General features: G+C 43.9%; 2 protein-coding genes and 1 long non-coding RNA gene across 18 annotated transcripts; 1 reads left to right on the top strand and 2 right to left on the bottom strand.

Annotated features, from left to right (window-relative positions):
* Positions 1–28,312: 28,312 nt before the first annotated feature.
* Positions 28,313–34,314, bottom strand: MB (myoglobin). The gene is made up of 3 exons (XM_009684347.2): positions 34,069–34,314; positions 29,878–30,100; positions 28,313–29,200 (listed from the first exon to the last, which is right to left on the bottom strand). Exons 1-3 carry the CDS (start codon positions 34,161–34,163, stop codon positions 29,054–29,056), a joined length of 465 nt encoding a protein of 154 aa, XP_009682642.1. The 5' UTR covers positions 34,164–34,314; the 3' UTR covers positions 28,313–29,053.
* Positions 34,315–58,346: 24,032 nt separating this feature from the next.
* Positions 58,347–237,739, bottom strand: RBFOX2 (RNA binding fox-1 homolog 2). 16 transcript variants are annotated; one of them, XM_068943331.1, is made up of 14 exons: positions 237,248–237,480; positions 198,641–198,691; positions 119,605–119,829; positions 108,871–109,014; positions 95,493–95,546; positions 86,751–86,843; positions 83,975–84,035; positions 81,478–81,531; positions 81,255–81,347; positions 80,007–80,139; positions 74,576–74,615; positions 66,920–67,008; positions 65,883–65,955; positions 58,347–64,740 (listed from the first exon to the last, which is right to left on the bottom strand). In XM_068943331.1, the coding sequence occupies exons 1-14, from the start codon at positions 237,461–237,463 to the stop codon at positions 64,696–64,698; spliced, it is 1,371 nt and encodes a 456-aa protein (XP_068799432.1). In that variant the 5' UTR covers positions 237,464–237,480; the 3' UTR covers positions 58,347–64,695. The 16 variants fall into 16 exon arrangements, with proteins under 16 accessions (XP_068799432.1, XP_068799425.1, XP_068799490.1 ...); XM_068943324.1 differs by having other exon boundaries at positions 108,871–109,017; positions 237,248–237,478; XM_068943389.1 differs by lacking the exons at positions 198,641–198,691; positions 237,248–237,480 and adding exons at positions 142,557–142,687; positions 144,219–144,318 and having other exon boundaries at positions 108,871–109,017.
* LOC138065784 (uncharacterized) lies at positions 202,713–205,572 on the top strand. The gene is made up of 4 exons (XR_011138855.1): positions 202,713–202,860; positions 203,097–203,218; positions 203,601–203,692; positions 204,962–205,572. It is a non-coding gene; the product is annotated as an uncharacterized lncRNA (long non-coding RNA).
* Positions 237,740–246,836: the final 9,097 nt, after the last annotated feature.

Here is a 246,836-nt window from a genome sequence, read left to right as displayed (position 1 = left end):
CACTGCAGACCTGTGTGTTAAGCGGTAGCCTGCTGCAGACAAGTTTTGGCTCAGGGACCTTTGGAAGGGCACACAGCATAAGATCTCCATTCATCCTCTCTCTGTTGCAGAACTGAGTGCCTCCAGAAAACATAACCTTGTTAAATACACCCTGAGGAGTTAGAGGATGGCATTGGGAAGATCAGTGGCATTGCTTTTGGCTGGTCCATGGCAGAATATCTCAGATTTTCTGTCACAGGACAGTTTGTTCCTTGCTAGATGGCTCATTGCCAAGCTAATAAATACAAGTTTCTGAAAAGAAATAAAACAAAAAGGAAAAATAAACACAAGGCAATGATGTGTTCTGCAAATTGACAGGAGACTTGCCTGAGGCAATGGATAAGGGGTAAAAGGGAAGAACAGCTCTCTCACAGAGCCTTATTAGAGAGCAGATCGGAGCTCTTCTCAGATACTCTTTATCAGATGCTGCCATCTGGGAGAAATCCAGATTGGCAATTATCGGAGAGAACAATTCCAGCTGGTCACAACACTGCCAAAACAGAAATTATCCCCTTACACAATGGCACTGACTCAGCCTGTATGCAACTTTTGTCGAGTTTGGGGCAGTTACACAAGGTCCATCATTAGTCATGGTGGTATTTATTTGTATTTTGGAGCCCTGCCCACAGAACAGGACCCAATTACACTAGACAATATACAAATGCACAACAAATAGACAGTCTTAGTGCACACAAAGGCCAAGGCAGAATCTTAGTCATTAACTGCATCTGTCAAGCTGTCCTGTGCCTCACAGCATCTGTCTTATCTTGTAACGGCCATCTACCTGTTTCCTATCAGTGTCCTACCTTTAAGCTAAAGTGAGAAGGAGCTTCCATTTGCGATACTAATCAGTCACTTTCCCAATTATATTTGAAAGCTAATTATTTCTGTAGAGAGCTTGTAACAACTACATTGTGGCAACAGCAGCACGAAGACCCGGTATAATTTAGGAGTGCTCTTCTCTAAGCTGGACTTGCTGAAACAGAGAAAGTGGATGCAATGGATATGCACAGTCTCCAAAGCGTTCATGGGGTGGGCAAATTCTTTCCTATTCTTGCCCTGAGAAGTGGTCTCTTGCAGTTCTGCCAAGAAGAGGTGACTTAGGTAGAGGCATATTCTTTTGCCCTGTAAGTCACTCCTGTGGTTGCATAAGCCACACACCAGCTGTGGCTCATGGGCAGCTCAGATCTGGCTCCCATAGCTGGAACTGTGTCCTGTGACAGCCAACGGGGCTACCTGAAAAATCTGGGAAGGACAAAGAAGTGAGGCAGCAGTGCTGGCATTGACAAGTCATGGCAAAGGCCTGTGGAATGGCACGGTCTTTAGTGACCAGTTGATGCCTCAGGAGATCTCTGCTCCTCTCCTGCCTGTGAGCCACTCCAGGATCTCCCACAGCTCTCAGAGAAAAGAAATGCATCATATACTCCTAAGGGCAGGACCCACCTCTGAAGTACACACTGATCTACAGCCTGTGGAATAGGAGACAGTTCTAGCTACTCACAGGTTCTAGACTTGAAAGCACTGAAAAAGAATGGAGAGGATGGAGGGTCTCCTCAGTGGCCCCTTTGTACTTCTATAGCCCGTGCAGGAGCTGTTGGTTGTCCTTGACCTACCCGGAGAGAAATACCTCTGCTACAGGCTTTGGCAAGACAGTTCACAGTATCTTAAAACAACCTTTTCCTCCCTTCACAGCATGATCATGGGAGAAAGATCAGCCCTTAGATGGGTGGTAAAACCCTCCCAGATGATATAGAGCCTGGCTGACAGAGAGCATCCGGCTGTAGCAGGACCCTTCACTCTGTTAGACAGTGAGCAGATGCATAACAAGTGAACACTCTTGGCAGAGAGGGGAGCCTTAGGGATGTTTTCCATCCCTTTTGTTTGGGACTTGAGGCATCTCCCCCACTGCATTTTCTCCTGTCAGAAAAGAATTCTGCAAAAGAGGAAAATTTCTGGAAACACCTCATTAATTTAGGACCCTTTAGTTCTGCTGCTATTGCATGAGACTTTAGACTCTGAATAGACTTTTGAAAATGAGACGAACTTAGGCTCACTTAAGCACTTTCCTAGATTTATCCAAATCAGCTGCCTGAAGAGGGAGTATTTCAGGGATGAGATTTATCAAGAAGAAATGTTATTTTGAAGCAAATTTATTTTGAAAGAGAAAACTGAAAAGATAAGTGATTTTACATGAGAAGTGCCCAAATAGGGAAGATTTCCTCAGCAAAAACAAGACCTGTCTGAGAGAGATCCTTCTGCTTTCTTATTCATTTTCATTAGAAAACAGAAGCTTGATTTTTTTTTTTTTTTAAGGAATGGAGAAAAGGAATGTATTCTAGTGTGATGTACTGCCACACAGTGAAATGTTTTCATAGTTTTTTTGACATGTTATCTTTTTGTCAACTAGGAATTAAAGCAGAAGTGACACTGGAGGCACAATCATGATCTCTGTTCTGCTCCCCCACCTCGGTTTGGCAGGGTCCGTGTCACCTACCTCTATCTTTTCCCTCACTGACTAAAGAAGAATCTGAAGCAATAAAAGAGCTGGTTTGTTTGACCACAGGTATTTTGGGGGGTCCAGGCCTTCCAGGCAGTAGGAAGGGCAGCATTAACAACTGACTGGGAAAAACTATTCAAGCTCTGAGTCTCATGTCAGCCTCTTTTCTTCTCTAGGAAGGGCTATCCTCTTGTTTCCTCCAGCCTTTTACAGAAGGTATAGAGAGGAAAAGCAGAGCTCCTGCTATTTCTAGCCCTAACACTCTTCAGGTGAAAACTTCCTGTTTCTTGTCCTTAGCCAGAATCAAGAGGAAATCAAATGACTCCCTTGAACTGTGTCTATACTGTCAGGTATTCCTCACTGCACATCAGCCCTAGTTCTCTGATTGTCCTCACCACCTGCATGTTGGTACATACTGCAGTGGCACATTAGTACCTGCCTGCTGGCACTCGGCATGAAAACCTGAGTGTGCTCTCAAAGGCTGCTCCCAGAAACCATGCAAGTGTAGTTTCCAGAGCCTAGTCCCTTCTGGCTCTTCTAGAGAGGTGGGTGGGGAGACAAGGGCTTTTCCCCTCCACAGCAGATGCTGTAATGATTCCTACTGTTATTCTTTCCTACAGCCTGTTGTGTCCCATCTCACAAAGCCATCAAATGTAGGCAAATCATTAAGAACCGTACTGAAAAGATTAAGCCTAGATTATAGTCTAGATTATAGGAGTCTTTCTGAATTTCCACGTCAAGGTGCTCACCCTTCCTGTGTCCCATCTCCACACCACATATGTGCTAGTCAACACAGTGTTTTGGTTTGCAGAGACGGGAAACCTAGTTGAATACCTTAAAGGGGACTGGTAGTGTGCACCAGTAGGACTGTTGTGGGGTACTGCCACAGACCATCCCAGAAATAAGTGTATAGTCAGCCAAAATGGCTTAAACGTCAGAAATAAGGAGTCAAGAGGAGACTGTGGAAGCTTTGCAGTGGTACACAAGGCCAGTTATGCAAGACTCACTGAATAAACTGCTGCTTTCAAACAGCTTGATCCCAGGATGCTTACTGAAGAGAATAGCTGAGTCCCTAGCTTAAGGTCAGTGGCCTCTGAAAGACCACAGTATGTTGACATCATGCTAACAACCTAGAAGGGTAACTTTAGGGGCATACCTCTGCCTATGCTGACCTGCCGAAGGAAGAGAGCCAGTGACCTCACACAGGCCTGGTCTCTGACATCATGCCAGCCAGGCAGCAACCTCACAAAGGCCTGATTCATGACAACTGGTCCAACAGTTGTCTGCTGTGACAGGAAAAGTCAAAGTGGCCTATGCCTTGACATGACTTCAGCTGGATATGGGCACTTAGCCAGAAACTGCTCTTTGGTGAGATATACTGCCTTTGCCTGCCTGTTTGCCAGGAGGGGCAGAGAGGGAGCAGCTGAGTATACTGAATAAGATTAAGCCAAGAGGTGTCAAGAGTTAATCTTCAGGTCCCCCAAAACAGCTAGAGTCCATTTACTTTCTCAAGTTTGGAGAGGGCAGAGAAGAGAAAGCACAGATGAGTTTACAGAAGCTGGAAAAAACAAAGCAGACAGACCCATTGCAGGGTAGGTCTGTCCTGTGAACAGGAAATGTTTCCCTGAGACTGTTTTAAAAGCATCATTTTCTGCTTCTACTCCAGAGGCCAGAGACAAGGAGCCTGACTATTTTTAAAAAAGCATCTTGACGCATTAGGAAGGAGCTTGTACGACATGATAGCCTGCTACAGTTAAGACATGGACACTTTGACCCAGGAGAAGCATTCCAGCACTGTGCTGCTGAGCTTGGGTTCAGGCCATCTGCAAGCTTCACTCTGTTTATCAGGAGGAGACAGAAAAAGAAAAGAAAGGCTTTAATTTCAACCTGGGCATAGATAATCCTGAGGAAACAAGGAAGACTTTGGGAAGCAAACACAGATTAACATCTCTAGTGCTAGACTGGGACTGAATACGAAGAAGCAAAGTTATATGGCATTCATCTCTAAGCACTGATGATGAAATGGGGGCTTACAACAAGCCATTTACAGAGATATATGCTCACATTCAGCAAGGTCAGATGACTCCCAAAACTCTGAACCTTAACTTTGGACAAGCAAGATAAAGTTAATTAGCCAATGACAGCACACTCTCCCTCTGAACTTCAAATCTGGTTAAGTGCCTTTATGTACAACTGCATGGGGCTTAGTATCTCCTCAAAAAGTCCAAGGAGATAGCTGTGTCAGACACCTTCTTTAACTAATTGTCTAGTGGTGCTCTTCCAGAGGCCTCAGATTTGACATCAGGCCAGCATTAGTAGTTGGGCACCAATGGCCTATAACTTGCTGGGTTGATGTGAAAGCGCCAATCCATGCAAGATACCACAAAGACCTGAGCCTCCAAATTAGCTGTGAGAATGTGCTGTCAGGATGAGCCCATACCAGCATGTAATCTGAGGCAAGCGCAAAAATCAGGAGGCACTGAACAAATGTCAGTGGTCTACTTGGATCTTTGAGTGTTAACCAAAAAAAGCACTAGAAGCTAATATCCCAAAGACTTGTTCTTTTATATTTGACAAGAAAACTAGAGAAGCAGAAAAGTGGTAAAAGTGACCAGTTATTTACTGGGAGGATAGGTCTTGTCAGTGGCTAGAAGCCTTGACTTCTCCCCTAGTTTGGGAAGCTCAGCTTCCCGACTCCTGTTTCTTCACAGAAACGGTAAATGTGCATTCAGGCAGGAGACTAAGAAATGGAAGCAACCAAAACCACAAGGTGGAGGGGGTTCCATTTGGGTAATTACAGACTCTGGTTGTTCTCCAGCTAGGAGGTGGAACAACATGAACCTCTGACCAGCAGAGAGGGAGAGATTATATGGGAGATTCCAACCTACTGCTGATTTCTCATGCCTTCCAACAGGCCTGAGAGGTAAAGGGGGATCAGCATACTCTGCTTATATCTTTCCTTCTTCCCTGGTTCATTGCCACCTCTCACCCCAACACAGAAGAAAGGGTTTTGAGGTGTGAGTTGTGATAAAGGATTCAAAAAATCAAATATTTACAGACAAGAGATATCTTGACCTTGTCTATATTAATAAATTAAATGGTACCAGGATATGTTCCTGAACTCTGGAATTGAATCATGCATCCTGCTAATTGCTTGTATGTTCCTGGTCACATTTTTGACCCAGAACAAGGGGGACCCTCTCAGACAACTCCTGCAAATGGTTTGGGAGCTAGCCCAGGCCAGAAATGATTCTTAATAAGCAGCTTACAGGCAGACATCCACTTCTGGAGGGTAAAGAGTTTTAATAGGGTGGATGCAGACTTCCACGTTCCAGTTGGTTTCAGTGCCAGAGAAAGATCATACGTTTAATTTACTAGTACAGCTGCAGGCTATAGTACCATGCAAGGGGAAGGGAAAGAAAGGTTACAGGGTGTGTAAATATCTCTGATGTAACCTGCTCATAGTGTGAAACAGCATCGTCTTTCCTATCTCTTTGGTTAGAGGAACCCCGGTTGCTCCCTTCAGCTCTATCTCTTTGCAAAATGACCCACTGGTAAATTCATCCCACTGGAATATAAACCCATTCATCCACTTGAAAATAAGCTAGAACAGTCCATGGAACTCACCCGTTTTCACAGACACTGCAGAGAAACAGCAGTGGATTTCTACATCTAGGTCTCTGAAGGGCCAAAAACCAAAAAGCAGTGGGGAGGAGGAAGGAAAGGATGCTCAGAAAGAATAGAAAACAGGAAGCAAGGGCAGGTCTTACAGGACTAAGTTGCTGACTCTAAGCATCCTTTAAGGGTTTCATGCCAATTTACAATGCCCTGCTGATGCTATGCAAAACGCCTAAACGTAGTTGAACAAGTCAAGTTTCAAACCTTCAACTCCATTCATCTTTTGCATCAGAAGTATGTGGAGCAAAACAGCAATAAATTAGTGCCAGCTCTCCTGCTGAGATAATTCAAAGTATCTTTCCCTGCCCAGCAGGGTCTGATTTTTTGTGTCGATTATATATTGTGATTAATATGGAGGCATTTACTCATTTAATAGGGAAAAAAAAAAAGAGCCATCACCAAATAGGGCTTTTGGAGAGGGAAATTTGCCCTGTCTATTCCTGTCCACTCAGTGCGCCACTAGTTGCAATGTAGAAGTGTAGCCAGCAATGGGCAATTACATTAACAGGTTGATAGATCTGCTCTGTTTCGTCCTCACATATCTATTGGAGTACATCTAAACTCTGAGTGAGGCTTGTCAGTCATCTTGGTGCTTGGCATTGTCCCTACCTCCCACGCCACTGATTAGTGTCACTCACTGAATGAGCAGGAAGGGCGCGGAGGCAGATTCCGCCTGCAGTAAGAGACTTGCTTCAAATCAAGTCTGTGAAATACAGCCTAAGATTCACACCTTGTAGGTGGAGGGAGGAGGACAGGAAAATATCTTTTCTCACGGCCACTTTTGTAGCTAGTGAAAAATAAATGGTCAGGTTTACCAAGGGGGAGTGGAGAAGGAAGGATGACTTTAGGAGCACTGTGTTTTGGCAACTAGATGGTTCAAGGTCAGGGGTTGGGGAAATATTCTGGGAAACTATGCTCTTTTGGTGGGGGGGAGAGGATCTTTGTGAAGGCAGGTGATCAAGAACCTTTTGCCAGAGATAGCTAGATTGTTTCTATGGGACTAGAGCCACACGGCAAGCGTTCAAGAGAGTTCTCAGTATGATACAGAGGTAGGGAGGGAGGGAAATGGGAAGGAGGTGGGAGGCTAGTTTCCATGTCTGCATGTTGACAGCCAGCATCTCGGAAGTTAGATGCAGAAAGCTTTTGCTAAAGATTGGTCTAAGGAGATGTAACATCCGGTAGCTAGAAATGGTGCTGAGCTGCAATGATCTGGACAGGAATCTCTTCAAAACATGAGAGTGACAGGGAATTGGAGCTGTGGTCCCCATCCTGTGAAAGGATTTATTTCGATGTTATGCAGTTCAGAAGGGGTTGGAGGTGGTTTCCAAATCCAATTTGGTTGATGATGAGTATCAGAAATTTATGCCTCAGATTGGGGTGAGACAGGAACATCTTTGTTGCTTAGTGGTTATTCAGTGCACTTGGAGCCTGGACTTTTGGGGCAGGAGGAGGAAAAGTCCTGTGTGAAATGGAACAGAGATTTAATCATCTAGTATCAGTTCCACCTTCTGCAAAACTAGGCTATTAATATTGCTGAGATAGATAGACACTGTGAGGCTTAGAAGTGTTTGAAAAGGGAGATAAGGGGGCACCGGGTATCTCAGTCTCAAGAGACACCTGGAAGTCAAACAACAGTCAGCATGTTACTGCCTGGTGCTGAGCACTCACCACTTTCACTGCCTGCAGTGGGATCAGGGCTGAGGGGAGGCTTGCTAATTTGTTGGACTGGGCTTTTAAAAGAGCAGTGTCATCTGAGTCTGCCATCTCCCAGAAGAGGGGCCTGGACACGTCAATTTTGCTGTGGGAAAGGAAGAGTTAAGGAGAGAGGGCTTAAAGGAAATGGACAGCTGAGGGAAAGTCCTTAAGGGTTAGGGCAGATGCTCCTGCAGTCAGGGGAAAGGAAGTAGTGGGTGCAGGAGCTGCTTTTCCCAACATTAGTCATCACCCCCCACACACCAAATTGTCAGCAGCCCCAGCCAGTCTGACCTTCAAGGGTCCTGGCGGAGGCAAGTCAGCAGCTGGATCAGGGCTGGCTGATGTCTTTCTAGCAATTTGCTGCTCTAGACAGCTGCCTGTGTTGCCTATACCAGGTTCACCTCAACTTGCTTTTGCTATAGGGCGTGTAAAAGCAACAGTTCTGTGCCATACTGGTCCTCTTCTGCCAGCTTGTATTTCCTCAGGCTTTTCTAGAAGCAGCCTATTACTTTCTGTCTTATATTCCCAGGCTGCTCTTGGAGGCAGGGAACATCTTTTTATTCTGGGTTTATACAGCACCTAGCACATAAGAGTACACCCCTTCCCTGGGGTTCTAAATACAATACACAAAACCATTGCTACCATTAAAAGGACATTGTCAGATGACATACAGATAGATATTATAAAAGAGCTTGATTCTGCGCCCTCTGAAATCACTGACAAAGCTCTGCCAGGGTAGGAGTCCTTTTTAAGGTAGTGATGGGATTCTTTCATGTGATGTTCACTCTCTAAGGAACCGGTTATTTCACTGTCAAACAAAAGCCATAAAACTGGATTCCATACACAAATGACTCAATCCAGAAATAGATGTCCAATTAAGGGAAAATATGTTTCCAAAACTCATTTTGTCTCCTACAGTTTATAAACTTTCTTTTTCCTTTTTTTTTAATGGCTTTTCTTGTTAGTCAATTTTGGGTTGTTTTATTTTTAACTGAGTCAGTAAACTCCTATACATCAAAGTCCCTACTTAGAAAGAACAGTCTCTGCTGTTTTGTGCTTTTTTTTTTTAATAGCAGAACAGCTATCACTTTTTCCACTCTCTCTCTTGCCCAAAATATTCTCGTTCCGTTGTGATTCGATGGAGCTATGATCTGTTTTTAAGGAAAGCTGCAGAGGCTCTGAAGACCTCAAGAGCAGGTCCTGTGAGTCTTCCAGTACTGTTAAGGATGGTAAAAATAAGCCAAAAGTTTTAAGATGAGAAGAGAACAGTGCAATGTTCTAATTTACACCCATAAGAAGTACATCCAACAGTCCCAGCACCAAATCAAATTACCAAGGCTGAGAGTTCACAATGCAGATCCTTCTTTGCAGCTGAGATCCCTGTACGGATAGATAGCATTTGGCAGACAACCAAGGCAGAGTCCCTGCCTCACAGATAATCATTCTTTGGAGGTGCTGAAGACAACAGGATGCGTGGCAGGAGGAAAACAAAGCTGCTTGGAGCAGGGTGCATGCTGAGAGGGGAGGTCTGATAGCTTGAGATGTTTGAGTGATAAATCTTTTCTCTGGGCTTGGTGAGCCTCACTGCCTCTGGGTTATGGTTCTTCAGCAAGTGCTGGGTCAGATGGAAGTGAGCAACCCATTCCTTCCCAGGCCTTGAGCAAGAACTGACAAGGTTCCTGGAGAAGTGTGTTTGCAAAACTGCTGTGGTGAACAGATGTTGGACTCACATTGTCCAGTTGTTTGGCATCAGATTTCACAAGGATTTCAGTGCTTTCCTCCCCAGTCCCCCAATATGTCAGACTTCGGTACAGGAAGGTTGGCACCCTGGCTCAGCTGGGTCCCATGGCAGGAGGAAGGCCTCATTACAGATGAAGAAAGCACTCCTCTGACTGTGGGGTCCTACCATGTGACCCAGGGCAGCACAGAGGCCTCTCTCCTGCTCTGAGAAGCTGTGCGCTCACTCTAGCCGGCCTTGGTCACAGTCAGCCAGCTGCCTGACCCACATAAGCAAGGCATGGTGCTGCAAAGGAACGACTTAGAGATCCAGCCACAGGGGAGTGCATGGCAGGCGACAGGTGTGTGAGGTTTGATGGAGGTGTTTGGAAGTTCCAAAATGCATGCTTGAAAAAAAAATGGGGCCACGGTACTACAGAGGAGCAAGGTTTCTCAGGACTTTGGGCACAACCTTACAGAGTGGCATTGAGCAAGAGCTCACAGGGCAATGACTTTATGAGGAGAGGACAGAGGCTTGAAGGCATCAGCAGGGGACCAGAGGAAGGGTAAGGAGCAGAGGGTAGCGTTGCCTTTGCCCCATACAGTATGGATTTGTGCCACTGTTAGATTCATCCAAGTCACTCTGGGTTTCTGAGTGAGATCATGGGGCTGGCCTGCTGAGTGACCCCTGCTCTCCTGCAGTTGTTTGCAGCCTGAGGACACTTAGTGATCTGTAGACTACCATGAAAGAGGTAAGAGAAAAAGCGCATTGCCAGTAAATTCAGCACCATTGCCATTTCATAAATGCTTAGGAATCTACATACAGGTCGAAAAACATTACCTAAAAGTCAACCAGCCTCCTAAAATCCTTGCTGGGTGTCTGTTTCAGTACAGAGCTGCTCTGCACGAGTCAGCGCGCAGGAGAAAAACAGCAGGTATGCTGGGCTGTCAGCAGGAGGGATGCAGGGCCGGATGAACGTGAGGAAGGAGGTGGGAAGCTGAGGAAGGGGGCAGTGCTTTTTCTCATGACGACTGCTGCCAAGACCAAGTTTCTCACATTCCTCCTCAGCAGCTGGGAGCAGGGCTTGCACAGCAAAGCTTCACAGCCACTTCTCCTCTCACCCGGACAGCGTTTCACATACCATAGGTGGCGCCCCCCAGGACTGTCTCTGAGAAGGATTAAAAATAAAAGAGGCCAAAAAAAAAAAAAACCACACAAAATAAAAGTGGTGACAAGCCAGCGGCTGCGGGAGCCAGCTCCATTTAAGCGCCGGCACACACAGGGAAAGGGATACACTGACACCTTGGTGCAGCAGTGCAGTCTTTGATGTGAAAACCTGCAGGGGGCCAGAGAGGGGCCAGGTGGCGTGACCGGGCGGTGAGGACCCCCCCCCTCCAGTATGGGAACAACCATGCTTGCTCCTTGCCGCACCGGTCGCCGGGGGTGCGCGAAGCCTGCAGATGCCACCTCATGGCACCTCCCCACCCATGATGGCCACCCCACCTCCGTCCCCAGAGGCGGGAGGCCACGGACAGACCCATCGAGGTGGCGACAGGGCCATGGGCCAGGCCCTGCACACTGTGGCCCCTCCAGGCTGGTGGCTGTCCTCCGTGGAGGGGATGGGGGGGAGGGAAGTGCCAGGCCTGATCGCCATACAGAATCACAGAATCACCGAATGGTTTAGGTTGGAAGGGACCTCTGGAGATCATCTCGTCCAACCTCCCTGCTCAAGCAGGGTCCTCTAGAGCATATTGCCCAAGATCACATCCAGGCGGGTTTGGAATATCTCCAGTGAGGGAGACTCCACTACCTCTCTGGGCAACCTGTTCCAATGCTCTGTCACCCTCACCGTCAAGAAGTTTTTTCTCAGGTTTAGGTGGAACTTCCTGGGGTTCAGTTTGTGCCCGTTGCCTCTTGTCCTGTCGCTGGGCACCACGGAGAAGAGACTGGCCTCATCCTCTTGACCCCCCCTTTCAGATACTTAGACACGTTGATGAGATCGCCTCTCAGTCTTCTCTTCTCCAGGCTGAACAGCCCCAGCTCTCTCAGCCTTTCTTCAGAGGAGAGATGCTCCAGTCCCCTCAGCATCTTTGTAGCCCTCCGCTGGACTCTCTCCAGTAGTGCCATGTCTCTCTTGTACTGGGGAGCCCAGAACTGGACACAGTACTCCAGGTGAGGCCTCACCAGGGCTGAGCAGAGGGGCAGGATCACCTCCCTCCAGCAGGCTGGCAACACTCTGCCTAATGCACTCCAGGAGACCATTGGCCTTCTTGGCCACAAGGGCACACTGCTGGCTCATGCTCAACTTGTTGTCCACCAGGACTCCCAGGTCCTTCTCGGCAGAGCTACTTTCCAGCAGGTCAGCCCCCAGCCTGTACTGCTGCGTGGGATTATTCCTCCCTAGGTGCAGGACCTTGCACTTGCCTTTGTTGAACTTCAGGAGGTTCCTCTCCGCCCAGCTCTCCAGCCTGTCCAGGTCCCTCTGAATGGCAGCACAGTCTTCTGGTGTGTCAGCCACTCCCCCCAGTTTAGTATCATCAGCCAACTTGCTGAGGGTGCACTCTGTCCCTTCCTCCAGGTCATGGATGAAGACATTGAACAAGACTGGACCCAGTACAGACCCCTGGGGGACACCACTAGCTACAAGCCTCCAACTTGACTCTGCGCCACTGACCACAACCCTCTGAGCTCGGCCATCCAGCCAGTTCTCAATCCATCTCACTGTCCACTCATCTAGCCCACACTTCCTGAGCTTACTTAGGAGGATGTGATGGGAGACAGTGTCAAAAGCCTTGCTGAAGTCCAGGGAGACAACATCCAGCCAGTCATTCCATCACAGAAGGCTCTCAGATTGGTCAAGCATGATTTCCCTTTGGTGAATCCATGCTGACTACTCCTGATCACCTTCTTGTCCTCCAGATGCTTAGTGATGACCTCCAGGATGAGCTGCTCCATTACCTTTCCAGGGATGGAGGGGAAGCTGACAGGCCTGTAGTTTCCTCGCTCCTCCTTCTTGCCCTTTTTGAAGACTGGCGTGACACTGGCTTTCTTCCAGTCCTCAGGCACCTCTCCTGATCTCCAGGACCTTTCCGAGATGATGGAGCGTGGCCTAGCAATAACATCTGCCAGCTCCCTCAGCACTCGTGGATGCATCCCGTTGGGGACAATGGATTTATGGATGTCAGGTTTGGACAGAAGATCTCTAATCCGATCCTCCTCAACCGAGGGAGGGTCTTCCTTTCTCCAGCCTTCCTCTCTTGTCCCCAGGGTCTGGAATTCCTGAGGACTGCCTTAGCAGTGAAGACTGAAACAAAGGCAGCATTCAATAACTCTGCCTTCTCTATATCCTTTGTTACCAGGGCACCCGCCCCATTCAGCAGCGGATCCACATTTTCCCTAGTCTTCCTTTTGCTATTGATGTATTTGAAGAAGGCCTTCTTGTTGTCCTTGACATCCCTTGCCAGATTTAATTCCAAATGGGCCAGTGGGCCAAATGGGCCTTAGCCTTCCTTGTCGCATCCCTGCACACTCTGACAACGTCCCTATATTCCTCCCAAGTGGCCTGTCCCCTTTTCCCCATTCTGTAGACTTCCTTCTTCTGTTGGAGTTTTGCCAGGAGTTCCTTGCTCATCCATGCAGGTCTCCTGCCCACTTTGCTGGACTTCTTACTCAGAGGGATGCACCGATCTTGAGCCTGGAGGAAGTGATGCTTGAATATTAACCAGCTTTCTTGGACCCCTCTTCCTTCTAGGGCCCTACCCCATGAGATTCCCCTAAGTAGGTCCCTCAAGAGGCCAAAGTTAGCTCTCCTGAAGTCCAGGGTTGCTATCCTATTCATTGTCCTGCTTCCTCCTCGTAGGAGCCTGAACTCCACCATCTCATGGTCACTGCAGCCAAGGCTGCCCCCAACCTTCACATCTCCAACTAGACCTTCTTTGTTTGTTAGGACAAGGTCTAGCATTGCACCTCTCCTCGTTGGTGTCTCCACCACCTGGGTCAAGAAATTATCATCAATCCTCTGCAGGAACCTCTTTGACTGTTTGTGCCTAGCTGTGCTGTCTTCCCAGCAGATGTCAGGGTAGTTGAAGTCCCCCATGAGAACCAGGGCCTGTGATCGTGAGGCTACTTCCAGCTGTCTGTAGAAGGTCTCATCGATGACTTCCTCCTGATCAGGTGGCCTGTAGTAAACCCCCACCACCGTGTCACCCATGCTAGCCTGCCCTTTAATCCTTACCCATAGGCTCTCAATTTGCTCTTCATCCACCCCTAGGCAGAGCTCCATACGTTCTAGTTGCTCCCTCACATAAAGAGCAACTCCACCACCTCGCCTTCCTAGCCTGTCTTTCCTAAAAAGCACGTAGCCATCCATGACAGCATCCCAGTCATGTGAACTATCCCACCATGTCTCTGTAACTGCAATGAGATCATGCGGCGGCCCGGGGGGGAAGACAAATAAAATGTACATTTCTACACTGAGGGACTAGACTATTCTGAGAGGGAGGGGAGCAGCTTTGGGGAAGAACTTTTCGTCTTTTTAACTGCAAGAGAAAAAGTCCTCATTACCCCACCACAGCTGAGTCAAAAGTGATTCCCTAAAATAAAGAGTGCCAGTACAGCCAGAAGCACGTACATTCAGGGTGCAAAGGTGCATTTGTCCCATTAGTGCGCTCTGACCCATGAGAGTGCAGCTGTACAAACACAGCAGCAGCGGCGGCTCCTGGGGCAGCCTCCCCCGTGGTCTCTCCGCTCATCGGGACTGCTTTTCTCTTCCTGAGGCCAAGCTTGGCTCGCAGTTCCCAGGGGCCTGTCTTTCCCAGTGAACTAGGGAGGAATTTTCCAACAAAAATGGTTCATATTAGCACATGTCAGTTAGTCAAACCTGATATCTTTTTCAGGAAAGCTGCTTTACCACTTCATAGGGAAAGCTCAGTGATGTACTGGTAGCTGAAAACCTGAGTAAATACTCGCTTGCTATGTATGCCAGGTGGGTGAATTCTATATTGTGAAATTAGATAGGGGTGAGGTCTGTGTCTACGTGCAGTTTGCCTTGGCCACATTACGGGAATGTTTTCGTGGTCCAGCATGGAATTTCTGGTCAAAACAAGAGGGACGGCAAAATAAAAGTCACGGTTTGCAGATGGTAGTCAGGCAGACATTGCCTTGTGTCTCACTTCAGGTTGCTCAGCTGACAGTCAGAGGGATGATGAGGTTCCCAAAGTCCAGGAAAAGAAGATGACGATAATAAGTTCTTAAGCTTTATTCTAAACATGATACTAAGATATCGATGCACCAGTGGAATTGAAAGAAAGATCTAGTAACTTCATTTAAAATGAACAGTTCTTGACCTTCTCAGTCACTGAACTCAATGCAGTGAGTCAAGGCTGAGAGAGCAAGACCACCCGCGTCTGAAAGTGTCTCTTTCCAAAGAGTGCCTTGATGCTGTTTGACTTGACAGTGAATGTGGCAGTTCTGCCCATTATGTCTACTCAATGAAAAGTCTATCGTGATGGACTAAACCAGAAATCATATGTATGACTAAGCACCCGTCACAAGACATTCATGTCTGCCCCAGTGTCTCTGGTGTGCCTTGCAAGTGCAGGTATCTCTTTTAGACTTTTTGTCCTTGTCTTCAAAGATGACAATGTAGATAAATCAGATTTGGTAAAAGAATTTATTGTGTACTCTGAAATAGAAGAGAGGTAGAGACCTATGGAAAATAAACTCTTGGATGCAGTTTTCTTTAATCTGATTTGTTCAGAAGTTTGCTTTAAATTCTTTAGGAAGGCAAATCCGCTCCTACCTGTATGTTCCACAAGTGATACCGCTTTTCCTCGCAAAGAAGAGACTTCTTTAGTCCAGAGAGTGGCTTCCTGTCAACCCAGAATCCAAACCTGGGGTTGAACTCCTCTGAGAGGCTACAGTTCTCTTAGCCCATGCTGTGTTATGGGCTGCCATATGGCACAGCATCGGGTATGTTATCCTCTGGAGAAAATATGTCTTCTGTTGCTTCTTCTTCCCCATTACAAATTCAGATAAAACCTTTTCCTTAAAACCTGAGAAAATGAAGGGAATTGCAACATTCACTCAAAAGAATACCCATACAAAAAGTCTTGGAATTTTCTGTTTTTGTTTTTTATGGTATCAATGGAAAGTGCCCTGGACAAGTCTTAGTAAGAACATGTATAGGAACACTTGTGCTTGATGTGCTGCGTGGTGGCAGCTATACACATCCTGGTATGACGAGGTGTGAGCCTCGTGTCTTGGGACCTCAGATCTCTGGCTATGTTTCTTTTTCTGTGTCTTGAAACTCTCATATCCCATAGTGATGCATATGTGTTGATAACATAAGCAGCTGTTCCACATCTGCTTTGTCTGCATCCAGGGGTCTGTCCTCACTGTGTTAACTCACATGACAGTCACTGGAAGTGCTATGGTGGCCCTTCCTGTCTTAAACTAGAATAATAGATTCTTTTTTCTTCTTTAGAAAGTGGTAGAGGTCTTCTGTAAAGTCTGAGGTCATCTTTTCTGTCCTCCAGTACTGCGTGGCTGAAGAATTTCTCTTCATAAACTCTGAGTTGAGCTCATAATTAAGCTAATGCTCAGTATGTCATACCTTTTTCATCAGCAACTGAATTTAGTGTTGTTACAATCTTCATCTCCTTCCCCTAGCTGTTTTGTAACCACTCCAAGCTGCCTTTTCTCCTGGCACCCTCTGCCTAGTTAAATCAGTCTTTCAAGACCTTTACACCACAGTGCCTATCCCTGCAGAAACAGTGCACTGTCTTTCACTAACACTCAAAAGAACCACATGAAGAACAGGTAGATACCATTTGAGCATATTTCATGTCTGACTGGTGTTGCCTCTGTACACTTTAAAGCTGTGTTGGGTGTATGAGGTTATGTAGTGAAATAATGTCACGTTACCTTGAGGAACAGGACATGGTAATTGGAAGCAAACGACCCAAAGACTATCTTTCATCAAAGTGTTGAAATGGCCTTTCCTGGAGCAGGTTACACCCAGAAGAGAAACAGCTGGAGTCAACAACTGCATTTTGGGCAAGCTGTGTTTGCATCCAAGTTTTCTTGAGGTACACAAGAAGTTGTTCTACAAAATTGCATGTGTTTTTTTCTATAGCAGTTATGTCAGTGCAAAGGTGAACCTCCAGCAGCTAGCAGGCAGATAGCCTAAGGAATGACAGCCTTGCTGGTCTCATTTAATTTTAACCTTATTTGACACTCATGTGGTGTGAAGCCCTTTTAACGTAACTATCAGATTGCTTCTGTCTTACTGGGAAATGGTCCTGGTGCAGCCCTGCCAGGAACAAGCTGACTCAGCAAGGTTGTCTAGTTCTCTGGAGCAGGGGCTGTTCATTTTTGCTGTCTTGTACTTTGTCCAAACACACTTTCAGCCCTCCACCAATTATCATAAAGGCAATACCTCAAAGAAACTGAAGGTCCTGCACTGAGAAACAACAGATTTTTCTTTCCTGTACAAATAAAGGGTGTCTTGTGGAGACTAGGAAAGATGATGTATAATGAAATTTTGAAGCCAGTCGTGTGTGGATGGAGAGCTGCACAGCCCATTGCTATGATGTCTGTGGTCAAGGAGCAGGTTGAACCTGAAGATCTAAAAAACCACAGACACACACATCCCCGCCCCAATTCTTATTCCAGTGTAAGGTCCGGTTAGATGTTGCACCGGGAGCAGCTGTCTCACATTTGGGATGTTGGACAGCAACAGCTATCTGAGTGGGAGAAAGAGTCTGGACAGCATGGCTGTCTTGGTTTGAAAAGGACTTCAGGATAACTGGGAGCTTGGGACAAGAAGTCTCTTGTACTTGGGCCAGACAATGTCTCCTCCAGTAAAGCAAGTGACCCAAGGAAACAAATCCCAAGGAAACAAAGAGAAGAAATATGAGGTCATTGTTAATTAAAGCTCTTTTTTTCTCATAAGCTATTGGTTTTCATTGTTCAGGTCCTCAGAGGACTAGTTCCTGAATCAGCTGTACTATAATACTAGGTGTGACTCAAACTGCTATTTAGCTAATATTTTGTATATCACTCATAGACTTTCTCTGCAGCCTGGGTGGGCAGATATGTTTCTCATTCCTGTCTCTCTCAGAGGCCAAATCTGAATTATTCAGAAATATTTCAGAAAAAATAAACAAAAACAAAAAAAAAAACAAACGGGTGAAGTCATGACAACTAGTTTGGGTTGTACTGGAGTTTCACATTAATTACTCAGTAAAAAAGAATTTTCTTAGCAGACAATGGTCTGCATCTCAAGGAGTGGAGGACAGCTTGGCATCATATGATCTCCATCTTCCTCTCTGTAGCTCCCTGGGATGTTCACCATTTGTTTGTGAGCTGCATGGTCCCCTCTACCAGCAACCAGCTGGGCATCATATGCACCACCAACGTGGCTTCAAGGGAAAAGCTGTCCCCGGGTAATCTAGCTGACACTTTAGTCTAGCTACGTCATAGTGATAGGAGCTCATGTCTCCAGAAATTAGCCTCACAAAGCTTGGTAAAAGGCAACAGAAGACCCTTTGAACTAGCCAAGAGCCAGACAGAGAAGTTACTTTGGGGGGAAAATGGTTATTCACTTCCCTTCTAGCCCACACCTCTGCCAAACAACAAAAATATCCCACTATTGCGACATATAAACTAAGAGCTTAAAGAGTTCATTTTCAGCCACGTCTGTTTTCTTTGGAAAATGTAAAATGGCCTTCACAGGGTAGATATGATCTTCAGAAATCTCTCCTGGGCATGCATAAATCATATTTGTTCTTGTAACAGCCGTATCTCTCCTCCTGTACATATCCTACAGGAAAAGGACTGCAGGCATGATGCTTCAGTACTTTATATAGTACCATAATGCTTTATTTCTTCTTGTTTGGGGGCGAGATGATTCCATCCATTCAGGCACTGCTGTGATGGGCAGAGGGGAACAACAGAGTGACAAGCTAGTGGGGAGAGGAGACATGTTCAGGACACACCAGAGAGGACACCAGTCTGCCTCCACAGACCACATACCTAATGCTACTTTTGCGCTTTCCTCCATTTGAGCCATTCCCACCTCCATGGGAACAGCTTAATAGAGGACGTCTTGGATGGACATGAGCCTTGGTTTAAACAGAAGCTTGTAGCCAACCCTTTAACTATCCAGAGTTCTTAATAGCCCTCCATGGTATCCCATCATGCAATTGTCCAGGCAGAAAAATGCTACGCTTGGCCAGCACTGACTCCAGTAAGTCTAGGGCAGGGGAAGAGAGTTAAATACAAGGTTGTTAAAGAAAAAAAACCCAAACATCTCAGTAATTTCTACTATAAAAGGAGCTATCTGAGCCCCTCTGGTTTCCCACAACACTTACCCACCCATGCAGCTCTAAAGTTCATGTTTAAGGACCAACTGCTGAGTTGAGAATGAGTTTGCTGCTCTTAACATAGGACTGAGCCTGGCAGTCATGCCACATGGATTTAGCCATGACGTATTTGAGGATGCAGAGCTAGGCCACCAGATCAGCAGCGTCTCCTCTTTGAATGCCGTCAAAGTGGGAGAAATGTAAGAGGACAAATATGAAGCAGGGAATATAAATTGCAGCACAGCTTCACCCCCTAGACTTAACCTCCCTCCAAGCCCCAAACCACCAAAGAAGGAACTAAAGCCTGTCTTCAAGTGGTACGTGTTGAGTTATTGTCGTTGACTGGGATGGAGCCCAATCTTTGAGCAGCAACACGAGTTTGTTTTGCTTCACTTCCATGGATAGCTGCTTCCACTACATCTGCTGCAGGGAATTGCAGTTTGAAGGCTTACCCCTTTAAATAGATCACAGCTATTACCACAAAAGGCAGTAATAAAAGGAGCTCATATTGCAGTTGATGAATACACACAAATCTAGTTTCCAAGTTTCTACAGAATGAAATGAATGATCTCAAGCTTGTGGCTAAAAATTTGCTATATGAATCCAGGTCTTTGAAGAGCCTCCCACCCACTGAAATTAATGAATGTTGAGAAGCTATGTACCTTTGGGGCTCTGGAACAAAACATGTAGTTCAGTGTACTAACTATAGGATCTGTGGGCTTTGTGCTGTACACACATACACACAGTCACACCCACACACTCTCATCACAGAATTAATAGTGAGCTAAGCACTCCCCACAGGACTGAAAATAAATGCCTGGAGAAAGGCTATTCCTTAAATTTATTTCTAAGATGCTGTGCCCTCAAGATACAAGAGGTGTATGTTCTCTCACCCTCTCTCTCTCAATATATACTCTCAAGTATATATTATGTCTTATCTCACCAACACCAGTGCTTGAAAGGATGATGCACTCTGCAGCACTTGCTGATTCTGCTTTGGTCTATTTCTAAATGTTGAGAGGTTCTAACATACTTTTCTTCACAAATCTAATTAACCCCGTTGCTGCTAAGATGGATGCAGTTTTCAGAGACTGGAGATTTGTCTATCTCCAACCTGACTGTAGGTGGAAAAGAAAAATCAATGTTTCCATTTTTTCCCCATTGTACGCTGCTAGAAGCATTGGAACTGAAGCCTATTCTGTCATGAGGCACTATATGTATGAACATAGACATGAAGAAATTAGCAAAGGAAATGTTTTTTGACCATCATGCATGCAATCTGTAAATTTCGGCCAGCCAGACACAGCTGCAAGGTATCCTCAAAACAAATAATAAAGAAAGACGACCCTCTTTCTCTTGTTGCACAAGCTCTCATCCATTGAGAGCTGTGAGTGCTGGTAGAGCCAGATATTACTGTGAATGAGGCAGAAGGGAAGCTGCAAACATAGCTTACAGGAAAACAAAAACAAAATAAAAAAACTCTGAACATCACATAACAGGTTTTCAGATCAGCTTGTTCCCCCCTACCAAATCTTTCATGGCTTGCAGTATATCACTTAATCCTAGGCACTGAAATGAACTGCCCTGCTCTTCCTGAGACATTTTCTCTCTCCCCTCTCCATTTTGCTTTTCAAAGAGATTCCTTCTGGGGAGGGAGTACACTGAACAAGATAGCAAGGGCCTCAAAGGACCGTGAAGGCTGGGGTGATCACAGTTATTGTTGCTGAATTTTAGGTACCCCTGGGTTCTGGAGTAGCATATGCAGGCAGCCCAAGGACTCTAGCACACTGCTAGAGAGTTTGATGGTTCAGAAAGGATTTGGCTAGCCATGTGTTGAGTGGGGAGGGCTATATAAGCACAGCCAGTATGAAATGCAGCTCTGCTGCGTTTCTTAAAGCCTACTCTCTTAGCACATAGGCATCCAAGTCAGGCAGAGACTCATCACTCAAACCTCTTCTGAAGTTAGGCAAGCCGCTTCCAAAATGGACCACAAGGCATACTTCATTTTTAAAAGACCAGAGGACTCAGAGCTGACCCAGGGACGTATGTAAGAAAAGTCAGTACCTCAGCCTCTTTCACTAGCCACACTGACAGATGGAAATGGCTGTAACTGCATTTTTTGGAGGTCAGATGTAGGCAAAGAATGATTGGAATCTGATGGATCAGGCAGAGGAAGGTCACATCCAAGGATCATAAATGTATTTAGGAAGGTGAGTGTTAGCTGGCTTGGACCCACCCAAGTTGGTGGAAGATCTGGGCATAGCAGAAGCAGAATGTTAGAAATCAGGGTGGGCGGGGGGGAGGAGGGAAGTAGTCACCGATGAAAATGTAAGCATGTAAAGAATTATGCAGGCGGATTTGAGGTTCGTACACTTGGATTTAGGGACCTCACTTCTGCCAGTAACCTGTTTTAGATGTTTAAATCTTTTATGATCTCAGTCCAGGGCCTTGTGCTTTAGAAGTGAGAAGATTAGCAGGGTCCCAAGTGAAAGCATTGTGCATTAATCTCCAGAGCTTTTCATTCCAAGTTCAGCCCAAAGGCCTTTACACTGCTACGCTTTGTATGCAGCATCTGTAACCTATCTGGTTATTTACACCACATCACTGTTTTAGTTGAGCTTCTACATACAGGATGGCCTTTGTCTACCCCTGAAATGCAACCACACCAAAGCAAGAACTGCTTCCTGGCACATGGCACAACTTCACATGTCTTCCTGCTCAGGAAGCTCACAGAAGTCCTCAATTAAGTAGTCTGCAGCCTAGCCTAGTGGACAGCTAAATTACTTAAACATGAGAAAATGGATGTGATAGTGCCTGGTTCTGCCTCAGTTTCTCTCTGTAAAATGAAGCTAATTAATTGCACAGAAACGTGGATGGAAAGCACAGCTAGGTCTCTAACTAAGGTCTAAGGTAAAAACAGTATAGCGAATAAGTCAGAGATATCGTAGGAAGAGTGCTCAGTGCCTTTTAAAGACTGATAGTTTTAAAATGGATGAATACTTTAATTATAGTTAAACATCAGAACATAGTTTGTCCCAGAAGACGTACACAGTCGACATGTTTATGATCTAAACTAGACAAGGAAGCTATAACACAGCCGAACTAGAAAAACTATATGAGGAAATATAGTAAAGATTATTTTCTAATCATTCTTGCTGTTATGCACTAGCAATTTGTGGCTATTACAAAGAACTCCATTTCGGGAGAGAGAATTTTGACTGGAGAGAAAAAAAATTGATGGCTTTATGCACTGAGGGATCATTTCAGCTGTAGTAGGAACATGGCAAAAGGGGATCACAGCTTAAACATGACATGCTGCAATTAGCTGGGGGATTAGCTGGGTGAGCTGTTATCAAGGCAAAACCAAAATTTACACAAAGTTTCTCATGATTTATGGAACAGCATTGTGAAAGCATTGCATCCATAGTGCTAACACAACGAGAAAACTCCAAGCCCATTTTTCTTCCCATATGAAAGCATATAGATTACCAGCTTGCATTAGGAAACTCCCTCCATCCCGATACAGCACAGCAATTGTCAGAATGAAGCTATTACTCTTCCAAAGGCACTGATAGCAGTAAATAGCCTTAGGTGTTTGGGGAGGGGTTAATGCCTCCACCTTCCCACCTGTATTTCATTTTTCTTTCTTCCTCACAGATCCATCTACCCTCAGAGAAAAGTAATTGCAAGTGTGGCACATCCTGTGCCCTGCTTTCTTTTTCTCCATACAGCTGTCTTGTCTGAGCATGCCTGGTATGAGCTATTTGCTTAGGGCAGGCTGTTCCACAGACTCTGCAGAGCACACTCCATCCATGCTTTCAGGGACACAGTTTGGCTGCTATAGGCAAAGTTCTGGGTCCGGGTTGGGTTTTTTTTCCTTTTTTCCCCAACCACTTCACAGTTAATCCATGACGTACTACGTCCCTCAAAGAGTATTTTTTTTAGGGCGCCAGACTGTTCCTATATATGTTCATCTAGCTGAGGGGTGAGTGTAAAGATAAAGACCCACTTTGACACCTTATCAGCTTACTCTCCAGATAACCCAAAAGCTCACCAGGAGTCCAGAGGACAAGACTGCTGTCATGTAAGCCCTGGGCAGAGCAATCCCAGATCTTAGTGAGGGTATCAGCTTGAGGAATTTTCCACCCCTTTGGTGAGAGTTTGGATGCTGCAATTTTGCTTGAAGAAGGAACCAGATAGAGATGTTAGGAGTGGACTGGTCAGGAAAGACAGAATATAGAAAAATTTCAATGAATTAAATCACCATTGCTTACAAGCACTGAGAAACCTTAGGAGATCCACAAGGTAAGCATGAAGATATAAAAAAAAAGAAAACAGTTCTTCTAGCCAAAGCTATTCTATTCCTGAAACATTTGATTCTGCTTTAAGAAGGATCTAAAATAAGATCAGGCATCTAGAGGCTGCATTCATACCAAGCTCTCTTTGGAAGGTGGAATGGGCTTAAATTTGTTTACTTTGCACTCCAGATGTATGGCTGTAGCTGAGGTATAAATGCCAGTATGAGCTTTAGAGCAGCCTTCTTGGATACCAATAACAGCCTAGTTGCATGGCTACAGCCCTCCCCTCAGCCCTATACTCTAGGTAAATTCACAAATTGCTAGACGGGATTATCTGTTTTGCACTCATTTTTAATACCTAAAACAGTTACAGTAAAACTGTTCTGGGGTCATGTCTACTTCTGGTTTGCAGGATAGCCATACCAGCAGCAGTCTCCTCCCACCAGAACTGGGCAAATTCGGTAGACCAGCCCAATAGGGCTATGGCATTTATCATTTTGTTTTGGGGATGAAAGCCAAACTGGGAAAGGACTTTAGTACAGTGCAGCCAAGTGACTATAGAGTAGTGCTTTAAAAAGCGACAAGGTCACCCTTACTGACATTTGGATAAGGATTTTACAGAAGTCACAGGACCAGGAGATGGGCTTGTCATGCCTAGGATCAGAGGGGAGGGAGGGGCTTATGTGTTGACCAACAAGGATGTATCGTAGCACTTCTATTGCATTCATAAATGCTCATATATTAGCCTCTTGGATTAAAAAAAAAGGATGAACTGGGATTTCTCTTCTTCCTTATCATAGTTTTGGGTGGCTTCCTTGATTCTGCTAGCATACCTCAGTAACATCTGACATCCCTCCTACTTGCTGGCATGCTCAGGGTGGCATGTACTTGCACAGTCTGTCTTGTCACTTGTGTTAGACCTTAGTGAAACTTGGTTTCACTGCAATACCTCATTTAAGGCACAATGTGAGAACTAATATATATCATCCTCTCCAACGAAAAAACAGTGCATATGCATGCAGGCATCTGAAGGATTTGGACAGATGGGCTTTAGTGATGTGTGTTGTGAACCTGGTGCATGTGTATAGATATGCATGTGTGTGCACTCAATCTAAGAAGCAGCTCAGACCCTGAGTATTAAGCACTGTGCAGCCTGAGTGAGCAGGCATACACCTTTGTGCAAAGCTGAGAGTAATGAGTCCAGGAGTGGGGAGGATGTGCTCTGATGCCAGATACGGTCAGGAAAAAAAAAACGTTATGGCTAAGCAAGTCCACATCAAAGAAACCCCTGACCCACTATTGCTTCCTCTTTCTCAGTGGCATAACCAACAGGACAGGTTTGGCTAGCTGCTATTTTAGTAGCTGGCTACTAGAATAAGTAGAGGTCATGACAAAATACTCCTGCTCTGAAAGCATATAGTATTGTGCAAGCATTGGAACCTTCTTATTAAACCAAAGTGTCATGCAGACCTTACATCTTCAGGACCCTGGCTATGACTAAGGCAATCCTCAAAAAGTGTCAGTATCAGTTCAGTAACCATGACATGGACTGGAGACTTGCCTGCTTGTTCCTCACATAAGTCCTGCAGGGAGATGCAAATGTGAAAACTGCCACAAGCGTCATGTTAATGTGCTACACACTTAGCCCGATTAGTCACCGGAGACCTGTCCCTTTCTCCCGCTGAGGTGAGCCAGGAGATAGACCGCAGGATTAATGGTATGGTCACCAACATACACTGCCTGACTCCACTTGGCTTTGGCAGCATATTGGAGTGATTGATCAGTAGGCAGGAGGGACGGGGGGACAGGCAGTGCAGCCTGCTGTATTGCTGCGTCCTGACTGGGGCTGACTGATTTGTATGCACAGTGCCTGGGAAATGAGGTCCTGCTCCCCATGTCTGAGATCCTCCTGCGCTGCCAGCCTGTAGCGCTAAAGCCCAAGGGAACACAGACAGGTCACTGGCTCTGTGCCACGGGGAGCTGTACCGTGCAATAGAAAACACGGCAGTGACAGAAGAATAGCATGTCAAGTGCAAAGCAACACAGATGTTTTTCAGACTAAGGGTGGTTGCAGATGCATAAGGCAATTTGCTGCCAGAAAAGACATTATTGGCATAAAAGAAATCCTGGGAGTGCACGGAGAGTATCAGACAGCCATAAGCTTGACCTGACTGTAGTTGGTGGGCGGGTATGAGCCAGAGCAAGGAGGCTGGCAGCAACATAATCTATGACCCACCGTGTGAGCAGGAATGTGTATGTAACACCAGATGGTGCTAACAGGGAAGGGGGCTGGACATAAGACCTGAGCACTCATCCTCCTGCTGCAAAGCTATTCTTGGAAAGTAGACAGGAAAAATTCTGGGCTTACACTGATATCGTTTATCTCCACTGAGGGACTTTGTCTCATACCTGAACCAGAAAAGCTACATGTGCTAGTAGCACCATGGAAAGGGAGACACCAACACAGACATTTATTCACCATAGCATGGAGATCGTTCCCCCACTCTTCCTTTTCCTCTAGGAAAAACTGCCCTTTCCATAAAGCAGGGGCTGTCCCAGGAGCTATATAGCCTCACTGTGTGGGTGTTGCAGATATTGATACCACATTGGAACTGCAGCCTAGGGCATATTCTGCACCCGTAGTAGCAAAGATGCAGACACATGGTTTTCAGCACAAGCAACCCAACCTACTGAGCTTGCAGGAGCTAAGTGGGACTTGTTCAGACAGCTTAGAAGCTTGCACTGATTTTGGCTTCACTGCTATTGGCATCTGAACTTGCTGGTTCCCCTGTGCTTCCACATCCTCACTGTGCTGTATGCACAACCAGAGACAACTACAGCAGTCACTTTGCTTGCCCTTGTTAAATAATGGATCTCACTTAGCACCCTGCTTTGAGCGTGTTCACCTACATCAGCCCTTTCAGGCCCCATGTCTGACCAGCAGAGGTTTAAGGATGGCACCTAGTACACTGACAGAGGAGTAAGGTGGGCTCGGCAAAGGGGCAGTGCTTTCAGCAGGCCAAAGTTTATTCCAGGTGCCTAATAACCAGCAGCTAGGCACAACATATTTGCAAGCCCTCCCTCCTCCATCATGCAGCTAGAAATAAAAATATCTAGAGATGACTGCAGTCCCACTCAGACTGACAGAAGCAGCTGCCATAGCAGAGCTTTCTATCCAAACGCAGAGGCTGTTGTCACTGGCAGGAAATCTTATTGTGCTAGACCTTGATTAAATAGGCTGCCCTTCCTGCAAAGCTAGGCACCTCCAGACAGACTAGACTAGAGGCAAAAGCAGCAAGTTGCTTGAGAGAGGGATCACCTGGCTGAAACTTCATCTAGGTCACAGCATATGTTTTTTGACCCTCTCCAAAAGGCTGAAACCCCAAGCAGTCTCCCGGAGGTGAAGTGTGGCTTTGTAAAGAGCATGAAATCAGAGATGATCTGTCTGGGAAGGAATCCATTCCTTCTCCTCTCAGAAACTGAAAGGTTTGGGCCCTTGACCTGACCAAAACTACAGCAGACTCACACCAGTTCAGAAGCGAGAGCTTTAAGGGAACTGGCGGCTCCTCCTCCATTTCCTTTGCACACAGTGTACCAGGGATTGCTTTGAACCTGTCCTGACTAGTAGCTCCTAAAATCGTGCACCTCTTTTTTCTTTCATGTGCTTACCCGCACACTGTCCCCATGAGGTAAGGAACATTACCTTCGTCATACCAGAAAAGAGCAGCAGTGTTGACTCCATGCATTTCCCCTAAGCAGATCCAAGCTGCTTGCCTCGGCAACGTCCCACCGCTGCACCAGGACACCACTCTGCCACAAATGCTCTTGTACCTGTGCAAACACATAGAACGATAGCAAGCTGCTCATCCATTTTACTTTCTGCAGGGAGACAGCTTGGTTGTGTGCGCCAGCAGAGCACACCCTGTAGCACCCCCCCCAGCCACGGCCCTGAGCAGGCTGACAGCGAGGGAGGGGACCTCACGGCTCGCTATGAGGTGTAACTGCCCCTCAGGCTGGGTCTAGCCAGAGCAACTTCACAGTTCACACGGAGCCAGCGTGTAAACTCAGGCGTTAGGCCAAGGCTTAGAACTTGAAACCCCTTTTCAGGCTCCAACCATTTCTGAATAACCCTTGGGAAGCCTTAGGCCCAGTATGGCCCTCAGCCTTTCCTCACACCTTAGTAAAACCAGGTCTCTTCTGCCTCACCATGGTACTAGGGTGAGGAGAAGATGGGGAGAGGCAGGCACCTTGCCAGATTGTACCTACCCCTTCAACTCCCCAATGGGATATATGTTGACATCTGTAAACACAGTGCAACGTGCACCTCAGTGAGACCCCCCAACAAAACTCCAAACTGGTATGGAGACCTAAGCTTAGGTCTTAGCACAGTATATGCTGCTGTTGCAAGACTCCTGCTGGGTTAAGCAGCCTTGCTTTTTGTGGCCCGGAGAGAGTGCAGCGCTCATTCAGCAGTGGGACTGCTGCTGGGACCTGTGGCTGCTTGTTCGTGCTACCTCGCTGTGCTGCTCTGTTGCCGTGTTCTGCATTACTTGAGAAACCTGCTCCCACTGAAAAGCAGAACACAGTGACAGGCTCCCTTTTTTGCAGAGATGAAGTGCAGAGCACACAGAGGGAGTAAATGGTCTTTCCACTGCCATGTTCCCCCAGCTCAGCAGCAGCCATGACCCTCAGGCTGCAAGTGCTTCCCACAACTCAGAGATGCTGGATTTAGACTGCAGTTCTGCATTTCAGTCCAGTAACTAGATCATGACCCCATGCTGACATCTGAGATCAGCTCCAAAGCTGAGTCGCTGTCATCCATATGCAAACATAACCAGTGTGTATGTGGCGTCCCAAGTCACCCAGGTGAGAGAGATTCCACGTGCTGCTCGTATCATGGACTGGCACTGCAGTATCCGCACTGGCAGACAGATACATACACAAAATACCATTTGGCCCTTTTCCACTTTCTCCATCTCCACCACTTCTCACTGAGGCACGCCTACAAAGCAAGGAGCAAACACGGTGGTGCAGGAATTTTTATTTACTGAGAAACACATAATTTACTTCCCAGTGCAACAGAAATTCAAATACATAGCAGTGGCTGCCATAAACCTACAGATCGCAGGGAGTACTATTCTTGACAGTTTTACTAACATGAGTTTAGCAATTAATGCAAGTTGCCATACTGGCAGACCCTGAAGACTGACTAACTCCACTCACCCCAAAAAAGCAAGGCAACACCAGTGACTGTGCTGAAAGCTCTTCACAGTAACCTGCTAACAGCCTCAGCTGGGGGGGCATGGGGAATGGGATGCTGTGTCCCTGCTTCCCATTCTGACTTCCATTTCCCACCATTTGAGTCAATTTTTCATCCTCTCATTCCCCTGCAGTCCTCCGTGCTCCTCTTGCTCCTTCACATCCCTTCATATCTGGCCATGCCATTCCCCTCTCGGATGAGATTGGGTCTTGGGGAGGAGTAAAGGAAGAAGGATAGGCAGAAGCTCACAGATAACCCCTTACATTATTTTTCCTAAGAAAACAGATTATTTCTTTTGTATATGTGAAGCCAGGAAAGGACAAAGGTTTATCATGGACATTACTCTGAGTGCCTCTGTGCTGCCTACAGTTATTCTTGGCCTCTCATCAAAGCATTCCCACACGTCTTGGATGGCCAATTGTGAGACGTACAAAACAGTGCTGGGGAAGCTACTCTAAGATGCAAGGCCAGGCCTCCAATGTGGTGTCCTGCTGTGCGTATGTGCTAACCCTGGAAACCGAACTCCTTGTACTTGCTGGCCATGTCATTTCGGAACAGCTCCAGGGCCTTCTTCATCGCAGCCTGGGAATCAGCCCCAAAGTCTGCAGAGTGCTTTTCGGCAATGACCTTGATAATGACTTCAGAAATGAACTGTGAGGAAGGAGAGAGAGAAAAACAGAAGGGACACTCAAGGTTTATTTCCAGAAAATCCAAACTGGGAAATAGGCTGCAGAGCCTGGAAATATCTCCGAGCTAATTCAGTAGCCCTTCCCACAGCCCCTGGAGAGACAGTGTGGTCTAGCATGCAAGATCCTGGCCTGGGCAGAAGAAACCGGGCTCTGTTCCTAGCTCTGACACTGATCTGCTTCATGACCTTGAGTAGACCGTGGCAATTCCAATCTTTGTCTGCCTTGTCTGTTAAGGCTGCAGATTCACGCCCTGTGTTTGCACAACACTTTTAGTTTTGTAGATCTTGGTCTCCGGTGGATCCTCCAGGGCTTACTCTAAAATTGTATGCCCCTCGTGCCCAGCCACTGACTTTTCTTATATAATGTGATTTCCCAGGCACGCAGAGGCTGCATGAGCTGGTTTATTATTGTCTAGGGTTGCTCAGACTGCGTATGGTGTTTGGAAGGGGAAATCTAAACTTGGAGATTCACATACCGCAAGCTGAGCCCTTTCTATGCCTCCTCCTGCCTGTACACAGAGACCATGGACTTGAGGGAGAACTCACTGAAGTCCAACTAGCCATCACTAAACAAAAGTGCAACTCCCATGCAGCTGTCTTAAGCACATCAGACACCAAGATTCCCAGCCCTTTTCCATACCTCCAGATATTTGACAGGGATTTTGTGCTTGGTGGCATGAGTTTGAGCCAGGGGTTTCAGCTCTGCCTCATGTTTACCCTTCTGCTTCAAGATTTTGCCCAGCTGGGTAAGGACAGTAACTCCATGCTTCTTCAGCTCTTCAGAGGCCTTCATCTGCTCAGGGGTCGTCAGACCTTTGAACTTTTCAAAGCGATCCAAGGTCTCAGGATGGTCCTGAAAGAGTCTGCAGACAGAAGCAGGGGGACTTGTGAGACCTGAGAGAGCTGCCATCTAGACCGGAGCCGAGGTCCAGCTACTCCAGCTGTTTCAGAGTACACAGACAGGCAGACATGTGATAACCTGCTTCCATCCTTGAGGAAAGCTCTTGGCAGATCCCTGCTAGTTGCTAGTAGAGGTTACTTTAACCTGGGAACCCTGATATTTTAGACCTTTTCCAGATAGTCACTATTCACCATCACCCCACAGTCACAGCATGTATATCAGCTAGGGAAGAATTTCTTCCCACTCTGAATGTTTTTCATCCTTCCTCTGGTAGGTTGTTCCATAACCTGATGACACTGAGTGTGCAAAAGTTTCCTTTTCTAACCATTTTGTCCGGATTTCCTTTTATCATTATCAAATGCCCCTTGCCTCCCAGAGCAAAAGTACCTGAGACACCTCCCTTTGACTATTGTATCTAGTTCAGTCCCATCCTCTTACGCATGTCCAGTCTAATATAGTCATCCTTATCACTTTCCTTTCCCTCTGCCTGTGACAGAGACACTGCCCTAAACATGTCCATCTGTAGTGACAGGGCAAGTGTCCTTTTTTCTTTTTTTTTTTTTTTAATAGCTGTTCTAACTCTTTGGCACCAGCCCCCTGCGTTATGTCAACTGCATTAGGATACAGGCAAGAGCCAAGGCTGATAAGGGCACCAAGAGGTGAGTTCTTGCATTTATCTAAAGGAAAAACAAAACCAAACAAAATCACTTTTCTTCACTGCTTACTGCTCACTATAGCTGAGGAGCCAAACTGTCCTTCTTCCAGTCTGCCATCCTCTTACAGTGAGGTATTGTATCCCCTATGGTCCATCTTCTTCTCATTCCATCTCTGCACTGACCAGGAGAAGAAAGTGTTAGATGCTTCTCACACACACAAAAAAGGGGGAGCAGCCTCTAGCCTCAGGTCGCTCACATACAGGACTCAGGTGTACTTGAACATCAGCTCAATGGGAAAGCTTACTGTGCCCCCTTCCCTGTGAATACAGACACAGAGGATCTCGGTTCCTGCCCTTTTCTCCCATCCCCCAGCTAAGCCCAGCTACTGGCACCATGGTTCTGCTGTTGGGCACTACAGCACCTCAGAGAGTCCTTGGGAGCAACTGAATATCGGGAGCGCAGGGCCTGCAGTCATGCTGATGCCATGCTATGCAGTGCTATACATAGGCACTTTGTTCCCAAGATGGAAATGAAATCAGAAAAGTGGAAGGGTGGCCCAAAGCCAGGCTAGTGTTGTTCCCCCCTGCTTCCATCCTGTTACATTTCCTAGGAGACAGGATGCTGACACACTATTGGCAACCAAATTAGTAGGGAATTTCACTCTTCTTCCTGGTCAGGCTCCTAAAATCAGGGTGAGAAGGGGACACTGGCTGTCCTGATTATTCAGAACAGTTGAATAATTAGGTGTTGAGACATCAGCTCTCTTGTGCAAGCTTATTGGCAAACAGGTATTATACCATCTGATGGGCATAATCTGACTGGTTGAAGCACCAGCAAAAGCAATGGCTGTCTTTACAGAAGGGGCCTGCGGCTGTATCCACAAAATGGCTCACCCAAGTTACTTGAGGCAGTGTCTACAGCTCTTGAGCCCAAGACTTTAGTCACAAAGCTAGCCTTCCTCTCACAGCACAGTGGTCACTCACTTCCCCCGCGCTCAGAAGTCTGCTGCTGCTGGGATTATGCAAGAGGTTGCATCTCACCTTGAACTAAACATTCCTCCTACATAGGTGGCCGTTTGGATGAGAGCCGGACTCTCCATCTCATGATGTAATTATAGATTGGGCTACATTAACAAATACCTCAAGCACACAGAAAATACAAGCTGCCTTGACCAATCTTTGGTAGTCTTTTCATTTCAAAGGCCTCCAATGGGATCAAAACAAAGGATTTCTGTATTGCTTTTTGCCCTCTACCAGGTACTGAGTGCACCACTATCGGCCTTTCCTTTTTTTCCATATCTTTCCATGGCACAGGTTATCTCCCACCCAGGAGAGATGAAAGAGAGTTAGCAAAACCTTGCATCATGAAACAGGATGGAGTTACGATAGATTCTGTATTTCTAACACATCGCCCTCCATCGTGTGTGGCTACGGCTGAATCATGTCTGTTGAAGATGATATGCCCCCGAGACTCTTGAAAATTCTACCAAGGAGTAGTTTTGTTTCCTTTGGATCACATTCAGTTCAATCAATATTTTCTAAACGTATTCCTAGGATATAATATCTAGCTAAGAGGCCCTTAACAGTGCACAAGTGGAGACGTTTCCAAACTAAGAGAAACCTGCTGGGCTTTCCCTGCCTTTCTTCTCACTTAGAAACCCCTTGAGGGAATAAGAAATGACATGGGTTGGCTGAGAAGCACAAAGGCATGAGGAGGGGGGTGTCATCTATTGATTTAATGCCCCCCCCCCCCCACTTTGGCTCATCTTTGAAAAGGCTTTGAATGGACTATGGATTTGCCAAGTGATGTGGGCTCCCCACTTTAGCTGTGCTTAAGATAGGAAACCTCCCAAGCAAGAGTCCAGCACGCCACATCCTCACTGCTCTCTTCAGCATCCGTATCTTCCAGCACATTGTACTGAGCAGACTAAGGGAGAGATCTGGACAGTCTCCTTGAAGTACCGATGAGAGACTGCCCACCCTCCATTTACTCAGATGCACCAAAAATGCATCAATATTCTGCATAGAGTTTGTTTTGTGTTATCTTCCACCCGTAGAGACTGTCAGCAGAGAGACAAAGCAAAAGATCCCAGAAGCAACAATAGGTGAAGATCCTGCTGTCTCTGCCATCAAGAAAGGCACACTCCAGCAATGAAAATCCACCCTGGAGACCTTCCATTGGGAAGGACTTAAAGGAGACTGAAATGCATCTCTGTAAGAGGCTATGGGACAGGGACTAAACTGCTCTCTGGGTTGAGCAGGGCCAGGACATAAAGTCACAGGCTTAAATCCCAGCAAACTAGACTTGGGCAGGACATTAGGAAAAGTTCTTCACGTGTAAGGAGAGCAAACCATTGAAAGGAGGCTGTGAATCTCCATCCCTGCAGGCCTATAAGGACAAGCAAGGATCCACTGTCGATCCCATATTATTTCCTGCTCTGTGCCAGGAGGCTAACCTCTCTGTGACATCGAGACCCCTCCCAGACTGCATTTCTGTGTCTCACAGCTGCTGCCGACAGCATTTCCCACATCAGACATCAGGAGTGCAAAGACAGCATGGAGGCAGGGGTCCTCTCAGACGGGGATCTCACCACACCTCCCACTCCAATCCCAGAATCACAGAGGAGAGGAATCAGGGAAGGATGTGCCTCATCTCAGATCCAGACCTCAAACTCCTCATCAGCTAGTGCCCAAGTTTTGCAATGCAGATTTCTATGGAATCTGGCTATAAGGGTGGAATAGGATGAGCAGGGCTCTGCCAGGTGACACTAAGGAGGGCAGAGAGAAAGACTCAGGGAATTAACAGTCAATTTACTGAAACTAGGGATTCCAAGAAAATTGTAATAGACCTGATTTTTCCTGTCCTTTGCTTCCCTGCCTCCCCAAAGCCTTGCTGCAGAGTATCTGAAGACCCAGGACACACAATTCACTTCAGTATTTCTTGTCATTGTGCTTGGGCAATGAAGATCCAAAGCAGAGCTTTAGTAGCAGGTACACAAAAGGAGCAACAAAGTCCCACAGCTTTGAAAGTAGGCCTGCTCCTGTGCCCGTGGACAGATGGAGAGATAGAAGCACAGCCACTTTACACAGTGAGTAATTTTTAACCCAGAAATCATAGGAACGGGAAAAACCACTGCCCTAAAACAAAGAAAACAGGCAGTTAAAATGAACACAGGAAACACATGAACACAAGCTCCAATAGTAAATAGATACCTTCACTGGTGTCTCTCCAAAAGCTCTCAGCTTTTCTCTTAGGACCTAGATTTCTTGCCTACCTCATTAAAATTGCATGCCCATGGCCTGCGATGTCGGACTCAACCTTTCCCCAGATGGTCAGGACCTGCTGCCACTCCTGATCACTGAGCCCCATGGTTCGCTGAAGGGAGGTGGAGATGGGGGTAGACCGTTTCACCGAGTGCTACCTGCAGCGTTTTTCCTTTCCCCAAAGGGTGGCTGGTGAGTTCATCTGCAGGATTTATATCCCCTCCTCACAGACCAACACCCGTCAATCACAAGCTGGACGTCTTACTCTCTTTCAGGCTTGTCTAACCTAATCAGCCTCTCTTTTTTTTTTCCTAGGAAGCTATTTCGGGCCAGGTGCTACTGTGGGTGCCACTGTTGGCAAAATTTCTGCTTTTCGCATTGGACTGGCACATGTCCTGCTTTAGACAGAAAGGGCACTGCCCAAACACAGTGCCAGGAGCCTGTCCCCGGTTCCCGTCCCAAGGACCCAAGAGACAGAGTCAGACTATTCATCAAGAGATTCCTGAACAGCACCGTCATCTGCAAGGCCTCCCCCGCCTCCCTTTGCCCCTGCACTGCCAAGGGCAGGCAGGAAGAGATGCCGGGCCGTCATGTAGCAGCAGCTTCGTCTGTTCAAAGTCCTTTCCTTTTCCCTGTGGATCTTATTTTCTTTTTGTCGTTCAGTAACGCACACCATTAACTTGTAGAGAAAAACAGTGTTAAAAGAGATATCCTCGAGAGCTAATCATATCCAAAGTGGCCTGTGCATCTGTCCAGCCTCTGCAGGAGGGAGGAAAGGGAAGAAAACTATATGGGAGCCAATTACCTGCACCTGCCTGCCGAGGTCCTTCTGCCTGCCTCTCCAGGAAACAACCAGTATTAGCCATCAGCTGAGATGGGATGTTGGAGCTGACAGACCTGCACCTGAGCCAGGAGGGTAATTTCCAGCGTGCTGATCCATCCAGGCCCAGAGACTGAAGGACTTGACAGGCCTTAACTCAACAAGTGCCCAGTGAGGGGCAAAGGTCTCTCGCTACCTCTGTCAAGCCAAATAGTGGTGTTGGGAATGCATATACTCGTTGGGACACCCCCCAGCCTTCCTGCTCCAGCCTCCCTCAGAACCAATAATGGCCTGGCACACCAATGAGCTGATTAATCCTTTCCAAGGCCAAAGGCTGACTGCAGCCACAGTGCACACCAATAACAAAACCCAGTTAACTCTGCTGTCCAGAGGTGTGCACGTAATTCTGGACAGGGGGCACAGGCCGCAAGCCTTGGCAGGAGTAAACATGTTAACACCATGGCACTTCCCTTTATCCAAACTAAGCTAAACTGATGGAAAAGAGTTTAGGAGTCCTCCAGTTAATTCTTATGTGCTATTCTCCACAACTGAGGGCTGAGACTAGAGGGAGCACTCTCTGCAGCCTCACTCCTCAAGCACTCACACTATTAAACAAGCATTTGGACCGTCCCAGCCTCAGCCTTGGGTAGGATCCCGAATACTGACCTTACTGTTTTACAGACATTTCAGACATGACAGAAACGTACTCCTGGTACATAAGAGGCTGATGCTTTTGTATTGAATGTTGTCATACTAACCAAGCTGAAACTATGCAGTTGCCATAATGACTTATTTTCAATTTGGCCAACTCTCTTTTCTCTGTAGCTTTCCCCAGAGCTGTGGAGCCAACAGTCTCTTTATGGTTATTAATGTTAAATGGTGAAAAGGCTTAAAAGGAGTATAGGATTCCATACTGTTTTTTTTTTTTAATTATAAGTCAAATAGTAATGAACTAAAATCATAAGCTTTTCCCTCTAGAGCTTAAATAAATACAATCTAAAGAAATACTAAAAGCTTTATAGCACACCAGACTATGTCTCAGCCCTGCAGCTGTAAAAAGGACATAACATTTTAGCATCTACAGCCCTCTCCTCTTCCCCTCTGGGTAAAAATCTGTCACTCGCAAAAGACATAATCATCTAGATAAATGCAACCTACCAAAAGCCAATATATTGGCCATCCCCTTTAAAAAGCTCTGTCTGATTAAATAATCTTTTTAAAATAATGCCCACACCATATCCACGCTGATATACTCAACACTATAGCATGCTGCAAAATGAGCATAAATGCATCATTAATATTTTCACCGAAGAGTTGTATCAAACTACACCCCTACCACCACCCGTGCCAGCGATATGCTAGGGTCTCTCTGACAGGAAGTAGGCGCATTCACTGCATTTCAAAGTCTCCGAGATGGACCACAATCAGCCCTTGCCTGGGCCTGGCTACCTGGCCTAGGCAGGTGTCCCCGAGCTCCACAGCACTGCGGCCGCCAGAGCAGCCCGGGCCTGGCTCCGTTGGCCAGGGCTTGCTACCATCTAGTGGTCACGGGCGACAGAGCCACGGGGAAGGGAGGCCACATCCAAACCTCCCCCCATCTTCAGCTCCACAAAAAATCACCGCAGCAGCAGCTCCACGGGGAGCCGGTGAGGACGACAGATGGAGGAGGAAAGGGACAGGCTGTCACAGAGGGCCTCGGAGTGACAGATCTCTTTCCGGCACAGGCTGTCACGGCTGGATCAGTTGTCATGCTCCAGCAAGGGCAAATGGCACACAACTTTCCAGATGGCCACTGCCAACTTGGGGGTCGCCTCTGGCAAATCCCAGGCATGCAGTGGGGCTCAAGCAATTTGCAAAACCCGAAAGCAAACAAATCCCTCCCTTGCCCCAGAAATGCACCTAGGATATCACGAGTTTGAGTAGGCAGGTTTTTATCAGTAGCCAACACTTAGTCAGGATCAATGTCCTTAAAGTAATTACAGAGAACTGAGAGCATCTCAAGACAATGTAGAATTGCAACATCCCAGTGCCAGGAGCATCACAGGACTCTTCTCGTCATTCGGTGACAGATGGTAGAACTTCTTTAATGTACTTATTTTCAGTTTGCTGTATAGAGACAGTTTGTTTTTCTTGTAAAGGGCACATGTTTGGGCAGCAGGGCCCTGAGCTGTTTGTTTAGCTTTGCCTGCAGCTTTGCATCAAGCTGATGGCAGGTGGAGGAGGCTGCTCCTTCCCTCCAGCTATTGAGCACTGGTTGATGGGGTGGGAGAGAATCCGGACAGTGGGACCAGAGCATAGGAAAACCCCATGGGAAAGCAGCAGAGCCACAGAGCAGACTTTGCTAGTGATTGTATGGGACTGGTTTCAACCCAAGAAGTCACTAAAAGCTGCTGTCCTTTAGGAAGGGACACTTCCCCCCCCACCCCCACCCCCTCAAAGGGCACAGTGGGCAAGGGAAGAGTCATTTCAGGCAAAACAACAGAAATGATCGTGAATACTTCACCTCTCATGGCTTCTTCCTCAACGAATGGCAAAGATTGCTATAGGCACTAATGAATTTAGAACATACAGCATCTTTGCAAATGGAAATGTTGCTTGTTGTCCCCATTTATGAGGGATCAAAGAAGCTGCGAGACTTACTCAAGTCCACAAACAGCGCCAGTGAAAGAGCAGGGACTGGATCTGGGGTATGGTTTTAGAAACACCAGCTGTTTGTTGGTCATTAATATGGGGCCCAGCCACACAGGAGGAGCTGGGAGGCATGGAAGGAATTTCAGAACAGCAACAGGGAGGGATCAGATCCAAGCCTTTTTGGCCACATTCAAATTTTCTTAGAATATCACTATTGTGAAGAGAGAAATTTAGCCACAGCCTGTGAAATGAGCATCCTGAAGACCCTCTTATTTCCTTGGCAGTTAACATAACATGTCTACAATGATTTCTAGCCCTGTCTTCTCTGCAGTCAGAACTGCTGAAAGTAGGAAAAGGTGTACCCAAGAAAGAGATTGTAGCAGAAATCATGGATGCCTTTTTCATCTGAGGTATGTTCATGAAAAATACCAGCGGAGGTGATGGGAGAGATCTTGCGAAAAGAGGTGTATTCTCCTCAAAAAGCAACAGCCCAAATTATCATTGTGTGTTTAGACATCACAGCAGATCAGAGGAGCGAACAGATTTTTTGACTGAAAATTTTTTTATTTAATGAACCTTTTCCCTAGCATACAATAAAAAAGAAAATTAGAGCAGCTGACAGTTCTACAGCTCTGAGTGACAGCCACAGCCCCAGCTCTGCTGTTGTATAAAGCATAGCATGGCGTAATTACAGTACACACTCGTCTGCTGGGGAGCAGTCAGTGGGAAGGCTGGTTCGCAGAAAAATCCAGGCATATTACATAACCATGAATTATATAATTATGTATTGCATAATGCTGGGGAAAAGGCCCTCTGCAAGCTCCCAGGACTGGTCTCCATTAACTCAGCTTTGGTTTCTATGGCATTTTTGTGATATACATCTTCTTCTAAGGAAGCCATTTGCACTTTTTTTCAGGAGCCGGTAGCTCAGTCCGTGCAGGCAGACAGACAAGATGCTGGATCTATCAGCAGTGGCTAGTCAGAGAGGTAAATGCAATATCAACTGGATCTTACCACCGAGGCAAAGCAAGAGCATTGGATTTGCTGTAGCTGTACCATTGATTTCAGTGCATACAGGATCTGGCCTTTGAAAACTATCAGATAAGAAACTCTATGAAATCGTAGGCATTACATATCATGTGCCTCTCATCGGAAACAAGGAGAACTGTAACCAGTGGTGACAGTGGCCAAATCCCTTCTACGCTCTCTCTTCTTTTCCCTGGCTCTTAAACACTGTTCTTAGCAGGACAGGGCTCCTGGACACTGACAGATTTCAACAGCTGGGAGGGAACCCGAGTCACTTGCCAAAAAGGAAAAGGAAGGGTCAGGAGGGAGAGATTTCAGCAAGACAAAGATTTGGGCTGTGGATTTACGCAGAGTTGTGCTCTGTATCTCACCTATCACTTTCTCAGTATGGATTCTTTCAGAGATCAGGTCCTGCACCATAAAGTCAAAAGCAGCTTTTCCTTTTCTTCAGTACTTACAGGATCTGGACTTTGGAGACTATCAGACAGGCAATAGTAAGACTCAGTTGTTTTCTTACTTCAGAAGGTGCACAGGCTAATGTTGAGCTGTGGCATGACAGACCCACAGTTCTCATACAATAATCTAGGTGTGCTCCTGCACTGTGATGCACGTAACACTGAACTTCAGCTGGATGTAACATTTACCTGGAGTAAGCAGGAGGTTTATTGCAGGCCAGTACTTGGATTCAGTGGAAGAACAAACAGGAAAGCAGCAGTGCAGTCAAGGACCAGAATATTTGGGCTCCAATGTAGAAGCCAAGAGGGAGAAGTGACATATCTCCAAGGCTGCGTGTGCTCTCTCTGGGGATGCAAGCCTTTTCTGTAGCGCTGGGAAACCAGAGCACAAAAAAGCTGAGGATTTCTATGGGAAACGATGAGTTCAACTGAAGGAAGAAGGAGTATGATCAAAAAACAACAGGCAGCATTTAACATATTGCCCATCCCAGAAGAAAAGTGAAGAAATAAATTTTAGGATAAAGCTTGAAAACCTGCAGATCTCTAGGAATCAGCTGGAAGACACCAAATAACTGTAACATATAGCTGTCCCTTCAGGTGGATTAAACTCCATGGCAGTCATGAACTAATAAAGCAAGCAGGGAATTCTATCCTCATCCCTCGCCACTAAAAAAATACTGTAGCTAAAACAAGCCAGGGAAAAACTGGAAAATGCAAGGGCTACAGGGAACAGCAAATTTTCACAGAAACCTACATGGGCAAAAAAAGTCAAGTGATCAGCATGCATACGATATAGTACATCTGCCTGACACCCCAAACTCTGTAGCTCAGAGCTATGAGTAGGGAGCCATAACAGAGACACTTACAGTATGACAGAGGTTGGAATTTCATGATCAGGTTAGACTGAAATCCAGGCATCTGGACAAAGGGGATGATCCCACCCCATGACTTATACCAGAGGGGTTTTTTATCCACCTCTTCAGGGGGCCTCAGGAACACGGGTGCTGGGGGCAGAGGTGTGCTGATGGCCGGCACAGCAGGAGTGGGCCTCAAGCACTCCCACCCCAAGCTTCTGCAAAGGCAGCAGCAGTCTCAACATAGCAGAGACCAGAGCAAGAGTCCAATCAGAGATGATAAAGCTGAGCCGCTGTGTAAGCAAGTGTCCTTCTGCAGGCTCACATACACGTGTGCAGAGTCTGTACCAAGCTGGCAGGACCCGACTGTTGATTAAACTCTCTCAATAATGAAAACTTCTTAACCTCCGAGAGCCCCTTGAGGACGAGGTACTAATGAGGGTACAATACACAATGCACAGCTCAGCTGTGAACTTTCAGGGTCCCAAGAAGGGGTGGGTGAGATGATCTCTGCATGGTAAAATTGGGTGATACAGCCACAAAGTGCCTTGACCAGTGCCCAGAGAGCAAGCAAGTGGTCCTCAAGTTACCAGAATGTAATCTGAGGCTGTGCTATGATGTATTTTTACGATGGATTTGGAGTCTATGCCAGCATAGCCTCTCTCCCCTCATGATGGTTGTACAGTTCTTTATGAGGGCTTCAGATGAATTGGATCAAGGAGCTTATCTGGGTTTAAAGTATCTGGTTTATCTTTTGGTGAGTTTATTTTAAAGCTGGATCAGTTCTGTGATCTGTTTTTCACACAGCTGGACTGACGTATCCTACCAGGTTTGAAAGTGGGAGGCAGATCTACTTACATAGGTAGCCCCTGTCAAAAAAAAAAAAAAAAAAAAAAAGCCATCCTCCAAAACCAAAGGCAGCACCGTCTAACCGGTGACATAGCATGTGCAAATGAGGGTTTCCCTTTGCCTGGGTCTTGTGGGAGTAAAGAGGAGGAAAAAGACACACATCTTTCCCCCCTGGCTTCAAAAAGGCTTCTAATCCACAGAATATAGAGCTTCTGCAAGATGAGAGCCATGGGGAAGCCAAGATCTACCCCTAATTTGTATTGATGTTTACACGTGTCTTTTAATGAGCTCCAGCAGGTTCTTGCTTCCAGCTGAAGTTGTGCACTTTCAAAGTTCACAATCCCATTTTGTATTATCATTCCAACACACCTCCCTTAGGGAAGAGAGTAACAATCAAGTCTTTTTCCCTTGTAAGAAGCAGCATCAGTTTAAACAGTTCCTCATCCACTAGTGCTTTCTGTGCTCTGCCACTCTTACAGGGAACCTTTTCAGGGAAACTCATCCCCCTGGGAAAAAATACTCAGCAAAAAATAAATATTTTCTTCAAGCAGATCAACATTGGGTAGCAGTGAACAGGCTACACACAACACTGGCATTGGCCCATGGGTGGCCTGACTACAGCAGCAAGGTATTTACCTCTGAATTTGCGATGGGATCTCTGTCCTGCATCTCCTCCCCCATATCTTCCTGCTTGCAATTTTATTTCATTTTCATTACTGTGCTTGCCGTTCATACAGATCGTTGGAATTGCCCATTTTAGGGTCCTACTGGCAAGACAGCCACAGTGGTGGGGTTTGATACTGGACAAGCCCAGCCCAACAAACTGAATATTGGAAGAGCCCACCTATGCTGACCTCCCTGGTCCTGTGCAACCGTTGTATGAGTACAGCACAGCATCCCTCTTAATCATTCAGTCTCTAATGTCTGGGGTGTCAGGTTGCATATACGGATGTCCCTGGTAGGGCCCCTTTGGAAATCTCACTTGTAAGCATCTTAAACGCACAAGATCCATGCACAATTGAAAGACTCGCTAGCCGATTCCTCCAACAGCATCCAGAAGCAGACGCCCAGGAAACGTGTAAGAAGCAGGAACAGTCGTACTCCATCACAGCAGTTTGAGGCTAAGGAACTTCCCAGGGATATACTTGCATCTTTGTGTTTGACAGCCGAGGGAATTCTCCATGAGTTTATAATTTTTTAATCCTCTTATACTTGCTCCCCTCCCTAAAATATATTTCAGACATGGTTGCAGTCTTACTGGGACAAGATGTTAAAAATAACCTGTTAACCTTGTGACTCTGCACCAGAGTAACCAATGAATGAAGCCAAAAATCTGTTAATCACTTTCTAACCCTTCATAAAACGCTTCAAGGCATGCCCATTCTAAAAAAGCAATAAAAATCGAGCTCCATTTCTCTGGAAGATCTCTGTACGGTGCAGGGATCCCCACCTCTGGCGCCTTTTTAATTGCAGTTGCCTCAGACACCAGGTTTTCATTTTTTGATCTTCCTCCTTCAGCTAAGAGCTCCGGTGCTGGTGGCTCAGCTGGTCAGACCCAGCTGGTCTGCGGCAGCATCTGCCTGGAAATTGCCTGCCTTAGCCTGAAGCCCTTTCATTTCCTTCTTCATCTGCTGCAACAGAGATCTTGCCACACATGGCGGCTCTCTACTCTAAGCAATTCCATGCTAGGTCTCTGGGTTTTGTTGTTAGCTTCTTCCAGGGTTTTCTATCTGTGAGTTTACAGCAAGGGCCAAATAACACTAGATTTATTGTCCTCCTAAGTGAAAGGCGGCTGTTTTTTGGTTTTGTTTTTTTCTGGCACTTTTGCAGACCTGCAGCTCACAGAGCTGTGAGCAGTGTGTTGGGTCCCCTTGCAGGACAGACCCAACCTACTCTGTTTGCTGGGGCAGAAAGAGTCCAAATCACCAAAAAAAAACCCCACCCCAAAACCCAAAAAAACAAAACAAAAAAAACAAAAAACCCCCCAAAAACAAACCCCCCAAAAAACAAAAAAAAAAAACAGGCAAGGAGCAATGGTGGGATGAAAAGCCAAACAATCAGGAGAGATAAGACTACAGATAAAAAGACTACAGGAAAAGCAAGCAGACATTTTGTGAGAAAAATGAGTATTACAAGAGTCTCATTGATCTTAACCTGAGCTAAGAGGGAGTCTCTGGGGACAGGAGGAGAGTTAGACAGAAATTCAGGTGGAAACACTAGAAATGGATTTTTCTAAGACTAACCTCAGCAACCTAAGAGGGGAGCATGAAAGTCAAGTCCAGCCAGTCTGATCTCTGAGTGAGTACAGGAAGTCATTGAGTTGATATCTGCCTCCTACTCAGGACTATTGGCTTTGCTTTCAGGTGTTTGGCTTTATTGACAGAAACATCCCCCTCGTCTGCTAAGCGATGCACCTAATGCCAGGGAACTCCAGGTGCTGGCTTTGCCAATTAGCCTCATGTCTTGGCCTAATTCAGAGAGACATTTAATACAGGAATTATTAAGAGGCATCACATCCAACCAACTCATTACAATTTACAATAAAACCATCAGAGGTTTAAGGCTGCTAGCAGCATCAGCAGCTGCAAGACTCTGCAATAAAATATAGGGGAATGTCCACAAGAGGGAGAGTTGGTGCCAGTCTCAACAGCGATTTTGTGAAAACTGCACTTCACTGCCTAGCAATTGTAAGAAATCCATTCCTCTCGCTTGACTTACTCCAGCAGAAATATTTCCTTCTGCTGCTGATTCATCTTACCTCTTCTGGCAATTCACCTTTCCACATTAATTTCTCTCCTCCTCTTTCTCCAGCCAAATGGTGTTATCGTCTTCTTTGCGTGAGGTATGCTGAAAAACCACAACATACAGGCACTAGACAAGGTGTCATTGAAAAGATACTGTAATTAGAACAGTGTCTCTACTCTCCCTGCTGCTCTGTTCCTCTTCCCTCCCACTTTCATTGTGCTGTACTGGAAGAGTGCCCCCTCCTACCTGCCCCCAGGATAGTGATTCTCTGACCTCCCCCCCCCATATCCCCCCCATGACCAAACCAGTCACTTGGAGATGGCACTCTTACCCCACATCCAGCTGCTTTGGAGAGCTCTCTTAGCTGCCCATATTGCTCCCTCAGCACACATCTAAAATACCAGCTGTTCCTGATAGGCCCTGGGCTCAGCCTGGACACCACAGGTGTAAAATAGTCTCTATTGTGACATGGGATTTTTAATCCATTTTCCAAAACAGTTGATGGCTACCAATGATGAGTGCTCCTGGGCTTCTGCTGGACCAAGCACGCTGTGAGGAAGCTCCAGAAGACTCCAATGACATGGAAGTGATGCAGGGCATGATAAACTGGGAGGGGTGAAACCAAGAGGCTCAAAGAGTCTCTCAGCCAAAAGAGGTTCTTGCATATGCACCTAAGCCTCTGGAATGCCTCCACATTTCAGGAGAGAAGCAAGAGGTTTCTCTGTTTGCTTCGTTATCAATGAACATATTTGTTTACAATAGTGAGGCAAAGTGAAGTACAAAAAAGCTCACCCTTAAAAGGAACAGTACAGAGAAAGGACAAGACCTTTCTGACCAAGACAGGAACAATAAGGCTTTCAAAAGGTGCCAAAGTGTCCAAAAGGATAACCTGATGGCAACAAGACTACAGCAATAGGAACATTTAGCCAGGAAATGGATATGAAGGTCATAGGCAGGGGAAAAGATCTCACTTGGTAAAATATTGGGAAGTCCAAGTCTTACAGTTAAGAAATCTTCCCTCCCCTTCCCCATCCTCCTGAAAAAGCCAGTGAAAAATGCATAGGGTTTTTCTCAATTCTTTCCTCGTGGGTCAAGGCTTGTGTATGCAGCTACATTTAAGGAGGAGGAAAAAATCCCCCAAATCATAAGACAAATCTTGTGGAATTTCCTCCACCACAGATGATTTTCCAGAAAAACAAACCAGCAGTGATCTGATTCCTGGAAGGTTTCTGCATGGTTTAGGGTTGGTGGAATTTTTTTCAGGTTCACCTGTGGTCCATAAACAATATAGAAAGTAGTATCAGCATTATCTAAGCAGCACCAGAGTAACAAGTAAGTGATCCATAAGCTGCTCTGGTGGCAGCTGATTTCTTCCCTACCCCCTTTCAGATATCCTCATGTCCACGTGGGAAGGGGGCACCTACTGGTGAATGCTAACAGACTGACTGTGTGCAATAGGGTTGAGCATATGCCAGCTGCACATCCAAGGTACATGCCTCTCCCTTGCCACTGTCCATATAGACTGCACTATGCAACCTGTCCCAAGGGTAAATCCTCCACCCGGAACAGTGAGGCCTCAGAGCCAACCTGAATTGATCTAGCTCCTCTCTCACTGGGGTTTCAGTAAGACCTTCTATGCACCAGAGCCTCTGCAGTCACGGGCAGGCAGGCAGTGCTCTTTAGTTCTGACCCAACATAAGCAACAGCAGGATTTACCCTGCAGGATCATCATACCAGCTCCACAAAGGGGAACCCTTAGCCAGCAGGTGCAAAACCTTTCAGGATATGTTTTGGTGAGTCTGGCTAGTAATTTTTGGCATGTCAGCAGCTCTGAGGTATGGGAAGAGACGGCTAATGAAGCTATTACAGTGTTTCTGGGGCACTTTCCTAATCTGAAAGCAAAGGTAGAGAAATTAATCCAGAGAAACAGCAGACAGGTCCAATGAGATCCATAAGACCGGCATTGCCAGGATCACCACAAAACCCACAAACATGGCTTCCAGCATCTTGACCATGCCATTAGCCTCCAGCTGCTGGTGCAAGCCTTGCTTGTGCCCAACTGGCCTTGGTGTAGTGGCAGCAGCAGAAGCTACCAGTGTTCCTGCAAGCATAGATGAGAAAATTAGCTCTTCAGGGGAAACAAACAAAGGAGAGGGGCTGCTTAACAGAAAGATAATGCCAAATAGTGCTACTGGCTGTCTTCAGGAAGGAGGATTTCCAACCTGCAGAACAGAGCTGTGGACAATCCTCTGAAGCACATTGCTGCTGCTGGTATTAACGTTTTGGACATTGCATACAAAACTGCCCTGGGAAGAAGTGCTAACATACAAGCATTCAAACTCGTAAGTACAACTCGAGCCTGATGACTGGCCAAACAATTCACTGCAGGGGTGAACGCAGTCCACAGCACAGCTGGGAAATTGGACAAGTTGGGGAAGGACAGCTCTAGTTGTGTCCAAAGCAAGATGGCTATCTATCACCATGGCCACAGGGCCACCTGCCTTGCAGGATGTCCACAACCTTGTGAGATTGCATATTGAGAGGGAGGGAAGGAAATGCAAATCCACTGAAGGAGAGAGAGATGCCAGCTTTATTGTAAAACAAATCATGAATCACTCTGCTCCATATTGTAACACTAGGACTAGGAAAGATCATGCACCCAGCTAGCCTTTCAGAGCATCTTAACACGATTCAGCAGAGGCAGAAATGCACCCTGTGAAGAACTATCACCTAATCCCAACTCCTGAAGTTGATCTGAGCCTCTTACACAGCATAACCTGGTCATATAGGATAAACCGAGCAGATACTATAAGACAACAGTGTATGTAGCAGCTTAGCAAATATGGCTAACTACTGTAGGCCATACAGTATACAGGCCATGTATATTTTAATAATATACAATTACTTCATATAGATTAAGACAGAAATAATAAAAAGAAGGGTTGAGCTCTGGGCAGACTTCCCTTGGCACTGAATTCAGGTTCATGTGGAAGCGCTCACTTGCAGATGCTTCCAAAACCTTTGACATTTAATCTCCAAACTTAAGACCCTTTTCCCTCTACCTATTTTGTCCTTTGAGGTGATATTTTAGGTCTAAGTTTAAATATTTATTCTCATGTCTTACCTTTATTTCCTTTCATTTATTATCCACATAACCACAAGCATCATGCATTCCCTACCCGTGCTAACACACAACCATCCCCTTCTCTGTCTGCATGGACTGTTCTTCATCGGACAGCATGTCAGAAATCTGGAGTACAAGTCCCTGCATGCATTGCTGAGAGCCCCGTTTCCTGGGGCAGGTTCCCACACTCCTTTCTGGGCACAGGCGAGGGAGCCCCCAGCTCACCTGGCACAAGCTGGCCCGCTTACACAGCATGCAGAGACAGCAGAGAGGAATCAGAACATCAGGGACGCTGCTGTGATGCTGAGTCCTTCGGTGGGGAGTCGTTGCCTCCAGCGCAGCACTGCCCTCCTGCAAGACCTGAAGCTCTATGCTTAGGCGCATATTAGGGTTTGGAAGGAGACCTACCTTGGGAAGAGAGCCGAGAGCAAGATTTCTTATGAAACAGTTTCATCTAAAAGCAAAATTAAACAGAATAGACCTCTGATGCAATACATTCCCAGGAAGCATCTTGGCAGAAATCCTCCTCTTCTGGCTGGGGCTAAACCGTGGAGGGGTGAGTCTGCTCCAAGGCTCATCATCACAAGCAGAGAGGTCAACAGTCCCACAGCATCAAGCTGTACCCCGCAGCCAGATCAGGGAGCTGCTTGCAGCTGCTCCATGAAATGAGTTGCCTTTGTCCAGCTATTAGCAGCAAAAACAGAAAAAAAACTCTGTTTCAGGGAGCAGTCAAAGGGTCAGAGGGCTTCTGGCTTGCTGGAAACCTAAAAGAAATATTTTCAGCCTGAGTGAGATTGACACCAACATTTTCTTCTTCTTTCTTCTTTTTTTCCTGTGAAATCACAAGTGAACCAGAAGCCTTGTTTTTAGCCATCTCTGCTCAGGAGTGAAATTACAGCAGCAGCAAATGCTTTTCAAGTGCCTCAGTGAAGTATTAAACCTGTTCCTTCCTTTCTATTTTTGCCCATATGTGCACGCATTGTCAGCCTCTCTCCATCTCTGGAACTGCAAGGTTTTAAGTAATCTTGAAGCAGAAAGACGTAAAACAGATTTGCCCCAGACCGCCGTCATTTTTATATCAGAGAAGAAAACACAGGCCATGCTGTGGACCGGGTCGTTGCGCGGCAAAGATGCACCCATTCACTGGCACAGCCAGCAGGGCAAGGGGCCATATCACACCCCAAGCAGCGAGTTATGCCCCCAGTGAGTGGAGCTTTTCTGCCCCCCTTGCGTGTTGATACAGGCAGCATCCTTTGGCCAGGCGGTCAGCGTCTCTGCAGCGCTGGACACTGCAAAAGCCCTGCAGGACGAGGGCCCAGCTGTGAGCGCCATGCGTTCCTCTCCACCGGCCTGGCGGCTATGAGTTTGGGGAAGCAAGGAGGAGTGAGAGCTCTGCCAGGTGAGGGCTAAAGGCCTTTCCCTCTCCTCCATGCACACAGCTGCAATACCCCTGCCATGCCCTGGCTTAGTAACTAACAGAACAGATTTTTTACCATGATAGACACAAGAAAAAGAAGAAAAAGAGGGCTCTTTTGTGAAGGCTGAATACACACACACACACACACACACACACACACACACACAGGTTTGCAGAAGCATGTTGCTCTCTAGCTGTGTATTCCCATCACGCTCATGCAGCCTAATACTGACTTCTCATTTGTAAATAAAAAAGGATTTGAAACAAAACAATCTAATTACAGAATAAATATTTAGCTTGAAATGAGCAGACAGACATTCAAAACCATTTTCTGACATGACAGATGATCTGAAAGGAGCTGTGCTGCGGGCATTGTATGCTGTTCAAACCCAATTTAAAAATACATGGCGTAGTAGCAAAAATAGACATGACCCTAAGCACAAACATCGTCTCTCAGACAAACATCTCCTGTAAAATGCCACTGGTGATTTGCATGGCAGCCAAACCTAGAGGCGCTGGAATAGAGTCGCCCACCTCCCTTTGTACTACCATGATAAATCCATAGAAACTGCACTACAATGACATATTCATGTTCATGCAGTGAGGGGTGCCTGGCTGTTGCAGTTTTGGGATGACAAACCAAGTCTCAACCATGCTCCCCATGCTCTGCACTTGGAAAACCAGTGGGGCATTCACTGGGTTATATACAGAAGCAAAACCTTAAAGGCAGTAGCTCTGGGACATGAATACATGAATAAGCAAATCATACAGTACTAGCAAGCTGCTGTGCCCACATCCTAGGAAAGACATTAACTGAGCAACGCAGTATCTCTACAAGGTCATCCTGTCAGCTAATGACCCACATGTTTTGATATCAGAAATACGTAAAATTGCAGAGATGGCAATGAAAACACATTACTGGTACATTAATGGCTCCTTGCAGAAATGTTCTTTAGACCACAGCTATTAATAAAGTCATCTTGAAATGTGAGGTACTAGCCCCATTTTTCAGATGGAGATGAAGAGCAAGGTGCACCAAGCAGGTATTTGGAAAGGAAGATGCTATACAACTTCAGAGGACACAACCACAGCTCCAGGAGGATGGCGGGGGAATGTGCCTGTGACCCTTTCAGAGTCCCCTTCAACACTTCAGCGCTGAACCAACCAGGCCTCCAGCCACCTCCCCTCACCCCTCACAGAGTCAAACAGGGCCCTCCCATCCCTCAGGCTTAGGATGAAACCCTTGATACATCCACAGAGTCCCTTCCTCCCACTTCCTCCAGAAATGCCCCATTGCCAGAACACCTCCCCTGGTGCGTGGCAGAGCTGCCCTTCCCAACACCACCCTGCCAGACTCACCAGCCAGGCAACCTTCAGATCTGTGGGAACATTATTCCTCTCACATGTGGGACAAAGGGGACAAGACATCTAAGGACAAACAAGTAATCATCACAACTGCGCCAGGTTTGTGTCATAGACTAAATAGTCTTCCTTAGGTCAGTCCTTTTAGTCTTTTTTCAGTATTAGGACCACACTGACAATCCTTTGGTCCTCCAGATTTCCCACCTAGGGCCTTGATTTGCTTGCGTAAAGCAGGCCACCAGTAGACCAGGTCTTAGCCTTGTTTCTGAGGTCCCAGGTTTGCTGTTCTTTGCTGGTCAGTGACTCTTGCAAGGCCAGAGAGTGGCAAAGTGACAAGGAGAAGCCTCAGTTCCCCCCCATCCCCAATGTAACCATGGACTTCCTCAGTGATGCAGCGCATCTCTGACTCTGGAATTAGCCCTTCTGCACATGGAGAGCCGGATCATTGGGATATCGTAGACCTAGGCACCTTAGTGTAGTTTTAGGAGATAAGGGCTGATAACTCCAAGCTCTGGCACCTCCCCAAACTTTTTACAGAAACGTTAAGAAGAGAAAAGAGATGTAAAATGAAGAGGAATAATAACTTCTCCAGGTACAGGAATCCCAGAAACATCAAGGTCATGACTATCCCTACGGATAACACACAGCTCCACAGTGCTCAGGGCCCTGCTGACTCCTGTTGCCACAGCCAGGCAACCTGCATGCAGCCACAGAAGGAAATCAAGAAGTGAAGGTACGTGTCCTGAGAGGCAGGCTAGACCTGGCTTTATCGGTCCTATTTTCCCCTTTTAATTTTATCCACATGAACAGACTATTAAACTACCAAAAAAATCTCCTGCTTTTCTGCTTTTTCTGCCTTGGATCATCCTGTTTGCTCATGCTTCATCATTCCCTTTGATCATTCCTCTGGGCACACTCATGGAATGTAGTTTACCTGACTTCAACTATGAAAAGCACGCTTTAAAAGCACTCCTGTTTTCCCCAAAGCCAGCAGTGAAATCAGGGCCATAATGAGGCTGATAGAAAGACTGCTGATGGCTTAGGGCACGTCAGGACTTTGCCCCATGGGGATTGCCTAGCTGCCAGAGCGTAGATGTGAAGGGTTTGAAAAGAATAACTCTCGCTCTGCAGCACTTCCTGAGCGTCCACAAACCAAAGAGCAAAATAGTTAGGGCAGCGTAACAGAGCTCAAAGCTAGGGATCTGATTATATACAGTGCAGAAGAGAGGCAATTCACCCATAGCCTGGGTGAACAGTTCTGTCTCCCCTGGCGACTTTCATCATATTTTGGGCACAGATGCTTAGACTCAGTGCTGATAAGCGCTCTAGAAATATAGGGCCCCAGGAAATCTACATAGCTGCAGTTGCAGGGAGGGAAGGGGGTGGACACGTGTGAATGTAAATCTGAGATTAGCAAAAACTCCAGGGTTCACACTAGGGAGGCAGTTTACCAGCAACTGGCTATTTTTAAAGATGTGTTGGCTGCAAGCCCACGCACACTGTGGACAGGTACCCCCTCAGCCGGGTAGCCTCAGCCTTCACCGTGCCTGTGAGGACACTGCCATCCTGCTTGCTCCACCCGTGGCACAGAGGAGCAGAGGCACCATCTACCTTCAGTCCCTCTCAGCCTTTAAGACCACTGGAAGAAGCACAAGGGGACACAAAGCAACACAAGAGCACTGAAGAATTAAGGAACTTTTGTCCTGGAGGCCTGCTCTTCCCACAGAGATACACATCTATTCCCACTGTGCATCTGTCCCACCCACCAGCAGAGCTGGAAGCTGCTGCCTCACATGGAAGGACCCAGCAACAGGGTGGCTCTTGGCCACCTGCTACACCGTGGCCGCTCAGGACTTGCCCCAAGCTGCCCACGGAATTTGTGCCATCGCTGCTGGCCCCTGTGAGGAGCAACTCAGAGGAAGAGCCAGCAGGATGGAAAGAATTTGCTGAAACCTCTCCTTCAACTGTTTTCCTTGTCAGGAGATAACAAAAAGCATGCAGGGAGGGATGCACGGCTAAGGTGTTTTTCACAGGACCTCATCGTTTTTGCCAACACGTTTCACTTCTGGTGGCAAGGCTCAATGAAAATGGCCATCAGCGGCCTGCAAGCAGGACATGGATAAATGCATATCCTGCTCACCAGCAACAGGGAAGGCTCCAGAGTTCTAATTTTTTTTCCTAAAATGATACATTTTTCACCCACTTGGTGGGAAAGGGGTTGTCTTCTTCCAATAAGAGAAATTGAAGAAGGCTTACTGCTCACCCCCAAACACAACTAAAACATTTGAAATACTTCCCTTCCCCAAAGAGAAAGAAACATTTAAACACGTGGGCAAAGAATGAAAAATTATGAACAAAAATATTCTTAAGCAATTTAAAATTCTGATGATTCATGCCTAGCTCCCTGCTGACAAACCCAGCTACAACCTTCCTTCATGACTGTCCTACAGGGGCTACTCACCCATTACTTCCTTGGCCTTTCAACTATTTCTCAGTAGCTCCTAGTAAGGCTCCTACTCCAGCCTTGAAGGGTGGGTGTTGGCGCTTAATTTTAGGCATCCAAATTAGAAATCATTGGACAGTGCTGCACTCACAAAGGTCAAACTCCATTAATAGCTCAAGCTTTTGTCAGGGGACAAAAGTCTACATTTAGCCTCAGTTGTGACATGGGGCAAAGCCCATAGCTGAGGGTACCCAGTTAGGCTATGCCACAGAGATAAGGAACAAAGCCTGGGAACAAACAGTGTGAATCCTTAGAGCAGAAGGAGGATTCCTCATTTTTTCCCTTCCACCCGCAGTCACTGTCTCCTCTTCTCTTCCTGCTTATCAAAAATGTCACACTTTTGAGGATTTTAATTAAACAAATAAACAGATAAAAGTAACGATTTGCTGGTTCCACCCTCATGTTTCATGGACCGTGACACATGCAGGAATTTCATGGGATCCCATTGATCACCGAACCACTCCTAGAGGCAGATACATTCACACTGTTAGTAAGCCACAATCTGCCCTGTGACCTAAGAAGGCAGTGTGATCCTCCTCCTCCAAACCGCAGGCATTGTGGGAAAGCAGACATTATTCCTCCCTGGTTTCCTGCTTGAAAATGGGGTCCTACGAAGATGTAGTTAGGAGCGTCCTTATTTTTGTGCACTGACTCACATTGATTCCTTCCAATTACCCAGTTTGTACCTTCCTGTCAGCTAACTACTTTTCAGGAAAGAGGAAGAAAAATATAAAAAGCAACTCTTTTTTGTTAAGTGGTGAGTCACTTCTGCTAAGAGAAAAATCTCCACTACTTCCTACAGCGGCATAGTATAATATGTGTCTTACAAGTTACAGCAGGTTTTCTGCAGGTAGTGGGATGCTCCAGCTGATACACCTACCTCAGCGGTTTACATGACCCTGTCCAGCACCAAAAACACTGGGCTGCCCCTGGGAGCCCTCCAGATGGTCACAGCTACTAGGATCTGAGCAGATCTGGCTAGGTACAAACAAGTACTGTCCTGTCGTGCACAGCCTTCCCCTGGAGCAACATTTGGCCCCACACTCCTCATTTCTTTTTTGAAGGCATCATTTCTCAGTAAAATAGTATGATCTAGATGCCTGGGAGTTCCCAGCAACCCCTACAAGCAGCAACACGTGTGAAATTGCACCCAGGATAGGCCCTGAAAAGACTGAGGGTGGAGGGCAGGACTGCACACAGGAGCACAGACCTGCCACTTGCTGAGAGCAGAGCCAGGCAGCAGCGAGATGCAGGCCAAGTCATTTCATTAAGTCCAAATAAAAAGATGTTGAGGAGTGCCAAGCCTCAAGTTCAACTCAGAAGGGCCATAAAAGCTCCAGGCTCAGCTAGGAAAAGCAGAAGGCCTGAAATCCTGTCACCGACGTAATTTATAATCTTTATTGGTATTAAGCCACTCTTTCCAAGCAGCTCCCTGACAGCACATCTCTGCAGATTCCTACTCTCTGAGACAACCTCTTACTGCCCAATCTGAGAAATACTGGTGAACCAGTCCTCAACTAGGGAGGGAGGTGTGAAGGTGCAAAACAGATTCCAGAGATTAGGGCTTAGGAGGGACCACTGGATAAAACTTTCCTGACTTTGAGTGCTCTTTTCCTGTCCAACTTGGTGTGAGGATGTTGCTTGCATGCCACAGCAAGAAAGTGTTTCACCTGGTCCCACAATTCTCAGATAACGGCAGGAAACAATAACTTGCAGATATACAAAAAAGTCCCTGGTACTTACTCATGTGGGTGCGGACAGGTCCTGACTCCTTATGCAAGAGGTATTTAATGTCACTAACGAGCCTGTGGGAATGGCATATTTCACTCATAACCCTGAAGTTAGTCCAGGTATTTGCTCCTTTCAGATCAAACCTATTTAAGAGCCCAGGATTGAACAGCTATTTTGCACATCCATCAAGTAGCTCACTGCAGCCTCCACCTTCGTAGCTAACAATTCTCTCAGTAACAGGACCTGGATCTTAACCAGAAATAAGTCTGCTCTGCAGGGCTAACAAGAAAAACCTTTGTCACTAGACTCAGCGGCTGTCATTTCCATTGCTTCAGGGATGACTTTTACCCAGTTTGATCCTGATGAGTATTTTAGAGTCTTCTCCCTAGACCTCTGTGACTGCACCAGCTCTCAGCCAGTTTCACTGCCAGTCATGCTGTGGCATTAATGACGAGTGAGGTTGGATCAGACCCACTCCCACACCACTAACAGAACATCTAGCCCACAAAGGAGAAATAAGAGTATTATCCTGGGTCACAGCCCTGGAGCCAGCTCACCCCCTAGGGCAAATTTGGAAGGTTGGCAGCTACCAGCTTTCCCTCTGACCCCTTTTATTAATTTGAACTGAACTCTCCATTCAGCCCCACTGAGATACAGGCATAGAGCTTCCTACCATCAGCAGAAAGCTTTGGGTAGGATCCCTCCAGTTTTTCCTGTTGCCTTTTTCACCCCATTAACCCTGGAGCCAAGCAGAAATGTGGAGCCTGTCCATGTCGCTCCAGGGTGAGCATAAAACACTCCCCAGCCCCAAGTGCTCAGGACATTGTCTTCAGCAGCTCTTCACTGCAGGGAGACCTGCCTCTGCGCTTAGAAAAAGCAGGACCTTGGGGACAGCCAGCAGCTGTCTCGCCCACGTGAGCTGCACTTGGCCAATTCCAAGAGATATTTATGGAGAGCAAATTCTGTTTGCAAATTCTCTTTGTACAAAGGCAGCAGAACCAGAGCGCATTGGGGGAAAAATAAAAATAAAATAAAACAAAAAGCATCCATGTTTTTAATGCAAAGCCAGGGTTCCCAGCCTCCTGGCCTGTGAGGACAGGCGACACCTTTGTAAAATAAAGGAGGACTGCAGTGCTCTGCAACCCGAGGGCTCCAGATGAGTATAAAGGCTATTTCAATAAAAATGGAAACATGCAAGATCTGTTGTTGTTGAAGAGCTCTATGAAATCAGTGATTTCTGAGTGGAGTTTGGCTGAAGAGTGCTGGTGCTATAAAAAGCAAAGTGACTTTGTGCTTTGATGCTTCCTCCTGACACACAAAAAGGTGATTTGTGATTCAAAAGATGAGGAATTTATCATCAAAAGGAGCTGGGACAGAGCTCAGTGTTTACACGTGGAAGAACAAGACAGGCTCCAAGAGCAGATATATTTATACCCATCCATTAATAAAAGAAGTCAAGTCAACCATACCTTTGTGCTAAAGTTAGAGCATAGCACTCAGCATGTCCTTAAAAAGGCAAGAAAGTTTCCGCAAACTGGGACAGCTGCTCTCTGGGCCGGCTCTGCCATCTCCTCTCCTACATGTGCACAGACTCCCAGCGTGAGTGTTTTACACCAGAAAAGGAGCCAAACGCTGCAAGATTTCGCCAAACAAAAAGGCCGACTCCTAGCTTCCTGACACAGGCTAACGGCCATTGCACCTTAGGAGCCAAATGGTCCCTCCTCTGCCTTCAGATATCAGCAGAGGCAGCCTGCACGTTCCTGGAAGCAAAAGACCCTCCTCAGCCCAGCGTTTCAAACTCAGTACCTTGTTTGGTTCCCCAGACCCTAGGGCTTGCACAGACGAGAAGCCTTCACCTCAGTTAGAGGAAAAGAAATAAGGGCACGCTAGTCCCAGCACGTTCGGGCTTGTCGCACAGATCAGGATGTGGTTTGTGGACCGTCGCTAACAGCCACCAGAGGGAAGCACCAAAACGTTACACCGCTGCTACACGCTTGGTGCAACCCCAGCGTGAACTGAGAACACCTAGTAGACGCTTCATCCTCCATAAAGCTAGCGATAGGGCTGGCCAGCATGAGTCACTGGAAGCTCCTGGATTAGGATTCAGCATTTAGAACTACTTCAGTAATCATTTGCAGCAAGTCCCTCAACACACAGATAACACTAGAGCTGTCTGGCTTCAATCCTAAACACCAGGGCTTGTTATAAGATTGCTGGATAAGAAAGCTCTAGAAAAGGCAGATCTTTGTTCCTCCATAGGTATTTCTAGAAAGCGTTTAATTGACTGTCTTTTAAATGAACCAAACAGGAGCTCCTGTAGTCATCTCCCTGTTTCCCCTCGCTCCTGTTTCACATACACACCCGCACGCACACACACAGACAGGGCTCCAATCTTTGAGTCATTCTTGAAGATCTTCCCTGAACCCACTGCCAGTTCGTCTTGAACTGCAGGAGCCAGTACCGGACACGCTATGCCCGAAACGATCGTGCCAATGGATCTTCATCTGTAAACTCCCAGCGGGTGATTAAGCTGTTGGAACGCAACTCACTTCCAATCTTGTGCCAAAAACACTACATTTCTATGAATTTGAGTGACCTTTGAGCAGGACATGCAACTAAATAACTTCCACAGGCACCTTCCAACCCAAATTATTCTATTACTTTGCAATTTTAATTTTAAAGACAGAAAAGAAGCATGTACCCATGAACCCACCTTCCCACCACTTGCTAAGCCACCCACCCACTTGCTAAGCACTCCCATCAGAAGGCTAGGATGATCACATCACAGTCCCTGAGCCAGTATAGGCAATAGTAGGCCAGCAGCAAAAAACTAAGAAGAGGTCAGTCTAGCCGCTGGCCTAGAGATCAGGGCTCCTTCCTTGGCATTAGGGGGATCAGGATCACATCCCCTGATTTAGTTTATCACTGCCAGACTAAGACATAGCATTAGTAGTCACATTAGCTTTGCCCTTAAGCTCTTCTGCAAATTCACCTTGAATTCATAAATAATTTCAATACAATTCAAATGACATTTCCCAGCAAATGCATCATTTATTGACTAAAACTGCATCATGCAGCTTGCCTAACATAGTTGCACAGCACAGGGATTTTTGCTCAGCAACCATGTTGGTACACACAGAGCTTGCATCAAGCCCCATTGCCTAGAGTTCACGTCCAGTTTGTTATCCAAACCCTTTTCAGAGCTACTTCCTGGCGGGACACAGCTGTGTGGCTCGTTGGGTACAGCCCTCAGGCTTTGTGAATGTTGCCTACACATACTGAAATATGAACTATGGCTTGCCATCAGCTATAACAGGCTCAAGTGACTTACCTTTATTATTAATCAGTTTATTTCCTTTATTATTATTATTAACAGCTTATAGAAGGGAAATGCATTAAATCAGTAGCCTTCCTTTCATTAACTGACTGGCAATCTATTAATGAACAATAACAGTACCAGCTTCCTGTGGCAAGGTCTGCTTTTGATAAGCCCATGTTGAGCAATGCAATAATATTACAATGCTTTTAAGGACTTAAGTCAGTTCCAGGATCAACCACTTTATTGCTCTGCCGTGAAATGAAGGAAGGCTGACAGACCTATAATCATATTGCTTTATTTTCAAGTAGGCCACCACATCACCTTTCTACTGGTGTAGCGGAACTTCATTTCAAGACCTCTCAAAACTTTATCAATCCAGAGATTAACCAGCTCTTCTACAATTTTTCAGCCTTGATTTACAGATATCTAATTTTAGCAGTTACTGTTGAACATCCTTTCGAGTTATTGTTAGAATGAAATGAGTATCATCTGACAGGAACACATTGCAGCTCTTTTGTAAATACAGAGAAGAAACACGCTTATGGAGCGTGTGCCTTCCTGCATCATTATCGAACAACCCTACCATCCGAGAACAAACATTATCACATCCCTTTTGTTCCTGGTATCTTGCATTTTCAAAAACAGTTAAAAAAAATCCTGCACTGATCTTAACTTTATTATGCATATTTTGCTGTATGATTTTGCTCAGTTATCAATTTCCATAATTACTTGCAAATAGGCCATAGGGATTTATTATTTCTGTTATTTTTAGGATCATTTCTGTGGAAAAGGCATCTGATTTTATACACACACACACACACACACACACACACACTTGCATGACATCTTTCACTGAGGATCTCAAAGCACATCATAGAATATGAATGAGCTTCTGCTTGTCTGCAGATATTCCTTTTTTAGACAGGGCAACAGGAACAATGATTAAAAGCCTCGTGCAAACTCCCAGAGGAAATCTATGCAGGCCACAGAAACATTGACTTCCAGTTGTGTGCGTTAACTATTAAACCTGTGCTAACACAGACAGCAGCAGGTTAGCTACACAGGCATTATGGAAAACACTGATGATACCACAGCTTGCATTGGTTGCCTCTCTTTCTACAGGAGCAGGTTCAAATGCAGATTAGGCTTGGAGAAATAAAGACTTCCTATTAAATACAAAACAAATGGCCCTTTTCTGCTCATAAACAGCAATGGGAAAGGATGGCAAGGAAAGGAGTGAAGGGTACTGAGAGCTCAGTGTATGAACAGGCAAGGCTGAGATTTTGGCAGCATGACTTGCCAAGGCTTCACCCTTTATCACTTCTTAGAAGATGCTATCTCTGGGCTCATTCTTCAAACCAGCTTCCCTCTTTGCATTTTAACTGGCAGGGAAATGCACCAGTGAAATTCATCCAGAACACTGAAAAACAAACACACAGAAGAGCCAGCAGACTGGTGTTTCTCTCTTTTATTTAAAAACAGTGCTTCATTACCATTTGCAAAGGGTTAGGAAGGGTTTCCCCCCTTGCTTAGAGTTTATAAAAGCCAGCAACATGATCAATAATTTATACACATGGATAGTAATACAAAAAAAAAAAGGAATAAAAGCTAAAGATCTAACTACTCCGACCTTCACAATTCCAGCTACTTGATAATAATAGGAATAACCCAATGAATACTGTATGGTCTGAAAGCTACTATACAATATGATACTTAACAAGGGAGGGCGGGAAGTTAGAGGCTGTCACAAAGCCCTGGGATGCAGATACCGCTTCTCCAGAGTCAGCAAGGAAATGGGACCCTGGACAAGTAGCTCAGGCGTCCTAGGAAATGATCCAGGGGAAGGGAACGCATCCTGAACGGGAGGCATCCTATTCCCCAATGGTACCTGGCAACGGGAGGTGCTGGGGAGACCGCGTGAAGGGGCAAGTCCATCGCTGCCTTTGGAGGTTCTGTGGCATTTTAGCCTTGCACTGAAAATCTCCAAGTCTCAAGTAGATCAGCCTGTGAGGTCAGTAAATACTCCACCAGCTCCGTATCGCTCTACAGCCCTGGTTCTCATTTACTATCAGCCCCAGGTTTTAGCTCCAGCTATTTACAAGCAGGATTTATCATATTCCCCCCCCCAAAAAAAGAGGGTAAGGGGAGAAAAAAGAAAAAACCCAAAAACAAATCATATCCCCTGGGGTAAAAGAGGATTATTTCGTCAATTGGTAATGCAGCCAAACAAAGCTGCCAAAACTACAACACGCGCGCACACACAAAATACTGTGAACAAAAAAAAATAGGAAAACATGACCAAAACTGAGACTACTTATGTGGGAGGCCTGATTTCTCTAAGGAATTCACTCTTCAGGGAAGCAACAAATCCCTCCACCAACGGAGAACTGGGAACCTGACAAGAGATTCATCAACCACTTGGGGGGGAGGGGGCGGAAAAAAATCAATCCTAAAATTAACTAGCATTTTGCTGACTGCCAGCCAAAGGAATATTTGGGTGGACGGCTTTATACACCAGCAATCTCGGGGCAAAATCAGGCAAGATTTCTGGCTGATGTGTTCTCATCCTGCCACCAGTCAAGCGGTAGTGTGGGAAGCAGGCTTTAGTTGTCATTTCCTGCACAAGTTTGAATCACCTGCAGCCTGTTACTGAGAGAGGATGGTTACTGCAAGTGATTTCAAACACTAGTAGAAAGTTGCCTTCCAGGGTTAGCAGTGGCAACCAAGACAGGAATTAGACATCTGAAGTCCAGCTTAGTCTGTGATCTAGTATGCACTGAAGAGGGACGGGGGCTATGCTGCAAACTCCTGGCTAGAGGAAAGCATACCAGGGAGAAACCTCAAAGCCTACTTGAAAAGGGTCCCATTTCACACTCTGGCTATCAGATGCCTGCTTGCCTTGTTGACTGGAGTTTTCATTGCAGAAGAAAAGTTTATGGGGGTTGGAGGGAGGGAAGGGCAACCAGCAAGGTGGGGGTGGAGGGAAGGGGCTTTTCAGACATTAACATCACCAAAAATAGTGTTTTATGCAACAAAGAATCAAGTCTCACTGGTGTATACTACAAAATGTTTGACATTTTCCAAGAGCATGACAAAATAAAAACACAAAGAAGTTTACATTGGATGCTCACTTGTTCACTAGGTTGGGTTTTTTCCCCTCCTATTTTAAAACAGTGCAAACAGGTAACACACTTAAAAATCACCCCTCTGCACCAAGGACAGCATTCCCCTGACCCTGCCGGACTAGAGGGTCTCAAACAGCAGGCTATTTGCCAAGCTGCCTGCACTGTTTCCCTTTGGAGCTAGACTCAGCAAAAGCGCTCCCCAGAGCCTTTGGGGTTTTTTTGTGTTTTGTTTTGTTTTTTTTTCCCTTTATTGAATTTTTAAGTGCTCCCCAAACCTGTTCTCCGCTTGTCTCCTTCTTAGGGGCTGGGATAAGAAGATACAGAGAGGGAGGGGATGGGGGGGGGAAAAGGTGGACAGGAATTGCAAGGCTCTGTTTTGCATTTCCCGCTTCTGAAGCTAGAATTCAAACCATGGCAGCCAGCATCTTGTTTTCAAAATGAAAAAGATGGGCTATGAATCAGTGTTATTAACCATTTCACAACTAGCACTTGAGACAGTATTCATACAAGCGTCCTTAACTCTTGCAGTGCACTTCACATCCAAAGACCTCAAAGCGGGTGACAAGAGAGGATAAGTTATCTTCACTTTACAGACAGGGAAGCGAGGTCTAGAGAAGTGAAATGACTGCTTCAAGATCATCCTTGAGGATCATCAACAGAGTCCAGAACAAAACACAGACATCCAGCTCCTGAGCTAGCGCTCCTTCTCCCTGGGCAATTCTGTCTCTCAGGTGTTTTCGTAGCCAAGCCACAGCTATTTTAAAATATGGCTTTGTCTACCTGAACTCTTCATTACACAGGATCCACATAACTGCTTAACCTGGGAACAGCTGGCTGTAGGAGGCTGTCGAAACTTTTCTTAGAAAAGCTAGTCCAACTACAACAGTGCAACCTCCCTAACGTGGGGACAGTTACAGCAGTATATAAATGTGCTGAGTACCAATAGAACTTATTCCTAGTGGAGGATATGTCATACTAGAAGAAGTCATCCTATACCAGCACAACTGTACCCACAAGGAAAGACGGACCAGCACATTAAAAAAAAATTAGGTATTCAATCCAAAATTATATCAGTAAAATACTGTGTGCTGGCCAGGCCTATTACAAGAGAGTGCAAACAGCAACACTTAAAGAAATATTTTTTCCTCTACATGACGAGGAATTCCTGGATACCAGACTAGAAGGTCACAAACAGCAAGCTATTCGCCAAGTTGCCTGCACAGTTCCCCTTTGAAAGCCAAGCCCTGGTTTGTGAGGGACTCTTGACTGCTGACCCATCTCAGGGACAAGCACTAGCTGCTGTCAGTCAAATAAGCCAGGGCTCACTTAAATTTATTAATTCATTTTGCATAGGGAGATACAGGCTTTGTCCTCACTTCTTCAAAAGATAGATATACCCAAGGCTCGGTTACTCTGAGTGGCTCTCAAGCCAGTTCATTACATATCTGAGTGGAATCAGAGCTCTTGTTTGCCAAGCGGGAAGAAAAGCTGCACAGCTCCCCCACCATAGCACAAAATTCACTTGAGTAACCTTGCTGCAAAATTCCAGCTGGTGTAAAAGTTTTTGTGAGGTCTTGCATTCCGGAAACCTGGAATTAGCAAGCTACCTCCGGCACCCAGTGGTGCAAACAGCCCAGCTTCCCTTAAGCGAATCACTGCTGAGAATAGGAAGAAGGGATATCAGAGAGCTCACTCAGCAGGGGTCTTGCAGCATTAACTACGGAGTTGAGACACCAGCTGGTTAGTGCACTGGAGAAGCCTGGCAGGTAGCGACAGCGATCGGAGCAGGCCAGGCTCCGATACAGGAGGAATTAAGCTTGATGATCCGGAGCAGGTATTACTCAGAGATCATACAGCAGGGGACTAAGGTCCCGTAAAGACTTGGTGCTTCTGCACTACACCCCTCAGACTCCCAATAGTCAGGTGGGCTGAAACTGCCATGCACAGACACTGCTCAGAAGCAGAAATGGGGCTGGCCTCCCTACTCCCAGAGGCAAAGGGCCAGGGTGCGGAATTGCAGGCTGCACTGCCAGGGCACAGGAGGGCACTCAGGCAGGGAGAGCCCAGCTTCTTGGGAGCTGCAGTCAGAACCAGCTGAACTGAAACGTAGGAAAGGGGCAGAGGGGCGATTGGCTGCCACTGCTGGGCTCTGCAAACTGTTCCTCGCACTCAGCCTGCAGACCTCCTGCATGAGTAACTCCTCCTCCCTGAGAACAAGGGAAGAGATGGCCTCACTTTCAGCCCCTCCACCCCAGGTGTGGGTAGCACAAGTCCAGTAGAGGCTTTTGCTGCATCTCAGCTCCATAAGTCTCCTGGCTGCCATGCGGTAGAAATGGCTCTCCTCAAATATGACTATTTCTACCCACAAATCCTCCCTCCCCTCCCCCAACTTGAAAAGTAAAAGCCCCCAAATGCCCCAATCCCCCTTATTTCCTAGATTTTGTGAAAGCCCCAACACCCTGCTCCCCTCTCCCAGTTTTCAATCTAACTAAAATATTTATATACAAACAACAAAAAAAAATTGCCATAAAAGCAACAAACCAAACTTTGGCTTGGAAAAAAAAAAATTAAAACCAACAATAAAACCAGAAAAAAAAAAAAAAACGGTGGCCAACAGGCTGGCAGTTTGGTGTCCCCTTGTTCTAGCTATTCCTCCAGAGAATCAATAGCTTCAGGGTCTCTAGCTTAACTAATAGCTTCCCCATCCTTGCCATTTGAGGTGCCTCCTCTCAGCTGGGCACAGAGAGCCTATGAGGCTAGCTGTATTGTTGGGGAAGAGCAAAAAACACATGGTTGTGCATGGCTGGGCCAGGACACCTCCCCAAGACCTCTCCCTGTTGACGCTGATTAGTGTTAAATGCAGGAAGTTTCCTATTCTGGTATCAGCCTTTGATGGCGAATTAGGTGTACAGCAGGAGTTGGAAAGGCTCCACCAACAAATCCACGCTCCAAGCAGCCCTTCTGTGGGTGAAAAGCTCACCCCAGTACCAATCAAAGACAGTCAAGACAGCCAGAATGAAGTTGTGCTTCTCTGTTTCTCTAGCCCAGGGTTAAGAGACAGCTTAAGAGCACCTGCCTCTGATCACCAGGGTTGCTGGGAGCACTTTTAACAGCCACCAGCTGAACGGGAGGTCTGGAGAGCTGCAACTCCCTATCGCAGTACTGCTCACACAGTGATCTAAAAAGGCCAACTTTGCAAAACAGCCAAGTCACTCACTGTTCATGAAGGGACATGGTCTTGGGAGTTGTGGAGCCCTCTTTAATTAAGTCTCTCTGCTTCAAAATCTTGTAATATGTAGTGTCAAATACGAACCCAGCAGTCCAGGTGCATCTCTTTCCTGGACACTGAGAGGCTAGGCAAAATGGACCCAGGGGCTCCAAGATGACTCTGTAAGGGCCTTAAATAGCTTGTGATGGGAAATTCCTATGAATTCATAGCTTTTACAAACTGCTTCTGCCTCCTCCCAAACTCCTGAGCTAAACAAAACTACTTCTGGATCACGTTTGGATACAAAAGATCCTCTTCCCCCACACAGACCAATGTGCTTGCCCCTCAACAGCTTATATATGACTTGTTTTTCTCTCACTCATACTATCTGAAAAAGATTATTTTCAGCAGCGGCTAAGCAGCTCAGGATGAACAGGAGGAGAGACCCTGCATGCTGGACCTCGGAGTGCCTAAGCATGACACTGACGCATGGCTCCTCAGCTAGCTTTCTTCCTCATCAAGGCTGCACACGCTTCACCGCTGCAATTTTAACCATTTGCTGTCCGCAACAGAAGTCCTCTGAGTGATGCTGCATTACATCTGCCACTCCTCAAGGAAAAAAGGGAAGGAAAGGGACAGCAAGGGAGAAAGATCTTGAAAAGGAGGAAGTAAAACTAAGATAATTACAGCCACCAGCAATGGACGACAATCAGCTAGAATAAGTTGGGGGGGGGGGGGGAAGAGCATCATCAAAAATTCATTTCAAAGTCTTGTCCCCTGTACAGCAGATAACAGCCAAAGTCTTTGAGCAGGTTGAAGAAATCTTCTCTTGCCAAGCCTAAAATCCTGACACTGTCCCAAACCTGTGCACGTCAGATGATGATAAAAAACAAGGAAAGTCTCTGCATTCCCCCTTTTCCAAAAGCAAATGACTATTTTGAACTATTTCCCACCAGCATTTAGGTCCCAGCCACAGCCAAAGAGCGCTTCCTTCTGCAGACCAGAAACACAGCAGGTGGAGACTTCTCCCTCATGTCCTCCTGTCTCACAGGCACCAAGCACCAGACCCAGGGAAGTAACTCTGTCTGCGTGTTCCTGATTAATTGCATGATATCGGTTTCTAACAGCATTCCTTATCACTAATCGCCTTTTCCGTGATTGGTAGGATAAGCTATGCACCAACATACAGACACGGAAATGCATTATTTTTACCACAGTTAAAAAAAAAAAACAAAAAAAACAAAAAAACAAAAAATGCACAATCTTTGGAACAAAAGAATTAAAGGCAGAAATTTAAAGGAAAAAAATACATATTCAAAGAACATAGTGAGGTATAAAAAAGTATTTTCTCTTTTGTTTTTTGTTTTTCCTCCTCGTCTTGCTATAGAGTTCCTCTACTAGTAAATATTGCAATAGCCAGGCCTCATGAACTGGGGGGGCTGTCCCACTTGCAGGGGGCTCACGTCACTTCAGTAAGGGGCAAATCGGCTGTAGCCACCTCGGTATAAACTCGCCTGTAGAAATTAAACAAAAAAGAAGTAGTTGTTAGGAACTGAACCAGGAAGAAACATTCAGGACAGTGCCCAAACGCTTGCAGAAGGACTGAAGGATGTGTCCTGGCACTGACCCACTACCATCAGCATCTCTAAGAAGCAACAGAGAGAAGGTCTTTGCCTGCAAAACCAAAGATATGGCTCAGGACATGCTCACAGCCAGCCACCTGGGGGTGAAGTTTGGGGAGCCCCAGTCAAAAGGATACCAGAGATGGTATTCATCAGTCCAAACATCTGAGCCAGTTGTCTAGTCTGCTTTTATTAGACAGCAGAGACAGGTGTATGTCTAGGATGCTCTTCGCCTCACCCTAAGATAAAGGTCTAAAATAGACATGATGACCCGATATCCTAGAAATACCTGTTTTTCCTCCATTGACCTTAAAGGGAATCCACCTGATGAGCTGAGACTCAGAGATGCTACATTGCAGACATCTATATTTAGGTATCTTTTCGCTAAACACATTTGCATTCCAGTCTCTGTAACAACAGAGGTACTGCACCAACTAGAAGCAAATGGGCAAGCACGCGTTTTCAGCAAGCTACTCCACTCCCTTCTGATGGCAACATGCCTCAGTCCTGCCCTTGTGTAACTACTACTGGCAGGTAGGAGACCACATCCTTCCGCTATTGGAAGCGGGAACCAAGTAGAGCAGCTCTGGAGTAAGCTTTTGCTTACTTCCAAGGATTAGTTTCTCAACGTGCAACAGTCTTTAGAATTAATGAAACTGGCAAGAGAGGATGTCCTGCATCTCCAGCCATTGCTGATTCTTGCTTTAACTGTCTCCTTGATACAGCTATACTGAATCACCACAACATTCTGGCTCCTGACACTTCCCTTCATCCTTCTCCCATCTCCTCTGTACACCAAAGGGTACACCAAGGCCAAGTGATAACTGGTCTCCTACAGCCTAGCTCCTTTCCTAGTGGGCACACACACAGACACATAAATGCAGAGCAACTAGGGACCCAGCACTGGAGCTAAGGACCTCCTCCCTAAAGGAAAAAGTATTTGTGGATGAAGTTTCAGCACTTGATATACAGTGAGCAGCTGTTCCCCATGCTGAGAACGGGAAACAGCAACAAAAAACAAAAATCCCACTTACCACAGCGCCAACTCCGTAGCTAGCGGCAGGGGCAAGGGCATGGTAAGGATCTGCTGTGTACACCCTGCCATAACTGAAGAGAGGGAGAAAAGATAAAGAAAGAAAAAAAGAAAAAAAAAAGAAAGTCACTTCAGAGGGGCAGAGAAGCAGCTGTTTGACCACAGGAAATGGGAGAAGCAGCATGCCCTTCTACACACATGTATGCATACATACACACACATGCATGCAGACAGCCCCTCTAAAAAGAGAATCTATGGGCATACTGCCATGCATTGTATGAGACAGGCAGAGAATGGCCTGCAAGGAGAAATGTGGCAGAAGCCTCAACCTGTAGGAAAGAGGTTGGCACCTTTGACATGACACTTACTGCATCCCTTACCTCGAGTGATGCAATTTGGGAGAAGAGTGACTGCTGGTGCTAGCGCTACTGGCACAGTAACAGCTGCTAAATGGAAAGCAGTGAGGGATTCTCCGGAATGAGAAAGGAGTACAAACTTTTAACGATCTCACAAGCGCTAGGATTAAAATGCAGGCTCGCTGCATAGGAGATGGAAAATCTTAAGGCAAGCACTCTGGTGATGATAATCCTTTGCATTTACACAGAGTTGCAGGTTAAAGCATCTTGAAGTACTACATGAGCTGAGCAATTTTCACTTTGCGGATGGGGAGAAAAATGCACTCAAATCATCAAATGACCCGCCCAGAGTCACAGAGCAAGGAGCTGGCAATGCAAACCATGTCTCTTGGCTCTGGGGCCATAACCAAGCTGCCTCCTTTGGATAAAGGATCATAAGAATAAGGAAGAGACCAGGATTTGTGCCAGCTCAAATATACCCAAGGCCAGTATTGCCCAGGAGCAGAGAGAGAAACCATGCACTCAAGTCTTTCCATGGTAGGTTGTGCATGCATGTGTGCACACGCGAGTGCAAGTAAGACAAAGGAACAGGGAAAGAAGTAGAGGTATTGTGATGGATCAATGCTCCTCGAATCCCTGAGCACAGCAAGCTAGTCCCCATGGGCACCTCCCCCTTACATACCCATCGCTGTAAGCTGCTGCAGCGGCTGCAGCGGCCGTGGCTGCTGTTGCAGTAGCAGGCTGTGCATATCTGTAGGCTGCGTATCCACCCTGCAGGAGAGAAAAGAACTGACTTTACAGATACCTGCCCACCCACACAGAGAAAAAAAAAAACAAATAAACAAAAAAAAAATCACACACATCACAAGGAGAGGATGTGTTTCAAACTGCATCAGCTCCCATGTCACATCTATCACAAGCACTGCCCATTAACCTATGTATCTTCCATTGCTCAGAAAGGCTAGTGAGCCTCTCCCATTACCCCATTTAGCAAAAGTAATAAACTGAAGCAAGCCTGAGCATGGTTACATCCCTGCAGGAAATTAAATTTGGCATGGAGAAAGAAAAAAACAGAAGAAATCTGAAATCTTGTATCCAACATCATTTCTATGTCTCCTTCCTCTTACGTCTTATGCTGGGGAAATCCAAGGTGGGAACTTTTTCTGTCAAGCGTATATTTTGGGAAGGGGATCATGCAGAGAAACTCTTCCTCCCTATCTCTCTAACTTAAAAAGAAAAAAAACAAGCCTGAGGGACCCAAAACGCTGGAACTTCATTTGGCCCAGATACATAAAAGTATCAAGAGCCAGAGAAGCCCAAGAGCGATAAAGAAAAGGTGGTCAGAGAAGACAATCTCCGGTGGTCTCAGAGCTGCCAATAAGCAAAGCGACAGTGATACCAACCAGAATGTTCTCCCTTCTTCCAGATAAGAAGGAAACAGGTTGGGGGAAATTAGGTCACAGCAGGCTGTAACATTGCTGCATTTCTACCCTTGCTACATCTGTATGAATAAAAAAAAAAAACACACTTTTAAAATATGTTTACACTTGTAAGAGGTGGTTACCAAAAACACAGTTATAGCTGAGTTGGCAAAATATGAATCCTGTCCCAAAGAAAGACTTGTGAGTCTCCTACTGGAATTGCCACAAACAGCCCTGGGGCAGACAAAAACCTGGCTCAAACACACAGCTTTGTACACCTTGCAATAACGAAAGACAGAGGCCTGACCCCTCTCAGAATAGGGGCAAAGGCTGCGTGGCAGTCAGGAAAGAGAGCTCTGAAGTAGAGGTTAGATCTTTTTTTTTTTTACACTATGATTCGAAACACTTTCTGTTAACTCTACAGAGGGTGAGGGAAATGATAAATGAGCAATAGCTTTAATTTGCCAGAATCACACAGGGCCACAAACATCAGAAAACTCTAGGCTGCATCTGGCTTTACTTTTTTTTTTTTAATTGACATTTTAGAGCTTGAAAGACCAGAAGGCAGATTTATGCTCTTCATCTCCAGAATCAGCTCAGAATAACTCTACTGCTTCTCGTGTATAGGTACATAAAAGCCAAACGATCTAAGAATACAAGACCGGGTCTACTATAGGACTCCATGTCTGTTCAGCAGTTCTCAGTCTTGGGCTAGTTAGGTTTTAAAATAGAAGGAATGGCTTTAACTTCATTTTGATTGCCTTAGTGGAACCCATCCTCACGAAGGGTAGCATGCTATTGAAAACATGCCTGATGATGATGTCCTACTCTAGAGTAGAGGAACTTACAGAACTTTCAATCTTCTACTTAGCGCAAGAGAGCGCAACACAAATCTTCATCTGTGAAACATCACCACACTGCCTGAAAGAGATGTTACGTCACAGTTTTGTCCCTCCTATTCTTATCTAGCTGTTTCAATCCCTGCGTTTCAGGTCAAGGGTTAGGGGAGGTTTAGTTTGTTTTTAGCATGGTATCATTGTGCCACCATTACACCTCCACCTCCAAAACATGACAGAGAGAAGATAAACAAGGTATAACCTTAATTCAAATCAAACCCTTCATCAGTAAATTCAAACAAAATTTCATACCAATGTTGTTGGGGTTCTTCCTTAAGTTTGTAAGCTTCCCAACGTCTTGTGTGGTCTATCACTTGGGCATGGAATAAAAAACATTTTGCACCTGGCACTATCCTATGCAGGGCAGACTGCTTTATCACACGCCCAGATTCCCACTCTGCCTCACACTTACCAGCCACATCTGAGATCAAAGCCATACTAAATGTGACTGGCATACACTCTAAACATGACAGCAAGATGCAGTTTGAAACCAAAAAGGGTTATCATGTAATTTTCGTTTAACTTATGTTTCTTGTAAAGGAAAACAAAAAAGAAAGAAAAAAGAAAAGAAGGGTTGGAATCAGGTGTGGGAAGGGGGATGGCGTAACATTTATTAATCAAAATTAAAAACTAAGCATGCTGACATCTGGAGCTAGAACAACCAGCAAAGTCACCACGTTCAGACTCATATTGGCTAGTTCTATCCATCCCAGCATTCTCTTGGGACAGCAGTTCGCCCTAGGCTCTACCACAAGCTCAGTGAAGTACACAGCCTCAAGTACTAGAGCGTGCAGCCACAACAACCTGCTATTACGGAAACAGTCAGTCACCACTGGAGTTAACATTCCAACCTTAATGATCCCCACAGCCTCCCTCCCTCGCCCCCCGAAATGGCTCCCACCCTAACCCTGTCCCACACCACAATGTTAATAATTATAACAAGCAATAACCCATCTGTTATATCAGAGAAGGGAACAGAGACTCCACTGAGAGATTTAGAGCGGGATGTTAACATTTCTTCAGTCAACTGCACAACAAACAAAAACAGGAGAAATAATTCATTGGAGAAATGAAGTTAAGAAATAGCTGACGTGTATTGCTTTTTACCATGCACTGATGCAAAATTGAAACTACTGTTGATTTAAAAAAATGCCACAGGATATAGGTACACACACACAGGCAGACCCGCTCAGTCCAAAGCAGTCTGCAAATTCTACTTGTGTGTACTTTAAATAAAACCAAAAATGGGGATTATAATGGCCATGGTACATTCCTGTCATAGGAGCAATGAGTGGGGACAGCTTGGGGAATTCTGACAGAGGGATGTATTTAGCATGACCAACAGGTCCAAATACACCAAAACAGGGTGAAGGACAGAGGAGGAAAGCTGCAACTATCACTTTTTTTTTTTTTCTTAAATGCTTTCAGCAAGCTCTGGGAACCGTACAGAGCAAAGGAGACGCTGTGCAGATTGCCTTACCCAGCTGATGCTCCTGTTCTCCATAACCCAGGACCCACATATAATTCCATCAATACATCTAAAGCCCTACTCAGCTTGTCCAATGCACCAGTATTTTCTCCTGCTATTCTTGTTCACACACAACTTTACCTGGAAAGCAAAGCTCACCCACTACCTCGGCTACAAGGCCCTACCACCCCTCATGATTTCTGATGCCACTCACTTCAGGTACTGTAGGAAATATAGCTGTATCAGAGTAGAGCATCTTCAATAAACATGAGCATTCATGTTTCCCAATAAAAGAAAAAAATAAAAATAAAAAAAGCTCTTGTTAGCTGCACCACACTCCTCCAGTGCTACAGCCAGACTGCAACAGAAGACACCATCGAGTGGCATAGTCCCTGAAACCCAGGACAGCCATGCAAACTCCCACTCCATCTATTTAAGTGAAGGGATTCCACAGTGACAGGTTTACCCAACTAATTTCAGTTTTTAAAATCTTTAGCCTTGCCTCAGAAGAAATGAGCGTGTCTGAGCTTCTTGTGAAGATGTTATGTCAGAGACACCTCTATCAATGAGACAGTTCAAACACTGCCTTGAGGAGGAAATAGGGAAACTAAGGAAAAGGCTTGTGCATTTTTACCAGGCAATAATAAGCAACCAAAACTACTGACCAAATCAAAATTCTGGTTCTTTCCAGTACAGTCTTTTGGATTGTTTGGGGAACAACTGAGATGAATACAGCCCTAAATGTTGCTTATCTTAATTCAAGTTCTGTTTCTCTAGATACATTGCCAGTGTTGCCGGGGTTGTGTTGAACCCCATTTCCCATGTTAATGTCTAGAGAGTCTGAGCCCATAGAACTTGTTTGCCAAACAACTGGATTTGCTCAGGTGTTCATCACAAAACCCCAAATTTCAAATTACTCTTCTGTGATGTCATCCTTGGCTCAGCAACGGAAGGAGGCAATATATTTTTAATTTCTTCTTTAACATTCAATATTAGCTTTTTCAATATTGTGTTATTTCAGGGACTACAGGATAAACATGGCAAAATAGCATATATGGGAAGGTACAATCCCAACTAAAGCAGCATTCCAATTACTGGAGATGTTAACATAGAAAAATGAGCACTTTAAGACTATGCAGTTCAGCTCAAAGTAAGTCCATCTTCTCTTCCGGTCCATATAAGGTGGTCAATCCAATGAGAACATGAAGAAATCCAAAACTACATCTTACTATTTCAGTGTATCCTATGGTTGTAAGTCTCCCTTTTCTTCTTTCCTTGCTGCCTTAAGACGCACAAAGTGCGTTGCTGGCGTTTTTCACTTGGTAAGAGTAGGACACAGGCATTTCCATGTCCTTGGAGAAATGTATAATTCATGGTACCAGTTACATACATTTGGCCACCTGCTAGATTTAGGCAGGGATCCCAATTTTAGGATCATTTATTTGTCAGACCTAGATATGTGTCTTTTCCACCCCCAAACTGCCCTATAACAGAAGTTAAGAAGCAGAAAGGGCTAGAACTGTTTCCAGTATTTCTGTATTAGAAGGGTGGCATATGTGCACCAGGAATGAGCATGAATGAATTAAAAGAGGTGACAGGACAACAGTGTCCATTGCAGCAGGTGCTTCTACATGGTAATGGGACAAGCATGACCTTGTTAACCCTTTCATTGATTTTTTTGTTGTTGTTTTGGTTTTTATTTTTATTTGTTTTTAATGAAATGCCACTCGGTGTGAAATCTGGACACATGCCACCCTGCCACAGCGGGGGCTTTGATCACACATGAGTCTGCGCTACCCTAAAAAAGCCTCTGTTCCCATCTCTAATGTGGTGCTGGAATGGTTAGTATAATTCAGTTTTTTCCACTGCAATCCACAATCTGATTGGTTGGCAGGTCACACTGGCACTCCTACCTGAGGTATTTTAGCGCTAATGATTGGTTCCTGTAAGACTATTCTATAACAGAACACAGGAAGAGCAGTTCAAAAAAACACAGCTGTGGAAAGAAACAATCATACAAACAGCCCACGATGGGGCTCACCAGCCTTTTCTTTCCAGTGGATGCAAGCACGCTTTTCACAGGCAGGAGTGGTCTTCACATAGGTGGCTTTTACCCCAGACTGATCCCATTGTAGGAGAAAGATAACCTTCTTATGATGCAAAATGGAACTGTTATCTCTCAAAGCCCTCCGCATCCTGGGGCAGGCTGTTTCACAAATTCGGGTATCTTGCCAGAGTGGAATGCATCCAACAAGAGATGGAATGCCTTTTTCATAGAAGAAATAGCTAGCAGGATGGTTGCCCCAGGAAAGAAAAAAAGGAGTGAGGAAGAGGAGGAGGAAGAGGAAAATGAGAGATCAGTGCATAATACTTCTGTAGAAAACGCAGCCCAAACTTGGAACACTTCCCCTTCAACTTGCCTACCACTAACTACACCCTGCCAGCTCAGGGTCCTTTTCACCCTTTCCTCAACACAACCCCACTGACTCTGAAGATCTAAGGGGACCTCAGTTTAACTTTTCCCCTAACCACACCACAGGTAGGAATATCATAACTGAAGAATCCTTTGCCATCACTCCTACACTCTGAACAATCCTTTTGCAGCAATCAGTGGAATATAAGCACCACAATGAACAACACAAATCAGTGGAGCACAGGGCAGCTGCGCTCATTCAAACTGTTTGGAAGGGTTACTTCATGTTAGGATTGAGACCACTTTTTTATATTTGAGATCTCTGGGCAACAATAATATAGTGAAAGCACCTCTCATCTACCTTGAGAGGTGATAATCTACCTATTCTGTAGTCCTGCTTTTTCACAGTGAGACCTGAACCACAGAAAGTAAAGCGTTCAGAAGTTCATCTCATGGCTCTAGCCTGATTTTGGGTCTTGGTTTCACATTAAATAATGCTACTGCAGTGCAGTGCAAATGGGGTGACTATGGGGATGTCTTCATTACTGAAGTTTCTGTCCTTAAAACATGTTAAATAAGCCTCTCCTCTCCATGAGCAATGGAAGCTCTGAAGGAGCTTTCTGAAAATAAATACAGAATAACCCTGGCTTCTTACATGCCATACTCATAGGAAAGAGACCCTCTAAGCGTAAGGCATTGCTCATTCACTTGTTCGCCTTGCTGCAGCAAACTCAGTGGTCTGTAAAGACCGGCATTTTACTAGTGAGGTGGGAAAACCCAGAACTCTTTAGCAGTCCTTGGCAAAGTTTTATAAAGGAGCACTTGACCAGGTAGATCAATTTTTAGAGGAATGTGCACACAATAGTATACGTAAGAATGAAGACATGCACCCAGTATCTCTATGTTTAGAGAACGTGTTTTCCAACCACTGTAACCGTGTTGGGAAAAGTGTCTTTACGAGACCCGATTCTGCATTTAAGTCAGAGAAATCCAAAAGCTAAGTCTATCCATTAGCTGGAATCTAACCCCCCTGGGTCCTCTTTCTAAATATCAGGAGTACTATCTTCAAAGAAGCGTGGACATGAAATCCATGCTGCAATTTTGGCACTATCCAATACAAAATTTCTCTTGCTCCAAAGAGGTATCACTTATTATCCTGTGAAAGGGAACTTTGCTAGAGCTACACAGTCCACAAGTTGTGATGGCAGCACAGGAACATTTTGGCTTTGAAGATCATATCGTATTGCTAGCATAGCTATTCTGCAGCAACTCTGCATTAGAAAGAAAACTGCTTTTTTTACTAGCTAGTCGGAAGCCCTCGATCCACGACAACTACATATACAGATACTCTGAAGATTCACAATACACACTGGCTACACAGCCACAGGACAGAAACAAAGTCTCCTGTGGTGTCAGAGATAATTCCCAGACAGACAGGAGGGGGCTGCTGACTTCTCTAACTGAACCACCCCATATATGTCTACTTTACAATTCCCTGAAGAAGTAAAATAATCTAGTCTATTTAGGTAGCATTTCTACTAGCAAAATAAGACATCCGTTTTCTCTCCAACATCTCAGTCTCCGTTTTTAAACAGTCCCAGTGTCTTCCCCAAGGGATCATATCTCTGCATCCCAGTGGCATATGAACATATGCAAACACATAGCTTGCTCACTTTAGTGTGGGCTGCACAAATCAAACCTGAAAGGGCCCCAAGAGGGGAGAGAAAGGGGAGGGTGGAGGGGGAGAAGGAAAGGGAAGGTCTGAGGCTAAACCAGTCCTGTTATTTTTATATCCAAATTATGTAAATGAGAGAAGTGTTGAGAGAAATTTTAATTTGCTAATCATCTCTCAGGTTGATTAGTAGCAGTGTGCATGTGGGGGAGAGGACACCCAGTAAACTGACCCTGGCAATGATCAGGAAACCCAAAGGCTTAGGTCTTGCACCCAGGGGCAAGCGCAGTGACAGAGAAGCATGCTTGCATTCCTAAATATATAAATATATATCCACAAGGAAGAAGAAAATTAAAGTAAATGATATTTAAAAAAACAAACCAAACCAAACAAACAAACCAAAAAAAAAAAAAAAAAGGCTGGCTTGTCAGGGGTTGGGGATGAGAAGGCTCCGGTGTGTGTACTTACATAGAGATCAGCACCGTAAAATCCGTCCTGGTAAACCACACTGCAGAAAATCCACACAAAAACAAAAAAAAACAAAAACAAAAAACAAAAGAACAGAAAACACATTCCGGTTATTGAGGACGGCAGCATGCACATGCGTTTTACACAGGCAGGTGATGTATGAATCCACAACCTGGGCTTTTGGCAGGAGCAAATCAGCAAGAGAATGTGTGTGCGCACGCACGCTAGACGGCTCCAAGTCATCTTCCATGGCATGCAAAGGGGGAAGAGGGTGGGCAGAGGGGGAGACAGTATGCAAAGGAGAGAGGGAGGGAACAACCATGTTGTACAGTAAAAATAGACTCAAAAAAAGATCTGATGTCCTGAAGAAGAGAAACAAGGGTTTAGAAACCTCCACTCTGGTTATTCTCCTAGTATTATTTTAGTTACCCCCTAAACACATGGAAACATTGGCTTCATGAAGTGGGCTTCTGGAATCTAAAAGCCTCTCAGAAGAAATCCCACAGGGACTGGAATCACCTATGTCAGAAGCATATTTCAGAGTGCTGTGTACAATTACATATTTTGAGTTTCACAGGGCTGCATGACTTTGTTTCTGACATCCATACATCACCTGCTTTTACCCTACACATTAGACATGCGATAAGATATGGCTGATCACACAAGCATGCAAAGTATTATTATTCAGCATCTTAAAGAACCGATGCAACACCTCAGGAAAACAAGTCAATCAATTCTGATCAAAGTAAACACAGAGAAATGTAATTAAAAAGAAAAAACCAAAAATACCCACAATGCATTGCTTTCACAAGCAGAGATAATGAGCTAAAAAGGTTAGGTGACTGGTCCAAGGTCTAAGAATCGAAAGGTGCAGTGGGAGTCCCTGGTAGTAACGACATATTCCGTAGCACAGAGGAGCAACTGGAAGGGTTTCCATGGGATGGTGCTTTTTCTGTTTTACGCCACTGTTTTCTTTCTCTCACAACTTCAAGCAGGAGAACTGTTAAATCAGAGTCTGGGGTTCCCAAAGAGCCACTCTTACGAGAGCATTTGCTAGTGTAAGACTAAGCAGCTTGCTTTGGGGACAAGGGTTGGGGAAGGATGAGGAAGGAAAAGAGGGTATGCCCCCCACCCAGGTCTGTTAAGTGTGTGCTTTCATACTGAGGAAGTTCCTCCTGTTTTCCTCGGAATAGCTCCGCACAAACTCACTCTAGGCTTTGCAAATCATTAGCCCCACCATCTGTGAGATTCATGGATCTGGTGTGTATGACTTACCAGCAGCATTAAGACAAAAAGAAGGTATGGAACACTAGCTTTTTAAAACTATTTTTTACTCATCGGATGGAATGTGAAATGCTGCCGAGAGCCTGCCACCCTCAGACACCCAGCTATTGTAAGGCACGCACACACATAAAAAAGCCCAGCATATCTTGCCAAAATTCTGCATGCTATTACCAAAAAAAAAAAAAAAAAGGAAAGAGGAAAAAAAAAAAAGAAAAAACACCGTTGCAGTGTTAGCTACTGCTTGAGTAATTTAGTCTTATTTGCTGTCTTCCCCAAGAAAATTACACTCCACTCCCAACAGACAGAGTTACTATGGTCTCCGAGAGCATTTGGAGCTGATATGAAGATAGAGATCCTTGTTAGAGGAAGAGGGGGAGCCACTTCAGCAGGGAGAAAGCAGGCCGTAAGATCATGTTTGTTGAAGCTAAATTTTTTACAATCACAAAACAAAATTTGGCTCCTGGGGCAGTGACTTACATTGCTGGGTTCTCTATCTAGGATCAGGAGTGTTTTAGCAGTGATACTCCACCTGCCCCTGCAGGAAAGGCAAACGCATGACAGAGGAAGCGACTGTTGGCTTATGAACAGATTAGCTTTTTAACAGTTATTCGGGACACAATCATTTGGATTACTACAAGCATTACCACATTGGATCAGGCCACTACTCCTGTAGCTTAGAATCCTGTTACCAAGAGATGCTAGCACCAGCTCTCCAGAGAAAATTGCAAAGATGACACTAAATGGAAGCAGTAAGACTTCTCAAGTCCAAGCAACCAAGCATACATGCATCCTCTGTCTCTCATTCAGTCAGGACCTAACTGACACTGATTGCCAGTGTCGAAATTTGGTAAGGTTTATTTACATGCTAAAACATCCATACCTGTGATTCTTAATGCTAACAAAAGCTGAAATAATTCATCCATTTTAAAACAACAGGGACCATTCTGGTTATGTAGAGTCTGACCATCTTCTCCATAAAGCCCACTAGCTGAGCTAAAACATGTTTATCAAAAATATAAATATCTTGATTTTGTAAAGCAGCCATCAAATCATTGTACCAACTGTGCAGCTGTACCAACAGTTGACTGTGGTGATAAAGAAATGAAAAACAAAAACAATCTCAAATCCAAAGATCCCTACTGCCTTACGTCTTACCTGATTTTTATCTACTTTTGGCTTTGAATCAGTGAGTCTTATGTATTTACATCCCTTGACCACATTATTCTTTACTATGACAAGCCTACTCTTTACATAGGTACTTAGTGACCACAAACAAGCAATTGCCTCAGCTACCGTTTGAGAAATAAAATTGATTGATCTTACTGAGCTTTATAGTAGGCAAGTTTTTCAGACACTAATTTAATTCTCATAGCTTCCGGTCTGAACTCTAATTTATCAGCATTCTTTTTTAAAAAGCATGGCTGCTACAAATCAGGGCAATATTCCAGGACCAGCTTTACCCTGTTATATATCAGAGGTCACAACATTTCCTTACTTCCCTCCCCTCCCCCAACCCCAAATGCTTCCTTACTTATACATTGGAATTTGCATTTGCTCTCTGACTTCAAGCTCAGGTGACTGTCTAGCATCCTCTCCCATTCTCTCAGTAATTGCTTTCAAAAAGTACAAATAACCTTCATTGGATAAATGTCCATGCCTTTAAGCATTTACATTTCATATATTTGTTAGTAAATCTGAGCTCTAGATCTTGAAATAAACATTTAAACTATTAAGAATGACATGATTTCTTGCACCTTCCTCTGGAGTATCTAGCACTGGACACTGTCAGAAAATAAGCTGACCTGAGTGGCCCTCAGGTCTGATCCAGCATGGCAATTCCAATAAGCTTTTATTATTCTACATTCTTTATCTTTTGAATTCTGCTAAGCTCTTAAATTCACTGACAAGACAAAACCATTAGGGTTTGTGAAAAACCAATTCTTTCTGCCAGTTTTGAGTTAACCTGCAGCATTCTTTACTGTCTTCTTCCTCACTACTCATTATATCTTGATCATTCATGTGCTGATAACTGATCTTATGGTGTCATCCTTCCACTGGCCAGGCAAAAAGCACCTGATGCAGGATAAGGCGTCAGGAATATGTGCCTGCCCCTGACTTCACGGAGGTCAACAGTAGCCACATGTAGTTGTTGTGGCTGTCCTACAGGTTACTGCAACATAGAACTGAATAGCACATTTTACATTATTCCATGAGGAACCAAACTCTCTCTATAAAATATCATGTAGCAATTCAGACTATGAGGACAATAAACAACAGAATTAGTTAACTACATCCCAATGCTTGGGACTAGGACAGTTCTGGGCCTTTTGTGAATGTGACTGCTGTCCTCCAAATATTTATTGGATAGAACACTGCCAATAAAGATTTATAAAATCAGTCACCAGGGTCAGACAAACCCAATATAATGCAAGTAAATACAGTCATGACAGTATTTGGGAGAGAGATTCATTGGAGCCTGGCCCGTACTCCAAGTGGAAATAAACCCTTTTCCCAGGACTCAGGCTGGATTTATATCAAACACAGGCCTAGAATTTCACCCAGTGCACCACTCTTGACAGCCTCTTGCTAGGAACGCTCCAGCCGTTACTCCCAGGGATAAAACACACAAGCCCTCTACCTCCCCAGTGCAAGTATTTCAAATTCTCCTAGATAGCAGCACTTAGCTCAGCTTTGCTTCTCTGTTTCACTATGGAGCATTTCCTAATAAAGCAGGACTGGGTCATTTTTAGAGCAACAAAGACAGACAGGCAAGTTGCAGGTCAGAGGATACAGAATACAAACTAGAGCGGTGGCAAAAAGAGATGGCTCTGAAAAAGACAGAAACACTCCATTCGGAAGGCCTACACGTTCAGACAAGAAGTTTCATTTTAAGCCTTAGGGTGAATTAAATACAAACATTGCCTGAATTGTCTGAGTCCAAAGCTAGACAGATACGTGACCACTGCAGCTTGCTTCCTGGAGCCCCACTTTCAACATCAGACTGCACTCTAAAACAAAAGGGCCACAGAAGCTTTCCCCCCTTAATCTACTACAGCAGGTGCTGCAAGCTTATCTAGCAAAGATCAGGCCAGCTCCTTTACATCAGTGTGCGTGGCTTCCACGTCCCCTTTTTAAATAAGAGATGTGTAATTTATTTTCTTCCCTTTTGGGGCTAGTCTAAGGGAAAAGAAAGGGTCAGTCAATTCCTCTCTCTTGGAAGATTCTTTCCCCTTCCTATTCTTTCTGAGAACGTTGCCTGGAGAATACCGTAAGGTAAATAAAATTACTTAGGCAATATGAATAAAGCGTCCTCAAAATTGAGAGAGAGAGTTTGGAAGGGATTTGCTGAATTATCTGTTGCTCCATCACACTTTAACAAACAAACAAACAGAACCCCACACCCATGAACAAGCCTAGTTTCCTGTACTTTTAAACAGCAGAATACTCTTCTGTAACAGAATCTATTCCACTGCATTACTAGTGAAAAGTCAGAGGGCAAAGAATGCTAAGGCCACACGTTCAGCATTGCTCTTTACAAAAATTAGGAGAAGAATGTTTCAGTTTCATTCTCCCTATATCCCAAACACTCCCAACTTTAAATTAATGGACTTGATTAATCTTTGTTTTAAACCTTTTTAAACCGTCTCCAACAAAGAAAGCAAATCCATTGTGGGTAACTGGCTCTCCTGTGTCCTACTGCCAGATGGTGAGGCATGAAGGTAACGGATAATATTCCTCATCCTTGGACAACAAAATGCAAAGGGAGTGCAGAGAGCAGAAACGTTTCAGAAACTTTAGACCTTCTCTCATTGTCTCCTTCTCAGTAGCGCCATAACACATTGGGTCAATGGATGATGAATACCATGCAGACAAATTCAGAAATTACGAGAAGGAAACCACCAGTGCCTTAAGCTGTTGCTTTTAATTATCAGAATTTCAGAATACTGAAGATTGTTTCAATCAAAGAATGCAACGTGGAAAAATTTAGATTTGCCCTCATTCAGTGTCATTGTGTGCAGAATACTCTGGCACTAGCAATGTCCTGACTCTCACCATCCAGACAATTTTAGTTATGTTTTTAATTGTTAGCCAATCAGCTATTTGACACAGTTGTGCAGAGCACTCTATTCTTGTGACCAGTACTTACCCTGGGTAGGCAGGGATGGCTGTAGGAGGTACCGCCCGGACTGCCCCATAAACTGTCCTTCCTCGGCCCCGCAGATGGGCTCCCCGAAACGCGGCTGCTGTGGTGGCTGCGGTTGGATAGGGGAAGCCTGGAACTGTAAAGACAGACAAGGTAGAGGGTGAAGAGGATCCGATATCCTGCCCCATAGGTAACTGTCTGCTTCAAACAAAACGATACAGTAGGCTCCACAGCGGCAGAGTGTTCTGCATCAGTCCAGCAAAAGGGCATGCATATAGCCCAGCAGACACAGCATACATACTTCCTGCTATACCGTGGCCTTCAAGGAAAGAAAGGTTGCAGAGAGGTTCGGCATGCAAGGGGTTAATGTTTTGGCATGCCTCATCCATCATAGATGTGTTATATATTTCCCCCCCCCTTCCTGCCCCCCTTTTGACACCATCATGCAGGCTGGTTAGAGTCCAAGACACAGAGTTACAGCAGGCAGCTCTTCCAAAACTGCAGAGGGTCTTTAAAATAATTTGTCAAGAGGTCCTTACAGTCAACCAACTTACATTAGAGTCTCTTCCCTCCTTTCCCCTCCCACTCTTTGCCACCCAATCCTCTGTATGTTCATTTTAAAGCCTGCAAGACAAGATAGCCCATGTAACAGCAGCAGAAATTCCCCATAAAGCGCCAGTTCACTGAGAGCCCATCTTCATTTAACAACTGTGATCACTAATTGGCTCCATGTATGTTGGGCCCTGTTTTATTACACTTTATGCAGGAATACACTGGCTCAGGGTGAAATGACTTAGAAACCTTAGAGGCATCTGCAAATATAAACAGATACCAGGAGGGAACCAGTCACAAGGCACAAATTCAAAACCAGCATGCATCCAGATGCATGCCACTAGGGGCCCTGCAGCAGACTCGTGGTTTAACAGCTTGTATAATATGTACTTTAGGGATTTGCCTGTTTGGTTTCTTTGATTTCAAAGGGGGGAAAAAAATAGGAATGGCCCTCACACACACCCTCCCCTCGTTCCACAGCCTCCTCATTGCTTAAAAAGACCCGTTCACCAGCACAGGAACACGCTGCAGATGAAAAAGTTGCAGCCACTGCACGGGATACTTTGGCTAGAGATAAACTTATTCCCAACAAGACCCATCCTTTCAAGTATATATTATACAGACTGGAGAGAAGAAGGGTAACAGGTCATAGTTTACTCAAGCACAGTAACAACAGAGGGGCCAATGGGGGCTACTTACTGATTAAAGGAATGTAAGTGTTAATACCCCCCCTTCCTGACAGGGGCACTGCGGCGTCATTGCCCAGCGAGACATCTGCTTGAAAGCTGGACGCTAATTTAATTTTAAAAAGAATAAAAAAAAAAAAAAAGTAAAAATGTTATAAAGAAACAGCAAATTGAGAACATAAACAAACACCACTGCAGTTAAATGGCAGAAGTGGAAGTGTCTACTTAAGCTCTACCTGCATATAACTCAGGGCCGTACACCGCTCCAACCACAGGACTCAACTTCCAACCTGAAACAACAAAGACTGCAGTGAATGCCAAAATCTACACCAAGAGAAGGAGCGAGCAGCGTGGGTACGGGGAACAGTCTCCTGTGTGCACCCCAGCTTCACATGCACAGCTCTTTCCAATTTCCGCTTCCACCTCAATCCCCCTTGGTGTAGATGGAGGCCAACTGCCTTTTCTAATGTCAAGTTCTAGGTATAGGTTGCTGTATGGGAGGCAACAGCAAAACATCAGCTGATCCACAGCACAGCAGACATGCCGCTGAAGGGAATGCCAACTACCCTACATGCACATTCCCCACAAACACAGCGCAACCCTGCATTCTCTCCATGAACCTTGCCGTCAGCTCCTACAGTTCCTTCATGCGTTCATTGGGAATGCTGTGGATCCAAAACCTGTCTAAACACCCACCAGTCTGGCCTGTGCTCCCAAACAAGTCAACTTACATCCTTAAAAATCTCAGAGCACGTTGTCAGTCCTGTTTGCTAGAGAGCTGCTAAAAAGCAACATAGTGATTGAGCTGAGATTTCCTCCCTAACTGCATTACCTAGACTATACTGCAAAAAAGCAATTCAGTCTATTCCTCTCACGTTTCTCCCCTGCATTTTATTTTTGTATTTCCTGCCTTCTTCATGTTGTTTTTCAAATGATAGTGTTCCCAGGGAATTGGCTTTAATATCGTCTGGATAACGGGCAAGAACTGAAAATCATCAACATAAAATATACGAGAGAGTAATGCTCAAAGAAGTCACTGGCCTGCCATTGCAGAATGGGTATGAAGAACTCACATTTCCCAGTGAGCAGATCTATGAACATGTCTGTCTCTCCCCTTTCTATCCAACCGGAGAAGAAAGAGGAGTAAAGCTAATAAAATGATCTGGGCTGACTTCCAAAAAGAATTCTTTTCAAGGAAAGACTATCTGTTCAATTGGCAATTACACAGGTATTATTACTTAAATAAGCCCATACCCTTCCTCTGCCTTGCTTTTGATGTCCTGAAGCACTTTATACACTTTGAACACCTCTAACCATCTCGGAAGCCTATGAGCAACTTTCTGAACTGCAGCCCATCAACATCACATCTTCATCTGATGGCAGAGAAACAATGAGACACGCAATACGCACCCCCTCTGCAAGACTGGGCATGCTGTCCCTGCACTGCCCACCTGGAAAGCAAATACTAAAACGAAAGGTGGCAGTAAGAGGACTGGGATCAGCCCTCAAATTTAGTAATGGTTGTGTGACCACTAGTCAGTATGCCTTAAGCCTGGCATAACACCAAATACCTTTGCATAGTTTTAAAGCAGACATTGCTGGCTGCCAAAGCAGATGAAGTATTCCTATCAGTTATCATGATTTCACAGGTCATTGCTATGTAAGCCAAGTTTTGCTACCAAAGAGTCACACACGTTTTCTGTCCGTGTTTTCAAGACAACACAACATGGCTATACTGCCTTTCACTACAAGAGCTCCTAGTTCCTTTCCAACACTAAACCAGAAATCCAGTCTGTCTGTCCCTATTTCCCCAGTTCTGCAAACAAATAAAATTAAGTGCTTTGACAAGAGCCATGCAACAAGTCAGTAACAGAGCCACAAATAAAATTCAGAGCTTCTGACTTCCAAGTCTTAAGCTGAAATCAAATCAGATTCTCACACCAGCAACCACCTATACTTAGCTTCCGGTTTTGTTTGAACTGTTTGGGAATGTTTCCAGACCAAAAGGATTTTACTGCCTGTTTCAGAACAAAAATTCAGATTGAAAATCTATAGCAAAGCAGCATTCAGTTCTGCCAGAAGAATGACTTTCTGTGCTGTATATGTCCACGCAATAAAATTACTGAACAGATAGAAGAACCAAGATACCCAAATGAACCAGGATTCTTTTTTACTCAAACAACTTGGCATTTCTTTATTCAGGCTCGTTGGAAAACTACTGAATACAGACACAACCTGTAACAAAAAGTAAACAAAACAAATGGCCCCAATGCCTCTGTTTCCCCAGCTACCCGGAGACGGTTGTACGTTTACAGTTAGAACGTAAGCTGAGATATATCCAGTCGTGTATCCAAAGTTATGCTCCTACATTCATATTTAGCTAAGTGATGGTAACAAGACTCAAGAGTACTGCATATCCCACTGTACAGTAGCACAGCACCAGCAATAGCACCAGGCAACACATCAGTCTTTTTTGGGTTCTACTCCTAGCAAGCCACATTTGGCATGTCACTACACCTCTCCGCGCCCAACTTCTCCATGTGTAAAATGGTATGTCTCCATAAACACTTAGCGTTATCCTGAAGAACAATGATACAGAAGTCAGGGTTGTTTTCATTTTGTTTTGTTTGGGGTTTTTTTTTTGAGGAGAGGCCACGATTTTTCCCTTGCCAGGAAGCTCTCGTCTTCCTTCAAATCTTTCAGCTCATCGTTAGCACAAACAGTCTCTCTTACCATTTGCGTATGGTGTGACCATCTTCTTATTGGTCATCACTCGTGCTGTGGCATTGTTAACCTAAAAGTAAGAAAGGGGAGGGGAAGGAGAGGGAAGGAAGCATAGGATGTTAGGGAAAATGATGGAAGACTCTCAGATACCACACACACTATATTTCTCTGAGCAAAAAAATTAAACAGCTAATTTTACAAGAATGTAATATTTAAAATTACTTTTAATAGTTGCCATATAATTATTAACATTACAGCTAAATGTGGCACTTTAAATTATGCATTAAACAAAAGGCCAACAAGAGTATAGTATAGATTCTCAGACATCCAGTCACCCCTTGGCATGTGGTTATTTTCAGCTCATCAGTCTTGAGGGCAAGTCTTCTGCTATTTTGTCTAGGTTCTGTAAGAATGGCAGTGATGACCTCTGCAGTCCAGGACATGGAAACTGAAGCAGGTGATGCAGAGACTGACTCATTTCTCAAGCTCACTGTTAAACTGGGGCCCAGAGACCTCAGGCAAACTTACCTTTCAAACAGAAAGGTAATCCGGAGTCAATTAGCTTTAGATTTGAATTCTCAAGGCCTAAGGAGATTTTTGGAACAGCACCAAGCATTTGGATGCTCTATGTTCACCAGTTTCTCCTCATCTTCAAGTCTTTTTCTGTATATTCCCCCACAACAAAAATCTCTTGGAGCAAAAAGGGGAAAAAAATACCTAGCAGTAGAAACTGATTCTCTTCTTGTTTTATTGTGCCCTCCACCCTCTTTACAGAGCTCTGTACAGTTCCAAGCATTTTGATTGCTCAAGCAAGTGGAGTGTTACCACAGAGATGGTGCTGATAAAGAAAAGATGGACCAGTTTGGAAGGCAAGTTACTGCAGCCCCGTGTCAGACAGCCTCAAAGTTCTTGCAAAGAGGGTGAAGTCTTTATACAGCATCAATAAATTTATCAAAACAAACGCCAAATGGGAATTTAGGCCAGGGCTAAGAAGAATTTTACTATAAAAGTTGCTCCGTGCCCCTGAAACTTATGACACGATGAGCATACACAGGGTGAGGAGTCTGGAACTACATTTACTCTAGTTTTGGCCCCAAAACAATAGAAACATTACACATTTAAAAAGAAAGAATGGGAAACAACAATGATGAGACTGAGAGCATGCAGTTAAACACACACAGATAAAAGAAAGAAAAAAAAATATTGATTCAGAGGGGGGGAAGGGAGGAGGGAGGAGATAGGGTCTCACAGACAATCATTAAGATGGAGCGAGTGCCTGAAATCAGCTGCTACAGCAAAGTGCAACACAAGCACTTAAAGGAAAAATTGCCAGAACCAATCAGAAACCACCAGTCAGCAAAGAGACCAACAGCTGCATTTAACTGAGTAAAGAAATAAACTTGGGAGGGGGAAAGAGAGGAAGAAAAAGAGAAAGCAAACAGTAACAGCTACAAACAGGTCTCAGAAAGAGAGAGCAGCAGAAAGAAGGGGCAGGAGAGAAAGAAGAGGAAATGGGTGCATTAATAAAAACCAGCCAAACTGGAGTTCAGTAACTCTGAGTAAGATGTGCAAGGGGAAATCACCATGAAGTCAGTAATCAAACAGCTCAGACTGCTACAAAACGATATGTACATCCAAAGTCCAGGCGGCATTACTCAACAGCATTGAAAATAAAAGGGGGAGAGGGGGAAAGGAGGCGGGTAGGGACAACAAGTCAAATCACATTTTGTAGTGTTAATGTGAGATGGCAGATGGATTTTTTCTTTCTTATTTAATTTTGTTTTTGTAATTTTAAGAAAAATTAAAAAAAAAAAGCTTCTTCTCTAGCGCTTTTTGTTTCACTTACCGCCAACTCGTACCATCGCCAGCATTGTGTATAGTTACCATGGAAAGAGTGAGTCAAGTGAAGGGCCCTAAACGCTAAACCATCGAAAAGGGAAATAAAAAAAACAAAACAAAAAAAAGCAAAATATGCAGACATCTTACTCAAAACGGCGGCTTTTTGTTTTAATCTTTGTTTAATATTTCGTACTTTTTTTTTTTTTTTTTTTTAAAGAAAGAGGGAGAAAGGGGAGACGCCAGTTAGCCTTCAACACAGTGGAATTAAAAAAAAAAAAAAAGCTGGTGAACGCCAGGTATGGCCCAATATACAGCTACGTTGGCCAGCCAACGTTAACCCTTTACTATTCTTCAGTGAGAGCTTTTCTCGCTAGAAACTTTTAAGGATTGGCTTTCACTGCTTCGACTCTTGACTGCAGGCAGATCAGGAGAACAGCTGCCTGTGCAGCACAGCCCGCTCTGGGCTCCTGCCCCTTCTACCCTCCCCTCCCACCGTGGGCATCATCTCACACTTGTATGGAGGAGAACTGGCCTCTGAGGAAAGAAAGGATACTGGCTGGCCCCCTGCTTTCTTTTTGGACACAGAGTTAGAAATCGGACAGTACTCTTTCAGTTAGTTTTGTTCAGGCCTGATAACAGGAAATCGGAGCCTCGCAAACTGAAGCAAAGGAAAAATCAAGACAGCAGAAGGGCAAAAATTTGGAGTGGGTGGGAAAAAAAACTTAAGAAAAAAAAAGAAAAGAAAAATACCCAAAACAACAATAAAAATATTTTGTAAGGGGTGTAAACTTTTATACATTTCAGTGCAGGGAGGTGAAGGACACAGACACAAACACACACGCACACACAAGACTGGGATCCAAATGTGAAATAAGTGAGGCAAGACACAAAAAGGAAATCAAAAGAATAAATATAAAGAAGAAATTGAATTACTGAAGACATGCACCTCGATTTTACGGCCCTCTACCACGGTGCCGTGTAATTTCTCCCTGGCCCTGTCTGCATCAGCACTATTCTCGAAAGTTACGAACCCGAATCCCTGCATGCAGCGGGAGAAGGGGGGAAAACATGCACATCGTTATATATTGAAATACTGATCTCTAGGTAAATAGAGAAAAAATATCACAGTATGAAATCGACATCAGCACAACTCAGCAATAACCTCCTAGAGTCACATTGTTGGTTCATGCATGTTTCATAAATGAAAGAAATTAAACTCAATAAAACAAAGGAACTGTAATCATAATAATAATAATAAGAAGAGTAATTTTAAAAAAGAAAACATAAAAGCAATTGAGGCCAGACCAAAAAAGAAATACAAAGTTACTCGAGATTTTTTTTTTTTTTTTTTTTAAAAACACTAAACCCTGCTCCAACATAGGAAAGCTGGTTAAGCCCAAACCGGGCTTCTCTTCTCACTAATAATTCACACATGCTATTACAGGATTCCCCCCCACCCCCCACATAGTACAGGACGTTAACATTGGGAAGCACTTCGTTCTCTTGAGAAACCGCTATGAGAGAGAGCAGCGATCTGAGTTCAGGCATGGCATCAGGAATTCTGCGAAGCTTTGGGCAAATCAAACACTGAACCTTGCTTTTCCCACCTGTAAAATGGAGACAATAGTAATTACCTACCTTAGAAAAGTGTTGAGTGGAATGGCTGTTTGTAAAGCATCACTTGTAAGCTCTTCAGGGTACAGCTCATGTCTACTTCTATGCCTGTAACTTCCCTAACAATGCATTAGGCCCTGAAAGCAAGCAGGGCTTCTAGGTGGCACCAAAATGTAAACATCACATAAAACGAAGATTTAGAGCATTACGTGCTATTCTAGTCCAAAAAAAAAAAAAAAAAAAACACCCCACATTTCAGAATTTTTACTATCTAGATTTTACTTGTAGGCAAATCTGAACACCCAAACATTGATTTCATTAGTAAAAATAGGTTTTATCTGACCCTCCTCACCTACTACTACCTTCCTTATACCCTCCTACCCATATTGCTTGCTTTTGTTCTGAGATGGCAATCGCTGCATCATGGGCGGTGACAAATCACTACCCAGTGAGACTGAGCTTGAGAAAAAATTAATGTATCCTCACTTGGTGCAACTATGAAAGCTCAAGGACTACTGAAGTACCCCTTCAGTTAGAGGAATTTAGGTTTAGTTATTCCATGAGGGCACATACAATATTCCTGTCCTACATGGTCATATTGCTGCCAATTCATAGTCACGTAACAGTGCGGGATAAGAGACTGTGCTCACTTCCATGGAGATGACTGCACTGTCACTAGAATGGAGCCAACGTGACTAAACGGATTAGGAGTTTAACTATTTATAAGTTGTATCTTACTATAACTATGATGAGATATTCTTCACGCCACTGCAGACAGCAGGGCCAAAAAATCTCACTACAGTCTGTTTTTTGAGGTATCTTAAGAACAGGAGAAGGATAACTAGTTCCTGTAGCTTGATATAAAGTGAGTATCAGTTTAATGTACAGACAGTAATCTCTGCTGACACCAATACCCTTGGGAGGAGGAAGAACAAAGCTTGCATTTGATGTAATGGAAACTCCTGATATTAAAAAGAGAGGCAGGTAACGTGAGTGATGTAAAGCTATGCCTTGTCACGGAAATGGCATGCTAGCCTTGCAGCCCCCCTTCCACGCAGCTCAGGGTCAGTATGTATGGACTGAACAGGAAAATAATCTTGATTTCTAAGCAGTGTTAGGAGCAGGACACAAGCAAGCCATCATTCTTTAAGTGCTCTTTAAAAAGTTTTTACAGTAAGAATCTTAAAAAGCCCAAGCCATTTGACAAGTGCATGCTGGTCTTTATCATCCACAGCTAGGTTTCCAGCGCAAAACTGTTAAACATTTGTGAAGTGCAGCTTTTTATTATTTTATGAACAGCAACAATAAAAGAATATAGATAAGTTTCATAATGTTGAAATCAACAAAAGATCTCCTATGGACTCTAACCCAATAACAAAGCTTCAGACAGTTTTTTTTTTTTTTAACAGCTAGAAAAATGAAACTATATAAATAACAAACTGTGGCTTTTTTCAGAAGAGCATAAAAGTTTTCTGTTGAAGTGATTTAAAATTTGGGCTGCAACAGAGCAAAGCTAATAAATGGGCCCAGATGTACTTGACTCTTGAATATGTTGCAGACAATTAGGACAGGAGGTTATAGCAAAGCTGAATACGAAGGGGCAGTGTATTGTATCAGCTTTAAAGAAGTCCTACAGAAAAAGGAAAGACTGAGAAATAGAGCAATATATTTCCCTCTGTTCTATATAATGCAGAAAAAAGCATTCTGAAAATTTTGGGGAAGGACGGGAGGTAAATATTGCAAGAGGAAGTTCTCTATTTCCCCTGTTCTCTTTTCACGTTTTTTTTTTTTTTTTTTGTTCGTTCTAGAAGATCCTTTGGAGATTGAATGAAATTTGTGTCTTCCCTAGCTTTCAGTTCACATCATCACAGAACAGAGGGAAGGTATGTTTTCCTTAAGATATCATCTGTGCAAAATGGAACCAAACTAACTACAACTATTCTAATTCACATTTATGTATAATCAGTGAAGTCTGTATGGGATTTTTTAAATAAACATCAAATACCTTCAAACTGATTTTCAATTTTCAAATTTTTAATGAATGAATTATACCAAACTAGAGTACAATCCACATGCAGACTATATCAAAGTAATTAACAATTACAATTGTTAATTACAAAGTAATTAACAATTAACAATTAACAATGTGAATTAAAATAGAATTAATTATTTTGATTCTGAACAATATAACTCATTAACCAAAATTCCTGGTTTATCAACAGATCAGTCCTTTGCTTGTACAGCTCTGCTGAAAATCATTTAATGTCAATACTGAATTAACACTTCACATAGTCGACTACAGTAGAGTCGGTATTTGTCCCCTTGGTGAAAGTCTTCTTAATGCACCTCTTAGACTTCCAAATTTTCCTCAGAAAAAGGAGGTGAGCCAAGCTTGACGCTTCCATTATTTCTAAGTTTTAAAATTAGCAAATATATACATATTTTTGAGGTGGGAAGGAAAAAAAAACACCACACATATATATGTATTTTAATGCCTTTTCACAGATGACCTGCAAAGAATACGGATTAATCGTACCTAAATACATATACAACAAGCAATTCTTGTTTCTACCTCCCAAGGTTGTCTTGTCCTTGAAAAAGAGAAGTAGCTGACCAGTATTTGCTACCTTAGATTTATAGCAGGTAATGGCTGGCCTCACAGAGGAGGCAAACCACGGAGGCAGAGGAAGGGAAGACACAATCTGGCATCAAAAGAGACTTAGGGTTTCTAAAATCTGGATTATACAAATAACTTAGGTCTAATAAGGCTATTATGATAACAAGGCTGAATTTTTCAACATTTTCCTTCCATCAACAACTGCCAGGAACTTCTTCCAAGCAAGAAGTAAGTTCAAGCCTCAGAGGACCCAGCAAGCACTAAATATTCCCAAATATCTCTAGAACTTGTGAGTAATTTGCAGTGCCAGACTAACCCCTTTTCACCCAAAGGTGTATTCAAAGGGCCTGAAGAGACCGAGTAACTGTCACCCTTTTAGTCTGGCCTCAGACTCTGCAATAAATAACAAGCAACATGATGAGCAGTGTAAATAAATAAATAAATAAATAAATGTATATATTATATTTGAACGTTTCCATCTCTGAAGAATGAGAAAGAAAATTTACCATGTAACCGTAAAGGGAGAAATCAAAAGCAGACGGTTCTCCTGGGTGTGGCCAGAACACAGAAATTAAACAAAAAACAACAAAAAAACAAAAATAAAATAAAACAAAAAAACAGAAAATAAAAACAAAGGAAACGAAATAGCGCCCCTTGAAATCCATGCATTGTTAACCCTCTGTTTGTCACTGAGTTCAGAACAGTCACCTCAGTAGCAGCACCTTTGTCTTGTACCCCTAGAACACGCAGCCATCAAAGGGCCTTTCCTTCATCTGCTGCTAACGCTGATTGTTAACAAAGTGTTTTTTTTTTTTTCCTCCTCCTTATTTCCATATACAAATCAACTTTTAGGAGCCTAAAAAAACAGCCAAGGAAACAAAGAAGTTTTGGGCTACTTGTTTCCAAGGCATTTGAAGACAGTAGGAGAGTTTCAGCTATAATCCACCTGAGATGAGCAGGACTGGATGAACCAACAGAAACACAGCAGGAGATTCAGAAACACACATATTACTGAGGTTGCACACATACGTGCACACTTTAAATTGATGGAGGAATCGGTGTATACCAAAGCTGCCATTATTTCTGCAGCACTATCAGCTCCTCCCTGCTCCCATGCTACTCTCTGACTGCATTATGCATACTGCACCAGACCACGTACATGTGCAGTCTGGTGAACCAGATCTGATCAAATAAACAAAAACACACACACACATCCCTATATTTTTTAAACCTGCAGGGTTATTTTTAAGCTGGATCTCTTCCCCAGTCCAGGTTGTTGTATTGGTCCACTGTCAATCACTCCAGCAAAACTGAGGGAGGCAGAGGACAGGAATGAATGGTGGGAACCAGGCCAACATTGCTGCTGAACTAAAACCTTTGGCTCCTAGAGTAGTTCCAGCTAATTCAAATAAGAGGTTTCATGACCCTGTATTTTCCAAGTTGTGCACTCCCTCTCTTCCCTCTGATCTAGCACAGGAGTCCACCTTACCATATGGTAAGCAGGTTCAAGTATTTGACTTTTTTTTTTTTTTTTTTAATAAAGTATCCTCTACTACTACAGAAATTGGGGTATTAATCTATTAAGCTGGGGAGAGGTGTTTATATTCCAAAGATGCAATAAATGTATCTTCCTCCAAGAAGCCCTAATCCCTTGATAATTTTTCTGCTTTGGATTTCTTCCTGCAGCTAAGTCCAGATCACTTCCTGAAGAACTCAGAGGCCGTCCTCCTTCAAGGACCCAGGTTTCCCAAGCGGAAGGCAGTGGAGGACATAAAATTACACTATCCTGAAACCACGAGCTTGCAATTTGCTCTAATATGACCTCTTACCGTTTAAAAATCTAAAACGGCTCCCTCTTCAGCCAAGATTTTGCTGTGTGCTTAACCACTCTTGGTCCCTGAATGTCACAGGGAGCACATCTTGAAACGCCACACTGTACGCAGCTGATGAGCAAAGGGCTTACATTACTCTCCACCATAGTTCTATGAATGACACAGAGGTAGGGTTTAAGGCAATAAATGCAGCTAAGGCAAACCGCATTAATTCTGCAAATATGCCCACTTATTCAGTTTAAGAACGATGCCAAAACATGCAGCTACAGGTAGTGTCTCCACTGACAAGAGCAGCAGGAATCCTTCCTCCCAACTTCCTCCAGTGGCGTTTTATTCACAATTCAGTGAAGTGCATGGTAAACAGCAACCATGAGCAGAGCTCTATTTAAAAGCGTTTAGGTGAATCAGAGCTAGAACTGTAATGGTAAACAAAACACAACTGAAACAAACAGCTAGTTTCCTGGAAGCAACAGCAACAAAACAATCCTAGTAAAGACTGAAGTCATTCTATTACACAAGCTGAAACAAACTGAAAGACAAGGAGGCTTTAAAGTTTATATGTTGTTTCTAATGTGGGGCAAAACAGTATCAAGTGTGAAGTCAGTCAGGGCCCATACAAGCATGCTCAACAGAATCAAGGCAGAAATCCAGTTAAGAAACACAAGTCCACATTGCTTTCAGAAGAGAATCAGCACACAGCTCAAAACTAATTATCAATTACCTCTTCCCTCTGCTGTGAAACAGTAAGTCAACAAATACCATTTTCTTTTAAGCAAAGTGCAAGAACCCAAGGTTTGAGGAGGCTGTGATATAAATTAATTGCTCTTCTGTTGGTCACACAGAGACCTCAGACACGTAGCCCGTTTCATATAGTTCCTTCAGACGCACCATTACAGCTGTGGAAGAAAACTGGCTGCTCATCTCAGGTGGATTCAAAAGGAAGAATTAAAAAAACGCTTGTTTTCTCCAATCCCTCCTACTGACCAGCATTGACATGATTCCAACAGAGAACGCCTGCCACAGCTAGGCAGGGACAAAGCGCTGCTCAACCCCATCATACACTGGGCGGGGGCAAACCCAGGGCAATTTGGGGTTTACCACTGTACCTTTTAAATATTTACAAAACATATACACAAACTATACACCCTTAGGAGCCCAGGGAAGGGAAGGGAGCATTGAGAACACAGCACAAGGCAGGCAGCAGGAGCATCTGCTTTCGGATTCCCAAAAGAGGAGGAGAAGAAGAAGAAGAGAGAGAGTTTTCATATCATTAGATTAGAATGGAAACCACAGGGCAGGAAAATGCATTCAGATTTTTTTTTTTCCCTAGGGTGGAGGAAGAACCCAAGAGTGAGTGAGTGGCCTCCAGAAAGATCCATTTCCTTTGCTTCACCATCAGATCACCAAACTGCTGTTTTTCCATTATTATGTGAATACCAGGTGCTTCGTGCAGCTACACCCCACTCAAACACTGGGGCCTCCCATTTTCATGCTAAGCAGGAATAATCTTGCATTCTTTTTAAACCATGAATTATTTTGGGTAGAGAAGGCTACAAAGATACCTTAAAATTATTCTTTGGGTGTTTTCTCATTCTGTTCAGACTCTGCCCCATCCCTCACATAAGGAGCTACCAGTTTTACAACTACTTTTTGCTGTCAGTTGACAAAAAAAGCAGTAGAAAACTGTGTGGTCAAGAACTGGAAGAACACCTCTTTGGATTGCTTTCTTTTTCATATATTTAACAGAATTCAGGATAAAATTCTTTGAGGAACTCTTCAGCAACCATTTTTGTTTTAACTGAAAACCAGAAGCCTTGGGCTTTAACAACTGCACAAAAGGTAATTTTCAGAGTCATAAATCAAGTCTTCACAGAAAGCCTTCAATGTTAGTATTGCCTAGAAGGAAAAGGGCAGCCGTGGGTGTTTAATACAGGGCCGTATGGATGAAAGAGCGAGTGTGAAGCTCATATGTGGAGAAGAAAATATTGTGCTGGAAAGCACAGCTATAGAGGGGGATGAGGAATAGAGCTACATGTCTTTGTCAGGCCAGTTATTTTTGTTCTTTCTTTTGCAATTACATCTCAAAAAGCAGGGATTTGCTAGAGGCCAGAGGCTACTCCCAAAGCCAAACAGAAACGAGTAAAATCAGGAGTAATTCACAGACAGCTCCGGCCTATAAATATCAGAAGAACAGCAAAGAGCAAAATAAATATTTACAGACTCAGCATAGCTGATTGTTTTGGTAAAGCATATAGATTTTTATCCACAAAGGGAAGTAAAACTCTCAAACTAAGCCATACAGACACCTATTTGTTCAGAGTATTACTACTATTAAAAAAAGAAAAAGCACAGTATTAAGCACAACAGAAGGACAGGGGAAAGTGCTAAATCTCATTTCTTTTGTACACACACCAACTGCTTTCTGGTTTCCAGATAATACAGAGACTGAAGAATTTCAGAATCCATCTTGGGGAACACTAGTGAAAATTTGCAGAGGGCTCTGAACACGAGCATACTACATAAGATAGGTTGAAGCAAAGAGGCCACCTTAAGACAGTGAACCTCGAATCCAAGAGAAAGGCATAGACTCTAAAAATGAAACTGCTTAGCTGAATCGCAACATCAAAATCTCATGTGTGCATGCACACACGTGCGCACACGTGTGTGTGGGGAGTAGGGAAATTTTGTTTTAATTGAAAATGGGAATCTTAGCATTGATTAAGTCAAGCAGAGTATAGACATGCACTGTGCAAGCTTCCCCCATAGAGCTTTGGCAATGCACCTCGCTCCTGACCTGCAAAACTCCCTGCTATTCCAGTGCTGAACCTCCTGGGCAGAGAGAGAATCACATCAATTTGTCATTGTGGTGATATTGGTTATGTGATGAAAACCAATTGCCAATTAGAACAAAGAGCACTGAATCTCTCTGCATTTGACCTAAGCAACATTTGAAATCTCATCTCCAGAGAAATAAATTACTATTAACACTCAGCAAAACCTCCCTCTTAGTATATCTTAAAAACAAAAATAGGTGTGCAAATGCAAAGTCAATGGGGAGACGTCCACATGGGGTAGGGCAGGGAGAATGAAGATTCTTATATTAATTATCAAACATCTCAGACATGAAAAGTCAGTATCTCACAAATACTCAGAGAGTTTTGCAGATGAGAGTTAAAAAAAAAATCCTTCCACATATGAGATAGAGTGTCTACAGAAGCATTTTAATGGAATGAAAACGTGGTTTAGGGCTTAGACTTTTTTCAGCTCCCATCATACAAAGCTCTTTTACCTTATTTTGCCTTCCCCGTAGGACACTCATTGCCAGTGCAATGAGAACTGATTGGTATGAAGGCTCAGGTAACTCCCTATTTGTTAAAAGGGCTAGGGAACCTGATCCCACATTACAGACAGGGCTGTCCAGGAGCATTTGGCCACGCTGCCCAGAAATGACCCTGATCAGAGTCTTGAATCAGAGGGAACAGGAGAGAGTCCCAAAAATAGCTTTTCCCTTCCCCCATCACACTAATTCTTGCCAATCTCTACAGAGTACATTCTGTAGGCAAAAGAACTGCCTTTTACTTTGTGCAATCAAAACAAGAGAAATGGGTACAGAAACAGGACTTACCTTGGAGCCACGCTCATTAAAGATTATCTCTACATCAAGGATTTTGCCAAATTGCTGCAGAGAGACAAGTAGAAAAAAAAAAAGATTTATTTTTTGGTGATTCATCTTTGACAACCTTTGGGGGCTGGTTTAGTGCAAGAAAGGAGGTGAGAATATTTCCATTTCTAGCATACAAAGTCATAAAATTCCAGTAATATGACCCAGTTCTTTCAGGTTAGGACATGCAGATTCTCTTGCTCACAGATGCCAGGTTTTCTCATGAAAGTGTAAGAAAGAAAAAACAATAGCCAGAATGGTTTTAGGAACATAAGCTGGCTTTTTTTTTTTATCTAAAAAAAAAAAATTCTCCCTTCTTCCCTTGTTCTACTATTTCATCTAAGACCAAGAGTATTTGTTAAATGTAATTCAACATTCCATCTTCCTCCTAAAGTTGCTATCACAAAGAAACTTAACAGTAATGTTTTGCTGGAGGGGATAGTCACATAAGATTCCCAACTTCAGCAGCTCGTAACTCTAAATCTTCCCAAAACGTTTACTTTTCTTATACTTTTAGAAACTCCCAAGCCTTCCAAAGAATTGACCAGATCTTCAGAGAGTAAGAAAATGGCCAGACTCCAGCAGTTTGGTTTTTGAAAGCAGTTCATTCACTTCAACCTGGGACATACAGGACACTGTTGACTACATATACAAGTTTATCATGCATGATACAATTCTGAATTCTACCTTAGCCTAGACACCTCATGGGAAACCAGGGCCCCACTCTACTCTGCACTGTTTTACGAACTGATCCCAAAGAGCTACTTAGCACAGAACAAAAATGGGAGATGAGAGCTACAAGCTGGAAACAGGATTCACCACACTCCTTGGAACCACATATGGATCACATCCTTCTCCTAGGAACCTATTTTAATTTTTTTTTTTTTTTTTAATTGAACTGGATAGATTCAAACCAGCAACCTTCTGGTAAAAGGCGTGACCACATCACCAGTGCCCTAAGATCCTCTGTCTTCTCAAAGTGCCAACACTATTCTCTGGGAGATTTGCTTTCCAAAAGGACAAACCAAGGACAGACCAAGATCTGACTTCCAGGAGCCCACATACAGACGAGTCTTCGTTCTAGAGAAATATATATTGGTCTCCAACAAATCGTGTATCTGAATGACTTTCCCACCCCATTGTTTGCGAATCAGGTCCCATCAACCTCATTTTAATCTCATGCCTTGCAGAAGTTTTAAGGCAGGTAGCAAACAAAAGAAGGGAAAATAGGAAAGGAAAGGTTGCTTTCACAGTTAGGAAAGATGAAGAATACAACCCCTGGGCACTGTGATTCTGTCACTTTGCTACAGTGTTCTTCATATGATGCGTTGCCAATTGCTCACATTAATATTTCCACATGGAGTCAAATGGGTCTACTACTCATTTTCCAAGTGCCCTGCATGAAAGACTTGTGTCCAGGTTTGGAGATGTGGAGCTGAAGAGAAGCTTTAAATATGTAATGCAATAAAAAGCTATTAAGTCCCTCAAACAAGTATTCCATGGCTGTCTTTATACAAAATGCTTCCAACAATTCTAGCCATAGTTTGTCTGCTTCCATTCTCCATTCTTAAAAAGGAGATAGTCGCGTTCTTTTATGAACATCGGTTCACAGATGTTGTTTTACTGTTCTGTTGTTTAAGGACAATACTTGATCTTCTATTCATCTCAAGAACAACTGAGTTCACAGTATCCTATGTTATATGAAGTTTGAATAACAGTAATGTAAACACAAACAGTGACTGCATCTTCCTTGAAGCCTCAGCATCTTAACAGCTCAGGCTTGATCCACGCTGGATCCTCTCAGTCCAATGCTTTGCCGAGCACAGCTAAAATACGTTTTCTATTTCTGTCACACACGGCATGGCTTTGCCTATGAAGGAGATCAGCCATCGGTCGCTTTTTGTTATCTTTGTTGCATATGGCTTGGGCACTGACAAAAGAGAAATCAGTCATGATCTCTTCTTAGTAGACTATTTCACAGTGTAGTTACATAACTGAGGATGAACCAATTTAACAGCTCACTGCTGTTTAAGAGCTGTCCCCGTTCCCTCATCCCTCCTACCTGGCCTCACCAGCTTCCCCAAGCTGGCCCCAGTTTCCATTTTGACCTGTAGGTGAACTGGTATAGCTCACCAATCTTGCAGAAAACTAGCTCAACAAATGCAATAAATAAGTTGTTTTTGACGGTTTCATGATCTGAACCAGCTCAAAGGGTCAGGTGAGCACCAGGGCAGCTGGCAGAGAGGGAAAGAAAAGCAACACTCTCCCCGAGAGCAGGATTTGACCCTGCCCGATCAGTTCAGCTATCTAACTTGGCCACACACTTGCTGAAACAGCCTGGCTCTTGATGAAAGCAAATACTAAAATTATTTTCGGAATCTTCAAAACCATCAAAGAAAAAAAATCATAATTTTCTTCATTATAATGATTTTAAAAGAGAACAAACTGTGCACCTTCTGGTGCACAATTATGCCTTGCCATCTTCTCCTCTCTCCACACCCAGCTGGGCCTGGATACTCATGTACTGCTGCCAGAGCTGCTCGCCAGCCCCATTCAGCTGAGCTCACTGCTCAGGTTTTCAACATGAACATTAAATTCTGTCCTGTGTATAATTTCTTCAGGCTGAATGGAAGCCAATGGCAACGCTAAATGCAAGTGGTCTGACCCAGCTCTGTGAGAGAGGGTAGGATTGCTTCCCTGCGCTGTGGATGCAGGTATTCAATTGCCTAGGTGACAGAATTGAGATCAAATTCTGCTGCTGCAGTGAGCACCCACTTGCAATGCAATCCACTGCAATGGATTATAGGCACTCATGCAGTTTGCCCCATCACTTTCCTATCTAAGAGTTGTGCTGTTCAAAGAGGCAGAAGGGAAACTGCTCGGAAGAGAAGGAACAGGGACACCAGAGGCTAACTACTAAACTCAGGTTTGCTGAGGAGGAGTCGGGGGGGGGGGGGGGGGGAGAACACCTCTACCCCATGCAACTCCTTGGAAAAAAAGCACAGTGACATGGCAAGAGGAAGCACTCTGGACTCTTCGAGACTCTGCTACAGCTGTTCTGACAGCTCACAACACCATGGCTCTTGTCCTTACTGCTACAGTGGTTACAGCAGGTCCAGCACTGGAGGCACATTTTTTTGGTAGCATGCCAGAATTTTCCTGAAGAATGAAAGCAGGAAAAAAGGAACTAGTTCATTTTAACAGTTTATATCTCCTTCAAAGCTGAATCTAATTTAGAGGAACATAAAAAGACACTTTGTTCTCTGACAGTGCTTCCCCTACCAGATGTCAAAAGCCTATTGCAAACAATGGAAGTTTTAAGAGTTCCTTAGCAAAAGGTCACAATTTTTATAATGGAAAATGCCAGGCCATCTAAATAAAGGGTCAACAGCAAATGCCCTCACAGTATTTTTTTTTTTAAATCATGTATACATGCATGTTTGTGTTTTCCAGCAGACAGTCAGTCCGGCCAAATAAAACAAGATCCATGGTTAGGTCATCCATGAGAACTAACCCGCTGATCTCTAACCTTGAAGACATGAATCACTGTGCTCACAGGCCTGATTCTTTCCCTCAGTGATTGCTATAAACATCTACTTACTACAACCCCAGGAGAGCAGCAGTGAAAAAATCTTGGGCAGAATTTGCAGCCTCTGAAGAAAACATTGCAGGACCACACATCTCAAACGCTCCTCACTATGACTTAAAAAGCCTATGATGTGACCAAGAAGCCAGCATCTCCCATCATATGACAGATCATGCAAATAGCTCCTTCCATCAACTGGTTGAGCACCCACCATATGGGGGCCTATATACTTCCAGTCATGCCATGGCACAGGAGCTACAGAACCTAGTTTTATCTCAGTCCTCCATTTCTGGAAGTGACCTTGTGCAAGCTTTCAGTTATTTTTCTGTAATGCAGATAAGTTAAAATCATCTCCTCAACAATAGCAGCAGCAGCTGTTAGAAATAATGATTTTAAGGGGCATAAAGATATCAAATATCAGCTATGACCAAAACCCAGTTTTCTGGCTTGAACGTGACATATCTCATCATAGATGCAAGGACATTGTGCAAGGAAGAACATGCATGATGCATGTTTCTTTCCACTCAGATGGCATGAAGGCAGCAGATTTTTTCCAGCAGAGGCCACAACTATATTACATGTAATAAATTTGTAAGATCTGGCACCGGAGAGTTTGTGCCTTCCAAGGCACTGACAGTTTGGTAGGGCCCCTCCTGTATGTTCTGTTCCAGCTGGCCCTGCCTCATCTCCCTGTCTAGAGCTTTCAAAATCAGTTCCAAAACATGTCAGACAAATAACTTAACCCTAAAAATGCCAATAACAGGGAGTACAACGCGAATTCTCTAGAAATTATGGAACAACAAAAGGTACTACGAGCTACCACCTAACAACCTCACATCCTTACAACAGGACTTGCTATCCTCAATATTTTGCATTGTTCCTACAAAATTCACTTAAAGCTGAGCACTGCGATCCATATACCCCTGGAAGACACCAAACATCAGTTCTCAAAAGATAGTCTAAACTCCACCAGAAATGTTAAACAGCCAAAAAACTAACTTCCTATGCAGTAAATAATTCCACGTCCTCAGACTTGAAGTGCATTAGCAAGAGCATTTCATGTGCAAGATAGGTCCATACTACCGAGAGTACCCATAACCAAGTTCCCAGCTCCTAGGAGTGCACCTTCTGCCCACAATGGCTGGCTCCACACTAGCATTAGTCAGTACTCAGTTCTGGCAGTGTGGGGTCTGACAGAGCTGAACTGTTAGCAATACATGAACGGTCTCACCTAAAGCTGGATCGCATCTCTAAAAACAGTAGAGTCAACCCTGTTGATGTGCCTTCAGCCAAGCTATACCAATATGTTTTGGTGACAGGATGATGGAAGCATCAACGATTAAACCAAAGTCCTACCACAGTTTATCAGTTGAACAGACAGTAAACAAGCATCAAGAGGCCACACTGGGGTTGACCTGCTGCCCAACAAAACATATTTTCTTAGAAATCAGACTCAAAAAGGAAGCCACACAAAGAGCACAGATATCCAAGAGGATTTACCGACTGCAGCCATCCTGGCAAACAAAGTGACAGGGAATATAGTTTCTCAGTCATTCATTATCCTTTGACTCGCAAATAAAAGATTCTCACACAAAACAGCAAGACTAAGGTGATTGGTACCGCAGGGTACAATTCCAGAGGTCTTAACACCAGACCAGCTTCCAGGTCTACACTTTCAGTTATTTGTTACTGCCTTGTGTCATCCCTAGATGCGTGTCTGTACCTTAAGTTGGTACTGCTGCTAAGGTTCAGATATGATAAAGATACTTGGAACCATATCCACAAAAGCAGCGTAAATTCAAAGGTTAGTTTGAGAGGACTCACACATGTAGACTGCATCCCTATAAAAGTGGGTTATAGATGAGATGTCTGGGTGAAATTATATGAAGCTCTTTTATACAAAACTAGCAAACATCTACAGCACAATATTGTTTCCTAAACAATATCCAGCCAACCGTCACTACAGACTCTTCTAGTTATCATATGAAGACACGAACAAACCTTAGACAAATGTACGATCCAGCCATCGTTGCCTTCCGCCAGAAGGTCGCAACTACCTTCTGTGGCAAGAAAACACAGTTTTTACAAAGCAAGAAAGACAGTACAATAGTTGTCGACAGCTGTAGTGGCACAAGTAGCTCTGGACAGAAGTACCGAGGTCCCTGGTGCAGCCATTGAAACAAAGTAGGTTGCTCAAGCAGCACTGAGCACACAAGTGACAAAAGGTGACTCTAGAAGTCGCATTGATGAAATACATCAAGGTAAACAGCAATGCTTCTTCTAGCAGAAATCAGCAATATCAGAAACAAAGTCCTGCCCTGTGACAGGGATGAAGTTCTCTTTTGTGAGCTCTCTCTTACCACAGGAAGAGTAAGGAAATAAAACAGTCGTCACAAAGAGGCCAACTTTTGTCGGAACTTTTGTTCTCCAATATTGGCATTTAGGAGTTACTACGTGTGATCAGTGGCAGGTACTAGTCTGGGATGAAACAGAGATAAAATATGTCTTGATATCCAGAAGACAGGAGTTCCTCCTTCAGATTTCCAGCCTAGTCAGAACAGCAGACCTAGGAAAGTTGACCAAAGGGACTCTATATATCTGCTTTAGGCTTCTGCATTGTATTAAGAACCCACAGTTCAGGGCTTTTCTGCTCCATCGTATTATTTACCTGCTTATCTTACCTCCTAATGATTGGTTGCCTCCCAATACTTGTGTACCGTGAATTACTTGTGGATTTAAATTCATTTACCGGCAAATAAAGACTTAAACTTCTACCAAAATCTTGGTGAGAAAGAGCAGTAGTCTAGCGTGTTACTGCTTTAGACTCAAACTGCAGGGTCACAGGGGTGTTTTATATTCTTGACATCATAATACAGGTGTGAATGAGAAATTATATCCATTGATTTACTTTAGGATGTGCAAGTGCCAAAACGTTTCCCCAGAGGCCAAGATCTTAAGGCTACAGAAATTCCAAAAATACCCATTACAGAGTTCCCAGAGTTGAGTTGCTTGGATTGTACAAAGAGGTGGCCTATGGCAAATACACAGTACAGTGTCTCACAGGAGGGATACGAATTATGCTCCGAGAAGGAAATGGATAACAGAGTTACCATAAAATCTGGTAAAATAAGGATAGCTACCATTCTGTCACCTTTAATGACTAAAATTATGCCCGTAAAATAGCTATACGTTATCACTATGGTAGCTGATAACCCAACAAAAAAAACACACTATCAATAGAGCTGATGATATTCCCCACTAGAAGAAGTAGTACGACCTACAGGTCGTAAGCATGAGGTGAGGATGTAGTAAAAAAGGCAGTGCCTCCATCTGAAGCCAGATCTCAAGAGAATTCACACCCTCTACTCTGTTATCCCAACCTCCAGTCATCATATCCTCACTTATATCTTACACGATCTCCATTTTTAAGAATTGCTGAAGATTCTTGAGAAGCGTTTCATCAGGGTAAATTCTGACAAAAATCAATTCTGACTCCTTTATATGGTGGCTCTCACAACACAGAAGGGTTTAATACACTATGAATCACCAAAACAATCCACTTTGCCTGTTTTTGTAGAGGCAATTAAAGATCCAGCTTGAGAACAGATGGATTTGCCTCTTGCAGGCAGTCCAACCCTGCCACCATTTTCCTCAGAAGACTCTGAAGTCCATCAGAACTGACCAGAGTATCTCAGCTAATTTTGTACTGGGAGAAAATTTGTTTCTTGAGACCTAAAAGAACTAAAGCTGTGAATCATGATGGTGCCTGTGGTTGCATCTTAAAACACAAAACTGAAAGGGTTGGGAACATTTTGAGGGATGAGCTTTTCTTCTGCAGATATAGCCAAATTAGCCGCTAATAGTAGTCTATTCCCTTCCTAAGGAAAGGGCTATAAACATGTCAAAAGTCCTTACAAGCACAAGTTATAGAACATCCCTCAAAAACTAGATAAACAGACATTTTTGAAAATACGTACTAACTTATTTTTGACACTAAACGACAGCAACTCTTTCACTTGCCAGTCAAGTTCCTCCATTAAGTTAGCCTAAATTACTAAGAATTTTTCTCTTATTTTAAAGTTGAACAGGTTAAACACCAGCTTCCCACTAACAAACATTATTATGACGACTGTAAACAACACCTAAACCCCCCCCCATTATTAGGTATCATGCACACATAAGCACCTGTACAGCACAGACAAGTCGTCTCCCAAACTCTTCGATAAGCCGAATAAATCACGCACCCAGCATTGCACACATTCAAAAACAAACAAACAAAAAAACACACACGCATTTTCCAAGCGCTGACCTGAACTCGGAACCAAACAAAATAACACAGTCATAATCTTTTCAGCTCTGAAAAGGAGCAAGATCGCATCCTTCCTTTCAACCTGATACTCCCCTTCACACTGTTGAAGCAACTTCAGCTATCCTCAGCAATACACAGTATTCTTCCAAATCAGTGCTTTCCAAAGAAAGCTTTCTGTCCTACGAGGACAGCCTGTTCCCAAATACGCAGTACCTTGCACTAAGCTGTATCAAACACATTCTTGTTGGATTTATCCTCAACTAACCAGGCATTTCAAGCCATTCTCTAACAGTAACCTAATCTTCCTCCTCCTCAAAGAGGTTTTCAACAGCAAACCTTACTGGCAAGGTTTTAACAGTACTTTCTCCATGGTTGATACAGATATTGAATAGGAATGAGACTGAAACAGATCCTTGGGGAAAATTTTCACTAGAAATGGTCTTAATTACTACTGTCTCCCCATTAATTACTACTCTTATTAAGATCTATCATTAAAGGGGTTTTTAATCCCTCTGTGTTCTGTTCGAGATAAGTATTTTTTTTTAAATCAAAATTGTTCATGTGGATTAAATCAAATGGTTGAGCAATGTTTAACTGTATCACTATTGCTTTGTACAATCTTGTCAAAATAGACAAAATGTTTGTTTGAAAAGACATTATCTTGCATTAAATCATGCCGAATAATTATTCAACTGTATCTTCAGATTTTAAGTGTTTTAACACTTCGTAAAATTACTTTTATCTTGGATCAACAAATGGCTAATTAGTGCACGTGTCTTTGGGTCATCCTTTTTAATTTTTTTCTATATTGAATCCAGGTGGGCAGTCTAACAACATTGTAACATTTCCCTAGTTTACCAGAAGCTGATAAAAATTGACATTAATGAATAAGAGACTTCCTCGGTTTGGCCATTATCCTTGGGGCGTACCTTATATAGGTCTACCTGTTTTAAAATATTAGAAACTCCTGTCTCATCCTCCTTTGTTATTAACTATATACAAAACACATGGCATAAATACGTCCTGTTACATCATAAACAGAGACAAATACTCAACAAATTATGGGGTTTGAGTTTTTTGTTTTTAGACAACTACTTGTAAATACTGTATTGGAGCTATACGTAATTTTTTTCTCTTCACATGTAAAAAAAAATTGCTGCCTTCTCCTCTGAACTCACATTGATATCTCAATGATTTCTCAGCTACTTTTTTTTTTTTTTTTTAAGGTTATAATTATATTCATTGCCACTTACCCTCTCCTTTACCTCATCCTTCCTCCCTTATGTACACATAGTTTTGTGTTTTATCAATACACTTCCTGCAACTGTGGAATCATACCTTTTTGGTCATCAGTATGATTTTCTTGAATACTTTGTAGCTGCCATTAGCACTTCCCTTTCTAAAGGTCCCTTCCCAGTCAGTTATCCTACCAATTGTTTAAACTCGAAGAAATTGGCTCTTCTAAAGCTTCTTACATTACTCACTGATGCCATATTCTGTTTGCACAAAGTAAATACAGACAAATAACAACCACTGGTACCTAGGCAACCACGGGATTTCAGGTCAGCTATTAACTCTTCTTTATCTGCTAGAACAAGGTCAACTATTGATTTATTCCACCGTTGGTGCAGAACTGTGTGCATTAAAAAATGACCTATTCCTTCCAGAAGCTTTCTCGAAGTCTTTTTATTGGCCACATGAAGTGTCAGTAACTATTACCTGTTTTAAGCAGCCTACTTTATTTGCCTCCCTATAAGAAGCATATATACACACACACACACATATATATATATATAAAGAAATGTTTGTTCCATACCTTAGCATATTTCAGGGATCTGTTATAGATAGATAGTAGGTAAGAAATGGTTTTAAATCTGAATAACTGGAATTCATCAGGAAATCCTTACATCTGCAGCTCCCACAAATGACAATGGTGTGGAAAGCGTTATGCAATTTCCCTTAATCACATGCAAAACAACACATCTGAAGTCCACCTCTATTCAAGGCTACATTAAAACATTAGCTAATGCTCTGTGCCTCAGGACTGGGCTGACCTCTAGCATGCTGTTCAGTCCTTAAGGGATTTCTTTACTCTTTCCCCACCATCACATTTATTTCTTCCTCCACTGCTTTGCTGTCTACCCAATTTCTCTCTTTGTACAGTAGTTTTGGAAAATCACTCCAGGCAAGGATTTTGAGTCTCTCAGATATGACGTTGAGGCGATGTGACCTGACACACAGAAAGGAGAGGGAGAAGGTAGGGGTTACTAGTCAGCCACAGCTGAAGACTCAGACAACCAGGAGTCCCCTGTAGGGGACCGAGTCGGTTTCAGTGAGTCACCCAAGGGAAAGCACTCTGATCCCAAAAAAGAAGTAGAAGTGAGGGAGATTCAGGGAGAACCGCATTCCTGCTTGAGGTTCTGAGCATGCTGAGAGAAGCAGCACTGACAGAGAGAAATGGAGATCTACAGGAATCATTGATTATTTTCTTGGTAAAATACCAAGGCTTTCTATTACAGGAAAATAGCATGTGGGTTTTTTGTGCCCCAAAAGATAAACTATCTTCTGGTATGCATGCCTCTCAGCAAACACAAAGCAGCATCAGGTGAACTAGCAAAAGGTTTTATGGGGAACACACCATTTGCCCCAATTAAATCCTATCACCATGCTGGAACTCAAGGTGACATCTAGAGAAACAATTAACCAACAACAAATGACTTAGAGAACAATGGAAACCTGCACATATAGTGAGTTTCACCCCCCCACTGTAAAACTAGTGACACCACTTGGGCCCCAGATAAAGATGGAAATCCTTACTGAAAGCAGTTAGGCTGCATTTTCTGCAAGTCACTTCTCAGGACAGCAGTTCATTCAAATTCCCTGGGTCTTCCCATTGATAAAACAGAGAGAAGAGTAGCTGCATCAGTGTCACCAGGGCAAGATGCAATATTCTTGCCATTTCCATCTCATCCATGTCCTCCCCCACAAGGAAGGGGAGGGGGAAATCTGGTCCAATGTGAACAAGGGTGAAAGGGGCCAGCCATCAAGCCAAGCATGGGTCCCAAGGGAAGGGGCAGCAGCAGTGTGGAGCAGTTTATGTAAGTGATAAAGCTCCCAGGAGATGGGAGCAGCAGTGGCATAGAGCAGGGCGCGCTAAATACAGATTGTAGCAGGTGGTCCAAGAACTGGCTGTGATTTCAGCAGGCAGTTTATCCAAACCGGACGGAACTGCCTACCGCACAGCCCTGCAACAGCAAAAAAGCAAGCCAAAAAACACAAGCAGAAGAGGCAACTGAGAATATTCAGAGGCCACAGATTGCCAGGAAATGAGCTTCACCCTGAAAACATTGCTGCACTCTTAACATCCATGGACCTCTATATCGATTAACAACATGAAATCTTAGAAACATAATTTTGGTTGGGACCTCCAGAGGTCATCTTTTCCAACACCCTGCTCAAAGCAGGTCTAATTAGATCAGGCTGCTCAGGGCCATGTCCAGTCGAGCCTTAAACACCTCTGAGGATAGAGTTGTTCATACAACTTCTTTGGGCGGCCTGTTTCACTATTTAACCATCCTTACAGTAAAAATATTTTCCTAACATCTAATTGGAATTTCCCATGTTCCAACTTGCATTTGTTGTCTCTCGTCCTATAACCACGTGCCTCCAAAGAAAATCTAGCTCCACCTTCAATGTCTTCCAATCAGGTAGCGGTAGACAACAAAAATATCTCCCCTTAAGCTTTTCTTCTCCAAGCTGGAGAGGCCCAGGTCTCTCAGCGTCTCCTTGTATATCACGTTCTCCAGGGCCCTGACCACGTTTGTGGCCCCTGCTGGACTCACTCCAGCGTGTCAGTATCATTCCTGCACCAGGGAGCCCAAACTGCGCACAGCACTCCAGATACAGTCTAACAAGTGCCGAATAGAAGGGAAGGATCACTTCCCCGGACCTGCTGGCTACGCTGAGTAAATACAGCCCACGATGCGGTCAGCCTTCTTCGCTGCAAAGCCCTGCTGCTCATGTTCAATTTCTTGTCCACCAGGACCCCCAGATCCTTTTCTGCAGAGCTGCTTCCCAGACAGTCAGCCCCCAGTCTGTACTGATGCAGAGGGTTATTCTCTCCCAGTTGCAAGACCTTGCACTTGCTATTGCTGAACTTCATGAGGCTCCTGTCAGCCCATTTCTCCAGCCTGTCCAAGCACAGCAGCTCTGCCCTCCTGAGTTTTGACCACTCCCTTCAGTTTGGTCTCGCCCACAAAATGGCTTCTTACGGCCCAAAGGAAACCCTCCAAGAACAAGGAGGGAAGAATTCTCGCAATATGTAGTCATTTGGACTCTTGCTGGCAAGCAGACCTGAAGATCGTCACCGAATATTTTAATGTTCCTGCACACTTTGTTCACTTTCTGTTGTCTAAACTACAAATGGTCAAGATAACTTTTTCTCTCATTTACAGCAGTTTGAACCTGGAGTCCATGAATTTAACAAATATACAATACTGTAACTACTGTCTGTGTGAGTGTGTGAACGTGTAAATATGCATGCATACACAGAACCACGGCTCAAGAGATGCAACAATTGAAACAAGAATCCTAAAGAATTTGGAAGGGTAGGTGGTGGCTACCCTGCTAGGTCCAAGGTACACACTCAAAGCGTGGCAAGAGGAACCTTAGCTTTGGTATTCCCTGACTTGAGGCCTCTACACTGCGTTTCAAACGGACAGCAACATTTCTTGCAAGTCTGTTAATTTTATAAATAACAAGAAATATTTGTAAAGACTTTAGAACATGCCATCAACCAAGGATGCTACCAACAAGTCAAAAACTCCTGATGATGATACACAGATAACTTCACTTGGAGGTTAGGTCATAAAGCATCCAATTCATTTATCTCTGTGTCCATGCTGAAGTAGTCATTACCTATGTTCATGGGAACAAACCCTTCCCCAAAGAGTTTATGTGCTGAGATGAACAGCACCCAGAGTATAGAGGTGAAACTATTCAGTCAAAACAAAACAGAATGTATGTCATCCACAACGTAAAATAACATCTGACTTGTACTAATTCTTCCACATGCAATCGCTGGTTGGTCAATTTCTTGCAGCAATTTTTCATAGCAAAAGTGGAACACGAGGAAAGATAAATATTTCAATAAGTTTCTAAGCAACCAAAAAACATTGCTTTGCAATGGATATATTAAGTCAACGGAGCGCTTAATTCTAGTCTTCACTGGGAAACAAGGTGCAGTTTCATTTTGGTTTTCCCAATCAACTGTTAGCTTACATGCAAAATCTTGGTATGAACACAGTTATTGCCCTCATCCAGCAAAATTTTTACAGCATACTGACTAAATTGGCATTTTCCTCACATGAATACACTACACCAGCACCATGTATTCCACCTGTGGTGAAAGAGAGCCTGCTATACCTTAAAAGGCTTCAGCAACTTACCCCAAACATCTGTCGAAGGTCAGGATCCCGAAAGCGGAAGGGAATGTTAGACACATGAAGTCGTTTCGGAGTGGATTTGCTCTCGGTATTCTCACTGCTCTGTGTCTGCGATTGCTGTCCATCTGTCTGTGCCCCTCCTTCTGTCTGCTGAAATCAGAGAGACAAAAGTGTGTGCATGACTGGAAACCATACAAATTCCTTTCACGTGCTTCATCTATCTCTTTTTAGGTATTAGTACCACACTTGATTGTGATTGTGGTATTTGAGCACTTGACAATTATTTTGATAAAGCCAGTAAGGCCTAACAATTGATCTGTTGTTCTTCCTCTTTCCTTCCATGAGCAAACAGTAAGGAGCTCTCAGTCTCCTTCCCCTCATATCACCTTTTAGCTTAGTAGACTTGCCTCTGGTTTTCTTAAATTGCTTCTCTCTTTTCCCTTTTTTTTTTCCCCTCACTTCAGCTGTTACCATATGAAAGCTCTAATGAAGAGGCGGATCTTTCATATCCTGCAACTGGAAGGTAATAATGCCCACTCTAATCTCACGTGGCAGGATGTTCACACAATAATCAAAATCCCACAGCTGAAGTGGCAGCTTTTCACCAGACCAGTACCAGAAATCCATCTGCTCTGTTGAACTCCCTTCCGAGAAATACCATACCAAAAGAAAAATTGTAATTAAATAGTAAAATTCCTATTTAAAACAGCTTACAGATATCCTTGACTAACATTTTAGCACATTTAAAAGTCAGCTCAAGGACATGAAGTAGTTGTTTCCACTCCAGGGTTTACAAGAACTCCAAGTGCTAGTTCCTGCTACCAGTTCCACAGGTAAAGTAAGGGAACACTGGAACAAATTTCCCAAGAGCTGACTGGTATGGCAAGGCCAGGTCAAGGGGTGGTCAAGGAGGGTTACTTGTGCAAAGAAAAAGTACAGGAAAAGGTGGTGGAAGAAAGGAGACCAGTGCACCAGAAGAGAGCCGTAACACCCACACATACAAGGCAGATAGGGAAGAAGGAGGAAACAGAACCTCAGCCACTTGTGCTGGGCCCACAGTCGGAAATGGTAACGTTTGGGCAAAGCACTAAAATTAAAGGCACAGCCCTTTTGCAGTTTTCTCATCAAGGCATTTTGCATTTCCTGCACTTTAGTCTGAAAATGCTCTCAAAAACTCGTAACTGTAGACCAAAGCAAGATTGTTATCTGATCAGTTTTATTGCCCTGTCCCTTTCCAACAGCAAGAACTGACAGACCTGGGTATTCAAAGAGCACTCGCTCCCTCCTCTCTTGTTCTTTGCCTCAGCCATGTAGGAGCAATGCTCTGACCACCTGCATGATGCACTTTTAAGCATCATTTCATTTCTTTACATGCTAACCTGACTTCTTCCTTAACCACCAAATGAAAAAAAATTCTATGGGAATGCAAAGACCAAGCAATTGCTAAAGTCAGTCTGTTTTAGGCACATGCAAGAACACATACAGGCCTTAAAACTTAATATTGAGTAGGTTTGGGGGTTGTTTAAATGCACAATTTGTCTACCTCCACGAAAAAGAAATCTCAAGGGAGTTGCCCACAGATTGATCACTGACTGGACGCGGTAGACTGCCCCGCACACCATTCAGTAAACAAACACTTCATGGATATTTGGAAAGAAACAACTCCCCAGAGATAAACTAAATCGGCAACGTTAACATAAAGCTTCTTCTGGCCAGAAACGTCTCTTACAGATACAACCTTGAACTTGCACATTGGTTGCAAAGGACTGACAAGAGCAAACTAACAGTAAGCACTGGGCTCCTGTCACGCTGAGCGAAACAGTGGCAGCTTTCCATTTTATTTTAGTGGGGCTGTGCAGGCAGCACAAAACACGTTTGATCTGGTTAGTATAAATTAAGCCTTGACAGGAAGAATGGAGCAATATTGCTTTGCAAGCATCTCTACTCCCCAGAGGAATGCAAGTCTCAGGAGAAGGCTAGAAGCAGCAACCATTTTTATTTGGCTAAGGCTCATCCACCCCTAAACATCAAATTTTTAGGAACAACTTCACAGAGCTCCACTCGATCATATCTGAAAAGCTGCCTTCCTCTCCCTGACCTCCTCCTCTTCCCCTACCCTCACCCCTGTGACAAAACGCATCTCCAAACATACAGACAGTGCACCCTAAGGGAAGAATCAATGCGGCTGGCTTGCGATTAAATCACACCATGCTATTTGGTGGTTTTATTTTTATGACTCCATCAGAGTCCTTTGCTCCTCAGGGCAAATCTGTCCAAGAGGGACAAAACAGACGGGGAGCTCATCCATCACCAGTCCACACAGTGCCTCGAAGTGAGCGTTCCAAAACAACTCCCCTAGACCAGCAACGCTCTTGCTCGAAGGGATCGCTTTACAATCCCTTTTCGGGCACGTCCTGGAGCCTCGCTAATGCCATTTGGCAAAGCGTAGGTTCCCCGTGACCGTGTGTGAAATTATCAAAGTAGGCAAACGCACATGCGCACAGGCAGATCCTTAAACAGACAAACATGCATAGTCCATCTTCTGCAGTGTGAATTATTAAAGGCACAGATTCTGAACAGCTATAACAAAAACATTTTAGTCCTTAAATTCATATATAAGCTGCACAGGAACGGATCTGCTGCTTCCACGGGTGAGGAAATCAGCTTCCACCTCCTCTCCCATCCATTTGCTCGCAGACAGAGGGTAGAAAACCCTCTTACCTAGGGTGCAATATATCATGTACAGTGGCCTACTCAAAAACACTCACGGCTGTTCTTGCATATGGCAGAGTGCTGCTGCTACACAACAATCAGTGTTGCAGCCTGTTAGGTGTGTACAATAAGATAAAAGCTTCAGACTGGAGAAACAGAGGCTCTCAGTCCAGTTTTATCTTTTTGACTGCAGCAGAATGCCCAAACGTTTTCTTAGGCTTTCACGTGTCACGGTTTTGCGGTAGTACTTTAACATTAAATATCTTCTCTCTCTGGATGCTGCAACTCCCGCATTTCTATCATCCACGGCCCTAAGGTAAGGCTTGAACTTTCAGCCACTATAACGTCAGCTCAATACATTCGTCTACTGCCACGCATTCAGCTACAACATAAATAAAAGAAATAGTCTCCTCAAATCTTACCCCCTCCCCCCCCTTATGGTTATTCCTTGTCTTAATTCATTAGGAAGGAGATGAAAGGAAGGGCCTGGAGCCTGCTTTCAGGCAGCGCATAATGGAGACTGGCAACAGTGTTACCCTGACCCAGTCACATGGTAAAAGCCTGCATTTCACCAAGCACCCTCTCCCCACCCCGAATCCTTCCCCGGCATCAAGTTTCAGCTCAGCTCCTTCCTCCTGGCCTCATGTCAACACTGCACACTGAAGAACCAGACTTCTCCCTTCGCTGCAGGTCGCAACGCAGCACACAAGGCAGCTAGCGCTCGCTGCCTAGCTCTCAAATGCTTTTACTCCAGCCATGCAGAGACATACAGCGGCAAAGAGCCTGCATTTGAAAGCAGCACTGGAGCTGGGTTACCTCCTCACCCTACTCTGTGTAAGGTCTACCTGCACAGGTCATAGCGTCATTCATGCCTGCACACACGAGCCTTGAACTCTGTTCAAGGTCACTGAGAAAAGTATTGGAGCTCAGGACTAGGAATATTTGTTTTACTTTAACTGCTTCTTCCCTGTGTCCCCATGCCACCTCTCCTTCCCTGCTCTCACCAACAGTACAGAAACCTCATGCAAAACAAGGCAGCTCGTGTGCAAAGAGGAGCGTGCATGTACGCATGCAAAAGGGAAGAAGGAAGCCTGAACAACATTAGGGTGTTCTGCAAGCTTTTGGGGGCAACTGTCCAGCTACCTTTCCACCCCTCGACTGGACTCTTCTGTCCTAAAGCAGCTGGCAAACAAGCAATTGCTTAGCGTTTCTCCTCGGAGGAAAAGACACAAAGGCTCCAATGCACCTGAGCTTGGAGCAGATATCTGCGTGAACAGACGCAGGGCTAACTCACAGAGGAGCGAGACAAACACCAATGCGACAGGCCAGCACAGAGCCTATTAACACACAGTACATTCCGAAGAAGCAAGTGGGAGATGGAAACAGAACTGGAATTGCTTCAGATTAAAGTTACAGAAAAGCAAAAGACAATCTCCCATCCTCTCCCCCAGGAAAAAGTCCAAAATGTTGTGAATCATAATGAGACGCTTATAATACATGAATTACTGCAAAAAAATTTCTTATTAAAAAAAAAAAAAAGCCTCTATTTAAGAGGGGCCTTGGGTAGTTTACAGAATTTGGGAGACAGATTGTGCTCCCTCCACTATTGCTAGAGTGGTTTTGGATCAAAAAAATAAACAAACAAAGATAAGGGGAGGAGGATGCTGATCAAGAGCTTGAGGAACAATGTGGAGACAATGACCAAAATTAACGACTGGCAGATGGTAACGTTCCTATGGGGAAGAACAGTGCAGGCAACACAGCAAGCTCTCAGCAACTTCCAACGAAGTATTTATATCAAAATCACCATTCACCAGTAAATACATGTCTACTAAGCAGGTTTGGTAGAAAAATGAGCAAAGAATTTGATAATGGTCACTAAACCCCTCCCATGCCACATCCCACTCTACTAGGGCATAACTGAGATTCACATCCAAAAACAAAGGGCATAGGAACTTTTGCTGCCTATGTTATATTTATCACACAGAAGAATGCAGAAATAACAACCACCTTTCAAGAACAGTAAATTTCATTTTAAAATTATATCCATGTCGTGATTCTCCAGAGATGCCAGCATGGTTATATAAACAAGACTCAGGCTACACTTCAGGCACAGCACCCCCAAATACTCCATATGCCAAAAACTGCATAAAAACTGGCCAAGGATGCACCAAACAACTTCTACAATACTTGTAACTGTTTTCAATCTAGTTAGATTAAACTAAGGCATATTTTTTTTTCTGCTTGTCAGTTGCCTGTTTTCAGACATTCTAAAACTTAGGTCATTTTGTTAATTTTCTTCATTACAAAAAGATATACCCCCCACCTAAAATCAAAACATAAACTGATATATAAAGGAATATAGTTGGCTGATCACCCTGCACAATGAAGACACATCTAACATGTCATGTAACATTTTCAATGCAATGATTTTTTTTTTTTTTCAAATTTTTCTTCTTCTGTGTGTTAGTTTTCCTCTAGGCTTCTCTAACTTTCTTCTTCAATGCAGCGGTGAAATGAAACACCCGCTCTGCTGGTCACAAGGCCAAAACCTTTGTGACCAATTCCACTCCATTTCTTATAAGACAGGAATGCTCTGACAAGCTGGAGAAGGTAGCAAGACTTCCCGAGCAGAGGTCCATCTCTGGACCATTGCATTTCTAAGCCAACAGGAACGGCTAACACAATGACAGACTAAAAATCTGTCCAGCCCACAATCTTCTTTCTGACAACGGCCAAATAGAGCATCTGTGGAAGAACATAAGAATAGGGCAAATGTCTAGTGATGCTTCTCCAGCACGCTCTCCCAGCCTCCAGCAAACTGAGCCAGTTCATGTCTTTGTAGTTGGTCACTGGCAACGAATCTATCGTCCATGGACTGGTTTAATGAGTTTTTTGAGCTCGATTATACTCTCAGCTTCCAAAGCGTCTGTTGCCAAAAGTTCCACAGTTGAATTCTTTTTTTATATGAAAAAATAAAGACAAAAGCAACCCTTTCTTTCGTTTTATACATACCATCTAATCATTGCCTGCATGCATCCTAGTAATTGCAAAAATGGGCAAGTTTCGTATTTTCTTCCCCACCCTATTCAAGATTCTATACATTTGTCAGATTCTTTCGTCCATCTATGATCTCTTTTTTTTTTTTTAAGTGAAGGTTGTTTCTTCTCATAAAGAACCTGTTACATCCTTTCCATCAACACTATTCTCCTTCTCTAGACTTATTCTAGTTCTGCTATAACCTTTTTGAAGATGCAGAAGCACCACAGCTGTACACTCTGACATAATGGTATTTTCTGATTTATTTCCTCTTTCTTTCAAAATCATTTCTAAATCTGCCTCACTGGACACAAGTCTACAAGTGCTGACAAATAAAATAACCTGCCTCATACTCAAAGCAAATTCCCGATGTTAAATGCTGGAGTTTGTTGCCTTAAGACAGCAGTTTCCAAGCTGAGGTGTCCAAACAATCAGCGGCTAGCTAGTCATATGAAGCCAGTTCCTCCTTATGCCTACCTACTAAACAGTACCAGAAAACAAGTGAGGCTATTAATTAAACATACTCTTCACCTCACATGAGCAACTGCTTTAATTACTAAAATGATGGTAAATAATTACAAAGGAGAACTCTTCAATCTCAGACTAGGCAAGAAATACCCAAAGGAAAGTCATCTTTGTAACATCACCCACACGTTGCAAAAGTAAGTTAGGAATCCTTCAGTGAGTGATATCTGGGGCACAGCTAGATGACTGTACAGCTTCCCCATCTTGCTTCTGAATGGGATATGTAGGTGTCTCCCACCACAGATGTGTCTTCTTTAAGAAATCAGCACGTCTATTTTTGTTAACAGTGTGCCAAAGAAGTTAACATATGTTTCAGTATGGCATGTCAAGAAGTTGAGAGACAGGATGCTCTGTGATTAAATAATGCTTTATATTAGTTCATGACAAGGTAACACCAAGTCAACAGCACGTGCTATTTTCATGCAATGTAATTTACATAAACTTGTTCCCGTACAGCTATACCTCCAGCTGCATTCTGTAATTTATATCAACACAAATTCTTCCCTCTGACATTAACAAGAGAAATGACTTGAATAATCAGCTCACAGTATTAAGTACATTGCATTTACTATCAAGCAAGCTTTTTTAGTTCAGGGGATGATTATTCTACCCTCAGAGGGAAGATTACCAGGAGATGCAGCAAGCTGACAACTGCTTTCAGCTTCTGGCCACGCACTCCACACGCTTAGCTTGCGATAACAGCAGCATTTGCTGGATTCCTCCAAGAGCCACTTGAATTCACTAACCCACAAAAGAATAGGACAGCTTTCAGTCAGGTCAGTGAATTAAAGTGGCTTGCATAAGGAACGCCAGAGCCAGTAAAGAGGAGTGGGAGTCTGTCTTTGGAGCCAGTGAAGGGGACAGCCAGACCTCTCCTTTCTGACAGCAGTGAACCTTTAGATCAGATCAGCTGCCTGAGGAACTGCAGCCTAATTAGCATCTCCACTTTGAGCTATCTGTGATGAGTGTCTCCATTAGGGATAAGCACACTAATGTAAACTACAAAAAGAGAAGGGAGAAGAAACCAGGTGACCCAGCACTATATAAAGTGAAATGCAAAGTGTCAACAGTTTAAAAGACAGGCTGCTACAGGCAGACCGAGTAGGCCAAATATGGTCTGCTACCTCGGTCTATTTTTAATCCAAGTCTTTTAGCTTGTGCTTTGGGACAGTATCAAGAGAAAGGACAGATGCTTGGAGAAAAAAAAAAAAAAAAAAAAAACAAACACAGGAGGACCCACATGCCAGATAACAAGCAAAGCCCCACAGATGAGGCTTGATCCTAAAATAAGAAGATCCCAAAATCTCAAAACACCCATTTCTTTTCCCCTGTCCATGCTCTCAGAGTTTGAATCCTTCCCACCACACACTCAGAACTCCAGTACCAAGTTGATCCTTAGCTGATGGCACCAACCAGCCATTCCCATTTGCACGGTAGTTGCATGCGTTGTAGAAAAATATCTAGGAAGGCACGGACTTTGACTCTCAAAGTTTATTTTCCTTAAGTTCTTTGCTGATATTCAATCTCAGGTTTCCAGACCATAGTGCATTAACTCAACGGACACCGCCACTAATTTCAAGTCATCCAATCTGACTTGTCTGTCAGAACCTGCCAAGCTTCTACAGAACCTGCCAAGCTTCTACAGAGAGGTGCTCCCACCCTGTGTGTAAGAGGCAGAACTCATTTCACATAACCTGTACCCAATCAGATGAAAACCCCCTTTCCATGAGAGACCTTGAAGCCACCCCATCGTCTCTGACGTTTTTGCAATTATCCTAAACACTAACAGACTGAAAAGCAGGAATCTGAAAAGGCAGGAATAACAGCCATCCCACTACACCTTTTGCTATCTTACTCTGTACAGCCAGCTAGACAGCAGCACGGGTCCTGCTCTTAAATGCGACAAGGGCCCTAACCGGTCTGGTTGAAGGAATTCCTGAATTACCCCCCGGGAGCACAGGCTTCATGTCAGCAGCTAAGAAATTTGCTGGCTTCTCAGTCTGGAATATCGTCTTCACACACACAACAGCAGCTGTGCTTGTCAGTTGTAAGAACGGGAGGGCTGGATCATGTATCACCCACAATCGCTTTTCGCTGTATTAAAGTCAGCATAGTTATTTGAGCAAGACAAAATGATAAATCAAAAAGTCTCAGACCACAGCCATCTAGTCCGCATGGATTTAGCGTGCATATCAAACAAACATTAACCAGCATACGCGACGGACAAGATGCTCGACGTGAGCTGTGGGTGTTCAAGCTGAAATAACCTACCTGTTCTGCTATGTTTTAATAGCCCTCTTTAGCCTGAGGAACTACCAAGCCTTCTTTCCTTCCTACCTTCCCTCTTTCCCAATGACGTAGTTCCTACGTCATTAATCAGTGTACCAAGAAGCAGAAAAGTTACAAGCAAATATATCCCAAGGTACCCCACAGAATTAAAATAACTTCATACCCTAAGAATCCAGTACAGAAAGATAAAGGGACCCAAGATAACCAAGAGCCAACGCACGTAAGAAAGTCTAGGAAAGCCCTCGGCTGAGGTACCTTTCCCTCCTCCTGGATTTCTGCGCGTACGATCATCTGGTATCCTCTGTTTGAGCAATTCCAGCCACAAGAACAACATGCTCATCTGTGCCTTTACCCTTTTCTGGCTAGCTATGGTCTGCACGCCTGACTTTGCATGCTCAGCTTGCACATCTTTAACTACGTTAAACGGTCAGAGCAGACATGTCCACCTGTTTCCAATAGCCACTACAAACGTTTACGTGTTATTCAATCTATTTCTCAGCTAACCTCTCCCAGTCACAGTCCCTCCACAGCCTCCTGGCAACACAACTTCCTCCCTGCGGTTTCCGGGCAACACTCCCTCCCACGCATATGGGCTCTTATTCCCTCTTCGGAGGCTAGCAAGCAATCACCACATCACCCTGCCAGTGCACATATACTGAGGGCTCCTCAGAGTTTGCATTAGTTGATGAAACACAGAGCTCTATCCTGCAGTGCAGTGGAGATGGCTCCTAATATGGAAGAGGAGCAGAAGGTTTGGCAGAAGCTTACATCCAAGGTCAAGGCTCACATCATTTCCATTAAAAAAGAAACACTCTTAAGCTCTGGACAAAGATGGGAACAGCAAAAATACATGGGGAAAGCTGCTGCCTTGCTTTATTCCCCATCTCCATCCTTCACATCAAACTGGCAGTCCTTGGAACGGTCGCTTGCTCTCAAGCTGCGGACTGGCAGTCCAGATGCTATAGGCTGGCAGGGCATAGGACAACCTGGTACTAAAATGATGGCTTGCATTACTGCACACTATACCTTACATCAGCTCTAAGTTTTATTTCTAGCTTAATCTCTTCTTGTCTACATTTGTATTGGCCCTTAGGCTGAGGAAGGCCTTTGAAGTTCTTCTCAAGCATTACCAATGTGCCTTAAATGGGTCTGCACTCTCCTCTTCTGTGAGGCATTGAAGCTGTGACATTCCCAGGATAAACTCAAAGATACCTTATCAAAGTCCTAACCAACGTTGTCAACTGTGCAGCCACCACCCATTGCAGAAAAAGCAGAGCTACACGCGGGGAACCATGCGCCAGGGAACCACGCGCGTTTGAGCTGGCACTATCAGTTCCTCCGATCGTTGGCATTAAATTCACTCAGTACTTACAGGGGGGGAAAAATAATCTCTATGAGCCGAACACCCAACTACAAGCAAAACTGAAAGCATTACCAGATTAAATCCACCCCTGAGCACTGAAGGCTCTCACCATAAGGCTCTTGATTAGGAAGTTAAGTCTTAACAAGTGGCTTACGGGATGGATAAAGCTTTTTCTGGGATAATCTGCCAGCATGTTGCCCAGTGCCAGTTCCAGGCCATGGGAAGAAGAAAGTAAAAAGCGTAAGAAGGTAAAAATCTTTGTTTGGTAATGGAGACATAGTAGCTGAGAGGTCTTCTCCTATCTTTGCCCCTTCAAGCTCCCTGCCATCTTCATGAAGTCAATGAAAAGTATTTCTATGCTCTGTTAGCTTCCTGAAAACAGAAACATATTGGGATTACACCTAGAATACATGTGCTCACTCTAATCCTTTGTACTGTCAACCTTCCTGAATTTGCCTTTATCGCATTTATTTGAACTGTTCACCAGTTAGCTCAAGGTAACCAATACTTTTGGTGGCGTTGTCCAGAGACAATCTTTTACAAAATATTTTTGCAAGCTACAGGTAAAAACACCATCACCTCAAGTGTCATTTTCTTTGCAGATAATGGACACGCATAAGGGAAAGATAGGAACGTAATAATGCAACATCAGAACCTGAGGTCTTTTGTAATTCTCTCCTTCTTATATCTATCACTGATTTGCTGCATCATGGCGAAACAGTCAGCAATCTCATCTTGCTTTGGAAAAAACACTGTATCATCTGAAAAGTGCTGCCTCGTTCTCCTGGTCTGCACCCTTCTGCACTTACTGCAAGAGATCCGTTCTGCGTGCTGGCCGTGTTCGTGCTCTGCTCTCCATGCGGCTGCGTACTTCCGTAGAGCGTCAGATTGTGCTCGCTGGTCTGGCCTGCATAGTCCTGAGTGTGTGGCACCCCATACTCTGTGGGAATCCCATTCTGTGGGGGTGGCGGAAATGGGATTGTGGTGAATGGCTGCACCATTGCATCAGGAGTGGCTGCTGGCTCCTGGTTACCCTGAAGAAAGAAGAAAACAGCTTTAATAATCTGCAAAAGATGGATCAGGACATCATCCCGAGAAATCGTTTACAAACGTGCAATATCCCATAGAGTCTGTGTAAATATGCTACCCACTGCCATCACATTATTGCACAGTCTTCAGTTATCTTCTCTATCAAAAAGAGCACACCTTGCTCCTGCGAGCCACAAGACTGTTCTCTTAATCTCTTTAGGGCTCCTTTCTCATTACTGGGTGGCATAACAAGACCAAATTACAGGGTCTGCAACTTGCGTAACCTTGTAATCTCACAAAATACCCTAAGCATAGCATGGCATTATTCGGGAAGGGAGAGGATGCACTGACTACCTTGAACCAGAGAAGAAAATCCAGATAAAAGAACAGGGTTTTAACTTCTAAATATCCCTAGAAATACTGTATCCGGGTCCATCTCCTCCTGCCTGACCTTCACAGCTCTGCAGACTACATGCATATTCTTCCCTACTTCGTTTCTGTAAGTGGAAACATCCTCCCGCCATGTTTTAGGCTCAATCTGTGAAACAGCCCCTTCCTTTGCCCTGGCAGTACTGAGTACAGAACACCGATGCCCGGTACCCAACTGCTGGAAAATCCTAGTTGCTTTTTGCTTGCCATGCAGAAGACAAGTAAGAGCTGTGGCGAACTGAGCTGAGAACACAAGCCTGGAGCACACCCATCCTGTCCCTGTCAAAAGCAACCCTACATTCATGCAAGGCGTTAATTACACACTACTCCCTCAGCTCAAGGCATCCCACAGAGATCTCTGTGCTAGGATAGGGGACTTTAGAAGCTTTTAGCACTGCCTCAGATGTAGCTGATACCAATTGGATGTCTCTGAAATAGGTAACTGACCACACAAAAGATATCTCCAAAGAGGGTAAAAATCCCACCCCACCATGCTTCAAGAGAGCCTTAATACTAAAATTAAATTAAATTAAATTAAGCCATCACCAACGCATGCAGCAATACAGCCACTGCTGGACTGTGACAGAAGGGAGAGCAGGGAGCTGAATTCAGTCACCTGGGGTAAAGGAGAACAGCCTTGACATTGAAACTCAACCCTGGGAAGCCCAGACTGCTGCACTGCTTCTACCGCTTTCACCGTCACAGCGGGAAAATTCAAGGAAAAGATTTATGATAGGAGGGCTGTTTGATTTATGTGTGTGTCAACAGACTAATCCAGATTTTAAATTTTGGCTGCTGTTCCAGCCCTGGGTCCTCCCCCACAAAGCCCGGAGGTAGTTGAGCCAATCCTGACACCAGTATGCTTAAATCAATGGAGCAAAAGGAAAACCACCCTTCGCATCCTGTAGATAGGAAAAGCAGAGAGGGCAGTTACAAAGTAGCCTTTCAGCAGAGCGCATGGGGGGCTGAAGAGACCTCCGGGGAAGCTGGACAAACCTTTCAGTCCCTTTATCAGACTACCGGCAGCTTTCCGTTCCAGGCGAATGAAACGGTGATAAATTCAGCACACCTCCAGCCAACGCTGGGTCATTCAGACCCTGGCTGAATCCCAAATTTGCTCTGACATTAGCCTATCTGGTCTGCATCCCCTGGGGGCCACGTGGCCGCGCGCTCCTGCAGCGAGGGAGAAGGAGAAGGAAGGGCATTCAATACCATTTAGCAGAGCGGAGCTGCAGCCTTGGCCCCCGCTGAACAACAGACAGTTTCATTAACTGAACTCCAATCCTTGCAAAGCCTCGCTGTTTGCAGAAACACAACTCTGCAGCCTTATCTGAGAAAGGAAAATTAACACAAATGTGCCAGCAACGGCCAGCAGTGCCACAGCAGTGCTCAGCTACTTGCCTACGCTCAGCCTGAGCGGTCGCAGCACTGTATCGCGTGCTAGCAGCTACACGGAGATTTTTGACATTAAGCACATTTTCTGAAAACAGGATTCCTCCCCCACCCCCCCCACCCCCCCGAGAGGCAGCTCTACCATCCATTAACTTCCACTCACTTCTTCGCCATTCTCAGTTTCAAAAGCAGGGGACTTCTAACTTCATCTAAACCATCACCAAGATTTGCAGGGCGCGTTTTACGAGTGGGAGGGAAGAGAGGATGAGTGATGGATATCCGATTGCAAGCTGGATATCATCAACCAAATCACTCATCCATCCAAAAATTTTAGCCTGCCATGACAGCTCTACTCTGATTACATATTGCTGCCTTTCCAAGTTTTCCACTTAACCATATTTTCAATTACAAAATTTCACCAGTACAGGCCATATTGTCTTTTTATTTTTATACGTATATATATATATAGGAGCTAAATGTGAAATAGATTTAAAAAAAACATTTAAAATTGGTAGGACAACCGAGGACAGACTGTACGAGAAACTAAACTAGATTTACGAGTTGGTAGCATCCCTGATACTAGGAAGAGAATGCTAATTAGAGGCAAACAAAACCTATTATTGCCATCTTCTCAACAGTGCAGGATTGCTCCCTAAAGAGCATTCGCCAGTGTTTTGTTTAATCTCACTCTTACACTACTAAAAATGCCAACCCATAAGCCTTACATAATCTTATTTTCAACAACAGTTTTTCCTCACAGTTAAAATGGTTCCTTCTAGTTGAAATGCACTTCAGCCTTTTAAATATATTTTTTCCCTTCCTCAGTTACCTACAATTGTCTCAAGGGTGAGAAATGGTATTTCTCTCTTCTGTTTTTTGTGGTGTTTTGATAATACATATTCATCTCGAGATTAATCGTGCCTGATAAGCCAAAATATCCTGGTAACTGTAATTATTACTTCTCTCTGACCTTCCTAATACTTTTAAATAAAGAATTTCTGGTGCAAAATACAATGCTTTTAATACCATTGTCACTTAATTTTTTTTCTAGCTTCACTAATACACAGAGATATTTTTATTGCAAAGGTAGCTTTAATTTAAATGTCTCAGGTTATCTGTAGATCTTTCACTAATTTGCTTGTCCAGGTTTCATCATCCCACTGAGTATCTGTGTTTCAAATTACTTTTCTCTTCATATCATTATGTGTACATTTCCAGTTCAATTTTTTTGTAATTTTAATTTCCTTTGATGCTTTAAAATTATGTTTCTTCCATCTCCACTAGGGTCTGTAAAAAAGAACTCTGTAAGGAAAAAAAAAAAGTTTTCTACAAGTTTTGTGACATGCTGTTATCTTGCAAACACAAATTCTACCCGACTCTGTCATTCTACCAAATTTCAACATTTGCAGAACACTTCATATTTTCAAGGACTAAAAATAAATAAATCAATAGAAATCCCATTTTATTTCAAACACAGAACCTGGATTCCTTCCTCCACTCCTAACCCGCCACAGAAAACCCTCCAATCAAAGGCATCGCTCTTCCCACTTCTCATATACAAAAGATCACTGTAAAAATCCTAAGCTTCCTGGTGAAGCAGGAGGCGAGGCAACTAAAAGGACGGAAAGCATTTTGTCTATCCAATCTCTACAACATCCCTCACTGCTGCCTTGCCAGTCTTGCCTGTTCCAACTCACAAAACTCTCTTAAAACCTTGGCTCAAACACAGCCACAGAGCAAGCCGGGCACGTCCAAGAGCAGTCACCACCCCCAGCTATACGTGCAAGGATGCTGCCACAGAACAAGGAAAACTCAACTGCAGCTACCCCTAAACTACTGCAGTTTCCAGCTTGCGTGACGGCATGAAATAAATCTAACAGTCGGGGCAGGCAGCCGATGCGTTCGGCCACGGTACAAGGTGGCTGGCCACCCCCAGGAGGGGAGCCGGAGGCAGGAACAATTCCAGCAGTTCCTGGGTACTCAGTTCTCTCCATGAGCCAATATCCCCCTGCGCCAGCTACAGGAGCTGCCGCCCCCGACTCACAAAGCAGGGAAAGGCTGCTCAGCGCAACGGTCACCCAGTGTAATTAACCAAACGCATGCCCCTTGAAGGGAAAAAAAAAAAAAGAAGAAGAAGAAGAAGAAAAAATTCAGCACAACACATCAGAACCCAAGCAAAGCATGTTTTATAGCCGTTCCATTCCCCTCTCGCCAGTAAAAGCACTCATCTACAGCCAGGTAGGGATCCAAAACAGCTCCCCTCATCCAAAATTTTGACGTGTGCTGATGCATCAGCACACAACTCCTCAGGGCACAAGAAGGTTATGGGATGTCACTCAGATTTCCCTTTTCAGCCTCCTCTTCTCAGCCCTGCAAAGGCAAGGCCATGTGCTTGCAGATGCCAACTGAGGCTGCTGTGGCACTTCCTCCTTCAACTTAGGGTTCTGTCTACATATTTCAGTTAAAGCCCATCTCACATTTTGTCTAAAAAACAATTTAGTTGAGCTAGTGAAAAATCCCTAAGGGGGACACATTTCTAAGAGTTTATGCAGCTTTAACTTAACTAATGAACTTTGTAGCTCCAAGCTAAGTGCACAACTGTAAGTAAATGAACTTAGCAGTACCTTACAGAAGGGTGGAATCTAGGGACATTTCAGTGCAACGTACTGTGGTTTAGCAAATGTGATTTCGGATGAATTCTTTCAGCAGACAGCAGGTGGTGATCCAAGATCATGACACTGGCATACAGAGAGTGAACACTAGAAATACATACCCAGCCTATCCAAAGACCTCCTTCTATAAAGCTGTTAGTTAATAAATATTTGTTTATCTTGTGGAAGGATGGCTTTGTTTTGCTTATTAGAGAAATGCATGTCATTACTGAGATACGAAAGGAGCCTTATAGTAGTAACGCAACTCTGGATCACTTCTGTATCAGTAAACCAATACTTGCACAGTCAATTCAAGTATTTAGGGTCGTCAATTAAAGTAAACTAAGTAGATAAAAAAAATTGCAATTCTGGTAAAATAAAACTGGTACAACTTCTGCACAGACAATTCTATGTAAACTGCCATGAGATAGATGGTCCGTGCAGTCCATTACCTTATCTCAGAGTCATAAGCTTTAGAGAAAGGTGCAAAGAAATGCTGCAATACGTAATCATCAAATAATCTCTTCTTAAAAAGAAATGCCTTTCAGCTCTGGTAATCCCGCATAACATTGCGGTGCATGTGAGTATATGTCTACCTGGGATGGGAGGAGTTAGACTCTTTTTAAGAAGTACGCGATCACTGAACTTATTTTACTAAATCTTGAACTAACTGACTTCCACCTAACTCGAGGCAATTAAAATGTTTGTGAGGACTAGTGTGTTCCAGGCTACAAATGTTTGCTCTTTGCGCTAGCCTAATCCCTTCCATAAACAACAAAAATGTTTGTAGCTTGGATCTAAGGAGTCTAATACGACAATTCAACCTCGAGTCGTTGCCTACTGTAAGCTCTTTGCATGAAAGGAATCATTGTAAGCGACGGGGAAGACAGACTGCACAGTTCCTGCATCCAACCCCAGGTCACAGCCCTGGTATTGGGGAGCTAAAACTGACATTAAGGATCCCACAGAAGCAGCCAAACACCGCTACATGCAGTGTGCCACAAAGCAAGGGAGAGACATTTTCATTTTTCTCTAATCAAGAGAACTCAAGGGAAATCTTTGAAATAAAGTTGAGTGCCTGTTGGTGCCCAGCGCCCACCTATAGTTCTATCCTCCCAGCGCCCAAACCATTACAGTCCTCCCCAGAGTCACTTCATCTACTACAAAAGCACACACAACTGTGCTATGTGAGACTCAAGGTACAATAATAAAGAACATATGCTGTTTTCCCCTCTCACAGCTGAACATAAATTAAGCTTGCTGCAGGAGGCTCACCTTTCCCACCCCTTCCAGGACACCCTCCCCTCCTAGGGCGCCTTCTGCACAAGCCCTGGTGGAAATAATGCTCTTGGCTGCTGCTCCAGAGCTGCTCTGGCAGGAGCTGCTGCCATCCCACCTCCAGCTGTTCGTTCCTGCCCTCTCCCCTGTGCCAGCTACAGCACTTCGTGGACCCTCTGCTGAGCTGTTTCAGCACATATCCCAGAAAAGCTACTCGCTTTTTATTGTCTGGTTAGTTTTGTTCCCTGTTAAGAGTGCTGAAACGGCTTGGCAAAAGGTTAGTGGAGAACTGGAGCCAGAACGGAGAGGGGGTGGAGAAGCAGGGGAGGGAAGGGCCATAGGCACGAGCAAGATGAGATCAGGCTGTTGGGGAGCTGCAGTCTCAGGCACAGATTAACCCTCTCCCCAGGCTACCACAGAACTTGCTCACCGATGATATCACACGTATCAGCAAGCAATTTCTTCCTGAACAGGAGGGGACACAAAGCAGTGTGAAGTTCATTGCAAGACACACCAGGAACCAGAGTACTATCATTCTGGAAAGCCGAGGGCTGGGCTGGCACCAGGGAAACCCTGACCTACATCTGCAGCTCCCACGGCAAATTCCAGCACGTAGAAATTAAGCCTTGATTTCCAAAATCATGCTTCTGTGCTGCAGGGTCATGAAGATACTCAAACACGAGGCAAAATGATGTTTGGGGTGATGTGGTGATATCTTCCCAACTCCGCACTCATGCTGAAACAGTGACTCAGATGTGAACCCTTCAGCTCTCTATCAGCATCATATAAGCTGTTTACCCTAAAACTCAAATAACTTTCCACATCATGACCATTTCATTACTGAGCAGTTTATGGATAGAAATGGAATGGAAGGATAGAAATGAGAGAGATGCATAAAAAGGAGGAGGGAGAAAAAAAAAATCAAGGAAAATAGGACAAAAAGAACTTAAAAATTAAAATAGTCTCTCTAGAAGGCAAACACATTTTCCCAGCAAGTATTATTGATTACAACACTGAAGACAGTACAAAATAACTTGCAGCATAGTTACTACATAACCATCTTACTGTATTTTCATCTTTCTTTGTACAATCTTTTTCCTGAATTTACAGGGGTGCATGTCCCTAAATTGACACCCACAAATATAGCCTACACTGCAAAGGAATTTCTGTCACACCACCTAGCAAGATTGGTGTTTTTGCCTGTCTGTGACCCAGAGCACTAAAATTACCTTTTTTTTTTTTTTTTTGGCCTTGATGTGGGGTTGACCATAAAAGCACAAAGAGGAGGATGACAATAATAAAGCGCTTCGAATTTCACCATGTCTGGAACTTGCTCTTCATTTGATTTATGATACATTGAGGTAACAGGTAAGGATGCTGGATTTTGACTCTACTACCATAGGCACAACAGCAATTCCTCCTGAATCCTCCCTGAAAACAGCGCTCTAACTATAGGTAGGTCTTACATAAATTTGATGGGGTTTCTAATTCACTTCTGTTAAAACAGAGGAAAGTTTATATGTACGTATTCAATTTAAATCGGAAGTAATCATGTTTGGATAGTTATTTTTATTGGATTAACTTAAATCTAAATAAACTATCCACCAAAAAAAAGTTCTCATACAAAAAAAAAAAAATTACACCTAACATGCCATTTAAAGGCATGTTTTCTTTAACCGTCTGGTGCAAGCTTGCACTAGATTATCTAATCTTGCCCTTCCTTTTCCTAGATATGTAAAGTAAGGAAAGAACAAGTTATCTTCCAATACACACTATATCGTTCCAGACCACCAAAAACTGTTCTGTAAAACAGAACAGCTGGTCTTCCCCCCCTCCCCTTTTAATGCATTTGAGATTTTCTCTACAAAGAAGTTCAGCCCCCTCTTTTGCAGGAAAGGAAGAAAGAAAGAAAATCGTAGTCTTATCTTACTCTTGTACACAGGAAGCACTCACTCATCCCCAGGCTGTCATTATTTCCAGTAATGGTCAACTTTTACTCTATCCCTACGCACAAATGCAGGCTCTCAATGCTGAACGCATACACGCTTAATTAAGGGGCCTCTGGGCAACCTGCAAAGAGTTCCTGTTGGATACAGCCAAAGCTTTAGTTGTGCCACATCAATAAGGCCCACAGCCCACCTACTTACCACCCTGAAACATACCTGGTAAGATTTTCAGATTTAAAAGACACTGATTTGCTGCTTCTGAAACCTACATTATTCCCCCTTCCAAAAAAAAAAAAAAAACCACAGTTAAATGTTATTAGCATTAAGACTTCCCAACAAACACTTTCGATCAATTCACGTTCTCTGGGGTTGATTAGAAAAAGAGAATTCTGCTTCATGAGGCTACATCAAGGTCTCAACATCTGCTTCCATACCATATTAGGAATGAAATTACTACCTCTGACAATTATTGGGGATAAAAGGGGGTGGGTTACAACAACGGGGGAAAAAAAAAAAAAAAGATCAAAATAGATACTTCCTAAGCAGAAAAGCCAGAAACTAAGTGAAAAATCTAGGCTCAATATTTTGCTCTAAATCAGTCCATTAGCACCTACTCTGGCAGCATTCTTCCCAGCTCTGCAATATTCTCAATTAGTATTTTCCACTAATATTAACTTTAACATGCTTTTAAATGGTTACCAGGTGTGATTTTGAGTGCAGACCTCTTTTGTGATGGAAGGCTAGCTTATTTAGATTTAGGTTAACTAACAGTCATATATTTTGAGAAAAAAGTTTTCCATAAGACAACTAGTTTTCAACAAATCAATACACAATAAAAAGTGTCATCAAACATTTTGGATCTAGTCAAATACTAATCCAACAGGTATCCAGAGTGGCAGAAGCATCCCGCTATAAAAGGCGGAGACCTTTACTGTTGGGCAAAGAGGCTTAAGTTTCTTCTTTTGCACCAGAAATGAAATGAACCAAAACTAAGAAACAGTACACTGCAGCACATGTGTCACACATGCTTAATCCAAGGTAACCATGAGCTAACTCAATGATTAGTTTTTCAATAAATTAGCAAATTGATCAAACTCGGAACAGCTGTCGGATTGTGCATTCTTACACATGGAGGCAGCAGGAACAAGAGGCCAACGATGGGGAAGAGCTCAGAAACTGCCCTTTCAGAAGTGCTCCATGGTTGTATCCGAATAAGCAAAATACAAAACCGCACGCCTGGCACTTGGGTGCTCACGTACATAACTATGAAGCGGCAGAGAGGACCAGCCAGCATCGGCTTTCTGCCCGACTCCTCTGCCTGCTAACCCGCGGTTTCCTGGTAAAATAAGAACGGCAGAACGTGGAAACAGAACAGGGAAGAAAATATCCCCTGGATCCACGGTAATTCTCTACCAGCATGTCAGGATAGTATCAAAGTTATTGGCATACCAGCTAATATTGCAATCAGCTGCTCACTTCAGGAGCCTCTATTTCAAGAGCTATGGAAGATGGCAGCTCTCCGAGTGACACCATATTCCTAAAATGACATCTGCCTCTCCAACCAGGCACCTGAGCTGGACAGATAAGCAGACTTTCATCTCACCCCCACACTAGAAATGGGTTGTCTCCCTAAATCTGCAAGTGCATCACCAAGTGCGCTTGTGTAGAGGTTTATTCTTGCAACCTCAAAAATTCAATTTTTTTAATTAAATTTTAAATCTTCAAGAAGTTCATATAGCCCCTTAGAAAGATGTGATATCTACTTTAGTCACAGGGATTTTTCAAAGCCTGTGTCACATATCTAATCCATAATAGACTCTTCTGGATCTCTCTATATACATACAGTGCTCCGCTAGGAAGGGTTTTGAAGATCACTTTTGGCACCAGACTTCCCCGTCTCCCTCTCCCCTTCTGTAAACAGAAGGGCTGAAGATGTTACCAAGCTGTGCAGAGGTGCTGCTCAGAGCTGACTTGGCTACTGGAGGAGGGACAACCAGTGAGGAAAAAAACCTCAAAGCCCAGTCAGCTTTACTTATGCAATAGTTATGTAGGCCCCCTTCAATTCTCCCTATTTCACAGGATAGCAGAGCGTCCTCCTAACTGCCTGTACCCATTTCAGCAACTCACAAGGAAAAAATCAGTCCTGCCTCTGCTGCCAGCTGAGGAGGAGAAAGGGAGAAAACACTGGGAAGGAGAGAGCACATCTGGAATCAATTGGAAAGGCTCTGAATGCCTTGGAAAGAACTGCAGAGCTGGCAGAAACCATAGCGCAGAGCTGTACGTTCGGACGTGACTACGGAGCAAAGGTGGGGGAAGAGACGTATGCAGCATACTAAAATACAAAAGTCAGAGCTCCTCCTGAGATTCTTTCCTACGCAAGCAGCAAAATCTCTCAGCCCTGTTACACTTTCACTGCCACAGGTCTATTGTGGGTATGGTCAAAATTCAATACTGAACAGACTGGATCAGATGCACACAGCCCCAGCCAAGGCAAACGAGACTCATCTGTGACTCAAATGCCAGGACTCAATAACAAAGCAACAATATTGTATCAATCTGCTCTTGGGGTGCGGGTGGAAGAAATTTGTGACTGACTTGGCAAATGCTCGAGAACAGAATTTTGATGGTTTAGAAACGCAGATTTCTTCCCACGTTTAACTTTCTACTCCAATAATGCATTCTCCTATCTTCTGTTATTCATTTGTTCCAAGATGAGTTTTCCGTTTAAAAGGAAGCCTTCGTTATGTATCCTGGAAAGCAGAGACTCTGAAAAGGAATTAAGGGCCTCAGAGAAGCAGCTCACCAACGCAACAGTCTAGTAAAAAAGGGTGAATACAATGGTTTGTACATATTCCTAACAAGTAGGAGTAAGGAAGCAATATTACTTTGGTATGTGGCCTTGGCCAGATCAAAAATAAGAGACACGTTCCACGTAAGCACTTTTTAAAAGGGAATTAAAAAAACAGAACAAGGAACAGAAAAGAGCCAATGAAGTGACTTCAGGAGTGGAGAAAATACTTATCATTAAAAAAAAATTAAGTGACAACTGATTATTTTGTGAAAGTATATTAACAGTGAGAAGAAAAAAAAAAAGACACCAATATTTAATCTAATGAACAAAAGCATCGAGAAAGCCAATAGCCAGAAGCTGAACCTGATAAATTCAGCTCTGATAAAAGACACCATTTTATTTTGTTTACTGATTTTTAAATGATGGTCATTAATCCAGCTATTGAGAAGGATCCATCCCTTTCGAGCTCTTCATGTCTTTAAATCACAGCTATTACCTTTTGTGCTGAAAATATTAGGTGATTCAAAACAGAGGTACCTGTATGAAACGTAACAGCCTGAAATGTCCATAAGGCCTGAAGAGATGATCTAAAGGCAGCTTTACAGGACAATATTTTAGAAAGCTAAGAAAAGCTGTTGAAAGTCAGCGTACATAAATTAAAGCACATTAAACTGAGCAGCAGACACATCCAAAAGTGTAATAGCTTAGTCTTATCGAGAGGAACAAGCCATTGAGAAGTATAGGTGCAGTTTCGCGTTTCACACAATATGATAAACTACCAAACGGGATCAAAACAAGTGGCTCTGCTTCCTTCCCCATCTGTTGTATGATACCTAGTTATCCCATGGCCATAGACAGAAAGTTAATCCAAAGACTAGTCTTCTGTTTGACCATAAACTGAACTGCCTCACCGCCTCATATCTGCCTAAGCACTAGATCCAAAGGAGTGAGCAGGCAGGAACATATAGCCAGGGCAGAAAGACGAGGGAGACTACCCTTTTCACAGCAGCCCATGGTTATGTTAGATTAAGCATAACTTGAAAATTCACCTGAAAACCGCCTGATCCCAGAACAAGAGGCTGCTTGTACATTTAGCATGTTATTGTCACAACCTGTTTCACTTACACTTTTAGAGTGTCCCCATTTAAGCCAGCATAAGCGTGGTTTATACACAACGAATTTGTCAGGTATTCCAGAAAAGAGTTCCCCTTTGTTTTTAAATCCTTGTGAAGTCTCTTTCCCCCTAAGCCTTTCAGCTAATGTATGTTTACCAAATCCCTGTCTGTAACCACAAACCAGCATGGGGATCTCCCCTACACAGGCCACCAGCACCGCTCAGAAGTGAGGCATGAGCTCAGCAGCACATCTGAACACCTTTCAGACAGCTCATTCTCAGCTGGGCATAATTATTTCATGCCCATACTGAGCAGCTCCCTCCAAATCTTTGAAAGCAAGCTGCTCATCCTTGTCAACACTGCATCAATGCCTTGTCCACACTAAAACATGCATCAGTTTAACAACAGTAATATAACAAACATTCTCATTAACTACTGTATATTACTGGTAGACTGGTAGTCGCACTTTTAAACAGTTATATTTTACTGAAGCTAAATCGATAAACCTTAAAACTTAAATTGATATACGAGCATCTGACAGCACTGGCACGTCTGTCAGTATCTGCAGCTAAATTAATATATTGCAATACGAGTTCCAGTGAAATTAACCCTTCTGTAATTCGCAGCAGACCTCCAGAGCAAAGCATATCGAACGACGAGTAGGTCCTTTTCTCTTCCTTGCTCTATCTGCTCACACCTTCAGAAAGACAAGAGAACATGCTAGACAAAACTTAAACCCTTTCAGCCAGTCAGTCTCCCCTTCTGTACATCCCCTTTCACACAGAAAGCGTCAGGCGAAACAAAGCAGCTCACTCCAGGATACGGTCCTGGAGAAAAGCATTAGCATCTGGCAACCAAGAGAGGCACCCCAGCATATGAGCCTAAGAGCAAACGCAAGTCTCTGGCGTGAAGAGGAAACACCAAGAGGTACGCCTGACTGCTCACGTCAATCTTGTACTGGGGGAATGCCCAATATTTTCTATATTTTTATCATATTACTGAATGGAAATGCCAAGGACTGCTGCAGCCCCCATCCCTTGAGGCTCTACGGCTGCCATGAGGCTGCGCTGCCTTTGCAGCGATGAATATTTAAATAGGGCAATAAATATTTCAGAACATATTCATCCTGATGAGAAGTCTATTAGGATAAAAGAGAAGAGAAATACACAGCGGCATGGCTGTTCCCTGTTCTGCCTCTTCCGCTCCCACACCATCTCCTCTCTCTCAGCCCTTCTTCACTGCAGCCTTCAACAGGCACCTGAGAGCATCAAGTATTCATGAGTACAGCTCCAGTTACTTCCCAAACAGGCAAAAAACACTGCAAGTGAGTAACAAGGTGCTCCAGCTTCCAGTGAGATACAGACAACCGTTACTACATGCTTTGCTTTTAACGCTTGTGGGGCCCCTGGCTTTGTGGTGTAGCGATCTAACTCTGGGTGAAAAGAATTTGCTTTAAGACCCCACAGAGGTGAGACCTTTTAACAGCACACCTTGAAAGACCAAAAAACCCAAAACACAAAACACCAAGCCTCAGTGCCTGGTCAAGGACGGAAATGTGAAACTTTGTCTCTTTGCACCACAACTCCTTTCCTTAAGTGATGGATTTATTCTAGCATTCTTCTGTTTCTTGCAATTCTGCTTGGCACTCTGTGGGATGCTAACAGATGTACAGAACTTTGCCATCACTGGCATGAATAAAATTGGCTAGAAAACAGGTTGAGGACTCAACAGAAAACACATTCATCTAATCAGCCATCATCTGTACATCACTCGTACTGGGGGCTATTTTGACTTTCAGTGCTAAAAGCCTGCTCTTCTTCCAAGGCCTTAGCTATACTCTCCCCTAAAAAAACACTTTCAAAGATGACAAGTTCTTGGGGGGCGGGGGGAGGCACCAAAAATTTGCAGTAAATTTTGAAGCAAGCTGGAGAAGGAAGTACACGTGGCACTTCTTCAGGGTCATATTCATAGGGGGTCCAAAATCCCTTCACTGTGCTCCAAACCAGACTCTCATGTCAGCCTCCATCACTTTTCTCACTAGATTCAAAAAGATCCAACATAAAATATTCTGTGGTCACCAAACATGCAGAGAAGCCTTCAGAAAACCAAGTTAAGCCTACTCTGAGTGAAGGGAAGCCAAAAGACACCCTTTCCTGGTAAATGCTTCACTTAGTAATATATAAGAAAGGGGGCTTTTCCGCCACTCCCAGTGCCCATGTTTTAAAAGCTTACGGTAACTTAACTGCAATCTCGGTGCATCACACGTTCTTACCGATGCCTATCAGACTACGTGTATCCAGGCTCAAGGAGAAGAAATTCCTCATATCCGGATCCTGACCCAGCTTATGTACAAGCCAGACTCCAAATGGTTCAGCACTGCCACAGGTTGGGCATGGCTGGGTAGGTGCAACGTACGGAACAAGTCAGCAGGGTCTGTAGAGCTGCAACCTCGCGTAGAATTACTAAATTCCGCTGCCATCTCACTTTAACTGCCTTTAAGCCTTTGAAGGGGAATGGTGGGGTCTTTCCCTAAGTTTCCACATAGGGAGGGCCTTCCAGCACATCAGCAGTATGCTTCCTACTGCAAGACTCGAGTTCACAGGATTTCAATGAGCGTGCATTTTTTTTCCCTTTACCAAGACAGCATCCAACTGCTATATAGCCTGTTCTGGATGACCAGTTTCACATTAATGAAATTCTCTCTCATCTACCATGCTCTACAGCATGAACTGGCTCCCAAATTAAGCACTGAGCTGCAAAGATAGTATTCTCTCTCAAGATAGTATTTCAAGGAAGAGGAGCTGGCTACCGAATAGTTAGATCAATCACTTGCTGCTTTCCTGTGTCCCTTTTGAATGAAGGCTCCAGTAAGATTAACAGCAGCCTCCATTCAAGACTCTGGTCATCAGCAATGCCAGCAAAAAGATCTGTTGTTTGAAGAGCAACAACAATTCTGCTGCTCTGCCAGCAGAGTCCTGAGATTTTACATTCCTGCTCTTATCTGCCACCATAATTGTCCTTCGTATTGCTAAGGCTAAGGAAGGACCCTGTTGGAAGTCAGACTCAAGCTGGCCCAAAGACACCTCCTACTTCTCTATCCTATTAACAGGTCTTGCATATAGAGCAATCAAAATACGTTGGAAGATGAGTAATTATCTCACCAAGTAATTTAGAGTAGGAATCACCATTTTGCAGTAGACATCAAAATGATGAGAGCTCCTCTGCTGACTGTACAGCAGTATATTATTCCCATGACAGAGTATATATCCAGCAGTACAGCAACAAGGGGAAAAAGGCATTTTTGCAAAGAGAAGAGTATTAGGAAAACAACATTTAAATCTGTGGCTTCTGAATCATGAGAGATCTTAAGAAAATAAATATTAACAGATGAGAAAGTTAATTTGTATCATATCAGCCCTAATAGCATCCAAATGGCAGAGCAGACAACCCTGGGGAGAGAGAAGGAAAGATTTGCCATATCAGGTTACTATCACTGTCAATTGATCTCAAACCCCACAAGATTTCTACATAACCTGCCAGTTTTTCCATGATTTTTAAAAGTACAACCACCCCCTTAAAAGATGCGTAAAAAATACATAATATCACAACTGAGGACAGGAAGAAAGGAGATCCTACAGCATGAGTGTATAAACGGTTGAGATTATAATTCTCATTGCCTGAGAAGGAGCACAATTAACTGAAAATGAGAAAAAGCAAAAGTGATTTGTTTCTTTGAGGATTTAAGTTTTAGTTTAAGTTGAAGTTTTAAGCCAAAATAATGAGGACCCAGGGAAACTGAATACATTCTCATCTGTTGGAAAGTGCCGTGTGGAACAGAAAGACAGTCACTCCATCCTACAAACTTGTTCCCTGGAAACAGATGTCACTTTGCAACCACAGTCACGGCTTTGGAAGCAGGAGACCCAGATCGCTGGATAGCTTCCACACAATCTTACCCCAGATGGGCCAGTATGGCCCACAGACATGCTTCCTCATTGTCAAACTCGAGAAACATTCATCAGCACAGAGCCCTCAACACTCAGTTTCTGACTTATCTTTACCTACTTCAAAGGGATCTGAACTGCCCTGCTCTGCTGGAAGCAACAGGGCAGGCAACGCTGAGATCTTACAGAACTGGCCATGCCTTGAGTCCAAGAACAAATCAGTCCTCTATAATATGTTTTTGTGGTCTGGATGGTCCTTTCCAACTTCACGTATTCAGGCTCGTAAAGCTCTTCACAGACGGAGCATTGTTTGTGTGCTATTAAATTTTTAAGAGTTAAAGTTAATTAAGTAGCCAATGATAGTGGTCGCATAAGCAGCAGCCCACACCTGCCAGTGAACTTTATTCTGACCTAAAATTCCTTTGTTTTCCTTGTCCTTCAAAAACGAGTAATTTAGAAGACCTACAGGAAGACAAATGTATGTGAAAAACATTCTTTCAATTCAGAAATTAAATATCAGCTTCCATTTAAATGGATGACGCTCCAAAAACATTTAAGATGACCATGTGATGACTTAATATATGCTTTTATAGCACCCTGTAGCATGTTAGCAATTTGAAGCCATTCCAGAATCCCGAAATTCCATACTATAGGGCATGAGGACCACCAACATATTACAATTACAGTCAGATCTTCTTTGGTGACTACAGAGAAAACGGTTTAAGCAATTGCCTCTAGCTTTGTGTTCTGCTTCTGCTGGATACTGCTGTCATCATATCAGAGTAAGTAATGGAATATCTACATGCATTTCAGCCATATCTGAACTAAAGCACCTGACTCTGAATTGAGGCAGATGAGAAGCTCACATATGGTCTGTTTCTGTCAACTCTGATGCAGGGGACAATAATTGCCAGCAGAAAGGTGGAACAGACACAGCTGGGGACAACTACTAAACCACTTCAGCTAGATTTGCTGCAGGAGGCCTGGTCACCATCTAATCCTCTTCTGCAATGATTACCAGAATAGTAGCCAGGAGACTCATCACAGCTATGCATTTAGAATCATGCCAATCAAACGTGTTTCTTTCCCGCCACCAGCTTCTTTTCTCCTAGATTTATGCTAGATAGTATCTCAGAATAATTGTACAGCAACACTCAGAGTCTCATAGCTGAATCCAAAGGCCTGTTACGCTTTCGAGAACACTGCAGTCCTCTATAAACCCCCTGGAAGAATGAAATTTATCCTCCTTTATATTCCTCCAAAATACTAAGAAATTTCAATTACTCAGCTCTAGCTATTTTTCTTCTTCTCTGTTATATACACAATAACCCTGAGTTCCCTACCTCCCCCCACTTCGGTTCTCTGGATATTTCTGCTTTAATCATAGGACTGGCTGTGAGATGTATTACCAGTCATGTGGCTCAACTGCCAGGCAGGACTTTGGCCATGCATCAAACAGGGAGGCTTTGAGATGACAGATAGGAAACAGGGTAGTTACGGATCTTAACAATCTGATGTCTCTAGCCCCCAATGAAGCTTTCTGCTTACTTCTGCACCACACTTGCAACACTCCTGCAGCTCATAGTCAGAACTAATTAAGAGTATACTTAACAAAAAAATCTTGAGATCTCATATTTGAGTTGAAAGCTGAGATGGACAGTAACACCACCACCTCTTGACAGTGGGGCTTCTTTCAGGAGGACCTTCATTTTGTCTACAGACAAAGTTGCCACCAGGCTGCCTAAAGCTTACAGTTTCAAAACTGATGAAAAACATGGTTCAGGGATCCTTAATCTCATTTATTCAGATTCATCTTACTGAATATGACAATGCATTTAGAAGCCTTGCTTTTTGATGGAGCAGCAAGAGCTCAGCAGTAATTTTTTTTCCATCTTCCTAAGTTCACGTTACCAGGTAAACCCATTCCCACATCTCGCCGAATTTTAACCAACAATGCCTTTTAAGATTCACAGTCCCTCAGAAAATTACTCTCAGGATGCAGGTTCACAGTTGGCTTCGGATGGCCTAAATTTTTACTGCCACCAAGAGGGTCAGTCTCTCCTCGACTACATGCTATTTTGTACTAGTTCTGGCACTTACACAATCACAAGGGTAGTGATCTTGCTCCAAACTAACCCCACTGAAAGGAAAACACACACACACACACACACACAAACAAACACACACACCACACAACACATAAGCACTACCTCACACATAGGGCTGGTTCCTATCAGATCAGCAAATTGTTCCAGCCCAGCAGCAGCAGGCGGGAAACACACTGCTGGGAGCATGGACCAGGGTAGCGTTCAGTTTCAGAATTTAAGACCAACTTAAGCTGACTATGAGATTGCATTTTTAGGTATCCCCAAAGATGGCACTCAATTCTGAACACAAAAATGAGTGCATGTTACTCTTCAAACAATTCTATCAGTTAGCTTTACCGCAGTTGCTCATTCACACCCTGTCACCCATGTCCCTGTAAAGGACACTGGGAAAAGAGAGCTGTCTCTAGGTCTCACCGCAGCCTCCAGTCACAAACCTCCCTGAATTTTGCTTCTCTCCTCCCTATCCCCTTTACCATGCACTGGACCTTCACACAGGTCCAAGCTGACTAAAGAAACCCCTCCAAAAAACAAGCCACAAAACCAAACTCCTAAGAGAGATTCCTAGAAGTACATGTCCTCCCTCTCCCACTGCTTCAAGACAGAAGAAGGCTTTATCTAATGGGAAGGGGGAAAACAAAGAAAAAGCGTATCAGAGAATGGTTTTACATAGTAAATATAACCAAATTAAACAGTTTCATCATGCACACAAAGAAAATAAAGAAAAAGTTACAGCAAACTAATGTGCACTAAATATTTGAACAAAGCTAACATACCACAATAGCCTATAGTTCTACCAGGAGTCAAATTGACTAATTCACTAATTTCACCAAATTACCAAGCTCTTTCTCCTCTGCCTCCTGACTCATGAAGGATCTCTTTCAGCTTAGGATAATATAGATATAAAATCCTGCCTACTGAAATTCTGAAATCCTTTCCCTTGCTGCCATGTTTATCACAATCAGTTTTTACAAAGAGGGAAGAGATAAATTGGAAAACAAAAGCCTTTCTTACTCCACTCCCTAATATTCTTAAATATTTTGAATAGATTGTTCAGTTTTGATAATTTCCTTTTATATGTTACTCTGAACAATACCAAAAATGAGAAAAGCTACAAACAACAAATCGAATTAAGGGTTTCACCACTCTTTGAGGGTACATTAGCTAAGGGAGGACTGGCACTATCCAAGAAATCAGATCTTCTCTCCAAGGAGATTTTTAAAAAAACAAAACAAAACAAGCAATTTAAAAAGTACTTTAAAGCAGGTTTTGCTATTAGGACTGGAGGAAGAACGTAGGCTTCATACAGGAAGCCTCAGTGAGACCTGATGGGTGAATGATGATCTGTGCACTGCATAGGTCAAACTCTGATTAGCTAAATCTTGGTTAATCAAAAGCAATTATCTGAAAGTCAAATATGCCCTCAAAGTCAGAAAGCTCAGTGAGAGCAGGACTGATAAAGCACACAGAAATCCTAAACTCCCCAGGACTAGAACCACAGAGACTATGAATTTTAAGCAGGATAACCGGTCTCTAAATAAGGAGGACAGTTCAGAGGGTTTTAACTGTACTCAAGACTCCCAGCCTGAGGGCACTCTTCAGAGGCTGCTAGAAGATTACCCTCCCAGTTACTCAGACATTTTTGGTGTCTCCTTGCACCCTCAGATTACAGGCTACTTAGAGTGCAATTGCAGTTAGGTACTTAGAGACTACTCGGGGTGAAAGCCTCCATTACAGGCAGGGCTGGTAGTGCCACCTATTATTAAGGCTGGCTAACACTTTCTATTGTAAGACCCTGTTTTCAGTGGTTTGTAATTCTGAGAAACTATGCGAGCAGAATCTTTTTCATGCTGTCTCGCATTTGATTTTGGGGTTGTTCCGTTTTTGGTTAATTTCAGCCATATCAATCCAACCTGAGAAAGAAGTGGGAGGAATATTTTGCCTTGTTTATGATTAAAACACAAGAACAGCAACAAAAAAACTCTGAAAAGACCAACACATCCATGAAGAAACGACTTCATATTTAACAGAGTTATCTTCATTTCAGGGACCTATATTTTTAGTAACCACACTAAAGAGCCATCAAAATCCAACTAAAGTTATAACAAAAATTTGGAAAACTACTGTGCTCACATCTTAAGATGTTACTAACTAAATTTGCTAACAAAGCCATACAGGACAGTCCAAAAAAAGACTGAAGTTGAGAAAAAAATGTCAATATGTGAAAGCTGATGCAAAGGGAAGAATTAATCTTTTCTTTATATTTATCACAGAAAGAACAAACGGTGGCAAATAGATCCATGTTAAATATTACAAAAGACTTAGTAGTGCATAGAGATTGTCAAGGCAGGTGGTGGTATTGCAAATGTTCTTTATGGCAAGTTACTCAAGACCTCTGTCAAGAATGGTTTAGGTGTAGTTGATCCTAGCATGAAATAGATATGCTTTTGAGAACTCCTGAAGGTGCCATTCTAGTCCCATTTTCTGTGATTTCAAGCTCCAGTCCGGGGCTGATTAACAGCTTCACAGGAGATACAGGCCACGTCAGATCCAGGTCTAGAAATCAACAACAGCAGGAAGACTACCTACTCCTGTACTGTAGGGATGAAGTAACCGTGGAGTTGCAGTTACCCACTTCAGATCCAAAGAAAACAAGAAACAGATCTGAAAGGATAGCAGAAGAAAAGTAAATTGGGACAAGGAACCTGGGAACCAAGAGAACAGACTTAGTGATGAGGGGGGAAAAAAAGGACAGATTAGACAAGTTGACTGCAATGGGAGCAAGGAAATGCAAATCAAATGAGGAACTGAAGGAGTGGGTGGGGAAGCTAAAAAAGAATACGACAAGGAGACTGAAGCGAGGACAGGGAGGAGGAGGAGGAGATGTAGAAAAAGAATAAGCAAACCTAACAATCGGCTGAGAGAGAACTGGAACTAACAAGGCAAAGTAGTAGTTCGACAAAATAGGATGAGACACTAACTTGAAAAGAGAGAAAAGGGGACAGGGCAGTAAGGACATGAACTTGGGCAGGAGAGGCTCTTGGTTAGAGATCATGAGAAGGGAATGAAAGGAAGAAGATGGAAAGGACAACGCCCCTCGCCTTGTCCAGCCAGTTGCACTGAGCATAAGGGAAAAGGCACAAGAAAGTCTGAAAGAGCGAGACTATTATTTACGGGGCAGGGAAGATGGACTAGAGCCAGGAGCTCACGCAAATTAAAGAATCACGATGGATAGCAGAGGTGAGACAGGAGAGGTCATGGGGGAATGGAAGAGAAGGAAAAAAGTGCCTGCTAATGTACACTCCCAAAGTCCAAAAGAGAACCTAATATTGCCAAAACTCACCATTCTTCTGCTGTCAGCAAATATGCAAAACCAACTGGCAAACACTTATCAAGCTGGTCTACATAAAAAATGACAGCTAATTACACACTCTGTATAAGTGGCAGAAGTCTGTGGGATGAATCTGGGACTGTCAACCCTGTTACCGATACTTGCATGGGTCATCACCGTGCCACATATACTGGGGGTGATGGGGACACATGGAGGGTTCACTCTTTTTTCTTTCCTTTCTTGTGGCGGGGAAAAAAAATAGCATGCAATCATGTGATTAAAGACTATCATAAAAGACATGGAAATAAGGAGAACAAATGAAGGTTTCCTTTCACAACTTAAAATATGGACACGTCAGAACTGAAGTGCTTTGCCCATTTCAGTTTTGATACTCTTCAGTTCAGCTTGTAATATTGATCTCTTTGCCTTGCAAAACTGTCCACTGACATAACTGAGCAGATATTTTAAATAAAGCACACTATTGAAGTGAACAGGCACAGCACTTGTTCTATTTTCTTTCATATACGTGAAGCGCGCTCTTTTTTCCAAAAGCTTTCAATGAGCATTAATCACTTTAGCTTCTACGAACACTACAAAAAGAGCCTATATATCTCCAGTCTTCACTGGTCACAAGGCAACAACCTCTAGCAACCCAATGAAAACAAAAATTATCCTGCAGAGTGCAGGATCATAAATAACCCTACACTAACCGTCAAAAATATTTCTGGCAGGAAAGTAAGATTTCTCTATGCAGATCTCAGGGAACAGGTCAGATAGGAAGAGTACCTGACTAAATCCTTTTAAATAACATTTGGGACTCTACTGAGGCAAATTTACTACTTCTTCCCTGGCACTAAGACCTCTGAGGGATACCCTTTAGTTAAGTCTGTGACTTTGCAGCTAGGAGTCAATTCGCACAGGTTAAAGAAACTCCTTCCGTAAAGGGGGAAGTATCCGTACGCATCTTCTGCTGAAAACATACATATCCAAAACGGGAACAGTAAGCACTTGTTAATGAGGCAAGAACCCAGGTATGTCTAACAAATATCAGGCTCTCTTCCCACCAGAATTTTATAGTAAAGTGATGGTCAATACTAATTAAATATAATAGAGCCATCATGAATATCTTGCAGTGAAACAGGTTACTGGTTTCTTTATGGGCTGCCCTCCTCCTCTCCAAGTTGAATGTTTTTTTGGCAGTTCACTACAGACGTTTGCACTAATCCAGATACTTCACTAACTAATAGCTCTCAAAGTAAGAATAAAATAGTACTTTACATTTACATAGCTTTTTCAACTCAGTATCACAGTGTGTACCCATAGTAAACTTAAGCATCCTCTTTTCTCAATTCCCAGCTACCAAAGGTTAGTTACCTAGTCATCTGCAGAAGAAACACGTTAGGGAGCGATAAGATTATTTCGAGGACAAGACTTAAGGAAATGGCACGGCTGTATCAATTTCCCTTTTGCATTTCCACCCTGCCCAAGAAACATTAAATGCAGCTTCTGCCATGCCAAGGCTGCTACGTGAGTGCCTACAGCAATTCACTTCTACTCCAGTGCATGTGAAAGTACTCAGGAAAGGTGGTAGAGAGAAAAGGACTTGGAAAAAAACACTCACTGGGCTCTGGCAGGCCCCACTGATTTTTAAGCCCTTAAGAATAAGCTCTTCTCAAACAGCAGTTAAATCTCCGAGTATCGCAACAGTTATAGAAACAATCCGTAGACCCACAAACAAACATATCCTTACATCAGGGAAAGCGAGCTGGAGATCCATCCTTCAATTTCCGGGGGAGATTCTCCTGGAAAAGTGACTGGCCAGGATTCCTCTCACACAAACCTCTGCTGCTGACATGGTGTCTGCAGCGTTAAAACGAAGTCCTACGACAAACAGTAGAAGGGAAGCAAAAACTAGGGAATACACATAGACACAAAGTCAGGTAATACGTAAACAAGCACCACTTGCGGAACGGCAAAGAAAGGAAAGGAGCACAAGGCCTAGGACCGAGAAAAGAACAATCCCTTTCAGACAGCTCATGCAAGTTTGCAAGAGTAACGTCAAACCAAAGAGCAAACAGCAAGGACCCTAGGTCCAAAAGGAAATGGAGACGAAACCATGGAAGAAAGGAAAGAGGACAGTAGAATAGCGGTAGCTCCTGTGAGAAGTCAGGGAGTAAAAAGGGGAGTGCCTCTCAAAGCATGGGAAAAGCTGTGGGGCTTTGGGGTTTTTCTTTTTTTTGTTTGTTTGTTTTTGTTTGTCTGCCTCCCCCTCCCCTTTTTTTTTTTAAAGGGGGGGGGGGTTCACATGCACCCTGCAGCATTCAGCTGGCCTGAAGGGGAACGTATCCGAAAGCAGACATAAGGGCACAGGAGGGGGGAGGCTGTCCTGGGACTTGGTCTTCCTCGCAGACAGTTCAAACAAAGGAGGACGGTCTCCTATAATAGGATGCATTGTACATTTTTAGCTAGCACAAGGTGCCTGTCGTGACAGGGCTCCCCATCTCCTGCCCTCCTCCTCTTCCAAATATACACCCCTTGCACGATCCCAACATGGAGTGCAGACAAAGATCCACTTTATCTCATCGTTACTGTACTGGTAGGTAGAGAAAGATAGGGAAAGAAAATGAGGCAGAGGAAAGAAAAGGAGACAGAGAGGCCTTTAATGAGTCAGCCGCTGCTCTGATTTAAATAAGATCTCCATTTAAGGAGCTCTGTATTTGTTTAAAAAAAAAAAAAAATCATCGACTGAGTGAGCAACTTTTAGCTGCACAAGGTTGTCTCACAGCTATACAGAGGGTCTGGCAGGGAAAGGGTTACGGAAGGGGGAAGGGAAAGGGAAGAAAACCTCTGGAAAAAATGAGGCTGGTTCATTTTAACAAGGACATAAATTAGTCTCAAAGCCACAAACGCCATCACCTCCCCGAGCCCTGGGCAGAGCGTAGCAAGCCAAACACGTGCCAAGATAAACGGTGCTGGCTGGAGCCTCCGAGGGGTGCTGGGGGGGACAAGAGGGGGCATGCTGGCAGGCAGGGCAGCAAAGACGCTTCAAATAGTGCCACAAAATGGAGACCAGTGATCCTACAACTGCACAAAAGGGGACCTTCAGATGTTCCTGCCTACACCCACATCAAAAGACAGAAACTCAAGACAGAGAAAGAGGGAAAAGGGGGTGCCGCAGTTTGAAAAACTGCGCCTCTCCTTGGTCTGGCTCTCATTACCGCAAGCCGCCCTTCCTTCTCCTCCTCTTCCCACCTTGGAAGAAGGCCTGAGAGCAGGCAGCAGCCCAGGTGAAAGGCTCCATGCCCGGCAGCAGGGAGGGGAGCAGACAATGGCGGGGTGATTCATTACAAAGGCATACACATACATACATGCATGCGCGCGCGCTCTCACACACACACACGTACATACGTACGCTCCAGCGCTGCCGGCTGCCACATGGGCTGGCGGGACTCCTTAAGGAGGCAGCGGCTCCCTTCCCACTCTCGGAGATGCTCGACACCTTCCCCCTCTCCCAGCCCTGATGGGAAACAGATTCCGAGGAAAACGCCAGCAAGGCACTGGGCTGTCCAAGAAAGGGAGGGCTTTGTGCTCCGCACAAGCCAGCAATCTCACCATGCACCGCACAGAGGAAAAAGCCTTTTAACATACAATTCCCATCCACCCAAGACTTTCTCTTTCATCTGCAATTAGCACACGATGCACTGGGCCTCGTTTAACACTCATTTTCACTGATTTAGGATTACAGGGATCAGATCAGGGTACTTTCTGTTAATTTATCTGAGCTCTAACTCTCATTAGCAATTTTGGTTTCCTATTTTTGAAGCATGTTTCTTCTACCTACCAGTATCCCCCTTTTCTCCTCATCACTATTTCTAGCTTCTCCCTCATTCCCACTCACATTTATTCTGTTTTTATCAGTCCCTCGGGCATATACGAAAGCTGCTCTCTCAATTTCTCGAGGAAAGAGGGAGAGGCTTGCTCCCTAAAACATAGCAAAACGCAGACAAGGTAGACAACACTGTCTGGAAAATGAATCAAAAAGAACAAGAGACTATCCACAGCAGTGTTGTATTTACTCAGTGGCAATGACTAGCTTAAGATACCAGTGATATTGACTTTCCATACACAGAAAGCCCCATGAAATAAGTTCACAGGTTCTGAATAAGGCCACTCCACTACCTCAAACAATACTGCACAATTAGAATAACGCGGACGAGGATACTGTTCTGCATATGCCATATTACTTCAGACCCTATACTCAGGCAAACCTGCAGTGAAGTACTGTTAAGGACTAGACTAGCAACACAAATGCTCCCCCTACAAAAAGCAGTACTATGCTACAGTCGAACTCACCCGTGCTGTGCTCCCTAATTCTGAATAAAGACTGATATTCTGAATATCAGTCATTCACTCGGACACCCCCCTAATCTGAGCTCCCCTCCCTTCCTGGTCATTTTAATACGCATTTTCTTCAACACTAGCATGTAAATACACGATGCAAATCCAGAAGACATATCCTACATAGCACACACTCCTAAGACAGTCACAATTCAAGGTCAAGCAAAACTAAGAATTCATGGGCTTGATGTCTCCTTTCCTATGTCTGTAAATTAACATTTTCTGAGGAAGACGGACTTCCCTGAAGTCTATTAGGATATCCCAGATCTTTCAATAAGTTTATGACCTCCCCTGTTTAACAAAGTGTTCCACCAGACTCCCATGCCCAAGCTCTGCACATCTCCAAAACCAACCACGCTTCAGGGATCCTGCTCCTATGCACGCACAAACTACATACACTTGTGTACTGGGATCACAGGCACCTTTCTGTGCCGCACAGACACAAACTACATACGTAATTGTCGTGCATATAGCACAGAACGCATTGCATACAAAGATGGGCATAGCAACTCTGAAACGTGCCCGCACCAATCTGCGGCTTATGGACGTACACCTCCACCTAACTGGGCACGTTTCTGAGCACACAGCAAAACACAAATGGACTCCTGACTGCAAGACACAGTTTTCAGGATCATTCACTAAACTAAATATAGCTACAGAAAGCCTCAGGAGATTTCTGCAAACCTCTCCCGTCTCAAAACGGAAAGCCTTGGTCCAGATAAAAAGGAATTGGTAATGGAAAGGACTGAATAGCAAAAGCACGAGGTGGGGGCTTGGAAGCCTGGGAAGACACCTTAGAGTGGACAGAGACCTATTTTTTTAGCCACTAAAAATCAATGCGAGATGACAGACAGAAAGGGTCAAAGCGGGTATCACTTCTTGCAGCAGATTTATTTGGAGCCAAGCATCAGTGAAAGCACTGCCCCTTGCAGTGGGACATGCAGAACCTCAGCCACCGCCAACAAACAAGGATTCAGTAAGGGATAAGGAAAGCCAGGAATACAGCACGTATATATTCTAAAAATTGCAAAGCTCCACAGAAAAACAGCACTTGTGAAACCCAGATCTGACGAAAACTTCCTTCAGATAGTCCTTCCCTCCACCCCCTCTGGGAATATCCCCCGAAGGTTTCCAGCTCCGCAAGGCACTGCAGGGCATTATATAACGCCTAACTCTAAAGGATTCCAGCTCTGTGATGCCGCCTTCCTCCTCCACCCTTTGCCCCCCCCCCCTTTCCTCCCTCCCGGTGGCAACTTGCAGATTCCAAACCAAAGAAATCCAAAAACATATAACAGCCTTAAAAGGCGAGCGCTGCCCGATAAAATCCCCTTGCAAGGCGGGAGAAACGTAATGGCCCTGGAAGCTGGGTAAGCTCCCTTAGAAACGTCAGCTGCCCTTAACGCAGCCACTTTCCCTCCAGGAAAACACGAGCAACACCACTCCCCCCCCCCCATCTACATCTCTCTAAAAGGGCTTCTCAGCCCTCATGGCTCCCACCACAGCCAGATGAAGACATGGTGGGAAGACGTCTACCTTTGTGCTCGGCTAGGAACGGCCATTCAAATGCGGATTTAGCCTAACTTGGGAGAAGAGACACGCATAAGCCCCTCACGCACCTCTTCCTCCCTAGAGGGCACTAAAAGGCTGCACCAGCCGCCTAGAGACGTGGGACTTGAAAACCCCCTTCCCTAAAATACCTGGGTGACCCGAGGCGCGGAGGGGGGGGGGGGTGCCGTGGGGAGCCCAGCCCGCCGGTCACACCGCGACCCCGCGGAGCCGCCGGGGCCCCGCGGCGGGGAGACCGGACTTCCCGCCCCGTCGCGGCGCGGCACACGGGCAGGGGGAGGCCCGGTGCGCCGGGACCCCCCTCGGCGACAGCCCCGCCGCTGAGACAAAGCCGGGGCGGGCAGCTCCGGGCGCCGCACCGGGGCCCGCCCGCCGCCCCGCCAGCCTTACCTGAGTTACCATTTTCTTTTTCTCCATAAACCAAAATGGGGGAGCGCGGCCGCAGGGAGAAAACCCCGTCGAGGCTGGACGGCGGTGGAGCCCCGGCCGGCGGCGGCGGTCTGCCCTGCGCGCTGCCCTCTGCCTCGCCGACGAGGCGCGGATGTTTCCCCCCCCCCACCCCGGAGCCCCTTTTTCCTTCCTTTCTTCTTCTCGTGTTCCTCCCTTTCTTCCCCCTTCCTTTCCGCTGCCTCTCTTCCCCCCCCCCCCCCCGCCACGGCCGCCACCGCCCCCCCCCCTCCCCAGCTCAGCCAGATGGCTGCTGCAAGCGCCGCCCCAAATGCCGAAGGTAATTAATGCGAGCCGGGCCCGCCCCCGCCCCGCCCGGCTCGGCTCGGCCCGGCCCGGCTCGGCGGCCCCGCGGGCAGCGGCCGGCGCGACCCGGGCAGCGCCGCCCCCGCAGCGCCGGCAACACCCGCACCGGGCCCCCCCACCCTCACCCCACCCCGGGACCCCCGGGTAAGAGAAGGGCGCGGAGGAGGCAACATAAAGGCACGGCAGGGCTGGAGACAAAAGCGCGGCGGAGGACCACCTTCGCTGGCCGCTCCCGCACCCCCAGCTGCCCCCCTACAGAAAGGGGCAGCCCCTGCCTGTACTTGTCTGCAACCTACCATTTCAAACGGCTCTGGTTTAGCTCCGTGACTTCCCCAGGCAGAACCTCACGAGGCGAGAGACAGCATCTCCGAACAAGAGGATGCTGGGGAGGTAGCTGTCAATTTTACACAGACCTCCCTTCTGCCACAAAGGGGAGAACGAGTGGGTTACACAGTACATTTGATGAACCGGAAGCAATATCAATGCCAGGATCTGCATTTCTTTCATTATAAAAACTGGAGATCGCTGGACTCCTTCCCAGCTTTCTTTTTTTCCTCTGTTTATCTTCGGTAAATACCTGGCCCTTATTACCTTAACACCTGAGCACCTCACAGTTGGCAGTATTTATTCTCCCAGTGACCCTGCAAAAACAGACCAATACTGCTACCCCATTTTGCAGATGGGATCTGAGTCAGCGTTTGATCTTCCCAAAAATCATACACACACAAGCCCTTGGGCAGGACCAAGAGCTGAGCAGAAGTCTCCCAATTCCTCAGTTAGACAAGTGGCAAGAGGACACCGCTGATGCCCCAGTACCAATGACACTAAGATAAAATCAGCTAAGGCAAGTAACTCCTCACATGTCTCTCTTCTTGACACCTGGTACTCAAGAGACCCCATGGGCTTTTGCAGCAGAAAAGCCCAATTACAGTGCTATAACACCTTTCATCCCCATGCACTCCTCTTCACATTAATATGCCCAATTATAACTTATACTCAGAAAAATACTTAGCGGTGAACGGGGGTTTTTTTTCCCCTTCACAGGCTTCTGCTACTGCATTGCTCTCTAAGCAGTTTGTGCTGACCCATGCTGCTCTCCAGTTTCCCAACATCATAACTGCAAACTGACCTCTGGCTCCCTCCCTCTTCCCTTCTCTACTAATTCAGTAGGACAGCGGGAGCATGCATCACGACCCAATTAGCTCCTCCAGTGTAAAGAGCCTGCCACCAAGACATGGGCAAGCCATTATGTCCCAACAGAGCAGTGATGCAAAGAAGCAAGTGCCAGACGCCCCACTCCAACAAAACAGTGAGCTCTGTGGTCCTCTGGGAAGAGGCCAGACTCCACAGCTGTAGAACGACCAAGCCCACGAGTCTGAGTCACAGTCCACATTTTCCTGAGTTATTTTATGCTCTGTACTAACTCGCTTATGATACTACAGGTTTACCAACAATATTGCAAAACCGGGGAAAGCATTAGATTTTTCTTCCCCTATAAAAGCTCCGAGATGCTGGAGCACAACCCTGGGTCAAGTGTAAATTCCACTTCCAAGCAGCAAAAAACATGGTGACCTCCTCATACTTTTGAGGCAACAAAGCACCGGGTTTCATCCACATACTTCTCATCTCATCAGACCGCTGCATATCTCTCAATACACTCCTTTTAATTAAATGGTTGTATTTGCCCAGGGTCTACTGTGCCATGGCAGTATGACTTCTTGACCCAGGTCTAGGGCTATAGCCTCTAGGATAGGGAAGGACATGTTACTGCAGTAGCACAGAGTATGGGAGTACTATGGTACTCCCACCTCCGTTCCCCAGGACAGCATTATTTTCTAGTCCGTTTTGGCCTTCATCTTAGGAACCACTAGGTATGTTTGCTAACAAAAAGAAACCTCTAAGGAAAAAGGCAAATGTGCTAGTACCTAATTCCAAAATGTACGGTGAACCCTCATTTGCACTGCCTCCCAATACCATGTTGGTGCAACTCCCTTACTCATGTGCCAGAAGAGTGGGAATTCCCTTAAACGTGATCTGCTGCTGGTCTCTCTTTCATCTGCATCTCTCATTTTCTGCAGAAAAACTCTCCTCCTTCAGGCTTGGAATATATTCACCTTTGCTCCCGTTTAGCAAAAGAAAATCCCTCATTTTCCAACTGAAGTGCTGGGGCAACAAGAAATACGGGTCTTTAGGAGCTCTGACCACCACAAAATCATCCAAAAGGAACATCTAATATAGAGTTTCAAAATCTTCAAGAACACCACCAAAACCAAGATTGGACTTGATGACACTCGAGGTCTGTCCTGTCTTGGGCTCTACTGAGGCCAAAGAAACACCATATACACAATGAACAAAACTGATGAAATTAACTGGCTTATATATGCAATTCACCCTTCCCATGGAGGACTGGGCTTCAGATATCATTTCCTGGCCAAGTGAAGTAAGTTTGGTGGGTCTCTACTTAACTTCTTGTAAGTGCAAATCATGGAGCCACTACACAATTTACCATCATTTGCCACCTTCTATTTAAGGAAAACCAAAGACTCAAATTGCAGTGCATACTGCTGAAAACAACAAAGGAGCACAAGTAAAGCTGAACATTGGAAGCCCGAGTATCTTACAGCTCAGAGCCATGAGATCATCTCTTCCGACTTACTGCATTTATTCAAAATTCAAAAAGCAGCATATTCAGAACAGATCTAGATGCCAGTACTTATGAGTTCTCATGATTGTGTGTGCATCACAGGCACATAGGCATTGAAACTTCACTACTGTGCTGTTAAAAGTAGCTTTCTGAAATAACTATGGGCAAATTTAGTCCCTCTGCAGGGCCAGCACAGACTGTTATCCTTACCAAGATGGGCATCACACCTGAGTACTTCTGCCCCACATTTACATTCTCTTCTATGTTCTCCCTGATGAACATGATTTCTTGTGTTAGTTCATATCATTCAAATCCTAATGGAAAATAAGATGGAGAAGGATGTTTAAGCAGCAGCATAGAGGCAAGGCTGCCAAAAATCACACTAGTGAGAGTACACAGAAGAACTAACCTTTTGTTTGACTTAGTGGTCTATACTTAAACTAACCAAAGCTTTTTAAAGTGTAATAGTGTCATAAGACTGGTAAACCTAGAAAGAGAAGAGAAAGCCACAAATACTCTGCTTTAAGCAAGTTCCAGGGTTTGTTTTCCCTTTCCTTTTGCTATGTCTATAATTCCCCTTTGCTGCCTCAGTAGAAAGAAAGCATTACCTGCATTTCTCTGCTGGCTCAAGTTTAGATGGAACAAACCCGCCAGCTGGATCAAGGCCAGAGCAAAAAGGGAAGAAAAAAAAAAAAAAAGGTTCAAGTGCAAAGAACCAATTTATCAGGAACAAATCTTAACAACCAAAAGACACACTTCTGGTGGTGGATTCTATTCATGTACGTAATAAAAAACCCAGTACAAAGCAACCTAACAAAATACTCTTTAGTGGCTATCTGAAGTATCTCGGTGTAGATAATCTTCAACTGTTTGTCTATGTTTCACATTTTCCGGATGAATTTGGTGCTCATGAGAACAAGGAATGCTGACACTGAATAGCCAAGGACTGTGCAGAGAACATCATCTTTCACTTGGCTCTGAAAGTATTTGAGCCTGACCCGAAGCCTCTGACTTCTCCAAGACTCCACACAACAGGCCAGGAAAACTCATGTGTACTCCAAATATAGCCCCCTCCCCCTGCAGGGCTGTAACGTATGCCCTACTGTGAGCAAAGCACTACTCAAGCCCACCAACTCTCATCACCCTACAGATTCTTACTGGATCTTCAAAAGTGAAAGGGTGATGAACAAGATTTTGTCAGAGGTTTGGTTGCTTGCTTCAGAGGAGGGAGGAGGGAAATACGTGAGGAGCCGTTCCTGATGGCTTGCCGTCCCCAAGAAATGGACTGCAGTCACACTTACAAGTCACATGCCCCTGGACAATGCAGTAAGACACTCAACAACAGACTACTTTGCATAGCACAGCAATTCTGTCAAATCAAAATCCCTGGAGGAAAATAAAAAAGTCAAAAATGCAAAACAAAACACACAAGTCTCAAACAACACAATCCTCAGAGTTAAGGCGTCAAACAGTACCACTCGCATGCACGGAGCATCCAAGCCCTCTGCAGAGCCTCTGGAAAGCCGAGGCCTGGCACGCACCAAGCCAAAGAGCCGAGCACGGAAGCAGTGTCCTTCTACAAAAACAGCAACGTAAGCTCAAGTTTGTTTCAAGAACATACAGGGCAAATAACAAGACTCTAAAGCTGCAAGTGTCCTTCTGCTTACCTGGACAACTGGGTATTGATAATCCATACAATACACACCATACATAGCCAAAGATCCTCCAGATAAAGGCCAACTAGACACAGAACTGGAAGCTTCAAATCTGAATCTCTGTCTTTCAGCCTTGTGGGAAGGACTCTGGCAGCCCTGCGCAGTGCTTGGCTCAGGCCTCTGGGGCCACTCAGGTTGACACTAGCTCAGCTGAAAATAAAAAGGAGCTGCCTGGCTCAGCTCAGATCAGCCCCTCTCTTCTGGGATCCAGCAAGGCAAAGCTCAACCGTACACAGCAGAGGCTCCTAAAATTAGAAATCCCGTACTGAAAACGGCACTGGAAGCCTCAACGGAGAAGCGTCCTGCAACTCCCGAGCAGCAAACAGGACGACTGCCAGGAAGAGGGGGACACAGGATCTTCGCAGCAGCACACAGAGAGGGTAGGAAGCAAACAGCATTTAGGATCTGAAAAGAGCATATGTTCTGGGCTCTAGGTGCGTCAGAGGGAACACTCCCAATCCAGGACAGCGAAAAACATATGGGACTGTTCCTCCCCCACCCCCATATCCTTCTTACTGTCCTAGGCAGGGACAGGTGCTAGGATTAGCATAGTAAAACCCTTTGGTGCTGCAGAGGGGAGGGAGAGGAGAGAAGCCACACTGATATCTCGCGCTGAAGGGATCTCTTTCATGACAGAATATGTGCCCGTATCATTTAACACCTCTCCCTCCCTCCGCATTTAACTCGGGCAGAGACAGCTGCCGGAACCGACGCTGGCGGGGGGAGCAGGGCCAGGGAAGGGGGCCCCGGCAGCAAGGCAACACGAAGCCACCGAGAGGCCTTGAGAGAGCAGGTTGCCTGCTCTCAGCTGTCCCAGTCAAACTTGGGAGGATTAACGCTGTCACGGGGGACAGCGAACGCTGGGGGAAAGGGGGCTAGGCTCGGAAAAGCCAGTTGTTCTTCCCGTTTTAGGAAGCCCCCCTTGCACCTTTGCAAACGCACCCGCGCATTCCTGGGGAGGAATTCTGGGTCCGTAACCGACGGGGACAGATGCTGAGTTACTCTGACAAAAAACAGCAGGTTCAGACGTCCCGGCCGGGACCCACATGCCAAATGTGTTATCTGTAACCTGAGAGCCCACTGGTGATTCTTAGAAGACATAACACGGCCTGAGGTGGTGCGCGAGAGGGGAGAGACCTCCCAAAGCAAATTGCAAAAAATTTCATCCATTGCTACTGCAAAGCACATCAGGCTGACACTGGTCCAAACCCAGTCTCTCAAGCAGTTAACATCCTAAAATTACAAATAATTTTAAATCACCCTTTTAGCACGTAGAACACCATCCTCAAAAGGACAGCAGTGGTACAACCCCTCCCTTCGCAGTTCCAGAAATGAGAACACGACAGTGATCAAAACCAAGAATGCCTATCCAAACTCCCCCCCACACACACTGTTTTAAATGCATATAATTTTTTTTTTTAACATTTCTGATCTTTAACTTTTATGTAGCGCTGCTGTGCACCATTAAATAGCTACCTCAGTCTAGCTCTGGCATAGCGACCTTTCTGTGGTTACTGAAGCAATTTCTGCATGACAAACATTCACAGGTAACGAACCCTCCAGTTAAGAATGCTGTTTTTTCTTTTTCTCTTTTCTGATTCTCTCTTCCCCTCCCTACCTTCGTTTTCCCTTAAACATCAGAAAAAAATTGAAACCACGAGCTTCATATTTGACATACAAACAAATTTCTCTCTCCCAGACAGAGTTAAGTTTAAAAAAATTGGTTTCCTTTTTAAGAGGTTAAATATGTGATTAATTTATCAAGCACAAATTACATGCATAGCGCATCATAATTTAGGTAAAGGGTGCCTAATCGACAGCCCTCTGACCTACCCAACCCGGGAGGACAGTTCTTGGCTTGTCCTCTGCTTCTGACTGCCCTTTCTTCTTGAGATTCCTCAGAAAAGGACAGCTACGAGCTGGGTGAGGAGTTACGGCAGCTGCCACCCTCTCTCATCATCCTTCCTAGGGACACAGGGCCACTTCTTCCTTACAAAAGGAACATAGCCAATTTGGGGAGCATAAAGGATGACATTTTCCTACTTCTAAGAAAATGTTTCTATAGCCATTGTTTCTGTGTGAAGATTTGCACGGATGACAAAGAAATTAGTTGTCCATAAAAGGGAAAGTAGCTATGCTTCTAAACCTCTCCGCAGTGGAAGAAGGGTGAGACTCCCAGGGCAAACTTTCATCTCATTCTGCCTTTGACTAGTTGATTTCACTCCAGATTCAGACCAGCTTCCTGGAGCTCACAGTATGCCTCTTCCACTTGTCCAGAAGATTGTTTGGCTTCTTCTCTTCTCTATGCCTGCAAGCCCCACTTTAGGGCTTAGATTGCATCTGGTTTCCTCAGAACGGCCAAACCATTTTTCTTTTCTTTGTGCAACTACGTGCGCAATAGATGTCTGTCCTCCATTCTTCTACATAGCTCATTATTACGCACTCAGGCAATTTAGTATCTCCAAGAACATCTGTTTATAAAAAGGCAATAATTTATGAAAACCTGAAGTCTTTTCCACAACCCCTTTTTGTTTCTCTATACTACTGCCCCAGGTTTTAAAACCAAATTCATAATTAGGTTAAAAACCCTACGTTCATTTCACAGTCAAATTTTCAACAAGGCCTCAGGGGAATAAAACATTTTCCAATCCTCGTGCACTTATCTTACTATCTATAAATAACTGTCAAACGGACAAAACAAATCAAGGAGGGGGAGTGAAGAATATCACCTAACCTCCTGCGTTCTTTTAGCAATAGCAAATAGATCCAGATAGAACTGCAATGCCTTAAAATTTGTGATGTAGATTTAAGTACTTTGCCTTACCAGCATTAAGCTACTTAGGTGATACTTTAGTAGCAAAGCGTCATGCCTCCTGACTGCCACAGAAAATTAAATTACAACAACTATTTTTAAACTCGCGTGTGCCAAGATATAGCAAGACTAAACATACCTTATCGGCCAGTCATAAACTACAGAAATTTTTGTAGTGAAAATTTACTGTATAGGGCTGTCCATAATGGCTAGTTTATTACTGCGCATTGACTTTCAACAAATATTAGCCAAATATAAGAACATTACGCTCCACAATTTTATTAAGAGATAAAGGCCCAACTACATTACCATACAACCTGCTATGCACATATGTTTCCAGTAACACAAGTTAGGTCACTGTTATAAAACCGTAGCCCTGTTCCTGCATATGCTTACACAAAAAAATAACTTAAAAACATAGCAATATTAAGATTAGAAAAGACCCTCTGAAGCACAACTTCAAATCACTATCACACAGCATCATCTAATCTTTTTATAAATTTTATCAAGCTACATCTCAGTAATAAGTTTTAAGTCTACACTCAGCAGGCTTTCAGCTTGGGTAGAACACCACTCCCCAGCAGTTAGAATTTGTGTTTCTGTCCAGCTTAACACTATTCCTGACCAATTTTTGTTTGTTCTTTGTTCCTGTGCCAGTACCGTCCTCTGGCTTAAACATATTTTCTCTTTCTCTTACAATTAGCCTCCCTGATTCATCCCCCTCTCTATCCCTCTAAACAAGCAGCTGTTCCAGTCTTTTCTCACATGGCAGGTTTTCTATTCCCAACCTCCCTAGAAGCTCATCTTTGCACCTGATCTTGCCTGTGGTCATCTAAAAAATAAAAATAAAAAACATCATTACCCTAAAACACATGATCAGCTCCTAATCCCTTTCACAATTCCAGAAAACTACATCTTCTCTAATCTCAATTAGTAATTTCCTATATAGCAACATCTCAGATGCTGTAGGACCTGCACTACAATAAAAAAACATGTCATCCAGTTAGGAAAAAAGCTTATCATCAAGAAAAAAACCACAACTGGTTATCCTAAAAACAGATAGCAGCCTAATCTGGCACAAGCCCGTTCTGTTGCCTTTTATCCCATTTTTCAATTGTGTCCAAGCCTTTAATTACCATTTTGTCTTCAGATTTTGCATACAATTCATGTTGGACCAATGGGTCTGCATTTGTCCAGATCGTCCCCCATCATCAATAAGGATATGACGCTTACTGTTCTCTAAACATGATATCGCTCCTGATTCAATAGGTCTCTTAAAAACTGGTATCGGATCTGCAACTTCATGGGCCAGTTCTTTCGGTTTTCAGGACCAGATATTACCATCTCCAGTCAGCCTCACTCCCCCAACCCTGCCTGCATGCGCTGTGTTCTTGGAATATTATTCCACGTCTAACAAGGTAGTTTCTACAGCAGTCTCATGCCCATTACCCATCCTGTCTTTCCTCCCACGATCAGCTCATTGTCTTCAACAAAAATAAATCATTTGTTCAATTTTGCTATCACCACTACAACAGCCTTATTAACTACCCTATCCCCAAAACAAAGTGGCCCCACTTCTTCCATTTTACTTTCTTCATATATTTCGACAAACTGTCACCTGTTCTCTTAGTAACATTTGCAAGGTTTGACTCAGTCTGATTTTTTGGCAACTCTCACTTTAACTCTCACATTCCCTGACCTTGAAAACACAGCAGTTTCTGCTGACTGGTCCTTTTCTATCCCTTGTAAATTCTCTTTTTGTACCTAATAGCCTTTATGAGACAGCCTTGCCTCCAGTTAGGTTGAAGATTCTTGTTTCTTCTTACAAGCTTTTTCCCCTTGACTTGTACCATCAAGAATCTGTATCCAAGGTACCTTTGACACACCAAAAAACAAACAAAAAACCCTCTGCAGTGAAGTCTGAGTTTTCAATCCAGTTGACTTACTACATTAACTCTTTTCCTCCATGTATCAACGTTTGTATCTTTCTAAGCAATAATAAAAACAAAATTTACTTGCAAATCTGCTTTAGTAGATCTTTCCTCCTAATATAAACTAAATAGTCATGATACTTGGTCAAGTTGGGGATATGGAGATTTCTAAACAACTTGTTCTCCTGTAACGTTCGTATGACCTACAATACGCTCACTGCACCAACAACAGGTGACGCTACAGCAAAGAATTCTTTTGACCCCGTTATTATTAGCAGCATTCGCTCTCCAAGCTGTATCTGAGAAATTAAAAGTCTCTCATAATAATACTCACCTCTCTAAAGGCACTTGGAACAGTATTTCGCAGACTCAAGTTTGTTTCCAAATCCAGTCCTCTGGGGGCCCACAGCAGACTCCCAATACTCCCTCTAGGACCTCTTTTACCAATTCTTCCCCAGAGCGATTTTGACCCGAAACACATCCTGTTCTATCAGTATTACCCTTTTCTGCTTCTTTACAGTATACCACACAGCAGTACTTCCCTACCACCTTTACATCTACCTTACCTGAACCACACATAACCTTGAATACCTGTGTTAAAGTCATGATTACTGTTCTTGCAGATTGATATTCTTCCTATAATATTCAGTTTCAGACTCTGCATCAGTAACTCTGGTTCCTCTGCTTGTTATTTTTAATGGCAGGAGCCTGAGCAAAAACCAAAGTGTTCATTTACTTACTGCTCACACAGCTCCCAGCTCCTTCTCCTCAGAGTATCACCCATCTAGCTAGTGCCTTTTTTTTTTTTTAAATACAACACTGAATTGTATTATTTTGCATCTCCTACCTATCCATCACTTTGCCTAGAGATAGTGTTCTACATGCTGCTGTAACGGCATTTATCTAAATTTTCCTCTTTCTGTGTACTAAGCAAGGCGTGGATATTACACACGTTTTTCCCCAGCATTCTCAAAAAACAGTATTTCACTTCACATGCACTGCTCTTTGATGTCTGCAGACTGGGAAGCATTTTTGGAAAATGCAAGACCACAGCCCTGGGCTTTGCTTTGCCTGCTGTCTTCAGATTGATTATAGAAAGCGTGCTAAGTCACAATTACAAGTACAGTAATAAGAACATAAGCTAGCTATATTCTCTCCACACTTGAAGTACAACCATGGTAGCTGCAGACATTTTCCATGTAGATTTAAAAAAAATTTGCTAAAAATTGTGATACTGTGGGGGTCACAGCAATACAGCACGGAGTCTGAGATATTTCCATGCTGCACAGTTGTTACACCACATTGATCTTTACTAAGGAAATTACACCAACAGTTTCATTTTATAAACTGAATTTATAAAATCTTTAGTATAGTTCTCCAGACAAATGAATCCAAGCCTTATCCAGTTACTCCCACTAAAGAGCTCTTACCTCCGCTGATTCTAACTCTTCATCGCTAGAAGCCTGGCTGATGCTCTTCCTCTCACCCACCAAAAATGGCATCTTTAACAATTAGCCAATCACTACATCTGCTAAACTGGGTCATCAGGGATCTGATGAGCAGCTTACAATATGTCTCTGCTTTTTAAAGACTGATGTAAATGTAGGAAACATGCCAGCAAGCAAGGATGCATTTTCTGGCTGGTATGTACTGATTTCCATAGTAGCTAAATAGATCAAGCAGCTCAGCCAGTTCCTACCAGTGTTAGGCAAACAGCACTCGGTACCAAGATTACATCTGTAGAGCTGCAGTTTCTCATTTTGCACCAAAGCAAGCCCTGTATCCTGAACATGAAGTTGGCCTTTGCTCACTCCAAGAGACGACTTCTGAATATTTATGCTGGAAAGTCATCCCTCTTACACATGGTTAAATCTTTCTGGGCTGTAAACGTATTTTCTTTTTTTTTTTTTTTTTTACTCAGTGTGAGTAGGTACAACTTCTGCAAAAAGCAGCATGGATTTTTTTTCTTCCAATTTTGTTTTTAAAAACGTGAATGAAGACTTTCAAATTGTAACATAGCCAAAAACTAGAAAAATTACATATAGTCTACCTGCTGTTTTGAACCTGAACTCATTACATATTCAAATGGAGTGGACACAAAACATAGGCATAGCATGTATCCAAAGGAAAGCTCAGTGTTGCAAAATGGTAACTAGAAGCAAAGACAATGATAAATAGGTGAGTGCATAAGCTGTTTTTCCTCATGTGTCAGAGATCTGAAAGTTTTGCATAGGTGTCCTGATCTCAGGAGGAAAAAGGCCTGTTTCAGGACAGATTAAAACTCGGCACCAAACCACCACGTTCTTTGCAAACCAAGTGAAACATGTTAAGCATGCAAATACTCAAGATCAGGAATGAGATGCATTAAGCAGAAATGGAACCATCAGCTGGAGGAACGAGCGGTTTAGGGGGATGAAAAGTAGCAGCAGAAGCAAATAGGAGCGTGTTGAATTAGCGTACAAGAACATTGCAGGCAAGAATTTGAATGCGTCAGTAAAGCCATAAGGAGGACTACTTGCCTCAACCTGGTCTGATTAGTGAGTGCTAACGACTCCTCACATTCATTAGGGTTAACGTTCCTAAAATACATTACCACAAATGAAATTACCAAAAATACACTATGAACCCAGGGAAATAAAAATCCCTCTGGTAAAAGGGCTAGGAAGGCCAAAGCTGAAGAAAGAGACAAAGATCCAGTTACATGTAGCAGAGAAGATGGCTCCTTCTCATTCACTGCTTCTGCCAAGAAAAAAAAAAACATATCAGGCAGACAATAGAACCTCAGTCATTACGTATTCCAACTTTCATGGATACGACTCAGGATTTTGAGAAAATTTAAATGAGAAAAATACTGAAGGCACTATTTCATAAAATGGCAGCTCTGAAATACTTCCTGCTCATTTCCTTTCTTCTCAACGCGCTGGAGATTTCCCTATTCAATCTTCTTCTGCCACACATTCTCCATTTGCAAGGCAATGTGCCTATGAAAGTATTACGTTCAACTCTCAACTCCCCTAATGATATCAACTCTTAATATCTACTCCTAGTTTTTAATCTAATCAAGATTCCGCTTTCCCCATAACCTCAAACAACAGATGTTTAAAAGAACAAAGAGAGGAAAAATGTTTAAAGGAAGAAACTGGAATCCAGAAAATGTTACCAGCACTGACTGAGAAACGAGCAATGTCTAATTTCTAATCATCTACACACATCTACATCAGAAGTAGCATAGTCAATACAAGCCACCAAACGTCCCTAAATCGGTGCAGCACTGAACAGGCTCAGCGGGCCTCCCCTCAGCTGGAAACAGCTTACTACTGTCATCTCCAAAGTAAAGAGATGCTCTCAGCCCGTGACAAATACCGACCTCAAGTCTTCCCAGCACAGCTGTGGCAGCCTCACAGACAAGTCAGGGCTGACACCCTTGGGAACACTCTTCTAACAGCAAAGAAGCGATGAGGCAGCTTTTTGGGTTAATGAGAGTGAAGAAGCTTCCGAGATGCATTAAACGTTACTGTCGCCTACCTCTGTAAATCATCTTCAGAATTACTCAGAGACATCCTCATTTCTAGCATGATACGAGGAGGAGAGAAAAAAAGAAGCAAAAGAAAAGCAAAGCACAAATTCTGCTTATATAACCAGCTGAGTGGCTTTCCACAAGCCACAGCTTGGGTACACAGGGGTCAGACAACTCGGGAGATTTCGGTGTCTTAGAATGCAAAGAAACAACTACTCGACAGATTCAGGTCATGGCATGGGGGACAGGAAAGACAGGCTTTTACTTACAAGTGATGGAGTTCGTCTGTCTCTGCCTCTACTACTCTAAACACTCCCAAACGAAGCTTTGCAGTCCTGAAGCTGATCTAATGTGGTTTAACAGCTAGGCAACACACACTCTAAACTATGGTCATAAGATACCTGCATCCTGTTACTGTCCTCCGTTTTTCACTGCATCATCTGCACTTAGCTATTAAATATTAATGGTTTGTCTAGACTGGAAAACTAGCACCGTTTTAAAACTCAATTACAAAAACATAGCATTAAAGAACAAGTCAGAATTTAAAATAATTATCTCTTAAGCATTGCTTCTTTTCAAAGCTTAAACAAACGCTACTTTAGGGAAGGACATGGCAAATGGAGACAGAGGGAGGATACCACGTGTGCCTGCTGAAGCAGCATACTGCAAGAGCTTTGGTTACTGGAAACCAGCATTTTCGTTTTGTAGAGCTTTCTTGCAGCCATCCTGTAGAACAGGAGCATTAGCAAACTCCAGGAACCTACAGACTAAAATAGGACTTCTGAGAAAGCCTGCACCTTCCTCAGACAGAAACCAAGCTCTCTAAATACCCAATCTATGCAGCCAAGGCTGTCAACAGAGACAAGGACTCTGGGAGAAACTGCAGGAGAGCAAAGTCTTTTGATCCTGGAGTTCAATCCGTGTAGGCAGAGTCTCCTTGAAGTTGGTGGAATCCCAAACAAGAACAAATCCTGCCCACACAACTTCAGCTGCCGGACTAGGACCCAGAGTCAATTCGGACAAAACTCACGTTACCTAAAGTCTACCTCTGAAATTGTTACAAAGAACGTAAGGCAATGATGAACACTCGTCTGAAGTTTGTGAAGGCCTGTCTGAAGGATGTGCTTCCAGAATTTATGGTTTTATCCATCACGTTAGTTAATGAGCTACCTCCCAGGAAAGTAGCTTTAACAGAACTCTAACTCTGTGTTAGTGATGAAGTTTCAAAACAAAGCAGACAACAGGCTGGGTATGCCAGCAGCATACGTAGCACAACTTGACTATTCATTTCTACCCCAACCCAACTCTTTACACACTTTGCAAAACAGTTTTTAATTATGCTATCGTGAGAAAACACCAGTACCTCTGAGCATAACACGCGAAAAGCCAAAAAGGAGCTTCTAAAACCAGATAAGCTCCATCTTCTCATTTATTACAAGAGTTCCAACATCCAGGGGGAGGGAAAAAAAAAACCTACACAGATTTTCCAGAAAAGAACATCCACGTGTTGGCCTGGGCCTCCTTTCAAGGAGTTTTCTGAGCGCTTGGCATTGGTTCAGGAAGAAAATAAGCACACTTTTGGGCTAAGCCATTTGGCAAAGAGGGTGATCATAGCACAGCTTTCTTTAGGGACCACTTCTGTGCGTACTGATCTTGGCAATTCTTGATGTCCATCAAAATCCTTCCTGCCTGTTACATGAAAAACAAAAAGGGTTCCAGATACAGCATTCCAACATCAAAGAACAGAACGAGCTTTCTCTTGATAGTTTAGACATTACATGACAGCCACACTGCCTTTCCATATTCTTTGGGGCAGGGAAGAAGGGAAGAATAAACAAAACAAAGACATCGGAATAGAGCAGAGAAAGCTTTCCTTTACTCCAGAGGCCTGCTAGATCAATCAGGTAGCTCCAGACCCTCAGAAAGAAGAAAGCTTTGCCCATTTTGTCTTTTATACTCCCACTTGTTTTTTTGGGTTTTTTTTTTCCCCCACTTAAGAAGCAGCAGTTCAATTAGAGTATCCTTAAGGGGACAACTTTCATCTACACGGTTAATAGGGAGATCCATAAGAGAAAGACTTTACCCTTCTGTGAAATACATCAGCTTAAGTCTGAGCATTTCTCCAGATCCATGCTAAGCCTACGAAAAATAAAGGTTAATTCCTTAATTAAAGAATCACCTTCCTAAGAATAAATATTATAAAAGTCACCAGATGGTAATATCAGAGATTCTTTTACTAAGTATTTTTAATTGAATAAATCATAAATTAGGGCTGGACTACACTGGAGATTTCCCTAGTAATGTAAGTATAGTTGCACTGTTATCTCGGCTCCACCAGTGAGTTACGACATGTCAGCTGAACAGCAGTCAGTGACTACATGCACATTCTTGGTCCATTGCAAATGCTAGGCACATTAGATAAACCACTTTCACTGAGGGTTTAAGCCAACAAGTTTTACCTTGCCTTTGCCTGAGGTGAAGGGAGCACATGATCAACTATTGCAGAGCATTTCAATAAGTGGTGGTGTCTTACTCGTGCATCTGAGAGCTAACGCCATAACACAGATTTTATTTGGTACGGATTTTCCTCTCTCCCCACCCCCTTGGCTTATCAAATTGCTTCCATGTGACAAACGAAAATAGAAAGAGGTACTTGTTTCAAAAGAAAGGGTGTCTACCAGATAAATCATACTAATGCTGCTTCAAATTCATCCCTACCTTGGACTGGTAGAGCTCCCCTAAATACATGAACAAGACTAGAATTTGGGGGAAAGGTTTTCTCAGCTAGTATTCTGTCCTTTTGATACATGAGTCAAGGCATTCACTTCCCAAATTGGTTCAACTAGAATAGCAGAGCAGCTGCCCACACACTATAACCACACAAGCAAGAAATAAAACTGTCAAAAATATTATTTAAACTAAACTCTTAATTGAATACAAGTAAAAGTGAAATAAACAGGCAGCACTGTATTAGAGAGCTGTGTCCAAGACTACATTACTGGTAGGAACTGAGAAATTAGAGAACATTATGCAGGCAAGACCTTTAACTGCTGAAACAGCAGGTCACAGAATAAATCTCAGGAAAATCATTTAGAAACAGTTCTAGTGTGGCAATATATACGATGTGACACCTTCAGCATAAACCTGCAAAGACAATTTCATGACAGAAGAATTACATGTCTGTTAATTTCTGTAGGCCTGAATTTAAAATACTGCTTGACTGCTAAGCTTGAGGTGAATCTTGTTTTATTCCCCATTCCCATTAAAAAAAAAAAAAAAAACTCTTCAAACTAGCAGCTAGTTCAAAAGAGATTCAAGAGCAAAATATCAGAAGTGCTGCAGTTAAGAGTTCAGTGCATTTGCTGAGTGCACAGAAAGAATCCAGAAATAGCATGCAGAGCCGAGGTTTGGCAAGAACGACACAGTTTACCCTGAAAGAGGAAAGTCAGACTTGCTAAATGAATGGTGACAGCAGCAAGTCATGCTTTAATGTAGGGAGTGACCCCAGGGATAACTCTGGTTGGGGCAGAGGTGCTAGTTACTGCTGTGGAAATTACGTCCCTGTTCTGGTGTTTTTATTTGAGAAGTAAAAGGCCATGTCGTAGAACAAAAGAGGTATGTTGAAGTTAGGCCAGCACTTAGGCAAGAAGTAGTCTTCACATCACTTTCTGCCTCAGACTAAGACAAAAATAGTAAAAGGCAGCAAGACCTAAATGCTTTTTTTTTTTTTTTTTTTTGAAACTTATCCATCTCTGAGAAAAGAGGAACAATCAGAAACCAAAATTTTGGAAATCTTCATTCTCAAAATTCACTGAGAATTCTTCATTTACACAAAATCCCATGATGTGGGCACAGAAGTCGTCTTCTGGTGGCATATACTAACAGTTAAAACGGTTTGGCCAAAGAGGACAGAAGAAAGTCTGACATCACCACTGTCCAAAACCTTTCCGACAGGCTAGATTTAATTCCCAGCAAGTTCTAAAACAAGACAAAGCAACTGAAATCCCTGGACAACATCTGCCTACGGCCTTCTGCGGCTCCACCAACTGCAGGAAAAACACATACCTTGCCTTGGGTATCGGCAGCACTTGAACTTCAGCCCCTAGTGCCTTATGGGTCTCTTAACTTGAATTTAAAGATCCACTTATCTCAAGCTAGAGATTTGTGTGTAGGCCAGAGTCAAACTAGGGCAATACTTAAGCCACTTCTCAAGCTCACTTTGTAATGAAGCCAACTGCAAGCTCAAGCTTTCAAGGGCCAATAGCAGGCACACCTGCTGCAACTGCCCACAATTCGACAGCTTCTGAGGAACGTACGTGCATCGTGAAAATCTAACGCGGCTCGACTGGCTGCCACTAAATTGCCTTAGCAGGCAGAGCAAGCTGCAGCGTTTGCTTTCATACACATTACCAGGTCCTCAGCACAATCCTGACAGTGAGACCTTTTCCACAGATGAGAAGTGCGGCAGACACACAAACCCTATAGGAAACAAATTTCAGAATGGCAGATTGCCAAAGGCATCGCTAGGCAAAATGAAGAATATTTGTAGTGGAACAGGAAAGTGTGCAACCCCCCTCAACACGAAAATGAAGAAAATCACAGCTACGTAAAAAAGAGAATTTTCTCCACATTCTGTTCCTAACTTACCTTCTTTACAATTACGGGGCAGATCTAAATAATAGTCCCTAAAAAATCCAGCTGTCACATTTTGATATTTCTCTGACTGCCCACAGAGATCCAATTACCTCCATATGCCTAAAAATCTCACATGGACAAGGCCGTTCCTTAGCCTCACCCCGCCAGAGGCCCGGAGAGCGGAAGCAAGCGCAACTCTACGATCATCAGGGGGGTTCTGGAGCTGTGCAACAGGGTCAAGGCACAGGGACGGAAAGAAGGGAAACATCTGCTCTAGAATTAGAGAGAGCGGAACGCTTAGAAATATGGAAAAATAATTAAGCAAGTTAATGAGCCGGAGTTGAAAAAGAAAGCACAGGTCGAGAAAGACACAACTCCTCAGTGAGGGGAGAGACAAAGACAGCGAGAAACCCTCCCGGGCCGAGGCAGAAAGAGACCAAGTCAGACGCTCCATAGCGGAGCTGCGACAGAAGCAAGGAGAGAGAAAGGAACATACCAAGAGAAGAGCCGGATTTATTCTGGTGTTTAAGGGCTGGAATAAGCTTTTGAGGATGAACAAAAGGGAATGTCTGTGGTGGATCCCAACAGGAGACGGGTGGGACAGCAATGCCATAGGGTTTGTTTCGTTATTGTTTGTTTTTGTTTGTTTTAAAAGGAAGTTAACAGAAAAACACCAGAAGCTTAAAATGCTCAAAGCATACAGCCTGCCACTCTTCCTAGATAACGACAAAAATTCCCGCCCTATAGTGAGAAGGGCTTCTTGCGACTCCTCACCCTCAGTTGGGGGGCGGAGGGGGGTTCCCATATCAGCAACTCGACAGCACGGAGCTCCTTGCACTGGCACCGGCCGCCTGCCCAATTCAGATCCGTAATCTCCCTCGACTTTGATTTAATGTGGCAATTACTGGTAATGTGGTTTGAAGGAGATAAATGCCCAGTACAGGGCTGGCTGGCACTGACGCTCATTCCGCTCATGATGCGAGAACAGTTTTAATTAAAATCCCCTTTATGATAAAGGAGCTGCTTGACTGGATGTTTCTGTGCAGCCCTGATACGGAGCCTCCTCCAAAGCGGATTAGAAATCAAAGTTTTCCCCCTTTTCGCTACTGGCAACACACAAAAATATGGAATATAGTCACCATGTCACCGCTCTGCAATTTCCTTAACCCTAGAGCTGCTGGGAAAATGCCCGCATTTGCCTAAAAACAATTGCCACCTCCTGTCAGAGCTCTAAGTGTTTTCCAAAAACTAAGTACCAGCGAAGGTTTAATTAGAATAAATGCATCCAGAGAACTCATCTGCCACGATTCCAAGCCATTTTCTCTTTATCTGTTTTAAAATGGAATTAGCTTCGCTACTTATATTGCAGACCTGTCATTACAGGCTGCATCCTGGTGAGGAGGGAAGTCAGAGCTGCAACGCTTTGGCAAGATGGTAGGAAGCCGGGAGCTGGCTGCAAGGCTGGAATAGCAGGAGATTCTGCTGCATGACACAGACAAGCACTGACAGGGAAGAGGGAAGGAGGGCTGAAACAGTACAAAAGACAAAGGAACAAAATTTGGCCGAATGGTCAGGAACCCAGTACAGATAGGTTCCAGAAATGATCTGTCAGCTCTTGATCGCGTTACAATAAATACAGGTGCAATTTTGGGTTGGTTTTCTTCTTCACAGTATAGGAAATGCCAGAGATGAATACATTAAGCACAGATCGTTTCTATTATTGCAAGTGCCAAGAGCAGATTGTCACAGAGAGAAATTGGCCTCGTGCATTACACAGAAAAGGCAGCACTGGGTTTTGCGGCCCGCAGACAGTGCAACGTGAAGATAAAGAGCCTCAAGTCTGAATGCACGTTATTTCTCTCCTTAAGCCACACAAAGATAAAAAGGCTGATTTAAGGAGCTGAAGTCCTCCTCGACCCTCAGAATATATCTGTGCACCAACCATGGGACTGCTCAATCCTAGTCCCAGGAATCCCTTTCCCCCTTTCAGAGCTTTTGCCTCATCATCCTAGTACTGTTCCATATTCCCTGAAAACGTCTTCTCCACCAAAGCCCCCAGTGCCAGAGTTGGTGGTATTCTGTTCAGGAAAAAAAAAAAAAAAATGTTTCCTTCTAATTGCTATTTTAACATGGCTCTAACGTTCCAGGAGCGCCCCCCCCCCATCAGACAGCACAATAGCCACTAACAGCTGAAAAAGAAAATTCCAAACAGAACCCGGAGGAATTCGGCACAATATAATGGACTAGCTCACTGTACAGGACGCTGAAGCAGCAAACGTGAGACCATGAAATGCTGATTTAGCACTGCTGCAACAGTGAAATCAGCCTTTAGGAGCAACTTGCTCCTCAACTGGATGAGCAAAGGGTAAAAAAACACCAGGTCAGAGAAGTCAACATGAAGATATAATGCAGTTATGCTTGCCCGGGCGGGGGGAAGAAACAAAAAAAGGCCCGGTGTAATTAACAAGATTAAAGGGGGATTTAGGCTCAGGACAGAAAAGCAACGGGCCAGATTGATCCTTACAGGATTAAAGCTGGAATCCTACTAAGAGTCCAGTGGTTGAGAGATCAACGCAATGTAATGGGATTAAATCAACATCAGCTTTTGTTTTTAGGCATCTGAACCCCCAGCACCTGCACTTTCACCACTTCAGATAAGCAGCAGAAAGGTAGATTGGTACCAACAAACAATCAGTGTGAAGATCAGCCAAGCACTTCCGCGCTCCAGCCCTGTAAGGTTAGGACAAAGAGCACAGGTACTGCCACTTTGAGAGCAAACGGACAAAAGATTTTGGTAGATAATAAATTGTCCAAACGGTGAAGCAAGCTGAAGGTTTACCCAAGTCAGTGGTCTGGCCAGCTATAAATTTACTTATATCAAGTTTGATGTGATCACCCCATGACTGATGGATGGGAAAGTCAGGAGGAGAGTCCCAGCTGCATTCAGACATGCTGCAGACTGGCAATTGGATTTTGATGTTGTCTCTTGATGAAGAGGAACAAAGGAAGCAGTATACTCTGTGGAACATATCAGCAAACACATTGAAGACAAATTGTCGCATGTCCCCATTGCACAACAATATCCAAGAATTACAAAAGTGAGAAAAGCCTCTTTCAGAATGTATCATTTGCATTACAGCTGGTGCAACACATGCAGACCAGCTGCACCTCTATTCCACTGCCCTCAAGTTTCCAAGGCTTGCTAGTAATTTGAGTTGGTAGTGGGGTAGGGGACAAAAGGAGGGAAGAAGAGAAACAGGACAGGGCACTTAATTTTTTACTTATATATATATATATATATATATATATATATATATATATATATATATATATACACACACACACACATACATATATACACACTTTTTTTTAAAGTTTATACTCTTGTAGAGAGAAAAAAAAAAGTGTGTGTGTGTGTGTTTAAATTAGTTGCCATCCATCACCATCCTACCGTCCTGCTCTGCTGAAGATGAGAACAGGTGTGATAAACACTCATTCCAACAACTAACCAGCTGCACTGGAGAGCAACACTCCACACGCTAGGAAAAAGCATCAAAGTATCTTGTATTTCTACAGCACTTCTGGGGAGTCCTAAAGGTGTTTAAAAACAGTAATTTATATATATGCTATACATACGCCAGCAAAGTCTGCCTGCTTTTCAGTGAGCACTATATTCCAGCAGAAGAAAAATCTCCCTAACACCAAAATTGTACAATTCAGATAATACCCTATTCTTAAAAGATGCCACAATAAGTAGCCTCATCTATGATGAATATGCTTTTCCGTTTCAGATGGTTGGACAAGAAAAGTTATCTTCATTCACTGCTCCTCCTTACTTAAGCATCAGCCAAAATCTCACCGTAATAAACTGCTTGGGGGGCAGGGGACAAAATAGCTACTGCTGGAACCAACAGGCCTGTGATCGAAGCTGCTCCGCAGTGTTACTGAGACAGTCCTGATGGAGCTATGGACCCCGTTTACACTGTCATACAGGCTTTGCCTCTTTCCTGAGAGAGGCTTAGGCTTTACTCAGAAGGCTTCTCCATCCAAGAGATGGATGATGGATGCAAGCAGACATCCCCTACTGACTGAGGACAGCACTAAAAAGGAGGCCATTATGACAGAAACAAAAAAGTTAAAAAATAGCTATGGATTGACCACGCTATGCCTGTTTCCTATTTTCTAGCCACATATACATATTTGAATTTCACCATTTTTTTTGTATTTAAACTTTGTTTCAACACTAGATGATTTAAAAATTATGAAGAAGTACAGAGGAGCATTCCAGTATCATCCTATGCCACCTCCTTAAAACATAATGAATAATAAACCCTAAGAATACGTAAAAATTGTCATCTGGTCAAAATATTTTTACATTATCACCGCCTTAATGCCCAGGATTCATTCACAGTGTTCTGTGGGGGATAGTTTTTCTCCTACCTCCAATGAAACAAGCTAACTGCCTTTGCCCTGAATTCAGCTACAGACCCAAGAACCATCTGGTAAAACGTCATCAACAGCTTTGTGCAGGGAGTATATTAGTCATGAGACGTAGGACTCTGAGAACAATGAAACCTAAATTTAAGGGACAGACAAGAGAAACTTAATTACTTGTTTAAGCTTCTTCACAGCTTTGAGGAATCTTTAGCACTTTCAGCAAAAGAATATAGCATCAGAGGGCAAAAAGCACATTTTCAAATTGGTTTCATACTTTTCCGCAATTCTATTATCCCTTCCAGCACTGAGCTATGTGCACTGGCCCATCAGCGCAACCTGCCTCTCCAATGAAGAGCTGCAGGATGTGTACTAGGTGCAGAGCAGTACAGAGCACCGTCCAGAACCTCAGCACTGTGGATCTGCGGATGCAGACTAGAGATCCTTCTCCAAACTGACAGCTCTCTAAAGAGAACATTTTGTCTAACCCCACAACCTGGCTCCAACTCCTGCTACACCAACAAGTCCTGCTGAAGGAGTGTGGGATCCCTTCCAGCTAGCTAATCATTCAAATCATCCAGTCGTTCCTTTGGTGAAGCATACATATGCATGTACTTGATATTCTAGAAGCTACTTAGAGCTTTGGCAAAAAAGTCATCCAAATTTAGATGCTCTCAAAGACCTTTCCGATATTATCACTGTAACCTTGGGGGTTAGGCCAGTGGTAAATTGCTGGAATTACGATTTGCAAATAAGGATCAAGGGAAGTGCAGGAAACACAGATGTTCCACCTCAAATCACTATTATCTGCATTCTTCCTCAAGTTTTCAGCTGGAAATTCAGAAGGCTGAGAATAAGTTTATTCTCTTCCCTCCAAGACAAACAGGTTGTTTTGTGGAAAATAAACTCAAACAGAATTTCATTCCTGTCAGTCTCCCAAGACTTGAACAGTCTTACAGCAAATAAAATCTCCTGAACTCACTGCTGTTTAGACAAAGGAGAAATAGAGCAGATGGGCAAAAGAACAGCCCGAGAAATGCACTCTGAATCGGCCACCCTACATCCCTGTAATTCCTTTGTTTAGACTCATATCAAGGAAGTAAACTCCTGGATGCGATAGCAATGTGATGGACACTGATTTTACCTAGTTTGATATTCATCAAGTGTAGCCTACAGGATAGATCACTCCAATCCCTAATCTTCCATCTCTGAAGCCAGCGGCTTAATTTAAAACGGCTCCCTCTGAACTGCGCTGGGTTCTCCTGCCTCAGTAGTGACCTTACCATCTTTCAGGATTGCAGGCTTGCAGGAATACAGCACTGGAAAAGATCTCCTGGATCATCAGCTCTAGTTCTCTATTAACATAGACAGTCACATTATATAATATCTCTTTCATAAACTCTTCTTGCTCCGTTTCCCAAACCTTCAAAGTCTGTTTAAAACCCTAAACGCAAATAGACGCAAGTTGCTTTGTAATACTAACCCCCAGCGGAGTGCAATGCAGACACCCCCAAACTGGCTATGCACACCTTGGCTGTGGAAGCAGTATGACCATGTTCACAAGGTGCTGCATCAAAGCTAATAAACCTTATCGAGCAACAGAACTCATTATCTCAGTTGCAGTGCTGGACAAACACAGCTATATTACTTCTGGATCCAAGCTGCTAGATATGCATGCCACAATATGGCCCCATGGGGACTTGCAGGCTAGAGAATCAGCTTACAGGCTACTTGCTCAGGGATCTTTGCACGCACTCCATTTTATGATTTTCCTGGGCTTTCCTGCTCTAGAACAAGAATCCAAAACTGGTACTTACATTAACCGCATGCGCCTTTTGCCATCTTCACAGAAATGCACCCAAATCTGACCAGGCAGCAAGCCTCTAAACAGCACAGCACACACGTATTCAGGAAAACCCTCCTGCATTTTCACAACTGCAGCCTCCCAGCGGCTATCACATCTTAACCTCTCTTAGCGTTGACCACACAGTGCATGTGCCATCCGCATATAGCGACTGCACATTCACCATCCTTTTGCAAGCTCCAGCTTATGGCTGACAAGTTCATTTGCCATTCCTACCAAACAGGTTCCAGCCAAAGACCTGCAGGCACAGCCAGACTCCCCTAGTAATAACTGCCCCAGGCTTGGCACTAGAACAGAGCAGGGAAGCTATTTCCCTGGATAGCCTCTTGCTCTGCTGATATCAAATGCATGCTTTGAAAGCCACGCTGTAATGACCATACTTTTCACTAGCAGTAGCTGCATCTCATGAAAAAACAAATGATAGAAAGATACGGCATGAGGAAGAGCACGTTGCTAAGACCCAAGTTTGGCAGCAGAAGTGGGTTTCCAGTCCCTTGGTGGTAAAGCTGATCAGCTTGGTGCCTAGAGGGAAAAATTATTCCAGTGAATGCAAAGAGAGGCTCGTAAGTGACAAAAAAACAAGTAAAAGATAGATCAGGGAGAAAAAATATATATATATTTTAAAGTAAGCTTGGCAAGACTACTAGTACTATTCTTGCCTGTATAGTAGATAATTAGTAGGTCTAGGTGAGATCTTCATTTTCACAGGGCTCTAGAGAAAGAAATCATTTCTAGCTGCAAGAGGCAGCCAACCCTCTCACAAACACTCAGCAGGTATTCTGTACATGGCTGCAAGAAATGAGGGAATTATCTATACACACTATAATCCAAGATCACAGCTACAAATCCTGCGCTTTCCTATCAGGAGCCTAGCAACAGCATGGACCTTTCCTACCTTGGTCCCTCCTGCCTTTGATGGTTTCAGCTGTCTTTGAGCATGGGCGAAGGATGGCTGATAAATTGCTTGCTAGGGCTGCTGCCCCTTCCTTTTAACCTTTCTTGTAACAACAGACCTCCAGCAAGGCAACATTCATACCCGCAACTCTCAGAACACATCATGCTCTTTAGAAAATACTTGGAATGAAATGACTCTAGATTGTATCTTATGACTCACAGCACACGAAGATTCATCTCCTCACAAATGAAAAAAACAGGGCTTTCTTATCCAGAAAAGGGCTGAACACTTTTCCCACACCAGGCCCTTCCCACTGTTTCTGGCTGCAGCCAGAACAGCTGCCCCTGTGCTGTCAGGGCAGCAAAGACCCTCTCTCTCCTTCAGATCCCCAACTACCCCATGTCCCATCTGGAGAACAGATTGCTAGGAGCCCTCTAGAGGAAGTCAGGAACCAGAAAGCTGTAGGCAAAGCAGGGCGGGAGGAGAGAAGAGACAAGGGTAGATTTAGAAGGCTCCCTACCCAACAAAGTATCCTGTCTGCAAAAGCAGAGCTCCTATATGCCCCTTCTGTACATAAGGAAAAATATCCATATCGAGTTTCTACATTAATGATTAAATGTATACACTTAAAACAGTTTGCAACATTAAAAAGAGGCTACCATATCAGAGAGGCTGCCTCAGAGAGGCTTTATACAACTGCATCCTACACAATAAAGGCGTTAAGATAAATAGTCTCTCTTGATATTTAATGGAAGAGCTAGTCTGCTGCCTTCACTTCCCTCACAACACTCAGCATTAGGTCACCCCAATAGATATTTTAAGTTTCCCACTCTCTAGGTCTCTACAGCCCAGAATCCACTGCAGTCTGCAAGACCCTCATTTAGAGTATCCTGCAACAAGTTTCACTCAAGGCAATACAGTACTTCAGCAAGTAGGAATTTCAATCTTAATGTAGGATACAATGCCAGCACATTTCAGAGACAGAGCATTATAATTAGGGGCCTGTAATGTTCAAGGTAGTCTGCACTTTCGGGTCCAGTGTCCACTCCATACAAGAGCTGCAAACAAAGATGTGTTCTCCTTTTTACTTTATTATTTGACAAATGTGACAGCATTCAAATATCACATAATCTCTTTAAGGAAGACCATTCTGAAACACGCAGACCTAAGGGGGACAACATTACAGTTGCTGTGGGAAACTTAATTCTGGATTTCAGAGCTTGCATATTTAAAACCTCAAATATAACACTGCAGTAATGTAGTTTCATGCATTGAATTAAGGAATGACTCAGTGCAAATCTCCATGCATCTGCTGAAGTTCTGACGTTCCAAGGACAAGAGGCACAGAACGGGGGGGGGGGGGGGGAAGAGAAAGTACAGATCAGGGAACAAGAAGAGGATGGAGTGCAAATTGTAAGCATAGAAGCAAAAAAAAAAAAAAAAAAAAAGAAACAGTACAGTTAAGGCACAGCAAATCAGATCTGCCGCTCATGGCTCCTGGTTCTTACACCACTAAAGGTTACATGGCACGCCAGGATAAGAACAGCTTAAAGCAGAAATACACAAGGGACACGGAGGAAAAGGTTCCTGAAAGGAGAGAGAGAAGGGGACGATTCCCCGAAAGTAACAGGGTGACCTGTACTGAAAAGGGAAAGATCATACCCCGACAGCACAAAGTTACTAACTTTTCCTTAATTATCATGGCATGATGCCAGGATGATGCCCTTAAAACCCCTTCAGCTCTTCAAATGTTTCATACTTATTTCCCCCACTCCTCTGGGAGCTCAACTACAATGCAAGTACAGCAACAGCGTACAGCTGTACAGCAAAGTTCCCGGTGCAGGTGGGAGCAACAGCACAAGGAGGAACACTGTTCTTTATTCATTGGAAAATGCCCCAAACTAAAACCGCTCCAGAACCTGGTACAGCACTTCATCTCTTGTGCTAAAGACGGCCTTTACGCTGGCTGACACCTTCACTTCATAGGACAGGTCTCACACACCCATCGCCAGCAGCTGGAGGAGAGACAGCGGGGCAGTTCTCTCTGCTGCCGCACCGGCCCAACATCCTCTGCCTTTCAGCTCCGCAAGGAACATCTCCATTGTTTACTGCTTATCTAAAATCAGCCAGCAGCATGGCTGAATTACTTCTCAGCTTACTCCACCCACTAGATTAAGCAGAAATCTTCACTGAGCCACAGGGCTTGCCTGGCCTTTCTCGATAAAAACTGGCATCCAAATTCAGGGTCCTGCACATGAGGTTGCAGTGGTGGTGGTGGTGGGGGGGGGGAGCAGAAAAGGCGAACGTGCCTGCCACCAGGGCCTGCTGCGCAGAAACAAGCTTAAGTGTGCATACCCCAGCACCGAATCAAGTTACCCTGTAACAAAGATAGTGTGCGTATGTGCAAAGGAGGGAAGTAAAACCCTTTTGCCCGTGTTCCAAGGCTTGCTTTGTTGTTAAAATAAACCGGTGTTTGTTTCTGGGAGTTATGTGGAAGAAGAGCCTAAAAACAGCAGCAGTTGGAGCCCCCTCTCCCCCGGCATTACGAACAGTTTTAAAAAACAAACGAAAACTTCTGAATTGATTACTCTTAACCTTGAATACTTAGGTGAGAAACCCAAGGACAAACTACTGATCAAGGGTGACCAGAAGCAGACAGTATTACATATATATGACCGGGCAGCTTAAGAGCTGACTATTCCAAAGGAAATTCCAGTCTTTGCTCAAAGGCTGAAAATACATAGGCTTTTGCTTTGCTTGCTGGATCTGTAACATTTTACACATGTTTTTCCTGACATTATTTTCCATATTTCACCAGAAACTCTAGTAACCGTGCCACATCTGGAAAAAGGACCTTGCATCCAACATTTGTCAAAACAGGTCTATCCTCCCCCCTTATCCCCTCCACCTCCTCAAATTACAAAACTGTCCATTCCCTGCTCTTCTCTTAGCATTCAGTGACTACAGACCCTCTTCAGCAGCACTCTTCCACTACCTGGGCTGTCTCTCAGTAACACCAAAATCCCATAAAGCAGAGGCGTATGGGAGCAGTCTCACATACGAAAAGAAACATATACAGGTCCCACAGATGGCAGACAGCGAGCATAATTACACGGAGAATTTTGTCTACGAGGCACCTGCCCAAAAGTACGATCCAAAGGAACTTTTAACTGCAGAAAAAGCCTGCTCGATTCTCAGTCAACAGCACACGCTCTAAACGCTGTTTTTTTTTTAAATGGGAAATTAAAGCCCACTGTGTGTAGAGGCCGCAGAGAGCTAAGCCCAGCAGAGAAGGCCGCTCATGTTAGTGCAGAGTCCTTCAGCTTTCCATTCCTTATATGTGCAAAGTGTGTAAGCCCTCACACACAGTTCTCTACTCACCCAGAGGTACATCATGTTAGCCTGGGTCGTGCAAACCCAGCAGTGAGATGATCCAGGAACACAAGAGACACTTCAGTAAAACGAAGAGACCGAGATTTAAAAAAAAAAAAAAAAAAATCCAAACGGCTCAGTTTGAGGATTAGAAAGCGTCTCGTCTCCTCCTCCCCCCTCCTCCAGCTCTGGCTGTGGTGCGCTGTTCTCTCGCACTTAATCTCGCTCTGGGAGTTCCCAGCCCCGTGTGTCTGTACTGGCGTGCACAGCACACACTCTGCATTTGCCTCCAGGGAATTTCTCTCTGTCATTCTACTTCTAAAAACACAATCTCGGCCTCACAAGATTCTTGCAAGAGGCAGGGATGGGTGGGGTTAGTAATAAATGCAGCCCAGCTCCTAATGCTGAAGTGTGCTTACTTTAGAAAAGGGTTCTTTAAACATGAATGAGGCAGAAAGCTATCCTCCAAGGTCAAAGAGGGTGAGAACCCACTTCCCCCCCGCCGCCCCCACTAACTGCTTCTCCAGGAATCATCCACGAATCCAGAAGCCACGCGCAGTGCTGTATACCGTTTCTGAATGTCCGCGCCGACAACGATTAGTCAACCCCCAAAATTCAGTCACAATTCAATAGCTGCATTTAATCATTAACCACTGACAGGAACCAAGGAACAGAACTACGGGAATCCTGAAGCTAAGAAGAAAATATATAGTGTGCCAGTCGCCCTGGAGCTATTACAGGAAAAACAAATAACATCAGAGTGAGATCAGGAAGAGAAGCAACTCAAAAGATAAAGGGGTTAATCTGCTTTTGCAGGTGGCTCTGCATACAAGTATTTTACTCAAATATTGCCAAAGGGAAAGAAGCAGCTGGCTCTAATTCCACAGAGTGTATCAGGTTCCAGCTGCCCGGAGGCAAGTTCCCCCCAAGTTTGACTGAGGCAAGCACCCTCTCACTGAATGCACTCCAGTCCGATTCTCCAATTTCAGTTTCTGCAAACCTCTGCCAATCAGGAGGCAGCCAGAGCAAAGAGACGCACAGCAAAAGATACCCTTTCCTGAGCTACCCAGAGCAGGTCTACAGAGACAAGATCCAACAAGCCCTTCTCCACGCAGATGAATCCTCATCCCATCCCCCATGCCCAATGCTACAGGACAAGTGTCACCTCTCATCTCATTAATCGGTTAAACTGCACTTCCAAACTAGGAAAACGGGTTTATCGCCCCTTCCCTTCCCCACCTCAAAACGAAAATTCAACTTTCCTCACTAGGTTCCAAATGCTAAGTTAAAATTGGCCTCTCTTCAAATGGAAAAAAAAAAAAAAATCATGTTTTCATTGAGGCACTGGTCTCCTTGGAAATGAGTTTCGAAGAAATATTTTTATCTCGGCCAAAGATATAGAAATGGTGCTCTTTCACGTATCACCTCTACTCCTTTTACTTATAGACGACTTAAATGTAATAAAGTGGGCTCCGAGCAAAGAAAGCAGCAATGCCGTCTGCTGTGCTCCACCCACAAGCCAAGCTCTACCTATATTGGGCAGCAAATTGAGATGCCTCCCAAGGCAGCGTGCACAGAGGATCAAAGCATGCTCTGAACTCCCCAGGCTCACCTTTTTTTCAGCAGGGTTTAAAGCCCTGAGCTGGGCTTGTCTAAGGTACAGGCACAAATACATGCACTGCAGGTTCTATCCCGAACTTGCACAACACTGAGGTTCACAGAAAAATAGATGACTGTAGCTGCAGTCTAGCACAAAAATCCTGGAGAAAAAGCTTATCAACATTACCAGGATATAATAGTCACAGTGACACAATCATTAGAGACAGGCAGGAAGTCACTTGGCTTTACAGCCAGAAAAAACACAAGCCCTGCTGCTCAGAGGAAGGAGCACAAGCACTGATTCAGGAAGCTCAGATGTCACAGGATTGTTAAACTATATAATCTCTTGGGCCTTCCATCTGCTCTCACCTTTCAACGCAACGGGTCAGACTGAAAAGGTGAAAAGCAATGTTCCTAAAAATCACGTACTGCACCAAAGCTTATGCACAGTCTTCAAAGAGTCAAACAGATGATCCATATGTCTTGTCTTAAATGCTCTGAAAGGAGTGAAACAGTGGCAATGCTGACATTTACATCACGATTAGACACTTCATGTAACATTTCAGCAGCAAGCTCACACTGGCGGTAGCTTCTAGTTCAGACAACCTGTACGCTCAAGCAGACATTCCTGCACCAAATATACTTGATGACATTTTCAAGATTTTCTCTGATCCAAAATGGTTATGGTCTTACTATCGTTTTAAGGGAATTTGAGAGTGTGTGCAAAGACAAGAAAGTGAGAAGACAAGGGGACTAGGCTAGCAAATCCAAATAAATTCCACTTCATGTGCATTTCCGTAAAAGACCTGAGAAATGTAAGTGCCTAAAATTAAGCTGAAGAGCGGCCAACAAAATACGCAAAAAAAATGACATGACCTTCCCTTCTCCCACAGGCACTCTCATCCTTTTGACCCACTCTTCCAAGGAAGAAGAAGAAAAAGAGAACAGCCTTCTTCTGAAAGCTTCATTTCAGCTTCAGGGACTCTTACAAATCATCTCAGCAGCTTCACAGCTGGACAGGCTGTATCCAACCTCCAAAGCAAAATGAGTCCTATGAACCCTCCTCAAACTATTAAATGCTGGCTTGAAATTAATCTGCCGCTGTTGCTACCTCAGCTACCACCTCACCATTGGAGGTATACTGGCAGATTACTAACAGCAGCAGCAGACTTCTGGTGATGAAATACCCTAGACCTGGAGCACTCTCTGATGAACTACAAGAGCAGGTTTTGCAATGCTCAATATTCTCAAGCAATGAGAAGAGTTATCCTACCTATCAGGAAATAATGTAGCAAGATGCCTCTACAGGCAATGCTCGTCTAACCCAGCAGAGAGCTGCCCGGCTGTTCAATCCAACACATCAGAACATGAAGTGCACCCGCAAGGCTATCGACAGTTGTAGTACTGGTGGCAGTGGTAAAACCATAATAGCTTCATATTATAAGCACAATAAAGTTCTATTTGGCTGATATAGTCAGGCAAAAAAAAAAAAAAGGCAAACAGATTAGCTCTTCAGCTTTCTTTAAGCTTTTATTTCAGATTATACAGATTTTCAACTATATTAGTTGATCTATAAAAGATAGCCATCGCAGACATGCTGTTTTCGCTGGAAAATTTATTCTAAGAGGCAAAAAAGTATTATGTAAATAGCAAGATAACAACAGGATGTTAATGAGTCTAATTCCAGAAAAACAACATATGACATGACTAAGACTGGACAGGTTTCTGAAACAGGTAGCAAGGATCCTTTGCAAATGCTGTCTAATAATCCTAATGGCAATTCCTTGCAGAGTATATGTCAAGAAAGTTGGAAGACTGCTGTGCGTGAAAATATACATGATCTCCTAGGGACCTTTCCTGTCTCAAAAGGGAATAAAAACAAAGAAAGATATTTTTGAGTGAATATATACTGAGCTGTAAGAAAAACGTTTCGAGAACTTTAGGCTCGTCATCCTATCAGTCCATCTTCTCTGATGGGAGGCTACTGTGTTAAACATTAAAGTGGACAGGAAAAAAGCAATCTTAAAAAGTATTAGTGCTTGCTAGAAAGGCAAAGAAGGTATGAGCAAGTTAACAATGGGGAAAAAGAAAAGAGAGAGCAAGCAACCACCCACCATTTAATATTAAATGGAGATATTTGACAAAATAAGAGGCACTAGTTAACAGAAGAAATTTCTCACCTGCTTTTGTACCATTATGAAAAATCTGAATTGTATACAAGAAGAATTCTGGCTGCTCAGTTATGCGCATAAATTCAACCCAAAAGATATTGCTGGTATAGAAGCTTCACATAAGTCAAATCTTAAGTTCTAACCTATTCAGGATGAAACTGAGCGAGCAGATGAGGAGTAGGTATGGCACAGTTTCAAAGCGACATTATCTGTTTCTAGCTGATTGTGTCTCAGAGGCATGATTTCAAATGCTTATGGATTAACATTCTAACAGATAAAGCTCAAGACAGGGTATGAGCTAGTGTGTCCGCTACACACTACTGAAATCACATTAGATAGCAAGTAGGATGAGTGCCTAGTTAAGCACCTCTTCATAATGGAGGAAAAGCCCGATATGATCACAAGGAATTTCAAATGCAATGACACATGCAGGAGGCGTCATGGTGCTAATGCCAAATAACACCCTTGAAATTTTTAAATTACAGAAAACAATTTCTTAGTTCAAGAAGTGTTACATTTAAAACATGAGCAATTCTCTATTAGATTTCATCCTGACAGAAAAGAGCAACCAATCGTAAAAACAGAAATTAACAGCAGCTTAGGTAAAAGTGATTGTGACAATGACATTTTGATACATGGAAAGACAATAAACAGCGAACCAGTACAGCTCCTTACATATTTAGTACTTGAGAGGGACCGGGTACATTAATGTATTTCCCTGGACAAACAAGATTGCCTGTTGGGCTTCCCTGTCACATCCTCACACTTCAGCACTTTTATATATTCTAACAAGTGAAAAAAAAGGGAAGTTGAGAGAAAAAATACAAAGGAAGTTTGGAATGGCAACAACGTCGGCGGCCAGGGAATCCTAAGAACAGGAAAAATCCACAGCCAGAGCTGAAGGACAGTAATGATTTTTTTCCAAAGTTCTCAAGAACATTAACCCCAGCAATCACGTTGGCCCACTACAACATGAAGAAGATAGAACCGTCACCAATAATCAGGAAAGAACCAAAGCGTTCAATACATATTTCTGTTCTATATTTGGAGAACAGTCAGCTGTTGCAGTCCTGTGATAACAAAATGCTTTCCATTCCAACTAGGGAAGATGTTCCAGCAGCTACCCAACAAACAGCACTGTTGTCCCCTTATCTAGCTAAAGCTTACAAACAGAAGGGATGTAACCAGATAACAAGTGGGTTTTAACCAAGCCGTAGCTTGGTCCACACTATGAAAGGCCTACCGTCTGCACGTAATTACATGATCAATGTTTACAGCACTAACAGATCCTAACTATAGTACTAATATTAATCCTGCTGTAAAGTCAAAAGTACAGCCGTGATGCAACAGCTTCCATAAATGCAGATTTTTTGGAGCACATATTATTAAAGCCCTGCTGCTGTTATCTGAGCTTGGCCAAAAAAGATCACACCTCTGTCAACACCAGAACACTACATCAGAAAAGCAGTGCCACCAATACCAATTTTCACATAATCTGAATTTTCCTAAAAGGATCCAGTTTGGAAGCCTTCTATTTATGAGCTCTATAATAAATACTCCAATGCTGAGCAAAGTAAGGGGTCAAATAACAGGAGATTTACAGAATGAAGATGCAGACAGAAGGCCTCAGGCAGGGGAAGCACAAATTAAATTGTGCACCTGAACACATTTGGGAGAGCCATAAAATACATGAATGAAAAAAATACTGGCCATAAAAGTATCTGCTTTCAATGGTTAATAACACTTCCTGGCAACCTCTCCCCAAAAAATAAAATTGTAAAATAGTTTTTAAAAATAATCTGAACTCTAAAACCAGATGAAGCTCTTTTCCCGTTAATAAGTACTATAGAATGTATGGGTACTTCTATACTGTGCAGTTTTCCTTGGCTAAATAGTGGGAGAAGATGTGTTCCAGATTTGAGGAAGGTTGAAGAGGGAAATTTCATTTCAAACCAAAGGAAAATAGTTGCTCTCACAGCCAAGAGCCAGGCTGAGCATTGCACATTTTATGCAGAAGCTGGATTCTGATTGAGGATGAAGACTTGGTTCATTGTCCCACCACGATAAACACTTCAAGGACTATCTACAAAGGTCTGACTGGAGATGGGAAGGGAGACGTGCTTTGCAAGTGTCAAAGGGAAATTTCTCCGCCTGAATGGCTGTGTTCCACGGCTTATCTGACTTCGACAGAATACCCCAGCAAGAGCGCATGAGAATCAGACTCTCGTTATTTGTGGGGTTTTGGTATGCCTTCTGTCTTGTTCTTTTTATTTGTCTGGGTTTTTGTTTCTTCCTTTTTTAAGGAGGAGATTACAGATGGGGCTGAGAACTATCTGGGGAGACGCACAGAAGGCAGCTCTGGGCACACTTGCAGTTCCTATGGAGATAAGAGGATCCTCTTTGAGGTTGGTTTACTCCTTTGGGTGCTGCTGGAAACTATCCTTGTGACAGAGTACTGCTCATTTGCTAAGACTCCCTCTGCTCAGGAGTCTGGCATTATCGCCATTATCAGAATTTTCCAAAGCCACCAGGTAGATTTCCACTCAAAGTCCAAAAGGAGTCGAGGAAGTTTTTGTGCATTATCCTGTCTGTGAAAGGAAGTAAGGAGAATACAAAGCGCATACAATAAATCACCCAGAAAAATACTACAGTCCCTTTTAGATGTTTTGCCAAACAAATAAGCCAAACATTGGCATATTACAAGAGAAAACCCATTTTGTTACAGAGCAACCCATTTCATTACTGGAAAAATGGATTCCTTATTCCCTCTGGTAGATATGGTATGGCTACGCAGAAAGAGGCTTCTAAAGGAAGATCAATCATTTAAAAGCAAACTATCAAGGACTAGTTCATCTTCCACAAAAAGCTGGAAATCCGAAACAGTAAAACATCTTGACGTGCAAAAAAAGCCAACAATTTTCAGGGACTGGCCACAAACAGTAATTAAATTTATGCCCTTAAAATTCAGAAGGTCTCAATTCACAGGCCTATCGTTCCAGTATGCAGCAAAGAAAGAGAAACCAGGTACCAAGAAAAGCTTTTTAGACTTTCTTTGTTTTTTTTCTCTCCTCACCAGTGTGCTCAAGAGCACTATTTTGGAAGGCACTGTCATTACTGCAGGAGAACCTCAATGAACTGAGTAACTACAAAGAGTGCTTTGCTGAAAATATGTTCTCAGACAAAAATAATGTAGGTATTCTTGGTTTTAATTTAAAAGTTTAACAAAACTGAACAGTATAAGCCAGAGAATTCAAAGTTAAACGTTACAGAGCATGCAAACATTTAGATGTAAGGAATCCTTACGGCTGTGGCATACTGTTTTGAACATTCCCTCTAGAGAAACAAAATTGTGATGGAATTGCTCCCAGAATACAGCAAACATTAGCTTGGGCAGCCAATCAGGAATTTCCATAAGCAGTCGGTCTTACTATAGAGGAACAGGATCGAGGTTTGCAATCCTCCAACACCTTCTGAGGACGAACTAACAAGTTTAAGGTCTGTAGAAGAAACAGCATCTCCTTAGCTCTGCTGCTGCCCTAGGCTTTATTTTCAAGCTGTATCTTCTCCGCTCTCCCACTCCTGGATACTGTCCGAAGTCCATACTGAGCTGGCTCACAGTGAGTATATTTAGATGCTCATAAGAGGGGATCAGAATAAGCTCCAACAGTGCTATTTAAATCTTTATTTTTAAAATAAAGTTTAGTCAACTAAATCTTAATCCTAACGTTTAACCCTTTTGCTAGTAACGTCCAGAGAACAGAGTTTGATCGCTCTCCAATTTTTCCACTCCCTATGAAGTAACAAAGTACTAAATAGCACTGAATTCTGGCAAAAGTCTTTTTTTTTTCTTTTTTTAATAATATCAAATCAGAAATAGGATATCCAAATGAACTGATAATGGGCAGAAAGATTCTGTCCTAGACCTATGCGTCAGTATTAAGGAGAATATTTATTTGGCTGTGGATTTTGAGGAGGAATCCATAACTGGACCTATAAAATGAAACTCAGCTTCTTCCTCAACAACAAACTGGTCTCTTTAGAGTCCACAATGATAGTCATACCAAAGGATGAATTGATGCATCCAAGTGCCATCCTGTATGAGGTTTCAGATGGCAAGAGAAAAATTGCTTCAAGTATCTCACCAAAGGAACTACGCCATTATTACACCATCTTTGCCTCCACGCTTACTGGGTCAAGTGGCTCTACTGCACTAGGATTCATCAGCACTGCAGCAACCCAGCAAATTAAAAAAAGTGTGAAGATGAGAGTATTGCAACAGTAGGGAAAGGAGAGGATACGGCAGGGTTCTCTTCTCTGGACCACACAGAAGTTTATTAATATGCTGAAACTTTGGCTTATGTTTGCTGCTGATAATGGAGAATACAAATTGAGAACAATATCATCCTCTAGAAAGGAACTCCTTTTGGCTTGTTTGTGCAAAGGAAGGTTAACAAGGTTAGTGTGTTATTCAGGAAGTAATGGATACCCTCTTGCCCTGAGCAAATTCCTTTTCAATAACAGTAGTAATTTCCTAGGCAATACAACTATATCGAGGTATAATGGCTACTATATTTATCTACATAGACCCTGTACTGCTAGGATCTAGTTTATCATGTTTTAGGAAGTAGTTTACAAATCCTGGGATAGTAAAGTTGCTAGAGACAAGAATGAAATTCTAACCTGTATCACTTGGTTTGCTGACAGGTTTAACAGCTTTTTTTTTTTTTTTTTTTTTTTAAATCAGTATGAAATGCATTCTCTCCAATCCAGAAAGATTAAAAAATTGATAAACCTCACCAGACGACTGCAATATACCTATGAGTGACGAAATCAGTTTTAACAAATACTACATTGTGCAATGATTTTCTGCATCTGTTTACGTCCTATTGTCACAGCTGCTCTATTTTTTCTTGCATTCAAATAACATTCTTTCATTTGAACTTCTGAAAAGAAAAACAATCCATGAGATTACACAGAAACCTTATGTACCTGATGAAGACAAAATATCTTCAGCGTGTGATGTTTTTTGTTAGTGGAATGCCTGTAACATGGCTTCAATATGAGAAATGGCACAAGAATATAATCAGCAAAGAAGAGAAGAATGACTCCAGCTAATGAAGAGGTAATACTGAAAGACAACTCCTGGGAAACAACAAAACTAAAATGATTGCTAAAAGTCTTTGGTGGAACATAGCATCAGCAAGATAAGAGTGGGCGTAATGAGACCAAACATATGTGTCAGGGGACTGCGGATACTTCCATTACATAAGGGTAATAAGAAAATCCAGGCGAAATCGCCATCAATAGAACTAAAAGCAAAATATTTCAATAGGTATTGGCAGTTGTTAAACCACATAAGGGAACAGTAGACTGTTCAAATGTAAAAAGCATTAATAAAGCATAAGACAAGAGGCATAAACAGATACAAGAAATAGAGGAAGATTTCTAGAGGACAGAAATGCTATTGGAAAAATTTAGTTATAGAATACAACATCCCAAACGTCAATTCACAGTCAGCAGCAAAGGTCAGTTATCTGAAAAGCACTTCTGCTCCTGATCTCCTTCTCAGCAAAGGAGGAGCAAAACACTCCTTAAGGGTACCTGTACCACAACCATCTAGCTAGATTACTCCAAAAGCTGCTACAAACAACTCCCTCCATCTGACTGGTTCCTCAACGTATTATGAGCCGAGAAAGATTTAGAGTGAGTGTAAGCGAGTGAGAGAGAAAGTGTATATATTTGATATAAGACTTACAAGAAGGCATTTGGGGAGATACCTACCTATCTCTTTTACTAGGACATTTTGCCATTCTGCAGATTGCTCATATGTGCTGAGTACTGGAAAAAACAAGAATTTGTGATACTGATGTTCCAGCACACTTGGATATCTTTCCTGGCGCTCACATCAACTAATGTACTAATATGAGCAGGCTCTTGGCTCTCGTATAAGCAGACTAGCTATAGGTCTGATCCTCAGCATGACTGCAGTTTGCAGGGTATAAACATACTGTGACTCAAACACCTTCAGTTGAGCTCATACTAATAAGGTTTTTCCACTTTCCCTTCTTCCCCTCACTCCCCGACAGGACAAAAATTCTACAGTACTGTGAAGTCCATTCTGCTGCCTTTTCTGATCAACTGGCAAAATCAGACTCTTCCATTAGAGATTATTTACAATTTCCTGGCTTGTCCTGTTCCTTTGTAAGGCAGAAAAAGGAAATGAGTAACAGCTCCCTTACACACAGTTCAAATGAGATGAATGCTACGAGGAAGCAAGTATGGCCAATCAACATGTGGCATTATTCTGCCATAGCCCCTATGTAGTACATTTTCATCTCATCTTAATCCAAATTTAAGCTTTGAAATGTAAACAAACCCTCTGACAACCACCGTACCCTCAACAGAAGCTATTCACTTTGTTATCAAAGCAGCCAGCAACAACAAAATAGGAGATTTCTCCCGCTCCCAAAATCCCAGAGAGCAACAGTGACCAGAACTATCTTTTTTTCATATCCTTGTGTGACCAGAAGAATGCATGCTTCCTTTCAGATAAAGGCCTTGCTATGGTTATCTAATGCTAATGTCACTACAAACTGGATTAGAGATGCCCAGAAACCTCGAAATATGTACATGGATAGTCAGCTGTATCCTAATTCTAAGTCTGAAGGAAATCAAATGCTCCAAATTGTGCCTAATGTAGTTAGGTTTGCCCTTTAGGTAGGATAGACCAGTAAGAACATATTACACAGTGATTAGATTAATTCTTGAGTGAAACTCAGAGGGCTGGCTTTATCTGTCTATTGTGCCAGTATATTTCAAAATATTTCAGAGATATTTCAGATAGCGTGCTTCCTATACGCTGCTCCACAGCAACAACTGCTCAAAAAATACAGCAGTTCTCTGTCTGGGGTAAAGTTGGCAGCAACTGGGGACAACACTGCTGTCAGAGTTCAACTCCCAGATCTGAAATGCCATTCTGCTGGAAATACCAAAGAGCCCAAATCTGGCTATATATACTATGGGATGTAAAATATCTCTATCTCAGCTTTCAGCAGAAAGCTCTGGAGTCTCATGACATTTACTCCTTTGGCCCCTGTCAGTCTTTCTCCAGACCCTGCACAGGATTGGAGCTAGCTGCCATAAATGGATGGAAAACAACATGTTCTCCAAGCACTTGAAACTGAGGAGCACTGTTTTAGCTTGGGGAAACAGTGGCTAGAAGCCAGGGTGACAGGTGCCTCAGAAACAGAGATGATGATCAAACTGTTGTAAACATTAGCCACTGCTGTTTCGTTGACCTGTAAGAAAGGTATATCTGAGAAATGATGGACCGGAAAAGGTTAGGATGTGTTTCCTGGCAGTAACTGAAGTCTTTCATTGTTCAGTTCAGCCACGAAGGATTTTTCAATAGATCTCATCAGAAACAATCCCACCGGTAAATCTTTACTAGGCATCAGAGCAAGCACGGCTCAGTGCTGCTGTGACATCAGAGCAGCTCATCATGATCCACGGGCACCAGAGAGTTAAAAACGCAGATTCCTGATAAAACTGCCAAGAGCTACAAACCTTCTCCTGTGTGGGCGGCAGCGGCAACCAAATCCACTCCCCAGCAATTGGCTGGCCTGGGGAAAGAGAGGCGGGGAAGAGAGAGGTCATGGGGGACCTCCCTTACCACCACCACTACCACCCCCAAGTAAATAACAGCACAGCATCTGCTCAGGTTTTCAGCTAAAATCTGTTAGACTGTTCTCTTCATTTCACCACCAACCTCTAGAGACAGCAGCCTCTGACCTTTCTTAGGGAAAAAAAAAACCTTGTCCTCTAATCACAGACTTCCAGGAAAACACAATCTAGCCAGCAATTAATACAAAATAAAAGAAAAAAGTTTCATAATATGAAATTAGCACTGCAAGATTTTTAAATACATCCCCACCAAAGTGGCAGAAGAATTCAAGCATGTTTTCACAAGCCATCTCACTCCCACTAGCATTATTTAACAGTACTCACTAAAAACATTCTCTCTTACCTTCCCTTCCCCCCCCCCCACAAAACCTGCCGTCCCCCTAAAGTATTGTTTTGCAGATGTCGCCTGCAGCAGCATAGCTTCTTGCTGTGAAAGCTTCAACACAGGTGTGCAGAGCGTGACCTGGGCAGAATTACATGTGCCATTTCCATTGGGAAATCTAGGAGACTTATTAAGCCAGGACAGTGCCGATTAATCTACTAATGGAATGAATCAAAAGTGTGTTCCTGGCCCTTTCTCTCTCACATCCCAAAGCCTCAGGGGAGCTGAAACCATCTGGCAAATGCCTGCTCCAAGCAACGTTATGCTACTGCAGAAAATACCTCTCCCTTAATACTGAAAAGAGTGAAACCATCTTCTATCTACCAGCTATTCTCGAGAGCATCTGCTGAGCTCATCGAGGTAATCTGCTTGCATGCAGCATCCTTCAGCAGCAAGCGCAGAGCTGCTCACTCACCATGCAGGAGAAGTCCGCAGAACAGAAACGGATCCCATCCATTTGTTCAGGGTCCTGCTGAAGTGGCCAGCACAAGCAGGGCAGTGAAGCAGCCAACGTATTCAGAGAAACACACTGCCCTCCCTCAGCAGTTCCCAACAGCAGGCTGGTAGAAGCAGACCACCCTAAACTGAGGAAGTACCCCTGCTGAAGTGTCTCAGTCTTTTTTGTCATGCAATAGCAATTGTAAGTACAGTAGCAAGGATCTATTTATTGCAAAGCAAACAAATATCTCCGCTAAGCATGCGGGAGATGGAGATGTGGCCAAAGAACTTAAAGAGAAACTGAGATATCAAACAGCTCTAAGGTTCATATATGATATATGTTATTACTGTGAAGCAGAGGAAAGAACTGACTTAGAGATGCAGACCATCCCTCATCCTTTGAGTAATAAGCAAGCTAAGGAAGAAACAAACTATGGGACAGCTGTCACAAAAAAAAGGACCTAGCTACAACTGTCTGGCATTTGTAAGATCACACGTCAGCCAGAGAAGCCTCCTATCTTATAATTTAGGCAACAAAGAAAAGTCCGAATACAATAACCATCATATAGTTGTGGAGTTATATAGAAGAGAAAACCTGATTTTATGATTGAATAATACAACTACAGGGCAGGAGAAACAAGAGGTCCTCTTATCCAACACTGTGCTCAGAGGCAGCACTGTGCATGTTTAGACAAACATCCATCAGGAATTGCCTAACTTGTTTTTACAGACTCCTAGAAACAGGAACTTGAGTCTCCAAAATTAGCCTATTCCAGTGCTTTACTGCATTAAATTAGAAAATGTTTCACCCCATTATATCCAATTTAAGCCCTCCGTGATACAAATTAAGCTGTCTTTGATGGACATAGAACATTATCAATTGCTATTCTCTTTATAACAATCTTCTATTTTAAGATTGCTCTTACACCCATCCTTGTCCATACCTCTCTTCCCTCTTATTATTTTTTTCTCCTCTCACCAGGCAAAGCCTCCTTTTCATGATCTTCTCTGGACTTTTTCCAAATTCTGTCTCTATCTTTCGTGAAGTGCCTAAAACTAGGTACAGTGCTCCACTCACTAGTGCTGAATTCTGAAGAATAATATACCTGCTGTGGTTACATGACTCACCCGGTAAAACCTCCCAGGTTTTTAAAAGCACTCAAATTCAGTTTGTTGTCTTCTATTACCCCAGATCCTTCCTTCAATATTACTGGTTAGCCTGCTACTCCCCATTTTACATTGTGTTTTCAGGTCCTTTTGTTAATATAGCTTGTTTTTGTTGAATTTTACATTGCTGGACTTCAGACTATTTCTTCAATTTACCAAGATCCTTTTGACACCTAATCCTATATTCCAAAGGCTGCAAGCCCCTCCATAAGGCGCCACGCACAAATATATATGTAGTCGTTATTCCATTATCCTAATCATTGGTGAAAAACACAGAAGAGCAGTCAGGGCAGATTATGTTAAGATTCCAGATAACACACACTCAGAAAAGCAAAACAACTACTCCAATTATGGCTTTCCAATCAGGTGCTCAGTCCTCTCATAACTTCACCTTGACCTCATTTTCCTAGTTTACGTAAAGGTCATGGGAGACTAGGTCCAGAGTGCGTAGCACTCTCCATCCACCAGGCCTGCTGCCATGTTAAAGGAGAAAATTAAATTGACCCGACATGATTGGTCCTTAAAAGTTCCCAATATGTTTGTCATTGCCTTCATTTCCTTTATTAAAGCATCTGACTGTAAACATCTGATCTTTTTCAACATATTTCCAGGTTCCGTAACTATGCCGAGTTATATTTCTTAGGTTTTCTGGTTCCCTTAAAAAAAAAAAAAAAAAAAAAGGCTGGAGAAGTTACATGCGCAGGCACACCCACCCACCCACCCAACCTTCATTCACTTTAAAGCTGTAAGATTTCATGATATGAAAAATATATATTGGAGAAGATGACTGATCGCTGAAGAACAGCCCCTATGGGCCTGCAGGAGGACATACCCAAACCCTAATGGTAAGTGTACCTCCAACTCTAAGCAGAAGTAATGCTTTGCAGCACGCTTGCCTTTAGATGAAACAAGCTCAAACCAACAGGCTGCTAAAGGCAGGAAAGCACTCGTGGCTGGTTACTCAGACTCCCATCCAAAAGGCAACTCTATTACCAGCATTCCTCCTCAGAGATCCCTCCTTCGTTTCCCCCTTTGCCTACCCGTCCTGAGGTACAGAGGTTTTCTGTAACTGAATAAAGACCGCTGCCTTATGAAAAGCTCTTCCTCTGTGCCTCATCAAAAGAGGATCAGAGCCCCTCAGAAAAATCACATTTCTAAGCAGGCATCATGGAGGGACAGCAGGCCCCATCTCAGCCATCACCATGCAGACACACAGATCTTTGTGGATGCTCTCTGGATTGCACCCTGTTCAGGCAGTGACAAAGTTTCTTCCTAGCCCTCAAAAAACTTTTCTTGTCAAGGACGGCCTTCTCAAAAACCCATTAGAAGTCAAAACCAAATGTTTGCTAGACACAAGACACTGAACTGCGTCTCCCTAAAGCTTTTGGCATTCCTGCTTTAAGGCAACGGTCAGAAACTTGTGCCAAGGGATAATCTAAAAGACGTGCTTTGGAAAATGGAAATAGCTCTTGGAAGAGGAAAGAGAAGTCTCTGCACCTACCCCTGGATCTTTGTGTGCACCCATTCTGTAGAGGCAGAGCTGGAGTCTTGGGCCTGGCTTGGTCCTGTCGATGGCAAGCACTTGCTATGCACTGGGTGCCCTCTTCTGGCAAAGCACAGCCAGAGCCACAAAACCAGCCTTCCCCCGCCCCCCCCCCCCACACACTTCAAGGGGCACCCAACAGGCCCCCTCGCTGGGTTGGTGCCATCCTAGTTTTCCCTAGTTAGTTGACAAGATCGATCCAGCTTCCAAGCAAGCCTCCTCCCCCCTTCCCTCCTCCTCTTTGCGCTCTCTCGGCTGCAACAGAATAAAGATGCGAAGGCCAAAAATTAATAGCTAAACGTTGTGTCACATTGCAACAGGATATTTTAGAAACGTGGCATGTTGGCTAGCACTGTGTACATACTTTTAGGGCTATCTAGAAATAACATTTGTAAAGGTGTTATGAACCTTCACAAAGAAAAAAAGATACTCAATAGATGCAAGCTGCTGGCATAGGTTTTCATCTGTTCTCTGGTTTGGGGTTGGGGGGGGGTAAGGGGCGGTTGTTTGTTTGTTTCCAGTTATGAGGAAAATCCTAATCTACACAGTGATAATGCAGCTGTGGATACATTCAGGAGACTGAGGATCCTGAACCCTGAGGGAGTTCCACACCCTTCATCTGATAGCTTCCAAAATGATTTTGTCTTAAATTAGCTGTACATCTAAGAACAACTTTTTTTTCCCCCCTCATAAAGACTTACCTATACTGGGGCACTCTTTGCCACAGGATGTTGTGGATGCCAAAGATTTAGAGAGGCTCAAAAGCCATTTAGACGAATTTAATAAAGAAAACTGTCATAGGTGATTTAAAAAAACAACTATATGAGCTATGGCCCAGGAAATACCAAAGCCACTGGATTGCTTAAAGAGTATACCAGAGGAAGTATCGCCGAATCTTGGCCCTGCTCCCTATGCTTTAAGTACTTGCTGTTAGACACGGTCAGAGACAGAACACTAGAATGCAGAGACCTTCTGTCTGACCCAGAACAGCCACTTTTATGTCCTTCAGTACGATAAAATCTACATCAACAAGCTGTTTTGTCTGTACATTTTTGGTTCTACCCTGCAAGCCTCCAACTGATCGTCTTACAGCCTATTTCTAACACATGTGCCACATTCTACAGCACTTCTATCATCATTTAGAAGGGGAAATTTAAACAAAACACTATCCCTGGTGCCAGAAAAACTAGCGGGATTCGGAGTCTCCAAGACTCTTGCAGACATTGGGAAACAATTCCAACGGTCAAAAAGTACTTCACAGAACAACAACAAAAAAAAAAAAAGTAGTGGTCTCCTGGTCCTCTCCCAAGAAGAATGACTCATATCTTTTCTCTTTAACCCTAAGTAGAGATGAGGAATTGCTTGAATCACAAAACTCAAACATGAAAGGAATTTATATTACATCATCCAGCCCATTTCCTGCCAACGCCTTACAATTCTGTGTTTTGGCCGGACTATTCATCAGCAAGGTAATCATTACTTCCTTTGTGAAACTGCTTATAGGATTAAAAGAGTCTATTGTCAGGATATCTTCCCAAGCATTTGAATTAGATGCGCTTTTCCTTAATTTCTTCTTTTCATACAACTTTTCTCCACGTGGAAATTATTTTTTCCTGTCTTGTTACTGAATGCAGTCAGGTAAACATTGATAGGGAGCTTGCCAAGGGTGTTTACAAAAGGTATAACACTCCATAAGGAAAAGATTCCCTGTCTCATATTCAAAGAGGCCACAAGGCAATGGACTTGAAGGAAGAGGAGAATAAAACATATAGTCAAGAGTGATCAGTTTGCAGGACTTGCGTCAACGGCAAGACAGCTTGCTTTGACCTTAGGATGGGTTTTGATAGTAGGAGATTACCTAAACAGGAAGGGAGGGAGAGGTTTGAGGGAATGCATAAGCACAGTGACTATGTCTGGAGTGAAATTTCAGAAAGCAGGTTTTAATAAGCTCAATATTTAGTAGTATACATTTCAGAATTTCTTCTAATTCCAGTTCCTGGATCTTTCCTGCAGTTTCTTAAAGCTGAAGTTGGAGCTTGAAAAAATAAGCAACCACTTCTGACCGCCTCAGGTGATCAGAGTGTCTCCCCAAGACAGCTCTGGATCCAGGGGACTTACTAACGGAGCCTTGGTGAATCTATCTTTCCTCTTCCATTTCATCTGTGTTTGGACCTGCTTGAACTTCAATCTGTGACCAACTCCTCATACAATTTTTAACCAAACACTTCACACTCTTCTTCCCTTCCCAGATATCATGATTTGTATCACTTTTCCTCTTAACTCTTTCCACCGTCAACACTGTTTTGCTTCACGAACACCGAGAGTTAAAAACACTGAGTGGGATGCACTTCTGTGAAGGATGTCTCAAGAACTCTTCCCCTCCTGCAATGTTAAATGCCTTTCAGTAACGCATCTTAAACTATTCCTCATTGTTTACTGCTCAGCTGCTACATAACAACCTACCAGAAATCATCCCACTAAACACCCTTGAACCCCTCTCTGTACTAGTTCACAGATTATTCCCATCACTTGAATATGTTTAGACATTTTTGCCCAGGCTGGATTATCCAAAATGAAGCTTGTTATTTTCTATGGGAAGTTGCAGCTAGGTCAGAAGCAGAATATCTCATCAGTCCTGTTGAATAAAGAGTGGAAATATTTCACTATTTGCCTGAAGAGAGGCTGCAGAAAGAGGGAAGAGGAAGTAGAGGATTTGGCAGTCTTAGCCCTAATTCACCTAATCTTAAACATAAGGAAGATGTTTAGAACAGTTTCACCTCATTAGCTTGGTTCCATCCCAAATTTCGTTTTTGCTTTCAAGCAAAGACATGCACCTCAGCAGCACCAGGAACACCAAGCCTCCTCATCTCTATTTTATATAGAGGACCTCAGATACTTCCTGATCTTTGTCCTGGCCCTTAACTGAAGGAGCTTTTATTTAAGGCCTTCTTCCCTCCATCCCTCCATCCCCTTGTTCAAGCATTTGTACTAAATATACTTTATTCACATTGAAAGCGTAAGTTAAGCAAAAAAAAAAAAAAAAAAAAAGCAAACAAACATCAACCTTCCTTTCTAGCTCCTTGATGACCTAACACGTCCACTGCCACAGCCTTACCAGTTACCAAGCCAGTTAGCCTGCTCACTTGAGGGTGTGTTTTTCATGGTCAGGAAGACAAATTAAAAACCAGAATGCTTTTCAGGAACACTACTTAAATATTTAAACTCTTGAGACAGGGAAACTCAGAGGCTGACAAAGTAGGGCACTGGAGACTGTGGCCGGTGCTATCATGGTACAAATAAAAAAAAATAAAGCGGCCAAACTGTTTTCCTCCATATGGTCACTTTTTATTTAAAGATACAGTATTTACAGATTGAGATACTCGTATTAAACCAAGAGGGGTTTTTTTGTGGATTTCTTAATTCATATTGAAACAATAAATTGTTAAACAAGTTGTGGAGATATCCCCAAATTCTCAATTCATCCAAATGAGGAAGAACAGGAACATCAGTAAAAGTAGGACTCAGACCACACAGACAAGAGGACAGAGGTTTCCCCTCTGAACTCTTTGCTAAAAACCCTGCCGTTCCCCACAGAGAGACTACCAACAGGAGCAGCAGCACAGCTGGGAAGACAGCTCCACCAGGAAGTCCAGTGACACTGCTATCCTGCCTCCCCACCAAGAGCTCACACACACCCTTCACATCTCGAGATGAAGGGCTTCCTTGCTGAACTGCCCACATCAAGAGAGACCGAAGAGGAAAAAGAAAAAAAGGGGGAAAAAAAAAAGAAAAAAAAACACACAAAAACAACAATAAAACAAAACAAAAAACAAAAAAGGGGTGATACAAGATCTATAAGAATCAAGCAAAGATCTGTGAATGTCCCAAACAATTGCCAGAAGAGATCAAGCAACACAGGAAGCTTCCTGTTTTCACAGTCTCTGCCAAGCGGTTCACCCAGAAGAGCTCAAAACCATGGGGAAGGGAGTATATGCAGCCCATATTTTCTATAATGCCCCACCAGATGTTCCAAAACAGCAAGCAAATAACTACCCAAGGTGACAGCCTGACAGTTGAAAAGGATCCAAACCAGGAGGATAGTGATAAAGCTGTTACTAGCAGTTGCCATGGGCACCCTTACTACCTTGGATTACAGACTCATCCACACGCACAAGATCAACAGGCCAGGCCTGGTTAGTGCTCAGATGGAAAGCCAGGCACGGAAATTAAATTGCAGAAGGAAGAGTCATTTGTGACTGATAACGCTGTCTCCACCGCATCGGTACTAAGACAACAGCCTAGATTAATTTAAGAACTGTATTCGTGGAAGCACAGTCTTTTAAAAACAGGCTTCAAATCAATAGCCTAACATGCTGCAATTGCTGGAGATCACTTTCTGTAACAGAAGAGGTGTAACAGCTCTAGCATCCTGACCCAGTTCTAGTATGTGCAATTACCTCCTGCTTACATAAACTTTCCTTCTCTCTTCCCTTCAGTGGGAGCTAAACATGGTATTCTTCCTTGTTCTGTTTCAAATTAGGGAACAAAAGTATTCTACACAGCTGCCAAGTTCTGCCCCAGATGTGCCAGTATTCAGCAGCAACTCAAGCAAGTTTTAGATACTCTTTCTAACACATTTTGACATGAAAAGTACCAGAGCAATACGACATAGGCCTTGGCAATATATAAAACCAACTAGCATAGTCAGAATGGAATAGCTTTATGGAAGCAGAGTAGTTATTCTTCATGAGTTTGTCTACATGCAGAAGTCATCTCAGTATAGCGGTACCAGTCAATTTCTATATTGAAACTATGCCATAGCCTCTCAGAGCTGTTTGTCACACAGCTTGGGAAATGAAGCAAGGAGGTCTTGGTTCACTGCAGTTTGGGCAGGCACTCACGTTGCAAAGAACAACATCGTTTTGCTGGCAGGCCCAACAGAGGAGCAAAGGACAGCAGAGACCTCATAAAATTACCACTGTTCACCAGGAGACTTGGGTCTCCTCTAGGTTAACATCATCACACTAACGTTTCCTCTATTCTCCCTTTACAGGCTGGGCTTCATTTTCGCCAGCAGTCTAGCACAGGGGAAAGGGAAGGACATCCTACCATTCCTATATGTGCATTAGACACCCAGAAAACAAATCTTAAATTCTTGAGAATAGTCTCAGAGAGCAATCCGGCTTCTTACACAGCTGTAACATAGCCCCAGCAAAGCCGTACTTGGAGCAACAGAAACCTTTACCTTTTTAGGCAAACATTTGCCACAACGATGTGGCCACACATGCTCCCCAGCCCTATCACCATAAAAAGTGCAACAAGACACACACTGGCAGGACAGGTGAGGAACAAGGAGCTTATGCAACAACCCAAAGCTCTGGTTTACCACAGAGCAATCCTGCAACACTAGTATCAAGATAAACACGGCCTCTGTGTGAACCCATTTCATTTGCCTCAGCGCTGCCCATGCACGATACTGACAGAACCGTGAAGTATTTGGAAGAGGATACAAGATAAGCTTTGTACTATAGACCAAAGCACTCCCAGATGGCCAAAGCGAGGACTCAAACCAATCACGTATTTCTACTGGCAGAAAGGAGGGAAAATTACAATACTGTGGAACATCTGGCTATGGTTTAACCACTAGAGGGTGTAACAACAGCATAGTGAAAGGTTTATAGCCACCAATTAACGGCACTTACTGCTCAAAGGAGTGAAAAAGACAGACAAACAGGAGAAGGAGCAGGATGCTACATGAGGTGAAAAGAGATGTCTAGTTATATCCAGAGAATTTCTGTCTAGACTACTGTGGTCACACAATGAGGTAACCTGAAAATAAAGCTCAGCATTGCTACTTCTGCTAAGCAACACTGCGGCGTTTAAAACACAACAACAGCAACACACACACACACACACACACACCCCAGTAAGGGTATTTACAATAAGTAACTGCAATGGCAATGAGAAAAACATGGAGAATTAAACTCATCAGATCAAGGCAAGCTCCTAATCTGAAGACAGGAAGAAATCTAATACAATTGCTCCTAAACCTCGTAATTACTTTGTTACAGGGCCAGGACTGCTACACATGATCCCACACTACTTCCTCACTCCCTCCCCAATGCAGGGCAGCAGGCGATGGATCAAGCATTGCTGTCTTTACCACACCAGCCCCCATCTGGCTGCGGAGGACTTATTTCTCTGCTGCTATCGTGTTAGAGACTCCCAATTAGATTAGCTAAAAGCCTGGAGGCTTCAGTAGTGAACACCAGACCTGAACTTAATCTTTCCTTCAGAGCCAAAAGCAAGATAGACGAAAAAGCCCTTACTCCAGATCATGGTGTTACCAAGAGCAAAATAGAAACTTTTTTTTAAAAACAAATATTTGCTAGAATGAAAACACCTGGGTTAAACTGAAGCTGTTTCTCTCCTAAGAAAGCTCCACGAAATGAAAATTCCCATTTCACACCCGGGCCACCATACAGCTTCCCATGCCCATCTTCGTTGATCTGGTGACCCACCAGCAAGAATGGTTCTGGATTTTCAAATCAGAAGAATCATTAAGGGATGGGAAAGAGGAAACCTGAGAAGAAGGACACACTGTTAGTCACCAAAATGATTTACCAAGAAGATCCAAGAACACCCCTACATGGGTATAGGGAAGTGCAAAACACTTACCTCTGCTCACAGAACAGAGGATACCCCAGAATAGACAGGCGAGTCACCTTACAAGAAACGAACTGCTCTAAGGAGGCAATGCAACAGTAAGAAAGGTAGCGTACCTTTTAAAAAGATGTCCAAGAGGGCACCTTCAAGAAATAAGGTTCTTCAATTTCAATATTAAATTATGCTACTTCAGGCCCAGCCTATATTAAAACTTTTACCTTAGCTAGTAATTAGGCTTAAGGTAGAGTGTCCGACACTAAAAAAGGGAATGTTAACTGCCATAAAGGGGCTTGACTGCTAGCAGTACCAATGCACTTGGGCATTTTACATCAGAGCCAGACCCAGCGTAAATGCTGACGTCCAGTGAATCCAAACTCACCATTTGGCTGAGGGTTAACTCTGTGCGCTGAATTGGCACAGCACCTCCCCTAAGAGAACCGCAGGATCTGTGACTGGATTTGCCTCTCAAATAACCCCTGGCATACCTTACTTAGCCTGGATAAAGTAGGATCACAACTCCCACTCTGTGCTAATGCATAATATATATCTTTGTACTGGTTAACAGTTCAGCACATCTCAACAGATAGTCCAAATAATTTCCTCCTATAAGGAAATTCATACACGCATTACAAGCACAAAGACTTGAGCTCTTCAGTTGCTGATGCTGCACTGTGGCAGTAATAACATCTCCTTTTAAGCTGTTGCTACATATACCCAGTTCCCATCAAGATACAATGAAAATCACTCTCTCTATATAGCAGTACCTGAGAGGGCTAAAGAGCTTGATTTTGGTTGTGCTATTTGTTCTTTATGGGAACACACTGCGATATTGATTTTCTGTGCATATTAATTTCCTGTTATGTTTGTTCATACTTTGCTTTGCAGTAGCAATACAGAATTCTGAAAAAATAACTTCTTTCTAAGAAGGCAGTTTTCATGTGTGACAGCTGTATCTTATAATCCATTACATTTCATTTGTTCCAAAGCATCTCTTCCTTCCTTCGTGCAGATTCATTGACTGGGATTTCTCTGTCTTCTGCTAAGAGGCAAGTGGATACTTAGAGAGACAATGCACTGAACAGTATGATTTTGACTGCTTTATAATTAGAACATCTTGAATTAGAGCAAAGGGCAGGGACCCTGAAGGACGTGAAAGACAGACAAGACAAGTTCATAAATACTAGAAACAACCCAATGGGACAGGTTATTCCCTACTCCACCAGCAAAAGTAAGCAAAGCAGACTCTCACAAAAACTCAGTGTTGTTTTGCTCCCCATATGCTAGAATTACAGCAGTAACAATAAAACAGGGCCAGGAGTGCATTGGCACTGAACATCTACACTCATTAAGGCTGAGGAGACAGACTGGCAGCTTAGGATAGAGATTTCAAGTTACAAGATTTTTAAGAATAAAGAATTTCCTGAGCCCTTGGTAACATGGATCACATTTAACCCCTTACCAGGCATGTTGCCGCATACTGTTGGAGGCCTTAAAAAGCATTCAATTTACCATACATCTCCGCAAGCATTCCACAACAGAACAAAACAATTTCCATTCCATAACAAACAAGGGGATCAGGAAGCTGTTGAACAAAACATCCATACGCGTACAGGCACACAGACACACATTTACTGCAATCAGGCTCTTACTTGATTGTCTCTTGCTGGGTATCCATGATAACCTGAAGTTAGAGGCTCGTTCTGCAAGACAAGAACAGAAAAACTGAATGTAATGGTTACAAGGAATAGAAAACAGGAATTACAGAGCTGTCTCAACTCAGCTGAAAACAAGAACCTGCATGAAACGGGGAAAGAACGAGCAAGGATTAAAGTATTCTGCTAACTTCCTATTTTCTGTGTGAGTCAATGCACCTAAATACAGATTCATTTTCAACTCCATATGCCAAATTACGCAGGAAAAAAAAAATCACAGACATCAAATAAGCATAAATTAATACTACCTTACCCCCTTATAATTTCATTTGCGTATAATTTCTGTAATTCTCCAAAGAATTTTTGTAGGCAAACCTCATCTATCATCACGAAAACTGAACAAAATACAACATAAAATTACAGAAGCAGCTGCCCACCTCACTCAGTATTGAAGAAATACGTCTCTAAACCTTAGCCATAAAATGGCTATTTCCAAAGCTATTCTAGTAGTTTAACACGAACTTAAAAAGCAGTCAATGTAACTTAAATTAGTCTGGTAAGCCTGGACAATATCTCACATATTCCCAATAAGAAATCAATCCTCTAGACTTTCTTCCTTCACCCCAGAAGGGACTCTCAACCGACAATTCTCGTACTATCGGCAACTCTGCCATACTGCTCTTCAGGAATATATGAACGTCCAACACTTCTGGAATTTCTCTATGAAATTCTCAAACTTTTCTCTATTTCAGCAGTGCGGCGGGTTAAGTTAATACACCTAAGAATACTGCTAAATGTTCCTTCATTTTCTGTTAATCTGCCTCCAATACGTCCTATTCAAAATGGGGAGAGGGCACAGCCACACACACGTCCCAGGAACACACACTTTCTCCCTGGGTGAAGGATAAACTGAGCTGGGTAATGCCTGTTTCTGTTTCATTCTGGTACACTGCTGCTCATTCACGAGCACTTCTTCCATGCAGGATGCTAGGGGGAACGAGGCCAGCAGTCCTCCATAACTCGTTTTTAGCCTGTTCCTCTCTGCTGTTATGGCTTATGAGGAAGAACTCCTAAGCCAGCCTTGCACTTTTTCCAGCAACTCATGGTGGAGCAGGGAGCCAAGGGAAAGGAGGAGACCCTGACAAACAATCCCTTTATCAAAAGCAAAGTTTTCCTGGGGCTGCAGCTTCGTAAGGTTGACAGTAATCATCTATTCAGAAACTCTTCATAAGACCTTTAGCTGACTGTACGGATGTTTTGGTTTTTGTTGTTATTGGTGCTGGAATATTTGGTTTAAACTGACCAGCTCCTAAAGGAGGGAAGCCTTCTGCCCTACACAGCACGAGACCACTGACATAATTTCACAGTTTATGCAAGAATGCTTTAATATAACTTATGCCAAAAAGCAAGACGCTAATAATTTAACACAGGGACTAGAAATGCTATTTTAAGTTCGTATTTGTCCTCCCTCTCTTCCTCTTCACCCCAAACCTGCCCAGGGGATGCTTTGCAGCAACTTGCCAGGAAACCTCACGCCTCTCTCGTCAGGCTTTCACGCCAAAGCTGGAGCAAGAGGCACACTACACAAGCTTCAAGGACAACAAAACTTCTGGCGGCCGGTTTTGGGGATTAAGAGTAATTAGTTATATAGAGCACCCTGTGACTACTTTCTTCTCAAATACTGTAATAAAAAGCAAGCAGGTAAGGCATGGAACTCCACAAATAACACAGACACAAACGAAAACACATAGAAGCTGCAAGAAGCAAGTGAGGACTGAGATCTACAGTACTATAGTCCAAGCTAGTTTTTAGGTCTTAACTGTGAACTTAGTAATTTACAAAAAGAAAAAAAAAATTTCAAGATGCAAATGCACAGCTATAATTCTTTTCCCCAGTACAAGAAAATACTTTGATTGCTCTTTCTCACACACGCTACACTTTCCCATTTTAGATAACAGTAATGGGCATCTGTTTTGCATCTCTCTTCTCCTGAAAGACCAGTCCGGGTACATTTTAACAATACTTCTACACATGTGCAAGGTCATTACCTTACACACGCATGTGTCCCATAATAACACTCTAATCTCTCTCAGCACCTTGGAAACTAGGAAGATCTTCACAAAGAGAATAAGGAACAAATGGAGATGTTAGCACTACACATAACGATATGGGCAGTGAACATAAGCAGAAAGTTATAATGAAGAAAGGGGGAAAAAAACCCATTATTTTGAGGATGAAGGTCTTAACAGACTAACCAAAGGAACTGTCGTGACTAGGCAGTGACAGAAAAGAGACAAAACCGAACTTCATGAGATTCCTGAAGTCAAAGACACATCATCTCTCAAAACAGGCAGGTTTTATAAGTAGAAGCAAATTACAAGAGCATGAGAAGGAAGATAAATATGATTATAGCGTTCAGAGGGCAGTCCACAGTATGCAAGATGGCATAAAGAAACAAAATGAACAGAAGGAAAAAAAAAGTCACAGCCAGCAACCTCCACTTTGTTTTTGGAAGATACAAAACCACAAACCACAGACTAAAAATGTTTGGGGGGATGTTGTAACATCAGAAGGTAAAAGAAGAGGTGAAAGAAGGTTACTTTAGGAAGCAAGACTTCAGAAAAAGTAGAGAGAGGTTAGAAAGAGGGCAGCAGCTGGAGCATTAAGGTCACGAAAGGGCCACAGATATCTCTGCCTTTCACACAGAAATGCTGCCACGAAGCACTGAACTATTTGCAAAATCCCTGCTGTGCGTATCATTGCTCTAATTGAACTTAACTCTCCAAGAGAAGGCAGGAAGCGCCTAGGGAAACTGTCTCCCGCCAATAATCTCCAGTGCTGCAAATTTTACAGGTCACTAATGGTGAATCTGGGGCCTGCTGCATGATTATTCCATACACAGTTTGCTTTTGTTTTGTTGACTAAACAGAGCAAGAAGTGAAAGAGTTAAACTCCTATGACTGGAACAGAACAATCCAGTTATAACCAGAGAGAAAATCCCCGCTAGGTAGTAGGGGATCTAAAGGAGAAAAGGAAGCAGAAACCGAGGATAGCGCTGAACCTCTTTCTCTGCTTGCATATATACAAAACTCATTTCACAAAAGGGGAGTGAAAAGAGAGAGGTAAGATTCGACACAGATAAATACCCTGCCCACGGACACAAATGGAGTCCGTCTTCCAGTATGAGCCCGGTGGGACTGGGAAACCCCCAGCTAATTCCAATTCTCTCACGGCTCTCTCCCTCCAATTAGATTTCTCCTTCTAGACCAACATCCAGCCAGATATTCATAGAGAAATTTAGTTAGGCGGTGCTAGCCCACAAAATCAAATCAACCTGCCATTAGGATGTTTCATTACTTAGTTTACTACTGAAAGGCATTTCTCAGCTACTCGTAACCTGCTTTAAAGCAGGAGGGGAAAAAATAGACGATAATACAGTACCTCAATAAGAAACAATCAGCTCCACACACACATGCTGCTACCCATGAAAGAGGACAGAGAAGTGGAGTAGTCACAGCTGTAACATATAACAGAAGGTTTAAAGGTCCCCTAAAACAGAGCTAAATTTTGTCTCAAATAGGCAATAATTCTCTGACCTAACTTGAGTCCATAGCAAATTAATCTTAAATTACAGACTCACCATTTTGCCAGAAAACTTGATCAGAGAGGCCTAACTGGCAATTTTTTTTTTCTTTTGACTACCAAACTGAAGTTAAAGCCTACAGCCTTAAAATATCATTAGTAGAAATTGTTAGCTTAGTAAATTCATCCATATTTCCTTAGCAACAGAATCAATATCTACCGAATCCAAACTTTAATTTAAAATTTGAAGCGTCAAGTCCTTTTGGTTGGAAAAGCAACCTCAGAAGCGTGACCAAGTATGATCTTCCTTGACTGCATTTTCAGTATGCCCGTTTTGCTGCTGAGGCTAAGAAAAGCGGAGTGGAGTTAATACAATTCTTCCAAGTCTCACAGCCGCCTATCAGGTTCTGAGCAACAACAGTAAAACTGACATGAGAACACAGTCTGTTCGCCTCCATTCTGGCGACCTCTGCAAGCTATCGCTAGCACAGCACAGCAGCCGGGTGCCTTGGATAGCAGCGGAGGGGGAGAGCTCTGACACAAGGAAGCCAGAAACACGTGGACTACAAAGATCAAGGAAATAAAGGGGACAAAAAGTTACCTGTTCCTCCCAAAAGCAAAATGGAAGGCAAGTGGTAAGACAGCACAAGTAGAGAAGTAAGATGCTTACAGTAGACAAACAGCATCCATTTTTTCGAAAACACAAGGAATAAGACGTTAAAGAAGGGGGAGGGGGGGCTGAAACGTCAGCAGCTAAGCTATCAAAGCGACAAATGCAAAAAAGTGAAGCTCATGAGCCAGACACAAATCCCAGCACTGTGCTCAGAGGCTTAGTGGGTTCACCATCTTTTTTGCTTTATTTCTTCCATAGCAGGAAAGGCAGAATCCCTGTGTTTCAGGGGCTCTAACAAAGTATTTAGGCAACTTGAGCGTGACAGAGCACAAGGAAGACTGTAAATGCCTCAACTTTATTATCAGCTAACAAGAAAATAGGTATGTCTTCTCAAAAGCCTTACTTGTACAAGTTACTGTAAATCAACAAAAAGGAAATACCTATTTCTTTGTCTAAGCGTGTCTGACGCATTCAGACTGCCTTCTTGATTGTCCGTGCCGTCTCCCTACTTCAAATCATCTGTGGGCAAAATTAATGGGAAAAGCAGCATCTGAGGCTGAACTACCGATTATTAATGAAAAACTGCACTAAAGTAATTTTTAAATGGATCTTAACGTCACCCTTCTCCCTTGATACTTACCCTAATTTGATGTATTGCGCTCCCTAATCGCTCTGCAGTTCCGATAACTGCATCTATAGCGTGGGACGCTTCCCTTTCACTGTCCTCACTTTCAATTAAATTTGGTTCTCGGCTTTGGCCAGTTTCCAAATATACAGGCATCGTGTAACAGAAGAGGACCGTTTATTCGCTTCCTGGTTAGTGCGCTAACATCAAAACCTCTGCTTATGGAGATGTAAGTACCAGGACTTATATTTCACTCCTTACTCGTTCTGTCCTTTTTTTTTTTTTTTTTTTTTGTTAAATGTATATTTAAGGACTAGAAACAAGAGATTTTGATAAAAGGCACCACGCTAAGTGCAGGGTGCGCCACTGTACTTGCTCGCTTAAAAAGATACGCTTGCTGATACCGGTAGGGCTTTCCACACCGGCCTGAATTTTCTCCGGGAAAATAAACGCGGAGGAGCTGCAGCCCCCGGGGGGGCCACACCAGCGCGACTCTCCCGGGGAAGGGGGAGCGAACGGGGCGAGAGGCGGATCCCGCCCAGAGAAAGGGCCGCGGCCTTCCCGGGGACGGACCGCGGGGCGGCATCCGGCGGCCCTGAGGCGGCCCCTCTTCCTTCCTGGAATTCTGGCCCCGTCGCCACGGCGACCGCGGCCTCCGGCTCCGGCCCCGCCGCCTGCCAGGTTTCCCCTTCTCCTAAAAATATCGTGGTTCCCCCCCCCCCCCCCAATAGGAGCGGGAGCTGGGCTCGGACGCGTGGGACAGGGAGCGTGGCGAGAGGGCCGAGCCGGGCGGCAGCGCCGAATCTCCCTCCTCCGCTCGGCGCTGGGGCGGCCGCTCCCGACACGGAGAGTTCCCTTTGCTCTCGGTCGCGTCGGGCTAAGCAAGCCGTCGGGCGGGCTGAGAAAGGCCTGTCGGTACTTCGGTCTCACGGGCTACTTGCCTGCTCCTCAACTGCTGTGGGGGTTGGGTAAGCCACCCCCACCACAGGGGGGGAAAAAAAAGAAGAAAAAAAAGAAAAAAAAAAAATCTGACTTCCTTGTGGCATCACATGTAGGATTTTCCCACCTAGAACATACATTTCTTGAGCAACGCAAGGACGTCTGGGCTTTCATTGGCTCCCCTGGGCAAAACAAGCATTCGGCGAGGAAGCACGCAGCCTTAGGCACGCAGCTGTAGGTAAATACCTGCGCGCCCCAGTAAAACCTCAACAGTGAAACGGCCGTGCCTTTCTTCCCGCCCGACAGCCGAAGGCCCCCGCGCAGCTCGCTCACAGCACAGCCACGCGCTTCCCTTCAGGCCGTACTGCAAGGAAAACTGAAGCTCGGCACAGGAAATGCCACCAGAGAAAGCAGTCTCAGCCGCTCGTTCCCCCTTGCGTCGCCTCCTCCGCGGTGCCAGTATAAGCATTTGTCTTACCCATGTGGTGAACTGGATCAGGCAACTAAGGCAGATTTAAAAAAATAAATAACCACCATGTATTTTTCTGTGCATTTTCAGATGAAACTGCCCTTCGACCTGGCTCATGGCGCGGCCGCAGAAAACATCTGCCAGCGCAGCTGGGGACGGGCGGAGGGAACGCAGCCCGAGGTGCCGAGAGGAGACGACGGGTCCGCTGCTTCGGACACAGGACCTGCTCGAAGGGGCTTGCCAGCCTCCAGCTCCCAAAACACAGCACCCATCTCTGTAATAGCAATACAACATCCTGGAGTCCCATACATCCTGTAGCTCGCTATTGAGTTTGAAGGCTCTCTTCCCTTGCTGTAAGTAATGGGCAAGGCATCAATCACGACCAAGCAGAAGAGAACCCAGACCAGGCAGAGCCTCACAGAGCAGGAAGCAGAGTACAGAAAGACATGCCAAGAGACACGCATTTTTCAGGGCAGAGTCCCAGCTCTAGGTTGTTTTGCTATCCAGTGACATAGTAAAGACAAGAAAGGAAGGTGATGTCAGATTAACAAAAATAGCCTTCTGCCCTGACCAGAATTTGAATAATTTGGAGCAATTAGCTGGGCAAGCACACAAGGTAGCCAGTAGTGATTAGTGAGGCAAAACAAGACGACTTTCAGAGGAAGCTGTGTCCCCACCAAATAAAGCAGCAGCGAAGTCACCCAACCGTGTTGGTGTGATTTTCTGGCCCAGAAGGAGGGATTATCATATCTTTCCTACTCCTTGCTTTACTAAGGCATTTCTTACTTTGCTCTTTTCCTACCAGCTTGTCTTACCAATTCCCACAATTGCAGATGGATCCCAAAAAGAAAATAATTGACTTTGGGGGGGGGGGGGAAGCCCTAAAAACATGACTATAAGAATACAAAAAGAAGATGCATTTGAAAGATCCATCTCCTTAACCCCAAACTCCTGGCACTTCTGTTCTGAGAAACTCTACGTATACAAGAAAAATAGTCAGTTGGTACAGCAGAAGCTGTAAAATTTGAATACACACAAGCATACATTTGAACAAACTATAAGAAAAGACAGCATTTAAGCTTTCAGGCCTGCTAAAAATTCAGTATGCGACACGTTTACAAATACACATTCAGATTCTAAGCTGACAGTGCCCATACAAAGCTACCGTACACAAAGACAATGCCTATAATTTTGCAGGGAGAAGGAGAACTTTCACATATAGAACGCACTTCCACAGCTAAAACAGAACAGTCAAGTATTTTACAGAGATTCTTTACAATTCAGGCTTTATAGTTTTTTGTTTGTTTGTTTTTAGTATGGAAGTAGCTTTCTGGAGGTCAGAAGAAGCTTTCCACCAGCCGGGCTTTTCATTCTCCAGATCAGTCAAGGGCCTCTCAATTAGATGAGATTTCATTAATTCCATGCAATTCTAAATATGAAAAACGTACAGGTTTTTTGGACTACATATGGCAGCATCTTCAGGCTGCTCTGGGCATAAAGAGATTACAGCCTGCTGGCACAACCTATGCTGGCAACAATATATCCAGTGCAACGTAAAGCAACTGGGAATACTGCACACAGTGTGACATCTATGATCCAGCAAATACACGGACAGCCTGCATGTACGGAGGTCAGTAGCACAGAACACCGATTTTTCTCCTCTTTTAGTAGGCAGTAATTTTAAAATGGCAGCTCATCTTCACTCCTGCTCTTACTCAATAGGAAGCGGAATAGGAGTCCTTACAAGACTTTAAAATCCAGCTCTGGGGACACCTTTGGATGCCATGATTACATGGGGCTGAGGCGGCATTTCACACTTAATTCTTGCCACATCACTCATTACAGGGCAACACAGAGCATGAAAATCCAACTTGCTCAAATGCATGACAGCTGCAAGTTTTGGCAAGGTGAGGTAGGCTATAGAGTTTCTCCTCAGCAGAAAGCTTTCCTGCTTATGCTTTCTCAGACAACAAGATGGAGAACACAGGAGAGAACAGAAAAGGGAGAAGAAAGAGCTCAGATGCAGAGGGGACTCAGGAGATCAAAAACACCTTGGCTGATGAAGCAACAGCCTCTGGGTATCTGCAAAAAGGCTAACAGGAAAGAAGCATACCCTTTCCTTCCAGTAAGAAATTCTTTTTGTTATATTACCTGCAGAAGAGAAGACAAGCTAATTTGTTGGTTGGGCATGATGAGGCAATGATATAAAATTAAATCGGCCCTGCTTTTAGGGAAATTGGCAAGAAGAAAGGTGAAACAGCGCATGATTCAGAGTAAACCACATTGTATATCAAGTCCTCCAGGCAAATAGGTGCGAGAGAAATGTTCTGTGCCCTGGACATTCTGGCCTGATTGTGTTAAGTTGCCCTAGATAGTTATAGAAATCATTTTCCCAGGTTCATGTTACAGACTAACTTCTTTCCCCAAAGACATTATTTCTTTGAATAGCCTAGACGATCACATTTTCATCTCCTGGACGCTACAGCTGCCCACGGTCTGCTGGCAGCGGAGAAAGGACAGACCCCAGGAAGGAAGGGTGAAGGGCCAGAGCTGAAATGGCAAGGGGTTAAAAAGCCTGGGGGAGGGAGGGAGGGAGGGAGGAAGCATGGAGCTTGGGGCACCGGGTAAAGAAGAGGAAGGCTTCACGAGCGTTTCAGCAGCGCGGCGACGGCTGGTTTTGATTAAGCCTGTATGATTGGGGCTGCACAGGAAGCGCTAGGGGGGGAGGGGGGCAGGTCTCAGTCATCGCCATCCCAAACACACTAGTAATCTTTGTGTTCCAGCAGCACCATCTGGAATCAGTTAGCAAGGAACAACTCCCAGGCCTTCCCTCTCCCCCACCCCCCCCCCAAAAAAAGTCACACTTAAAACCATTAAGCCTGGCCCCTTCCTTTCCCTCCTGGAAAAGCTCCTCTTCCTGCAATATCAGCAAACAAAAGGGCATCTATGCAAGAGAATGAACCCCCTCAAGTAAGGCTTACGCAACGCGACAGCCCTCTCTGCTCACAAGAGGCATCACAAGGTGGCATCACAAGGGGCAGAGAAGCAACAGTTCACACCCTCCCTCACCGGGTTACGCATTCCTGAAGAAGTTTGATTGCAAAGTACTCAGGGCACTAATCACACCCAGTAAGACAAACACAGGGAGAACCTGGAACACTGACTCTACCTGTAGCTACAGTATCCCCAAAGGGGAGCCACACGCTTAGGGAGTGCTGGCTCTGAATTTTCCCCGTGGAACCTCTCGTTTCTGTGCCAAATTGGTGCAAGGATGCGAAAGAATCCACTCCAGGGAAGACAAATATTCTGGATGCACTTCAGAGTTTTAAATCTGTTCTTAAAAGGGCAGAAAGATTATGATGCAAAGCACATCATCGCAGTGATGCTCCCTTGCCGTCTCAGAGGTACCACGAATCAAATGAGCCACAGAGACTGAACTAGCTGTTTCCACCCTTGAAAGGGCTCCTTCTGATAAGGACTGCGACAGCCCATTAGTGCCTCAGCGCATGGTCTGGAGACAAAGAGAGTGTCTGTCGCCAAAAATGACATATGCTAGTATTTTAGTAGGCAAAAGGAGAGGTCATGACTGTTGAATTTGACCAGAGTCAGTCACCACGTAGCAATTTGTTTATTAGAGACAGTCCTTGCATAAAGACTTTGCTAGCTCTGTAACTACCCTATGAAGGCCTTTCGCCTTTCCTTCTTGCATCCAGCTTTATTCACCTATCTCCTGCACATCAGTGGTTTTCAGGGGTTTTCTAAGTGCTATACACTTATTCAAAAAAAAAAAAAAAAGGAGGGCAAATCTTTAAACCTTTCAACATAGCAATTAGGCAATTGCACATGAAAAGTAACACAACTGATTCCTACTACAGCGCTGTGCCATTCTGTTGCACAAAACATGTCTTTGCTTTTCTCCTTACACCCATCCTGTACCTGAATGTCACCTCTCTGAGCCACAACTGGTCTGAACTGGATGTGGTCATATGCCAAGGTCCTCTATTATCCGAGTACAATTTATAAAAATAATTTTTTTAAGAAGTCTTAACATAACAGATTTTTCTCAATCATTATCCAAGGACTCCTTGGAATCCACTTCTGTTATACTAACCTTCTTGCCACTCCTGAAAAGCTAACTTTTGCTAAACACGATTAACTCCTCTGCCCTGAGATGCCAGCATGGTAGCTGTTGTCACACCTCTTTCCTGAATATGTGAAAAGTGACAAATCCTGCCTAAACTATCAGAAACACCCACCCCAGAAAAACTGTCCAGTACAGCAGGTTACAATCAATGATCCAACTCAGTCCAACAACTGAATCTGCCCTGGACTCAAAATATTTAAAGGAGGAATGAGGAATCACAATGCAAACAATTGTTACAGCTAGAAAGGGGTTAAAATTGGGAGGAAGGGAACACTAATCAAAGTCTCCTTCCCTCTCAGAGGAGGAACACCTCCTTTCTAGAACGGTTTTGAGAGGAGTTTCAGTGCATGCTTTGTTCGGAAATTTTAGGAGAAAGGAAGAAAGACCTGCCCTTCATTTGGAAGGCTGCATCCAAGAAGTTGGGAGAGCACTCTAGAAAGAAAGGAAGGTTAAAAACAAAACAAAACCCAGCCCTGCCACAGGGACACAGTGAGTCATTTACAGCAAATTACTGTTTCCATTTAGTTGCACACAGAAGCAAGATAAACCACTCTTAAAGGCATTTCTAAGAAGGATCATGTTACTGTGGAGAGCAAATTTATCCTGCAAGGTACCTTTAAGTGGTCTGAATTCTTAAGTTTGGCCCAGATCGGAGTACTAGGCCTGCTTATAAGGGAAAAGCTGCTGCTGCTTGCAATCCACCCAGAAAGACCAAGAACTTTATGTATTTAATGGAAAATGAAGTGAGAGTCTGCCAGCAGTATCAGACATTGCATATTCTCATACCGTTCTACATCCCAAGTTTAAATACAGCCGTCAACCACAAAAATAAGATTGAAATCAAACAAGAGGTTGTAGGAACAATTCAGGTCTGGGAAAGGTCAAGGCAGTTGTCAGAGATCTTCAAGGTTACTGCAGCATTAAAATGCCAGGCTGCTGCACCAGACACCTAAGAGGCCCTAAGACTTAGGTCTGCTGAACAGACAAGAGAGAGACGTGGTTCTTGCCTGCAGCAGACCTCAGTACTGCAAAGTATTTCTGCCATTTACCAGTTTTAAGTTTAGTTAAAGCCCAAAAAAAAAAAAAAAAAAAAAGCACTCATAGATAGAAGAGAAACTCCTTACAGAGCTGCTTAAGTCCCACCCTATTGTCTTCAAAGATATTCCAAAACCACTGGAAAGAGACACATACATACACACACGCCCTTAGAGGAGGTCTCAAAACCCCAGATTGCACATTCCTGCAAATACCACACAACAGCATCAAAGCCTCATCCATTCCCCATCTGCAAGGCAGTGTAATAAATAAGTCACTCTACCAGCAGTGGAAGTAACTGAAACTAGTTTTTTAGCGCTCAGTATCCTCTGACCCCCTAGCTCCTTCCCATCCCAGCCTCCTGCAGCAATAACCACAGCTCCCTCCAGCCACATCCCCTACAATATTCCCACTGAGCAAACGGCAGCACACGCTGCAGCCAGTCCAGAGCTACACGCAGGCAGGCAGGCTGGCCAGCACGTCTATGCTGACTGACCATTTAGCTGCTCCACATGGAGTGCATAATACACAAATCCTGCTTGCCTTTCCCTCGGTAGGGCACTAATCTGGAGCTCTCTCTCCTAATCACCATTTTTCATACAGCTTTTAGGAATGTGGTATCATTACAGTTCTTCCCACTTTTAAATGTGATTGAAACTACCATTGGGTTCGTAAATGCGTATGTGTGGGAAGGAACTGTCACAGCACATTCACGTAAGTCTCGTTTCCTTCAGAATGTAGTCTGCAAACTCTTCCCTGTGCAATCCCTGGAGATTTATTGGCCTTAAGGAGTTACATTTCCCTTCCTAAATCTACAGATGAAATGCAGAGCAGGAGAGATCTCAAAACACTGCTTCTGAAATTACAGCATCGTATTTCTTCCTCAAATGTGGCACATTCACTTGAAGAAACCAAAAGAAAAAAAAAAAAAAGGGAGATATCCTCCCACTGAACACACAAACACTTCAAATTAGGTACCGAGAAACTGGCGCTAGAGCAAACTCCTGAACTGGAGCAGACCGAAGGCACCACGGCAAAGAGTAGACAAGAAGGCCAGTCAAAGTTTCAAATCATGCCAAAGCATTATGGCTTTTATGGCTTTTTTTTTTTTTTCTTTCAAAGGATTCTTTGTAAATTTAGCCAACGTTTGTATTCAAATTCAGCCAACATTTTTATTCATATTATTTTCATTTTTAGACAGTTGCAGCCCCATAAATCCAGCTCAATTTGCTCCTTCCTTTTGCAACTGTTTAGCCCAGGTACAAAGAGAGCAAAACTCAGCTCTGCTGAACTACACAGTGCTGTGAAACACCTTCTTCTAACAGCACAGCTTTACAGTTTGATTAAGCCAGCTTAAGCTCTCACTCCCACCAAAGGGGATCACCCTTTCTTCCCCCTCCTGCTGCAAAGTACGCATCTCTACTCCATCTCATGCATGTGCAGTAGGGATCACATAAGAACACAGCGAGCCAGATCCGCTTGCCGATCCTCCTGAAAACTAATCCTTCAAAAAGGAAAAGGATTAGCTTTATGTACAAAGGTGGTCATCACAGCCCACATAATCCTCAATACCTGTAGAAGGAAGGGTGTAGGACCACATGGCTGGAGTCAGAGAGAAGGCAGGACTCTTCTTTCAGTGGAAGTAGTCTTAGATCAGCTTAAACCAACAACGAAAATGCACCAAGGTGAGCTCTGCTTGCAAGCCTCTTTTTTAGAGGAAAACCAATCCTTGACATGCAGAGATTTCAGAGTCTCTTGTATGTACTGGCACATTTAAAACTGCTTTAAGATTCAGGGGGTTTACTCTGTTGAAAAACTGATTCTAAGCAACATCAAGGAGTCATCCAAGACAGACAGGAAAAAAAAAAAAAATCTTATTTTTGATCACATTTCATGGCTTCCCTTCCTTATGTCAAAATGCCTCCAATCCAGCTGGTTCTGTACAACCTAACTAGATAAAAGCAATGTTTGTTCATACTCTTCTCACCTCATCACTTAGAAGCAGGGAAGAACTAGAGCCTGTTCTAGCAAAAAGTAGAGGTGCTTGACCAAGTGAGTTTTCAGGAGCAAAAGGGTGCGTTATACATAGTAGCCAGGGGTATGCAAAGCCATGCCATCCTGCTCACTTGGTTAATTACTGTCAGAGTTGTGAGAATCCAGGGCGGGGGGGGGGGGGGCACATGGAAAAGGTATTTCTATCAATTAAATCCATCCACACTTGGTACCTATTTTTCAGACCAGTAATTGGTGAGGACCCACAGAAACAGATGCTGTTATTTTTTATCGCTGGATTTGTACAAACACACACAGATCCCTTCTGTTTTCAGTGCTTCTATCTGTGACATCCATGACTGTCTCAGACAAAAAGCAATACTCTTCACTAGAGGCCCATACACTACTGTCACAAAGAGATGCCAAGGACAAGATCAACTACAGAAGAATTGGCTGAAGCTGATTTCAGGGCTGGGGGGCAGGGGCCAGTTGCTGATGGTAGTATAAGGCAGGCATGTTGAAGACTTCACTATTAAGCATCCTCAAAGTATTCATCCTCAGTCATCACAGCTATCCATATTTTAGAACTGTTCTTGCAATTCTTCACGCTACGGCCTCCAATAGCTAGATCTGCACGCTTACAAGAGCTGAGAGATTTTACCCAATCTTGGAAGACGACCTGGCTTCAACCATTAATGCTTTCATTACTTCTTAGCTGGACTACACCATGGTGACAGAGTGACAGCCCAAAATTTCAGCTTTTAAGAAACTCCAAATCAGACAGCAACTAGAGCTGACAATTTTATTCTCTGAAGCACTAGAATTCTCCAAACAAACAGCAAAGTAGACATGCTTGTGAACTTTTGCACAGGTCATACTGCAAAACACACTACGCTTGAAGCTAAGAAGTATCGCAAACTTCCTCACTTTCCAGGACTAGTAGGAACGTTTTTACTTCACATCCTCTAACAAAAACATATAGCAAAACCTTTGGTTTATATTAAAAAGGTGAACAAAGACCATCAAAAAACAAGTCTTGCAGGAACAGGTACTGCTCTTCCTAGAGAGAGCAGGAAAGCACAATCTTCTCATGATATTAGTCATATTGCTTAATGCATTACAGGAAGACAACCAAACTATGACCGTGGAAGAGTTGTGTGTGCATTTATGTACATACATATATGTACACGAACCTGACCAAAAATGAAACACAGCACATCCCTAAACTTTCTAGCCAACAGCAGTGGGGATTTGTAGCACTAAAACTGCCAGAGAAAGGAAGAAAGGACTGGCAAAGGCCTTGATTTATGAAATATCCTCTTAGTACCAAACAAATCAAGTCCTGAGGCACCAACATCACCATTTGCAGTGTATAAACATCTGTGTCAAAATAAATCTTGTAATCCTCCTGGGACTGGAAACACCAAACCTCCCACATCCCAACCAGTATGAAGACAGCATTGCTTCAGTCGGAGTCAATTGAAAGATAGTGCTGGTGCCTGGAGGGCTATTTGCAGCTTTAAAGCAGCAGCAGAAGAAAAAAAAATTTAAAAGATGCTGGAATTTCACACAGACGCTGCTGCTGCTGCTGCTGCATGGGAACGCTGTTACCAGCTGCAGAGAGAGGCACTATACATATTCAGGACAGAAGGGTTCAACACATGCAAATAACAGATTGAATGAGACTGCTTTTCTCTCCCACTGCTTTTCAATCAAATCAGGAGTATGAGGACAGGAGCCGGAAATGTGCTTCTTTCTTGCAACAATCAAAAATCTCCTGGAAGCAAAGAGGGAAGGAAAGAGAACAAACTTTTTCCTTTTTTTTGCTGCTGTTACAAAAACAGAAAATGGGTAAAAATGAGACGTTCCAAAACTTAAAAGTATCTACTAACAAAGATGCTAAAAATGTGTACGCAAGCAAGATCCGGGAACAGCAGTCCTAGCTCTCTCCTACTTCCCAGGAGCACAGTATTACAGTAAGGCTTAGGTTTCTCAGCTGACTACATCTAGGCCTTGCCACTCAAGAATCCTGGTCCATCAGCTCTTGCATTTACTTCTGGATGGACTGAATACTTTTGCCCACAGCAGAAAAAACACAGGCCCCCTCCCCCCCCCACACACACACTTCCAAATCCTGTGTGCTGATGGAGAAGCACAGTACCACATCTTCTGTTGGTTCCTGCATGAACACTGCACGCTTCACAGAAAAACACCTTGGCAGCCCGTTGTCTCCTTTCCTACTCATTCACGTTTTAAAGCAAAAAAAGTAAGCTTGTTTCAGATTAAGTTTCCCTTTCCTCTTGCTCTTCTCTATTGACACTGAATACTATACCTCTCCCCGTTCCTGGCTGTAGGAAGGACTGAAAGGGGGTCATCACTCCCTGTTCTCTTGCTTCAGGCTATTTTAACTCAATCATCATTAAACGTACACAAGTGATGATCTAGGCCTTCCTGAGGTTTGTGATTTGCTTCCCTCTCCAAAGAGCTATGTCAAGTCCTCTCTGCCACTTGCTACAGAAGAGTCATAGCAAGTAATATTGAAATGATCACTTCAGAGATAATGGCATATTCCACTGCTATACTTAGGAGTGAAAGAAGAAAAAAGGGACAGCAAATCCTTCCCCACCAGTGTTCCCCAGGTTCCCAATAGCAGCCACACACAGCAAACCGAGGCAACAGAGACAAGCAGCAATTATGGACTTCACCTTCGGCTGAGGTGACAGCACTCAGCAGGAAGAGCTTCCCGCCAGCTAGCAGAAGAGTGCTCTCTTCAAGTATCCAACATTTGCTCTGATGTGAAAGGACCAGGTTTCTCCCTGGAAGACAGCTTCATTTTCTCTAGCACCTGTTAGACCCGAGGGACCCCAAAGCACTTAAAAAACACACACTAAAATTTAAGAAGGCAGTAACTGCATGGGGTTGGGGGGAGGAATCATCTACCATTTTGTACTCAGAATCGTTTCTCTATCACCTTTACTATAGAAACCTGTTTTCAAAGGGAATTATTGGTCACAATTCTGGATATTGCTCCTACTCTGCTCTAGTCAGATACACTAGTTTCAAAATTTCAGCACAACTACTAGACAAAATTTCAATTCAACGTTGAGGCCAATTCATTCAACAAAATCACCAGCAGACTCTGGACAAAGAGAATGAGGTAAAGAAAGGGCTGACTTACACTACCCATTTAGAGGGGAAAAAACACTACTCTCTCCAGCCAGAAAGAGGACCTGAAACTCTATCCATCCACCAATAACCAGGAGCAAAGAACACACTGGTCAAAGAAACCTTCTCCAGGGGCCAGCCACCTGCTGTAATTGCTTGACACAAAAACAACAAAAAACAGAGAAACAAAGAAGAGCTGGGACATCTTCTGCCTTCACATCTACCAAACACATACATCCAGAAGGCCTTGCAAAGAGAAGCAATGCTATCTTCCAAACCTATACATTGTGCAGTAGGTTGCTCTCGTGAACTGTGATAATGTGAACAGCAGAGATCTTTTAAACATTCAACAATAAAATTATTCAAATTAGTACAACTAATATTATAGGCAAATGGGAAATGGTTTCCACTAGGACAATAACGGAAATGTTTCCTCTCAGAAAAATGAAAAACACGGTTGCTTCTTACCACAATGACCCCTGAGAACTCAGGATGTGGAAAAGAGAAGAACCTCAGGTTGTATTTAAAATAACAAGGATGTGTTTTACAGAGCAATCCATGCCACGTAGGCAAAACACTACAGGATACCAAATACTACATAAGAAAAGATGGTAGAAAGAGAGATGGTGACTTGGGAATCCAGTCAGACTTCAGAATAGCTGCAGCACGAAGACAGATATAAGGAAATGAAAACTGCTCAACAAGCATTTAAACAGAGAAAATGCCAGTGCCCACCTATACTGCAGATGGAAAGACTGCAGGGCAACCCAGTTTCATTGACCTGCGGCTACAGAATTCAAGGGCAAGCCTCACGCGCCCAAACGCCCCACAATCTTCCTCCCCTCTCCCCAGAACTCACACAGAGCAGAAGACCCCCCCAGGGCACAAAAACAATGGAATTAATCACTAGGTGCTGGCACCATGCCTTAAAGCCACACAGGGAATTTAATATGAACAGCAGGCTGAGGAGGAGTGAATAATTCAGGCGCCCTGATCACTTACATAATGTTAAGGAAAGACGAAGCCAGCTTGCACCGCCTTTAGCCACTCCACACGTTTACATTCAGGGTCAAAACACGGAGTTTGAGTGCAAGCTGCACACGGGCGCTTCTCGCGTTTCTACGGGAAGCTGAGGGAGCACTGCGCTTCCCAGGAGGTGCGGCAAAGCCGCAGCCTGTCTCCCCGCTGCGCTCTGAACTCCTCCGCCATGCTCACAAGCGGCAGCGAGTCCTGCCTGCCATTGCCACTAGCAGGAGCAGAGCTCCTCCACGCTACACAGAGCTAGTTGTTCCCTTCGCACACAGCTCTCTGTGTCTTGCTGAAAAGGAAAAGCCACCAGGATGATCATGTGCTTTTGAACAGTCCAGCCTCCAAAGCTTAAAGCAAAAGAGGGTACAGACTAATTGCCTCTTGCAAGCTACAGATCTTCCATAGAAGAAACTATAATGTTTTATTAGTCTACCAAAAATAGGGAAAGCATGAAAAGGGGATAAGGAAAGACAATCAAAAAAGCAGCTGGAGATAGGAAAAGTGTTAACTTTCAAAGAGACAAGCTTATTGACTCAGCATCGCATCATACATCAGATGAAAGCTTTGGGGAAAAAAAAAATACTCTGTGCTGATCTGTAACATCTATAGATGACCACACATGCATATGCACACCAGGGACAGTTCTCTGCCCTCTCCACCCATGCACTGAGACTAAGAATAGCGACAGATCAAAACCTCAACACAACCCATTCCAGAAATACAATTTATTTTTGCCACGAGTAGGAATGGGAAGACCTCACAATGAGGGCAGCAAGCATCTCTTTAGAATTTTTTCCACTATCTCCACAAAAATACATGCAATGCTGAAACTGTTTTGGAAGGCCTCGACTCTCAAGGCCCAGAAAGACCTGCCAGATCAACCCCATGTTCTGGGTGATCCTATTTTTAATGTATACCTCTCCCAGCACATGCTACAACATAACAAAAATGCCTCTAACGTACTATCAGAGAGCTCTCTCCTATCCCAGCCTGTTAGCCAGATTTGCCCTGAACACAAGTATCCCACATTATCACACCAGCTGGAACAAAAGCATGCAGAATTGGTGAGGGCATGAACAAACAGCAGTTATAGCAGCCGACGGCAAAAACCAAAGCCTCACCACACATCAGGCAGCTGATAACAGCACTGAGTCAGTCTTCACTGAGAAAAGTTCCTTCCATCATTTGTGCTCTCAAGGACTTCCCAACCGACTGATTCATTGCTGAGTACTTTAATGCATAGCAGCACCAGAATTATTCCAGTGATCTGTACTTCCTGGACCATCATGCTACTGCTCATGTACATGCTCCAACAAACAGCTTGTGCAATGGTAGCACATAAGTGCTGCTGGATAAGCAGATGGAGGGGGATGGGGTCCACTGTGCTCAATAGGAGCCGGGGATGGGGGGGGGGGGGAATATCCCATTCTCTACCAACTCCTTTCTTGCACAGGCAGAAGGACAGGGCAAGCATCTTAAGCACAGATGTCTATCCCATTACAGACCTCCCTGGGGCCTGAAGGGACGCAGGCTGTGGTTCAGGAGACAAAGAAACCCAAACTGAACACAAGGCCACAAGTAAATCTTTGCAAGCCTGGGCTCCAGTGTCAGCTTCTTTATCTTCGCTGCATTGAACTCTGCTGTCAATTTGAAAGATATAAATCTGCTCCAAAACACTGCAGACAGAAAACATTATTTTAGCTGAATATAAACTTAGTACATGACATATTTAGATTAAGCCATTTGACACTTCAGATTGTACTTTAAAAACAGCTACCACCTAGTAGCTCTTCCTTTTTTAAAGGAAGATGGGAAAAGAGAGAGAGAGGGTAAAAGCATATGAAGTGTCTCTTACTTTAGGTCTCACATTGCTGTTAATGAATAAGAATTACTGCATCATTAGATTTAGCAGCAGTACTTAAAAACAAATCAGATTTGTTGAGAGGAAAATAAGCTATTGACTCCTCTGACATTTGCAACTTCAAGTATATTGAACTAGCACCTCCATTTATATTTGGCACACTGATAAAGAAAGAGGCAGGTCTCTAATCAGACAGACATAAAGTAATCTTAACTACAGGGATCAAAGACACCAGAAAATTTCCTCTTCCTAGTGTCGCTACTCCCTAGGAAATGAAACTTTCGCACGCTGTGGAAACCATCCCAGCTGAGTGAGTCACCAGCACCATCCCAGAGGGGCATGATCCAGAGGGCAGCTGGAAACAGCTGCTATGAGATCAACCAAAACGGGGAGAGAAATTCAGACAAGCTCCCAATTTTGCCCATTCTGAGAGGACTGATTTATTTTTCTCACTTTGGCAAGATCATAAGCCTCCCCACACCCCTTAGGACTATTTCCTCATCTAAGTGGAACAAAGCTATCATTTTAACACAGCTGACACCACGATGAACTCCAGAACCCAGAAGAAACTTATGCAACACATCTCTTGCCGGCCAGCGACGGCCTCTTGAAAGGGTTCCCAGGCAGTGAGGTGTCAGGCTGTTTCCGAAAAGAAGGAAAAAGGAAAGAAACCCAAATCGAAAGGGTCAGTCAGAGCGTTGCGGTTTCGGGGTGCGCGGCTCTGTCAAACAGCCAAATCGATTTCAGGTATCCCCAAGTTTGGTATCCGGCGCACAAGCAACAGAGTTACAGCTCTCACCTGCCCCCAACCCAAATCTTCCAAGGAATTTATTGATCTCCTACCAGCTCTTCACTTTAAAGGCAAACATGAGCACAAACTGTGCTGGTAGTACTTTAGCATATGCTACTTGATTCAGTGAACAAAAGATAAGAGTTGTTATTTTTCTTAAGCTTTAAATTAACTATCAAAAGCATTAAAAACAAGCATCTCTTGCCTTTATTACCACATAACACTTGCAGATACACACAGGTTTACACCCAAGTCACCAATCAGAATGTTTCAGCCTTCTACTAGCGCAGGAACACAAAGGAATAAACCAACTTTCCTGAAATATACCTTTCTAACCTTAGTTTTCATAACTAATCCTTCTCACTCCAAGAAAATAGGAGTTATTTTATATCACAATCTTCAACCTACAGGAAAACAGCAAATTAAGAGTGGAGAAGGAATGTTTACAGAGAGGAAAGAGTTGGAAAACAGTCAGATTAATTTCTTCAACAGGTATAAAAGTTTTCTAGCTCCTAGTTTCTGTTTCTGATCCAGCACAGAGTCACGTTAAGCAGAATTGTACAGGCTTCAGCTGTAAACCTGAATCTAAAACGAGAGACATCCCCTTATAATGAAAGGAAGGATGTAAATCTCTCAGGGGGTCTGCACAGGCGGTAGAAAGACAGCATATTCAGCCAAACTTCGTTATAAGGCATCTCTGGCCTTTCTCTCCTCTCCTGTTTGTTCACCGTGACAGCCAATCTATCAGTCACGCAGCTCATCAGTATGGAGTAGTGTCTTCCCCCCCGCTTCCTACACCCTCCCAGTACGCTTCTCCACCGTGCAGTAGTAATTGCCTTTCCTATTAGCCCACAGCGACAACAGCTGCCATGGCAACTAGCAATGATTTTAATAAGTTTGGTCTGTTTTCAAGGGCAGCACGCGCGTGCCGGCACATGAGAGCATTGTGGACACGCACTGAGGGGAAGAAGAGTCTGCCATCGGTTACAAAGGCAGAGTTGAAAACTCGGTTAATCAGAGAAACTGCAGAATGAACAAATGTCTATCCCCCTCCTCTACAGCAGAGGCAGCGAGAAGAGACAACAGCTCAGTTTTAAAACAGCGTCGGCGTGAGAAAGAGCGATCGACAGTGGCGTATCAGCGTCAAACAAGCGAAAGGCCCTCCTTGCAAGAGCGACGGCTTCTCCATTGCTCTGCGCAGACAACAGAACTGACGTACAGCTCTACTGCGTGTGTACAGAGTGCATTGTAAATGTAGGTACTGGCTCTCTAAACACCAGAGGAACAGGCATAGCAAGCACTCGACACAACGCCTTCTCTCTCTAAGGAGCAGCAGAGGCAGGGAGGCTTCTTTAGCAGCTTTTCTTTCTAGCACGCTACAAGAGTCTCCTTTCATGTCATTCCTTGAGTCTACCGGGCTCCTGAAAGTCAACGTGCAGTTACTGATTAAAAATCAGTACTAAGGAGAAAAAAAATGCCATTGTTGCTGCACACACTAGGCTGGGGGGGGGGGGGAGGTGATTTATTGCTTTGCTTTAGCCTCTCTAAAATCTGGAGTTACCTGACACAGTCTCAGAAATAGGCATGTCACTCCTCCCAGGTTTACCTCCTGGCGGCGCAGGTAATAGACACATTCTCAGCGCTTCTTACTGCCCAAGAGACTCCCACCTAAACTCTTCCGGCAGGCCACAGCTTCACACCACCGCCACGCCCCAGGCGCATGCTATTGCTCCATGTCCTTCGCTCTTAGCACTGCTGTGCAGGGGTCAGGCCTTCACTACCTAAAGCTAATCCACAGGAGTAAAGAATACTCCCCCGTGTTAACGGCGCCGAACCCGTGGCTTAAACTGATCTAAACGGTCGCTTCCATTTCTCCCCAGTAGCACATGCTTCCCCTCCCCGAGCCCACGCTAATGACCGTCTAACTCCGCAGCAAGCCAGTTCAGAGAACTAAACCTGCAAAAAATTAATGCTACAAAACCCTGAATAGTTTTCAGTCATTTAGCTCCTTGCACCCGCTCACTTTGGTGTCAGACCAAATGTACGGTTGGCATACTGGAGGAAGCAGTAATGGTCAGCCAGGAAGCATTATGGCATCTCCATTTCAGATAAGACTGCTGTAGAAGATGCAGTTGGTGCGTACTAAGGGCAAAGTTTCACATTACAGATAAACCAGTCCAACATCTAGCTGGTTCCAAAAGATGTGGTCTCACATGCCTTCCTGAACAAACAGCAGGTACAGAAGCTATCCTCGCTTTTTAAACATGATCTAGCAAGCAGAAAGCCACAAAATCATCCACAGTGAACTCGGTCAGATTTGGTAAAAGCTTTTTTTTTTTTTTTTTTTTTGGAGGCATTATTCATTTTGTATCAGATCATGAGAAATAGTGGGAACTCATAGCCAAACAGAAGGAGAAGGAAAGGACCTCATCTTTCAGCAGCTATTTACCATCAGATCAGCTTACCATCAGAGTCACCACATAGTGACTATGGCTGTTGTAGTTACCCGGTAGACACAAGTCCTTGGTGACATGGAACAAAGGGGTGAAGGCATAAAAAGGAAAGAAAACCTGTAAAACCTTTTCCACTACGCTACTCATCTTGCACACGCCTAAAGAAAATATGAAACTACTTTAACAACAGATTGCAGATCCATATTTGTACAGAACATCAATTGAATTTTGCTGCTAGGGAAAGATACTGTAGTTTCAACAGCTGCAGAGTGAATATTTTGTTAACATAATGAGTTGATATAGCACAAGAAGGTAGCAGGGTGCAACTCACCATACATTCCTACCAGTCTGCTCCCACCAAGGAGCCTTTTCTTAGATAACCCCCCCCAGCCCCTCAAAGAAGTAAGGAAGACAGCTAGTTCAAACCAAAGGATGACCCACTGAACCAACTGCTCTGCGATTTCTGCTCCTCCACAAATGACCCAGTGCGAGTAGTTTCATTTCTGTGTACTATCTTTCACCACATTTTTCTTCCTAACATCAATGCTATGCAACTACATGCAGTAGGACTTTAAGAAGAGCTCAATTCTATGATAACAGAGGCTAGCCTAAAGAATATAGGGATATTTAGCTGCTAAAAACAAAGGATTAAATCTATTAACAGGAACCAAGAGATCCGCTTTGATTTCTGTAATGCTATCTGCCTTGAACAAACTCTCCATCTAGCAGATATACAACAAAAAAAACCCTCATGCTATCTAATTCACTCTAGCGACTTGGCCACACTGGAAGTGAGGGAGGAAAAGGAGTTCTGGGAAATTTTCCCTATTTTCTTCCCCTCACATCCAAATTGTGACTATGAACCTCTCTCTCTGTAGTAATAACACTACTTTGTTCTGCTGTATAATCTTGCTTTCCAAATCACATGCGAAAATGATGCCCCAACCTTGCCAGATTCATTGCTGTCCAGGGGTTTATACATAGCAGCAAGGAATTGGCCAATCTTGTTAAGTTAATTCAGCTACATGAGAAATCTGTAAACAGAGCAGAGGCCATGACAATGCCTGTCAGAGGGCTCTGAACACAGCTCTGTATCATTTGCTTTTGGTTATCACCACCCACCCACACAAGGAAGAGGAAATTTTACTGCAGGACACTTTACATTTTTACTGTTTAAGCTCTTCCAGGCAACAGGAAAGTTTCCCACATCCCCATAGATTTTTCTATCCTGCCAATTATCTTTGTACATACTATGCTGAGTTAGCATTCGACAAGATAACTTTCAATGACTACGAGGTAGGGCTAATTAAACAGTACCCAGAGGTGAAAGTCTCTGTTGAATCACCTGAGGAAGGCAGCGCTGCCTGCCCAGGCTCAGCTGGAAGGCAGCCTTCAGGAGCTGAAAGGTGCCATATCTCATTCTCACTTCCCTGTGCAATCTATTCCCATAGCACAGGCACTCTAACACAGCCTGTATACAATTCATTGCCTTTTTTTTGTTGTTGTTTTGTAGTAACCTGGTAGAGACGGTTGCCTCCATGATGAAGTGGCAAACTATATGAAGCACTATACTATAACACTTCTGTATAAGCAGAGCTCCCAGAGAGTGAAGCTCATCATCCTGAGACTGAACAGCTTCTGCACCTGAGGAAAATCGAGGAAAATCTATACAAGGCAGAGAAATACTTACCTAGAAATTCTGTAAAGTTGAGAAGTGCCCTATTAAAAACTTCTCCACTACTCAGAGTGACTGTATTCATCACCAAAATCCTGCCCAGGAAGTCACAGCCAGAGAAAGCCTGACAATGGTAGGAATTCACAGGCTACTACCCATAGCAGGGAAACAATGCCACACACTTACTCTTGCCCAAAGGGCCCAGAGATTTAGGGATTGTCTTTAAAATCCTATTTTGGAAATGAAAGTAAAATTACTAACCCTAGAGCAAACCAGAAAAATGTACAAGCCTCTGAATCTCAGTTGCAAAATCCAAGAACACAGGAATCAAGGAAACAGGCATCCTACAATAAGAAACTGCTCTGGAAAATGGACATGAAATATTTATATTTCAGACTAACCCTGAAGATCAAGTAAAACCCACAATCCAAATAAAACACTTCATACTACTGTGCCATCAAAGCCCATCAATCAGTCCCCTGCGCTACACCTTCTTCGGAGTATTTGCATCATCTCTTTATCAAACATCAAATCCACGAGAAGCAACCCCAAATAATGTCTTACAGTAGACATCAGAGCCCGAGGAGATCTTACGCTTATTTAGAGACAAGCATAGACTGCAGAGTTCACACAAGTTTTCCAATGCCTTGTCAGCTATAGTGATGCAACAGCTGAGACCAGTTGTCTTGGAAGACTTCAGTATGCACACCACAGCCACAGTTAAAAGTTCAAAACACCCATCTCCTCGTATGCTTCCCTAGGACACTCAGGGATCAGTTGGATTAGTAGCCTGGAGCACGTGGGATTTGACTTAGAGATTAGGCTGGAGGCCTCCATAACCCAAACACTACTTTGGGCAGGCTGTCACCACGCTCCCTTCAGCTTGCTCAGTAGCCAGCAGCTTCCTCCTTCTGAAGCAACTCGATCACTGTCCCCGATTTGACCCTGACATCCACACCAACAAATACTAAAACCCAACAGAAACAGAAGCATTTTTACCATAAGATGAAACAGAGACCTAGTCAATCATTATACCTTCCCCGTCTGCATGGAAAAATGAAAACTGACTAGTCTTTTCTTTAGATATAGAGACATCTCAGATTTTCTGATACCAGAAGGAGAAGGAAGGAAAACCTAGATCAATAAATCTGAAAAATAACAGCTGCTGCAGAAAGGATGAAACAAATACTTCAAAGCCTGTGCTGAAGGCTGTATTAAAAAGCAAGCCGATCTCCCTATCAAACTCCGACAGAGCTACAAAATCCTGCCTTAAGAAGATACCATGATTGTAAGCTACTTCTTCAATGGTAAGTGCCTGCAGTAATCATGAGTTAAAAAAATGTATCAAATGCCAAGCTCCAAAAAAATAAAATAAATAAATAAATAAAACTATCTTCCTGTTTTCACTGGAAAGGTCATGCCTATTTAAGGAAACCTTCTCAAGCAACATGGATATGCTCCATCTACATCCATCAACTAACAGCCCTGAGTTAAATGTGTTCACTCATCAAAAAATTCTTAGTCCTTAAAAGAGTCATGGCCCAAGCTGTGAATCCAACCCATACTCCTCCTGGCATGCAAAACTGTCACAAATAACTAATACCACTTACAATCAAAACAGTCAATTCATTGATCAGCAGAGGAATCCTTCCTTGCCCCTTTAAGCTTTGAACAATAGGGGAGAAAAAGAAGAAAAAAAAAAAAACACAGAAAAAGCCTCACAATGGCTTCATCTATTCTAGCTCTACATCAGCTAGTCAACGTCTGACTGAAAGACGCTCAAATACGTTCTCAACCCCATAAACAGAGAGGATTCAGGTCAGAACATGAAGCATGAATAATTTTTAGTTGTGCTAATTTGTGATTTATCAGATAGAGGATAGCTAATCTCCTGAATTTCTTTGCAACATTTGGCACTACTGACTACATGACACTCCTGTTATACTTGAAAGAACACAGAAGAGATCAGGCAAGATGGTGAAATGCAGTAAGTCTTTTCTGGAAAGATATAATCAGCAGACAGTGATACACAAAAAAAACCCCCACTAATATCCACATATATATGGACGTATACATACATATATTTATGTATGTGTGTATCTATATTGGATGTATACATACATATATTTATGTATGTGTGTATCTATATACACACACACACACACACACACATATATATACATATATATTTATGTAGCGCTGATAACTGGCATTTCAGTCCTATTCACTATATCCAAATCCATCACGACAGTCCAGTTCTTGGACAGGACTAAAGCACAGGTCAAGAAGAGGTGGCTGAAGTGGAGAGTGGCAGTATGGATGGACAGATGGGAACATTACCAAAATTTCTAAGTTCCCTTAGAAGCTGTAACCTTCTTTATTTGAAGATCAAAATACACTGTTGGTCAATTTTTTTTTTCTTCCCTTTTCTGAAGCTTTCTCTGACCTACGGTTGATGTTTAACCAGTACATGGATAGCAACAGTCACAAATGCTGCTATCACCTCCAGCTGAATCCATCCCACTTTGCCTCTATTATTCATGACTTACCTCTCAGCCCAACTCTCACAATAGGAGGTACTTGACATGAAGACTGATACTCTTTGGGAACTCTTAACTAGTCCAGGAAGTCAGAAGTTTCCAAAAAACGCCTAGGTATAAGGGTTATATACAGAAAAGTATGTTACATCCAGCTGGTGGCATTAGCAGATCCCAGCTCTGTGGCAGATATGCATGTACACTGCAGATATACCTCCAGCCTCATCTCCTCCTTTCCTCCTCTCACTTCAAGACAGCAAGAGCTCCTGAAACGTGCCCAAATACAAAGACGGCATTGCCAGGCTGATCCTTAACTCCTTTCGGGAAAAGGCAGTGGGACGTTTTCCCTCAACCCACATAGCTTTATATTACTTCCAGCATCATAGTTTGGCAATTCTGGCAACAGGATATGGCATCCAGTCCAAAATCCTGGTCCTGTTCTTCAGGGCTTTCTGCAGATGACAGAGTTGCAGATGTACAACATATTTCAGACTGCAAATACCATAAGCTCCCATTTTCCAAGTGCTGTACTCGGATAACAAGAAAATAAGAGCCAGACATTCATGCAGAAGAAGCAAAAAGTAGGCAACAATGGGATGCAGCAGGTACACATTATCCAACAAGCAAACAGAAGAAGTCATGTAAAGTCCATGACCAGTACAGCACTTTCCACCCAGATTGTTCCATTCCCAAGTACCAGAATTGTTCTGCTGTACGTGCCATAAAGCCTTCCGATCAGAATGTGTTTTATCCTCCTTCCCTCTCCTCCCCCCAACCCTATATGCATCCATGCCAAGACAAGGGTCCTGCCAAAGGAAACAGCCCACTGCTAGCCGTTGTTACTCTGTCAGCTCAAACAGCAGTGCTCTGCAATCCACACCAGAGGTTCCAGTCCTCCGCACAGCCAGCACGGAGAGCTAGTAGCCAATTCCTGTCCACACAGCAGCTTTCTCCTCTTAAGAGGCTGCAAAACGTTTCCAACTTAAAAGGCAAGGTAGTTACGTTCTCTGTTAAAATAGCGCTTCAATCGCTAAAGTCAAGAACTCAGGAGTTGAAAAACACCAATTAGATCTACCTATGCAACTTCCATTCAGTCTCCTTGCATGCAGGGATATTAACAACAGATCAGGCTTATATGCAGTTTTTTCCTGGCTCCTGCCTCATTCAAGCATAGGAAGGACTGCATCCTGAGAAGGACAAAGAGCTGTCTTACATGCTTGTCTGCCATTTCAGAAACTAGAAGGTATGTGGCTTTGTAGTTAAAGACAAGCAATATCCGTGTCCTTAAAAAGTTAGATTTCAAACTTCACCTTTCAAGTAAAGTTTATCTATGATGATGACTATATCACTTAATTCAAACTTTTCTGCTGTTTTCTAAGATGAAGACCACATCACTGCATACTTGCCCAACATGGAACACTCAGGGATCAGTTTGTGGAAGTGGTAAATATTCATATATTCAGTAGAAGTCATAGAAAGCTGTAGACTATGTGTTTAAACACTACCAAAAATCCCACCAACTACAATTAAAAAAAAAAAATTAGGACGTAGGTGTCAATATGAGCACCTAAGATTACTGGCTGACTTTGCAAAGCTAGCCTTATTGTCAGTACCTCAATTTCCCATTTCTAAAAATAAGAGATAATACCTGTTCTACCTCTCAGGAAAACTGCAAAAATGAGATTATTAGTATCTGTGAAGTACCTACACTACAGTGGAGAGCACCATAGAGAAGACCATTAAAAATTAACAGTTTAGTATTCAGTGCAAGGTTTAGATTATCTGCAGTAAATATTGCTTGGGGTCACACATTAGATGAAAAAGAGGAAATGAAATATTGAATAGCTCTCAATTCAAAGCCTGAGCTCACACCCGTTTTAACTGATAACAAAACTCCCACTAGATTCAGTAGTATCTCAGTAAGTATTATCCATTTGATGCACTTACCGAGATGAAGTCATCTATAAAAATAAAGCGTATGACCACATAATTAAGACCTCACACTGTGTCTCCTCCTGTACACATCCTCTTCCTGCTGGGCACTTGCCGGGGTACTGGCTCTGACACCCACCACACTGAGTACATCATGTTTCAAGTCTCCTCTGGTCCCAGTCAGCTACAGCACCAGTTTGTTCTCTTTCCCGTGTCTCACTCTGGCATGTTTTCTGTCTAGTCACCCCTTTATATAAGTGGGACATAGCGCGCAGCAGCTTCAGATTACCCAGGACAAATACTGACTCCCACAGCACCACAGTCGCTTGACATATCTCTTCCTAAAACTCAAATATTGAGGGAATTCTACATTTTCACACATACTTCAGCTACCAATGCTGGACAAAACAGACATAGGACTAGCAGAAGTTTCAAAAGTCAACCAATTTCTACTGTAGGCAGCCCAAGAAACACTCAGATCTCAGCAAAACAACAGAAATGAGGAGCATGTTTTATTGCCTCTGTTTCCTCTGCGGTCTAGAGCATTCTTGAGGCCAGCATCACACAAACTCCTGCTTCCCACTCTTGTATATGCCGTGACTTGCAAGAAAAAAATCTGCCCATATCATGCTGATGGTTTCAACCTTCTTCAGTACGCTCCATGGTTAAATCGGGCACTTCGACTACAACAACATAGCCCACTTTTCCATCCGTAACAAGCCTTTCAGATCTCTGCATATTAGCTGAGGTTGTGTGTCTGGTGCCACTGATGGGACCAACAGAAGCATTGCAGAGTAATTTATCTTTAAACTCAGAAACCACCACAGGTCACTCAGGCAGTTATTCTGGAAGCTCGGCTTTTCTACTATTCACAGACAAGGCAAAGCACCTACAAAATATACCCTATCCTGACCCAACTTCACTCCGAGGCTACAAAGCGCTTTAAACCGGTAATAGAGAGGGCACACAGGAAAGAGAGACCTCTTTGATAGACCTTCTCTCCAGGACAAGAGAATAAGAAAGGTAACGGGGAAGTCCTTTAATGCATGCTCTTTCCTTAATTTCTTCTTCCTCAAAAAAAAGGGAGTAAAGTAACACAACAGAACAAAACAAGAAGTAGGACAGAAATTGCTCAGAAATGCCACCTCGTATATGCTCCTCTGAGTCACATTTGGCTAAACTACCTGCAAAACCAGGGGTCCACAAGGGAGAAAATGCCAAGTCACAAGACAAAGCGTGCCCTACAAAACCCAGTTTTGCCACTGGGCAAAGGTAGGTTGAGCAGATTTGTGAAAGAGTGAAATTTCCACTCCTCTCCAAGTAAGGGAACTGCAGCTGCAAGCAGCAAATTATAGGCCTAGGATCCCAGCTACAGTCTCTTCTCCGCCCACACAATACTAAATCAACTCTTAAGTGAAGCCTTGGTGGGATTTTATTCCTGGACATCACCCCCAATGGTGACAACTACCCCAAACGTCTGTAAGAATCTCCTAACGCAATAGCACAGAAAAAGCTTTGCAGAAAGCCTCAGCTAAAAGAGTGCGCTCCAGCCCCTTGAAGAAACCTGAGCAGGATCCAGATCCCAGGGCCTCAAAGGCCTCCAGGGAGAATATTTTGATATTTGCAACACACAGAAATGCCACATAAGGTTGCTTCTTTAGCCTCTCTATTAAAGGAAATTTAGCTACATACAGCCAGAGGGTAAAAAGTTCCTTAACCCCACCCTCTCTGCTGCCTTAAAAAAAAAAAAAAAAACAGGTTCTTCCCATGTCTATATTAAGTAACATTTACGTTATTGTTGAAGCAATTATGAGCAGATAAAACCAAAAAAGTCATAAAGGAAAAAGAAACAATTGTTTCTAGCCCATATGCTTTTAAGAAAGCATGCAATTTTCCTGCACAACAGACTCTCCTAGACAAAGGCAAAAACAAGCAACAGCAATGGCAAGGCATGATCATTTTAACAGCATGCCAGAGTGAGTTCTCCCATACAAGAGATGCCCTGTTTTCTAACTGGCATGGATCAGGAGCATCCTACTCCCAAACCCCACAGGTTACTAGGTGGCAATGGTATAGATGGCTGAGTTTCAACTTTTATAAACTGAATTAGCAGAAACTGCAGTTTTCTTCTCTGCCCAAAGGGATACTGGATCAAGCTCAAGTTATCTCTCAAACGACAGGACTTTTGTATACAGCCCTTTCTGCATTGCAGCTACTTAAAGACATCATATCATTCTTAAGGAGTCCCATTTCTTTCTAGTTCAGTAACAGAGACACTATGGGTGGTTTCCATAGCTGCCATACGTACATGTGACACAAGCCAAATGAGAAAGAGACTGGAATTGCTCACAAGCATCTTCCTAAATATTCTGGAAATCATCCAGAACGGAGAATTCACATTAGAAATTTCAATACACATTGGACCTTTCTCAGTGAAAGACAGTACACAGAAAAGGTTTCTTGTAGTCACTGTTGAGGTGTTTTGGCACAGCTCTGCAGGACAGCTCAATAAAGGTGTGATAAGGAATGCTGCAGGTCAGGATGCTGGCATATTGCAAATCCAGGAAAGACTGTTTTTACAGTCCCTGCCCACATCAGGCCCAACTCTTACAAAGATTTCAAATTCAACTTGCATCCAGGTGTAAAAATGAAGATGTACTAATGAAAGTGTTACAGGGAGAGGTAGAAGCATTTTGAGAAAACACATACGTATCTTTCAAAACAGCTTTTTTCCTGAACTTAGAAAAGAAAAGATTGCAGGCAAAATTAGATTTACTGGAGAGCAGAGTGAGTTAAGGCCCAAAATGCAGTCAAGCAGCTCTAATCCCTAAACATTGGGATTATCTCATGACAGCTACACTCCAGCATCCATTCAATACCACTGTAAAATGTAGATTGACAAAACGCTTCAACGAGCTGGAACTCGTTACCTCTAATTGCTTCTCTCACTTCACTTCTGGATGTTCCTCTGATCCTTTAGCCATAACATTTCAAAAGCACACATACACACAGAGGGTCAAGTAATATCCGAGACTGGTAAATTAAATAACAGATTTCCAGTCAACCAAAGCCACCTGCCCTTCTTTCACTTCATATGAAAACATAAGTTTTCCTTGAGTCACGAGACCAAGTCAGTAGCAGCACAGACTAACAATTTTTATATACTTTCATTTGATGCAACCCATGACATTTCCCAAAGAGGCAGAGCTTCCTGAGCAGTAAACCAAAGGCTGCTAATGATAGGCTTATCTTTCCTAGTGACCAGTTATAAGTCCTTCAGAAGCAGTCTTCAGGGGGCCACAGACCACACACAAATCTTCAGTCAGATCCATGGTTTTCAAGCACCACCAGTTCAACTTCAGTTTGGCTTCCCTAACACTAGTGCAGACAAGGCAATAAATTTTTTTACTGCTGCCTCCTTTGCACTTCCCTTGTGCTAGCTGTGTCCCACTGCTACCGGACCAACTACGGGAGACCTGCTGAAAGCCCTCAGCGCAGCTACAGAGCCAAGACAGATGTTACGCCTTCAGTGACCAGCACTTCTTTGCAACAGCATTGAAAACAGAGGTGTAAATCCCAAATGAAAAAGGGAGAGGTGGAAGCCTGGCGAGACAGGCCACTGGAAGGAAAAGACACACAGGGCACGCCTGAGGGAGAGGCATTTTGATCATAACTCAGCCACAACTGATCTCATCAGCTAGGTGTGCAACATTTTCAAAAAGGCAAGGGAGAACCAGGATGTCTATAAAATGCCAGAGTCTTGATGTTTCTAAATGGGAAATCTGGAAAAAATATCCAAAAGGTCATACAGCTGCTACACATATGCAGGAAACCATCTCCAGTAAAGCCAGATCTCCATTTAGCTTCCAACCACACAACTCAGGCCATCAACTCTAAACACCAACTTTTGAAATCCAAAGAGAAACACTGACTGAGCCTTTTGGGGTACTAAAGCATCCAGAATACTTAACTTGGGCTTTCTATTTTCCTGAATATGGCAGGAGAAGAGCCAACTTCAAAGTGCTCTCAACATCCCTATAATCCCAACTTTCAGTCTGTTTGCCAAAAGTTTTCTTTGAACTGGAGATTTTCTAAATCTTCCCAGACTGGGTCAGGTAATTCATAACAGCCAAGCAAAAATTCAAAAAACCCAAAGGACAGAAGCAAACAGGAAAATAACATCAAGCCTAAAAGGTGATTCATTATACCTCAGCACATCAGCAATAGCCTGTCCAAACAGTATCCCAGTAAACCTCAACCTAGATCTAAGGCAGGGGTCAGCTTTTAAAAACTCAAACTTCATTTTTTTTCTAGAATAGCTTGTATCCTCTGTATTGCTCAGCATCTCCTTAGGAAGAGGGCCATGACATGAATAATAAGAAGGAGGAAAAGCTAACCTGATTACACAGCTTTTCCACCATTTACTGGAACAAGATGTTCTCTTTCATAGGATTTAAAATATAGATTTCAATAGGGGTCACCCACAGTACAAAAGCTGTTATTCACTGGCCCCTTCTCGATTATAGTCCCAGTCAGCACTATTACTTGTGAAATCTAAACCTGTCTTTGGAAATTACGAGCAGATTTGTTTCTTGTCCTACTCTGAAGCCCCACTGATCAGCCATAGTTTGAGTTGAGACATTGAGTGGTGCATACTTGTGCCCTTACTTGTATTAAGTCTTGGGTATGCAGCTAGTGTGCCTCACTCAAGGTTAAACAGATGGCTAGATTTCAGATCAAGAAGGAATTTTCTCCCCGGTCAAATTGGCAACAGCCGCTGGATTCCTGCCCTCCCCTGCTGCATAAGCCATAACTCTCTTCCGAGGATCATCTAGGAATTTTCGTCTAACAAACCTCCCGCCACAGCAGAGGTTGTCATGAAGCACCAGCAATGCCTCAGCTCTCTTCCTTCTGTGGCATGCTGGAGTTCATGGCTTCTGATCTTTTGCGCTAGAGGGATTCAGGTTGGTAGAGGGTGTTACAGAGTGTCCTCTGGCTCACAGTTGGAAGAGAAGGAGCACAGATTTTCTTGTGGACCAAAGACTTAACATCTATTACATCATTACTTAAAAATCACAGGGGACTGATCTCAGCAACACAAGTCATCTTTATAAATCCTACACAGAAATGCCTGAATGCCACAGGAAGATAAAGTCACCCATTGTTACCACTACAAACTTACATGGCCTGGACAAGGCGTACATCAAGCACAGGTCCATTAACTGTCTTCCCTGGCCAATCAGTCCTATTTATAGTTGCAGAAGAGCAATTTTCCCCTAAATACTCAGGGATACTGAATGCATAAGTCATTCTTGGAAAAGAAATAAGGGTCAGCTCTATTATACTTTCTCTCTAATTCCAGCCATATATTACCCACAGATACAATTTTAACTCACTAACCAGACTGGACCACATAAGAAGTTAAATCAAAATTCAGCTTGGGGACCAAAGGGTCACTTCCTTAATGAACTGAGCCTCATGCAAAGCAACCAGAAGATATTTTAACAACAGTTTTCTTCAGCAGTAAGCAAGGACGGAAAGCTGACTGGTACGCCTCTAACACCTCAGTCGGGAAGAGGACGACAGCACCCTGGATTCCACCCTTCTTCATGGCAGCTGCGAAGAGACAGAAGGACCTCTTCCCAGCTAAACATAACATCTCCTCCTCCTCCTCCACTCCTCACATGATAAAAGACACGATTATTGCAACGGTACTTTCTCCTCAATCTGTGTGGCAGTCAACCTCTTCTGAAAAGCAGCAAAAGCAGCTGCATCAACCACCACATCTGGGTGCTGTTTCACGAGTGACTTAAGCCAATATAACTTCCCTCCTCCCCTCCCCCCCGCTTAAGGACTATTTTTACCCAGATCGGCAAGCTGATCCAAATGATTCAACACCCAACCCAGCAACAGAGAGCAAGCTAGCTCCCAGCTAGTATTTAAATAGTTAACAAGCAGCAGTACCTTTGCGGCCCCTTCATTTCCAAAACTTACAAACATACCCAAATACTTCCAGGAGATATTCCTGGCTGGTTTTAGTTGATTTTTGCCACTTTTGGACCACAGGGAGCTAAAAAGCAGCAGCTTGTGCTGGAACCTTTTTCCTCCTATGCCACGATTAACAGAAATACATCTCCAAAGCAGAGAGCAGCCATGATCCGATTTGTCCCAATCCCAACTCAAGCAGCTTTATACCACCCTCCTAACAAGATCAGTGCTGACCAAACACCATTTATCCGGCCTGATCAGAGATGGATTAGATAACGAAACCCTAACTGCATAAGCTGTCTGAGCATGCTGGCCTGAAACAGCGAAAAACAAGAAGCCCAATAAACTTAAGGGTTAGTTTAAGCTTCACGGCGTTCTACCCCAATTTCTTAGGAACTACCTACTATCTTGAGCATCTTCCTATAGCCTAGTTTTTATACTTCACGTTAACAGACAAAAACCATACCGTTAGTTTTAAGGTTGCATTATTATTTTCTATAGTTACATGACTTATTTCAGCATTATAAACTGTGCTCATATCCTGAACCATCAGGATACTTCAGGGCTGCACACAGAAGAAACTGCAGTGAGTATGGCAACGCAGGATTCCTCGTAATCGGCCTAGAAACACGAGGTCATGGAGTTTACACAGCAATACCCCGTGGCTCTGGAAGAGGAAGTAGAAAATTGACAGGATCTGCAGGAAAAACAAGGTACAGCAGTTGCTGATGTTAGGAATAACTTCCAGAAAGCCTCTGGTACATGCGAGGAAAAAAGAATTATTTATGTATTTGTATCTCTCTCTCTCTTTCTCTCTCTCTCTTTCTCAAAGAATAGGCTCTTAATTACTTTTGTAAGCACTACTTAAGTTAAACATGGACAATTTACTAAAAAGAAGTAATAAGATACTTCAACAGATTATACTATCTGAACAGAAATCCTCATGAACGGCAACCTTATGATAAGTTTTGACTTTTGGTTAAAAGAATATAGACTTTTTAAATTATTAAAAAACACATCTTCCTAGCTAAGAAATTATTTGTAAGATTGGCATCATATTTAGTATTTTGCACTTACAACTATGAAAAGAGTCTCCAAACAAACACATCACTCTCTTTAAGCCTAAAAAATGTTAGAGTGAAACATCTGGCAAGAAAAAAAAAAATTTATAGCAAAACTTAGAGAAAAGATTTATATCATACTAAGAATACTAAACAACTAGGATATGGAGCTCCTACTCTGAAGAATAGGCATATGGAATAAACTTAATTTTAAAAATGAATTCTACTAAATGCATTTCTCCAACTATTTTTCCCTCAGTACTGCTAGAACCATAACTGTTTGCCGGCTTACAATATGGAAAACCACAAACAATTCAACTCTCTGCTCAGATCCATAATTAATCTTTACTACTAGTAACAGCATTATGCATTGTTGTGCGTACACGGTGATAGTCCCATGGGTAAATGCTCTAACCTCACTATTTTGTACTATTCATTGAACAGATAGCAAAATGCTTTCCTCATTTAAATCTAAAGGGGAGCCTTTTCTGTACTTACAAATTGTACTAGTTTACACAAATATCAAATTTTAAGACGGTTAGTTAAACCAGTTCAAGTCCCTTTGCGGGCAATTTTCAAATGATTTGCCACTGGCTTACATCAATATTTAACCACTAATTGTAGTTGAACTGACACATCTCACATAGCTACCCAGGACCTATGCCTCCGACCAACTCCTAAGACCTAGAAAAATTCCCTTTCACTGGGTTGATACATTCATTCATAATTCTCTAACTATACACAACGCACAAGCATTTCTTCAATATTGAGCATCTTTGCCTTGTAATTATGCACATTGTCTGAGTCATACTTTACACCTATGTGTGGGAGAAGATACTATTTCAAGGAGTAAAAGAGCATAGCGTGCTTCTCACTGGGCCGTATGGGAGCATGAGACACAGCATTCAGGTGTGAAGCTCCAACCTATGTTTAGCTCTCAACATCAGACTGGCTGAAAAAGCAGTTCTGTGCGGTGTAGAGACCACCATGAAAGGCTAAACATCAAACAGAAGTACAAACAAAACCCTCCTGCTGTAAGGCGTTTAAAAAAAAAGAGTCTTGAGTGTGCAATGTGGGGACAGCCTAGAAAATAAAAAGGGAAAATAGTTGGTCAGCAATTAGCATCTAGATCAGAAGAGAAACACATTACAGAGGACAGAATTCTCTCCGGTGAACAGGATAGACCAGCCCAAGCAAAAGTGAGAACAGAAATAACTTTAGTTGAATAAATCACACCATCTTCAAAGAACTCTAACATATCTGTTGCAAGAAACAGAAGCAAAAAAGCACCAACTGAACTGCCATAATTAAATCACACATAACATACAGACAACAGAAAATAGAAATATCTTTAACTCCCTATACCCCCCCCACCCAAATGCAAAAGCAAATGCATCTGGAAAAGTAAAGACCAATCCTTCAGTGATGATCAAAATGTGTAAGGAACAGAAGACAGGAACTTAATCTCTTATCCAAAGTCATCATTCTCTTTCCCAAACTGGAAGACTCTCTCACATGATGTCCTAAGACCCCTTTCTCTGTTCCCAAGAAGCACCTGAAATTATTCCTTATCATTTACAGACAAAGAATCAAAAGAGAATGGATAAAGCATCATTGGTCTTTAACATGCTCCATGTTACGCATGTACCGCGCGTTGAATGTTTTCTTTCGCCACTCCTTTCCACAGCCTCTCAAGGCAGAGCCATCAGTACTTTTGCAGAATCTAGAGCCACGGAGGGAAATGCAATGACAGGAGCACTGAAGGCCTATCTAGCATCAAACAGGACCATCCCCTCAGAAATGAAAACCGTACATTGCAATAACACATGCTCAGCTGAATTCGTAAAACTCACGTAGATCTCTGTCTATGCCAGAGAAGGCATCTGATAAGAGACCTGATCCTCCTCGTTAATTCACGTTATCCCTTGTGTTATTCGACACCTCTACTCCATACGCTAAATATCCCACCGCAACATGCTTTGTACTATACTTCCAACGAGCATCAGCTAGCCAACATGCACGCTTTCTCACTCAACTGGAAAAATTACGGGTAAGGAGGTAGCAAATTAAATCCATAACAAATAACTCATCCCTGGTCTGGGACAACAGAGGCACAGAGGAGTGTCTGGTCACTCAGATTAAGACACTTATGAGATGTGGCAGACAGAAATATGCTAAAGGAGAGCAATTCCTTTAAAGGAGAAGAGCGGCAAGAGATAGCAGCGGTTCTACAGGATTTATTTTGTCTCTTTAGGCGCTATTATAGTTCTCAAGAATCAGGAAGGGGCTTCCCTAGGAAGAAAGCACAGGCGTAGCTTGCGCAGAGCGTTCTTTTTAGGGCAACGGACAAACTGCAAGAAATGATAAAATTAAGATAAAATTAAGATAAAATTAAGATAAAATTAAGATAAAATTAAGATAAAATTAAGATAAAATTAAGATAAAATAATACATATAATTAAGAAACAAGCCAGTCCAAATCCTGCCCATCGTTCCTAGCCGCCAGCAGGGGCGGAGAGCCGGAGCGAGGGGCAGGGATGTCCCCCTCCCCCCCCGCCCGGGGGCGCCCCCCCGCCATTGTATTTCCCAGCGCCGACAAACCCACCGCGTGTGTGTGTGCGTGTCGGTGTGTGTGCGTGTGCGTGTCGCTGTGTCCGCGCCAGGGCCGCCCCGGGCAGCCCGCTTTCCCTCCCGCTACCGGCCCGGCCCGCTACCTGCATGCCGCCACCGTCGGCCTCCCCCTCCGTCCGCAGCCTCTTGCTGTGGCCGCCCTCGGCGCCGTCCCCGCCGGGCATGGGCTGCTCCAGCTCCGGCTCCCGCTTCACGCCGCGGGCGGCCCCGCCGCCGCCGCCGGCCAGGAGCTGCGGCTGCTGCTGCTGCTGCTGTTGCTGCTGCTGCTGCTGCTGCGGGGGCTGGCCGCCCTCCGCCATCCGCGCCGCCGGAGCCCCGGCCGCCCCCCCGCCGCCCCGCCGCGATCGCCCCGCTCTGTCACCACGACGCCCGGCCCCGCCAGCGGCGACGGCGGCGGAGGAGGCGGAGGAGGAGGAGGAGGCGGGCGAGCGCCGGCCCCGCTACCACAGCTCCGGGCGCGGCGGGCTCGGACCCACCGGAGCGGCTCGGTCACGGGCTCGGCGGCGGCCGGGGAGGGGCCGAAGCCCCTCGGCAATCTCCGGAAACGGCGGCCGAGGCGCCGAAGCAGCGCGACCCTCGCTCGGCAACCTTCGGCGACGGGCGGGGGCGGGGCCTCGGGGTGGGGCGGGGCCAGCGCGGGCCGCAGGGCGCCCGGCCGCCGCCGCCGCCGCCGCCGCCGCCGCCGCTATCGCGCCGCACGGGGCGGCGGGGAAATGGCCGCCCGGCGCGGGCCTCCCTCCCCGTCCCCCTCCGCCGCCGCGAAGCCCCCGGTCCTTGCGCGAGCAGCCGGGGCGCCGCGTTGGCCCCAGGCGGTGCCCGCCCTGCGGGGTCGCCGCCTCCGAGGCCCGCCGGCCGCCTGCGAGGCCTGCCCGCGGCCCCTCAGGCCGAGCTGGGGCCTGGCCCGCCGCCTGCCCTCGGTGCCCCGCTCCCCGCCTGCCTTGCGCCTGTCCGCGGGGCGGGCCTTGGCTGCTGCGTCCCTCTGCCCCACTGCGGGGAGGTTTCCGGGCGGTCGCTGACACCCCACAGCGTCCCCCGTTGGCTCCTTCTCTGCCCCTCGCCACCTGCTCCTCTGTAGGACGGGCACGTTTGGGGTTTCAGCAGAGACGAGGCTGTGTAACACCGCGGGGATGGTGCTCTTACACCAATAGATTCTGGTCTGTCTCGTCCCCTGGCCGTGAAGCATATGCTGAGCTGAAAGCAGGTTTTTTTGTCCCGCTGTACAAGTATCTGTGTGGGGAATCATCACAGGGTTTAAGGTGTGCTGCACATAAAAGTGGTTTCATCTTCGCCTGCTCGAAGCCTTTTGTAACGAGGCTGGGCTAGAGATGTTATATTTTGGCTGATAAATCTTGGAGCAGACTGCAGGAGATGCAGGATCCTGTACAGCAGGGCTGCCCGCCTGCTGGAGCAGTTGCGCTGGGGGCAAGGATGCAGATCCCCAGCCCCTCGTGGCAGAGACGTATCCTCAAAGCCCCTACCAAAGGCTCATCCATGTTTCAGGGCTGTTTTTCGGGGAGAGGTTTCCACGGTTACAAGCACAGATTTGCCTGTAGGAGTAGTACTGAGCTAAGGCAAATCTGCAGGTGAGAATTAGTGACCCAATCCCCTGCTTTAGGGGTGTCAGGCTTCTGTAAGGATGCTCTGCCCAACTTGGTACCTGACGGTGCTCCAGCTCAGGGTAGCGTCCTGTCGCTCAGGGCATGCGTCTTTTCTCCTGAATGTTTCCGGGCTTCCTCTGTACGGTTCTGGGAAGCTCACTCTAGGGCACGTCTCACAGTGCTGGTCTCTGATTTCTGCAGAAAGTGGCTGATCTGTTTTTATAATAGCCTCGGTGGGATTCTCCTGCGTTTTTCTACATAACTCCTAACTTGTTTTCCTGCAAATGACTTGCAACCAGATGTAGACATCAGTATTTAAACTTGAAGCCAAAGTTCATCAGCTCTTTTATACTCCTCCGTGTTTTTGATTTTAAGAACCAAATTTTGAATCCTTAGCATGAATGTGAAGTTGATTTTACTGCACAGCTGCTGTCTGGTAGCACCAAGGACAATGTCTGTTCTAGAGAAAGGAGAACACAAGCAGCTTTTGCTATCCTGAAACTAGTTTGGAAGCTTTGGTAACTTGATGGAGAACTAATCTGCAGATCCTAATACAAACATGCAGTTGGTTTTATTATGGCATGGGAATGGGTATTCTTCCTCTGATGGTCAACACTTGAAAAGGAGAAAACCAGGAATGGAGGTGGTCAGCGTATGTCAACACACATGACAAGAAACCCTTCTTGACTTTTCAGATATCACTGTATGTGTTGAAGCCTATGGAACAATTGGATTATCTTGGTGTATCTTTACTCATCTGCTGATCTTCATGAAATGATCGAGCCTTTGATTTTGAATGACAGTTACAATACTTGACTCCAGTCTGCCCATACACCACATTCTTTCTGATCCAAAAATAGTTTTCAAGGCCACGTTAAAAACTATTTTAAGTGGTACGTTTTTGCAACAAGGTGCCAGCTTGTCTCTTCCGGTGACAGGGAAATCTCTTTTTTTCCAAAATGATTACAAATCCCCATGGAGTGGCAGGCACCCGGAGGACAATTACATGTAGTTTTTGTCTGCTCGCCCACCAAGGGTAAACACATGTCTCATTCATCTTGACTGGGTTTGATAAAATGAGCCAGACTGTCAAACAACATTGAATGAACATGTTCACTCCACCCTTGACTTGAAAAGAAGAGAGATTCTCATGATTAGGGTGCTACTCATTCGATGAGAAGCATTTCTGTATTTCTCTTCATCTGCATGCACCTTCCATAACTAGTATTTTACTGGGACATTCTAGATGACTATTACAGATTAAGATCTTGCCTATCAGACACTGCAGAATGCTTCATTTTTAAGGGAGCCAGCCTGAAGAAAAGTTAGCAGTAAACCCTCTGCCATATATGTGTCTGCCTGATATTCCCCTTGAGGAATATCAAAAGAAGGAGTTGTTCAGTGGTGCCCAGGCTCCATTTTTCTCTTTATCTTCCCCTAGTCCCGTTTCCACCAGCTCCTGCCATACACATGTCAAAGTTGCTGCCGGTTTCCCCTCACACCCCATGCTCACATGGCCTGCTCTGCAGAAGAGCGCCCAGGGGAGCCCACAGTGTGTAGGCAGGGCCCCTGGTCAGGCATCTTCAGCTGGCTGTGGTTGGCAGCCTGCAAGCGAAGGAGTCCAGGACAACTGCATAGCACAGAGCACCCTCAGCAATGAAAAAAGCTAAGGCAAGGAAGGTACTGTGCCCTAACCACTGCAGTGACCTGCAGTTATGACTGGTATACTGAGTGCAGTCATCTGCTTTCTGTCATTATTGAAATGATATTTGGTATTATTATTTCTCTAGCTTTTTCCATTTGCACTTAAAAAAGATTAATGATTTAGTCTTCACAATATGCTTGTGGGATAGATACTGTCTCCATTTAACGGAAGGGGTATAAGGCATTCCTGAAGTCACAAAAAAGCTTTTGAGCTGGGACTATGCTGGTAATCCATTGATTTCCTTTCACACAACCCAGCTGCCTTTTAGGTATTTGTATGTGACATCTGAGACATACTAAACAGACATCTGATTCTTCTGTTAACCCTTTCATTGCTGCGCAGCACTCTTGCCTGACTCCTACATGCCATTATTTTATGCACAAGTTTGTGGAGCACTCACCAACGCTTAATCTTTGACAAACCAAAAAGAGGCAGCTATATTAAACATTATCCTTACAGAGGAACGCTCAGAAATTGGTGTGAAGAATATATCTTTCTGAACAAATACACATCATTTTAGACTAAAGTTTTTTTTCTTTTTCTTTTTCCTAGAAAGGCGCCCTCTGAAGGGACTTGAAGGAATATGTTTTGGTGCTCCCATTGGCCTGAAGATCAGGTGGCATCAGGACAACACTGAGTTTGAAAGCTCTGTAGAAGTACAGGGAGTTGAATCTCACTATGGTGCTCTGGTGGAGCAGAGGCAATGACTCACGTAAGCTCTAAGGAACCGGCAGGAAATGAGGCACAAACTCAGCTATTAGTATTTGACCCAATGGCATAGGAATCATTAGGAGACAGTTCAGAGTGAATCTCTTCCCTTCACCGCCACAACAGAGAAGGGTTTCTTGCTGTTTCCATTGTCTGCATACGACGTCTCACCCTGTTGACCTCACCAGCTCCTCTTGCCCGCTCAGCCTCCTGCAGCTTTGCCCCCTCTCCTTCCCAGGGGATTTTATCTCTCTGCTAAACGGGTCAGTGGAGATTTAATAGTTTGCCCAGCCCTGCTCATTTCTGCTGCTTCTATCCTGCCAGCCAAGATCTTGGAGCCAAAGCTCTTCCTCCTGACAGCAATACTCCCACAGGTAGCGAAGAGCAGCTGAGGTAAAGTTTCTGCCTGCACTTTGGTCCAAGTTTCACAGGAAGTGTGATACAGCTTTCCTTAGTGAGAAGCATGGGTAAATATTTCTCCTTGCTTATCTATAGCTGGCTCTTCAGAACTAAGTTTTATTAACAGAAGTTGCCTTTTCTTGTCACAGGTTAGCACACAGCCAAAAATACATAACGTAAGTCAACAAAATTTGAAGTTTTTGTCATCTGACTTAAACTGTCTGTATGAAGGATGCCAGTCCTCAAGCTGTGGCAGGAGGCCAATATTGATATGTTACTCTGACGCAACAGTGCTGGCAGCGGTCAGTCAGCAAGTCGACACCCACAATGCACCTGGTCTTTTGCCAGGGCCACCTCTTGCAGTGAGGACATTGGGCTTCAGCAAACACCATTGAGCACCTCGGCGCTCCAGCGACGTAGCAATGGAGACAGCCAGGAACCACCAAAGAGCTCCTAGCAAAACTTCCCTGTGTAGCCATGCCTTGTTATTTTCCTACCTGCTTCAAGCCTTGCTGAAGTGCTATTTTCATTGCTGCTAATTACCAATAGGCCTGTGCTTCTGTGGGGTATCATCATGTACCAAAGTTGCGTCATTTCAAGTATACCAATCCTGCTAAAGCCGTACGACACCTGCAGTGCAGATGCAGTTATCTGCATATATGCAGTTAGCATAAAGATGCTTTCTGCCTGCACTGCTTATGCCTGTAAGGGCAAGGAATTAAGTAGGTCTTTCAGCACTCCTAATATGAAGGGACCTTATAACTAGTTCTGCAAAGGAACTACAGTCCCCCAAACATATGATAATAGATAACTGCGAAGACCTTGCATGGGAAACAAAAGGTCTTTTGCTTTTATGTTGAGAAAGTGGGGCTGACCAGCTCAAGATAAATGGTGTGAACCACAGAGGTGCCACAGAGAGCGCATGGGGACACAGACCAGAAAAACATTGGTTCTCCTCCACCTTCTGGATGCCAGAGGCCAAGGAGCAGATAAGTACCTGGCATTTATTTCCCTCAGCTACCTCTCAAAAGTAAACCAGAGGTTAATGGAGGCTTGAATTTACGTCAATGGACTGGTAGTGTTGGCTATTGATGCAATGCTTTGGTAGTCTAGTTGAAGCCACTGTCCCTGCGTATGTGTGTCACCAGTTATATCTCTGAAGCGCCTCAAAGCTGTACCTCCCTCCCCTCTCTGAGACTAGACTCTGTAGGATCAGAGTGGCTGTTACATTATTATTCAGGGTGTCAGTCTACATCGGCTCACAGGCAGGCAGACAGTACTAATCATTATTTGCAATTGCTTGTTTCCAAATATGCTGGAGGCTGTGCCGCTAAAGAAGGGCAAATGCCCAGCCTGAGACAGCTTTCATTCCCGGTGTAACAGGCAGACAAAGCAAAAAGACAAAGCAAAACACCCACTGTCAAGACTGGCCACATCATGAGAACAGAACGGTTTTGATCCTGCAACTTATGCTTGTTTTCAGTGAAGCACCCTGTCTGTTAGAGCTCCTTAACCACAGCTCAATTTACTACATGGCTGACTTCTTGAGTCAAGGCTGATTCTTGTTCACTAATCAGTTTATTGAAAAGCATCTCAAAGTGTATTGCTATTCACAGAATGCCAAAACAAGTTGGTCCTTAACATGACTGAACTAGCAACAGAAGAGATTCCCTAGCGCAGAGGAAGGCTTGCATGTATTTTCTACAGCAAGCCCTGTATCACCTTTCACTTCTGTGACTTAGGCAGGGATAAAGAAAGGCTATGCCGTTGAAGCAGGCCCACACCCTGATGTTTCCCAGCTGTTAGAGCCTTCCCTTGAGACTGCAGCCGTCTGTGCAAATTACAACAGCATGAATTACGCCTCGGGATCCAAGCCACAGGAGTGTCTCCAGGATTGCTCCAGCTTTTTGCTATTCCAAACATTTTGCAGGCCCCTCCTCTTCTGCTGCTAAAGTTTTAGCTCTTTGTGTACTCCACACTCTCATCGTTTTCCAGTTCCATGCCTCATATTTTCCTTGGCTTCAACTTCCAACTGAAATTTCCACGTGTCCAGTTGTAGTTATTCAACTTTCCAGATTGTGCCACATACGTTATAGATGACTCCACCTGCTGGCTATTTAGTAGTCCAGCATTCACATCAGATGTCTAATGCTACTTAGTCATGTAAATATGATCACAAATCATATCCTTAGATTGAATGTTTTCTGTAATAGATTATCAGTTTTCCTTTGTACAGAAAAATGCTATGTGAATTTATGATCGTGTCATACCAATATTATACTGACATACCAATAAGCACTTCCAATCTGATTTTATCCTTTCACAAGGTTATTTGTTGCTGGTACAAAACACATTTCAAATAAGATTTGAAAGAACACCTTTTTTTAAAAAGTGGTTTCTCAACTCTAGCAATAGCTACTGCCTCTTTGGCTTCAAATCCGAATTAGAAAACATCAATAAAACCCAACCAGTACTCTTCGTACAAGCCAGGAGGGTATTTTCAAAGACAGGCAAACCCCCCTTTGTCAAGAAAATCCTCCATATATGGTAAACGTGCATAAATACTAAGAGTTCACATAAAAACCTGATATGTGCACGAACACAGAGCCAGCTAGGTCAAGCGCATTGACTGTCACGAGCGCACAGACATCCTTTGTTGTAATTCAGCGTGATATTTAAGCACTTGCTTAATTTTAAACATGACGAAATATCATTGTAATCAGTGTGATTATTGACATGCTTCTGGACCAGGCAAATCCTTTGGTATTGGGCTGAATCAGGGCCATGCTTTGTGTGCGCGGTCAGAGTGACTGTGTAACTTGCAGGCAGGAAAGCTGCATACATCTGTCTCAGAACATGTCGATCTGCTCTGCCAATTGCCAGTGCTCTCTTATCTCCCAGAGAATGAAATTATTTCAAATGCAATTTATAGCCCCCACTGCAAAAGTCTAACCCTCTGCCCCTGAATTATAGAAAATCCAGACAACACATAATCCGCTACAGGAAATATAAATGCCTAATGCAATTTTATAGGCGGCTGAAGGGTGCCAAGTTTGCTAGCCCAGACAATAGGTTGCAGATTTCTCAGTGGAAAGCAAAAAAAAAAAAAGGGGGGGGGGCGCGGGGAGGGCTGGACTGCAGCTCTTCTTGGTGCTCCTCAAACCTTGGGAACTCCAGCTGTGGCTGCTGGCAAAAAGGGGTCGCTAATCTAGCGGTCTGTAGCAGTCAGAAACACAGCCATATTTAGTCATGTTTTCCAGCCCCTTCTCCTATTCCTGCCTGCTGAACAGCCATTTGGAAGGCGAGCAGGGCTACAAATTCAAACCAAAATAAAACATTATCACCTCATGCAAAATTCAGAAGGGGATATCCACAGACCTGCAAGGCCAATGACAAAACCGTGGTGGAATCCCTGACTGAGTGACGCTGAAGCTGGCCTGGAGATACGAGCCACGCGGGTAGGGGCCAAGCGTCCCAGAAATCTTCTGTATGACTCAGGATTACCGCTGTTGTGCTGGTCCTGCTCCTTCCAGAGGTTTGTCTCAGACTTTATATATTTTATATACTATATATATATATAAAGTATAGTTTTATACACTTTAATACCACTTATCTTCACACAAGTTAATGCTCAGAAGGAGTTAAGGCGGAAAGGGTAATCTGGGTTAAATATGGAATGGGAAAATTGCAATAGTCTCCCAAGTATGTGCTATAAATTCAAGCAATTTAGGGTGGAGAGGAAAGCTGGAAACAATCTGAATATATTCTTTAGCAGTGGGAATGCACAGGTAAGGCCCCTAAATAAATATAATTGCAATACCAGGCAATAACCATCTCATTCTGAAGGAGTCAATTTAGTTTTATCACCCAGACTGACTCACACTGATTTTTAAAGATACAGGAAAATTTTTTACTCCTCCTAATTTCCATTCTCTGGCTGTCAGCTTGTTTCAGTGTCTCAGCTGTACGACTCTTACCTTTATATGCTTGTGTTTCCTTTATATTTGACCTCAACGCTGTGTTTCCTCAGTTTGCAGTATTCGTTTAGAGGTTAATTACAATATCCATGCAGTGGACTTTTCCCTGAATAATATTCATGCTCTGTTTAATGCAAACTTGCACACACACGTATAGACTTAAATACACATATGTGCATGCACAAACACACAGACATATGCAAGTTTGGGGTATAAAAAGGGTTTTAAAAAGCCTCAGGACCTGCCTTCCTGAGTCAGCACTGCTCGTTTCCACTTCTAGCACCTGGCTGCTTCTTGCGCACTGGCCATTTGCCCCTCAGCAGCGCTTCTCCCTGGCTGCCAGGGCCTCCACCTCCTCCAGCTGCCCAGCGCCGCCAAGGCAGAGCCCCTCTGCCCGGAGAGGGATGCTCTGGCCCTCCACAGCCCCTTCCTGCAGGAGCCCTGGGGGTCCTGCTCTTGGGAGGTCACTGGGGATTTCGCAGGCACTCCCTCCCTCCTTCACGGCTCCCTGCTGGCCCGGGAGCGATGGAAACCCAAGCCTGGATGGGTGGGTGGGTGGTGTCCGCCCACTGCAGCCCTCTCGCCCCCCCCATCCCCACCTCTGCTCTGGCAGGACACCAGCTCGCCGAGGTTGGCTCCCCCTCCTCCTGCATCTCTCACCCCTCTGTTTTCATTATTTTTTTCTCCTCTTTCCTGCAGCAGGGACTTTCCCTTGGGAGCCATTAGGAGGGGAAGGGATATGAGGAGAAATGAGAGCAAGAGAGGTTCATGAGCAGACACGAATTTACCCTTTGACTGCCAAAAACTCATCAAATGCTCCAGAGCTACAGGGAGCAAGAGCCTAGGGCGCTCTGCTGAGGGCTTTCTGCCCTGCCTCCCGCTCAACCCTTCTCTTTCCAGGCATCCGCTGTAATTACAAAAGTCACAAGCGCGCCATCCTTCAGCAGCCTGCTCACGCTGCCAGTGACTCACCCCAATCCCCGGCAGCAAATCAGGCTCCTCATAAATATACACTCTGACCTCTGTTTTTCCCTCTGTGGAAGACATGTCATTTTAGCCCTATTTGCCTTCAGCCCACATGTGGCTTTCAGGAAATGTTGACTCACGGAGCTGAGGCTATTGAAATATAAGCTGAGACGAGTGCCATGTCTTCCAGGAGTTCCTCAGTCCACCGTGCAGGCTGGAGCAATCCTCTCCAGGCTTTCTTGCAAGGCCGGAGGCAGCATGTTGTCAAAAAAAAGAGAAGGAACAACTGCTCCATCTTTCCTTTATAAGTGCTCAGATT

Source organism: Struthio camelus, chromosome 1 (genome assembly GCF_040807025.1).
Source record: "Struthio camelus isolate bStrCam1 chromosome 1, bStrCam1.hap1, whole genome shotgun sequence".
NCBI lineage: Eukaryota > Metazoa > Chordata > Aves > Struthioniformes > Struthionidae > Struthio > Struthio camelus.
The sequence above is the reverse complement of the archived record's forward strand: the minus strand, read 5'-3'. Positions and strand labels throughout refer to the sequence as shown.

What these genes read in the sequence shown, in the direction of transcription:
- RBFOX2 (XM_068943324.1), bottom strand. Translation starts at nt 237,463, where the DNA reads ATGGCGGAGGGCGGCCAGCCCCCGCAGCAGCAGCAGCAGCAGCAACAG. An exon ending in CCGACGGTGGCGGCATGCAG is followed by an intron (nt 198,692 to 237,247) that starts GTAGCGGGCCGG and finishes CTTGTCTTGCAG; the next exon opens with AACGAGCCTCTAACTTCAGG. An exon ending in TAGAGGGCCGTAAAATCGAG is followed by an intron (nt 84,036 to 86,750) that starts GTGCATGTCTTC and finishes TCTTACTTTTAG; the next exon opens with GTTAACAATGCCACAGCACG.
- MB (XM_009684347.2), bottom strand. Translation starts at nt 34,163, where the DNA reads ATGGGGCTCAGTGATCAGGAGTGGCAGCAGGTCCTGACCATCTGGGGA. An exon ending in GGGCATGCAATTTTAATGAG is followed by an intron (nt 30,101 to 34,068) that starts GTAGGCAAGAAA and finishes TTCTGTCTGCAG; the next exon opens with ACTCTTTCAGGACCATCCTG. An exon ending in TCCCTGTCAAATATCTGGAG is followed by an intron (nt 29,201 to 29,877) that starts GTATGGAAAAGG and finishes CCTTCCTCACAG; the next exon opens with TTCATTTCTGAAGTCATTAT.